At 52.7% G+C, this 229,776-nt stretch overlaps 2 protein-coding genes across 11 annotated transcripts; one reads left to right on the forward strand and one right to left on the reverse strand.

Annotated features, from left to right (window-relative positions):
• The first annotated feature begins 62,870 nt into the window (after positions 1-62,870).
• On the forward strand, positions 62,871-151,609 carry SEMA6C (semaphorin 6C). Of its 2 annotated transcripts, XM_038382722.2 has the most exons (20): positions 62,871-63,009; positions 91,636-91,716; positions 117,884-118,085; positions 118,564-118,678; positions 119,976-120,033; positions 120,475-120,531; positions 121,397-121,498; positions 122,229-122,319; positions 123,727-123,849; positions 124,417-124,505; positions 125,658-125,875; positions 126,620-126,751; positions 127,256-127,411; positions 128,437-128,610; positions 129,081-129,218; positions 132,802-132,879; positions 136,006-136,061; positions 137,013-137,063; positions 139,737-139,886; positions 149,360-151,609. In XM_038382722.2, exons 3-20 carry the CDS (start codon positions 117,968-117,970, stop codon positions 150,571-150,573), a joined length of 3,120 nt encoding a protein of 1,039 aa, XP_038238650.1. In that variant the 5' UTR covers positions 62,871-63,009; positions 91,636-91,716; positions 117,884-117,967; the 3' UTR covers positions 150,574-151,609. The 2 variants fall into 2 exon arrangements, with proteins under 2 accessions (XP_038238650.1, XP_043357977.1); XM_043502042.1 differs by lacking the exons at positions 62,871-63,009; positions 139,737-139,886.
• A 40,711-nt stretch (positions 151,610-192,320) lies between these two features.
• GABPB2 (GA binding protein transcription factor subunit beta 2) lies at positions 192,321-223,700 on the reverse strand. Of its 9 annotated transcripts, none has more exons than XM_043501815.1 (10): positions 223,542-223,700; positions 220,669-220,808; positions 219,278-219,445; positions 213,957-214,151; positions 213,146-213,296; positions 209,619-209,732; positions 207,932-208,117; positions 206,289-206,431; positions 195,461-195,585; positions 192,321-192,575 (listed from the first exon to the last, which is right to left on the reverse strand). In XM_043501815.1, the coding sequence occupies exons 2-10, from the start codon at positions 220,774-220,776 to the stop codon at positions 192,491-192,493; spliced, it is 1,275 nt and encodes a 424-aa protein (XP_043357750.1). In that variant the 5' UTR covers positions 220,777-220,808; positions 223,542-223,700; the 3' UTR covers positions 192,321-192,490. The 9 variants fall into 9 exon arrangements, with proteins under 9 accessions (XP_043357750.1, XP_043357752.1, XP_043357751.1 ...); XM_043501817.1 differs by lacking the exon at positions 192,321-192,575 and adding an exon at positions 192,979-193,119; XM_043501816.1 differs by lacking the exon at positions 192,321-192,575 and adding an exon at positions 193,624-194,358.
• Between the last annotated feature and the right edge of the window lie 6,076 nt (positions 223,701-229,776).

The following is a 229,776-nucleotide window of genomic DNA, read 5'->3' on the forward strand; positions in this document are numbered from 1 at the left end:
CCAGGGGTTATTAACTGGGGAGGAGGGGGGTGAAACGCTGGAGCAAACCATGGTGAGCCCAGAGTCTTGGGTTCTCTTCATAGCTCTATGGGGGGAAATGGCATCCAGTGGGTAGAACAGGAGGGGAGACAGAGTCACGATTCCCGGGTTCTATTCCCAAGTCTGGGAGGGGAGTGGGGTCTAGTGGGTCATAGCTGGGCAGAGGGGTGATCTGGGAGTCAGGACTCCTGGCTGCATTTCCTTACTTGGCGTGGACGTGTGGCCTGCTGGGAGGGGGGTCTCTGGGGTCCTCTTCTTCCTGCTTTTCACTTTAGCCTGTCTGTGCCTCGGTTTCCCCAGCTCCACAATGATGATGAGACACCTGCCTGAGATTTAACTCCTGCAAAGCAGTTCAGTTGTTGTGACTCCCAGGGACAGGGGTGTGTGTGTGTGTCCTGGACCAGGCTGGGCATGTGTGTCTAGGGCCAGAGTCTGTGTTTCTCCCAGAGCCAGGTTGTGTGTGTGTATACAGGTATTGTGTGTGTCCATCCATGTCCCCAGGGCCAGGCCAGGCTGTGTGTGTGTGTGTGTGTCTGTGTGTATACTCATGGTGATGGTGAGGTGCGTCTACAATCTACCTCCAGCTGCAGGAGGCAGGATGGAGCCCAGATGCGGCGCTGGTTCATTTTGAGTCACTGTCTTCAGTCAGGTTTCAGAGTAGCAGCTGTGTTAGTCTGTATTCGCAAAAAGAAAAGGAGGACTTGTGGCACCTTAGAGCCCAACAAATGTATTTGAGCATAAGCTTTCGTGAGCTACAGCTCACTTCAGTAGCTCATGAAAGCTTATGCTCAAATACATTTGTTAGTCTCTAAGGTGCCACAAGTACTTCTTTTCTTTTTGCGTCTTCAGTCAGAAACTTTGGGGCCATTTCTCTTTCAGCCCATCCTGAAGGAGCTGCCTTATGTGTCACCAGTGCAGCAATGCCTGTCTGAGTTTGCAGCGAGCCTGAGCCCATCGCTGTGAGTGGGGGGAGCTGACCTGAGTTAACCAACACTGTGACACCTGCCTGAGTCTGCAGAGAGCCTGAGCCCATCGCTGTGAGTGTGGGGAGCTGCCCTGAATGTAACTGACACACAGATACCTGCCTGAGTCTGCAGAGAGCCTCTTGGGGGATTGGCATGGCCAGTCCCTTGGCAGAGGGATTCCCCTGCCCACTTGGTTTGCCTGACACATGATCGCCTGTGTCTCTCCTCCTACCCCCGTTCAGGATTTAAGGCCATGTCAGCTTTCTGTAATCACCAGAGGAGCCCTGCAGGGTTGGTGTGAAATTAACAAAAGGAAGAGAGGAGGGGAGGAAAAAAACCCTTCCTTGAACCAGATGGTTCCCAACCAAAATAGCCCAGCAATTAAAGCTTTAAATACCCTGGAACAACAAATTAAGGTGCTCAGAATAAACATGTATTTTCTGTGTGTCGAGTCTGACAAACAGCAGGCGAGGGGCCGAGGGCGCACCGTCTCCCTTCACCTTCCAGGCCTGATTCCCAGCTCAGGGCTGGCAGGAGGGGCTGCAATGGGAACAGGGGACAGAGAGATGGGGTGCCAGCCCTGGGAGGGGAGAGGGGTCTAGTCCTTGGAGGAAGGGACTGGTAGACAGGACTCTTGGGTTCTCAACTGCAGAAGGAGAGTGGGGTTGGGTGGTTAGACTGCTGAGTGGAGGATGGGATCGAGAGTCAGTTCACAGAGTCCAAGCTAAGACAGGACCATTGTGATCATCTAGACTGATCTCCTAGATTGCACAGACCAGAGACCTGCCCTGAAATAATTCCTAGAGCGGAGCTATTAGAAAAACATCCTGTCTTGAGCTAAACGTTGTCAGTGATGGAGAATTCACCACAACCCTTTTTAAGTTGTTCCAAGGGTTGATTGCTAAAATTTACACCTTATTTCCAGTCTGAATCGATGCAGCTTCAACTTCCAGCCATTGGATCCTGTTTGACTTTTGTCTGCTAGATTCACAAGCCCATTATCAAATATTTGTTCCCTGTGTAGGTACTTTTAGATTTTGTTCAGCTAATTAGATTGAGCTCCTTGAGTCTCTCACTATATAAATCTAATTCTTTAATCATTCTTGTGGCTCTTCTCTGACCTGTCTCCAACTTATCAACATTCTTGCTGAAATGGACACACCAGATCTGCACACAGGATTCCAGCAATGGTCACACCAGTGCCAAATACAGAGGTCAAATCAGTGATGATTTTATATTTTCTTCCGGGTCATTAATAAAAATGTTAAATAATAGAGAGCCAAGAACCGACCACTGAGGAATGCCACTTGAAAGACACTCGCTTGATGTTTATAATGAAATTTTGTGACTTATCAGTTAGCCAGCTTTAAATCTATTTAACCTGTGTCATGTTAATTTTACAGTTTTCCATTTTTTTAATGAAAATGTCCTGAGGTACTGAAATTAAGTGCATTACAGAAATCCAAGTGTATTATATCAATACTATTTCCTTTATCAACCAAACTTGTAATCTCATCTAAAAAGATATCAAATTAGTTTGACAGGATCTATTTTCCATAAACTTATGTTGATTGGCATTAATTATATTACCCTTCTTTAATTATTTATTAATCAAGTCGCATATCAGTGACTCCATTATCTTGCCTGGGTTCAACATCAGACTGACAGGTCTATAATTATCTGGGTCATCCTGTTTACCCTTGCTAAATACTGGCACAATAGTTTTCTTCCAGTCTTCTGGAACTTTTCCAGTGTTCCAAGGCTTATGGAAAATAAAAATGTATGGCCCAGTGAGCTCATCAGCCAGCTCTTTTAAAACTCTTGGAGGCAAGTTATCCAGACCTGCTGATTTAAAAATGTCTAACTTTAGAAGCTGCTGTTTATCCTCCTGAAATAGAAGTGGAATGGACAGAGTATCATACGAAATAACTGCATAATCTGCTTTTCTCCCAAATATAGAATGGTAATATTTATTGAACACTTCTGCCTTTTCTTGTTATTATGGATAATTCAACCATTTCTATCTGATAACTAACCACTACATTGCAAGAATTATTTTTGTTCTTCATACACTTAAATAACTCCTTCTTCTGTTCCTGAACTCTGCTTGCCTTTGATTTCTCCCTGCATCCCTTTGCTTCCCTTCTCAGTTTTCTACAATTCCCAGTTTCCGGTTTATATTCTGATCAATTTCCCCTTTCTGCCATTTGTTGTATATATATTTTTATTCTGAGAATGGAGTGGAATCTAATGGTGAGAATAAGGGACGGGGAATCAGAACTCCTGGGTTCTATTTCCAGCTGCAGAAATATGATGAGATCTAGTGGTTAGAGTGCTGGTGTGTGTGTGTGTGTGTGTAGAAATAGGAGTCAGGACTCCTGGGTTCTATTCTGAGCTGCAGAAAGAGAGTGGGGTAATGGTTAGAGTATAAGGGAATGGGAGTCAGGATTTTGGATTCTACTCCCAGCTCTGGGAGGGAAGTGGGCTCTAGTGGTTAGAGTGAAGGAGTGGTATTTAGGACTCATGGCTTTTATTCTTGGCCGTGGAACAAGAAAGTAGGGTCTTGTAGTTAGAGCACAGGGTCAGGGGCAGTCTGGGAGCCAGGATTCCTGTCACCTGTGTGACCTTTGCTGTGCCTCAGTTCCCCTTCAGTATGAGGGGATAATGCTACGCCTGCCTCACAGCGGGTTGGGAGGAACTAATTGGACCCTGTTTGCCGAGCTCCATAGAGATGCCAAGCACAACGGAGTGGGCTCTGTCTGAGCCCATCAGCTCAAAGAGGGCTCCCTTGGGAGTGCCTCTGCTCCAGCCTCTTCCTTCCTCGCCAGCCAGCGCCATGTGACCCATGCATTATTCATCCCTGTGGCTGCTCTCCCCGGCCCCAGGGGCAGGCTAAGTGTGTTACTCTGATTGCTAGTCATCTCCTGCCCTCGTGATGGATGAGTTCATATTCCGGCAATTACCTTGGCGGTGGCTGGCTGGGTCTCCTCGCTGCCTTGGCCCCAGCCCCGCATCACATCCATTTCCCCTGGTACCCCTCCAGTCCAGAGTGGCTGAGACGTGATACCTGGGCACAGGGAAGGGGTGCCCAGCCCTGGCCACCCAGGTAAGCTTCTCACTCCTCTGGTGCCCTCTGTAAAGTTAGTGCTGAGCAGGTGGTCCTTAGGAGGCACTCTCCCCTCCAAACTGGTGCTAGCCCAGCCTTCAGGTGTGGACCATAGGGGGGGCTGTGCTGCTGGAATTTCTACCGCGGACACCCTGCCCGCCTTGGATCATTACGGACCCCTGTGCACTGCCCATGTGAGTCAGGGTGCTTAACCCCCGTGTTCCAGCCAACTTCCAACCTGGGAGGATCACATTCGGTCTCCACAGGCCATTTCCCTTGCAGACTATATCTTTCACAGTCCAGCTGCTCTGGTCTACCCCAGAGCTGGCTGCATTTCAGTGCTGGGAGAGGAATTTCTGCACAGGGTTGGGTGTAGTTTTTAAATGACACTGGGTTCCACCCCAGAACTGGCTGCATTTTAGTGCTGGGAGAGCAATTCCTGTGCATCATTGTGCGTGGCTGTTAAATGGATGAGGCTACATCTGGAAATGCACAGGGGAGGAGAATGATAGAATCATAGAGTATCAGGGTTGGAAGGGACCTCAGGAGGTCAACTAATCCAACCCCGTGCTCAAAGCAGGACCAATTCCCAGTTTTTGCCCCAGATCCCTAAATGGCCCCCTCAAGGATTGAACTCACAACCCTGGGTTTAGCAAGCCAATAGAAAGATAATTTGCTGGGTCTAGAATGCACCTGAAAAAACACATCCTAGATTTAGGCTCCAGAAATAGAGGGGTTCTAGGTTTAGGTGCTAGAAGCGTTTGGATTCTGTAATCAATGGGAGGGTCAAGGTTCGGTTCTAGCTCTGGCATGTATCTAGCTTTGAGTTGTAGAACCACAGGGAAGTTTTGTTGGGGTTCTAGAACCAGTTGGGCAAATGAAGTGTATGTTCTAGAGCTGCTGGGTTGTTTGCAGCGCAGGCCTAGAGCCATCAGAGGAGCCCTGTCTATGTTCTAGAACCATTGGCCTGCTTTCAGACTAGACCAATTGTGTGATTAGTGTTCTAGATCAAATGGAATGTCTGGCTCCGGGTTCTAGATTGAAGGTCTAGATCAGTGGTTCTCAACCTATTTACCATTGTGGGCCACATCCAATACCTCCTGTACGGCCCTGAGGCTGTCACATGGGCCGCAGCTCTGTGCTGATTAGGCCGCAGGTTGGGAACCACTGGTCTAGAGCCATCCGGCTCTGGAAGCCACCAAGCTGTGGGCTGCTGCACACGTCTCTCTTGTTCTCCTGGAAGCTGGGTGAGGATCCTTTCCTGTCGGGAATCCCTGAAATCCACGGCCTGTGGATGCGGCAGGGGGACCAAGATGCACTGGTGGCCGCGCTGGCATGGTGATGAATGGCTCCTTGTGTCTGGGGGAGGTAGCGGGAGCCCCAGGGCATGTGGCCTCACATGATCTGTGTCTGGGGGGGGGCAGTGTCTAGGCTACTGCGACCTTTCAATGGGCTCTTTATCTGAGGCAGGGGATCGGAACTGCCTGGGGAGGGGCTGATTTCACAGCAGACCCATTAACTCTTGGAGACCAGCTCTGGGATTTTCCAGACACAGACAGCGCCCCCCCAGCACAAACACACCCGTCTCCCGGGTCTCCAAGCCACACTCCTCCCCATCCCACACCCCAGCCCCAGGGACTGCAGCATGCTGTCACATGGCCCTTTTCAGGGCAAATGGGCGTGGCAGGGAGGTGGCACCTTGTAGCTGGCACTCTCTTCCCAGCACCCCAAAACCCAATGGAAACAGCCAAACTCTGCCCTGTTTGGACCTGCCCTGGCCCAAGTCTCTGGTTTGTGACATGACCCTGGGGCTGGATCCTACGGGCTGACCTGATCCCTGGGGTATCGCACAGGGAGGTTGTGGGGGGAAGATAATGCTTTGGGGAGGCCTAAGAAGGGGTGAATCTAACAGGACGCGAGGGGAGAGTGGGATCCTCTGTGGAAGCCCGACCTGCTCAGCCTGCAGCCCTTTGCACCATCACAGTGGGTCCTGGGGCAGAGCCAGCCCCAGCCTGCCCCCCCTTCTCCCCACCCTCCACCTGCTAGCCCACCATGGGGAACGAATTTAACCCTCGATGTCTCAGTGGCCTCGCTCTTCAATGGGGGATGGCTCCGGGCAGCCCAGGGGGAACTGGCGAGGGGGGACAGGGGAAGGGAGCTGCAAGGAAAGTGGCCACAGCCATCACAGCCATAGAGAAACCGAGGCCGGATCCGGCCCCCATGGGCTGGGTGGATCCCTGGGAACCGCTCAGTCTGTCTGGGACAGCAGCGCCCCCCCCCAGGACCCAGCAGCACCTGCCCTCTGCAGTAGCTCTGGCTCTGTGGGTGCTCATGGGGCTCCCCGACCCTCTTCCCCTCCTGGCTAGCGCCTATCTGTTTTCTTTCCTGCTTTCTCTGTGTTATTGGTGTCCCTCCAGGCCGCCCCTGGGCACGGGATCTTTCAGGGGAAAAAGGCGTCAGTGGTTATTTACAGCTCTCCACGCCATCCAGCTGCGGTCCGGGTAATTAACAATGACCGTTAATTACAGATGCGATTAAATGGAGGCCAGGTGGTTATGCCAGGGCCAGGAGAGGCATGTGTCTGTCTGTCTACCTGCTCTCTTTGCTCTGTGCCACCAGCTCAGCCCCCACCCTGTCTGTGTCCTGCTTCCTTGGCTCTGTGCCCCCAGCCCAACCCTTGCCCGTGTCACTCTGCCACCTTGACCCACAGTTCCCAGGATGCCCTGGTGCCCGGCCTGGTGCCACAGGGTTTCCACTGGCAGCCATTGCCTTCAGGGCCAATTTATGGCTCCATTTTCTATTATGACCCCTGCTTCACAGCCATTGGGAGACGGTGCTGGCTGATGGTGGGGGGCAGGATAGACTCCCCTGGGGCAGGGGCGAAAACACCATTGCTGGTGAGACAGGAGCTGGGACAGAGGGATTGTGGATAGGACGGGGGGAGGAGTCAGTCCATGCTGTCGATGCCCACTGCTTTGACTCCACAGGTCCCCCCTTAGCCATAGAAATGTCTACGCTCATGCTCCCAGTGAGATCCTGTGGCAATGAGTTCCACAGGCTAACTGTGCAAGGCAACCCCCAAATTGACGACTCCCCCTTTCACATAAGGAAAACAGGGGTGGGGACTAAATAGGTCACAGGACCCCCCACCCCCCCCATTGATCATGCTGCACAGCTGGACAGATGCATTGTGGCCTATCTAGCACCAGAGGTTGGTCACTGTTGGGCTAGAGGTTCTCTTCCTGGCTCTGTTGCTGTATGAGGGTAGGTGAGTCCTTGCCCAGCTCTGTGCCTCAGTTTCCCCACTTGTAGATGGGGCTAAAGTAATGGCATCAGGAGAGATCCCCAGACAGCATCATGGGGAGCACTGCTGAGAAGCTCGGTTATCTCCCATACCCATGTTGGCAAATGCTGCCCATGGAGGAGCACCCACTGCTTGCCCTGGCCGCTAGTATCGGATCTGGCATTCCCTGTCTTTTTGGGCAGGACTATTTCCTGTGTGCCCACCCCCAGGTGGAAGGACACCCTGCCTCAGCGTTGCGCTTTGACTCTCGGAATAGTCACAGCTCTCTGGATGGAAGGAAACCCAAGATTTCTCTCCTGGGGGAGCGACACAGAGCAGGGCGGCCCCTGAGGCTGATTAACTGGAGCTGTGAACGCATTGGAGAGGAGGCTTTTAATATCCGGGGAGCGCCAGCCAGAGTCGGGAGGAGCGGGACCCACCTGTGCCTAGAGAAACACCTCGGGGTCTAGGAGGGCTGAATAGGGTTAGGGAGAGTGGGGCAGGCATATCCACCTGGAGGGTGGGAAGGATGTGGGCGGTTTGCCTAGTAGTCAGATCAAGGGAATGGGCGCCAGGATGCCTGGGTTCTTTTCCTGGCTCTGGAAGAGGATCGAGTCAGTTCTGGTTAGATTGATTAGCTAGTAATTGGAGTGGGAGAGTAGGAGTCAGGACTCCTGGGTTCTCTTCCCAGCTCTGGGAGAGAATTGGGGTCTAGGGGGTAGCTGGGGGCACTATAAGCCAGGACTCCTGGGTTCTCTTCCCAGCTCTGGCCCTGCCTCTGTTTCTCCCATAGTCAGAAGGCAGAGACCACCAGCTGCCCAGGGCCTCTGTTAATATTTGTCAGGTGCTGCTGATCCTTAGCTAAAGGTGTGGGGGGATGGGCCTGTGCAGCAGCCTCCCACCCGCGCCGTGAATTGGCTGGACGCTCTGGTGGTTGGCGAGTGGGGGCCGAGCTTTGGCACCCTTCCCAGTGGCGCTTTGCCAGGGCCCACGTCTGGCAACTCTAATGCCACTGTCTGAGGTTTTGAGCTAATTGCCATCAAATGCGAGCAGCCTTTGCTAGCACTTGGGGTTGAGGGATGGGTTTGGGAGCTAGGACTCCTGGGTTCTATCGTCAGCTGTTAAAGTGGAGCAGGGGTGGGGCTAGAAACCAGGACTCCTTGGTTCCATGCCTGACTCTGCCAGACTTCCTTCAATTTCTTTCTCTGTGCCTCGGTTTCCTCATCTGCAAAGGGGGCTACTCCCCCCCTCCCCTTACAGGGCGGGGGGTCACATTGGTAAAAGGCTCTGTGCTTCGGCCTGGAGGGAGCTCCAGAATTCCCCGGTACAGTCACCCCAGATGTTCTGGCAATGGATGCAGCAGAAATTATCTGCACATTTTGGCCACGACGGGTTTTGTGTTGTCCTCACATCCCCCAGCAATGTGTCGTGTTGGTTACATGGTGCAGACACACTCGGCTCGTGTGTGTCCCGGGGAGTGGGTACCAGGCAGACATGTGGTTCAGGGAATTACATGCACATCCTCAGCAGCAGTTGGCTAATCCCCGCTTCGTTAAACCAAACGGCACGGTCGGTCTCTCCCCACCTCTGGGACGCTTATGCCTGAGAAGTTCTGCCTCTCCAAGGGCCAGATTTGGACCCATTGACCGAAGTATCCGAGCACCTCACCGCCTCTAGTGCATTTAGCCTCACGGCGAGGTCGGGCCATGCCACTGGACCACGTCCTCCAAGGTATTTAGGCATGGGGAACTGAGGCAAAGGGGGTGTCTCCGAAGCAGACTGAGGCCAGGCTCAGGTTTGAGTCCCGCTTCTGTCAGTCACAAGATGACTGTGTCAGAGCAGGGCCTTGACCTCAGGGCAGCACCCTACCCCCTCCTCTCTGGTGCTTTATTCTTATGGGGCAGCCAAACCTCGGGCAGAGGGGCTGGCATCCCACAAACAGGGCTTAAAAGGTGCCTAGGCCCTTGGTACTGTGGGGAAACCACAGCCCCAGGCTCTTCTTGGAACTCGAGATAACTATTTGCCAATTAACAGCTTTGTAAATACTAAATCCAGGCATCCCCACACACAGGTTTGCTTCAGGCAAGGAACCAATGATGGAGTTTTACCCTTAGCTTACACGTCCAAGCCACGTGCTAGCTATTCATCTTCTGGCCGATTTGAGGCTGGGTCTCCTGGTTACTAGTGCAAGTGAGTGTGTGTGCACATGCATGCCCGTGTTTGCGTGTGCACGTAGGGAGCAATCGTGCCTGGGCCGGATGGGGTGGAACGTACGAGAATTGCAGCCAGGCCGGGCACTTTCCTCTCTCTCCTCGCCGCGTCCCCGTCTCGAGATCTCCAGGCTGAAGGTGACCGACGGCCCTGCCGGCAGCCCGGTTTGTTTCCTCGCTGCCGTCCCCCACTCGACGGAGATGCTGATTGTGGGAGAGCTGGGTTTGGGTTCGTGCACAGGGCTGAATAAGAACAGAGGGAGGTTTGCTGCTGCATCTCTAGCACCTCCTGCCGTGGGGTTACGTCCCTCAGCCAGCCAGGTCCAGGTGAGCGCAAGCTCCTGGCTGGTGATTAGTGCTGGGGTCAATGATGGAGCTGAACTGGGAGCCCCTGGTCCAAATGGGCTGACGTGGCTTGGTGAGAGGCTGCCGTGAGCATCATGTGTCCTCCCAGCTGTTTGCACCCACCTGACCTTTTCTCCAGCCCTCGCCATGGCGGCCTGGGGCTGGTGGTCTCTCGCTTGACCTCGCTGTCCCTGGCCTGTAGGACAGAGTGGGGCCATACTGCTGCAGAGAGGTGGGCGGCTAGACAGCCCTGAGCCAGCTGGTAGCCTCTCTCCATGCCCCCATGGGCTCTGCCCCCTGCTCCACAGGACTGGCTAAATCCTGGGGCTGGCTTTGAATTTTTGAATTGCCCACTTCTAGGGCACTATACTGATGGCTGTGCTACCGCCGCCATCACCTCAGTCATGCACCGCGCCAGCGTTAATGTCGTTCTCCTGGCAACCCCCCTGTCACGGAGTCCCCGGGCGATGCTCTGGAACTGCTCCCCAGGAAGCCAGGCAGGACTCTCGGGAAGTCTCCTTTCTGGGAGCAGACTGTCTGCAGGACACACGGCTCACCAGCTTCCACCTTCCTGGGTCTGACCTCGGAGCATTCAGCATCCTCTGCCCCTCCATGCACTTCCCACAGCGAGTCCGCCCAGGCGGGGTCCTGGGGAAGCCAGAGGGTCCTGCACCCCAACTCAGCACTCAGACGTGACTCTCAGCCAACCAGTAAAACAGAAGGTTTATTAGATGACAGGAACATGTTCGAACACAGAGCTTGTAGGTGCAGAGAACAGGACCCCTCAGCTGGGTCCATTTTGGGAGGCAGTGAGCCAGACAACCCCGTCTGCACTTCACTTCATGTCCCCAGCCCACCCCCAACTGACTCTCTCCAGCCCCCTCCTCCTCCGGGCTTTGTCCCTTTCCCCGGCCAGGAGGGCACCTGATTCCTTTGTTCTCCAACCCTTCAGCTCTCACCTTGCAGGGGGAAGGGCCAGGCCATCAATTGCCAGGAAACAGGGTGTTGGCCATTCTCTGTGTCCAGACCCCTGCACACACCTGCCCTCTAGGGCTCTGCAATGATCATACACCCTTATCCTGCCACCTAGAGACTTAAGAACTGCTTAGGGGAAACTGAGGCACCCCCACACTATTCAGAGGAAATATTAAGAACAGTCCCGCTTCGTCACACCTCCAGACAGCTGGGCAGTGTTGTTCCCCACCCCACCCCGCCCACGCACATACCCCATATACACGGGCAACTGAGGCCCAAGGAGAGCAGATCCGCACAGGCATTTATGCCTCTAACATCTATTGAAATCAGATCCCTTGTGTGGATCTGGGCTTAAGTGACTAGCTCAGGGTCACACAGGAAGTCAGTAGCAGAGCAGAGGGAATTGCCCCCGTGGCTCTGGAGTCCCATGTTGTGTTGACCCTGACCCCAATATCCCGGGGCTGTCCTGCAAACAGTGCCCTCTTTCGCCCGTTGGGTGGGGTGAGGGGGCAGTAGTCCTGGGATTCAGCTCATATCCCTATTTGGGCCACCACATCTTCCTGCCTCCCTCAGAGTCCCCCAGTGCTGTCCACAGCTGTTTGGAGCATCATGCTCCACCCCAAAGCTAGCTGCACCCCAGTGCAGTGCTAGGAGGGTCTGTGCTGTAGGGAACAGGGCGGGAGGCTTTGCCTGGGTGGGGGAGTGGGTAAGCAGTTCCTTGCCTAAGGGATGGAAGCCACTGGAGGAGATGCAGGTTTCTCAGGGCAGCTGGGAGCATGGGGGCGGGTTTCTTTGCTGTTTCTCTTCCCTGGCACCATGACCTTGAACACCGCCCAGACATGGCGCAGACAGACCTGATCTCTCTCTTGCGCACCTCTGCCATGCAATCTCTGAGCCACGTCTCCCTCCATCCGACGGCTGGGGAGCAACATGAAAGGCTGCAATTATCTCTCCCTGCCAGGACTCCGGCACTCCCGCCGGGACTCGGGGTGTCTCTCCGCAAGGAGCTGAGCGTTGATACCGGGGCCGCTCGTCACATTCACCTTGCTCAGGGATGGATGCATGCGGCGTCCCTGGGACAGCACTGGTCCTTGGCGCGGGGCTTTGCAGAGCGCTCTCCTCCCTCCATCGCGGGGCCCCTTCCTGGCCAAACTGCGGCACCAAGGACAGACAACGGGACCCCACCATGGAGACTCCGGGAAGGACCCCTTGGAAGTCAAGGCCCACAAGGACGCAAGAGCTCCCGTGATCTCAAAGCACATGGGTGTCATTAGCCCCATGTCACACACAGTGGGGATGCCGCCCCAGCAGGGCTGGGAACAGGACCTGGGTCTCCTGGGTCCCAGTCCTGTGCTCTGTCCACTAGGCCGCCCTGCCTCCACCTGTGGTTGAGTTAAAACTCCAGCAACCTTGGCTTCGCTAGGGCTACTACTGTAATATCCCTACTTATCCCTCCCCACAAAAAGGCTGCTCCCCTCATCATGACTCCATCATGCGAAGTAGTGGCTGCCCTGTGCCTACTGCCAGCCATCCCTGGCACAATCTCCCCCAACACGCCCACCCTAATCTGGCCTCCCTCCCCGCTTAGTGCCCAGTTTGTCTGCTAAGCAGCCCCCCGACCCTCCCCACCACGGGCACCTAACTGAGGAGAGCTACAAGGGCCTGGTGCGATAGGAACAGGCTCATCCATCCCCGTGAGCGCCGGGGCCATGCCAGAAATTTATGTGCCATTAGCACGTGTGTGGGTGAGAGCCACTAAGCAAAAAACCCACGGCCGGTGATGGGAGCCCAGCGATAGCGGTGACAGGGTGCTGTAGGGCAGGGACGGTCTCCCCACTAATGGCCCTCCCTCCCGGTACCCCTTTAACCGACTGGTGCAGGGACGGGAGACCTCAGTGGAGCAGCTTGGGGCTGTAGTAAGGGGGGATGAGTCACCAGGGAGTCCTGTACCGAGCTGGTTCCCCACCACTGGGAGTGTGTAACCTGGTGGATGATGACCCATTCAGCTGCGTCCTTTGTGCCTCCCTGAACACTTCAATTTACCCCCCCCCCCCACACACACACACCTTCTTCCATCTGCGTTCGGGATTCCCCTTCACTTCCTGCCTTGAACTGTTGTGTCGCATGGCTGTTCAAACAGCTGGTGTGTCCCACCCCAGCGCTGTCTGCTTTTCAGCACTGGATGAAGCATCTCTCCCCCCACCCCTACAAAATACCAAGTGCATCCCTGACACTAAAAAAACCCAGCCCTTCCCCAGGTTTTCTAAGCCGCAGTCGCTGTCACCCCAGCAGCCCCTGTAACGTGGAGAGCTGGATCCAGAGCGTATCGGGGGCTGGTTGGGTGAAGCAGCAAACAGCCGGGGCCGGGGTATGTATTCATCCACCCAATTAGACAGCTTCAGGAGAAAGAGGGGGGCGGAGGTGGGTCCCCCCAGCTCTCCAGGTGTAAGACAAAGCATCTTCGTCTGAGTCCTACCACCCCCTGGGACTGGGATCCGTCCCCCAGGCCCCCTGATACCAGCCCCCTCCCGGGGACAGCAAAGCAGGGCCCCTTGCGGGGAAGCACCTCTCAGTCACCAGCAGGCAGGGGAGGTGCGGTTTCGTAGCAGGCCGGCCGGCCCGGAGCAGTCAGGAGCCCGGTGCCCTAGGGCAGAGTCTTCCTGGCCTTGGGCTGGGGGGAGATGGGCTGGAGGGCTGCTCCCCCCATCTCCTCCCAGGGATGCACGGGGAGTGGGGAAGATTGGGAACAAAAATCCAGGGGCTGAGTTCTTGGTTCCTGACCTGTGCTGGAAGCTGCTTCTGGGTGGAGCCCCATTCCTGGACACCCTGTCCTCGCCTCGCCAGCCCTGTCCCCGGGGAAAGGCGCTAACGGGCACCCCGGCAGCGGCTGCACTAGCCGGCAATGAAGGGACCTGGGGCTGCACAGCCTTCGTGGATCCCAGGGTGGGGGAGCTAAGGCACCACATGTTGCACCCAGCTCCGGGGCGGCTCTTGAGCAGCGTCGGCCCCCAGCAAGGGGAGTCCTCAGTCCTACCCCCAGCTCCGTCACCAACCTGCAGCAAGTCACGCCCCCGCTCAGTGCCTCGGTTTCCTCTCCCACCCTGTGCTGGTGAGCTGGCAGGCAGGGGCTGTCTCTCACCCTGCTGGCGCAGTGCCCGGCATGGCTAGGCCTGCAGGCGCTACCCTCACAGTGGGAAAGGCAGAGGTTAATCCCCTGGGCTGGGATTTGGCTCGGATCGCAGGGTTCACAGCCTGGCAGCTGGGCAGCGTGCCAGGGAGCTCAGTTTTATGGCAGTGCTGGGCTCTGAACTGGTACATAAGAACATAAGAATGGCCCTACTGGGTCAGACCAAAGGTCCATCTACCCCAGTACCCTGTCTTCCGACAGTGTCCAATGGCAGGTGCCCCAGAGGGCATGAACAGAACAGGGAATCATCAAATGATCCATCCTCTGTTGCCCATTCCCAGCTCCTAGCAAACAGAGGCTAGGGACACCATCCCTGCCCATCCTGGCTAATAGCCATTGATGGACCTATCCTCCATGAACTTATCTAGTTCTTTTTTGAACCCTATTATAGTCTTGGCCTTCAGAACATCCTCTGGCAAGGAGTTCCACAGGTTGACTATGCATTGTGTGAAGAAATACTTCCTTTTCTTTGTTTTAAACCTGCTGCCAGATAATTTCATTGGGTGACCCCTAGTTCTTGTGTTATGGGAAGGAGTAAATAACACATCCTTATTTACTTTCTCCAAACCAGTCATGATTTTATAGACCTCTGTCATATCCCCCCTGAGCCGTCTCTTTTCCAAGCTGAAAAGTCCCAGTCTTATTCATCTCTCCTCATACGGCGGCCGTTCCAGACCCCTCATCATTTTGGTTGCCCTTTTCTGAACCTTTCCAATTCCAATGTACCTTTTTTGAGATGGGGGGACCGCATCTGCACGCAGTATTCCAGATGTGGGTGTACCGCGGATTTAGAGAGACAAGATGATATTTTCTGGTATCTAGCTGAAAGGGAAGAACCCCCTCCCTGAACCCCTAGCCCCTGGGGCAGTACCTCACCACGCTGCTTCCCTGGCTTTATTAACCCCCCTGTGCCCTGCGGGCAAATGCCACCTGGCCCAGTCACCCCGCCCCTCATTGGGCCCTTCAGCCCCCTACTGGCACATCTCCCACCCCCTAGTAGCTACAGCCCAGAACAGCGGGTGTGACTGATACCCCCGGGCCATTGTAGCTGTGGGACACCCCCCCCCCGGCCAGGTGGGGCACTCTGTGGAGGTTTGGGGGGGGCTCATTAGCTGACATGGGTCTCTATAAACACCCCCCCTTCCCATGCCCAGCTCCCCCCCACACTTCCTCTGGGTGTGAAAGCTCAGCCCTGCCCTGGGAAATTGCTTCCCCCGTCAAGCAGGAAATCAGTTTGTTCATTGCACTGGATAATGCAGCATGGAGACGGGGCGGGGCGGGGGGGGCACCATGCAGGTCCCTTTGGGTGGCCCCGGCCTTTGCTTTAACCCCATGCGCGCCAGGCCTGCCCCTTTGCCGGGCACCCCAGCGCATCGGGGCAGGCAGCCCCACTGGATGGGGGCGGCTTTCAGGTCCTCTCCCCTCTTCCAAACCCCCATTAATGCTGTTGCATATTCAGTTAGCACATTAGCGGGATTACCTCCATGTCTGAAGCAAGGGCCTTGGGGACCAGGAGCTGAGGGCCGTTCTGGGCACTAAACCGGGGGTCCCAGAGATCCTGGGGGCTATGGGGGGCTCAGCCAGGGAGAGAAGTGGGGGCTTAGAGCCGGAGCAGCAGGAGGGTGATTTAGGGCTGCGGGGGCCATGCCCGTCCCCATCTCCCCAGCCAGCACTGATTTCCCTGCCCTGTTTCAGTGGGAGACTCCACAGACCCATGGCCCTGAGCCTGCGCCCTTCAATGTCACTGATCACCAGCGAGGGCATGGTCCCGATCCTGAGTGCCCCCGGGTGCCCAGGGATGGGTGAGCATCTTTCACCGCAGGACCCAGAAGTGTGGCAGGGTGAGGGGCTGCGGGAGGGAGCTGAAGCAGGGCAGGAAATCGGACCCTCTCCTTGCTGGCAGTGATGCAGCCCCCAGCCCATCACTGTGCCAGCAGGCTCCCCGCCAGGCATCGGGCTTGGCACAGAGATGAAGGGTCTGGAGTGGGAAGAAAGGAGAGATAAGTGCCCATGGGGGGAGGGGGAGAGATCACGTGAGCCAGCGTCTGTCTGGCAGTCGGGGGGGGGCGTGAGATGAAGGAAGGGGGGATGGGGGGCCCATTTGCTCTACGCCACCCCAGAAAGCAGGGACGTATGGGGACGTGTCCATGCGGCAGTCCTGGGAAGCTGAGCTTGTGGGGAGGAGAGGTCACAAGTGCAAGGAGTTTCTGGGGGTCTCAGCCTAGCCATGCCCCACTGAATGGGCCATGGGGCCTGAGACCCCCGATTCCCCCTCGGCAGGGGGTGGGGCGTCCCTGCAAGGCAGGCCAGGGACAAGGCCCTTGCGGGAGGCTTGCGGCTACACAGCTGATCTGCAGATAAGCCCAGCACCCCATCCCCTAGCACCAGTGACCCAGTTTCTGCCCCACCTCCTGCCATGGTTGTGGGAAGGGTCCTAGCTGGGACAGTCATGCAGGAATCCGGCTGGGGCGGGGGGAGGAATCCAGCCGATCCCACCCCAGAAAGAATCCCAGCCCCCGTGGGGAAGAATGGTGCTCTGTGATCACCAGCCCACGCTGGGGCACTGGGCTCCTGTCAGCAGAAAAAGAGCCATGGGGGTCCTGCCCCCTGGTGCTGGCCTGGCCCTGAGCAACATGGGACCCCAGCCCCCCACTCGCTGGCCCCTGCAGCTCCATCCCAGAAAAATCTGGACCCTGGGGAGCGAGATCCCTCATGGTGATGGAGGAAGGAGGGGCAGGTTTGCTAGCACCCAGGCAAGCCTTGGGAGCCCAGCTCAGGGAAGGGGGATGCCTCCCCCCACCACGTTCCAGGGTCTGGCTTGTGCCAAAGGTCCCCCTTTGTAGGCAGAGGCCAAACCCTGGCTCCGGAGCAAGGTGGGGGGCAGTCAGCAGCTATTGTGGGGCAGGTGCCTGTGCCCTAGGAACTAGGATGAGACGCCCCCAAACTCAGACCCCACAGGGGCCTCCAGGCAGAGGGGGTTAGAGTGGAACCAGCCCCACTGGGCTGGAGGGATCTGAACCCTGGAGGCTCGGCTCCCAGCCTCAGCTGGCTTTGACTGTCCACCTCACCCTGGAGCTGGGGGGGGGTGTCGTCTGCTTCCCTCCCAGGGCCGGTGCCAGATCATTCACCCGACCAGGCCTAGGGGGCCTTGCCAGACACCGCAGAAGCCTACGGTACCCAGCAGAGAACGGCAAGTTTGTAACACCAATGACTGAGCTCCCAGGAGTCGCAGTTGCTTTGCCAGCAACAGAATCACGGGTCTGCTGGTGCCAAAATGCCCCGCGGGAGCGACCAGCCGTGCCCGCTGGCTGATTGTTCTGTCCCGGTGTGCGTCCACAGAGCCTGCAAAGAGCCGGAGGGAGGCTCGGGGGAGACTGGGAGTCAGGACTCCTGGGTTCTACCCAGCGCTGGGAGGGGAGTAGTATCTAGTGGTTAGAGCAGAGGACTGGGCACCAGGATGCCTGGGCTCTCTTCCCAGCGTGAAACCCTGCAAACAGCAATGACGGCTTCGCCCACTGCTCCAGGCCTGGCCCCCCCCTCGCCTGCTCCCCCAGCCGCATTCCTGCCTGCGTGTGCGTGGCCCCGGCTAGCCGCATGCCTGCCCTTCATTCCACAGTGCCCCCGCTGCATTCCCGCTGGCGGGGTCAGCCCTCACTTGCACCCAGCCCGTTGGCTCCGGTGCTGAGTCCTAGTGAGCCTGGATCCCCCCTCCTGCCATCGAACTACCTGCCCTGCCCGGCCCGGGCTCTGGTAACGGTCCAGACGCTGCAGCGAACCAATGGTATCCCTCTGCCTTCCACCACTGTGCCAGCCTCAGCCAACTCCCCCACGGACCCCCAGCAAATGATCCCATGACCCCACCCCCAGTTCTGTCGCTGCCCCTCAATCCTGACCCGCAGCCCCCTGCTAGCACAGCCCTGCCCCCTCCCAGTTCTACCGCTGCCCCACAATCCCGACCCACAGCCCCCTGCTATCACAGCCCTACCCCCTCCCAGTTCTGTCGCTGCCCCACAATCCCGACCCGCAGCCCCCTGCTAGCACAGCCCTGCCCCCCCCGCCAGTGCCCCTCAATCCTGACCCACAGCACGCTGCTATTCTGACTCCGGGCTCCCCCCGCATCTCCACCCCATCTCTGCTATTGCCCCTGAATCCCAACCCACAGCCCAGCCTGTAAAGGATTTAGGGCTCTCTTGCTGCGGGGTGCCGTGGGATTCTGGGCTAGCTGGAGGGGTACTACCAGAATGGGGGGGATCCTGGCTTAAGGACTAGAGTGAGGCCCCCCAAGTCCCATGGAGTCAGTGGGGTGCCAGGGCCCAGCTAGCTTTGCACCCATGTGATGGGTCCATGGGGACAGGCCCCGGCATTCAGCCCTGGTGGTACCAGCTCAGGGCTCCCCAGTTCAGCCTCACGGCGAGGGCAGCTAATGGGGAGCCCGTAACCCGTTTGGGCTGAGTCAGGCAGGGAAGCCGAGCACCCACCCTCTGCGGGGCAGGGGGCATTAGCTCTCCCCACACTCCCCTCCCCTGCACCTCCTAGGCTCCAGGACCCCCTCAGGCCTGGCAAGGACGGGTGGTTTTGGGGAGGTGGGTGCCCTGTTGCTCCTGGGGGCAGCCTGGCCAGGAGCCCCAGTGGTATGGGGCGGTGACCTGCTGCCTATCACAGGGGGATCCCTGGCCCTCGGAAGGATCCCAGTAGAAGGTGCCGCAAAGAGGGAGGTTCTTGTGCTGTCAGGGGGCAGGGAAGGCTGGTGCTGGGGCAGCGAGAGGGGTGGGCAGCTCAGCCTAGGTAGGGGTTGGGGGAAAATGCCTTTGCCCCTGTTGGTTGGGGGTGGGAGGGGCTGCTGGGTGCATCAAGGGATCAATGGGGCAGCATCGAGCTGATTTTAAAAAGGGGATCCCTGCTTCCGCGGGGGGGGTGACATTCCCCTGCCCCCCAACAATGATCCTGGGGGGGGTGTCAGCCCAAGAGCTCCCAGGGGTGGCGGGCATGTAGCACTTTCATTAATTGCACCCAGCTGGGTTCCCAGGCCCTGCCGTGTGAATCTGTGTGGGGGGGTACCCCCCCCCAGTGCTGCCTGTGCCAAGAAGCCGTTAATCTCTGGGAGCTGAGGCCTCATCTGTCTTTGCAGCTCAGTGGCTGGTTTTAATTAAAGGGGCTTTAATCTGCATGGCCTTGGGGGAAGGGGAGAGCAGGGCCTGCCAGGGAGACAGTGACAGTGGTGGGAAGGATGGGAATCCTGGGAGCTCTGCCCTCACTGATCCCTAAGACACCCCCCCACCCCATGAGATTCCCAGGGCACTTTAACCAGGGGTCGGATGATAATCCAGACAATGGCTGAGTTTGCTGCTGATCTGTGAGAGCCGGGCTTCCAGGAGTCTCTGCCAAGCCCAACTAGCTGGGGCCGGCCTCCTGGACCTCTGACTGCTAGGTACTCCCCTCCTAGAGCTGGGATAGAACCCAGGAGTTCTGACTCCCTGCACCCCTTGCTCTTACTACTAGGCCCCGCCGCCATCCCAGAGCTGGGGATAAAACCCAGGAGGCCTGGCTCCCAGGGCTTTGCTTTCCTCCCCTTCCCAGAGGGGGGAACAGAACCCCCCTTGACCCAAATGGATTTTGAATGCCCGAAATTTGAACAAAATCTTGGAAAATGTCCTGTTTAAACCTGAGCAGCTAACTTGGAGGAGGGGCCAAAATAGGTGGCAGGAGCCTTGCACCACTGGAGTCAACCTAGCCCCACCCTGACTCCCTGCACCCCTTGCTCTAATCACGAGGCCCCCCTGCCCTCCCAGAGCCATGTGATGATCCCCCTCAAAATCATGAGACCGTCTGAAAAATCATGAGATTAAAAAAAAATTAAAAATCAGTGCTGGATTCTGTTTCGCCAGTGCCTGGTCTCTGAGACTTTTGGGGTCAGGTTTTCCACCATCACATGGGCTAGAAAACTCCCCCTTTATATTTTATTGGAAGCCAAGCATCTCCTGAATTCCCATGACTCTGGGAGCTGGGGCTTTACAGAAAAGCAGGAGTCTTGTCAACATTATCTCTGGTACTTTTCTGGTGCCCGTTACTGCATAGCTGAGCACCTCCCAGTCCTTAATGTATTCATCCTCACAGCCAGCCCCGGGCACCAGGGCAGCTGCTTTTCTGGAGCTTACTGGCTAGAGCACTGACCTGGGACGCTGGAGATCTCTTCCCAGCTCTGCCACTCTGGTGGGTGACCTTTGGCAAATCATTTCCCCTCGCTGTGCCTCAGTTTCCCCACCTGTAAAATGGGACTAACAATACTGGCCTCCTCTGTAAAGTGCCTGTACCCGTCTCTGGTCTTCTCCTTGGCCTGTCAGTACCTTGTGGCAGGGACTGTCTGTTCTGTGTCTGTGCAGTACATAACCCAATGGGGTCCTGGTCCATGAATGGAGTATCTAGGCACTACTGTAATACACCTAATAAAGACCATTCAGCGCCTGGCACAAGGGGGTCTTACTCCATGATTAGGAGCTGTTCCGATACAGATAATAACAAATAATACCCATAATCTGGAGAAAAAGTGGTCAGGATCATTATTTTGCAGACGAGGAACTGGGCGTGTCAGCATTTCAGAGCTAACCCGAGCACTGCCCCTAACCGGAGTCCCGCCCAACCCCCCCAACACTCCACCCCACTTCTCTGGTGCACGCCAGGGCTCTGACATCGGCTACCCTATCGGGGGTCTAAGAGGCCACAGCTTGAGTTATCCAAACCCATCAACCACTAATGCACCCGCTCTATGCTGCTAACCCCCTGCCAGCCCCCGGCAGCTGGAGTGTTTTCGGGTGGCTGCTCTCACTCAAGCTTGGCTACCTTGAACACAGAGAACTCAGCGGGACCCCTTAAGGCTAGGGCTACACTCAAAATGTTTGCTGCTGTAATACTGTCACTGGGGCGGGTAGTGAGAGGATTAATTTATCCCATTTTTATGCCGGCAAAGGCCATGGCCTAGACACACCAGCAAAAAGTCCTTTTTGCCAGGATAGCATCTTTGGTCCTGGGAGCTGGTCTAAGCCCAGCTGCCTAAAGCACCTTATCGCAGGCGGGGTTGGGTGGTCTGGACTAGTGGTCAGAGTTGAGCAGCAGGTTCCCCCCCTACTTTGCACAGACACGTCCTGGAATGGTTTTAACCAGGGCACATAGGTGCCAGCTCTGTGAGCGTTCTAGGGCTGGAGCACCCACGGGAAAAAAATAGTGGATGCTCAGCACCCACCGGCCACCCGCCAATCAGCTGTTGGGTGGTGGGTGGGAGGCGCTTGGGGGAAGGGACGGCGTGGGGGCAGGAAAAGGTGAAGCGAAGGCGGGGCTGTCACGGGTTCCCTACCCACTCTGAACTCTAGGGTACAGATGTGGGGACCCGCATGAAAGACCCCCCTACGCTTATTTTTACCAGCTTAGATTAAAAACTTCCCCAAGGCACAAATCCGTCCTTGTCCTTGGATGGGTACTGCTGCCACCACCCAGTGAGTTAGACAAAGATTTAGGAAAAGGACCACATGGAGTTCCTGTTTCCTTAAAATATCCCCCCAAGCCCTTCACCCCCTTTTTCTGGAGAGGCTTGAGAATAATTTGCCAACCAGATAGGTAAACAAGGTGAGCACAAACCAGACCCGTGGGTTTTTAGGACCCTAAAAACCAATCAGGTTCTTAACAACAGAATTTTATTATAAAAACAAAATAAAAGAAGCACCTCTGTAAAATCAGGATGGAAGGTAATTTTACAGGGTAATAAGATTTAAAACACAGAGGATTCCCCTCTAGGCAAAACTTTAAAGTTACAAAAAACAGGAATAAACCTTCCTCTTAGCACAGGGAAAATTCACAAGCTAAAACAAAAGATACTCTAACGCATTTCCTTGCTATTACTTACTATGTCTGTAAATTTAGATGTATCATTCAGTAGGAACTAGATTACTTGCTTGGTCTCTCTCTTTGTCTCCCGAGAGAAAACACACACAAAAGCCAAAGCAAAACCCTTCCCCCCACAGATCTGAAAGTATCTTCTCCCCTTATTGATCTTTTTGGTCAGGTGCCAACCAGGTTAGCTGAGCTTCTTATCCCTTTACAGGTAAAGGAGGGATTTTATGCTCCCCTTTCTGTATGTTTATGACACGCCCTCCAAATCACAGACAGCACTGGACAGCCTGCACCTCGCTGGCTGTGATTTCTTCCTGGAGCTCTAGGAGAAAACAGAATTAAGAAGACACATGCACCTCTAGATATACGACTGATTATATAAAAACTCACAATATATTTCACATGTCAAGGACAATTTTAACCAGTTGATTCTGGGAAACTTTCATGGGAGAGTGCATCAGCCACTTTGTTAGAAGCTCCTGAAATGTGTTGTATTTTAAAATCAAAATTTTGGAGAGCGAAACTCCACCGAAGAAGTTATTTATTGTCCTTGACGGCATGAAGCCACTTCAACGCAGCACGGTCGGTTTGCAGGTGGAAACGCCGTCCCCAAATGTATGGGCGTAGCTTTTTCAGAGCGTAGACAATGGTGTAACATTCCTTTTCGCTGATTGACCAGTGGCTTTCCCTCGCAGACAGTTGGTATTTCCAACAACGTACTGGGTAAAGCTCTTGAGCTTAGCCCACGATCATCCTAGTGGCCATGACTAGTGGGGTGACAGGGGCGCTCTCAGGGGAAGGGGCAGAGCGTTAGCGGAAAGAGGCGGGGCCTTGAGTGGGGGCGGGGCCTTGAGTGGGGGCAGGGCCTCAGGGCGGAGCTACCGCCCGGAAAAATGGAAGTCAGCACCTATGCTAGGGTGCCTGGATCAATCGGGGCCCCAAGGGACGCTATCAGTCCCGCCCTCCCAGCTGGTACCTCCCGCAGTACAGGGTCTATGCAGCAGTGCCTGGAGCTTGGTGCTGGGCAGCCTTGACCGTCTCGGTCCCTGCAGGAGCTTGTGCCGCTCTAAGCTGCGTTCCCCAGAGAGGGTCCTAGCAGTGTCGATAAGGCCTCTGTTCTCCAAGGTGCTGAAGTGTTTGACTAACTCACCTTGACACCTATGGGAGTTAGGCACCTCTGTGCCTTTGAGAATCTGGGTCTAACCGAACAGGCTAAGGTCCCTCAGCGAGCGTGTGGCTGTGCGGGGATTTGAACCCGGGTCTCCCACCCTGACCACTGCACCTGCCTGCCTGAAGGCTGCTTCTCTTATTCCATCAGCAAACAGGCACCAGCCTGTCCCTGGCTGGCAGACAAGCCAAGGACTGACTGGGCCACAGAGTCTGAAGTGCCAGCCAAGAGAGGATCCTGCTGGCTCTGGGGACAGGCTCCGCTCTCCAGCCCCTTCCACCAGCCCCGAGGCTGGCTCAGAGCAGCGGGAGCGGGGGCTTTGGGGCCATGGAGAAGATTTCAGAGACAAACGAAGTGTCTCAGAAAAGCCAGGTGCTGTAATCTCCCCATCTTAAGGCCCTGAGACGTGCTGAAGTCGCATGGATCTCAGGGCTCTGCAGGATTCCCACGCAGACGTGGCTGGGAAAATCACCCAAATCCCCAACCCGTCGCTGGGGACTGGCCTCAGTGAGACCGGCTGGCCAAGCGGGGAGGGTGCCTCAACGGGAGGGGGCTCTGCCACTTGTGCCATGTCCCAGGTTACGCTGGACCTGGAGGCGAATGATCAGATATGAAGGGAAAGACCTGTTAGCAGCAGCTGTCATGGATTCGTCTGGGTGTGATGCTGAGGAACACGGGGTAGACGGAGGGAAGGCAGTGGTTACAGTGCTGGGGTCAATTCCCTGCTCTGCCCCAGACTGCCTCTATGAGCTGCGGCAGGTCACAGTCCCTGCCTGTGCCTCAGTTTCCCCATCTGTAAAATGGGGATGATGACACTGCCTTCCTAGGGAACGTGCTTGGAGGGCTCGGGATGACAGATCAAGGGATTATTGTCACGCGAGGGGGACTCCCAAGTGACGCAGCTGGGCAAACAAAGGCCCCGTCACCGGGACCAGGCTTTTACCCCCATCCGACCTCTGGGTGCCGTGCACAGAGCCTTGATGCACTCGGCTGTGGGGTGGCCATTGCTGTGGCCAAGGGATGGAAAGGGGCTCGGACCTCTGCCCTCTTCCCCTTCGTGTTGCTACAGGAGAAGCCCGGATCTTTCCCCACACACTCTGCTTCCCTCCAGCCAATGCCCCCCCTTGGGGTACATTGGGGGTAGGTCCGCCACAGTCTGGTGGGCCAGGCTGGGGTAAGCTGGGGGACAGGCCCTGTGTCTTGGGGAGCAGCCAGCCTCTCTGCAGCTGGCTGCAGAGATGGGGAGCCCCAGGCGCAGCGGAAACAACGGGAGGCTGAAGGGGAGCAAAGAGACGGCGGAGGGGAAGTGACGCTTTGTGACACCCTGGAGCAGCCCGGCTCCGAGAGGACGGACGGGCGGGTGGCAATTGCAACAGGCACAGATCTGGGCTCTGATCCTGGCTCTGCCACAGACTTCTTGGGGGAGTCTCTTAATCTGTGCCTCAGTTTTCCCAGGTGTAAAATGGGGCTAGTGAGCCTCTCGCTGCCCGGTTGGACTGTGAGCTCTCTGGGGCAGGGATTGTCTGGGCAGCGCCAGGGGTGTCACGGGCGGGAAGTTTCCACACAAGAGCTATTTCCCTGCCCAGCGTGAATTGGGGGACGGAGGAGGGGGGTGTCTGGCAGGCGTCAGAGATGCTCTCATGGCATTGCGTGACATGGTGCTGACAGGCGCCCCCTGGTGGCTGGGGCTTGTCTGTGCTGCCCCTGCTCTCTCAGGGTTTGCAACAGGGGTTAGCAGGTGTGAACACAAAAGGAACAGCCAGGAGCTTCTGGGTTTGCTTCCCAGCTCTGCTGCTCCCTTATTGGGTAGCCACCGGCCCTGTCCGTGCCTCAGTTTCCCCATCTGTAAAAGGAGGGGCAAGGGATAAATATAGTGCTTCCAAAGGGAAAGCGTGAGGGGTATGCTCCAGATCATTACTGAATGGGGGGGCAGTACTGGTGGGACTGCAGGCTAGTGGTGGTGGGGTGACCCTATTTGGGGTCTCTGGAAGCCTACCCCTCTAGAACCCCCAGCCCCGGGCATGGCTCTGTGTGGGGGAGACTGGAGTGATATAGCCCCCCCAGGCTGAGCTGCTCATTCGGTTCCTTTGTTTCTCCATCGCAAAACAAGAGCCACCTCCCCTCGGTGCCGCTTGCTTCCATCTCGGAAACCCGCTTCCTGCAGCCGTGGCTGGCTCGGCAGGGGATGGGGGCAGGAACCGAAATAAGTAACGCCGGCCCAGCCACCTGCAGGCAGAAACCCATGGGATTCACCCAGATTTAACCGGGAGGTAGGACTCATGCATTCTGATTCTGGCGACAGGCAGACAGTGTGGTCAGGCAGTGGTTACAGCAGTGGGGTGGGAGGGAGTCAGGATGCCTGGGTTCTATTTCTGGTTGCAGGCAGTGTGGTCTAGTGGTTAGAGCAGCAGGGGCCAGGAAGGAGTCAGGATGCCTGGGTTCTATTTCTGGCTATAGGGAGGCAGTGTGGTCTAGTGGTTAGAGCAGTGGGGGGCAGGTGGGAGTCAGGATGCCTGGGTTCTATTTCTGGCTATAGGGAGGCAGTGTGGTCTAGTGGTTAGAGCAGTGGGGGCAGGTGGGAGTCAGGATGCCTGAGTTCCATTCTGGCTGTGGAAGGGGAGCGTTGTCTAGCGGTTAGATGGGGAGATGGATGGTCTGACAGCTGGCGTACCTGGGCTCTCTCCTGACCTCTGGGAAGAGAGTGTGTCCTAATAGTCAGAGGTAGGTCCTGGAAACCAGGACTCCGGGGTTCTATTACCAACAGTGGCTTGGATCCTAGTGGTTAGAGCCAGGGAGGACACCTGAGTGTTGTGCCGGTTCTGCCAATCACATGCTGGGCGGCCGCAGACTGGCCACCCATTGGCTAACAAGGCCGAGATGACGGGCACCATCGGCACGTGGGTGATCATTACGAATCAGAAAGCTCTGCCAGTAATATGATGGCAACAGGTGGAAAAATCCCTCCCCACATATCTGCCGCCTAGCTCCTTGTGGGGGGCACAATGCCTCTGGTAGGTGCCTAGCCCCATGGCGGGGCCTGACGAGCCCTGGCTGGGGCAGCAGCTGTCACACAAAGAATCCCTTGCTGATTAATTCAATCCCAAAAGCCCAGATCCCAGCAGTACAACCAGCCCTTGCCTTTATACCGGGCCAGATCAGACCCCTGGCCTATCTCCCCACCCTGTCCTTCGCAGGGACCCACAGGCTGTGGCATGGATCCATCTCGAGGCCTGCACAGGGAGAGGCAGCCAAGCGCCATCTGTGTTTTGGCTACCAAGCCCTTTTGGCTTCAGCTCCTGTTGAAATCTTGTCAGCGACTCAGCACTCCGCCCCCAGCCGGGCCCGGGGGAGGCAGTTCTCCGAGACGTGGTGGCTGCATCCCGAAATGACAGCTCCTCCGGTCACGTCGGACCGAGTAAAGGGACGCAGGAATCGGCAGAGCTCAGCAGACCCCAGGCCCATTTCGCCCAGGCTCTGACAACATCAGATGCTTCAGAGGAAGGTGTCAGAGCCCCACAGTCCTATCTCCCCCCATCACATCCTGACCCCCATAATCAGAGACCGGCTTAACCTCGGAAACAGGAAATTCTCCTCACCGATGGTCTTTTAGTCGGCATTATCCAGGCTAACCTCAGCTCGTCTTGTCAGCCACATAAACATCCAACCCCACTCTGAATCATGCTGACTTTGTGGCCTCAGCGCCCATCTGTGGTGGTGAGTTCCGCTGGCTAATCCTCCGGGTGTGAAAAAGGCTCCTCTCTGACCGGCTCAGCAGGGCACCTTTCATCCACCACCCCCTTGTCCTGTTGTGAGACAAAGACAGAAGCCCTTGTTCTCCCTTTGGCATTAATGAATTATGATCATCATTATTGATCTGTGTGGCGATAGCATATAGCCGCCCCAGTCACAGACCAGGATCCCATTGTGCTAGGCGTTGACAAGACCCAGAACAAAGAGACAGCCCCTGCTTTAAAGAGACATGGCCAGGTTGACAAAGTATTTAGGCACCTAAAGCCGCAGAGAGCCATGTAGGCCCAGATCCTCAAAGGCTTTATGCCAATGGGAGTTAGGTGCCTAAATACCTTTATCAGCCTGGTCCTTACATGCTTTTTGGGCGCGAATGATGGGTCAGGAAAAGGTCAGCTCGAATGCACGGGGGGGAAGAAGTTTGGGGTGGGCAGGTGCGTTGCGCTCAGGGCTGTGGGTTGCCTGCCAGTGTGTCTGAGTCGCACGCATGGCCCTGAATTCATTAGCATCCCTAACGCCCAGGGAGATGGATGCCTTCACGAAGCCGAGCAGAGGCGAGGAATCAATGCAGTGGAAGCAACAGACGTATGGAAGAATGATTCCTTGCTGCTGCTCCGGCAGGTTGGGTGGGAGGAGATGGGCTCTGTGCCGCAAGGGCTCCGTGAGGATGAAAGGCGCTAAAAACCAATCTAATTAATAATAAAAACGAATGATTCCAACGTTCAAATCAGGGGAGAGCTGAGGTCAGACTGGGATGAGACAATGCTTAAATGAAGCAGCTGTAGGGCAGAAGACAAACAGGCTAGGAGATCTAGTGGTTAGAGCAGTGGGGACTGGGAAGCAGGACTCCTGCGTTCTGTTGCTGGCGTTCAGAGGGGAGTGGGGTCTAGTGGTTAGAGCGGAGGGGACGGGTCGGGTTAGAGCAGGGGGGCTGCAAATCAGGATTTCTGGGTTCTATTCCTTAACTTGGCACATAGCCTGACTTTGGGCAAGTCAATGGGAACCTCTTTAACCCAGCCTCTAAAGTGGGTTTAATGACACCTCGCTCCCAGGAACACTCTGATCTTTAAGTGATTGTGGAGTGCTTTGAAATCCTCTGATAAAAAGCACTGCCTGAGAGCAAACTTTTATTAGTACCCCTTACAAATATCCTATTTGGAACATTCATTTTCATAAGTTTTTTTTTTTCCAGGAGGCTTGTGGAACATCATCGGATAAAGTTTCAGTGCTTTTAAGTACAACAGAGATGAAAAATTCCACAAATGTATGTTTTGCAAACAATTTTCTTAGTCAAATTAAACCATAGCACTGAGCAGCTTGCAATAACAATTCAATTACACTTGAATATTTGTTAGTACAGGAGAGAGAGACAAAAAGAGAGAGGTGCCATTTCTGCTCCTTTTATTCTTGTTCCGAGAAGTCAGTAAAAGGTTTCCGGGACTTTTAAAACAATTTCATAGGGGTGGGTCTTAGTCTTTCTTCTCATGAATTCTCCAGTGCAAAGAGCAACACTTAGGCTATAAAAATCAAAAGCACCAGTGCAAAATGGGAAATACCTGGCTAGGCTGTGGGACGGCTCAAAAGGATCTGGGGGTAGTGGTGGATCACAAATTGAATGTGAGCCAATGATATAATGCAGTCAGGGGCATGCGCAAGGGGGGGCAAGCAGGGGCATGGACCACCCAATAATCATCAGGGGCACAGGAAGACCGAGCTCCTGCAGAAGCTGGGGCCGGGTGGAGGGAGAAAGGAAGACTGAGGGGGGACCTGAGAACAGTCTTCAGAGATGTTAAGGGCTGTTTTTAAAGATCAGTTGTTCTCCAGGTCCATTGAAGGTAGGACAAGAAGTAACGGGCTTCATCTGCAGCAAGGACTAGGAGCCCAGCTCTGGCGCTAGGTCCTGTACAAACCCAGAGCGAAGGGATGGTTCCTGCTCCAGCCAGCTTCCAATCTCAGCATAAAACAGGAGCCAAGAGGTGGCAACAGACAGGGAGTTTATACGGTGGGGTTAAAGGGAGAGCCATGTGCTGAGCCAGCTGGAGGGTACAATGCAGAAAGCACCCTGACTCCCTGTTGGGGCACAGCGTGTGCTCCCGTCCCCTGGGAGGTGTAGGGCCAGGCAGGATACAGGGAGGGGTGGGGGTGAATAGTCCTGGTTCTTGTTCTGCAAAGCCAATGTCCCAAAGTGCTCCTGGCCCCCAGCTTGGCGAGAATTGGGGTTGGAGAAGGACCCAAGGGGTGTGTGATCTGTGAGTGCCACCCTTGTGGCCCCACTTGCCCCCCACCAGTTTGGGGTCCCCCCTCCCCACACGGCTGGGTGCATTAGAAGAACCCAAGCACTGCAGACATGGAGGGGAGGGGGAAGTGGTATGTTATACACAGTGACGCCCGCCCCCTGATCTAGGGACTCTGGGAGATTCTAGCCTGGGCTTCTCCAGCCCCTTCCATCCCAATGGATTAACCCCGCCCCCTGCCCTGGAGCTACGTTGGTACCATTAGCCCCACTCTTCAGATGAGGAAACTGAGGCACGGGGCGGCAGTGCAGCAAGTCAGTGGCAGAGCTGGGAATGGAATCCAGGAATCCTGTTTCCCAAACCCCACCCCCGCTGTAACCACTAGACCCCATGCCCCTCACAGCATTGGAAATAGAACCCAGAAGTCCTGGATCCCAACCCCACCACTCGAACCACTAGACCCCCTTCCCCTCCCTTCCCCTCCCCTCCCCTCCCAGAGCTGGGAATAGAACCTAGGAGTCCTGGGCCCAGTCCGGCCAGCCTGTGGGTCTGGCTAATGGAGCGCATGTCTGAGCTTCGGGGAGCTTATGACAGGGAGATTGAAGGGATTTGGGGGTTTAAAGGCTTACGGAGCAGAGAGGCGAGCGGCCCCAGCAGATTGATGCAAGCCGCCCATATGGTCCCTCGTTAGCGCTGCCAGCCAAGCCAGCTGGAGGGGAGGGAGCAGGGCCTGCACTCCAACCACTGCGGGGGCCAGGAGGAGGCAGATGATGCTGGGGAATCCTGCCCCCCACCCAGTGCTCCCTAGTGCCCTCCCCTTGCAGATCGGACCCCAGGCTGGGGCTCAGCGAGCGCGTTAGGATCAGCAGCTCCCAAGCTGAAAGGGAGAGTGTGTCTGTGTGCGTGGAGGGGGGATTCCCTGTATTATCTCAGCCCCCCACCCTGTCTGTGTTGCATGGGGTCTGATCTGGAAGGGCAGGGAGCCACGTGAATGCAGCAAGGGAAGGGGCCACTAACCTGCCCTCCTCCTCTGCTCAAGCCTTTCTTCAAATTATCAGAGGGCTCTGGACATCCGCCCCTACCCCCTGCAGCCACTGAGCAAGGGGGAGGCAGGTCCCCAGGAAAGGGGCAGTGGGTTCCCCTGGGGAGAAGATAGGGGAGCAGCGGGTTCCCCTGAGGAGGCGGCGGGGGGGGCAGGATGTTCCCCTGGGGATACGACAGCACCTTGTGCTGGTTTGGCCATTTCTTCCCTATAGATAGAACTTAAGCCCCAGTAAAGAGATGATCCCACTTAGCTGGGACACAGGCTGCTGCGCGGAAACATGCTGCCCCCCCACCCTCGACAGGCCCTAGCGCTCGCATGCCAGCTCACCAGGGCCCCCGCCCCGTGTGCACACACGCACACAGACACACACACACACACAGAGCAATATGCAGGCTTTTGCGTGCACCCCCATCAATGCCCCAGCAACACACAGGGAGGCACGCACAGAACCCGCCCCCACAAACACCAACAGCAGCGGGTCACCTCCCCCCACCCCTGATGCAGACCTGCAGGAGGCATCTCAATCCACAGACATACGCTGCCCTCCAGTGCAGCCGGCCCTAGGCTGGTAACATACAGACACCCCATTACACAATGCCCCCTGTGCAGAGGCACTTGCTCCAACTCCAGGGCTGGGATAGCAGGGGCTGTGGGTCGGGATTGAGGGGCACTGGCAGAGCTGGGCGAGGGGGAGCCCAGGGCTGGGATAGCAGGGGGCTGCAGGTCAGGATTGAGGGGCACCGCCAGAGCTGTAATGGGCATTGGGGTCCCAGCACTGGAAGGATACAATATAAGGGCACTTCAAGGCAGGACTCCGGTGCGTTGGCAGAGTGGCGGGGTGCGGACGGCCAGCTGGCCGGGGGCACTATGGGCCAGCCTGTCCGCTTGCTTGGAGCATAGTGGCCTGGGGCAGAGCCGCTCCATGGCTCCCAGATGGAGCCTCCCGGAAGCCCCACTGGTGGGGGGGGCACTACAGAGGGAAATCCAGGAACCCTGGGCCACCTGAGGCTTAGCACAGACCCTTTTATACAGGGAGGGGAGGAGGGCGGAGCCAAGGGGCCTGGTTCCACCCAGAACACAGAGCCCCGCCTCCTTTCCGCATAAAAGGCCGTATCCAGGACGAGGCGCTGGGCTTTGGGTGTAGGGTCGGGCAGCTGGTGAAGCAGCTCCCAGGGCTGGATGGTGCAAAGAAGGGGATCGCTGCGGGAGGGGGACCCTGATCCCCCCGGGCCATCTGCTGATATCAGTGAAGGGGTGCCGAGTATGGATGGATCTTAACTGATCCTGGTCCCTCCTGAGGCAGCTGCCCTGGGGTACCCTCCCCCCAAGGTGGTGTGTCTCCCATCCCCCCTTTGCCAAGGCTCTGCCCATCCATCTCCCCACCCCCCCATCCATGCCTGCAGGTGACTGTCAGCTGCCTTCTCATGATGCATATTTAATGCATCATGATTTTTTCCCCACCTCCCTTTCTAAGGGGCCACTGTGCAGCCTGTTTTCTCTCTGGTTACTGTAAGTGTCTCGGCAGCGTAATATTAATAGATGAGCGTAATATAACCGAGCCATACATAGCACTGCAGCTGTTTTTGCCGGAGCGCTAATTGCCTCTGCATTTAATTGTTTTCGCGTGATGGATGGGGATAACGATACCGGGAGCAGGAGGGCCTGGTGTGGTTTTGTTCTTGGCGGCGCTGGCAAAAAGGAAACCATGTTTCCAGGCTGAAGTTGGCGGTTTCCTGCCCCTTTCCCCCAGCAGATCCCGCTTGGTCGGGATGCTGGGGGCTGGGAATTGGAGCCAGAGCCCGGCTTGGAGCCAACACTGGCTGGCACCAGCCGGGGCGCGTGTTTGCTGGCCCTGGCGTGAGCTGAGTTTGGAGGGGCTCTGCCCGGTGTCCACATTGCAAAAGCCACCATGGCAATTGGCCTTGTCAGTGCCTCAAGCAGGGACCCAAGGGCCGAGCGAGGCCCTAGAGGCTGAGTCCCTTGTGTTGGCATGGAGGCCAGGTGTGGGTGAGCAAGTGTGTGTGAGTAGGGTGGTGCATGTGTGTATGTGCAGAGGGTGCTATGTGGGTGTGGGGGGGACACGTATTCATGTGTGCATGGGTGTGCCTGTGTGTAAGTACATGGGGTGATACATGTGTGCATGGGTGCAGGTACATGTGGCGACATGTGTTGAAGTGCATCAGTGTGGTGCATGGGCGAGTGTGCGTGTGTGTTCATGGGGATGTGTGCATGTGGGGACGTGTGTGCATGTGTTTAAGGGCATGGGGGTGCAGGATTGAAGGGGTGGCACAGGAACCAAACAGCCATGTCCCAGCATAGCTGGCGGCTCTGGCCAGGCACCCTCACCCGCAGTGGCTAGAAGGAATTAAGGGTCGGGGTGCAATGAAGCCACCCTGCCTTTCCCATATTGCTGAATGGGTGGGAGCTTCCCAGCTACACCTCGGCTCAGTGGCAGGGGGAGATCAGGGGTCACCGTACAGAAAAGGGCCCCGAGCCAGTGAGATGCCGTGGATGGAGCTGGAAATGGTGATAATACAGCTCCTCCGCCTTCCACCGCCTGCAACGCTGCCCCCTGCTGGGAGCAGAGCTGCTCCAGCATGTCTCATAAGCCCTATACTGCTAATGGAAACAGAGCAACTCCCCCCGCCAACTGAAATGGCTAAGACCCCAGAGCCCTGCCCCGAAGCTGTCCAGTATTCCAGGTGGCAAAGTAGAGTCCACTTAGTTGGGAGATTAATACATCTGGTCTTTCCTTTGCTCCCGCGGAGAGTTTAAACAATCTAATTAGGTTCCTGGAAACAAGATTAGCTGGGGCTGGTAATTCAATTCCACCCCCAAGCCCATTCCGCCTTAATCTCATTGCCATCCCCTCTGCTCCAGCGCTGACAGTGCCAGCTGCCAGGTTTCCTTTGTGTCCTGCCAGCCCGGCTCCCAGAGCTGCACTGTGTGTGTGTATTCTAGGCACCGCTCCTGCAAGGCCTCTAGTTAAGATTGCCTGACATGACCCATTATAAGGTCTTGGTTGAAGTTGCTTATAACTTTGCTAAATGACAACTGTCTGGCTGAGGTTTCCCATGCCAGGCGTCCGCTGCAGGGTAAATTTTTGGGGAATGTTTCAGCTAAAATGGTTCAGCTGTTTCCCTGAATGACACTAGCAAAAAGAATACATTGTTTTGGCCCATCTTACATGTTTCATTGAGAAGCTTCAGTCCCCTGCCCACCTGCGCTTTGCAGGGGGTCACCCTGGGGCCCGGGATGTGCCTTTTGCTCTCTCTATGAAAATGTACACCAAGGAAATCTCAGTTTGCACACGCTCAGTGCAGACGCAGGAAGAGTTTGGGAGCAAAATCCATCCTAGTCTCCATCCATGTGCCCTCCCCACAGAGTTATGGACAACCTTAATTCTGCCGTTTCCGAACATTTGGGGGCTTGACTTTGCCATGGCAACGCTCTGCGCACGTAGCTTTTGTGTGCAAGGTGCACGTGTGGGCAGATGTTTTATTTACATATATATTTGTCCCCTTTAAAATAGTTCCCCATCTAGGTCAATTACAGTGTCACTGCAGAGACAGCGGAATTATCGCATCGTCGGAGGAAGCTCGTAAATCACTCGGGGCCAGGCTGTTTATGATCCATGTATCTTCCCAAGATGCTAATGAACTCCCGCAATGCACCCTCCGTCTCCACGGCTCCCCTCTGCTAAATCCTCCACGGTGGCTGCTAGGCGGAGCTCGGGGACTAGCAGACAGAGACATGGCCCTTGGCTACCCAGCCTCAGGAGTGGAGGAGAGGACGGCAGGTCAGTCAGGCTCTGACCAAGGGGCAAAGCAGCTCTCTGCGCCCCTCTGGAGACATGGGCCAAATTTCAGATTCACTTGCTGGGGATGCCAAGGGCCTGATCTGCCTCTCCCTGTAACCCCCCCCGGCGCCAATGGAATTATTCCAGATTTACACCGGGCTCAGGAGAGAACCAGCCCCAAAGATTCCAGCCCCCCAAGAAAGCTGTGTCCTGACTGTTTACTGACCAGCCCAGGGTCTATCCCCATAGCAGAGGAAGGCCCAGAGCCACAGAGTTTGACCCCTGTATTGGGAGTATCCAGCTATGATGGGGTTTGGAGCGTTACAGGGCTAGGAGAGGTTCTCCGGACCCAGAATTCAGAAGCATTTGGGCCGCTGGCTCTGGTCCAGCTCTAAGGGACAATAGACTCATCAGTGCTTTTTGCTTTCATGCTTTGTTCTCAGAGCACCTTATGAAGGAGAGTGAGTACTCTTATCCCATTAGCTTAGAGGGGGAAACTGAGGCACAGGGAGACGGGAAGAACCTGCCCAAGGTCACAGTTTGAGTCAGTGGCAGAGTCAGGAAGGGAACCCAGGAGTCCTGACTGCCAGCTCCTATTGCTCTAGCCCACCAAGGCTTGTTCCTTTGGCCTTTGCCGGGAGGCTGCCCTTGTTCCAAAAGGCACTGGAAAAAATGGAAAGATCCACCGCACCACCGTTTGTCCGGAGGGGGCCCCAGAGCTGGCGCAGGGTGGACGGGAACTGCAGCTCCGAGAGGAGAGCAGCCTTGGCCTCAGTGCTGAGGGGGTTGGCTGGCCTCGGCTGCGGCTTTTGATGAAATTTGCCCCCCCGGGTCTCAGCGAGACTGGCTGAGCCGGCCCTGCTTCCGGGAACGCAGTCTTTGCCCCCCTTTTGTGGAGAATGTGCCGCAGCTCCAGGGGTCCCGCGGTGGAGCGTTGCCCTGGCAGACAGCGGCTTCGGCATGTCTCCGGGGGAAGTAGTGGGAAGGAGAATTCCAGGGACAAGAGGTGACAGGGGCAGAGAGATGACTTGGGATGGGAGAGGCCAGCACAAGGCACCTCCTCCATGAGCCTCCTGTCCTGTACCAGCCCGATTCAAAGCCCCTGCAGAGAGTGCCCAGCCCCGGCCCCACTCTGCGGGGACAGCCCGCTCCTGACGAGCCTTTCGCAACCAGATCCACTCGCCCCGCGTATTTTCTCATCCTGCGTTGGCATTGGGGAACACATGAGCCAGCGGGAGGCAAGATCAGAGAGAAGCTGAATTTGAGGGCCCCGTTATTAGGGGCATGATGGTAGCACCCAGAGGCCCCATTGCTGCCCAGACTCAGAGAGCTCCCTCTCCCCGGAGAGCTCCCAGTCTAAACAGGATCCTTACCCCGCGTCTACAGATGGGGGAAACTGAGGCCCAGAGAGATGACGCAGCGCGGTCGAGGTCACCCTCAGGCTCAGTAGCAAGAGTTGGGACTTCAACCTAGATCTCCCACGCCCCCATCCTTACCCCGCTCCCTGGGCTGCCATCGCTTTAGGTGAATGAGGACACAGCCCCTCTCCAATATTCACACCCGCCCAGCCCACTGTGGCCTGATCCCCTCCTTGCACTCGATTGCTGCCCTGCTCGTTGTTTAACCGTTTGCTCTCCCATCCCCCCAAGGGGAGAAAATCTGAATGGCCGCAGAGCTAGATGAGCTCTGCCAAGGCCGTCCTCCCTAGCCCATCCAGCTGGTTCGGCAGGCCCCCGGGGGAACCCCAAGCAGGAGTAGCCAGCCCTGGCACCTGGGACCTCTTCATCGCTATGACCCCCAACCTGCAAACTGTGCTGCCTGGCTTGCTTTATTCGTCGTCCCCGCCCCCCTCAGCCCCCGCCGCCAACCCGCCCGCTCAGACACGATGCCCACGAAACAATCATTGTCGGGGGATTTTTCATCGGGGGGTGGCGGCTCGTCAGCGCGGAACAGGGTCTTGACAGGCGGACAAATGGAGGCAATTGAGGAGCCTGCTGCGTAGGGCTGTGCAAGGCGGCTGCTGATCTGATTGTTTGCTGAGTGATTGCTCGCTGGGCCTTGGGCTCCAGATCCATTTAAAGGGATACGGGCCATCTCGGGAGGTGTGATCCCTCCCCGGCCAGCTCTCTCAGCCCTCCCCTCCCCAGTCTACTGCAAGGGCTCTGGGCCCACATCCGGAGTCAGAGAGATTTTGGCATCTCACTCCAGGTTGAAATCTGTTCTCCTGGGATGTGGGCGATCTGGGACTCCCTATGGGCCAGATTTCAATATCTATGGGAGTTAGGCACTGAAATACCTTTGAGGGCCTGAGGCAGGGTCCATGTTGTCCTTACTCTGGCCTCCATCATTGTAATTCCAGAGCACCTCCTAGTCTTTAAAGTAATTATCCTCACAGTGCCACTGTGAGGTCAGGCAGGCCATTATCCCAGTAGCACAGCTAGGGAAACTGAGATAAGGAGCAATGATGGGCAAGACTGTTATAGGTATTTAGCACCCAGCTCCTGTTGATGTCAAAAATCTGTCTCTAGGTGACTCGCTCAGCGTCACACAGGAAATTGAACACATCTAATGCCTAGGGCCAGACAAAATTCACGGCCATGAAAAATGCATCACGGACCGTGAGCTCTGGTCTCCTCCCCATGATATCTGGTCTTTGGTGGGCTTTTACCCTCTACTATACAGATTTCACCGGGGAGACCAGTGTTTCTCAAATTGCAGGTCCTGATCCAAAAGGGGGTTGCAGAAGCTCACAAGGTTATTTCAGGGGGGTCGTGGTATTGTGGCCCTTACTTCTGCGCTGCCTTCCGAGCTGGGTGGCCGGAGAGCGGCAGATGCTAACACAGGGCCCAGCTCCGCAGGCAGTAGTGCAGAAGTAAGGGTAGCCGTACCACAACCCCCCTACAAGAACCTTGGGACCCCCTCAATTCCTTTTTGGGTCAGGACCCCTACAATTACAATGCTGTGAAATTTCAGATTTAAATAGCTGAAATCATGAAATTCATGATTTTAAAAATCCTATGACCATGAAATTGATGAAAATGGACCCTGAATTTGGTAGGGCCCTACTAATGCCCTAGACACTGGCCAGCAGCCTTCTACCCCCTACTTCGCATGGCAGATTCCCTCTCACAACTCTCTGGGCTTCCCTCTCTGGTCTATTTAAAGGGACACAGTCGGGTTTTTTACTCCCCCTCTCCCCCCCTTGCCTCGTGCAACTGCAGGCCAGAGCTATCATTAAGGCCCGACTGTGTTGGTAAATAGTGCCCCGCCTGATGTCTGGCAGGTGTCATTTCAATCCAACAAGGAGGATGGAGGGGGCTTTCCCAATTCCCCACCCCGCCAGCTCCCATTTCTACCCGTGCCAAGCAAGAACTAACACACGACCGGAGCAAGTTGCACCCGCGTTTGCAGGGTGCCAAACCGCTGCACGCCAGAGAAGCAGACTCTGGAGCTCCTGGGAGGGCATGCCTGCCAGCCTGCACAATGCTGGCATTGCGGCCTAGTGGACAGAACACTAAATAGGCACTTAAGAGACCTGCTTTCTATTCCTGGCTCTGCAGCTGGCTGACCTGGGGCTTCCCTTTCTGGGCCTCAGTTTCTCCATCTGTGAATGCCTTTGTAACAAGCGTGGCAATTTACCACTGAAAAGCCCTCGCTAAGAGCAAGGCCCTGCTATTAATACCTTGCTGAAAAGCCCCTCCATGCTGCAGGAGAGGTGAAATATGTAGAATTACCGGGTTGTACCAGCCAAGGACAGTATTTTGTAGATTTGCTGGAGTGTTGTTAATTTCAAAAGGCTAAATGCCCATTAATCTGCAATATTGGACTTATTTTCACATCTCCACTGGCCCGGAGCTTCATCGACAAAAATTAAAGGGAATATATTTCGTTTGGAACCCCCTGTCGCTGCTTCCATTTCCTCCTGCAAGTACCTTCGTCGGGGACAATTAATTCTTATGGGAAGGGGGCCAACATTTAATTATCTACATCAAAGAGATACCCTTGTAAACAAACAGCGCTGTTACTTACTAGCCAGCTGGGCTCATTTGCCTTCAGCTGGGATCAGAATATTTTCACGTTTGCCATGAAATGTCTGAGTCAAAAAATGATGGGGGAGGGAGGGGGGGAAATCTGCCCATCAGCGTCTTCAGAAGTTAATATCCTGCCGGGCTTTAAAGGAGCCGTGGATTGGTTGCATCAAATGCTGTAGCGTCTAAGGCTGATTTTGCACCATTTTGTGTGTCCCTTTGTGACAAAGTGGGAGATTTTCTTGTTTTTTCCTTGGTTTTTTCAATGGTTTGCATGCAGAGGGGTGGGATGCAGTTTCCCTGGGTGTAACTGGTTTAAGGAGAAAGAAAAGGAGGACTTGTGGCACCTTAGAGACTAACAAATTTATTAGAGCATAAGCTTTCGTGAGCTACAGCTCACTTCATGACATGAAAATTTTTTTTTCCACCAAATGCATCCGATGAAGTGAGCTGTAGCTCACGAAAGCTGATGCTCTAATAAATTTGTTAGTCTCTAAGGTGCCACAAGTCCTCCTTTTCTTTTTGCGAATACAGACTAACACGGCTGCTACTCTGAAACCTGGTTTAAGGAGGTGATGAGAGAGGGAGTTTGTTGTCACAGAGAACCGGTGAGGGAACTTGGGACCCCAGCCAGTGACCCCAGCGACTGGCGACCTGGTGACCCGGAGGCCCAGCTCAGGAGTCACAGCCGGTTCTGGCCAGTGGGAGGACAATGGGCTGTAGAGATAGGACCCCGTGACCTGACCGGTGACCTGACCAGCCGGTTCCAGCCAGAGGGGGCCAGAGGAGAGGAGAGGAGGCCCCAGCGACCCTGTTTACCTGGAGAGAAGACAATGGACAGAGGTGGGGCTTGGGGCCGGTGAGATCAGATGCCCAGCTGGGAAGCAGGGGGGCTCTGGGCTGGGGAGAGAGGGAGCAGACTGAAGCCACCTGGATTCAGGGGAGACCTGGATGTGCTGTGCTGAGGGAGGCCAGGCCTGAGGGCCCTCAGGGTTTGCCATGCTGTGTTCAGATGATCAATAAACCCTCTTGTGTTACGCTGGCTGAGTGTCACTCCGGTCTAGAGAACAGGGGTTGCATTATTCCCTTTGGGAGTGGAGGCCCTGGGGATCCAGAGCAAGTGGATTCCCTGAGGGGGCCCACGGCGAGAAACAGGTGTGCTAAGAGTCAGAGAGGTGTGGCTCCGGGAGGCGGAGGGGCTTAATCCCCAAGAGAGAGTGGACCACCGAGAAGGGCTGTCTCACTGAAGGGAGTTCCCCCCACAGACCGCATGGGGCCAAGAGTGGGCACGACATGTGAGTCCATGACACCCCCTTTGTGTGGCTTAAGCTTCACTGGAAGGTGCCTGTTTAACAAGCCCTGGGGTTGGTGTGGAAGTAGTGGACTGAGATCCAGGACTCCTGGGTTTCCAGATTCAGCTCCGTGTGGGATCATGGACTGGGATCCAGGACTCCTGGGTTACTACCCTCAGCTCCAGATGGAGCATGGATGGGGAGCCAGGACTCCTGGGTTCTGAGTATGAACTCTATGTGGGAGTGTGGACTGGGAGCCAGGACCCCTGGGTCCCTAGTCTCAGGTCTGGGTGGAGAACAGACTGGAGCTAGGACTTCTGGGTTCCCAGTCCCAACTCTGCGTGGGCTAGTGGTTAGAGCAGGGAACTACTTGTAAGTTCTATACTCAGCTCTGCCACCGTTTCACTATATGGCCTTGAGCAAGTAACGTCCCCATTTTGTGCCTCAGTTTCCCCCTTTGAAATAATGGGATGATAAATTCCTCCCTCCAAGAGCTGTGAGATCTCAGGATGAAGGAAGCTTGACAGGGGCAGCTTGTGACTTAAGACTTCCCAGAGGGAAGGTCCTGGACTCCAGGCTGTAGGCGCTCTCCCCAGAGGATCGCACCCTCAGCCAGCCAGGCAGCTCCGAGCTCCCTGAGCTGAAGGGGAATCTCCATGAGCAGTAGAATCATAGAATCATAGAATATCAGGGTTGGAAGGGACCTCAGGAGGTCATCTAGTCCAACCCCCTGCTCAAAGCAGGACCAATCCCCAACTAAATCATCCCAGACAGGGCTTTGTCAAGCCTTAAAACCTTAAAAACTTCTAAGGAAGGAGATTCCACCACCTCCCTAGGTAACGCATTCCAGTGCTTCACCACCCTCGTACTGTAAAAGTTTTTCCTAATATCCAACCTAAACCTCCCTCACTGCAACTTGAGACCTTTACTCCTCGTTCTGTCATCTGCCACTGCTGAGAACAGTCTAGATCCATCCTCTTTGGAACACCCTTTCAGGTAGTTGAAAGCCGCTATCAAATCCCCCCTCATTCTTCTCTTCCGCAGACTAAACAATCCCGGTTCCCTTAGCCTCTCCTCATAAGTCATGTGTTCCAGTCTCCTAATCCTTTTTGTTGCCCTCCCCTGGATGCTTTCCAATTTTTTCACATCCTTCTTGTAGTGTGGGCCCAAAACTGGACACAGTACTCCAGATGAGGCCTCACCAATGCCCAATAGAAGGGAGCAATCACATTCCTCGATCTGCTGTCAATGCTCCTACTTATACAGCCCAAAATGCCATTGGCCTTCTTGGCAACAACGGCACACTGTTGACTCATATTCTGTAGCCCCTAGGCCCTTTTCTGCAGACCTGCTGCCTAGCCATTTGGTCCCTTGTCTGTAGCAGTGCCTGGGATTCTTCCTTCCTAAGTGCAGGACTCTGCACTTGTCCTTGTTGAACCTCATCAGATTTCTTTTCGCCCAATCCTCTAATTTGTCTAGGTCCTTCTGTATCCCATCCCTACCCTTCAGCATATCTACCTCTCCACGCCATCCTCCAGATTGTTAATGAAGATATTGAACAAAACTGGCCCCAGGACCGACCCTTGGGGCACTCCACTTGATACCGGCTGCCAACTAGACATGGAGCCATTGATCACTACCTGTTGAGCCCGACAATCTAGCCAGCTTTCTATCTACCTTATAGTCCATTCATGCAGCCCATGCTTCTTTAACTTGCTGGCAAGAATACTGTGGGAGACGGTATCAAAAGGTTTGCTAAAGTCAAGGATCAATATGTCCACTGCTTTTCCCTCATCCACAGAGCCAGTTATCTCGTCATAGAAGGCAATTAGATTAGTCAGGCATAACTTGCCCTTTGTGAATCCATGCTGACTGTTCCTGATCACTTTCCTCTCCTCTAAGTGCTTCCGAATTGATTCCTTGAGGACCTGCTTCATGATTTTTCCAGGGACTGAGGTGAGGCTGACTGGCTTGTAGTTCCCAGGATCTTCCTCCTTCCCTTTTTTAAAGATGGGCACTACATTAGCCTTTTTCCAATCGTCCGGGACCTCTCCCAATCACCATGAGTTTTCAAAGATAATGGCCAATGTCTCTGCAATCGCATCCGCCAACTCCTTTAGCACTCTCGGATGCAGTGCATCTGGCCCCATGGATTTGTGCTCGTCCAGTTTTCTAAATAGTCCCAAACCAATTATTTTTCCACAGAGGGCTGGTCACCTCCTCCCCATGCTGTGTTGCCCAGTATTGAGGTCTATGACAGTATTGGGGGTCTATGACACTCAGAGGAGAAATTATGGTTCCCTCCAGCAGAGGGCAGTGGCGACGCACGTGCCCCAGCCAGGAGTAAGCGCTGGCTTCTGTTCAGAGCCCTGCAGCTGCTGGCACACGTCTGTGGCTCACTCTGCCCAGCTCACCTGTGCTCCCTCCTCTGGGACGCGCCTGCCTCCAGCAAAGTATATTGGGACGTGAAAGGCGTGTTGCTGGAGCAGCGGCCCACAGATCTCTGCAGTGTAGGATGTTGAACACTCATCCCCTATTCATGCTTCCGTCGGGTGTGCCCAGCCCAGATCCAGCAGTCACCGAGAAGGCTGGGTTCGTCCCGTGGTGAGCTGCTCATTCTGCATGTCTGGATTGCTGCTGGCTCAGCAGTGGAGAACGACGAAGCCCCAACCACAGGCCAGTGGATTCCCATAACAAGCCAGTGCCCCTGTGTATCCTCCATGCCTGTGGGGGCCCAGCCGGAATCCTCTCTGACGCTATCGGGGCAAAGTGCTCCAGCACATCTGGGGAGCAGCTGATTTCCTCCCCCTCAAGTTTCATGTTCGATCTTGATTCAGGCAGGCTGGAAAAACCCACAGCGCCAGAGTCTGCCACCAAAGCTCATCTGACATCGCTAGCCTGAAGCTGAACTGGTTTACAGCAGCCAAGGAGACTCTGGCCCCGCCTCGCGTCCCTCCACCCTTTGTGTTGTTATTATTTACTTCCAGTAGCATATAGCCAAGATCAGGGCCCCATTTTACTGGGTGCAGGAGAGACCCCGACCAAGATCAGGGCCCCATTGTGCCAGGCACTGCACAGACCCCGACTGAAAACAGGGCCCATTGTGCCAGGTACTGCACATGCCCCAACCGAGCGCTGGGCCCTGTTGTGCCAGGCGTTGCAGACATAGGGGGAGAGACTGTCCCTGCCTCCAAAAGCTCACAGTCCAAACAGACAAGGCAAGGAAAGGAAGATTATCCCCATGTTGCAGGTGGGGAAACTGAGGCACAGAAAAACACTGTGACTTACCCGAGGTCATCCAGGAGTCTGTGGCAAAGCCAGGAATGGCACCCAGAACTCCTGAGTCCAATGCCTTAATGACAAGGTCTTCCTGGAGAAATGGCCAACCTTGTGACGAAACTGCATCCAAAAAAAAAAGACGCTAGAAGAAGGTTATTTAGATGGCGAAGCCCTTGAGAGGTAGGAAAAGTCAGCGTTAGGTTTGTCTGGGCACCGCTTTGGCCCCCTTGCGCGGCCATCCTGAGCTTCAAACGAGGCACGGGCCTGGTGCAAAAAACCCAGCACAGATGCTGCCGTGAAATACTGCCCAATAATGCACATGCACCAGAGGTGCTTCAGCAATCGTAAATCTGGCATCCCCTGGCTTTCGAGTACTTGGCTTTGCCACATAAATAACGGACCTTCTCTGGACAGGCTTTTTTATTCAGGGAAAAAACAAAAGTTCCCGTGTGCAAGGGCGAGCGCCCCTCCCCGCACGCCCTGTGTCAGCGAGAGAAGAGTTTCTCAGCCTTTCCGATGCCAGGGACTGGTATACTGGCGCTGCCTTCCGAACCTGCGTCAGGGAGATCTCAGGGACTGGGGCCAGGCCACGAGAAACACTGATCCGGAGGGTTTGAACCCTGAGCTTTCACCATAGGCTGCTACCACCTGAGCCCCAGGACGTCTGGCAGCTAGCAGCAGGAGAAAGCTATTATCCCCGGTGGGGCCAGATGCCAGAGCTGTCTCTCCCCGCACCCGCCCTCCTACAGCTTTTCCTATCTGTTCTCAGTGCAGTGGCTGCTGCTGCTTTGGTGTCGACACCAACCCGGCCTTAGAACGGGTCATTATTTTGCCAGGCTGCCAACAGGTCCCCTGAGGGAGGCAAGCACGGAAGGGCACCGGTGATTTCTGACCCTTTATATCTCAGCAAAAGCTGAGAAGGAAATAGCATGGGACAAAGAAAAGGCACTTCCTTAGCCCCAGGGTGTTCCCAAAGCCAGCCCTCAAAGGAATGATGGAGGTTCCCGAAAGCTTTTGTAATGGGACAAGTTAGACAACCTAAATACAGGAGTATTTACCTAAATACCTGCTCTCCTCTAATAATCAGCTCTGATGCCCCCTGCCAGGCTTCCCCGCTCCCCCAAGCTTTTAACGCTTAACATAACCTGAACCAACCAAACATGGACATTGCATCATTTCACTGGAATTTTACACCTATGAGGAGAGACCGCACCCGAGTCAGGCAATCAGCACCTGTCTCTCCTGTCCGGTCTGGCCTAGCTGTAAACTCCTCAGGGCAGGGAGCTGTTTCCTGCCCTCAGCACCTCTAGGATCAGCACAATGGAGCACTCAGAAAACGCTAATGACTAATTAGAGACTGGGAGGCAGGGGAGCATGGTGGGGGGAAGGATAGCTCAGTGGTTTGAGCATTGGCCTGCTAAATCCAGGGTTGTGAGTTCAATCCTTGAGGGGGCCATTTAGGGATCTGGGGCAAAAATTGGGGATTGGTCCTGCTTTGAGCAGGGGGTTAGACTAGATGACCTCCTGAGGTCCCTTCCAACCCTGATATTCTATGATTCTATGACAAGAGCCAAAGCTTCTGGAAGTCCTGACCCTCCCTGTGTCCACTGGCTGAGATTAGAAATACTCCCACCAAGGCAGCTCTGTTCTCCACTGCCCTGGATTTTGGGCCTGATTCGCCCTCCACCTACCCCGTGTACAGCCAATTGCCCCCATGCAAAGTGGGTGTGAAACGCTACCCGCACCACTGTGCAAAGCGTGGGATGGCAGCAAATCAGCTTTTCCTCCCTGACTGGGAGCCCCCCCTCCCCGACCAGCTCTTGCCAGGGAAAAGCCCGAGGATCTTTCAAACCCACGAGGACTTGGGTATGTCCCACCAGCTCCCCGTGACTCCGGAGTGTCTCTGCAAGGAGTCTGCCAAGTTCCCGAGACCCGTCCATCACCAGCGAGGTTCTAATGCCTTTTGATGGGCAGCCTGCTGCATGCGGGTGGTCGATGGATGGGCTTTGGCAGCAGGGATGAGGGCGGCTTGCAGACATGTCCAGAAACGCACGTTTCCCTTCAGCTCCAGATTAGACGTGAGAGGCCTGGAAAGCCATCAGTCCCTGCTAGTCATATTCTCCCGTCAGCCGTCTGCGCTGCAGCAATACATCCTCCCCAGGCCACTTCAGTCGCTGCCCCATCGTGAGCCCTGGCAGATGGAGCCGCTTGGCTGGGCAGATGCGCGGGAGCAAATCGCTCCTTGGCTAACCTGCGTTGTTTCCGTTGATGTCAACGGAGCTAGGCCAGGCAACGCCAGCCCAGGAGCTGGGCCCTGTAGGAGGCAATCGGGCAGCTGGGGTGAGGCCAGGGATTATTCTTTGCAGGGCAAATCTTCAGCTGGTGCAAAGCAGCAGGTGCTAGCAGTGGCCAGTGCAGTCTAGTGTGTGTTAGCGCCACCCCCCCGGAGGCCCGATCCACAGGTGCTATGATTCTGTCACAGCTACCTGCTGGGGTGGTTGGTCCTGGTGAAGCCCACATGAGCCGGGGTCTTTGCTTGTTACGCAGGGCACCTGGAGATGTTAATATCGTCCTTGTTAGTGTCACTGCTGGTCCCATTTTAACGCCTGGTTGTTTGTTCCCCTGCCCCTTGCGCAATTAGTTACTCCAGTGCAAGGTGGGAGCACAAGCCTTCCTGTTCTGTTTCCCTCACGCTGGGAGCCAGCCCCCTGAGGGCTTTTGCTCCCCCTCCACACACAAATCACTGGGACTCTGGACTGAGAAAGGGACCCGGGATCCGGGAGTAGAACCCAGGTGTCCCAACTCCTAGTCCCCACCTGCAACAATAAGACCGAGTGCCTCTGACCAGTAATAACGACGCTCAGCACTTATGGTGTTTTACGCGTTCAAAGCGCTGCACAAACATAAACTAATTAATGCTCCCAACCCCTGTGGGAAGGAGGTGAGAGCATCTTTTCATCTTCAAAGCACTTTACCGCCTTCAGCTAATCCTCGCACACTCCGGGGAAGTCGACAAGTGCTGTAAGTGTCATTGCTGTCATTAGCTTTCTTTTGCAGATGGGGGAGGAAACTGAGGCACGGAGTAGTGACTGGCCCAAGATCACCCAGCCCATTGAGCGCAGAGCTAGGAATGGGACCCTGGAATGCTGGCTGCTACTGTCCAATACGGGATGCCGCTCTTTATAAGTGCGTCGGTGTTAAATAGCCAGCATTTGTCTGCTGGTTACCGAAAGGGGCAGGGAATTTAACAGCAGCCCACTGGGGAAATGGGACGGTTGAATGGGCAGCTCTTCCCTGGTTAACGCTGAGCAGGCTGAGGCTGTCAGGCAGCATTCACTAGTGGTTAAATCAATGGGCTTGGAGACAGGACTCCTGGGTTCTTCTGCCAGCAGCTGATCTTAAACAAGCCCCTTTCCCCTCTCTGTGCCTCAGTTTCCCCCAATGCTGACGTGCCTGCCTTGCAAGGGGGTCTTCACAGTTTATGGGCCATGGACTGCAAAGTGCAGTGGGGTCCGACAGTCAAAGCTGTTTTAGAAATGCAAAGAGCTACAGGGGCCAAATGATCTTTTTCCTTCCCATCTTACTGAGTTAAATGCCAGACCTTGCTGGTGCTGCTTTACAACAGGGAAGAAGAGCCCTGTGAATGCCCCCATCCATCACACATGGCAGCCACTAAGCCAGCCAGCAGCCTGGGGCTTGAGCCAGAAACAGAGCCAAACGCTCAGGGCTTGAGCTAAGGTGCCAGCTGCTCTCAACCCACCACCAGCGACAGGGGAATCCGGCAGCAGGGACCACGTAACACGTATCTCAGAACGACCAGTGGGTTGCACGCACTGCGTGATCAGCTTCTGCTCTCTGGTGTAAATCCAAAGTAATCTGGAGTGACTCCACTGACTCCCCATTTACAAAGGTGTAACTGAGGTCACGCTGGCCCTTGTGTATTAGTGAGAGCATAGACTTTCAGTCCCAGTGGTGGAAAACACAGTAACCTCATTGAGGTCACAGCGGCCCCCTCCAGATTCACACCAGTGTAATCCCCTCTGATGAGTGTGGGCAAGCCCCCTTGAGTGCGGTGACACCAGCTGGGTGAACCGACATGACTGACTCAACTCCCTGCCACTCACAGGCCCCAGCATTACGAAAAAAACTCCGGCTCCAGAATCCCAAGGGGACAGGAAACCAGAACAAAGGGGCAGGAAGTGGGTTTAATTAAAAAAAAAAACAAAGCAGCCCTCCACAATCCAGCTTCGGTGTGCTCAGCCTGCAGTCTGGGCATGTGGCTCCCAGGAATGGCCCTGGTCCGCCTTTGGAAGGGTTTAGTATTATGTATATTATAGTAGCATCTCGAGGCCCCACTCAAGAGCCAGGGCTGCAGAGCACGGCAGGGACACATCCGTGTGTTCCAGGCTAGGATTTAAAGGTTAACTAACAGGGTTTAAAAGTCAAGTGTAGACGCATTGACGCTGGATTTAATGCGTGCTAGGCAGCCTTTCCCAGTGGCTGGAGTACTGCAGTGGGAGTCTGGGGCCATGGGTTCTATTCCTGGCTCTGCCACCTGGCCTGCTGGGTGACCTGGAGCAAGTCTCTTTCTGTGCCTCAGTTTCCCCGTCTGTCAACTGGTGATAATGGCACTGACTGCCTCTGTAAAGTGCTTTGAGATCTGCTGATGAAAGAGCTGGGATTATTAAAATGGTAGAGCTAAAGTCATGGGGAGAGCCTAGCTTAGCCTATGTTTTGGGCCCTACCAAGTTCACGGTACATTTTGATCAATTTCACAGCCAGAGGGTTTTAAAATTGGTCAATTTCATGGTTTCCGATGTTTACATCTGAAATTTCATGGTGTTGTAACCATGGGGCTCCCGACCGAAAAGGGAATCGTTTGTGTGTGTGTGGGGGGGGTCACAAAGCTGATGTAGGGTGGTTGCGGGATTGCCACCCTCACTTCTGGAGTCCGAAGACAGCGCATCCAAAGAGCTTCCTGCAGCTGGGGAGGTACCTGGAGGTGGGTCTGATCTCCCCCCAAAGTTGGCTACGCAGAGGAAGAGGAAATCCAGTCCCTCTCCAGCCCAGCGGACTAGCAGCTGGGGCCTGGTGAATGGTAGAGGCTCCTGGCGGGGGTGCCCCCAGCTCTGCCCCTCCCCCCACCTCTCCGATAGCTAGATTTCACAGGGGAAAGTCTGATTTCATGGTCTGTGACATGTTTTTCCTGACCGTGAATGTAGTAGGGCCCTACCTATATTACAAGCAATGTGGCTTGGCTCCACTGGACGGTTAAAACACATTGGTAACAGCCCTTTAATCCTTGTCTAGACAAAGCCCTGGTGACAGACAGCCTTTGGGCCCACAGAGTTTGCAATACAAGCAAGAAGAACTATCAACTGCCTTTTACAGATGGGAAACTAAGGCACAGAGCGGGTAAATGATGTGCCCCATGTCACACAGAGCATTTGTGGCAGAGCCACAGTTTGAACTCATGTCTCGCAAATGCCAGCCCTGTGCTTTAACCACAAGACCAGACTACCCTGCTAGCAGAATGCCACCCGCGTGGATCCCAAGGACACTGGTGTCCGCACCGATTGAGCTGATCCAGAGCAGGGGGAAAGCCAATTCACTCCATCAGCTCCAAGCCCGTGCAGCCACTGAACGGAGGCTGCTCCCAAATGCCACAGAGACCCCTCTGCGCTTGCTGCTTTGGATGTAAATGAGCTCATTGCGTTCATTCCCCTGCTCCATAAGCAGATGTGTGGTGTCCAGATCAATTAGCTCCTCTGACAGTCCCAATCAGCTGGGCCCCGCAGTGTCAGCCAAGGGACCCAGCTGGAGGCCACTCGTGCGCCAATCCAGCCACAAACCACCGAGCGGGGGGATGAGGCGGGCGAGGAGCGTGGCCACACTAACAAAAGGCTGATTAGCGATCAAGAGCCTGTACAAACCCTCCTTCGTTAGGCTAGCCGCACGCAGAGAGCTTCAAAGACCGATGCCCCCAAATCGGGGGCTGTTCATTTCATTTCCTCGCCCCCTCCCCCACATTCCATGCGGTTCTCCCAGATCAGTTCTAGGCAGGGGATACGGAGCAGCTCCCCAGCCAGTGCCAATGGGCCTGGCACCCTTGAGGTCAAAGGACCCGATCCCCAGCTGGTGTGAATTGGTACCGCTCTATCAGAGTCAACGGGCCAGATCCCCAGCTGGAGTGAATGGGCACCGCTCTAGCAGAGTCAATGGGCTAGATTGCTGCGTGTGACACTGAAGTCAAAAGGCTCTAGCCCTCCCTACGTTGCAGGGTGGGGACAGAAACATCTCAGGTGCTTCAAGTCTGCAAGGAACTCTCCGCCCAAACCAAAAATCTGTCGGTGCTTTAAGAAAAGCAGTTATATAATCTGCTTAAAGGAATTGAATTTGTATTCCCGGCGTGGCCAAGATCCATACTGGACAGACAAGGGAAGACAGATAGATACAGAACCAGAGTGAGATAATGGTGGAGGGATGAGAGAGATCAGCCTTTGGTGGGGGAGTCAAATAATGACTAGATAGAGAGATAATGGACAGAGCGATAATGGGGGGGGGGCGCTGGCTAGGTGGAGAGGTAGCGAATGAATGGAGAGGTAATAACGTGGAGCTAGCAGATGGATGTGTGCTGGGTATTGATCTGACAGTTTAATTCATTTGAGGTCACCGCGATGGAAGGTCACGGTGGAGCCTGAGTGTGGGAGAGCAGCCGCGTTTTCCCAACAGATCAGGGCTCCTCTCTGAGTCCGGGTCGGAGATAATTGGGTTCAAACCTTCCCCGGGGGCGGGAGACGGGGGGGGTCAAATGTACATGACGCCCATCTGTGGCAGCCACTCGAGCTGAGCCAGGATTGCTGGAGCACACCGAGGCTCTCCCCCACAGGCCTGTACGCAGCCTCTGTGTGGGAGAGGAAGGAGGGGACAGTGGTTAAGGCACTGGGCTGGGACCCATGAGACCGGTGCTCAATTCTCAGCCCCATGAGTGAGTCACTCCATCTCCCTGGACTGTGTAAAATGGGGTGCATGGTCTAGTCCCTCTGTGAACTGCTGCCCCTCGCTCTGTGGGTGTGGGGCAGCTGGCACGATGGGGCTAGCCCCCTGCCATGGGCTGCTGTAACACACAGAATAATGACACCCCTGCTCCTGGGCTGGAAGGGGATGATGTAGAACGTCTCACTTCGCCTGGGTCAGGGGAACCCCCCACCTGCCCAGTGTCTCTGTTAATGGAATCCAGGGGGTTATATCATGTCCCATGGCAGGGGCTCTGAGTGCGTGGCGTGTGGGGAGCCCCATCTGTAGCAGATTACACAGCAGACCTCAAAGAGCTCAACGAGAGAGACCACGGGGAGTGCTGAGCTCCCATCCTAGCTTTTGTAGAGCAAGGAGCTGGCAGCCAGGACTCCTGGGTCTATTCTCAGCTGTGGCGTTAGAGGTTAGAGCAAGGGTTCTGGCAGCCAGGACTCTGGGGCTCTATCCCCAGCTCAGGAGAGGAATGGCATCTCGTGAGTAAAGCGGAGTTGCAGGTGGCCTGGGAGTCAGGACTCCTGGGTTCTATTCTCAGCTGTGGAAGTGGAGTGGGGTCTACTGGTCAGAGCAGACGGAGCTGGGACTCAGGAGACCTGGTTTCGATTCCTTGCTCTGCCTGTGATCAACCATCTGACCTTGGGCAAGTCTCTGCCCCCTCTGAGCCGCAGTTTCCCTCCCCGGTCCAATGAGCATAGTGCCACTTGGTGTCTCCGGGGAGCGGTGAGGCTTGGCAAGTTCGGAGCAGTCTGGCGCAGAGGGAAAGCTCTCTGCCAGTACGCAGCATCATGGGCAAGAAAGCAACGGAGTCCTGGGAACAGCCCCAGGGTGCCCGTGCTGCTCCAAGAGAAATGTGAGGGCAGCTGCCCTGGACCCTTTCCTGTCCTGCCGCACAGCCCAGCTCGCTCCATCGGCCTTAGTTCTAGAGATGAGGGGATTTTCCTGCTGGATGGAGATGAACATTTCCACTGCCGTGTTTATTAACGATTCCAAGCTGCCGGCGCCTCACCCCCACCCCCCCGCGCACCGACGCAGGTAAGTGCCAGCTGCCTGGCACGCCAGCTCCCTCCTCGCCGCTTTTAAATACCAGCTGCAAAGCCTTTTGCCGCGGCTGCCGGGTTCTCCCAGCCAGGCCGCTCGCCACTGATGTCCAGCCCGAGCTGTAAATCAAGTTTGAAGGGAAACGTGCCTCTCCTTGGAATCGCCTGGCGTAAAGCTCAGGCTGCCACCACAGCCGGCCATGGCACGGGGAAGGGTGCAACGCCAAAGCCCGGAGTCTGCCTGTGAGAGGCCAAGATGCCGCTAATGGCAAGTGCAGGTCACCGAATTGGCGGCAGCCCGGGAGAGCAGTGGCAGCGTAGCAAGGCACGGTTGCTGTTAGCCGATTCCCCTCTCTGCACAGGTGTAGCCACACGGACGGCTGCAATCCAGGGCAAACCCTCCGCTCAGGCAAGGCCTGAAAGCAACTCTTTGGGTAGCCCCTGTGCAATGAGTTTGTGGGTTCTCGGCACAGATCCTAGCCAGTTGGCATCCAAGTCACAGATGCCATTGGTGCGGCCACCTCCCCTTATCGGCAGCGGGGAGAGCTGTTGCCCCTTTGATCCCAGCAGTTTGCCAATATCTGGAGTCTGGCCAGGCTGTTTCCAGTAGGAGGAGAATTGGAGGCTGTGAGCAGAGATAGTCTTTGGTGCAATCTGTATTATTTACAGAGGGTGGGCACAGAATCCTGTCCCCCTGAACGCAGGAGAAACGAACAACAGCAGGGAGTCTCCTTGTTCTGAAGTCCCCACATCTGCTCCTCTAGCAGCTCTGTGCCCAAGAAACCCAGCCTGTCTGCTTGCTCTCAAGGTCACACAACTGCTTCCCCTGGTTTATAGCAACCAACACACACAGGCTGTGTCCCACCTCCTCACCCCCGGCCTCTGGACCCAGAGAAACCCTTCAGCCCACACAGCTCAGCTCTGACCTACCATGTCCCTTGGGGGCTGCCTCCATTGTGTGGAGCTCTTGCTGCTACCCACCATTGGCAACCTAGCCAAACATGAGCCTGGCTCCCTGGGCTTTATCTACTTTCTCACAGCGAAGTGTGTGGACGGAGACACACTACAACAGGGAAGAAGTCTGTACCGAGGCACCGGGCTGAGCCAGCAACGTGTGGTCTGAGGACACACAGGAAAGAACCTGAGGGCTTTGTGTGTGAAGGGCGGGGTGGGCTTAAATCCATCTCAGTGCCCACATCAGACCTCCAGTGTAGACGTACCCAAAGGGGCTTAGTTGTTCCTTCCTTTGAGACTGAAAGAGAATCTGGGATTGCCTCTGGATCAGAGAGTCCCCTAGTGGGGCAGCCCTCAGCCAGGCACCTAAACCCCATTGAAATGCATTTAGGTACCTAATTCTGCTGGGCTGCTTTAAAAATTCCAACCTAAAGCTAGAGTTTAACAAGGCTATAAACCCTCAAGCTTCAGGGCAGGACCCCACCTCTGACTGCCGGGGCCAGGAGGTGACGTTCCCTGGGGGCAAGTGCAACCATTGCTGCAGGGATGCTTATATGTCCCTTTGCAGCAGCTGTTGTCAGCCACTGTGGGAGATGGGTTCGCGAGCTAAACCGGCCCATGGGTCTCATCTGGTGTGTTAGGTTGGGGGAGACGGAGCTAGATGGACCCATTGGTTTGATTCTGGCTATTCCTGTGACTTTGAGATGGAGCTGCTGAGATTTCTTCCCATCAGAAAAGCTTTTTCAAGCAAGGCAAAGCTACTTTTCAAAGGGGACAAACATATTCTGGGGGAAGGTTCCGTTTTTCATGAAAATGAAATGTTTCCATTTGATTTGAATCACAATGGGAAATTTTCAGGGATTTGTTCGTTTGGGTTTTTTGGGGGGGATTCTATCCCATTTCTTCCTTTCCCTCCCCTTTTTTCCAGTGTGGGGGGGGGAGAAGGAGAGAGAGGGATGGGTGGGCACCCCCCATGCCCCTCTTACTCCCCCTGCCCCCAAAAGAAGAAATTATTTGATTTTGATTTGACAAAAAATTAAAAATTCCCAGGGAAAGATTTTTAAAAAATGATTTTTCCCCATCTTTTTTGAAATTTTTCCCCAGAAAATATCTTCCAGCCAACCCTTTGGTAAGCACATCTGACCTCCAGTGTAGACGCACCCAAATGGGCTTAGTTATTCCTTCCTTTGAGCCTGAAAGAGAGTCTGGGATTGCCAGATTCACGAATCAGGATCCCCAAATTATGAGATTGGCTCAAAAATCTTGAGATTCTTTATGTATATATATATATATATATATATATATATATATATATGTATATATAAACTCTGGAGAGACAATATAGGTGAGATACTATCTTTTATTGGACCAACCTCACCTACCTTGTCGCTCTCTCATATCCTGGGACCAATACGGCTACAGCAACACTGCACACATATAAATATTGGGTTATTTTTTATTTGCCTTCTCGTTTCTGCGCCTTTTGGTCACACCCAAGGCATGTTTTCAAGATCTTCTCTGCCACCACAAGAGCTGGAGACTCGGATTTTTAAAAAACAATTTTAGCGTCTCACCCCATGCCTCAGTTTCCCCATCTGATGCGTGGAGCCAGTGATACCAACTTCCTTTATAAAGCACTTTGTGCTCGACTGGTGAAATGCACTAGGTAAAAACTAGGGATTATCATTAGACTGGCCCTGGTCACCATAGTAAAGCTGCAAAGCTGGGGTTCCCACCTGCCTCTGGGTTCTGGGGGCTTCAGAAACACACTGCAGATCACGAGACTTGGCAGTGCTGAGCCAGGCTGCTGGGGGCAAAGAGCTGGCCATGGAGTTCCCTGGCAGCAGCAACGTTCAAGTGTCTCTATTGTTCTCAAGGCCTCGGAGCCGCCAGCGGAATTGAAGGGAAGTGGCTAATATCAAGAGCCCTTAATACACACACGTTGCTTGATCCTGCAGTGTCACCCCCTCCCTTGCAGTTAAGCAACCATGTCTGCCATGGGTTGGGAGAGCTGGGAGTTTTTTCTGGGGCAGGGATGTCTTGAGCAAGCCCAGGTTGGGAATGACACATCCACCCTCCGACTCACCCCTGCCCGCCCTCCACCTAACCCTGCTTGCTCAATTTGTTGACACAGAAATGTGTAATAATTACAAGGGCCCAGGGGCTGGGAGGGCGGAAGAACAGCAATCTGCTAGCCGCAGCCTGGCAGAACGGGGTGGGATGGCTCAGAATCCCTAGGAAATGAGGCCGGCTTGCTCACTCGGGCTGCTGGCTAAGCCGGCTTGCTGTTCTGTTTGGTGCAGGTTTTTATACCATGGTATCTGAGCATTAAGCCCCAACACTGCACCTCCATCATGCGTCGCTTGTTGTCTCATTCTCTGCTGCAGAAGGGGTGAGCAGCTGGGGGTTGACAAATACTCCTCACATTGTAAACGCTGCACTGTCTCGTTGGCCCGCATTTATACAGGGTCCATGAACAATGGTCCATGACTGAAGCTCCTAGGCACTACCGTAATATACCTAATAAATAATGTACAGTGCCTGACACAGTGGGGGCCAGGTGTGCAGCCGGAGCACCCAGATGCTACCGTAATACACCTACTAACTAATATACAGCACCTGGCACAATGGGCTCTGGTCCATGACTGAAGGTCTGAGGCACTGCCGTAATACACCTACTAACTAATGTACAGCACCTGGCACAATGGAGTCCAGCTCTGTGACTGTGGCTTCTAGGTGCCACCACAGTACAAATAATAATCAAAAGCAGACTGGCTCATTTCACAGGTCTGGCTAGTCCGCCAGCCACGCCCCATGGAGATGCTCCTGATTTTTCCCAGGGTGACAGAGGAATCAGGTCCGGTCTGGAGACAACTCTTCATCCAGGATGGAAGCCCCAGCGCCCTATGCAGCAGACAGGGCTAGGCCCTCTGTACGTGGGGGGTTTTTAAACTAATTTATTTGTGGGGAAAAAGTGTCCACCGATGGGGCCTGTGATTGGTCACCTGAGTCATGTGGTTTTGTTTCTGCTCCCTCATTGGGTGACTGAGGATGTTTTTTTAATTAAGACTTCCTAGCTCGGTTCTTATATGCCCCCCCATCACCGTTGTATCTGGGCGGCCCCTCCCACACGGGGATGAAAGCATGCGCTGGGCAAACTATCCTCTCAGTGCTCCCTGGGAGGGTCATTTTACATCCCTTTTACAGTGGGGGAAACTGAGGCACAGACCTGTCGCCTTGCCACAGCCCTGAGCTTTGCACAGCTGTTTACACCCATGGAATGTGTTGCCCTTCTGATTGGCAGCAATTCACCCCTGCTGTGCAATAGGGAACCGAAGCAAGATGCAAGCAACAGGGAACCAGGCCCGAGATTCAGTAAATGGAGCCCAGAGATGTGAGCATTAGATTTCCAAAGGATCTCAGGGCCAGACCTTCAAGACTTAACAGACCCTAGTGGAGCCAGATTTTCCATAGTGCCCAGCAGCTACCATAGGCACAGCTGTGATGTGAAGAACCCAACCCCAGACATCCTGCTTCCTCTGAACAACGGGTCATTTACAGCGATGCCTATGTAATTGGATGTTTTGCTAAAAGGTCTGCTCCAGGAACTACTTGGGGGCAGTTCTTTGTTATCCAGGAGGACAGACGAGTTAATCTGTGGAACTTCTTGCCAGGGGATGTTTTGAAAGCTGAAACTATATCACGGTTCAAGAAAGAACAAGATAAATTCATAGGGGATAGGTTAGTCAGGATGGGCAGGGATGGAGTCCCTAGCTTCTGTTTGCCAGAAGCTGAGAATGGATCGCTTGGTTATTACCTGTTCATTCCCTCTGGGGCACCTGGCATTGGCCACTGTCGGGAGATAGGATACTGGGTTAGATGGACTTTGGTCTGTCCCAGTATGGCCATTCTTATGTTCTTATGATCACAGCAGTCCCTTCTGGCATTCAAATCTATGACCCTATGAATACAGCAGCTGAGCTCTGCAGAAAGTCTGGCCCTAAATAACTTGCCCAGTGTCAGGCTGGGAATCTGTAGCTTTGTTGTCTCCTTCTGCTCCCTTGTCTATCTGTTTGCAGTGTTGCTGTAGCCAGGTTGGTCCCAGGGTCTGAGAGAGACAAGGTTGGGTAGGTGACAGCTTTTATTGGACCAACTTCTGTTGGTGAGAGAGAAAAGCTTTCAGGCCCTACAGACTCTTCTTCAGGGTTGGGAGAGGTACTCGGCGCGTCGGAGCTAAGTACAAGGTGGAACAGAGTGTTAAGCGTAAGCAGTTAACACATGTTGCAAGAGACCCATTAAGGGGCCGTGTGCAATTGACATCTCTGCCATTGTAGGCCAAAGGAGGGTCATAGATTCATAGATATCAAGGTCAGAAGGGACCATCATGATCATCTAGTCTGACCTCCTGCACAATGCAGGCCACAGAATCTCACCCACCCACTCCTGCAATAAACCTCTCACCTATGTCTGAGCTATTGAAGTCCTCAAATCTTGGTTTGGGTCAGTGGGTTACAGATTGTTGGACTGAGACATGACTCTGCCCAGGCCAGAATTTTTAGTGGCCAGCACCGTTGGGAGTTTAAGCTCCGAGACTTGCCTGGTGTCTCTTGGCCTTTGGAAGCTCTTTGAGGCAGGGGCTGTGTTTGGTCTGTGCTAGCACAGTGCCCAGCCCATTGGGGGCCCAGGACCGAGCTGTAGCAGGAACTGGACCCAGCTGTTCTGAGTCACCGTTCAGCATCAAGACCCTCCCTCCTTTCCCCAGCAGGCCCATACAACTCCTCTACGGGGGCACAGGGCCAAGGAAAACCAAGGCCGAAGGGCAGGGGGAGCTGCCCAGTGGGGAGATCTCAGCATTGCCAGCCGAGGGGCGGCTGTGGCAGCCTGCCTTCATTCCAGATGTCATCCCACATTGCAGTGGAGGGAGGTACCAGTTGTTCAAAGAGACCTTCCCGAGCTCTTATTCCTATGTTGACCCCAAGATCAGAGGTGGGACCTTGTCTTCCCAGAGCTCCCCATCCACATGTCCTCAAGGGGGCTGGAGAATTTTTTTGCAGGGGGTGGGAGGAGGGGAGAAGATCAAGGAAATCAACATCCACGGAGTAGTCCCCAAAGCCCGGTTCGGCGCCCAGCCCCCATCCCATCCCGCTTTGAGCTCATTAGTTCCGGCTGGCGCTTCCATTAGCGCTGATGGTAATTAGCGTGCCAGGGAAATCATGTGTGGCAGGCGCTGGATCCCACCGGGACCCCCACATCCTAATCAACACAAAGTTTTTTCTGAGTCAATAAATAAATAAGGCAGGCGGATTATGATGCAGGCAGGCCTGGGGGGTGGGGTGGGGTCTGAGCTGCTGGAGAGGGGGGGCATGGTGGGGAGTTGGGGGGTCTGAGTGGCTGGGGGGTGATGGTGGGGAGTTTGGAGGTCTGAGCAGCTGGGGGTCATGATGGGGAGTTGGGGGGTCTGAGTGGCTGGGGGTGATGGTGGGGAATTGGGGGGATCTGAGTGGCTGGGGGGTCATGATAGGGAGTTGGGAGGTCTGAGCGGCTGGAAGAGGAGCATGATAGGGAGTTGGGGTTGGGGTCTGAGCAGCTGGGGGGAGGGGTGTCAGGCCTATCCAGTCCCTTTGCCCTGTTATGTGAGCTCTTGACCCTCTCCCACCAGCCCCCCAGGCAGGGCAGGGTCACATACCTCCTTCACCCAGCATGTTTCAGATCCCAGAGGGGGTTGCTCAGTCCTGGGCTGTGGGATTCCTCCCCTTGCCCCAGGCAGGACGTGGGGCCCCAGGGGGGGGTCAGAAAGAGATGGATCCCTTCTGCCAGCTGCAATCCAGGTGAGCTGCCCTCAGAGATGGGGTCTTCAGCGATCATGGGGGCTTCCCACACCCCAACTCCAGTGATCTTCCCCATCTCTGCGGGCCTGGAATGTGGCTGGCTGGGATTCATCGCTTTCTGATGGGCCCATCATCATAGTGTCTGGTCATCACATGAGCATGGGCCTGGCACTCCCACATGGCAGGGATTGAGAAGCTACTAGCTGGGAAAGATTCACCAGAAAGACCTTGGGGGTGGAATCTAGTGGTTAGAGTAGAGGGGCTGGGAGTCAGGATTCCTGGGTTCAATCCCAAGATCTGGTAGGGAGTGGGGTGTAGTGACTGGGGGGTGGAGCGGTGGAGTCAGGACTCCTCTTGGGTTCTATCCTCAGCTATGCAAGTGGAGTGTGATTAAGCTGTTATAGGAGGGGAGAGAGAGCCAGGACTCCTGGCTCTGGGTAGGCAGTGCAGTCTAGTAATTAGAGAGGGTGGTGGGATTGGGAGCCAGGACTCCTGGGTTCTATCTGCAGCTCTGGGCAGGCAGCATGGTCTAGCTGTCAGAGCAAGGAGCAAGAAGCCCAGACGCTTGGGTTCTATGGCCACGTCCGGCTGGCCCTGACTCACTGGGCAAACCTCCCCCTTTCTCCATGCTTCGGCTCCCCTTTGGTAAAAGGAGGAGACCAACACTGACCTCCTGGGGCTGGCAGAGCGCCCCCGATCGGCATGTGTAAGCCCGCAGGCTGAGCGTTATGTTACCCGGTCTAGTGCCACCAGCCGCTGCAGCTACTTCTGATCTCACCCCCGCCAGCAGGGAGCGCCCCTGGGTAGGGGAGGGAGAAGACAGGGGGTGTCTCAGATCCTGGAGCAGAGGCAACAGGGGTTGAGGGAAGGGGGTGAGAGAGTCACCACCTCTGCAGCAGCCCTGTTCTCGAATCACCGCTTTGCCGAGCTAACGAGCAAACGCTAATTGCTGGAATTAGAGGAGCCCTTTGCCTGGGAGGTTGCAGGGAACAGCAGCTTCATTTAGGAGGCCTTTCCGTCTTTCAACAGATGAGCCTGGGGTGCTTATTTGCATCTCACTACCCAGAATGCCATGCTCTTCCTGCAGGCTCCTCCTGGTGCAGGGCTGCTCTAGAGAAGGGTGGCCTTGTGATGGGAACCGAGTTATTGAGCAACCAGCTACAGCTTCTTTCAGTCAGGGATCTCAAAGCACAGTGAGCATTGATTTACAGTGCCTGGTTGTGTGTTTGGTGTCTTACTGAGGCCACTTAATGGGTGGAGAAACTGAGGCACAGGAGGAGCGTGTTTTGCCCAAGGTGCCACTGTAAATTAGAGACCAGGGTGGGGATGGAACCCAGGAGTCCTGATTCCCAATCCCAGTGGCTCTAACTCTGTCTCTCCCCCCAGAGCTGGAGGATACAATCCAGGCATCCTGACTGCAGTCTACCCATTCCTATGTCCAAAGCAGCCTCTAATTGCTAGGGCCTCCATTTTGGGGCACCCAACTGGGGACCCCCAAGGGCTTGCAGCACTCAATGGGATGCTTGAGGCCAGATTCTCACAGGCATTCAGCGTCGGATGTGCCTCTGTTAGGAGCCCTGGGCCCGAGTCCCTGCAGCTCCCACTGACTTTGCTTGGAAGTGGGGTAACCCAGCATCCCCGCTCCCTGACACCGGCCGCTCGTGCCAGCGAGGCCTGGTTAGTATTTCAATCAATAAAACTTGGTTTATTTCTTCCAAACCAAAATTGTTGGGTGTAAATCATCAGGCTGCGGCTACAGATTAGTAGGTGGGCTTCCCAAGGCTTAGCTCCCAGCTTGGTGTCCTTTCTCTGTTCTCCTGGACAGAAAGACACAAATAATTATGATGTGGGGGGCACAGAATCCCTGGCACCAGGGTAGGGGGAAGAGAATGGGAGATGCTGGTATGGGGGGGGTACAGAGAACCTGCTGTAGAGGGTGGCACACACAGGAGATGGAGAGAGGCAGCGGACCCCCTGTGAATGCAGGGAGCTCAGCCAACAGATGCTGTAAAGCATGTAAACCCCCAGTGATATTAATTATCACCTCTCAATCCGCAGATCTCACAGCGCTTTACAAAGCAGGGTGGTTTTCAGCCATTGTATAGATGGGGAAACTGAGGCACAGAGCAGGGAAGCGACTTGCCCAAGGCCACCCAGTGGCAGACCCGAGACTAGCACCCAGGTCTCCTGATTCCCAGTCCAGTGCACTATCCACTAACCGCCCTAATTTGAGTGTAAATCATTAGGGGCCTGATTCAAAGCCCACCACAGTCAATGGGAAAGACTGGCCTGGACTTCAGTAGGGTTTGGATCAGACCCTAGAGCTAGAAAGCAAAACAGACTGGAAACAGAAAGGGAAAAGAGAACGGGTGCCGGCTGAGGGGAGTGCAAAAAGTGAACCCACAAGGAACCCATGGGAAGGAAATCGGCCAGTTCAGAGTCTGTCTGAACAACCCCAGGGTGATCGATTATGTGGGATAGACTATTTTTATCTTGGCACTTTTCTCCCTCTTACATTATTAGTGTTCTTAGGTCTGTTACAGTAGGACCACACTGTGTCGGGTGCTGCACAGACACAGAACAACCAAGATCAGGGCCCATTGTGTCGGGTGCTGCACAGACACAGAATAGCCGAGATCAGGGCCCATTTTGTCGGATGCTGCACAGACACAGAATAGCTAAGATCAGGGCCCCACCATGTCAGGTGCTGCATGGACACAGAACAACCAAGATCAGGGCCCATTGCGTCGGGTGCTGCACAGACACAGAATAGCCGAGATCAGGGCCCCATCATGCCAGGTGCTGCACAGGTTCAGATCTATCTATCCTTGCAGATGAATTCGCACACAGGGCAGCAGCAGGCCTTTAAAGTCGCAGTGACAACCACACAATCCTAAAAAATGGCTGATCTTTTTTAAACTTTCTTCTCATTTCAAAACCCCAGCATCTTAGGCTGCTGTGGTGCTAATTACACTGGCACTTTCTACCCAGGCAAACGGAGCAATAAAAAACCCAACTATAAACACACACACACACAATCCAAATGTATTCATCATCTTCGTGCTTTCTGATTTTAAGAGAGATCAGGAAAACGGTGGCATGGTTTAAGATCTTCTGAATGAAAATAGTTTCTTCCTAGATTTATTTATTGGCAGGGGCATGCACAGGAATTTAAATTTGATTGCTTTTAGAGGGGTATGTTCTGTGTCCTGCCGCAGCCCCAGGGGCTGGAGGAGCTCGCTCTCGCCACCATGGCCCCAGGGCTGGAGGAGTTCCGGGCCCCCGCTGATTCTTGGCCCCTGCTTGGCTCCCCTCTTTGTGCAGGCCCCTGTTTATTGGGAGCAGGAGCTTCACGTATTTTTATTTATTCAATTCCTCCTCCCGCCCGCCCCTGTTACTGATGCTACACTTAAAAAAAAAAAAAAAAAGGATAGAGAGAGAGAGAAATAATTGGCTAATTAGCACCCAAATGCTTCTTGGAGTGACAGATGTTTTACTTAGCACAAGATTTGTTGTGTGTTTATTCCTCGCACTCTCCAGTGCACCGTTTGTGGCCTCCCGTTGTGTGGCACTAAACCGGGACTCCTCTGTGCACCAGGAAGAGCTGTGCTAGAAGAACACATTCTAGCCATGCGTTTCCTTGCTACCTGGTCAGGTGTCTCTCTGCAGAAGAGCTTGGGCAGTGCCAACATCTTGCCAAGCCAGCCCAGGCCAGCTTTGCAGTCTTGTCCTTTTAAAGCAGTGTGAGGAAGGGGGCGGGAGCTGGGTTTTCACACACTCTCTGCCGCTTGCCCATTTCTCCTTGGAGATAATGCGTCTTCCCACAAGTTGCTTTCTGGTTGGCACAGCCTCGAATCTAACTTGGGATAGAAAGTGTGGGTGTGGGTGTTTGCACACGCATCAGGGAGAGAGAGAGATGTGTGTCTTCACTACAATCATGTTTACACTAGGAAGAAGGTGTGGTTTTAACGTGTTAGCTGGTGTGTATTAACTAACACATGTTAGCAAACATGAATTAACTAATGTGGCAGCTGATCTGTGTTCATTAGCTTGTGTTAGCTGGCATGTATTATCTAACATACATTACCTGGCATGTATTCACTAACATATTAGCTGGCATATATTAACATTATCTGACATGAATTAACTATGTATTAACTAGCACATTACCTGACATGCATTAACTAACATGTTAACTGGCGTGTATTAATTAACACATTAGCTGACATATATTAACATGGGATCTGACATGCATGAACTAACGTGTTAGCTGGAATGTATTAACTAACACGTTAGCTGGCATGTATTAATTAACACACGTTAGCTGGGATGTATTAGCTAACTCATGTTAGCTGGCATGTATTTACTAACATGTATTAGCTGGTATGTATTAACTCACATGTTAGCTGACATATATTAGCCAATACATGTTACAATCCTAACCCCACTGAAGTCAATGGCAAACCTCACCTGTACTCATTGGAGCCAGGATTTTAGCCCTAGTGCCGAGAAGACATGCTGTAGCTTTAACAAGTTAGCTGGTCATGCTACACCGTAGGCTCCCTCTAGGGCTGGCTCCAAGTGGCTTAAGACATGTTAAAATACACACTGCCCTGTCTACACTCGGGTTTTAACATGGGTCCAAACACCCCGTTTCCTAGTGAAGACAAGGCTCTGGGATAAAAGCTTTACAAAACCTGTATCAATAGCCTAGTGTACCCGGGGAGAGTTCATTTCACACCTTTGTGCACTGGCATTGACCCCAACGCAGCTGGGCCATCGCTGAGCGGCTCCAGGAGTCCCAGCCGCTCTCCGGGGGCTCAGCACCATTCGGGAACAACCCGCCACCGAAGAGTTGGCAGGAACGGGGCAATCTCGCCCGCAAAACCGACGGAAAGGGGGTTTCGCTTCCCTCAGGCCCTCGGCCTGGATGGGCAGCTCGACGGCTCGTCGGAGGGGAAACGTCCCCCTTTCTCTCGCACTGGGGACAAGAGGAAATTCCGCAACGGCGGAATATTGCCGGGGAGCGGAAACGTGGCGCTTCTGCCCGTTTTCCCTGGGCGAGGGAGAACTTTTCACAGGGCGGCACTGAAGGCCAACACCTCCGGGCCCCCTTTCCATCCCCCCCCGGCCCCTCTTTCCTCTCCTCCCTCCTTCTCCTCCGGTCTTTTCCTCCCCCTCCTCTGATCCCTTCTCCTCCCTTTCCTCCCCCCTCCCTCGGGGCCATGGGCACCACCCTGGGGACGGGCCTACAGCTCCCCCTGGCTTCCCCCTTCCCTCTCCCCGCCGGCTGCCGGGGAGCGGCGCGGGCTGCGGGCGGCTGCCAGGGCCGGGAGCAGGGGGGAGGACTCTGGGCTGGGCCGGGGGAGGGGAGCGGCAGGGGCTGCGCGGAGATTGGCGCCGGCTGCCGGGGGAGGGCCGGCTGGGCGTTGAGCGGCGAGCCCGTGGCAGGCAGGGCTTTGTTATCCCCCGCCTCGGCCGTCGGGGCGCAGGGCCGGATTATAACTCGGCTGCGGGGCGCCAGCTCCCCGCACGCCAGGGGATCGGGCCCCGGACGGGGCTGCAGGGACCGGAGGTAAGACCGGCGGGGGGAGGCTGCTTCCCTGCCAGGATCGGGGGCTGGGGTCGTGCAAAGAGCCAGCCCCCGCTGCTTGTGCCCGGGGCTGAGCGGAGCCTGCCCTGCCCGGGGCGGGGGGTTGTCCGGAGTTAGCGATTTGACTTGCTCCGTGGCGTGAAACTTCTCCCACAGGCGTGGGGTGGGGGGTGGGGGGCGATCGGAGCCGGGGGGGTTCAGCCTGGATGTGTGTTTGTGTGTCTCTGTTCTGCAAATGGGGGGAGGAGGCAACCCACCTGGGCGGGGAGGTGCGCGCATTGACACGGCAAACGGAAGCCCCTGTTTGTGTTGGGGGTGAGGGGCAGCAATGGCGGGGGGGGGGGCGAGGACACTGGCGGGGGGAATTATTGCATGGGGGAAGGGGGGCTGCTTGGCAAGCGACTTGCGACTCGCATCCTGTGTCCAAGAAGTCTTGTTTGGAAACCAGTGGGTTGCAGCCAAGGCTCACACAGCTGGGAGGCTGTCTCTGAGCCGAGCTTTTGGGGGGAGATTGGGGGGGGGACATTGAGGGGCTGCTGCTGACCTGGAAATCTGCCCCCTGCTGGAGGTGTCGAGCTGGCTTCTCACCTGCTCCTAGAGCGGGGGGCGGGGTGCCGGAGCGCTGGCTGGGGCAGCAGGGTGCACCCCTCTTTCCCCCCAGGATGCTTAGGCGACTCCGGGCGTGCGGGTCCGTGATCCCGGGGGTCCCACGGGAGTTGGCGAGCCCACCGGCCGGGCAAAGGGGACACGGCACTTTGCATCACCAAGGGCTAACGCCAGCGCTAGAGGGGATGTTGTAGGAGGCGGTGCGTTTATAGAGGACCGTCTTCCCCCCCCCCCGCAAAAAAAACAAGCTGTCAGGGGTACCCCGCTTCGCCCAGGGCTGTCCCCCCAAATCCCTTCCCCGACACAAATGCAGACAACCCTCGTGAATTGTGGTGACGGCACGTTTCCCCGCCACCATCACCAGGAGCGGTGGCGAGCAGCGTGTGCAGAAGTCCGGCTCGCAGGCAGGGAAGCTGGCTGGAAAGTTTGCAGTTTATTCATTATTTTTATTCCCCGGGTGTTGCCGTTCAGCACTGTAGCGTGGGGGCGAAAAGAGCCTCTGGGGCCGGCACCTCTGCACCGATATGGGGCGGAGGGGTGAGGGGAATTCAATCCCCTTCCTGTTTTGCAAGCGCAAGTTTATTTTAATCCGTTGCCCTGGCTCGGACCCCTGCCCGTTTGGGCAGCTAGCGAGGCTTGGCATGCTCTGCGAGCCAGGCTGCTGCAGTGGACAGAGCCATCTGGGTGTCCCCGTCCCCCCCCCCCAAACCGGGGATCTGGCACCCCGGGGATTGCGGGGTGGCTGCTCCTGGAATGGGCGGCGGGCTCAGTGAAATCCATTCGGGGTCTGATGGCTGCTCTGGAAACCTTGGAGGGCGAAATGCTGCGGGGGGGGGGGGGGGGGCTGACATTCCTTTAGTGCCCTGTTCTCATTGGTCTCAATCGGGGAGGGGAATGGGGGGGCAGATGGTATTTTGGGGGATCCTGAAATCAAAGGTGGAACTGACTCTTTCCCTCCCCCTAAATTCCAGGATTATGGATTTGCTCCCAGATTGCAACCCTATGGCACAATAAAACTCCTCTCTCGACAGGCTCAGATTTAATTTCAGATCCTCTGAATGGTGTGTGTGGAAATCCGCCCTGGAAAAACAAAAACAGTCTCTTCTGGTTTTTTAACCCTTTCTGACCGTTCCTTCTCCTCCCGCCAGCTGCCACGCTAGTGCTGGCAGCCGGGCGACGTGGAGGACGACACCTGGGACATTGCCGGTGATGCCTAGGAAGGAGGCAACTCTTTCCACGAAGGGCCCTGCCTGGTGTGTCAGAGGCGAGGGCTGGAATAGATCCTCGCTCGTTTCCTTAATCACTTGGCGTCGGCAGGCTGCAGTGTCGGATTCGGAAGCAGTTCTCCGCGGATAATGCCATGCCTGGCACACCGAGGGGGGCGGCACTGGCACAATGGAGCGAGATTCCTTAGGACTGCGTTTGTACAGCGCCGTGCGCATCCAGCCTCAGTTACTCCTATTTAAGAGGAACGGGCTCTAACCAAGAAGGAAAGCGAAAGCTCCCATCATGGGGCTGCTTCCGATGGGGCGGTCAAACTGAATCAGGCTCCTTGAGCTACTGAGCCCCCTGGGTGTGACACACCCTCTTTTCCAGTCCCTCATGCTACGCCCCAGGTTTGGCCCCTGTGAGGTGTAAATAAAAGCATTGTGTAGGTTTCATTGTGATGCACGAGGCTATAAGTGCTGTTATTTGCTATCTGGATTATGGTAGCGTGTGAGAGCCTGCAGACGTGGACCAGGACTCTGCTGTGCCAGGCGCTGTACATTTTTATTGCTATTAGGTGGATTATGGTATAATTTAGGAGCCCCAGATAGGGACCAGATCCCCATTGTCCCAGAGACATTTGCTCGGCAATTGGAAAGGTGTGAAAAAAGTTCATGCATTCCAAGTTTCATGGTTTTTAGAGCCACCAATTAGCAGCTCCTCAAGAATTTCAGTCTTCCAATCAGGGAGGAGCTGCGACACCATGTGATTCAGAGGTGCCCAGCTGCACACCTCAAATGGCAGAAGGGAACCATCTGAAAGCAAGGCTGGCGGCCAAAACCAATTTGTCCAAAGTGATTTGCTGACGAAGAGCAACCCGGGACAGGTCGCGAGCCCAGAGAGGGCAGAAATTCATGGCTAGAGCCCTGCGGGGGTGGGCATTCCCTTTCACGAAGGCGTGAGATGCTGAAAGGGGTTTTTTGTTCCAAATCTTCTGATGGAATATAGTGGGTAAGATGCTAATCTGGGACTCAGGATGCCTGGGTTCTAAGCCTGGCTTTACCACTAGCCTGCTGGATGATTTTAGATCAGTTGTGTCCCATGTCTGTGCCTCAGTTTCTCCTCCTCCTCTTTGTCTCTTCAGACTGTGAACTCTTTGGGGGCAGGGACTGTCTCTGCCCCTATGTCTGTGCAGCACCTGACACAATGGGGCCCTACTTTCAGTTTGGGCATCTAAGCACTGCTCTCTTGCATGTAATAGCCCATATTATTCCTAATGGAAAGTTAGAGTGACTCTGAGGCGTTTTTCACCATGTCATAGGAAGCGGCTTATGCTGTGACTGCGAATCATGGATCCCAAATCCGATTAGCCTGTGGAGGTATGAAATATATTGTAACAGACACCAGAGAGGAGCATTATGTCTTATGAACTGGTGGAGAGACTGCCCTCTCCTGGGTAGAATGGGAATGCCTCGACTGCATGTCATAGGCCCTGTACTGCTCATTGTAGAGCTGCAATGGAGCATCAGTGGGAGCTTAGCTTGAGTGTCAGGACCCTCTAGATCTTGATCTGTTGGGAGCCCGAGGAACAACTAAGGGGGTGAGGGGTGGGGAGGGGGAAGTTGCTCCCTTCTGTGGCAAAGCTCTGAGGCTGCAGTAACTTTGTGGAGTTACCGCTGGTGGTGGGGCATAAGGGGCTGGGAAATCATGGCACCCCGGACGTGTGTGTGTATATGTGTGTTATCCCTCCCCATCCAGGTGGGCAAGAGTGGGGCGGAGATCTGCTTCCTATGCCCCACAGATTCCACCCCCTACCCTGCCCCTTGCTCGGACGCAGATGGATCCCAGCACAGACCTGCTGTGGGGCTGCGGATCCCTGGCCAGGGTGACAACTAGTTCCTGCTGTAGCGTAGGCACCACACTGCCCCCCTCCCCTCTGTTGCTGAAGGTCTGGGAGGTGCAGCGTGTGCTGGTGCAGCGTTGGAAGGATGAGGGCTGGCTGAGTCCTAGGGGTGCAGCCCCGGATTCCGGCTCTTTCATTGTGGCTCTCTGCAGGGATCTCTCTCTCATCCTGGAAATTCAGGAAGCAGAGCCACTCCTGCCCCTCCCCCAACCCCCCTTTAATTATTATTAACAATAAAAGATGGGAAGAGGCTCTGGAGGAGCAAGTGAGGGGCTGAGGGTGCCCTTCCAGCCCCGATCGGAGCCAGCCAGTGTATGGGGGGGGCAGGGGATTCTCCCCGCTCCGGCCCCCTAAGATCATAGCTCCTGGGCTATTGAGGCCAGGGGTGGGGAGCCGGAAATATCCCCTCCATGCCCTCTGAGCCCATCAGGGATTATGACTGGATGTGGGGATTGGCTGAGAGACCCCCTGAGACTCACTCTGTCTTGCCAGCTCCGTCTTCCTGCCGGGGCTGTTCAATCTCTTGATTGGCAATTAGAGCTGTGGAAATCAGCTGTTGTCAGACTAGAACAAGCTGGTTTAACAGCCCTGCCCCCGCCCACCCCATCTCTGAAGTTGGGGTGAGTGCCAGTTTGGCAGCCCTGGAGACTCCCACTCCACCAATCAGGGACAGCCCAGGAAGCATCTCTCTCCCACTCTCTTTGCCCTGCCCTGAAGGGACCCACTCTCTAGAGGGGAGTCAGGCTTGTGATCGTGACCCATTCTGCCCTGGGCCTTTCACCAAGGAGACCAGTGAATGCCAAGCAGGGTGGCGCCAGTTGCCATCTGCCTGGCCACGCGGCTCACTGGGCCCGGGACTGACACCCAGCAAACTCGGTTCACGCAGAGGGGTGCAGAACAGTGCCCTCTCTTGGAGGCTGAGGGACGCTGTATCTCCCGCGCTCAATCCAGCCAGTTCTCCCTGGCCCCTGGGGCAGAATCTCTCTGCTGCATTTGGGGCCTGCACCCTGGCAGGATGGGGTGACACAGTCATGTGTGGATGGACATGCCTGGCAACGATTGATTTCCCCAGTGCTCTGGTCCCGTGGTTGCCTCTTCGCCAGGATCAGAAACAGCAGCACGGGCACTGGGGCCAGTTCCTTAGCCTGCGTCCCAGAGCCCTTTGTATAGCAGAACGCTCCCTGGCTTAGTGTATAGGAGCCTTTGACATAAGCTCTGAGCCCTTCCTGCTCCAGGAAAGGGAATTCAGTTCTCCTGTGCGAATCCCCCGCCTCCACCCCTTTGTGGTTTCCATTAGAGACAGCGTTTTTCTTCACTTCCTGTCCCAAATGGGCAGGCGAGGAACCATTGGGACAGATCTGGGGGAGGAAAGGGGGATGTGATGCAGTGCAGCAACTGGGTTCTGTTCCTGGTCTTGACCAGCCTAGTGACCTCGCGGAAATCATTTCCCTTCTCCATGCCTCAGTTTCCCCACCTGTGAAAGGAACATAATGATTCTTACCCGCCCATGTAAAGCATTTAGAGATGGATGGAAGGATGAAAAATGCCCCCGTGAGAGCTGTTAGCACTGTGGGTGTTTTAAGGGTTAAGCAGTGGCGGTGCTCCACCCCAGAAGTGGCTGCACATCAGTGAGAGAGGAACTGACTCCCGTGTCTGTACTGTGAGCAGTTTTATGAAACACTGCCCATTGTATAGGTGGGGCCGTATGCTGCCCTGTCATTGTAGGGCCCCCGTGAGGCTGGGGCTGCGTGTGCTGGTTTGTTTTTGTAGGGTGTGCTTGTTTTTGGGTGCGCCACTAGGGGCCTTTCCCTGGGGACAGGCTATCCCATGGCTGCAGGGTTTCTTGCAGCTGATGCAGCTGATTCTGATCCATCTGGCCCAGTATATCCACTGACCAGAATCAGCTGCATCAAAGCAAGAAACCCTGCAGCTGATTCTGGTCACTGGCTATACTGGGCTATACTAAATGTGATCCCACCTGGTAATTCTCTGTGTATGCTGGTTTGTAATGATAGGGTTGCTCCTGGGCCATCAGGCCATGTATGCTGGTTTGTTATTGTAGGGTCTCTTATGAGTGCCGATTATCAGCATGCTAACAAAACAGCGAGGTGTGCTGGGATGCCACAAACCCAGGTCCTCACTGTCCTGCGGAGGAGGTAGGGGTGTCTGTCTCTCCCCGCCCCAAGATAACTGCAGCTCCTAGCCCAAGGAGACACAGGAGAGATCGACCTACTGTCCTCCCACATTCACCAGGAGACAGAGCTTTGGTCAATAACCGGGCCTGGCCTTTCCTCCCCCAGGGTGTCCATTGTGAGGTCAAATCCCATGCCGCGCTTGGAGCTCAAGGATGGAAAGAGCCGAGCAGAGATTTCCATTCACAAGAGACGCTCTCACTTGTTCCTCTGGAAAAGTATGGGTTAGTTCCTCCTCCTGGGGCCCTGGCACAAGATCTATCATCTATTTTTATTTCTAATATATATATATATACATACATATATATAATCTATTTCCTTCAGCTGTTAATTATAGCCGGCGTGCCTCAGGCTGGAAACAGAGCACCCTGAAATGATTCCTCCTCTCTGCCTTTTGTTTACATGCTGGTTTGTTATTGTAGGGTCGCATGTAACTGCTGGGTCTCATGCTTGAGAATTTTAGCATGGAGTGGTGCTTGTAACGCTGGGGCTCTCTGTGTTGGTTTGTTTCTGTGGAGTCACCTGTGTCTGCTTTGCTGTACACACCAGTTTTATAACTATTATTATTATTATTATTTATTAGATGTATTATGGTAGCATCTAGGAGCCCCAGTCAGGGACCAGGACCCTATTGTGCTAGGCGCTGTACATTTGTATTGAAATTAGGTGTATTATGGTCCCAGTCTGGGACCAGGACCACTGGACACTCTCCTTTTTATTGCTGTTAGACGTATTATGATAATGTCTAAGAGCTCCTGTCCTGGACCAGTATCCCAGTGTGCTAGGCGCTGTACATTATTTATTAGGAGTATTACAGTAGCTCATAGGAGCTCCAGTCCTGGACCAGAACCTTGTGGCGCTAGGTGCTGTACACACACAGAACAAAGAGATGGTCCTTGCTCCAAAGAGCCTCCAGTTGAGATCAGCACTGAATGGCTGGAGCTCTCTATAACAGTTGTTGGGTGACTCCGAGGCGCTGGGCTGCGCCTCCTTCTTTATTGTTGCAGGGTCTCTCTAGCGCTCTGCAGCACCCGCTGGCTTTATTATTGTAGGGCATCTTGCAAATGCTGGCTGGGGCGCTGGTTTGTTAGTGCAGGGTGGCTGGGGAATGCTGGCCTGCATGCACTGTATTGCTGCGCCTTGTCGTGCAGCCTGTTGTTTGTTATTGTAGGGTCTTCGGTGCGCTTGGGGCAAATCCTGTCACTGGGAGGTTTGCCTGAAGAACGCTGTTGGCGTTTGGCTTTGTTTTAGCATCTCCAGCCCTGTGATGAGTGCTGGGGCAGCTGCTCTTTGCCACTACGTCCCTGAGCTGTGGGGCAGAGAAACGCAGGGCTCCTATGAATGCAGGGGGAAATGGAGCAACATTTGGGCTGTGTGGCTCTGGTGCCTCGCACCATGTGCAGTCACTGGCTCTTCCGCAACATTACTGCCAAGCACTGCGCATGCCGCTTTGATACGGTAGGGTACTTGTGTGGGCCTGGGGCTGTGGTGCCAGTTTGTTATTGTAGGGTCTCTCATGGGCTGTGGGGCTATGATGCTGGTTTGTTATTGTAGGGTTGCTCGTAAGCTCTGGGGCTATGATGCCAGTTTGTTATTGTGCTTTGTCGTGGTAGGGTCGCTACCCACCGCACACTCGCTTTGCAGCAGTGTCAGGGGCTGCACGTCGTGCAGGGGGCACCGTGACCCAACCCCACTGAGCTATTGCCCTGCTGCACTCAGGCACCACCTGCAGGCTGGGATGTTATGATCAGCACAATCCTGGCTTGCAAAAAATAAAGGAGCAGAATTATCTTGGCATGTTTAAGCTTTTAAATGAACAAAAGTTGCCTCTGATGAGCCCCTACCCTGCTCTCTGTTGCTTGCCAAGTTGTTGCTTTGCTCCGTTTCTGGTATTTACAAGCCTTTAAAAACAACCCCAAATTAAAATAAGTGAATTGATTATTTCCCCCAGCCCTGATTACCGGCTGCAGCGGCTGGAATCTCTCCTACTAATGCTGCCGCTTCGGCTTTAACAAACAGCGTATAAATAAAGATCTCTAGTCCGGCTCTGTGGGTTACAATTATGCTCCCCCTTCCAGCCTTATCAGGGTGACCTTTCAGGGAGATGGCAGAGTGCTAGATGCAATACAAATGTGTTCTCGGGCAGCAGCCTCTGCAGACGGGTAGGGGGCAACTTCACCCCATTGATTTCCCCCTCCCCCCTGCCCCCTGGGGTTTGCACTGGGAGTGAATACAAATATTTCGCATTGTAATGGGGCCAGTTAATCTTAGTGCACGGTTATAGGGTAGGAATGGAACAGAGGAGCGGCCAGGGTGGTGGGGGGAAGGGGCAGTGCGTGTGCAGAGGCAGGGATCTAGGGGAGCGGCCCAGGACCCCCCTGCAACCCCCCACCGGCAGCAAAAGACAGGAGTGACTTGAGGGGCGGGGCCTGCTCCCCTGCCACACCCTGCAGCCCCATGCACTCTGCTCCCCCACAGCCAGAGGGGCAGTGCAGGGGGAAGCCCTGGCACTGCCCGCTGGCAGGCTGCACTCCCTGCTCTGGGGTTGGCGTGGAGATGAATGGGGACACTTGGCTTTCCAGGATCCAGCCCCAAGCTGCGGGAAATGTAAATAAGCAAATGTGCATCTAAATATTTGTCCTTGGTGAGAAGCTTGGATGTGATGTGGGGGCCAGGATTCATAGTGGGTGGGGACTGAGAACCCATTCCCTGCCCCATGGCAGGGTTGCTTTGCTATTTGACAGGAAACACCCCTGCTTTACCCTTTCCCCACCCAGATCTTCTCCTGAGATCAGTGGGAGATGGGCCATCAGGACTCCTTTTGTTGCCAGCTCCGGGAGGGGAGTGGGGTCTAAGAGTTAGAGCTGGTGTGGAGTGGATCAAGACTCCTGGACTCTGTTCCTATGTATGGAAAGGGTTGTGGTCCAGTGGCGAGAGAAGGGGACCATAACAAATGGGCAAGTGTGTGACCCTATAATAACAAACTGGCATGCACACACTCTCAAATAACAAAGATTTGCTGCATTTAAAATAACAACCTGGCATCGGATTCGCTTCTGTAACCAGCTTGCATGGGCATAACCCTCCAAATAGCAGACTGGCACGTACGTAGCCCTAGCATCACAACTGGTGTGTGTGTGACCCTACAATAACAAACCTCTCTGTGCACAATGGGGAACGTGTGTGACCCTATAATAACAACCTGTTGTGTGCACAGTCCTCCAAAACAGGTGTGTATGTGTGCAACCCTCCAATAACAAACCGCTGTGTGTGCACAACCTACCATAACAATGGCAGACATGCATGACCCTACAATAACAAATTACTGTGTGCACAATCCTACAATAACAGCTGGATGAGTGTGCAACCCTACAATAACAAACTGCTGTATGTATACAACTGTACCATAAAAAGGGGTGTGTGTGCTTGTGTGTGATTGTACAGTAACAAATCACTGTGCACAACCCTACCATAACAGCTGGGTATGTGTGCACCCCTCCAATAACAAACTGCAGTGTATCCACACAACCCTACCACAACAATGGGGTACATGTGCAAGCCTACCATAACAAGCCAGTGTGTGTGACGGAAATAACAGCTTTCAGTTCCCAGCTTCCCCATGCAAAGCTGGGGATGGGGGCGGGGAATGAATGATTGTAACACTCCAGATCACGCTAGGGACGGGATGTTTGTGTTAAGAGTCATGGGAAGAGCTGGGCCGACTGCAGGCGAAGGGGGAAATCTTTCCCAATCTCACGCTTTCCCAGCCCCTGCCGCGTCCCCTCCCGCCCTGGGAAATGGCCAGCAGAACTTGCGGCCGGGGGGTGGCTTTCGCTGGTGGGAACTGAGCCATTGTGGGAGCGTCTGTGCTGCGTCCGCAATCCAGTGTGGCGAGAGGGCGCTTGGCTTCAGAAACCAGGGCCCGAGGGATCAATGCTGCTTCACACCAGCCAGGGATCCGGCCCCTTTGCAGGCCTGCATCTCGCGGAATCGTTTTTGCCCGTGCAAAATGCTGCCCAAGTAGAAGAGACGTGGATCACACACACTGGGAGGTGGGGAGAGGTGAGGGGTGGGGATCGTCCTTGAGGTGCAAGGGGCACCGGCAGAGATCAGGCCCTGAAGCTCCAGGGGGATTGGACACTGGGGTAATCAGATCCTGGGGCACGCTGCAGGATCAGGCCCTTGATGTTGAAACATTCCCGATTAGTATTAAGCCCTTAAAGATAAAGGCGCAATAAAACCCCACATGGCAGTCAGGTTGAAGGCGCAATAATACCCCACACGGCAGTCAGGTTGGAGCCTCTCGGTGGGTTACAGAAGATGTATTTAGTGGAGGAGGCCGGGCGACACTTTGAATGAGAAAACCAATCGTTGTTCCAAAGAAGAATGAGGAGGTCAGCAAAAAGGCCAGGCAGTTACCGCTTCCACAATACTGCCACTGTATTTGCATCCCACTCACACTAACAATTATTCTCACACCCACTGAGGAGATAGTGTGTCGGTGGGTGCTCGGGCCGCTGACAACAGAGTGAAGGACACCTGGTAACCCCCTTGGCGTGTTAATTGGAGCGCGCCTCTATTTTAACAAAACTACTCCTGTGATAAGCCATCATCCCACTAATGAACATCAAACTTCCCCACACCCTAGTCCCCTTTCCGCCACCTCCTGATTGGGGCTTTACAGGACACGTCATTTGAAATAGCATCTGCACCAGTTGTGGGCAGCTTTGTTGTAGCCGTGCAGGGCCCAGGATATCAGAGAGACACGATGGGGGAAGGCATATATGTTATTGGACCAGCTTCTGTTGGTGAGAGAGATGAGCTCTCCAGTTTCCCCAGAGCTCTTCTTCAGGGCTGGGAAACTTGCTGAGGGTCACAGCTAAATACAAAGTGGGGCAGATTGTGTTTCAAGGGGCCATTCGAGGTAAAGTGGCCCCTTAACGCCCCTGCAGTCCTAGGGGGGGAGGCAAGCAGCTGGGTGGGGTTGTTAGTGGGTCACAGACCCTCCCTAAAAGTGTGTGAGGGGGGCACTGATGCCCAAACTGTGGCCCCATTCCATGGTGCGATCTGGTGCAGGGTCTTTGTTTGGTGAAGGTGGTTTTGCGTGTGTTAAGGTGTGTATCTCAGACTTTCTCCTTGGAGCATATTCTCTGGTACCTGAGGGCCTGGCTGTAGGTAACAGATTTCTTGGTGTGTTTGGGGTGGTTCCTGGATCTATGAAGGTAGGTGTGGCTCACGATGGTGTGGTGTGAAGGGGCGGGGCTGACGGGGTGGAGGCGGAGCAGGGGCAAGGCCTTGGGGGAAGAGGCGGGGCAGGGGCGGGGTCTCGGGGGCCCAGTTACCAGCCATTAGAAAGGTGGTCAACCTATCCATTACTGAAGCTGATTGTCATGTCCAGGAACGTGGATGCTGGTGTGGGAGTGTTCCTGAGAGAGTTTAATGGACGGGTGGGGGTTGTTGAAGTTGTGGGACGTATCATGGAAAATATCCTCCATGTGTCTCAGGTGTATCATTGGTTTCATGGTACATTTGTCCAGAAATATGTGTTCACTACTTACGCTAAACCATCTGTTCCGCCTTATATTTCGCTGGGACTCTCTGAGTACGTTTCCAGCCCTGGAGAAGAGCCTGCGTAGCTTGAAAGCTTGTCTCTCTCACCAACAGAAATTGGTCCAATAAAAGATATTCCCTCCCCCAGCTCGTCCATCTGCACCGGTCTCCTTCCCATACTATCACTATAGATAGCGGTTTAATAAAACATTCGCAGTTCTTAAAAACACTCGTTAAAAGCCCTGCAGAGACCAGTTATAACCAAAACAGAGCCACAGCTTACCCTCGGGTCTTGTCCTTGTCTCCAGCTCATTTTTAACTTTCTCACTCTACCGACCTCAATTTCCCACACTGCTCGAGTTCGGCTAATTTCTACTTAACCTAGGCTACACCTGAGGCACCTGGGGAGTTTGGGTACCTGCTGCGGGTTCCGGAGGAGTTGGGGTGATCGAACCCAAGGGCACTAATTTGGATTGCAGTTGCCAGGTGTTTTCTTACAGCCAGACACTCCGGTTGTTGTCCCCGGTTCAGCCCCGGTCAGGGCTGCGGTGGTTCACTGTGGGCCCTGTCTCTGTGGCTTTGGCTACACTGCAATGAAAAGCCCACGGCAGCAGGTCTCCAAGCCTGGGTCAATTGACTCAGCTCGTGGGGCTAACGGTAGCAGAGGAGACGTCTGAGCCTAGGTTCCGAGACCCCGCAAAGTGGGAGGGTCTCATAACCCTGAGACGGGTACCGTGGGTCTGTTATTGCAGTGTAGACGTATCCAGTGTGACCAGACCCCTGTTGCCAGGGCTGGCCCTGCTGTGAAAGCCACGCAGTTGGCGTTGGTGGCCCTTTGAGCTGCGTGTGGGGACAGAGTGAGTGGGCCAGGCTGATGACAGGCACAGTGGAGTCGTGCCAGTGTGGCCTTGAGCACTGCATCCCGTCATGCGGGTATCAGCTGGGCTTTGCTTATCTGGCACCTTGCAAGCCAGGGGCACCAAAACAGCCACGGCGGGCAGGGTTGGCTGCTTTTACAGAGGGGACAGGACTTGTTCCCGGTCACACAGGAAATCATAGAGCGAGAACCCAGGAGTCCTGAGGGACAGGCTCATCTACTTTAACCACTAGACCCCACTCTCCTCCCGGAGCTGGGAATAGAACCCAGGAGGCTTGACTCCCCAGTCTCCCTTGCTCTAACCACTAGACCCCACCTTTCTACCAGAACTGGGGATAGAACCCAGGAGTCCTGACTCCCAGCCCCCCTTGCTCTAACTACTAGACCCCACTCCTTTCCCAGAGCTGGGGGTAGAATCCAGAAGTCTGCAACACTACAGAGGACAAGGGGTGGTGAGAGGGCAATTGTAACAAACCTGGAACTTGCTTTTGCCGAGGGCTGGGGCAGAGGGACGGGTGGATCGAGGAGCTGGATGGGGGTGGGGGGAAAGCCCCCCCCATCCTGCATGGAGGAGACTCAGCCATGTGGGCGAGGTTTGATCAGAGCACCCACCCTTCCCTAACCCTGCAGCCCTGAGGCTCCAGCCTCCCTGCTGAGCCTGGCTTGTCCCCAGAGATGATGGCTCTGCTGCTCTGCTCTGCCGGTGTTTCATGCCTGCCTTGCAGTGGGGTGAGTGCCCGGGGGTGGGGGGTGTGAGGGAATCAGGCTCCGTCTGTGGCTGATGGGGGATAGCAGGGAGGGGTGTCTCAGCCATGGTGGGGATGGTTCCCAGACACGCTCCTCTGCTCCGAGGCCCTGGGCCTGCACGGTCACTGCCGCTTGCTGCTTTGGGCTAGTGCCCAGACAAAGGGCTTGTGGACAGATCTGGGGCCCGTTCCGGCTTCTGCTGCTGACTTTAATTGTGACCTTGGAGGAATCGCTCAATCTCTCCAGGCCCCACCTGTGGGACAAGGGCACTTCCTGTGTCTGTAGAGACCGGGAGCTCTTCAGGGCGGTGACTGGCTCTCACTCTCTCCGGGCAGCGACCTGCACGACAGGACCCGGCTCTCAGTTACTCTGTGTCTGGGCAGCACCCGGCACAATGGGGCCCTGATCTCGGTTACTGTGTGTCCGTGCAGCGCCTGGCATGGTGGGGCCCTGATCTCGGTTACTCTGTGTCTGGGCAGCGCCCCCCACGATGGGGCCCTGATCTCGGTTACTGTGTGTCCGTGCAGCGCCCCCCACGGTGGGGCCCTGATCTCGGTTACTCTGTGTCTGGGCAGCACCTGGCATGACAGAGCCCCGATCTCGGTTACTGTGTGTCCGTGCAGCGCCTGGCATGACGGCCCGTGATCTCGGCTAGAGCCTCTAATACTGATAATAATTCTAACGGTTGTTGCACCCCATTTCTAGCTGGGAGAGATGGGGAGTGCTGTGGGGGGGATTCAGAGCGATTGATTTGTGTCCCCTCCTTTGTAGGCACTCGGCCGACGGCCTGGAGAGACCAGTGCTTTGGCACCGGGAGCAGCCTGGCCCGAGCCCATTGTTTATGGCCATGGTGTCCTTAGGTTTGGCTCTGTCTCCTGCCAGCGATTACCTCATGCTAACTGCTCACTTTAATTAGAGTAGGGGGGCAGCTGCCAGGAACCCCCCGTGCCTTCAATCCAGCGACTGTGTGAACAGAAGAGCTGCCTGAAATCGCCTCCCCTCCACGCCAGCCTCCCTGGGGGCTGGGCAGGGGCAGTGGAGTGTGGGGAGAGGCATTTGCCCTTGTAACAAACCACGGGATCCAAGCAGGTAGCAGCAGCCAGCTTACAAGAGTTGCAGAGCCCCAGGCTGGAGCTGTGGGGGAGTCAGGGGTCTGCTATTCGCTCCCGGGCAGGCAGGCAGGCTGTCCCCCGCCCCGTCCACCCCTCTGCTTCTCTCCCTGGGGTGAAGGCTTCTGATGCAATGGGTTGGAGCTCAGAGCCACAGCACTGCTCGAATCAGGATGTCTCGCTGTGTTATTTGCTTCCTGCAATTGTCACAGACACTCTCAGGTCCCTCCCTTCCATCTAATGAGGCTGAGAAGGGGAGACGATGGTACCTGACATCCGCTGGGATGATTTAGAGCCAGGCCTGGCAGAGCAATCAGATGCTGCCATGCTGCAGCCCGGAGCAGAGGCCTGAGCTGACTCCCTCATGCTGCACCGATGCCCTCCCATCCCCCAGAAACTGGGCTGAAATCCCACAAACTCATCCCACTTGCTGGGCATGACAGGGTTCCAGGTGCGAAGGGCTAATTTGCTAGCCTGATCCAGCCTTTGTCTTCCTGGGTGCCCTAAAAGGTTGTGCAGCGTTGCGGGGTGGTTGCTAAACCACTGATGCGCTCCACCCCAGAGATGGCTGCATTTCAGTCCCAGGCAAGCAATCCCTCTGCACGCTTAGCAGGTCGCTCTTAATGTGCTGCTGTGCCCCACCCCAGCAATTGCAACTTTTCAGCGCTGGATGAGCAATCCCATTGCAGCATTGCTGTTAACCAGCTGCTGTGCAGCACCCCAGAGGGGGCTGCACTTCTGTGGCAGGGGAGGTGATCCTCATAAGTTAGCATTCTGGGCTCCATCAGTATATAATCTGCTCACCATCTGGCCACTAGAATTGCCTTCTTGGATACTGTGTCAATCTATCTAGAGCCTAGGCATCACCGCTGCTGCCTGGTGGCTGGAATCAGAACTGCTCAACTGTGTGTCATAAGCCCTGGACTGCTCAGCCTGTGGGGGATTCTCTTCTAGCTCAGGTGACAGGAGGAGCTGAAATCTAACCCCATGGGCTGGATACTGTTGAAGCCCTGGGTTTGTTCCAGCAGCTGCCCCCCCGCCCCATCTGTTCTGCTGCAGCCTTCCCTTGCTCCACCTGCCGTGGCTTAATGCCCTTGGGGAAGACTTTCAAAGGGGGAGAAGATCCCCCCGTTAAACCAGATTGTGCTGGAATAAAGCGCCTATTGCTCCAAGAGCACTTCCCGACTGGTTCTTAGGCTAGGTCTGGAGGCTCAGGCACAGAGATGGCTGCACGGCTGCGCGTGGGGGGTGATTACGGCTGGCGTAGCCACCCCACTAACTAGGGCCATGAAAGAGTGACTCTGTATGAGAGTACCAGGCCAGGTACCCTGCCTCCTCCTCCCGGCCCATTTCACACAAGCCTGCTCCCGCTCCCAGTGAGGTCAGTAGCCAAACCGCCCCAGGCAGCTGTCTGTGTCCATCCATAGAGTGTGCGAGCACCTCACTGCATGTCCTGGCTCACAGCCTCCCCCCTCCACTCTGGTTCTAATCACCACCCCACTCTCCTCCCACGGATAGAACCCAGGAGTCCTGACTCCCAGCCATGCCCTGCCCTGCTCTAACCACTGCACCCCACTCCCTTCCCAGCACTGAGAAATAGAACCCAGGAGTCCTGACTCCCAGCCAACCCCCCGGCTCTAACCACTGCACCCCACTCCTTTCCCAGCACTGAGAAATAGAACCCAGGAGTCCTGACTCCCAGCCACGCCCCCCTGGCTCTAACCAGTGCACCCCACTCCCTTCCCAGCACTGGGCAATAGAACCCAGGAGTCCTGACTCCCAGCTCTCTGCCCTAGCCACTAGACCTTGCTCGTTGCCAGAGCTGGGAAACAGAATCCCGCAGCCCCAACTCCCAGCCCTGAACCCTGCCCACTGCTCCGGCCTGCCTTCCCCCAGCTGAGCCTGCTCCGATTTCCCCTTCCCCGGGGGACTGCATTAGGAACATCCTAGCAGCTACCCCAGCTCACCTTTCTAACAAACGGAGGGAGCAGGGGAGCCGTCCCTGGGATGAGGCCGGCCCCCGCAGCTCAGTTCATTTGAGAGCTGGGGCCGTTCAGTGGGGTTTGATTTCCCTCCCGGGATGGAGCGCGCAGGGCTGGGTTTCCGGGCGGCTGGCTGCGCTGGTGGGGGGCAGGGGGTGGCTGGCGCTGCAGCGGAACAGCCACATTTAATAATTAAGATGTTTGATGAAATCTATCGCCTGCAAAACGCAATCGACATAGGCAGCAGAATGCAAACAGCCCCGCGCGCTTCCCCAGGGGGGCGCTGGGCACCGCTCCCGTTAACCCTTTCCAGGGAAGTTGTAGAGGGCCCTCCTGGCACGGATCCACAGGGCTGGCCTATGCTCTGGCCTGTACCCAGGCCCTTGCAAGTGATCCCTTTCGTAGGCTGGGACCCCAGGACCCTCAGTTCCACAGGGGCAGGCCAGGGGCTTGCAAGATGCTGAGACTGGCCCATTGGGCACCAGTGATCTGGGTCTCTCTCCAGGGCCTCCCTGCAGTGAATCCAGCCCAGCGAGACTCCTGCGGGGCGCAGTGCTCTCAGTGGGTACCTGCAGCCACCGCGGGCAGCTTTCTTCCAGGATGGTTTATTAGTCGCCTGGCTACAGAATCTGAAAGTCCTTAGGCCAGCAACCAGAGACAAAGGTGAAGCCATGGGCCATGCTGGCTAAGCCAATGCGATCAGCCTGCCACGCTGTCGCACGGACTCCATTGAACTTCATCACCTCGGCTCAGCTTCCCCGGGGAAAATCGCCTTCCTCTGGGCTGCAGTTTGCTTGTGGGCAAGTTCTGGATATTGACCCTTTTCGGATTCTCTGTTGGCCCCTTTGGTCTGCCCCGGACAGAGGGGCTATTCCGCCCATCCCCCATCTCCAGCTCTGCTGCAAGAGTACTGTTAATCCCTTTGCGCCTGCTGAGTAGCAATGCAAAATGGGGGGGAAACTGAGGCGCGCAGGGGCTTCAGAGCAATATTATGGAAAATTTCCATTTTGCCCTGATAATCCATGAGACACGCATGTGTCTGCGGGGCCAAATTGGCAAGGCTCCCCCTAAATTAGCACTGTGGCGTAGACCAGGCCTTTGGCATCATCCCCAGCTGGTGATAATATTAGGTGTATTACGGTAGTGCTGAGATGACCCAGCTGAGATTGGGGCCCCATTATGCAGGGCGCTGCATGGACACAGAGTGGGACATGGTCCCTGACCCCAAGGGTTTAGGCCTAGATGCCTATGGGAGTCAGGTACCTGAATACCTTTGAGGATCTGGGCCTCACAGGCTAAATAGACAAGGAGTGGGCAGGGAAACTGAGGCATGGAGCAAGAAAGGGCTTACGCAAGGTCAGTAGGAATAGAGCCCAGGTATGCTGTCTCCCAAGCCACTAGGTAATGCTGCCTCCTTGGCCTGCAAAGGTTTTATTTCCCTGGGTCGAAAGCCTGTGGTAGTTAGCAGTGGGGAATCCCCCTTGCCATCTGGCCCATGGAGAAGCAGCCACATCCCAGGTGCTAGCAGAATTGCAGGCGACGGGGTTAAATTGCCGAAGTCAGAGTGACTCAGAGCCCCAATCAAATCAAATTACCACCCAGCAGCCCATTAATCTCCCTCACCCGCGGTTCATCTGCATTGGCTGCCGTGCCCAGAGGCAACAAATTAGACACTATTTATCAGTAAGCGGGCGAACGGATTAATCAGTATGGCATTTACGGCCCCGCTGGCTGCAGGAGGAAGAACCTAAACGGTAACGAAATTGTTCCAAGTTCCCTTCAGCAGCGCGGCGGTGACCCGTTTGGGTTCAGCCGGTGGCAGCTCTCCCATGGAATGGGCGCTCAGTGGCTGGGTGGTGCCAATGGAGTCTGGCACCAGGATCTGCAGGAAGGGGGGCATTGGAGGAGGTGGTTGTTCTAACACCCCAATGTGGCACTTGGGGGCGCTGCTGCTGGTGGCTGAGCCCTGAATAGCAGTGCTGGATGAGTAACCAGCTAAGGCACTGGGCATAGGGCACCTGGGTTCTAGGCCTGGCTCTGGCAGATCTTCTGCCTCAGTTTCTCCTCCCATCCTTAGTCCGTCTCGTCTGTCTAGATTGTTAGCTCTGAAGGGCAGGGGGTTCTCTCACTGTGTGTCTGGGCAGTGCCCGGTGCAACGAGGTCCTGATCTCAGGACCATAAGACCAAGGACTGAAGAGTCCATGAGGACAGCCCTCCTCTGCTGGCAGCCATGTGGGTAATTCTAGCTAACTAGCTTCCCCTTAGGGTGTTATCCTGCTGCCCACCTCTGAGGTGTCTGGGCACCTTCAACATAAAATCAGGAGCAACAGCAAAGCCCCTAATGGACTTGATGGAGTCTCTGGTTCTTCTCCCTTTCTGGGGCCAGAACTCTGCTTAGGGTAGGGTTTGTGGGGGGGTGGGAAGGGATTGGTAGGGTTGGGAGTAAAAGGAGCGTTTGTCCTGTGGCAGAAAGTTTCCCTGGCAGAGGAAGGTGGTGCGACACCTCCTAAAGATAGTCAGACTCTGGATCCGCCTGGTCTCCTCAGGGAGTTCAGTCTAGATCTGGGGGAACTGTGTCCCCAGCTCTCCCGCGCCCCGGCCTGCCTTGTCCCAGAGCCGCTCAGCTGTCGCGGGTGTGTGTCGATGGATATTCACTCCCTGAAATTGCTGAGCCGTTTGTTGCTGCGAGAATTAGGAGCAGGGCCTCAAACGGGCGGGGGATGCTGAGTGGGGCTGGTGCAGGGACTGGCGCATGGGCTACGCACGGTGGCCTGAGCCATGCAGGTGGTGGGCAGCCGTGTGCCGTACCAGGCTGTCCATTGTCTCCACTGTTGTGGAGTTAGGGGGACGCAGCCTGGAGGTGACAGAGGCCCAGGGCACCAGGGCCGGGAGGAAGGGTGAGCTGGAGACCAAAGGAATAGCTGCAGGATGGGGGCAGGTTACCCAGGGTTTTTAGAACCCACAGCAGGGTAACTTCACTGTTTCACTCAGGCAGAGTCAGGAAATCAATCAGTGGGAACACAGCAATTCCATCTGATAAAAGATTAATGCGAGTAACTGTGCGCTATCTAAAATGCAGTTTATGAGATTTAAGCACACACAGGCAGAAGCAACAGGTTTAGAACACTCCAGATATTTACCTTAATTCTGGAACAATATTGGGTAATTAACAGCGGGTTCGCAGTGGCCAGTTGCTCACCCACTGGGGAAAAACCGGTGTTATGAAAAACATTTCTCAAAATGACTTCAGAGAACGGCTTTGAAGTCCACTATATTAGCTAGCTTTTATAAAAGACACAGGTTACAATCACCCCTAGAAAATTATTACATTTTAAAATTTGTAATAAATGTTTAATATTGAAGGCACCCAGACATAAGGATTTTTATTTATTTAATTTATTTTTACTTTTATTTGTTCACTTGTTTTCCCCCTTTTTCCATTCTAATTAGCAGAAACTGCCAGCTCGTTTTGACCTTGCCTCTAAAAGCCTGCTTTCCAATTAACTCTCTACTATGTGGTGTTTTATTTGATTAATTTGTGATGGCGGAATGCACATAATATGGTTGCAATTAGCTTGATTACAATCTGAGGTACACACACCCCTTAATCCGGGGTAACAGGGAGCACCCGCTGTTAGGATCCAGACTGATCTTGCCCTGGAAAACGTCAGAGAACTTCAATCTTCAGCCCCTCCCCTTCCCCAAAAACGGTGTTAAATTCACCCCCAAATATGAGAATGATTGGGTGGGCAGGGGGAGTGTTAGTCCTGATTCCAAATCCCCTGCTCTAATCATTATACCCCACTTCCTTCCCAGAGCTGGGAAATAGAACCCAGGAGTCCTGACTCCCAGCCCCCTGGCTCTAACCACCAGACCCCACTCCCCTCCTTAAGCTAGATATGAAATCCAGGTGTCCTGACTGCTAGCCCTGTGCTGTGCCCACTGACCCATCCTGTCTCCCGCAGCTCTGCCCTCTTTGATTGCCCTCTCCCCTGCTAAACTCCCAGGCTTCAGCCAGAATTTTCACAAGAGCATTGCACATTGGATACACGTTGCTCTCCATACGTGGTCGTGCACACACACACACACACATGCATGCACAAATGCATATGCGCACATCCATACATGCATGTGAATGCACACGCACGTTTCTGCATGCCCCTTCTGAAGATCTGGCTCCTGTTGGGGGCTCAGCGCACTTGGCCCCCAGACCCCGAGCCCTCATGGGAGTCAGGACCATTTCTGTCTCCCGCTAGTTACAGCCCAGAGGAGGTTGGAAAGCTCGGGTTCGCCTGTGGCTTCTGCTCTTTGTCTGCACGTCACTGTGCTGGGGCGGGCAAAGAGCCAGCGTGGTCAGCTCTGCTTTTGGCTGGAGCCAGCCTGGGGCCACCCAGAGCTGGTCACTGCCCCTTGGGAGTGGGGGTGGAGGGGAGGGGGAATGCTTGAATTCCTCAAAAAGGAGAGGGAAAACAGCTGGTCAGTTTCAAAAGGAGCTCAGGAAGGATCAGGGCTCCAGCCAGTTAGGCCCGGGGTGGGGACTGCCCCAGGGACACCTCCCTGCAAACCCCCACAGTGGGGTGCATCCTCCAGCCTGGGAAACCCCCGCTGTCATTGCACAGCTCAGCCCCACGGAGCATGGCCCAGATCCCCAGCAGGTGTAAATGGGCATCACTTCGTTGGAGTCAATGGGCCAGATCCCCCACGGTGTAAATGCGTGTCACTCCATTGGAGTCAATGGGGTCAGATCCCCCACAGTATAAATCAGTGAAGTCAATGGAGCTATGCTAGCTTGTGTCAGCTAACGATCTGGCTCTGTGCCATGCCCATTAAATCAAACCTGCATGTGCTTAAAGCACCGGGGTGTATCTCTGAGCTCAGGGCCCAGTGCCCCGGCGGGTCCCATCTCAGTTGGGACTTCTAGGCATTAGTGGAATACAAATAACGAATGCAGGGAGCCCGATGAACCGTGGCCCGGCCGCTTGGCAGTTGCCTACACCAGTGCAAAGTGGAGGGTGAGGTTGGGAGCGGGGACTCTCTTTGCCCTGATGCAAACGACTGGCTGACCACAGGGCAACAGAGCATTGGACCCGCTGAGCCTAGTTCAGGGGACAGGATTCGGGGTGGGAGGGCAGCTGCATGAGCATGCAGGTATCCATGCACGTCATAGCTTGTGCATAGAGATCGGTGCTCTGTAAGTGTGTGTGTGCATGTGTGTGCGAGAATGTGTGTGTGAGGGTGTGCACCACGGTAATCAGTGCAGCTCAGCACCTCTGGACTGGCTTTGACAAGTGTCGTGCCGGTGAGGTCTGGGCCACGGTGCAGGCTGCAGTCCAGTGTCGTTCCCGTGCCCGAGGCGAGCCATAACTTACCCCATTGTTTACTCTCCCCACACCAACAGTAGTTAGCTGTGATACATTGTGGGCTCTTTAATAATTAAGAAGAAAGTTGGCAGCCCTTAAAATGGCCCGCCGCCTGCGCTGGGATTCACACTGGGGCTGTTACTTCGCCCTCTTAGAAGGCGTGACTTCATTCTCTTCAGTGATGGCTTCCAAGTGCCACCTGCCACCCACGCCATCATGTGCACACAGACACAAACATAGAGACCTGAGGGCACGAACAAATGTGCACACACACACACACACACATATATATATATATATATATATATATATATATATATATATATATATATATATACATGCATATGTGCCTGCATCCACATGTACATACCTGCACACATGTGCAGGCATCCATATATACGCTTGTGCACATACATGCACCCGAGCACACACATGTGCATGCACACCGATGTACATGCACAGCCATACGTGTGCACATGCATACACATGTGCAAACACACCTGCACACACAAATGTGGACACATATATGTACATGTGCATACATCCACATGCACACTCATGCACATACATGCACACTTGCAAGCATCCACATGCAGACTCATGCACACACATGCAAGCATCTGCATGTACACTCTTGTACACGCACACATGTGCAGGCATCCATATGCACACTCATGCAGACACATGCACCTGAGCACACACATGTGCATGCACACCAATGTGCATGCACAGAGCCATACATGTGCACATGCATGCACATGTGCAAACACACATGCACACACAAACAAGCACACATATGTGCGTGCACACACAAGCCCTCCTCTCCTGTGGAGCAACCCCTCCGTCTTCCACCACATTGTGCAAAGCCGAGCTGGCTTCCTCCTCCGTAGCGGTGGCCTTGCCAGCCTTGAGCTGTGTGAAACCTGCGTCGATGTCAGCCATTCACAGCTGCTACAGGCAGCTGCAGTTTGGTGCAGAATGGGCATTGACCATGGCAGTCTGGCATTTTGTCAGGGGCAGGTGCCACAATGGAAATGGGGCTGCCAGCCAGACAGTTCTGCCCTTGTTAACCCTTTGAGGCCGGCGGTCATTGGGTAGCATGGACTAGTGATTAAAGCATTGGGCTGAGAGTCAGGACTCCTGGGGTCAATTCCCTGCCACATGTCCTGAAGCAAATTACTTTGCCCCACCATATCTCAGTTTCCCCAAGATTGCACATACCGGATACACTCCCCTCCCCCATCCCACTCACACCACTCCCTGCCCTGACCCTTGGCATTAATAGTGATTTATTGTCTTGAATTTAATTATTTACGTTTCAAATAATAAAGGCGCCTTTAGGAGTCCTGATCTCATTAATGGTCCAGTCGATACAATTGCATGGATGCTTAACGCCCGGCCTCCTCCAGGTTGCTCCGGGCACTAGGCACGCTGACCGCTCAGTTGGGATGAGGGCGGGCAGGGGTCTGAGCTGGGGGGCACTCACCAATAGGAGAAGACAGGAGTGGGTCTGACCTGGGGGGGGGGGGCACGCACCCAGGGACGGCACGGCATAGCAGCTCCGAAGTTCTCCTTTAACTAAAATCTGTGATGTGCCCGGAACTTATTGCCTTCGAACCCAGGAGTCCTGACTCTTCTGGCTGCAAGACCATGCTCCTTTGAGGAACCCAGGAGTCCTGACTCTCCAGCTCCTCCCTGCTATAACCACTAGAGCCCGGTCCCGTCCCAGAGCTGGGATCACAGCCCAGGACTTCAGGCTCCCACCCCGCACCCTGCCCCTCCATTCCTAGAGCTGGGAAGAGAACCCAGGTGTCCTGGCTCAGCAATGCTCAAAGGCAGGAGCATGTCCTACTGAACCCCCCTCCCCCACACAGCTCCACACCCCCTGCTGGGGCACTGCACTAGCTCAGAGAAGAGCGCCCCCTGCTGGGGCAGCAGCTGCGCTATTCCCCACCTGTCCCCAGTACCACACAAGGGCATTGGCTCAGCACTGCCCCCTGTTGGGTCTCCCCCGCCAGGCTGCACTTGTATCGACGCCCCCCACTCAGCACTGGGAAACACCAGGCTCCAAAGAGTTAACGGGGCCAGGTCTCCTCTCAGCAGCAGCCTGTTGGCTTTGGCTAGGGAGCCAGACCAGGACAGGGGCTGCTGTGGTTTCCTCTTGTCACACCACAGGAATCAAGCACTGGGTATTTGACAAGAATCAGGACTCCTGGTTCCCAGCCCCTCCACTGAGACCAGTGGACCCCACTCCCCTCCCAGAGCTCGGAACAGAACCCAGGAGTCCTGGCTCCCAGGCCCCACTTTAACCACTAGACCCCACTCCCCTCCCAGAGCTTCATTCCCAGCATTGGGCTGGATGTCAGGACTCCTGGGTTCTATTTCTGGCTCTGCTCTGCCCTGTTGTGTGACTGTGGTCACTGTGGGAGGCAGGATAAAGGGATGGATGGACCCTGGTCTGATCCAGTCTGGAAGTTCCTGTATTTCCTTCCATTAAAACACATAGAGAGTGAGCCCGTAAGAACACCCCACTCATTGCACTGATGGCTGCTGGCTCAGTTGTCAATGAGAACAAGTAGCCTGGTATAATGGGGGGGGCCCTGCTCTCAGTTGTGCCAGGCACTGAACACACCCCACAGGCTCTCAGACGGGGTTTGTGGAGCGCCCAGCACAACGGGGCCCTGCTCTGGGCCGGGGTCTGTGCAGTGCCCGGCACAACAGGGCCCTGCTCTGGCCCGGGGTCTGTTCAGCGCCCGGCACAACGGGGCCCTGCTCTTGCCCGGGGTCTGTGCAGCGCCCAGCACAGCGGGGGCCCTGATCTTGGCAGCATGACCATAATACAAATATCAACAGCCAGTGCCCTGGATCTCACTGCAGCGGCTGCTCCGCAGGCTGGATGGAGATCGGCCCCACGCTCCCTGGCCTTGGGCTGGCCAGCACCCAGGGACTTCCAAGGGGCTGGTTTTGGCGTTCGCACATGGTGTCACGCTCCATACAGCAAACTCTATAGGGGGCAATTACCTTCTGCAGAGAACCGTCCGGGAGATCAGCCAAGGGAGCTGGGAAGAACATGAAGGGGGAGGCAGCTTAGCTGGGTCGCTGAGCCCTGGACATCCTTCACTCCCCCAGGCAGCTTAAACTCTTGATGCCCCTGTGCAGAACGTAGATCATGAGTGAGGTACCAGTTTCTCCAGCCGGGGCATGTTTCCTGGAAAGCCCCTGTGTGATTCTGCCCGGTGGTTCCAAGCTAAAGCCCGTACAGGCCACTAGCTCAGGTTCTCTCCGTTTCCCCACCGTGCTCTGCACCTCTGGAGTCCCCCGTCCCCCTCGCCACGTTTCACTGCAGTACCGTCCCATTGCACTGTCTGACTGTTGTTTGGGATGCTGTGGTAGCACCAGCTGAGATCAGGGCCCCGTTGTGCAGGGGGCTGCACAGATGCAGGGTGAGAGACAGTCCTGGCTCCAGAGAGCTCACAGCATGTGCAGAATAGACAAAGGGTGGGGGGCAGGTCTCCAAGCTCTTAGTGGCAGGGATTCTCCCTTAGTTCAGATCAGCTCAGTGTCCAGCGTAACGGGGTCCTGCTCTCAGTCGGTGTTTGTGCAGCACCCGGCACAACGGGGCCCTGCTCTCGGTCCGTGTCTGTGCAGTGCCCGGCACAACGGGGGCCTGCTCTCGACCAGGGTCTGTGCAGCTCCGGGCACAAAGGGGCCCTGCTCTCGACCAGGGTCTGTGCATCGCCTGACACAACAGAGCCCTGCTCTCAGCTGGGGTCTATCCAGCACCCCACACAATGGGGCCCTGCTCTCAGTTGGTGTCTGTGCAGCGCCTGGCACAACAGGGCCCTGCTCTCAGCTGGGGTCTATCCAGTGCCCCGCACAACGGGGCCCTGCTCTCAGTCAGTGTCTGTGCAGCACCTGGCACAACAGGGCCCTGGATCCTCTTGCAGCGGCCGCTTCCCCAGGAGCTGGCAGGGCCCAGCGCGGGCAGCGGGCAATCTGCCCCCAATTCCCTGCTCTGCACAGAGACTGGCTCCCTCCTCAGGATTTCCCACACATGTTAGCAATCAAGGCCGATCAGACCTTTCTGAGGGAGCTGGAGTGGAAAGCGCAACAATTACACTCCTATTATACCCCCCCTCTTGCTCTTTCTCTTAGGGGACCCCCCCCATGCATTTCATTTCCTCTCCACTGAGCCCAATTAAAACGCCACGTTTCCGTCACGGATCTGATCTGCTTTCGTTTCCCTCCGACACGGCCCAGTGAGCCTGGCAATCTTGGGTTTGCAGTGGGCAGGGAGGGGGGGTGAGAATATCCCTGGTCCCTGGGGGCAGGCGCGGCCATGCGGCCGGTCTGAGATGTCAGAGCGACGGAGAGAGGGAAATTGACTGGGAAAGAGGCTGTGGTCGCAAAGCTTCAATTGTACCTCATCTGTGTCTGGAGAACTTCACTAGTCCCACAGGGAGCAGCTGAGCGCCTCGTGAGTCCCTGCCCAGCCCCATGCCCTCCGGGCACTGCCCAAGAGCCAGCCCTTTGGTACAGGCTGGGAGCAATGGGATCTGGCAGGGCTGGGATAGCATGGGGGGCGGGGGGTTGTGGGTTGGGACAGAAGGGCACTGACAGTTTGATCGGGGCCCCGAGACTGGAACTGCGGCATGTGCCCCAGGGTAAGAGCAAAGCGTGGCAGCAGGGCTGCCCAGGGGAAGCTTGCATTGCCCCTGCCTGGGGCTGCCTGCGGGCACATGGGCCACATGCCCACAGCTGCTGAGCCAGCATGCTCCCTGACCTGCTTGGAAGCTGTTCCTAACCTCCCCAAAGCGGGCGTAATCCAGATCCAGCTCTTGGCGTTTAACCAGGAAGCCTTGGCGCATCTGCCTCTGGGCGCCGCAGCCAGCGGGAAGACTTCGTGGAGTTTCTCTGTGCCGTGCAAATGAAGCGTGGCCGCTCCTGTGACACCCGGGCAGCCTTCAATCAGGGAAACAAAAGGCCTCTCTGACTCTGCACTGAATCTCCCCATTCATCCCGAAATCGCCTCTTGCATGGGACACTGTCCCATGCGGGTCGGCTGATCCCCAGCTCAGATAATGCCCCTCCTTAGGGGCCGCATGGCCAGGGGCTCAGAATCACCCTGCAGCTCAAGGCCTCTCTGAAGCCGGCCTGGTAACATCCTGTGGCCTCTGTCTGAGCAGCCAGGTAGGGAGAGAGCAGCTGGGGCAGGCGTGGGTGGATCAGGTTTTGGGTCACACGCTTGCCCGCCTAGAAGGCTGGAGTAGCACGATGCGGCCCATGGGGAGCCCCGGATCGAATCTCGGTCGGGGAAGCAGCTCGTGGCTCCGCATCCGACTCGTGGCGCTGGTCGTTGGAGCTCCTGTTCAGGGGGCGGTGGGCGCGGGCGGGAGGCAGCTGAGAATTCAGTGGCACCCGGAGGCAGGCAGGGTCGCTGTGTGTGCCTGTCCCCGTCCACCCTGCCTGCCTGTTTGTCCCTCCGTCCGCCCCTCCGCTGTTCTTTCCCCAGGCAGAGCAATTTGGGGAAGCCCCCTTTCCCGGCTAGGATGCTGGCTCTGCCACTTGGGCCTGACTGCGATGACCAAGCGGCTTGTGTTGCTGGGCTGGCATCGCTGCCTCCCCCGTCCTGCTGGCCCTGGCACCTTGGGGGTTTGGTTACGCAGTCAGGGCTGGACACCCTCTTCTGCTCCCCGAGCCGGTTTCCAGCCCCCTCTCACCCGTTCTTCTCAACCCCGTAACCCTTTCACTGCCGGTCTCCTCTGCACCCTCCCCACCCAGACCTGCCATTAGCCCTCCATCCATTCGGGGCAGGCGGGGGCGTGATGGGGCAATCTGCGCTCCCCCAGCTCCTTGTTAGCACCCGCAGCACCACCTGGGGAAGCCCCGCTGGCTGTCGCCACCTGCTGGAGGGAGAGCATGTGGGTGGGTCTGATGGGGGGGATATTTATAACCTTGCTCAGCGGCACATCTGCAGCCGGATTGCAGGGCTCGCAGCACAAGAGCCTGGTTCCTGCCCCCCAACCCCCCGCCGAGGCCGGCTATCTGGAGACCCCCTGCCCCGCCGTGCCCTGCCCGCCATAGGGATCTATGTCCATTGATGCAGGGCTCTCTAACAGGGCTATTTCTGTCACGCCGCTGAGTTTGCTTCCTTTGGAGTCACCGTCCGGCTATAAATAACTCTCCCCCTGCTCCTCCCTCGGGAGCGTCTGGTGGGAGCTCCATCCCGGGGCCATTTCCCCACTGGGACTAGGGGCACATGCTGGGAGGGGGGGTATGTGCCGAGGGACAGTGCTGAGAGTGCCTGGCTCAGAGGTACCAGCCGGCACGAGGTGAAAGGGTGGCAGATGAGGGTGGGTGTGCCCAGCCTGTGGGGCAGGGAGTGGGCGGCTCCCAGGGGTACCTGTGAATTATGTGAACCTGAGCACAGCCCCTGTGCGTGTCCCTGGCCGCACCCAATCCTGTGCTGTGACCCATCAGCCCATGCTCAGTTCCCAGGTTTAGCTCTGGGGGTTCGGGGGAGCTGGGAGTTCCCCTGTGGATCAGGCTGTCCCCTGACGGCAGACGCGGGGGTGGCTAACCTCTACTTTGCTTCCTCTGTCTGTGTATATGGGGGTTGCTCTTGCGTGTGCATGTACACATGCGTGTGCATGCCTGGGGCACGTATGTCAACCACAAGCTCCCAGCCTCGCCCTCTCTGATCAATGGCACCTGATCCAGGGGGACCCGTGCCCAGTGGGCAACTCGCCCAGTGCCAAAGCAGAGTTGCACTGCCCTGTGATGCCCAGGTGCTGTCAGGCAGACACTGTCCCCCCTCACTCAGCCTAGCCAGGCCTGTCACTCTCTTGCTAGAATTCTTCAGTTCGTTAGTGATTAATTACCTTGGGAACCAATGGGCTACTTGGGCCATGGAGCAGACGGCAGGGCTGGGGCACTGTGCCCCTGTCAGTGCCATAATCCTGGTTCAGTGCCCTCCCCATGCAGCTGACTGAACACAGGTCCTCGATACCCCCTCTGTGCTGCCTGGCTGACCTTGTGTCTCACCTCCCTCCCCTTTGAATTGTGTCTCCCTCCAGCCTTGCCGGACCCCCCAGAGTCGCCCAAGTGCCTGGCCAGCCCGGCCGTGCACAGCTGCCCCACGGACCCTGGAAGCTGAGGTAAGGCCACAGCCGGCAGTAGGGTGTTGGGGGGGGGCGGCATTCTCTCCTGTGCTCTGCAATGCTTCCTCCTGACCAACAGGGGGTCTCTTCCCCCCACAATATTCAGGCTGCAAAGGGGCGGAGGCTGGCGCTCTCTGTGGTGTCCCAGGAGTGCTCTAGGCATATATATAGGTCAATAGTTAGGAGATAAGGTGCCAGCTGCAGGCACCTGTTGAGTATGGAGCCCAGCTCCTTGCAGGATCTGTGCACCTTGGAGGATTGTGTGTTTGGTGCCAATGGCTTCCTCTGGCAGCTCTCCTCAGGGGCGGGGCGGGGGTATTTCCATTGCAGTTTGATGTCCCGCCTGGCATGGGGTCTCGGACCCAGCGAGCCAGGATCTTGGGATGATGCAGAGCATAGCACAGGAATGGGGCAGGGTTGGTGGTTCAAGGCCGAAGCAGAGGGGATGTGGCAGTTCCGAGTTATTCACGGGGTGCAGAGCTGTGATCTTGGGTTCCCAGTTCAGATTGTCCCACAGTCTTGGAGTTTGGGCGCGGGAGGCTTGGATGCAGGGCTTCTGGGGCAGCTGGGGAGTTTGGTTTTGCCCCCTATGGCCTCTGGCCAACTCAGTGCTTCTGGCTATCTCAGCCCCGATCTCTCCCACCAATCGCCTGGGCCAAGCCCTTCCTTATCCCATCATGGTGACGTGGTGGGAGACCTCTCCCCGGCCTGGGTAACATGGCCTGTCACTTGCACGCAACCTTGCCTTGGCCAGGGATGGGGTAAAACTGGGGCCTCGGTTAGGCCCAGGGAAGAGCTGGAGTCCAGAAGCCGCTGTTCCCTGCTTTCTGAGGAAGGAGTGATTGGCTGGATACTGGGGCTTTCGCCCTGTGTTGTCTGCCCTGCCCTGAGTCAGCCATGGGGTAGCACTGCACTGGCATGGAGTAATAACTCACAGGCAGAGTAAGGTAGCTCCCATGGACTTGAAGGCTGGAGACACCCAGCCCTCCCCTGCCCTGCGCCCTTCTACAGCAGCCAGCCAGGAAAGTCACCCTTCCCCATGCAGCCTTCGCGCAGCATCCCGTGAGAACGGCTCTGGGAGCTGGAAATAGCATGGCACCTTCCCCCTGCTCCTAACTGTCCTGAACAAACCAGCCGGCTGATCCGTGTGGTCCAACAGACCCTCTGGGTGGTGCTGTCGATCCACAGGGCGCTGGCTGCTGACAATAAGCTAGGGGGAGAGGTAGATATGCTGTAGGGTAGGGATAGGGTCTAGAGTGACCTAGACAAATTGGAGGATTGGGCCAAAAGAAATCTGATGAGGTTCAACAAAGACAAGTGCAGAGTCCTGCACTTAGGACAGAAGAATCCCAGGCACTGCTATAGGCTGGGGACGGACTGGCTAAGCGGCAGTTCTGCAGAAAAGGACCTAGGGGTTACAGTGGCCGAGAAGCTGGATAAGAGTCAGCAGTGTTCCCTTGTTGCTAAGAAAGCTAACGGCATATTGGGCTGCATTAGTAGGAGCATTGCCAGCAGATCGAGAGAAGTGATTATTCCCCTCTATTCGGTACTGGTGAGGCCACATCTGGAGTACTGCGCCCAGATTTGGGCCCCCCACTACAGAAAGGTTGTGGACAAATTGGAGAGAGTCCAGCGGAGGGCAACGAAAATGAATAGGGGGCTGGGGCACATGCCTTACGAGGAGAGGCTGAGGGAACGGGGATTGTTTAGTCTGCAGAAGAGAAGAATGAGGGGGGATTTGAGATCAGCCTTCAACTACCTGAAGGGGGGTTCCAAAGAGGATGGAACTCAGCTGTTCTCAGTGGTAGCAGATGACAGAACGAGGAGTAATGGTCTGAAGTTGCAGTGGGGGAGGTTTAGGTTGGATATTAGGAAACACTGTTTCACTAGGAGGGTGGTGAAGCACTGGAATGGGTTACCTAGGGAGGTGGTGGAATCTCCATCCTTAGAGGTTTTTAAGGTCAGGCTTGACAAAGCTCTGGCTGGGATGATTTAGTTGGGGATTGGTCCTGCTTTGAGCAAGGGGTTGGACTAGATGACCTCCTGAGGTCTCTTCCTCTTCTAATATTCTATGATTCTGTGATTCTATGACTGGCAAACACCGCACTGCACTGAAGGTCTGAGATCTAAAAGCACTTTACAAAGTTACCGTCGTTCCCATTTTACAGATGGGTAAACTGAGGCACAGAGACGCTCAGGCCACTAATTTCAAACGTGGCCACTGCTTTGGGTACTGGATGTGAGGCAGCCAGGGTCTGGTATGAACAGAGTTCACCTGCCACTCCGATTCGGGCACCTAAAGAAGGGCCGGATAGTCAATGGTTCCGAACACCCCACAGATCCCTGGTGTGCTGGAATACTCAGACCCCACATCTGCAGCCCAGTGGGCAATACTGCCCCTAAAACCTCTTAACACAGGCAACCAGGATTAGAGGCCACTTTGGAAAATGTTGGCCTCATTGACTTGTTGATGGCCAAGCTATAAATGAGTATGAGCAGTGGGATCCGAACTGGAGTTAGTCTAGAAAATTTTTATGAAAATTTTTTTGCTGAAAAATGCCAGTTTGTCAGAACTGAAATTGTTTGTGGGGAGAGGGTCAGATGTGGGCAAATTTCCCAGCTTGAAATTTTTTTTGAAAAAAAAAATTAATAAAATAAAATAAAATTAAATTAAATTAAAATAAAGGCTAGAAACTGTGGAAATGGGACATTCTGATATGTTCCAAAGGAAGAGTTTCATATTTTGTTTTGTTGTTTGAAACACCTTTTTGTTGCCAAGTGTACCGTAATGTAGGCTTTTAAAAAAACGGTTCCACGGAAGGGAAACGTCAAATACGAAAGAAAACGGTTCAGAATGATGAAAACAAAAGGTTTCGATTGCCCCAGACTGAAAAGTAATTGGTTCATGGCACTTTTGAGATTTCAGAGTAGCAGCCGTGTTAGTCTGTGTGTGTGGTAACACCCATTGTTTCATGTTCTCTATGTATATAAAGCTCCCCACTGTATTTTCCACTGAATGCGTCCGATTAAGTGATCTGTAGCTCATGAAAGCTTATGCTCAAATAAATGTCAGGTTTCAGAGTAGTAGCTGTGTTAGTCTGTATTCGCAAAAAGAAAAGGAGTACTTGTGGCACCTTAGAGACTAACAAATTTATTTGAGCATAAGCTTTCGTGAGCTACAGCTCACTTCATCAGCTCACGAAAGCTTATGCTCAAATAAATTTGTTAGTCTCTAAAGTGCCACAAGTACTCCTTATCTTTTGAGATTGGGATTTTTCATCTTAATTTGGGATGGAAAAAAAATTCAAAATCATGCAAGTTCTTGTGGGATGGGAAAACAGATCCCCCCACCCAGCTCAGCAGGGTCTTTTTCAGTCTGACACGGGATCCTTTCTGGGGGAGACTGAAACCAACAACCTTCCACCCAGCCTTTTACCCACTGATCTGTTCCAGCACATCTGGCAGCTTTTCCAGGGGAGCATCCCTCCGCTACTCCCCTGTCTGCTGTGGCCTTGGAAGCAGCGGGATGGCAGCCTGTCTATCGCTGTACTTATGGCGCCAAGGCCGGTGTGTGGGGGCAGGGACTCCGCAGCCGGAACGCAGCATCGCCAGTAGACAAAGCACAGAGATGCCCTTAGGAAACGGGCATCAGCTTTTTAAACAAGTCAGATTGGTTGTTTCCACCCGCCCCTTTCCCTAAAAGAAATGAAAGTGATAAACTGCCCCCACACACACACACTCGTCCCTGGCTCCGTCGATGGCAACGGGTTTTGGGCTCATAACCATAACCCGTTCCAGTTTCCAGAATAAAAGTTGCAGGAACAGAAATGGGGCCCCTTGTGCTCAGTGCAGACTGGCCCAGGGTGGTGCCCAGCATGGACTGGTCCAGATCTGGCCCAGGGGAAGGAATGCCCAGTGTGGACGGAGGGTGCTGAGTCTGGACTGGCCCTAGGCATGCGGGTGTATGCCAGGCGTGTAGTGACTGGTCCCAGGTGCTGTTGGCACCAGCTTGCTATGGGGGTGCAGTGATTCACACTAGCAGAGTGAGAGGTGTCTAGCACACCGCTGGGCCAGGGGTGCACGCTCCTGTCTGTGTTAATATTGGCACTGTGATGTAACAACGAGGTCCTGACCTCTGGGATCTCTTAGGATCTCACTATCCCGTGGTGTCCCAGCTCAACTCCGCCTGCAGGCTTTCGAAACGCCCCTCCACTTCCCAGGAGCTGCGGCTGGAGACAGGGGCCCAGATCCTCTGCTGATGCAAACCAGCTCATTTAAACCCCTTTGCACCTGCTGTGGATCTGGGTCCAGGGTCACTTTTGTCACCTCCTGTCCTCATGGCAGCGAAAGGGGGACACGTCCCCACCGCGCTTCTGGCAGCAGTGCCCAGGGCTTTGATGCTTGCCAAAGATGTGGCGTGTGTGTCGATCAAAAGCAATTACAGCCCTGCCCAGACTGAAACTAACGAGTCCCTCCTGACTCCCCTTCCCGGTCCCCCCGTTCGGTGCCCCCCCGCAGCCAGCTCCTTCCTGCTCACAAATGGATCCGAAAGCAGAGTCACTTCTCCCCCTGCATAAATTACTCCCAGGCGGTTTCTGTCAGGTTCATATTCTTATTCGTAAAGGCGACGGGGACTGAATTATTTATATTTTAATTTCCAATGCAGCCAGCCGAGGGCCCGGGGGAAGGATGGAGGGGTGCACAGGGTGGACGAGTCTGGAGAGCAGGCCAGGATCTCACCTGCTCAGCAGTGTGTACCATAGCCCCTGCACTGCCAGCAGCTGGCAGGGATTCTCCTTTAGCAGTGGGGAGGGGCTATGGTTTGGGAGACAAGGAGGGGCAAGGGGCAGGCTAAGCAGGGGGAATGGGGAAGCTGAAATCACATAGTGGGGGCTGCCACGCCTGGTCAGCTCATCGCTCCATCGCACCTCGGTGTCCTCCCTGTCTCCCTCCAGTGGCTGGTTCATGTGTAGCAGTTTGGCAGAGGGTTCTTTAGCCCCACAGCCAGAGGGTCTGAGCTCCAGAGGCTGTGGGTTCAATCCCAGGCAACGAAGCAGGCGAGGGGAAGCAGCCAAGTCAGGCCATGGGGAAGCTGTAGGTTGCAGGGGCTCTCGGGGCTCCTGAGGGGGCACAGTGCACCAGGCTGGCTGGGCTCTCCTAAAAGCTGCAACTGGATCCAGCTGTTCCCCCCTCCCCGCCCCTGAACCCAGGGCCCTGTTGCACTGGGCACTGCACAGCTACTGAGTGAAAGACAGTCCCTCCCCTGAAGAGCTCACAGGCTGAACAGACCAGACAGACAGTGGCTGGGAAGGGAAACTGAGGCACAGCACAGCAGAGTGACTTGCCCACAGTCACTGATTCAGGGGAAATCCCCTTCTGACACTGTTCAGTTGGTGGTAGGCTCAGGCCCTAAAGCTGAAGGGTCCCTAGTCCTTTATAAACCCCTTCTTCTCTCTAATGCAACAGTGGCTGGTCCCATTAGCTGTGGACCCTGTTCAGCCCTTGGCCTCAAGGACATCATGTGGCGGGGAGTTCCACAAGTTACTCATTAGAAAACATTTTCTTTCCTCATGCTGAGCATTAGTTGCCTTTTAACTTCATTTGTCCCTCCCCCTACTGCGAAGGGAAAGGATGAATCCAGCCCCAGTGCAGGGGGAGGGGGCAGTTTTAAGCCAAGCCGCTCCCTACGATCTCAGTGATATATTAATGCTTGGGGGAGGATGCATTTGACTCATAGGGTGCAGGGCTGAGTGTGAGCTGGGGGGGGCGGAGGTCAGGACTCCTGGGTTCCATTCCCACCTCATGTGAAATAGGGGTTGGAAGCAGAAGTAAAGCTGAAAGAAGGAGTCTCTATTGTGTTGTACGGACCTGGTTATTAGATGCCAAGACCCAGCTCTTCCTTCGACCCAGCGTCGCTGGCCTGGAGGAAGCGGAAGAGCCAGCTGGAGCGTGGGCTAAAATTAGCCACCACTCCGAGACAGCAGAATATAATGTGGGACTGATGAGATGTCATACATTAAATTTACATTTTGAATGGCCCAGGGTAAGAATTATATTGGCATGTGAGGGCCTGGGTTTTAATTGGCGTAATATTTCATTTAATTACATTGTCTATTTCAGACACCCGGCATCTTCAATAGTAATAACGTTTCTCAATAGAGCGCCATTAAATCTGTGCCATTAACTCAGCATTAGCTCCTTTAACTGCTTGGTGCCTGCTTGGTGAGTGGGGCGTATTGGTCAGGGCATTGCAGCTGCCTGCAGTGGGTGGGAGCTAGACCCCACTTTCTGTGACCTAGTGGATGGAGCACTGGACTGGGAGCCAGGATGGCTGGGTTTGATTCATTGCTCTGCTACTGGCCTGCTGGGTGAATGTGGGCAAGTCACGTCATTTCTCTGTGTCTCGGTTTCCCCTCCTGCCTTTTGTCTGTCTGGTGTGTTGCGACGGAGCCCTGGGGGTGTCTCTCACTAGGTGCATGTGCAGCGCCTGACGCAACAGGGCCCTAATTTGGGCTGGTGCTGCTGTGATATGAATAATAAAGGAAAGGGACATTGGAATGGGTAGAACTTGGAGCAGAGAAAGAGCTCAGAGGGAATGTGGTTTAGTGGTTAGATCAGGCAATGAGCTAGGACTCCTGGATTCTGTCCCCAGCTTTGGGAGGCAAGTGTGGGCTAGTGCTTAGATCTGGGAGCTAGGACTCCTGGGTTCTATTTGCAGCTCGGTCACTGACTTGCTGTGTGATCCTTAAGCCAAGTCTCTGCCCTCTTGTGACTCAGTTTCCCCCTCTGTGATACAGGGTTATTTATACCTGACTCCATATTGGATTTAGACCTGACCCCTGGGTGTGTTTTAAGCATCTTGAGGTCCTGGGAGGGGCTGCTGAGAGCTTCATGGTGACTGAAGGATAGAATTAGGGGTCAAAAGCCCCAACCCCCAGCTAGAGCTGAAGGAGAATCCCCGTTAGCAGTGACGGGAATCTGACACACAGGCGAGCAGTTCTGTTTCCATCCAGCAGAGGGAGCTGGTGTGCCCATTGCATCTCCTCCACCTGTCTCTGGCCCTGGGGTCCGAGCAGATTTTGTTCCCTAGCGCCGCAGCCCAGAGTGTAGCTGAGACCAGCGGCCCTGGTTCTCCTGGCCCCTGGCGGGGGGCTGCAGCGTGGGTGTGTGGGGAGGTGGAACTCTCACTGCCTTTGCCAGCAGGAACGTGCTTAATGGCCAGTGTTGTTTGTGAGAGGGACTTTGGGGACAACAGCCTCGCAGACATGACGGGCACCGACCCCTCGCTCCCTGCGCTTGTCTCCAGCCTGCAACACTGAGCTGCCGAGCGTCAGAGCCTTGATCTGTAAACAGGAACATTTAAAAGCTTTATTTCTTCTTTTCCCACAGCGTTAAAATGAGATGGGAATAGAACCCAGGAGTCCTGGCTCCCAGCCTGTCCCCATTGCAGCCACTAGACGCCCCCCTGCAGAACTGGGGCTAGAACCCAGGAGCCCTGACTCCCAGCCCCACCCAGCAGTCTCCCCCCTCCCAGCCAGGGTAGCGGCTGCCGAGAAGCAGGTCTGCATTCTTGCCCCTTTTCATGCCCTAGTGACGGGTGCCCATCAAATGCCCCTCCTCCACGCCCGTCCCGTCACGCTGAGCCCCACCTGCACCAAGGCCGTGGCATCCCCTACTCTCCCGGCACCTGGCACCGGCCCAAGGCTGCTTGGCGCATCCCCGTGGGCTGCCGGCAGCATTAGGCAGCCCCGCCTTGCCCCTCTCCCCTGGCGCTGTGCCCCGCCCGGCTGGGTCGGCGTGAGGCCATGACACTGAACGGCGGCTCGTTTCTGGAAAAGCCCTGGGCACCGGGAAGTCGAGCGGCCTCTGGAGGGCTTGGCTGGGTCCCAGCTGCTGCGCAATAGCTAGGAAGGAGGTGGCGGGCGACGGGCTGGAGAGCTGGGAATGGGAGGGATCTGTGGGGCAGCCTGATGGGGGGAGAATGGCATCCTGATGCAGCTCCAGGTTGGCACAGAGACCCAGACCGGGTTCCCTAGTGCTCACCCCACTGGGCTGAGACACCAGGGCTGGCAGCTGGGATCTGTCCCGTTGGGCATGGAAAACCTCCCACCGTGGGGGAGCCCTCTCCCTCCTTGGCCCAAAGGCAGAGTTCCCAGCCCCACCCCGTGCCCAGCCCGGAGTGCCCCAGGGGCTGTGCTAGCCACAGGCAAGCTAGGCAGCTGTCCGGGGCTGCAGATTTCTGGGCCGTTGCCTAGGGTGGCAGATTTAGCCCGGCCACCCAGCCATCCTGAGCGGCACGGTGACCTCGTGTGCCAGGTCACCAGGTCACTGGCTCAGAGCTGAAAGGGTGGCATGCTGCAGCCTTGCCTTGAGCAACCTCTCTGCAGGCTGAGCACATGCACCCCCTGTGCCCACCTTGGCATCAGTCTGCCTGGCCCGGTGGGTGCATGATGCTCATCGCGATGCCCAGCGGCACACAGCAGGGGCGGGTGCCCACTGGGCCTGAGGATTCTCTTCCATCACCCGGAGAGAGCCTGGGGGTGGGGGGAATCGCAGCCCCGGGGACACAGCCCCATAGAGGGAATGGGGGAGGGGCTTGCAGGATGCTCAGAAATGGGGCTCCCAAGCCAACCCCTTGGCCGAGACCAGCCTGCACCCACTGGCCTGCTGGGGGGAAGTGGGAGCCGGTCCCACCTTAACCCCATGCCGGGGAGGGCAGCTTGTGTCTTCCTCCCCTGGGGGGGATAGCAATGACGGAAGAATAAACCACAGCACAGCCGGGTGGTGGGGGAGTTGCCTAGTCCCTTTGCCCAGGGCTCCCCCCCGCTCCCCAGTCCTGGCAGGGCAGTTTGAGAGGCTCCTTGGCCACATCTGGGAGCAGCCAATGGAGCCACAGGCTGCTGTGGTCTGCAAAACACAGGGTGATACGTGCCTCCCCAGCCCCAGCCGCAGCCTCTTGGGCCAGGGGGCTGTGTCCCGGCTTGTTCGTTTTGTCACTGAGGAGATGCTAAGGGCTGTGGAAACCAGGGATCAGTGGGGCAGGGTTAGAGCCAGGGGGAGCTGCTGTGCTTGCCAGCTCCAGCCCGGACACAGGGGTCCCTGCTGGTTGACCCATTGATGGGTCGCCCCTCTATTGTGACCCTCAGGCAGGATTTAAACCCAGGTCTGTGGAGAGGAACGACCATTGCTTTAGCTCAAGCTACAGCTAAACCCCTGCTCTCCCCCACCTCTACCCTATAGGTTGACCCACAGCCTCTACGCTAAGCCAGAGGTGGGATCTCCCCAGATCTGGCATCTCCATAACCCGGCCCGAGCAGCCCGACTTCAAACCCTCTCAGCTCACTCTCAGCTGACCCCTGGATGCTTTTCAGTCATTTCCCCTCCCAGAGGCCTTGCTGGCCTAATGCAGTGATGTCTTGAAAGGCCAGCCCGTAGACAAGGCAATGTGGCCTACCAGGCAGGGTGCTAGGCAGGACACCTGGGTTCTTTTCCCACCTCTGCCACTGACCAGCTCTGATCTTGAGCAAAGCACTTTCCCTCTTGGTGCCTCCATTTCCCTTCCCGCCCTGAGGAGCCTGCACTCTGTCTCTCACTATATGCTTGTCCAGCGCCTGGCGCCCTGGGGCCTGGATCGTCACAGATTCCAAGGCCCGAGGGGACCATTGTGATCATTTACTCGGACGTCTTGGATAGCTCGGGCCAGAAAGCTACCCCAAAGGAATTCCTAGAGCAGAGCTGTTAGAGAAACAGCCAGTCTTGGTCAGTGACGGCGAATCCACCATCTGTTCTGATGGTTAATAACCCACCTGTTAAAAACATGCAGTCTGAATGTGTCTAGCTTCAGCTGCCAGCCATTGGATCGTGTTCGACCTTTCTCGGCTAGACTGAAGAGCCCATTATTAAATATTTGTTCCCCATTTAGGTACTTATACACTGTGATCAAGTCATCCCTTAGCATTCTCTTTGTTAAGTTAAATAGAATCACCTCCTCCTGGAGTCTGTCGCTGTAAGGCAGGTTTTCTAACCTTTTAATCATCCTTGGGGGTCTTCTCTGACCCCTCTGCAATTTATCAACATCCTTGAACTGTGGGCACCAGAACTGGATGCAAGATCCCAACAGCGGCCTCACCAGTGCCAGATACGGAGGTAAAATAACCTCTCCGCTCCTACTCCTGATTCCCGTTTATACATCCCAGGATTTTAGCCCATTTGGCCACAGCATCGCACTGGGAGCTCACATTCAGCAGGACCCCCCTTCCCTCCCAATCTTGTTCAGAGTCCCTGCTTCCTAGGACAGAATCCCCGTCCTGTAAGTATGGTTTGCGTTCCTTGTTCCTAGATGTATGCATGTGCCCTCAGTTTAGCCAGTGATCCAGATCACTCTGTATCAGTGACCCGTCCTCTTCATTATTCACCACTTCCCCAATTTTTGCATCATCTACAAGCTTTATCAGTGATGATTTTATGTTTTCTTCATTCATAAAAATGTTAAATAGGGTGGGGCCAAGAACTGATCCCTGTGGGACCCCACTAGAAACACACCCCCTCAATGTTTTGAATTACATCTGGAGATCTATCAGTTAGCCAGCTTTTAATCCATTTCATTTGTGCCATGTTAATTTTATATCTTTCCACTTTTTTAATCAAAATGCCGTGCAGTACCAAGTCAAACACTGTACAGAAGTTTGTCTGTTACATCAACACTATTACTTTTATCAATCAATCTTGTAATCGCATCAAAAAAAGATCAAGTTAGACAAGATTTATTTTCCATAAGCCCATGTTGATTGGCATTAATTATATTACCCTCCTTTAATTCTTTATTAATCGAGTGTCATGTCAGCCACTGCATTATCTTGCAGGGGGCAGTGTCAGACCGACAGGCCTATAATTACCCGGTCATTCCATTTATCCTTTTTAAATATTGGCACATCAGCAGCTTTCTTCTAGTCTTCTGGAAATTCCCCAGTATTCCAAGATGTATTGAAAAGCAATATTAATGGTCCAGCGAGCTCCTCAGCCAGATCTGTTAAAACTCTTGGATACAAGTTATCCAGACCTGCCGATTTAAAAATGTCTAACTTTAGTAGCTGCTGTTTATCCTCCAGAGATACTAGTGGAAATAAGAGTCTTATCTTCTGTTTTTCTCCTAAATACAGAATAGAAAAATTAATTGAACACTTCTGCTTTTTCTGGATTGTTCTTGATAATTCTACCATTTCCATCTACTGATGGACCAGTATCATTGTTAAGATTCTTTTTTTCCCTAATATACTCTAAAAAACTCGTTATGGTCCTTAACTCTGCTGGACATAGCAGTCTCCTTGTGTCCTTTGCTTCCCTTATCAATTTGCTACAGTTCCTAGCTTCTGATTGTCACGGAGTCTCCGGGTGATGCTCTGGAACTGCTCCCTACAAAGCCAGGCAGGACTCTGGTGAAGTCTCCTTTCTGTGAGCAGACTGTTTTCAGGACACACAGCTCACACAACTTTCACCTTCCTGGGTCTGACCTTGGAGCCTTCAGTATCTTTTGCCCCTCTGTGCACTTCCCACAGCGAGTCCGCCAAGACAGGGTCCTGGGGAAGCCAGAGGGTCCTGCCCCCCAACCCTGCAGTCAGACGTGACTCTCAGCCAGCCAGTAAAACAGAGGTTTATTAGACAACAGGATCACGGTCTAAACCAGAGCTTGTAGGTGCAGAGAACAGGACCCCTCAGCTGGGTCCATTTTGGGGGGCAATGAGTCAGACAACCATGTCTGCACTTCACTCCATGTCCCCAGCCAGCCCCCAACTTCCTCACTCTCCAGCCCCTCCTCCTCTGGGCTTTGTCCCTTTCCCGGGCCAGGTGGTCACCTGATTCCTTTGTTCTCCAACCCTTCAGCTCTCACCTTGCAGGGGGAAGGGCCAGGCCATCAGTTGCCAGGAAACAGGGTGTCGGCCATTCTCTGTGTCCAGACCCCTGCACACACCTGCCCTCTAGGGCTCTGCAATGATCATACACCCTTATCTCACCACCCACATACTTAAGAACTGCATAGGGGAAACTGAGGCACCCCCACAATATTCAGAGGAAACATTAAGAACAGTCCCACTTCGTCACACTGATTTAATTTTGTTACTAACAACTTCCCCTCTTTTCCATTTTATATATATTATTTTTTTATTTTTATAGCTGTCTTCACTTCCCCTCTAAACCAGACTATTGGCTTTTTTTTAACTAATACAGCCTTCTTCCTTGATTGTGAAATTGTGTTTTCTTGGGCATCCACTAAAGCGTTCTTAAACAATTCCCAAAGATTGTTCACATTTTTCTGATTAAATTATTCCTCCCAGCTAATCTGGCTCATAATTGTTTTCAACTTTGTGAAACTGGCCCTTGTAAAGCACCAAGTATATCTATTGCTGGTCTGGACTTTATTCTGTGTGTACATTATAAATGTGATCAAGTCTTGATCACTTATACCTCAGTTACCATTAATTGTTAGGTCTGTGATCTGTTCCTCTTTATCTGTCAAGACAAGGTCTAATATAGAATTCCCCTGTGTTGGCTGCAACGTGTTTTGAGTTAGGAAATTGCAATCTATAATATTTAGAAATTCCAAGGATGTTTCACAGCTGACAGCATGAGACCTCCGGTTTGTGTCACTCAAACTGAAATCTCCCATGATCAGGCAGTTCTTGTTTTTGGTTTTTTGTTACACATTTTAGACAGGTGTGTAAGGAGTTGGTTGCCCTGCTGCCTAGTGTGATCAGGGGGCTTTCAGGTGCACTGTAAACCAAAGTAGGAAAGGGGTAGCCGTGTTGGCAGGACACTTAACTGGGACCTAGGAGACCCGCTTCTATTCCCACCTCCAAATATATATATATATATGTATATATATATATATATATATATATATATATATATTTAAATTATGGTGTACCTCAGTTTCCCCACCAGTTAAATGGAGAGAAAGAGGACCTTAGCAGATAAATCCCAGAACTCTCCACTTGTTTATTGCCGTAGCGGTGGGGATCAGCACCCCACCCAGACATGCAGCCCACTTCTCTACCTGTGGCACATTAATTTCTCTACAAGTTCCCAGCCCAGGTGACGCATCCGCAGTTAGAGATGATATTTAAATTGCAGCAAAGCACCAATTTGAGGCTGACACAAATTACCACTGAACGGGCCTGCGGGAGCGGTTGTTACTGGCTGGGTCCTCTTTGACGCAGAGCTTAATTGTCTGCCATTAAATTTGCATTAAACCACAAAATGTTGCTGAATGAGAGATGAGGGTATGCGCGGGGGGGGGGGCAATTCTCTGGCCTCTTTGCCCCACCCTGGCAGCATAAAAGGACCTTGGAGTGGGTGGAAACAGCCTCTCTGTGCACCAGCCCTGCTGCTAGCCCCTGCTCCCAGCCCCGCCAGCATTGGAAGTGTGGTCAGAGCACACTGCGCTCTGGCTGTTCTCTGTCCCCGAAGGGATCATGGAAGTACACAGTAAGTTAGAGCCACCTCGGGACTGCTCTAACTTATATCCTGGCTGGGCTGCCTGGATACAGGTGTTCAAAGGGGGCTCAGAGCAGCTTCCCATCCCCATGTCCGTCCCTGTCCCACATGCAGGAATGGGACACCCCCTCCGAGAGTCAGGCCTGGAAACTGCAGTCCAGGCTCCCATCTCCCCTCTCGGGGATGATAAGGGAGCCATGGGGATGAAGTGAGCTGTAGCTCACGAAAGTTTATGCTCAAATAAATTTGTTAGTCTCTAAGGTGCCACAAGTCCTCCTTTTCTTTTTTATGGGGATTTGAGCACTGGAGAGGAGATGAATCTTCCCTCTGCAGGGCTATGACCTTTGTCCCCATCATGTTCCCATGCTGTTGGATGGGAGAAGCTGCCTTGGGAGACCGGGGCAGCTTGAAGGTGGGAACAGGTCCCGGGGCTATCTTTGTTACTGTGCAAGCACTGTGCATGGTTGTTACCCTGTGGTCACAGACACCAGGGACCAGACCCACAGGTGGGGTAGCTGCCCGTTAGCCTTGTGCCTGCTAAGCATCATTCTGCAGCTGCCCCTCCTGGGGGCTGAGCTGTTGCAATGTGAGGAAAGGACCCTAGAGAGGGTGTTTGTGTCTCAACAGCCTTTGTTCGGTGGGAGAGGCGGGACTGAGAGAGGGAAGCAACTCACCTAGGGCCACACTGGCAGAGTGAGGAAATAGGACCCAGGAGTCCTGGCCCCCCACCCCCGCCGCCTGGCTCTAACCATTAGACTCCATTACCCTCCCAGAGCTGGGACTAGAACTCAGGAATCCGGGCTCCCCCAAGCTCCTTCCTCTAACCATTAGACCCCATTCCCCTCCCAGAGCTGGGAACAGAACCGGGCCCTGCTCTAATCATTAGTCCCCAGTCCCCTGCCAGAGCCTGAGAATAGACCCCAGTCCCTATCCCATAACCTCTAGCGGCCCAAAGCCTGCTCTCCATGCTCACAGAATGAGTTCCAGGAGTGCTGGGCCATGCCAGCGAGGGGCTGGGGGAAGCCGGGGGGCGAGGGGAAGAGGCTGAGCCCAGCTTTTCAGCAGCAGTGTAATTAACCGCGCTAATGACGCGTGTGGCAGCGACAGCAGCGCTGGGATCTTTCTTTAAAAATAATAGAGCGGAAAAAGAACTGATGGATTCAGAGAGAGGGAGAGGTGGGGGGGAAGGGTGAGACCGGCTGTTGCGGGGTGGGCCCGGACTCCTGGGTTCTCTCCGCAGCTCTGACACAGTCACTGGCCTAGGGATCCCAGCCACCGGTTGCTGGAAAGCAGCTACGTCCAGGCCACGGCAACAAGCAATAACTGGAGCTGGACTGAGGCCAGAGCTACTGACTCCTCAGCACCTGGAGGATTTCGATCCGTGGCCTCCTGTTTGGGTCTCAACGGGGCAGAGCAGCCAAGCCAGCCGCACGTTGGCACCCCCAACCCAACCTGTCTGCGCACCCTCCCTCCCTCCAGCTCTGATGCCTTCCCTGCCCCCTTGCCAGTTGCCTGGAGCCCCTCGCAGGACCACCTGGAAGGCAAGACAGTATCACAGGATGGCACCCGGCAAGCTGGCAGCTGTAGAGAGCTCAGGTTGGTGGGGGGGAGCAGGACCCACTCTGGGGGTGGGAGGAGGCACAGCCTCAGAGGCCTCATGCCAGCACCTGCACCCTCAGCTGATGGCAATGGAGCTTTGCCAGCTTACGCCAATGGGGGCTACAGCCCTGGCGGCGCCATCGGGCATGGGGAAACCTGTCCCAACGGGTCCTCTTTATAAAGGGTTCATAAATGGTGTCCTCAGAAAGTTTAATTGATCCCTATAGAGCCGAGTGACCAATTGCTATAGGTCGTGTCTAGCCATCTACAACCCCGTGGTGCCTATAACACGCCTGTGACACACCCCGGCACGCCTGCGACATGCACACACAGCCTCCAGCCCTCCCTCATTCCCTGTTTAACCAGAGGCCTGAATTCCAAGGCCAGAAGGGACCGTTGGCATCATCTCATCTGACCGCCAGCGTAACACAGGGCTTGGTCTGCCCTGAATTAATGTGGCCAAGCTCAGGTGGGCCCAATCCAACCCTCCCGCTGTGGAAAGGCTGGCCCGCCGGCGCCCACAGGGGGCAGGGAAGAGCTCAGACCTCAAGTGTGTGGTGGGATTATTGCACCCCTGTGGCTCTTCCCATGCACTGCCATGGTGCAAAGGCTGCGTAACCCCTGGGGTGTGTGTGTTGCAGCTTCCCCCCTTTGTGCCTGGTCTGGCACAGCTGTGTCTCTTCTCGCCTCACCTCGGGAGCCTTCGCTCAAGCGTAGCAGCTCGTGCGTTTTGCTTCAGTGGTCTCTGGTTCAAATCCCCAGCACGTTGGCTGAGAGGGTAAATATCTCTATTGCCGCAGGGGTGGCGGATTGTGCGGGGAGACGTTGCATAATGCGTCGGGGCTGTGCAAATATCCCTGATAAGGGAGACAAGCATTATTGTCATTGCTGTATGGCGGGCTGCCCTTGGAATTCACTCCCCAGGAAGGGTTGCTCCAGGCCTGTCTCTCTAACCTGGCCCTGGTGGTTTGCTGTTTTCCTGCTCGGGCTGGGTGATCTGTGCTGGGAGATGGGGTGATGCTCATCTGGCTGGGCTGGGGTATATTGCGATATAGGCCCAGCTGGTGAAAAGACCCGATCGTATGACGAGAATGGGTGCTAAACTACTGCCCGGTGGTGTGATTTGGTCAGGCAGATCTTAGGAACCGTATGTGGGTCCTTTGAATGCCCTGGCTCTGCCCCAGTGAGTTGCCCTGTGATGCAGGGAGAGGAGCTCACATGCCATGGCCCATTCCATCCTTGGCCTCTCTGCGGTGCCTGACCACCAGGGGGCATAGTCAGAGCTGGGTTGTCACCCACTGGTGCTGTGGGGGCCGAGCCCTTCTGAAAAATCAGGGCCTTGTTATTGGTACTGCAATAGCATATTTGGGGGGTTGGGGGGCACATTGTGCCCGGCGCTGTACAAACACACAGACTGCCCTAGCGCCAAAGAGCTTGCAGTCAAAATAGACACAGCCCAGGAGAGGAAACTGAGGCACCGAGCGGGGGAGTGAGTGGCCCAAGATTGCAGGGCTGTGTCTGGAACTCACAGCTCCCACAGCCTAACCTAGTGCCCCACCCACCAATACACACAGCCACCCTGATTCCTCTGCCAAGGGTGGGCCTCCATGGAAGAGGATGACTGTGCCCCATCTAATCATTTCCATGGAAGGCAATGACCCTCCCAAAGATAAAGTTTGCCTGCTACTCGGTTATTATGAATATCTATTAGATGTATTACGATAGTACTAAGAAGCCCTGGTCATGGATCAGACCCAATGGTGCTAGGCGCGGTACATTACCTATTAGGTATATTACAGCAGCACCTAGGGGCCCAGTCATGGACCAGACCCCATGGTGCTATTAGGTGTATTATGGTAGCACCTAAGCACCCCAGTCACGGCCCAGACCCATGGTGCCAAGTGCTGTACGTTATCTATTAGGTGTATTACGGCAGTGCCTAGAAGCCCCAGTCATGGCCCAGACCCCATGGCGCTAGGCGCTGTACAGACCCAGAACAAACAGACGGTCCCTGCCCCAAAGAGCTCACAGTCTAAGACAAGAGACAGCAGATGCAGACAGACAGAGGAGCCCAAGGATCCAGTGGGCAATCTCCAGCCCTAGCCTTGGAGGTGAAAGGCCCCGTGAGCTGTCCCCATGCGCCGGAGCCACCCTGTCTCCCTCCACCGCTGTCTGGCAGCCCTCCCATTTATCACTGCGCCAGGCTCATTCCTTGCCTATCTATAGTGCCACCCAGGCAGGTGTCTTTCTCCCAGACAGATGGCGTGACGGCGCTGCCGTTTTGACAGTTTCTCAGCCTATCGGGGGGTCGTCCTTCGCATTTGTGCTTTTCCCCGCCCTTCCCTTCCCTTTGGCTGGGCTTTAAAATTGTGACACGTTTTTATGGCCCAACGGGGGGAAAAAACCCAACACCTCCTCCGCCCTGCAGAGCTAGACTGAGATCGGTCCGTGCTCCTCCCCGGGTACCATGCGGGGAGCCAAAGCAGAGAGGCCTTTGCTTAGAAGAGAAAAACTGTCTCCAGTTCTGACTCGTGGGGGCAGGTTACCCTACCTTCTGGAGGGCTTTCTGTAGGATCTAGTGGGTTTGAGTAGGCCTGACCAGCAGGACTTCTGGGTTCTAATCCTAGATCTGGAAAGGTGCGTGGCCTAGTAGGTAGAGCAGGAGGGACCATGAGTCAGGACTGCTAGTCTCTTCACATCTGTGAGAGGGGAGCGGAATCTAGTGGTCAGAGTAGGGTATACTGGGAGCCAGGACGCCTGGGTTCTATTCCCAGCCATAGGAGGCAGTGTGATCTAGTAGTTAGCACAGGGGATGGTGACTCAAGACACCCAACTCTGCTGATTCCTTGCTGCATGTGTCTGGGTAAGTCGCTTCCCATCTCTCAGCCTCATTTTTCTCCATCTGTCAAGTGTGACAAATGATCCTTGCCCACCTTTGCAATCCCCCGGTGTGTATCGCTCTGCAGCCCATGGTCTGGGCCAGCCGCAGCCGGGAGAGCTGAGTGCTGGCTACTCTCTGCCCTGGGATAAAAAGAAACCTTCTCTCCATGTGACTCACTGTCTATTTTTAAATGGTGTTGAAAACATAAAAGGGCCCCTTCCCCATCAGTCTAATTATAAATCGGCTGGAACGTCAAGTTTATCAAATCCGCCCCGGCCTCCCTTTCACCTCCTGGGCCGCGCCGACAAAGGAGAGCTCTGAGTGCGCCCCGCTGGGATTCTGGGAATGGTGCCGGTCGAGTCACGGAGTTTGTGGAAGAAATTAATTTTCAGTCTCTATTAAAAATGCGGCTTTGCGGTCTGTTTCCCCCCTGCGAAATTCCCGGCTTTTCATATATTGTGCTGGCTTCATGGCACCTGGTTTGGAGCCTCCCATCAGTATCGGCTCCTCATCGTAATGGGATCCAGGGAAGGGCTCTGGCCAGCTCTGCAGAAGCAGATCTCACTGCCCATCGTGCTAGCCCAATATTGTCTCCTGGTTTCCTTGTGCTCCCCCGGCTGTCTCCACCTGCTGTCTCTTGTCTTATCCTAAGGCTATGGCGACACTGCAATCGTGGGGTCTGATTGCATCATATGTAGACGTACCCCAGCTAGATTTCCTGGGGCTTGCTCAGGTGCTAGAGCAGAGAAGCCCTGGCAGCAGCTGCGCAAGTCCCCCCACCGACTGGGTAATTGCTTGGGCAGCTAGCCCACGCTGAAATCCATCCTGCCACAGCTTTGCTAGAGTAAAGCTAGCTTGGGGATGTCCACACAAGCTGCAGTTACCCCCGAGGCATCCCAGACCTCAGCTCCTGTTTGTAAAATGAGGATAAGGTTCCTGCCTTTCCCGTCCCTTGTTGTGTTTGGGCTGGGACCCCTCTGGAGCAGGGATGCTCCCTGCTCTGTCTTTGCAACGCCTGGCACATTGGGGCTTGGATCTCAGCTACGGCCATGCTTCTCTTAAAAGAAATCAGACCGGATCCACGGAGAGCTCTGTGCATTCTGACACCCTTTAACAGCTCCCTCTTTTCCACAGATCTCAAAGCACTTTACAAAAGAGATCAGTACGATTATCCCCATTTCACAGATGGGGAAACTGAGGCACTGGGTGCCCAAGGTCACCCCGCAGGCTAGTGGCAGAGGTGGGTCTAGAACTCAGGTCTCCTGAGTCCCAGGGTAGCGATCCACCCACTAGGCATCACTGCTCAAGGTTAACAGTAAAGCCGTCCTAACTGTACCAAAGCTTCTGCAGGATGGTAACCTAGGCGCTCGGCTGTCTCCAGGCAGTGACGTACGGCTAAGCTGGCAAGCCATGTCAATGGAGTGATTTGACTCTCCCCTCATTCAGTGCTGTCTGGAGGTTCATAACTAGCGTTCTCTGGTGTCCTGGCTGCTGACAGGCAGTGAGCTTGGCGGAGCGGGGAGGGGTGCGAATTCTCATCTGAGTCACTCACGAGTGAAACATATGATCAACCCCGGCGCAGTGTGTATTTTCATTGTAACTCAATCACCAGGAACAAGCGCTGGGAGACAAGAAAAGCAAAATGCAGTGAGCCTCCCTCAGGACCCTGCTGAGACTTCCTGGAAAATGCCAATAAACGGCCCATTCCCAGCCGGGCCTGAGGTTTGCTGCATCCATCTCCCCCTATTACCAGGGAGCAGTTTAGATGCAAACAGAGAAACCATGCAGCTCAATGGCTTCCCCAGCTCCTGCTGCTAATTCTTGGCTCTGAGATCGCAGCTGCTCCATTTCATGGGCTGCAGGGCAATTAACAGGGTTCGGGAGAAATTGCAGCTGGTGGTTTAAGGGTGACTTAAATCAGGATTTCCTGGTTTTTACAATGGCTTAGTTACCTTATGGTAGCAACATTGTGCCGGGCACTTGACAGATGTGGAGCAAGAGACAATCCCTGCCCCAAGGCCTTCCCGAGCTAAATAGACAGATGCAGGGGAGGGGAAACTGAGGCGCGGAGAGAGGAAGCGTTCTCCAGCCCAAAGTTATCCAGCAGGTGACTGAGCTGGGATAAGAACCCAGGTCCCCTGCATCCACTGGGAGCCTGGGGCCTCTTGTTGGCTGTGGGGGGTGATAAGTGTGGTTGAGCAACCGGACCTGGGCGTGAATGGAGTTTTTTGATGTGGCCTGGGTGTTCCCCTGTTGGCAAAGGGCTCCTGGCTGCACTTTATGCTCCTGTGCATCAGTTCAGCTTTCTTCATGATCACGAATCCAAGCCAACTGACCGTACCTCCCTCCGCTCCAGAGTCCAGGTCCCCCCGCCCCACTTTGGGGGACCATGCATCGGCTCCATTGAGTAAACGGCAAGGAGTAGTGGGGCATGGCTGAGAATGACGCCCGACATTGGAGGGCGTCTTCAGGGGGCCAGGTTCTTCCCGCACCAGCCCCTCCCGGCTACTGCCCAAAAAAGCGACCTGCAGAGCCGCCTGGCAGCCTGTCTTTGTTCTAACCCGGTGCCTCATCACAATCAAATTACAGCTCCCAGCTAATCAGTCCCAACTTCCAATTAGCAGGTGATTGGGATGGCACAGCTCGTCATAATTAGCAGTGCAGCAGGGAGCTCGGGCTGATGGGAGGGGATGGGGTGCTGGGACTAGCAAACCTGCTGGTGAGCTCAAATCATTCCCCTCTTCCCAGCCCCTGCTCTCCCTCCACGCACACCCCACCCCAGCTCCCCATCTGAGCAAGAATTAGGTTGCTGTGAAGACACAGGGACCAGATCCTGATGCCTGTAGGTTCTCCAGGAAAACCCATCCTGGTAGAGAAGCATGTAGGATAATAGGTGGATGGAGAGAGGTGCACGTATGGCACTGGATGGATGCATGGATGGATGGATGGATGGATGGAGAAGCAGGTATCCTGAGAGGTAGCTTAGATGAGTGCATATGGAAATGGAGGGAGGGGTACGTCTCATGATGAACGGTACATGTGACACTGGACGGACAGTGATGAAGGGAATGGAGCAGTATGTACAGAACAGAATGGATGGAGGGAAGAAGGGCATGTGTGTGTGGCACAAGACTGAAGGGAGAAAGGGAAAGCTGTGAGTCACAATGGATGTATATATATAGGGAATTATGGCATTGGACAGATGGATGGAAGAATGAATGGAGGGGTGTGTAGGTGATGGAAGGGATGGTTGGATCTATGGCGGGTTGTGTAGATGATGGAGGGGATGGATGGATACATGGATGGGCGCGTAGATGATGGATGGATGGATACATGGCAGGAGCGTGTAGGTGATGGGAATGACAGCTGTCGTCTGCACTCCCACAGATATTGCCTGCATCCAGGAGGTGAAGAGCAACAGGAGGTTGGGGGGCTGACCCTAGACCAAACCCCGGGCACCCAGGTGTGGTGGGTGCTGTGCTGCTCAGCTGCTAGTGGGCTCTGTGTGGGGGCAGATTCACAGGGCAGGGGCAGTCTGGGGCCCGTGCCCAGGGGCACTCTGGGATTCACAGCAAAAGGGAGGCCAGGGTTGCAGCCCAGGTTCTCTTCTCCAGGATCCAGGCGGGTGAGTGGCTCCAGCCCTTCCCACTCAGCAGGTGCTGCTGTTGGACTGCAGAGCCCACAGCCCGGGTGGCCCATCAGCATGGCCAGCACCGCGCCAGGACTGATCAGCCAGGGCCTGGCATCTAGACTGCAGGCGCCATCCCAGCCTGGCCGCGCCAGGAGCCAGAGCTGGAGCTCGCACATGGCTACGGGGCTGTGTCCTTGAAATGGTGTTCCATTTGTTCCTCGCCCCCTCCCAACTAGACACCCCCCCATGCATTGCCCCCGCAGCTGCACATACACACACCATGCATTGCCCCTGCCTGACTACACACACACACACACACATGCATCACCCCGTCCCAGGTAATCCCCTCCATGCATTGTCCCTGCCCAGCTACACACACACACCCCACGCCATGCATCCTGCTGCCTGGATACACACACACTCACACATGCTCCTATTCCTACGTTCACTGACACACACCCACACACACTCTTGTTCTTGCACACACTCTCATCCCAGTTATTTCCATACTCACACCCCTCCTGGCTGAGCTCTCCTCCCTCAGCTCCACTCCTTCTTTCTTTCCCTCTCCTTCCCTGGTCCGCTCTGTCTCTCCCCCCCTTTCCTCCTCTCTCTCTACCTCCACTCAGCCTCCCTCCATCTCTCTGTCCTTAGTGCCTAATTTCCTCCTCTTTTCTCTCCTTCCTTCCTTCCTTCCCCAGTGCTGTCCCCGCTCCCGCGTGGCTAACCCCTGCTGCACCGAGCCAGGATCCCAGCCCCACTGCCCCCCCAGGTGACACTCCCTATAACTCCGGCATAATCACGGCTAATCACGGCTCACCACTCCGGCATGACCGTGCCAGGTTATTTATAAAGCCTGGCACTTGGCTCCTGGCTGGAAAACCGCCCTGGAACGGGTCCCCTCCAGCTCACCCCACAAGCCTCGCTGTAACTGTTGTTTTCTGCCATTGTGTTGGGCATTCATTGGGCTTTGTCAGCGATTTCCCCCTCCCAGGGCAGGTCTCCGACTCTTCCCATGGCCCAAAGGGAAAAGGGCGCAGCGCCGAGATAGCAGGTGGTGTGGAGCAGTGGTTAGGGCAGGTGACTGGCAGTCAGGACTCCTGGGTTCCTATGGCCAGCTCTAGGAAGGGAGTGGTTTCTCATGGTTTGAGCAGGGAGAGGGGACTGGGTGTCAGGACTCCTGGGTTCTATTTTCGGTGCTGGGAAGGAGCTAGAGTTGGGTCTAGTGGGGGTGGGGGAGCTGGAAACACTCGTCCGGAAAATAATTTGTTTTCATGTTTTTCCTTTTAAAACAAGTCTGTCAGTCCATCCATCTGGGGCTCTGCTCCAAACTGCTGCTGAGCTGGGCTTTGCAATAGCACCCCCATGCCCCCCCCCAGTTGGCTAGTCTCTACCCCCCCTTGCCTGTGGTCTGGGAAGCCCTCCGGGGGCATCCTGCCTGCGTGAGAACTGCCACCTCCCTCCCGGAGGATGGGGAATTATCTCGGGTTCACCGCGGTGACTTTCCGGGGACGCTGAGCTCCATCCTGGAATAACTGGAGAGATTTCCCTGAGGCTCCCGCAGGAGCCAACCCACGTCAGCCCCCGTCAGCGCCGCGCTGAGCTGACACCAACACCTGCCTCTGCTCCGGGGCATTGGCTGCCCGTGGCACCCAGGGGGGGCCCAGTGGGCAGGGCCTGCTAATTAGCAGCCCAGAGGATGGCTCTCCTGGGGTGTGTAGCTGGAGAGAGTCCCCACCACACCTCTCACACACACCCCTTGTACACACACCCCTTTTACACCCTCATGCTCCTCACACACACAGTCCTTGTACACCCCCCCCCACAGGTCATACACCCCCCTTATACACTCCCACGCCCCCTCTCACACACAGCCCTTATACACCTTCACATTCCCTCACACACAGCCCTTGTACACCCCCACACCCCGCACACACACGCAGTCTTTGTACACCCTTCCACAGAGCCTATATACCCCCTTCATACACCCCCACACCCCCTCTCGCACACAGCCCTTATACACCTTCACATCCATTCTCACACACAGTCCATGTATACCCTGACACCCCTCACACACCCCCTTGTACACACACCCCTTTTACACCCCACACCCTGCACAAACACACACACACAGCCCATACACCCCTCTTATACACTCCCACACCTCCTCAAACACACACACCTTATACACCCTCCCATCCCCTCTCCCACACAGTCCTTGTACAACCCCACACCCCTCACACACGCCGCCCATCTACACCCCCTCACACACACTGCCCTTATACACCCTCATAGACACCCACACCTCCCCCACACACAGGCCATACATCCCCTCACACACACAGTCTGAACACATATCCCTTATACCCCTCCACCCCCACACACATAGCCCATACACCTCCCCTTGACATCCCCTCATACACAGCCCTTTACACTCCCACACCCCCTCACACACACACCCTGTACAACTCCCTTTACACACCCCCACACTCCCTCACACACACACACACTGTTATACACCCCTCACTCACAGCCTGTACACACACACTTATACATAGACTCACACACCCCTTTCATACCTGCCCACAGGTCTACACACACAATCTTTACACACATATAAACCCTTACACACATATAAAATAGATACACACACGCACGCACTTTATATACCTCACACACACAGTTATACACAGACCCCCTTACGCATCTCCCACACCTGTTCACGTATAGGCATGCACACACACTGGTATACACAACCATTACACACACACACACAAGGGTCTACATAGCACACACCCCTTACACATGCACTCACACACACAGGTATACACTCACACACACATGTGCCTTCCACACGGCCCAGTATCAGTGGGGCTGGAACAGCTTTTACAGTGGGGCTGCTGTATCTGGGTTGTTATTACTACTTCATGCGGCAGCACCTTGATGTAGTTCTAGCATTTGTCCTGCAAGGGGTTAGCCATGATCCAAATGAAAGGGGATTGGGGAAGAGGTGTGGGTCACCTGGCATAGGGGGAAGGGAGAGGATGGGGTTACTTCCCTCCCTCCCCCCCCCCGCGCTCTCCCCCCTCTGATCTCTCCCTTCCTCCCCTCACAACCCAGATCTTAGGCTGCAGCTCCCACTGTAACTCGACCACCTGCTCCAGCTGCTGGTCCCTAATGCTTGCCAGCCCCATGTGCGAGCTGGGCCGGGTCGGGGTCTGGTACCCGCTTTATAACCTGGCCTGGAGAGAGCTCCAGCCCGCAGGACAAAGTGAGGGTTTGGGGGGAGTGTTCATGCCCCTGCCTGTCCCCGCTGGGGCTGACCCCATGCTCCCAGAGCACCCGCCTTGACCGGGTATTCTGGGTGCACCCTGGGCAGGGCTTTCTGTGCTCCTGCCTGGAACAGGCCTGAGTTTTCAGCAGTCCTCAGCATCCCCAAATCCCAGATGGCTGCTTGTAGGGCCCCTTGGCATTGGGCGTGATGTCTAGTGGTTAGAGCGTGGGGTGTGGGTGGGCTGGGAAAGCCAGAGCAAAATGAAGAGGCCTTAAAGCAGGGGTAAATTAAGCTGATGCTCCCTTTATGGACCCTTTATGCTGCCAGAGGGGCATGAAGGAGACTTAATGTAAATAAGAATCAAGCTACAAGGTCTGGGAGTCAGGACTCCTGGGTTCTCTCTCCAGCTCTGGGAGGGGAGTGTAATCCAATAGTTAGAGCAAGGATGTAGGAGTCAGGGCTTCTGGGCTCTAGAGAAGGGGAGTGTGATCTAGTGGTTATGGGTTCTTTCCCAAGATTTCCAGCTGACTGGCTGTATGACCTGGGGCAGTCACACACCCGCCTCCCACCTGCCTCAGTTTCCCCATATGTATAACAAGGAGGTGATGCCTTCGCAGGGATGCTGTGGGCTTTAGTGAGTCAATGCTGGCGAATCGCCTGTGTCTTCCTCTCCCTCCAATTGACCTTTTGGCTCTGCTGTTACCAATAGACCCTTACATGAATTTTTTGTTGTTTGGGGGGGGCGGAGGTTGTGGGTGCGGATTGACCATCTTGCTCCCATTTGGCCTTACGGCTTTTCTGGAGCCTGCCCAGCCTGGCTCACGGCACCCGTGTGCTTCCCATTCCCTCCCCACTGTGCCTGGTTGGCCCGACCCAGTGCCAGCAGTCCTGCACCCCAAGCATAGGGAACGGATGGTCCTCTCTGTCTGCACAGCACCCTCCTTTTCGAGCCCTCTCTCTGGAGGGATTAACCCCGTCGTTCCTGTGCCATGCCCCACTAGGCATCAACCTGCAGCAACCTGAGGGGGGGCGCTAGCTTAAGTTGAGGGGGTGTCTGGAAGGCAGGGCTGGAGCGCATCAGCAGGGAGGCAGAGCGTGTGGGAAGCTCACCCGGCACAGCCCCTTTGCCCACCGCGCCCTGGCTCTGGGGTGGAGCGAGGGCTTGTGAGGCACGGGGGGCGCCTCCGTGTTCTGGAGATGAAGAGGAGGAGCTGAACGGTGCCAGCACCGTGGGCTCCGAGGTGGATGTGACAGTGACAGCCATGCCCCCCCGCCCCCGTCTCCGCAGGGCCTGCCGATGGGCGAGCGAGCGATGGTCCAGTCCTAAGGCCCAGCCGGTTCTGCTCTGCTCTCGGCTGGGAAGGCCACGAGGATGCCCCCCTCCTGCCCTGCTGCGGCCGCTCTGCTCCTTCTGCTGGGCCGATGCCTGCTGCCGTCCGCGCTCTCCTTCCCCAAGGACCTCGCTCCCCTCAGCACCGTGGGCCTGCCGAGTAAGCCAGCCCGGTCGCTCCCGCCACGCTGCCCCCCGGAGCAGGGAACCCCCGGCTGTCGAGCCACAGGCCTGAGCTGAGACCTGCCACGCTCGGGTCGCCCGAGTCAGCTGCCTGCTGGACAGGACAGTGGGTGAGCCACGTAGTGGCCACAGCCGCTAGACCACATGGCCTGTGGCTGGGACCCCCCCCCCGCACCAGCGGGAGAGCAAATGGCGTGTTCCCCGCCTGGGCTGGGGTGTCCAGCTGGGGGTGTCTCCCCAAGTCTGGAATGAACCCCTGGGAACGGAACAGGGTCTATCAGTGGGGGGATGAGGTATGAAGGGCACTATGGGGTTCCCCTCAGCCGCTGTCCCCACTCCAGTTACCCTCCCCCTGCCAGTGATGGGATGTCACTAGTGGCCATCGTGCTGGGGCGGGGATCCTGTGCCGGGGGAGGTGGAAGTGTATAATGGCCGCCCTTGCTCTCTGCCGCCAGCGACATCCCCCTACCCCTGCTTCCGAGGCCTCGCCGGCGACAATGACACGGCCCAGCTCGGCCTGGACTTCCAGAGGATGCTGCGGCTCAACCAGACGTTCCTCATTGCCGCACGGTGAGTGAGAGAGAGAGAGAAAGAGAGAGAGCCCCCATGGGGCATCGCGCCGGCACACCTCACGTGCAACGTGGGGCCCCTGCACTCCTCGCCCAGCCGCCGGTTTACACAGGCCCCTCGCCCAGCCATGTGTGCACACCCCTCGATCAGCCGTGTGCATGCCCCTCGATCAGCTGTGTGCACAGGCCCCTCGCCCAGCCATGTGTGCACACCCCTCGATCAGCCGTGTGCACGCCCCTCGATCAGCTGTGTTCACAGGCCCCTCGCCCAGCCATGTGCACGCCCCTCGATCAGTTCTGTATACACACCCCTCAATCAGCCATGTGTGCATGCCCCTTGATCAGTTTTGTGTACATGCCCCTCGATCAGCCGTGTGCACAGGCCCCTCGCCCAGTCATGTGTGTACGCCCCTCCATCAGCCATGTGCATGCCCCTCAATCAGTTCTATGTACACACCCCTTGCCCAGCCGTGTGTGCACGCCTCTCGCCCAGCCGTGTGTGCATGCCCCTCGCCCAGCCCTGTGTGCATGCCCCTCGATCAGCTGTGTGCACATGCCCCTTGATCAGCCATGTGTGCATGTCCCTCAATCAGCTGTGTGTACATGCCCCTACCCAGTCATGTGTACGTACACCCCTCTCCTAGCTGTACCCACACCCCAGCCCAGCTACATGTGTGCACACCCCAGCCTACACCCTCACAACTACAGCACAAACCTCCCCTGGCCCTCGCAGAACCACAGTGTGAGCACAGCCCTCCCACACACCCACAGCCACGATACACACCTCACGTGCCCCTTGCACAACCGCATGTGCACACCCTGCCCCACACCCCAAAGCCACAGAACATACCTCTCATGCCTCTCACACAACCACATTTGAAGTGAGCTGTAGCTCACGAAAGCTTATGCTCAAATAAATTTGTTAGTCTCTAAAGTGCCACAAGTCCTCCTTTTCTTTTTACAACCACAGTTGTGCACGCGCCCCTCGCCCAGCCACAGTGCGTGCATCCCCTCCTACACGCCCCCCCAGCACAGTACACACCTCACCCAGCCCTCGCACAACTGCAGGGTGTCCATGGCCTCACATACCCCCCAGCCACAGCGCACTCCTCTCCCATCCCATGCAGGGTCCCAGCACACAGCTTGCACTCCCCTCACACAACCAGAGCCCTCTCACACACCTTGCACAGGACACCGATGCACAGACACCATCACAACCCCCCTCTGCCCCCAGCCGTGGTCCTTTTGCCTCCTCACATGTTCGGGAGATGGTCACGTTCCCTGCTCTCTCTCCATAGGGACCACGTTTATGCCTTTGACCTCAGCCAGGCCCCAGAGGAGTTCTATCCCGAGAGGGTAAGGAGGAAGGGGAGTCGCGGCTGTGGTACGGGGGTGGGTGGCAGGGACTGTTTGGCAATCTTCCCTCATGTCAGAATGGGGTGTAGTGGTTAGAGCAGGGGGCTGGGAGCCAGGACTCCTGGGTTCTGTTGTCAGCTCTGCAAAGAGAGTGTTCTTCTGCGGTGAGAGCAGGGGGGCTGGGAGCCAGGACTCCTGGGTTCTATTTCACCTCTGGGTCGAGGGGTTAGAAGAGTGGCCTGGGCATTCTTGGCCCACCCTGCTCAGAGTTAAAAGCTGCTGGCCAAAGCTGTCCACAGGGCAGCCTGTGACCTCAGCTGCCGTCCTGCCCTGCCCTGCCCTTCCTTAGCTAGAGGCCTGCGTGGTCCCATGCTTCCCCCCCCCCAGGACACCTTTGTGCCCCTCCTAACCCCCTTCCTTTGCCCCACACCCCTTCTCTAGCATCTCACCTGGAAGACCCAGGACATGAAGAACTGTGCCATGCGTGGGAAGCTGCGGGTAAGAAATGTGGCTCCACCTCCAGATGTTCCCGTACAGATGTTCCCTCGTAGGCCTCCCAGGGAGAGGGGGGAGCTGGAGTCTGAAAATGCCCCTGTGCAAGTTCTGGAGTCTCTCTCTCGCCCATAAGAACGGCCCTACTGGGTAAGACCAAAGGTCCATCTAGCCCAGTATCCCGTCTTCCGGCAGTGGCCAATGCCAGATGCCCCAGAGGGAACGAACAGAACGGGTGATCATCAAGTGATCCATCCCCTGTCGCTCATTCCCCATGGGTGTCTGAGCTCCTATAGCGGGGGCAGCTCTGGGCGCCTGGGAGATTCATCCCCCCTTCCTGGGAGATGCGCTCTAAGGGCCCAGTCCAAAGCCCATGACATCTACAGCTTCAGTGGGGTTTGGCTCGGGGCCCCACCCCCCAGCATTGTGCCATGCCCCGTATGCCCGTCAGAGGTTGCCCTCCACCCCAGGGGTGGCTGCATTCCAGTGGTGCTCTAGGCACAAGCATCCAAAATGTTTTGAGATCCTCCAGGCTGGAAGGGGCTAGGGAAATGTGACATCTCCTTGTTCCCGTCTCTTTTCCTTCTCACTCATCACTTAACCCAGGTTCCGGTGCCGGGAGATCTACACGCCCGCTCCACCCCAGGTGACTCACTCCCCATCCCCAGCAGAGCCAGCTGACCACTCCGCCTGCTTTTCCCCTCCATGCCACCTGATCACACTTCCCCTATTCCAGGAAGCCCACAGCCACCCCACAGACCCCTCCTTCCCAGTGCTAGGCAAACCCATGCCTCCCCCTCCCCCGATGCCAGGTGACCCCCACTCCTTCCCCAATCCCCTTTAATTTGGATCATGGCTACCTCCCCCGCAGGACGAATGCTATAACTACATCAAGGTGCTGGTGCCCAAGAATGATCAGACCCTCTTCGCCTGCGGGACAAATTCCTTCAATCCCATGTGCCGGACCTACAAGGTGAGGGCCCCAGCCACCCGTCCCCCGCACTGGTCTGTCTGCAGCATCACAGAGCCCCACGGGGACCAAGCTGAGCTCATGCAGGGGCTGAGGTAGTGGGGCTTGGGGGTGGATGGACACTGGTTGCTGGCTGGATCCCTTTCTCACTTTGCGCCCTGCACATGCTCAGGGCTGTTCCTGGTGGCCCACATGGCTGGGCAAATCTTGTTAGGCTCCAATGAACTTCCAACGACCATGCTGCAGGGGCTGGCCCAGCTCAGCAGGCTCTTAGGTTCCAATCCAGGCTCAGGGCTCAAAGGCTGGGCCGGCAGGCGGCTGCTGGGTGACCCCCAGGTGAAATGAGTTTGCTAGGGCTCAGCCCAGGTGTCCAGGACTCAGAAACCAACCCCTTGGGGGCAGCCTCAGCAGAGAGGCCAAAGAGTGAGTGGGTTCCACAGACTGGAGTCTCCCCCAGGTCAGGTATGAGCGCGCCTTGTCCGATTCTCCCAGGGTCAGGGTGGGGCAATGCCTGCTGGGAGCGGGAGGCCCCATGGGCCGCGTCTCCCTATCAAAGGTGATGGGTGGCCATCAGCTACGTGGGCAGCACTCAGGCCACCCAGGGCCTGTGAGGGGCAGGCCAGCCCAGCCCTCCCTTGGCGAGGCCCCATGCATCGCTGTGGCGTGCTCTCCGGTAGGGCCCTGGGGTGGTATTGGCATGGCTCATGAGTTCACCTTGGCCCTTGGTTCCCAGATCAGCAGCCTGGAGCAGGAAGGGGAGGAGCTGAACGGCCAGGCCCGCTGCCCCTTCGATGCCAAGCAGACCAACGTTGCCCTCTTTGCAGGTACGCTGCCACGGCCTCGGTGGGTGGTGGGACACAGGCTGAGTGGTGCAGCCAGCCTCCGGGTGCTGTGCCGGGATGGGGGGGTGACAATCAGGGTCCAGACACCCCATGGGGAGAACAGGGGGTCTGATCCCCACTGAATACACAATTGCACAGGCAGAGGGGTTGCCCTGTACGGAGGAAAATTGCTTCTCCCTTTGTTTGGTCACAGACTTTAAAGCGTAATGTCAGTGAGCAGCGTAGTCCTGTAACGTGCACCCTCAGCTGACTCAATTGCTTATTCTCTGGGGTTTGGACCCCTGTTCTCCCCCGGGGTGTCCGGACCTGGGGGTAGTTCTGGGGCTGCAGGGGGGGTCACGCACAGTTCTGACCCACACAGGGGTTTGCATTCTGACACCCTGACGTTGGGGGGTGTGGGGTCTGTCTATCTATCCCCATACACCCCTCGATCTATCTATCCCCACACGTCCCCTCTATCTATCTGTCCTCATACATCCCCTCTATCTATCTATCCCCATACACCCCTCTATCTATCTATCTATCTATCTATCTATCTATCTATCCCCATACATCCCCTATATCTATCTATCCCCATACACCCCTCGATCTATCTATCCCCACACGTCCCCTCTATCTATCTATCCTCATACATCCCCTCGATCTATCTATCCCCATACATCCCCTCTACCTATCTATCCTCATACATCCCCTCAATCTATCTATCCCCATACACCCCTCTATCTATCTATCTATCTGTCTGTCTATCTATCTATCCCCATACATCCCCTCTATCTATCTATCTATCTATCTATCTATCTATCTATCTATCTAACTTTCAGAGTAGCAGCCGTGTTAGTCTGTATTCGCAAAAAGAAAAGGAGTACTTGTGGCACCTTAGAGACTAACAAATTTATTAGAGCATAAGCTTTCGTGAGCTACAGCTCACTTCATCGGATGCCCGATGAAGGCATCCGATGAAGTGAGCTGTAGCTCACGAAAGCTTATGCTCTAATAAATTTGTTAGTCTCTAAGGTGCCACAAGTACTCCTTTTCTTTTTATCTATCTATCTATCTATCTATCTATCTATCTATCTATCTATCCTCATACATCCCCCCACTGCCCCTTCGATGCCAAGCAGACCAACGTTGCCCTCTTTGCAGGTACGCTGCCACGGCATCTATCTATCTATCTATCTATCTATCTACCTATCTATCTATCCCCATACACCCCCTCTATCTATCTATCCCCACACACCCCCTCTATCTATCTATCTATCCCCATACACCCCATCTATCTATCTATCCATCCCCATACACTCACTCTATTTATTTATCTCTGTATCTAATCTTCCCTTTACTCTCCCTCCCTCCCTCTCACTCTCTCTCGTTCTTCCTTCCCTCTCCCAGATGGGAACCTGTACTCAGCCACCGTGGCAGACTTCCAGGCCAGTGACGCGGTGATTTACCGCAGCCTGGGCGAGAGGAGCCCCGTGCTCCGCACTGTCAAGTACGACTCCAAGTGGCTGCGAGGTGAGGGGGCCGGGCCAGAAGCCGCGGGGAAGCCCTGGATGGGGGCGGGGGAACAGCAGGAATACATCGTATTCGGGAGCCTTGCCCCCAGGCCAGGATTTGCTTGGAGGTGTCCCAGGGAAGCAAATGACTCATATCAAGGGAACTAGCAGGAACCTTAGCTCTAGCAGGGAGCATAGATAAGTGGTTAGCGCAGGGGGCTGGCCGCCAGGACTCCTGGGTTCTGTTCCCAGCTCTGGGAGGGGATTGGGGTCTAGTGGTTAGAAGAGCGGGCAGGCAGTCAGGACTGCTGGGTTCTCTCCCCAGTTCTGGGAGGGGAGTGGGGGTCTAGTGGTTAGAGCAGGTGAGACTGGACTTCTGGATTCTATCCCTGGCTCTGCTACTACCTCCGGCAAGCCCCTTCCCCACCTTTTGCCTCAGTTTCCCCCGTGTGTAGTGGGGATAACATTGACCCAGCCCTTGGCGGGGAGTGCTCTGAGGCTTCCTGAATTAATAGCTGCAAAGTGCTTTGAGCTCCTTCTGTGGCTCCTCCCGACTTCGCCCCCCTGTCTCTGCCCCTCCCCCCAGAGCCCCACTTCCTCCACGCCCTGGAGTATGGGAACTACATCTACTTCTTCTTCCGGGAGATCTCCATGGAATACACCACACTGGGCAGGGTGAGTGCTGAGCGGGGGCCGAGGGGACTCAGCGTGGCCAGGCCCCAAGGGATGGGATACAACCATGGTGGGTAGGGATTGGCATGCTGATGGTCGGGGGCACCGTGCCCTTTGGGGCTGCCTCCTGGTGGCACCCACAGCCCAGTATGGCCATACCCTGGTCCCTGGACGTGGTAGCGCCCTGATGGCCAAAGGGGCCCATACCTAGCACCTCCCAGCCTCGGCTTTGCAATGGGATCAAAGGTAGCTGGGCATCTAAATCCCATAGACAGAAAAGATGAGGGGATCCCTGAACCCTTTAAGCCACTTTCTAAATCCCTGCCCTGTTGCTCTCCATGGGGGGATGAGCAGGATTCCCCATTGCTCTCGATGGGGGATGGGAGGGATTTTTTATTGCTCTTGATGGGGGGGATGGGAGGGATTCCCTGTTGCTCTCAATGAAGGGTTGGGAGGGATTCCCCATTGCTCTCCATGGGGGATGGGAGGGATTTTTTATTGCTCTTGATGGGGGGATGGGAGGGATTCCCAGTTGCTCTCCATGGGGGGATGGGAGGGATTCCCCATTGCTCTCGATGGGGGTAGGAGGGATTTTTTATTGCTCTTGATGGGGGGATGGGAGGGATTCCCAGTTGCTCTCCATGGGGGGATGGGAGGGATTCCCCATTGCTCTCGATGGGGGATAGGAGGGATTTTTTATTGCTCTTGATGGGGGGATGGGAGGGATTCCCCGTTGCTCTCAGTGGGGGATAGGAGGGATTTTTTATTGCTCTTGATGGGGAGATGGGAGGGATTCCCCATTGCTCTCCATGGGGAGATGGGAGGGATTCCCCATTGCTCTCCAGGGGGCGCATTCTCAGTGGGAGCTGCTGGGTACTGAACAGCTTTGAACAGTCCACCCCCTTAGGCTTGGAGCCCACTGTGTGCCCATCACTGTGGCCTCTGGCCAGGCCCTGCTTCAGTTGAGCCCCACAGCAGGAAGAGAACACTCCCCCACCCCCCTTAATCTGAGGCAGCGTAAACACTCAGCCCAAAGGCGAAGCCTGGCCCCGGCTGGGCCTGCCGCAGGGCACCTCAGCCTGGCTGGAGCTGGGTGTCAGCGCTCCCGGCAAGGCCAGCCGGCTCCTCCCCGTAACCAGTGCCCTGCCCCAGCAGGTGATCTTCTCGCGGGTGGGCCGGGTGTGTAAGAACGACATGGGGGGTTCGCCCCGCGTGTTGGAGAAGTACTGGACCTCCTTCCTCAAGGCCCGGCTCAATTGCTCCGTGCCCGGAGACGCCTTTTTCTACTTTGACGTGCTGCAGGCTGTCACCGACGTCTTCCAGGTCAATGGGCGCCCCGCCGTCTTCGGGGTGTTCACCACCCAGTCCAACAGGTACCGCAGCCCCCCTCCAGCCCTGCCAGCTTACTCGGTGGAGCGGGACCTCCTGGGCCCTCCTGCTAACGGCCCAGCAGCACCCAGGGTGCCAGGCCCTGGAGCATGGCGCTGGGATGCCATATTCCTGCAAGGCATCGTGTGCCTTCAGGGGCCTTCTGGGGGCGCTGGGGCTGGGGCTGGGGCTGGGGCTGGGGGGGAGGAGTCTGAAGGTGTTGACAGGAGAGGATGAGTTGGGATCTACTCCCCAGCCTGGGAAGGAGGGAGCTGGCTCTGCTGCTGGCTTCCCATGTGACCATGGATAAGTCATGTGATTGCACCGTGCCTCAGTTTCCCCTTCAGTACAATGAGGATAAGGAAACGTCTCTGCCTCCCTGGGGGGTGGGAGGATCAATCCATTCCTGCCAGTGGCGGGTTCCGATGTGGAGCAGAGGAGCCTGCTAGAAAAGGCTGAAAAGGGCAGGTGCAGATCTGTGGGAGGGGGCCCGGATGTATAAATCCCCCTGCTGTGCCTCCCCCATCGCCCTGTCACTTCCTGCCTGCAAAGCCCATTGGGATTCTTTATAAATGACCCTGTGATAACAAGTGGTGTGCGTAGCCCAGAGACCCTACAATAACAAACCAGTGTGCACAGCCGAGAGACCCTACAATAACAATCCGAGCTGGGCCCAGCAGCTGCTGAGTGGAGGTTGGAGCCACCAGCAGCCCCACTCATGCCTCCCCTCATCTCTACCACCCCCACAGCATCACCGGCTCGGCCGTCTGTGCCTTCTATCTGGACGACATTGAGCGAGCGTTCACCGGGAAGTTCAAGGAGCAGAAGAACGCGGATTCCTCCTGGACCGCAGTGCCAGAGGAGAAGGTGCCTAAACCCAGGTAAAAAGCCCCCTCGAAACGGAGCAGGACGTGTGTGGGCTGTTACTGGGCACAGCCCCTGGCCTGGCCTTCGAGGCAATGGGCCAGAAGCCAGGATTTCTGGGTTCTATTTCCAGCACTGGGACTAGGGGCTAGAACAATGGCCTGGACATCAGAGCAGAGGGTTGGGAACCAGGACTCCTGGGTTCTTCTCCCAGCTCTTGGAGGGGAATATGGTCTAGTGGTTGGAGCATGGGCGGGAGCCTCTTCGGAGGGGAAGGGCGGGAAATGGGATCTAGGGGGTTCTACCCTGGCATCTTAATTATGTAGAGATGGACACATGGTTTGGTTAACACAACATTGGCTCCCTTGGGAGGCTCCCCAGTCCAACCCTGTGGATGGGACTGGGAGCTGGGCGTGTGGAGCAGCTGCAGGATGGGGGGGCACTGCTCCCAACCCGCAGCCAGCTGAGGTGCCACCCCTGGGCCGCCCATGCCTACATCTGGATTCTCTTTGTCCCTACAGGCCAGGCAGCTGCGCCAGCATTGGCCAAGCGGCCGGCTACAGAACCTCCAACGAGTTCCCTGATGAGACGCTGGCCTTCATCAAGTCCTACCCGCTGCTGGACGAGGCCGTGCCCTCCGCCAAGGGAAGGCCCTGGTTCACCAAGACCACTAGCAGGTACCACGTGGGCGCTGGGGCTGGAGGGGCAGCTGAGGAAGGGCCAGTGCTTCCTGGGCAGCCAGTAGGTGGGGGACCATCAAGCCCAGCCAGGTCCCACCTAACCCATTGCCCAGGGCTGGGTTCTCCTGTACCGGATTCACTCCCATCTATCCCATCAAGATCGTCCTCTGCCCTCCAAGGCATTGTCTCATCCTATGGTGAAAGGACCCCAGGGAGGGGGCTCCCAGCCCTTCCTCTGGGAGCTGATGGTGTCCAGACGTTTTCCCTGCTAAATTGTCCTCTGGCTCCATTTCAGCTAGGGTGACCAGACAGCAAATGTGAAAAACCAGGATGGGGGTGAGGGGTAATAGGAGCCTAGATAAGAAAAAGACTCCAAAATTGGGACTGTCCCCATAAAATTGGGACATCTGGTCACCCTAGTTTGAGCCCATCCGCCCCAGTCCCTGCTGGCTCACCCTGAACAGCCCCGTGCAGCCTGATCCTCCTGCCCACAAGGAGTCAGAGAAGGGGAAGTGCACCAGGCTCTGCGTGGGATTGAGGGGCAGCCATAGTGGCAGAGGCAATCGACTCCGGTCTCTTGCGGCTGGGATCCTTTGGGGCCAGTAAACTATTACCAGCAAATGGTCTTTGGCCAGTGATCCGTGAGAATAAACCAATAGGGCCCTGGCAACAGACCGGCCTCTGCACGTGTACTGATGTGTGCAGATGTGTACGTGTTTGCACTGGTGTGTTCACATGTGTGCACAATGGTGTGTGTGCGCCCCGCCCAGATACGGTTCTGTGCGTGCCCATCGTGCACGTGCATTTGCAGGTGTGATCACTTGTGCACAGGTATGTGCGTGTGTCTGTATGTTTCTCCCCTGTGCAATAGTGCTTGTGCAGGGACGTGCATTTAAGTGCACACACGTGGGCATGTGGGTGCACGTGCGTGTTCATGCGTCTGAGTGTCCAATGGCTTTCAAGTCCCCTGGGCTGCCGCACCAGGCTCGTGCCCTGACCTGGCTCCCTGCCACCCACCACAGGTACAAGCTGACCCAGCTGGCAGTCGACACAGCCGCTGGCCCTCACAGGAACTACACGGTGCTGTTCCTCGGCTCGGAGGATGGGAAGGTGCTGAAGGTTCTTACTGGGACTAAGGAGAACTCCAGCGTGGAGACCCTGCTCTTGGAGGAGATCAGCGTCTACAGCCCGGCCCAGTGAGTGCAGCCCTGCGGGAGGGGCGCCTGGAACGAGAGCTGGAGACCAAGCAGAGCACTCGCTAGAGAGAGTGGGACCTACTGGTTAGAGCAGGACTCCTGGGTTCTAGCCTCAGTTTTGGGGACGCAGGGTCTAGTGGATTAGAGCAGGACTCCTGGGTTCTAGCCTCAGTTTTGGAGACACGGGGTCTAGTGGTTAGAGCGAGGGGGAGGGGGATCTCGGCTTCAGGGTTCTGTTCCTGGATGTGGCTGAGTGATTAGCAAAGGGACCTGGGAGTCTGGATTCCTGCGTTCTAGTCCCCTGTGCCACTGACCAGCTGTTTATCCTGGGAGTCTTGCCATGCCTCAGTTTCCCCACCTGTCAAACAGGGAGAGCAATTCTGCTGCACCTGTGCTCTCGTGGAAGGAGGAGCTTGGGGCGTGGGGGCGCAGGCTCGGTTTTGACTCTGGCTCTCTGTGCTTGGCCCCAGGTGCAACGTGAAGAGGGAGGACAGGCGGATTGTGGGCCTGGAGCTGGACACGGCCCACCAGGCCCTGTACGTGGCCTTCTCCAGCTGCGTGCTGCGTGTGCCGCTCAGCCGCTGTGACGCCTATGGGAGCTGCCGGAAGTGAGTGGGGGATGGGCCATGGGTTGGGTCCCAGCATCCCGCAGTGCTGCTGCCCCATGGCATGGAGGGACCCTTCCCAGCAGAGTCCCGAAGGTCCAGCAGGGCCCGGGGCTCCATTCACACAGTGCGCTTGCTGTGGGGGTGAGAGGGAAGGGAACTGTGTGTGTGCTAGGTGGGAGTGTGTGTGTGTGTGTGTGTGTGTGCGCAGGGTGTACAGCATGTGTATGTGTTTCAGGAAAGTGTGTATCTGAGTGTCAAGGAAGTGTGCACATGTGTGGGAGGGGTGTTGGGGGAAGTCTGTGTGTGTGTGTGTGCAGGGCATGGCGGGTGTACAGCATGTGTATGTGTGTTGGGGGAAGTATGTGTCTGTGTGTGTGAAGGGCATGGGGGTTGTACAGCATGTGTAGGTGTGTCAAAGGGAAGTGTGTGTGTAGGGTGTGTGTGTTGGGGAAGTGTGTGTGTGTGTGTGTCGAGGGCAGAGGGTGTACAGCATGTGTATGTGTGTCGAGGGGGAGTGTATGTGTTTGTGAGTAGGGTGTGTGTGTTAAGGAAGTGTGTGTGGGGGGGGGGTCGGGGGGTGTACAGCATGTGTATGTGTGTCATGGGGAAGTGTGTGTGTGTGTTAAGGAAGTGTGTGTGTGTGTGTAGGGTGTGGGGGTGTACAGCATGTGTGTGTGTGTTGAGGGGGAGCGTGTGTGTGTGTGTGAGTAGGGTGTGTTTGGACCATAAGCAGCCATTGGCTCTCCCAGTGCCCCTGCCTGGCCCATGTCCCAGCCCCGACAGGTGTGAATGTCCGACCCAAGCCAGTTCCAAGAAACCCAGAGCCCCTGCAATCTCTCTCTGACCTTTCCATGTCCTTTATCTGGCAATTAAAACCACCTATAAAAAGCCCCCAGCAAAGCCCTGAGCAACCCCCCCTCCGAGTCATCAGGAGCAGGGATAACAGCACACGGAGCAGAACTGGGCTGGCATTAAAAGCATGGGGGCCTGTCTAGTGGTTGTGGAGGAGGAAGGGAGCCAGGACTCCTGGGTTCTATTCCCAGCTCTGGGAGGAGACTGGGGTCTAGTGGTTGGAGTGGAGGAGGGGGAAGGGAGCCAGGACTCCTGGGTTATATTCCCAGCTCTGCCAGTGATTTGTGTGATCTCGAACAGGTCACTTCTGCTCTCTGAGCCCCATTTTCTACATGGCTGAAACTGGCCCTCTGGGGGGCTGCCCGGGGGCGGGGGGTGATGAATTTGTGTCTCTGCAGCACGTGTTACCAGCTGCGTCATCTCTGCACGGGCTAGTCGTTGCTGCTTGGCGCTCTAATCCTTAGCGCTTCCGAACTGCCTAATCCCTGCAGCTCCCAGTACCGTTCGCCTCATTGCACAGAGAGGGGTCGGGCAGACGGCAGGGCCGGGAGCAGAACCCAGGAGTTCCCTGCTGCCTCGCATTCGTAGTTCCCCTGCCCGGTGCAGCCTGCCCGCCCCAGCAGCACCCCTCATCCTCTGGGTGGGAGGAGCTAAAGGAGCACACTGGACATCCTGGCCCTGCTCTCATGCCCGCGTGTCCCGGGATCAATTCATCAGTGACATGGGCATCGAGCCAAGGTCTGATCTGACACTGAGGGACGGCCCCCCACTGACTTCACTGGCCTTGGATTGGGCTGTAAGTGAAGGCAGAATCAGGCCCCAGAACGCACCAGTGATCCATGTTGTTTGATTTCCTGACAATGTCCCATGCCAGTTGTTTTGGAGGCAGATAAACCACCCCACACCCCATATGAGCATTAACTACCCCTGGGGCCAGGAGTGGGGGATTACTTCCTGGCCCTCAGAGGATGATCTGATGCTAGCTAGCCCTGTCATAGACTCATAGAATATCAGGGTTGGAAGGGACCTCAGGAGGTCATCTAGTCCAACCCCCTGCTCAGGGCAGGACCAATCCCCATTTTTTGCCCCAGATCCCTAAATGGCCCCCTCAAGTATTGAACTCTCAACCCTGGGTTGAGTAGGCCAATGCTCAAACCACTGAGCTATCCCTTGCCCCTGTCCAGGCTGCTACCATTCATATTACTTAAGCAGATGGCTGAAGAGATCTGGGAGCCGTTAGTGACTATCTTTGAGAACTCATGGAGGACGGGAGAGATCCCAGAGGACTGGAAAAAGGCGAACATAGTAGCTAGCTGTGAAAAGGGGACTAAAGACAACCTGGGGATTACAGACCAGTCAGCTTAACTGTGGGGTACCTGGAGAGATAATGGAGCAAATAATTAAACAATCAAGTTGCAAACACCTAGAAGAAAATAAGATGAAAAGTAACAATCAACATGGATTTGTCAAGACAGACCATGTCAAACCAACCTAATATCCTTCACTGACAGGTAACAAGCCTTGTGGATGGGGGGAAGCGGTAGATGCGCTGTAGCTCGACCTCAGTCAGGCTTTTTATACTGTCTCACGAGACCGTCTCGTAAATGAACTAGAGAAATATAGCTTAGTGATGACTCTACTATAAGATGGGTGCACAACTGGCTGGAAAAGTGTACTCTGAAAGGAGTTATCAATGGGTTGCAGTCAAGCTGGAAGGACGTGTTGAGTGGGGTCCTGCCGGGATCTCTCCTTGGTCTGGTTCTAGTCAATATCCTCATAATTGATGTGGATAACGGCATAGAGAGTACACTTATGAAGTCTGTGGACATGCCAAGCTGGGAGAGGTTGCAAGCGCTTTCGGGGACAGGATTAGAAATTCAAAATGATCTTGACAAACTGGAGAAATGGTTTGAGTTAAATAGGATGAAATTCAATAAGAACAAATGCAAAGTATTCCACTTAGGAAGGAACAATCAGTTGCACACATACAAAATGGGAAATGACTGCCTAGGAAGGAGTACTGCGGAAAAGGATCTGGGGGTTATAATGGATCACAAACTAAATATGAGTCAACAGTGTAATATGTGGCAAAAAAAGCGAACATCATTCTGGGCTGGATTAGCAGGAGTGTTGTAAGCAAGACGGGAGAAGTACTTCTTCCGCTCTACTTGGCGCTGATAAGGTCTCACCTGGAGTATTGTGTCCAGTCGTGGGCGCCACGCTTCGGGAAAGATGTGGACAAATTGGAGGAAGTCCAGAGGAGAGCGACAAAAACGATTAAAGGTCTAGAAAGCTTGACCTGTGAGGAAAGATTTTAAAAATTGGGTTTGTTTAGTCTGGAGAAGAGAAGACCGAGTGTGGAACATGAGAACAGACTTCAAGTCGGTAACAGGTTATGATAAAGAGGAGGATGATAAATTATTCTCCTTAACCCCTGAGGATAGGACAAGAAGTAATGGGCTTAAATTGCAGCAAGGAAGATTTAGGTCAGACATTAGAAAAAACTTCCTAACCGTAAGGCTAGTTAAGCACTCAAATTACCTAAGGAGGTTTGGGAATCTCATTGTTGGAGGTTTTTAAGAGCAGGTTGAACAAACACCAGTCAGGGATGGTCTAGATAATATTTAGTCCTGCCTCGGTGCAGGGGATTGGATCAGGTGGCCTATCGAGGTTCTGTCCAGCCCTGCATTTCTGTGATTCTGTGTCTGATCTGCTTCCCAATCCATCACAGGAGCTGCTTGGCCTCCCGCGATCCATACTGTGTCTGGCTCCGGCCAGGAGCGTGTGTGGCTGTTGGACAAGAAATCAGGTGAGCGGCTCTGGTTAGAGATTGGGAGGGGTGGGGGATTTCCCAGGGGTCTGCAGTCCCCGGTCAGTGTCTGCGCACAACACAAGGGACAGCTGTTGAAGCAAACCAGATGCGGATTTCAAATGTGCCCTGACACAACTCAGCTGGGGGATGGAAGAATTTACCGTATGTCCCTGACTAGCTGCCCTGCCTCGGCCGACTCCACCAATCCCTGAGCCTGTTACACATTGCCCACCCGGCGTGCGCTCATGTGCACCAGTCAAATCAGGACAGTGGCCTTTCACCCCCACTTCAGGGCAGCAGAGAGTCCGGCTCAGATTCTCCTGTCCTCTCCCCACCCCTCTGCACCGGTCTCCTTCACACCGTGTCGCTCCTCTGCATCTCTGGTGGGCGGGGTCGGCCTCTCTGTCACTGCCAACTCTCGGGCTCAGTTCGAGTCGCTCTTGCCCTGGCTCCTATCCTGGAAACCCCCACGGAGCTCGGCAATACGGAAAACTCTCCCCAAGCTGAGTCCCGAGGGTGCCATGAGGAAAGCCCCTTCCCAGCAGCGGGGGTGTAACACACACACGCACACAGCTGTGGCGAGTGTGATCCAGTTGTCACAGCTGGTGCACACCTGTTCCCTGATTGCACAGTCATTTTCCCCAGCGCACAGTGGGTGTGACAGGCTGCCGGTGCCATCTGATAGCACCCTGCTCTCTGTACCCGCCTGTGTTATCCATGCCTGGCTATGGAGAGTCAGGCCCGAGGCCCCCTCTTTCCCCTGCCCATGTGCTGGCAAAGATGGTTAGCAGAGCTCCCCTTCCCCAGCCCCACCCTCCCTGGAATGCCCAGCAGCTAGGTCCCCTTGGGAAGTGTAATGCACACGGTGCTGGGCACCACCCGATGCCAAAGCTGCCTCGCTCCACCGCTCTGGGGGTGGGGGGGAGTCGTGTTCTGTAGCCTGGGGGAAGAGCCAGATTCTGCTCCGGGTCAAAAAATTCAGCTTTGACCCAGGCAAAGCAGGGACTCCCCCATCCCCAGCCATTGGCCTCACGTCCTTGGACATTTCAACTCCTCTCTTTTGAAAAAACGGTCGGAGAGGCTTGGCTTCCATCCCAGGCAGGATAATACATTTCTGAGCCTCGAAAGGGGATTGTCTGGTCAGCTCTGGAAAGGGTCCGAATGGTTTGGTAGTGGGGGAAAGACAAAAATCGAGGCTGCTGGTTTGTCAGTGCCTGGGATCATGCGGGTGTTAGATGGTTTACGGTGAAACACTTCAGTGTCGACATGGGGGGGGGCTCCAATCCCTGTCGTTAATCTACCTCCCCGAGTGGCAGTAGCTACGTTGAAGGGAGCATTCTTCCATGGGTCTAGCAATGTCTGCACCGCTTCTGTCACACCCCTGAGTGGTCCCATAGCTGGGTCAACCTAGTGTAGACCAGGCTTCCGAGACTGCTCCTGCTCCCTCCTGCTCTCTTCTCTTCTCTGAGAGCACTATGTCACGAGCGCAACCAGAATTTTGCTAAGGACAGGGCCCAGATTACCTGCCCAGCTGCCCTATCTTTGAGTGTGGCTGTGACTCTGTGTGCCAGGTAGCGATGCCATGCTTTTAGATCGGGTCCATCTAGCCTTCGGTCGTCTGGTCCGGGGCCACTTGGATCCCACCCCTCATTGTTCCCCTATCTTACTTACACTCCCTCCCTCTTGGAGAGGGGTCAGAGAAGAGCCACAAGAATTATTAGGTTGAGGATTGGAAAACCTTATAGTGAGAGCCTCAAGGAGCTCAATCTGTTTAGCTTAACAAAGAGCATGTTGAGGGGTGACTTGTTCCCAATCTAGTGGTACCTAGAGGGGAACAGAAATTTGATAATAGAGGGCTCTTCCATCCAACACAATCCAACGGCTGGGAGTTCAAGCTAGACACATGTGGACTGGGATTTTTAACCGCGAGGGTTATTAACCATTGGCCCAGCTAATGATCCGGCAGCGTGGGGAACTCTCCTTCGCTGGACATTTTCAGATCAAGACCGGCTGCTTTTCTAAAAGACCTGCTCACATTCAACTCAGACCAGGAATTTATTCAGGGAAGTCCAATGGCTGGCGGTCAGCCAGGAGGTCAAACTAGATGATGTGGGTGGGGCCTTCAGAGCTGAACATCTCTCCGTGTGGGTCACCCCCCATCTCACCTGTTCTGTAAGCCCCACAGCCTTCCCCTAAAGAGATAGGTCTGTGCAAGTGCCCCCATCTCACAGATGGGGAAACTGAGGCATGGAGAGCCTGGAATGAATGGAGAGAATCAAATGCAGGAGTCTTGATTCCAAGTTCCCCTTTTCTCTAGTGACTTGGCACCACTCCCCTCCCCAAACCAGGAGCAGAACCCAGGTGTCCTGACGCCAAGTCCCCCCCTGCTCTAACCAGTAAACCACCTCCCCGAGTGGCAGTAGCTACGTTGAAGGGAGCATTCTTCCATGAGCACTTCCGCAGAGGCACTGTCTATTCCATACAGGGTGTTTTATGGGGTCCTCATGACCCCACTAGCCCATCGCAGCCACAGGCTGGATGTTGTTTGCGAAGTAGAAGCCTTAATGCCGGGGGGGGGAGAGTGTGGACCTGAGAGCAGCCCAGCTCTGCCATGCGGTGACCCTGCATCCAGAAGGGTTGGGGGCGGGGGTGATAGTGTGAATGAGAGCAGTGGGGAGGGGGGTCCTTTTATTGAGCCTTATTTGCCTCTGAGCCCAGGTTGTAGGGGGTAGGATAGAAGAGGCCTCTCCTAATCGCCTCTCACCTGAATTCCAGATCTCCTGGGTTCTTCACTCTAGCTCCTTCCTGGTGGCCTTCCCTGCTTCCCATCCCTGCCCCCTCCTACCTTTGGCACGAGACTAAGACCCTAAACATCCATGCGGTCAATTGCATCCGACATCAACCCAACTAACCAGCCAAGGGGTTGACATTACAACAAAGCCATTACAACAAAGCCCTGCACGTCAGGCTCCTCCAAGCAGAGAGATGGCTGGGGCTTGAGGGGGGGCTGCTTCGGAGGAGGCTCCCTTGCCTCTAGCTTTATCTCTGTATGTTTTTTTGGAGCCCCGATTAACGCGCGGAGGGTTTAATCCTTCACCGCCCTCTCCCTTGGTTTCCTTCCAGGGCTGGATTCGAACAAGATGTTGAGAACGCGGCCAAGCAGCAGGGGAGCTGTCAAGGTAGGTGAGGCCAGGGCCACCTCCCCCCCGCAGTGGCAGCTGCAGGGGCAGGAAGCGCTGGGGGTCTCCGTGGAGGAGAGACGGGATGAGTCAGCATCCCGGGCTGCCCATAAAACAGCCCTGGCCAAGCAGAACAAAAGCGGCCGTGTGCCCCCAGAGGCCCAGCTCTGGCAGCCTGGCGGCGGGTGAAGAGCTGTGGCATGAGAGCTTGAACTTCATCTGAGGAAAGAGGAGGAGGGGGAGGCAGCAGCCATCGTGGTTTCTTCATCACTGAGCCTCTTTAAATTGCAAAAAGGACAAATTCCCATCCGGTTTGCAGCCCCCTGTGATATCGCAGGTGTGGGGCCGGCAGGGGGCTGGGTTCTGCCTGTTGTGGAGAGATGCAAAATTTGGACCTGGATTCTAGGGGGGGAAATCCTCGTGTTTCCATCCTGGGGCACTGGAGGGATCCAGGAGGCAGGGAAGGGGGTATGGGGCCTTTCGCTGCTAGGAGGCTAGCACCCAGCTGGGCCCTGGCCGGGGCACTGGCTGGCTCAGGGGAGCTAGGAATGGGCTATGGGGACTTGCCTTTCTAGGCCTGTCACCTCCCAGGCTCTGGTTCTGACCGGGTGGCTGTTCTAGCTGTTCTTGCTAAAAACCCCATGAAGTCTGTGGCAACTGAACCCACAAGAGCCCCAGTTTGCAAACCAAGCTCCAGGTCTCCCTGGCTGGGAATGCTGGGACCCGTGGGGATCCCCCAGATCCTTAGCGGTGTCGCTCCAGTGGATGCTGCTCAGACGCAGGGAGTGGGTGGACCAGGTGCTGGATTAATCCCTGAACCCGCCTCCCCTGCCCTGTAGTTTCCCACCCTGACATTCCCCCCAGTTCTGCTGCAGTCTCCCCATTCCTGCCCCCTCTCCCTGCTTTGTTCATTGTTGATATCTAGCTACCGCTCTCTTCTCCTTTCTGCAGACGCTGTGACCTCCATGGGGAATCACAACAGTGCCAGTGACTCATCATATGGTCAGTGACCCCCCTCTTCCCCCTCTCACTTTCACCCTCCCTTCAACCCTGCTGCCCCCCCAATCCCTCACCCCCAACCCTCTGTGACATCTCCCAAAGCTCTGGGAAGGGACAGGCCCTACATGGTTTACTACTCATCGCGGTTCTGCTCTCACCCCACACCCCGGGGCCGGGGAGAGTTTGAGGGTGGGTTACAACACAGAGGGCTTATCCCAGTTCCACTGAGACCCCAACCTCGGAACATCCCATGAGCACGCCATGCTGGGACACAGTATTGAGACATCCTTTGAGGACAGGACAGTGGGACAGCCCATGCAGATGCCATGTTGGGATGCCATATTGGGCTGCCCCATAAGGACTCTATATTGGGATGTCACATTGGGGCATCTCATGCGGATAACCCTTGGCAACGCCGTGTTGGGGAACCTCAGGGGGTTACCATGTTGGGACGTTACATTGAGACACCTCATGGGGATGCCATGTTAGGACGTTACATTGAGACACCTCATGGGGGAGGCCATGTTGGGACACCTCATGGGGAGGCCATGTTGGGACGTTACATTGAGACAGCTCATGGGGAGGCCATGTTGGGACACCTCGTGGGGAGGCAATGTTGGGACGTTACGTTGAGACACCTCATGGGGAGGCCATGTTGGGATACCATGTTGCGATACCACTTGGTGACGCCATGTTGGGAATCCCCTGACCTCCCAGAGTATTAGCATTGTGCCACTGGCCAGGACCCCCTGTCTGCAGTACCACCATTGCTTCCTGTTGGATAAGGGTAACACCCTCCACGAATCCCTCTCAACATCCTATAGGGGCAGTGACAAGCTCCCTCAGGGCCAGGCCCGGTGTCTCCTGCTCTGGGAGTCCGGGCCTGCTGAAGCCTGGTGTCCAAAGCTGGCTCCCACCAGGCCCGACCACGTCCAGACAAAGAGCTCCCCAGCCAGTGAGGCTTGGCAAGTGGGCAGTTGGGGTGCCGGGGAGCCACTGCCCTGAGCGGAGCTCATGGGCAGAGGCCAGAGGGTGCCCTCCATGGGTGCCGGGGGTTGCATCACTAGTCTGTCACCATCCACACCGACATTAACCGCGTCCCCTAACCACCATCGCTAACCCCATCACCTCTCATCACCCCACCCGCCATCTCTGCTCGTCATCACTCAGAACGTCCCACATCCCCCTCCGCTGTGGCAGGGACGGAGCCGCTGATCCCTAGGGCTCCGGCGAGAGGTTGGGAACCCAACGGCTCACGTCGGGACTCGCCACGACAGCCCTCACCCCTAAGGTCGTGCTGTGAATCCAGCGGGCCAGATCCTGGTTCTGTGGGCAGCAGCAGAATTCCTCGCACACCCCAGGCAGCCAGGACCCGACCTGTTCTCCCCCCGGGCCAGGTCTGGAGGAGAAAGCAGGGGCGGACAGCTGCATGCATAGTCACTGTTTGAAAGCAGCCAGGAAGGGGCACAAATAGGAGCTGGGTTAGATTGCAGCAGGCGATGCCCCCTGGCATGGGGTGGGGGCTGAATCTGTCCTTTGGAGCGTTACAAAGAGCCATGGCAGGGGGCAGAGCGCGGGGCTGGTGTCTCTCTTTCTCATCTTCTCACTTCTCCGGACTGGGGCTGAGGACACAGGGCCAGCCATGCGGCACCGCAGCAAGTGAGGTGCTGGGCCCAGGCTCTGAGTGTGGTGCTCACGCCGGGTGCTGTGTACACGGAGCTGGGCACAGCCTGGGCAGGTGCCATGCAAGCTCCTCCTGGGCAGTGCTGGGCTTTCCCCCACCCCATCCACAGCTCTGCCGGTGCCCTTCAATCCCGACCCACAGCCCCCTGCTATCCCAGCCCTGGGCTCCTCACCCACAGCTCTGCCAGTGCCCCTCAATCCTGACCCGCAGCCCCCTGCTATCCCAGCCCTGGGCTCCCCACCCACAGCTCTGCCAGCGCCCCTCAATCCCGACCCATAGCCCCCTGCTATCCCAGCCCTGGGCTCCCCACCCACAGCTCTGCCGGTGTCCCTCAATCCCGACCCATAGCCCCCTGCTATCCCTGCCCTGGGCTCCCCCCACAGCTCTGCCGATGCCCCTCAATCCCAATCCGCAGCCCCCTCCTATCCCAGCCCTGGGCTCTCCCCACTGCCCTGCCAGTGCCCATCAATCCTGACCCACAGCCCCCTACTATACCAGCCCTGGGCTCTCCTGGGGCTGTATCACAGGCAGGGCTTCTGCACCTAGGCCCACCTGCGGTGATCAATGAGGCCAGGACTGAATGGAGCCCAGCGAGTGAGCTCCTCCTTCCTGCTCCCTCAAGGGGGGTCTCTCCAGGGCAGGGCCCGGGCAGGGGGGCAGGGCGTGGGGGAAGCTCTCCCTGCATATGCTTTGTGCAGAGCCGGCGTTGGTCTGTAGGGCTCCTGATGCAGCCACCAGTGGGATGGATCTGGGAGGGGGTATTTTACCATCCAGCAGGGGTGCTGGCCTACCTGCTTTGCCGTGGGCCTCTGGCCCCTTGTGCTGGCGCTGGGAGTCACTGGTGATAATGCAGTAGGTGGTGGGGGGTGATCCAGCCCTCCAGCAGGTTGGAGCGGGACTCCCTACCCAGATCCCGCAGGGGTGCGGGCTCAAGCTGCCGTCACCAGCCTGCTGTGTCCGCCTGACGTTTTTCTTTGTCGCCGGCAACGCAGGGCAAGTCCGACCCGCTGGCTCCACCGCCAGTGCTGTGGCCTTCCCGGCGCCCACGGGCCGTACCCAGGTGGGCACGGCCCGAGACGCCCACCCCGCCCCTGGCGCCGGCGACCCGCGCTCCACCTTACGCGTGGCTGTAAACACTCAGGGTAAGAGGGGATGTGGAGCTGCATGACGGGCTGTCACCGGCACCATTAACTCAAGCCCCGGCTGCGGTTCCCCAGAGCGAGGATTAACCCACGGGAGCATGGCACCTGTTTGCAAGCGGAGAATAACCAGCTCTCTCCCTTTCAGTGGTGTTCGGTGGGGGGGGGGGCAGCTTCCCTGCGGCGCATAACCCGTGATGTGCAAGGAGAGGGGCAGGATCGGGAGGCGAGGGGGTGTGTGCATATGAGAGTGGTGTGGGGCCAGACTCAGGGCCCGTCTAGCCCAGTGTCCCATCACTGGATGCTGCAGGAGGGGCGGTGAATGCCACCGCAGGCGGGGGTGCTGCTGGACCGGGACGGGGATTAGGTGACGCAGCAGGGTTTTCATCAGAAACTGAAACTTTTTGCAAGTTTGCGTGGGATGTTCTTTGGGCCAGGCTGGGATTTCACTAGCTGGGGGGAGAGAAATACAGAGAGAGAGAGAGAGAGAGGCCAATAGCCCGGTGCCCACTGCGGTCACTTGGCACACGGAGATCTACGGTCAAGTCCCGGCTCTGAACCTAGGTCTCCCGCATCCCAGCCCCGATCACTGGGCTGCTGGCTGTTCTGGGGAGGAGCGGGTGCCACTCTCACTGGCTGGGTTTTTGTGAAGAATGGCAAAAGGGTGCGGGGTTTGCCCCAGGCCATGCAGGGGTCATTCTGAAATCCTGAAAATTGTCAAGGGTCAGGAGAGAGAGTTCCCACCGGGCTGTAGTGCTCTGTGTGTGACAAAGAGAGAGAGCTGTGTGCACAGGGTGCTGTGGGGGGCATGTGCACAGGATGCTGTGGGGGGGCGTGTGCACAGGGTGCTGGGGGGGACGTGTGCACAGGGTGCTGTGGGGGGCATGCGCACAGGGTGCTGGGGGGGCGTGCGCACAGGATGCTGTGGGGGGCGTGCGCACAGGGTGCTGGGGGGGCGTGCGCACAGGATGCTGTGGGGGGTGTGCACACAGGGTGCTGGGGGGGCGTGCGCACAGGATGCTGTGGGGGCGTGCGCACAGGGTGCTGGGGGGGCGTGTGCACAGGATGCTGTGGGGAGCGTGCGCACAGGGTGCTGGGGAGGGCGTGCGCACAGGGTGCTGGGAGGGGCGTGCGCACAGGGTGCAGGGGGTGTGTGTGCACAGGGTGCTGTGGGGGGCATGCGCACAGGGTGCTGGGGGGGCGTGTGCACAGGATGCTGTGGGGGGCGTGCGCACAGGGTGCTGGGGGGGCGTGTGCATAGGGTACTGTGTGTGTGTGAGGTGTGTTTACAGGGTGCTGTGTGTGTGTCGGTGGGAGCTGTGCACATGTGTTGTGAGAGGTGTGTACGTGTGTGTGTCACGGAGCAGCTCATCCTTAGCTCGTCTCCCCTCGATCCCCCAGGCCACACGCAACAGAGCCAGTGTCATGATGGGGAAACAGGCGCAAAGAGGGGCCGGGACTTGCCCAGGGTCCCAGAGGGAATCAATAACAGAGCCAGTCTCACACCCTGTCCCCAGCACAAGTCAGGACTTCTGGATGCTGTTCCAGGTGCTGGGTGGGAGGTGGTTAGAACAGGAGACTGCCCGGTGTCCATGCTGCAGTCGATGGGACCTTTGGCCCCACTACCCCAGTGTCCTGCCCTCTGCCATCAGAGCAACCGCTTGGCACTTGCTGCTGCTCTCTTAGTGCCAACAGGGAAGGAGCCATTAGGATTCGGGTCCTGGGGCTGGGAGTTGTGCTGTACAGACAGATCTGCAGCTGGTAAAGACTGGGGTAACTCCTCTGAAGTCCAGTCCCTCACCCCCTCTAGGCATGGGGCTGCACCTCCCCCCACCAGAGCCTGGGAGAGAACCCCGGAGTCCTGACACCCACTCTAACCACTAACCCAATGCAGGGACCCAGAGCAGAACCCGGGCGTCCTGACCCGAAGACGGGGGAGCTCTGATGCCTTCCCCCACCTGAGGCTGGGAGGGGGTACGACGGGCTCCAGGGCTCTCAGTCCATCCCTCCTGCCTCATGCAGAACTCGCCTGCCGAAGACAAGAAAATGAGTCCAACCCTTTGGAGAGGGGAGGCACAGATGCCCTTTGCCTGGGAGACAGCTGAAGGGCCAGAGCCGAAATGGCTTTTAAAATCCAAGCCGACTGGGGCATTAGGACTAATGTCTGTTTAAAAAAACCAGCCAGACACACGCCAAGCTATGAAAACAAAGCCAAGCAGCGAGAGACGTTGCTGCTCCTGGCAGGAGGGAAGGCAAGAAAATAGCCGTCAAATTGCAGCCAGCACTCGGAAGAGGGCTCTGGAGTGAGCGGAAATGGGTCACAAAAAGCAGCCAGATTATCTTCTCCTCCCCCCCGCTGCAGATGAAAGGCTTGTCTGGCTGTATCCAGTCAGTACTGGCACCAGGATGGGCAGGGGGAAGGACCACGGATTGCTGGCAGCTCCAAGCCCTGGACAGCAGCAGCAGCTGGGTACCCCAGCAGGGTACTGGAGGATCAGAGGGGATGATTTCAGGGGACCTTCCCCCACCCCCCCCAGAAAAAACGGCTCATCACACACGCCCCTTATATATACTGCCTGGAAAATCAGTGGCGGGGTTGTGGTCTAATGGTTAGATCACGGGACTGGGATGCAGGACTCCTGCGTTCAAATGGCTCTGGGAGGGGAGTGTTCACTTGTGGTTAGAGCCGATAAATGGCAGTCACGAGTCATGGTGTCTGTTCACAGGGAGGCAGTGGTCTCTAGTGGTTAGAGCAGAAGGGCCTGGGAGTTGGGACTCCTTGGTTCTAGTCTTGGTTCTGGGAGAGGAGTGTGGTCTAGTGGTTAGAGCCGGGGACGGGGAGCCAGGACACCTGGATTCTCTTTCTGACTGCTGCGAAGGGCTTGTCTGTATGGGAAAGTTATACCAACATGAGATAAGATGGGAATTTAAACCACTAGAGAGATACCAGGATACCCTCCCTGAGAAACCTGTATTTCTTTTCGGCTTGGCATATATCACTTTGGACAGGGATTATGCTAAACTGAAAAAAAAGCCCCTCGTACTGGGATAAAACGTCCCCTCATCAGTTATATATAGCTAGCATGGTTTGAATTCACACCTGGTCTACACATAAAATGCAGGTCGACATAGCTGCATCGCTCAGGGGTGTGAAAAATTCGCAGTCCTCCGCTCCGAGGCTGTGCCAGCCTAAACGCCGGCCTAGACGCGGCTAGGTCGGTGGACGGATGCATCAGTCAGCTAGCTACCGCCGTTCAGGGAAGTAGTGTTCCTACAGCAATGGGGAAACCCCGTCTGCCACTGTAGGAAGCATCCCCACTATGGTGCTACACCGGCATCACTGGGCCATGCTTGCATCCATCGTATGGACGAGTCCTGACAGTGGGATAATGTTCCTATGTGAACAAGCCCTGACTCAGTGTGTGGCCTGGTCTCTGCCTCCCTGTGCAACTTCGCTTCCCCGGCCATCAAGTATGGGAAATGGGATACATCCGTCCCTGGTGTAGGCCAGGGACCGAGCAGAGATCTGACTGTGACCCTGGATGCCTCTCCCTCGCAGGGCGCCCGTGAGGCTGAATTCATGTGAGCAGGGGCTGGCAGGGCCAGAGCAGCAGGGTGAGCAGTTCTGCATGGGCACGGCATCTGACCCCTGCTAAGTCAGTGGGGCGGGAGCCCTGAGGGGGGTGTCCCAGTGTATTGTCACTGATGTGACCTTCTAACCAGGAGTCAGTCGAGGACAGCTGTTGTCACTGCTCCCAGAGCCAGGCGAAGAGAGCGGCTCCTGGTGAGCCTTCCCCAGCGCGGGGCCTGTCCCCAACTCAAGGGCCTTCTGCAGCAAAAGGAGGAGGGTGTTTGGTGCCATTCTAGGGAGACTGAGCAGAGCCCAGGGTTGTTAATAACCGAAATCTCTCAAAGCCTCCGAGAGTGACTTTACTGCTACAGTTTTCCTTACTTCAGCCCCCTCTGACATGCAGCCACCTCTGGGGTGGAACACAGCAGCTGTTCATAAAGGACCAGTCACTCACCACTAACATGCAGCCACCTCTGGGGGGAATGCAGCAGCTGTTTAACAGACCAGGCTGGGACACAGAAGAGAACGTGCAGAGGTAGGGTAGACAGTAATTATGCAGATTAGCGTTCAGGCTGGAGAGGGGGGTTAACCTCCTGACACTAGCTGAAAGTGCCTCAGGATCGTCACCAGCCACAAAGGGTTATGCCTCCCCTGAAATACTGCAGCCCCCTGGTCACTGGGGTCAGCGCCCCTCTTGTATCCACCAGGCTCTTTGCCGAGGGTAGGGAGGGAGGTCTCCCCTCCAAGCTCCAACCTCCCCAGCCCTGTGGAGCCGGGACCCCAGTGCAAGGCAGCTCAGTGCCAGCCCCTGCCTTCCAGGTGAGCCAGCCACTTTCCATCAGCAGCACTTCCTCTACCTTGCTTCCATTGCCCAGGGTTACTCATTGCTCTGCCTTGAGCTGTAATGGACGAGGGAATGAGATGGGAGCCGAGCTCCCCCGTCACCCTTCTGCTAAACCTGGGTGCCCCAGAGCTCTTCGCCTGCCCCATGGAGTTTATCGGGAGGGGTGTCAAGGAAGGGTGAGCTTAGACATGAGCCTGATGCCCAGACTGTAACGTCCAGTCTGAGATGCCAGTTCCACCGGCTCTTCATGTTTCCCTGCCCAGCCATGCAGCCCCAGTGGCTTCCCCGGTTAGCCATGCTGGGACAGGCTCCGCAGCGCAGATGGGCGGCACCAGCCCCTCTGCGTGCGAGCAAAGGGGCCTGCCCTGGGAAATAAATCAGAGCTGGAAATGGCAGGTCCCAGGGCAGACCGGGGTGCCCCATACCGCAGCCTCGGATAGCCAAGTGTGCCTAAGGCAACCACAGTATTCCCCCCCCTCCACATCCCTATACCTCTCCCTGAAGTGGGACATGTCATTAGGGTCAGATTCTCAGCTGGTGTGAATGAGCGTTGCTCCATCGGAGTCAGTGGGCCAGATCCTCAGCTTCTGTAGCACGGTTGGCTCCGATGGAGCGATGCTCATTTACAGCAGCTGAGGAACTGGTCCCTTGTGGCACGGGGAGACGAGCTCGGCCCCATACAGCTCGTCACTGGCAGGCTGGGGAAGACGCTTGCCACACTCATAAAAAAGCATCTTTCGCTTGTAAATTGTGCTTTCCCCACTGCAGGGCTGAAGTTCTGAACAGCCAAAGGAGGGGGTTCAGACCCCCGGGAATTTGAAAGCACAGATTCCCTTGAACTTTGGCTGAATAACAGATTGGTTCTGCACAGACACGGATTTCCTGTGTCATTAGTCAAGCTCCCATTTTTAACAAAATCAAGAGGGTCCCTGTGTCCAGCAGTCCTGCCCCTTGCACCCCACGACAAAATGCAGCAGATTAAAGGGATACGCTGTCTTCTCTTTAAAGGCCTTGTGTGGCCTGGCATTTGTAAAGCGGGCAGCACGTGGGCGGGAGGGAGGGAGGGCAGTGGAAGGGGGCTATCATAAGCTCGGAGCTGCAGCTGTGGTAAGAGCACTTAGCATGTGCCCCACAGGGACCCAGCTCAATTAACAACTGTGCCCGTTGTGTCTCCCCCTTTGAGCACAGAGCGAACAATAAAATACAATCACCTAAAATGAAAGGCATTGGAGCTGCAGGGCTCCTAGGTACCAGTGGGTTAAAAGTCTGTGGAGAAGGGGCTGTGGGATGGATTGTGGACCAGTTCCAGCCTGTGATGTGGCGCTTTGGTGTTTTCCCAGCCAGGGAGCAAATTCTTGCTCGATGGAGCTAAAAAAAAAAAAAGAAGAAGAAGAAAGGAAAAGAAACCCAGATCTCTTCCAGCCTTCTCCCCTTCCCCCCTTCAGGGATTTTTAAGATTATACAGCCTCAGCCCAGTGGAAAGGCTGATTTCAGCAGGGGCTGGGTTGGGGGTGTTAACTCCCAGAAGCTCGGGTCCAAAGGAGCTGTTTTGATGGCTTTGCTCTGGGGAGATGTTTGCCTTTGGAAGATGCTGGCCGGACGCAGTTCCAGTCCTCCTTCCCTCTCGGCTGCTTGAATAAAAGAACTACAGATGTCCAACTCTCCCAGCCCAAGTAGAAAGAAATGGCCCGTTTCCATGGATACTTTATTACCCCCTTTTTTTAATGGAAAAATCATTTTTTCCCTTGACTCACAGGGTTTTGTACCTGGTCACAATAATCAGCCCCCTCCTGTCTCTTTCATTTCTCACGCCATGTGTGAAAAATTCAAGGCATGAATGGGAAGATGGTGCCTTTTTTCCTGACCCCTGTGGTAACATAAAATGCCAGTAGTCTGGCCGAGCTGTGGGAGACCATGCACAACCACATGACTTAGCGTCGCGATTCCCCCACAGTTCATTTGAACCCTGCCGGAGCTTGGGAGGAGGAGTCAGGACACCTGGGTTCTATTCCAGGCTTCGAGGAGTAGGGGTCTGGGAGTCGGGACCCTGGAGTTCTGTTCATGGCACTGACAGGAAGTGTTTTCCTAGTTATAAGAGCAAGGGAATAAAAGCCAGGACTCCTGGGTTCCTTCCTGGCTTTGGGAAGGCATGGGGCCTCAGGGTTAGTGTGGGGATCTGGAATCCAGGACTCCTGGGTTCCACTGGTGGCTCTGGAGGGTCTGGTCTATGTGGTCTGGCAATTAGAGCCAGGGAGGGAAAGAGGATATTTTTAGGAGACAGAAACATGGATCATGGCTATTTGTTCTCTTGGTCGACTGACCAGCTGTTGGGTGAGTGTGAGTACTGGGGGTAGGGCCCCCCGATCCTGTGGTCATGCGCCAGTCCCTCCACACGGGCAACATCCCCCAAGACAGTCGTTGTTGCTGCATGGAACGCGTTACTTGCCGCTGTCACCCGCACACGCTTTCCTGCCGGCTGACCAGCTCCTCCTGCAGCTCCAGTTCCCCAGTGGCACAAATGCTTCTCGTTTAATTTACTAACGGCACGGAGTGTGATTAGTCCCTCAGGGCTGGGGAAGGCTGGGCAGGGCGCGTGTGTCTGGGCAGCATGCTGGCCGGGCCGTCGGCCTGGCCTGCACAGAGCCCTTGGTGTCTTGCACTGTTTCAGGACAGACCTGTGCTCATCACGTGCTCTTTGGGATAACTGCAAAACAGCACAGCCCTGCCGCTGACCCCCATGGCCCCAGCTGGGTCCCCGGGCTCTATTCCCCTATTGCCTTCCCATGGGAATCTCCAGAGTGGCTCAGGATGGGGCTCTGTCTAGCTGCAATCTCCTCTTGCCCAGTGGCTGGTACCAGCTGCATCAGAAGAAGCTGCCAGGATCCTGCAGCGATGGGAGAACCTGCCCCAGGGAATGCTCCCTCCTGACCCCACGAGTGGTGGCTGGATTATGCTCTCCAGCTTGAGGGTTTCTCCTGCCTCTGAGTCCTGAACCCTCCCTTCCCTACACCCATCTTCCCAGCAGGATCCACTTGAGTCTCTCCACAAGCTGCAGGGATGGGACGGGCCCCGTGGCTGCTCCACCAGTCAAATCCCGCAGGTCCCTCCCTGCTGCCCCACTCGCCTTCTCCCTTTGCTACCCGGCACCCCCAGAAAGAGCTAAACCAGCAAAGACCCACAGGAGCCACACAGCCAGCCTGCGGCTCAGGGCAATTTATACAAAGCGGCCCAACCCAAAGGCTTTGGAAGCCAGTAGACAAATTATGGACAAACTATCCCCATACCCCCCTCTCTCTATCTATCTATCTATCTAACTACCCTATACACCCCCTCTAGCTAATCTCTTTTCTCTTATCTCCATGTCTTTCTTGGGGCCCAATGGTGACCCCCTCCTCAGTCCCCCTTGTTGGCCTGATAGCCAGCGGGAGCAGGGAGGGGGAGAGTCCTTTCCCTCTCTCTCCGTATCCATGTTTCCTGCTCTCACTTTTCTCTAGTTTTCCATTCCTCTGTCTGGTCTTTGTCTCTCTCTCTCTCTCTTTCTCTGCTGCCAGCTTTCACAATTAGCCATCCAGCAGCCTGATTGCTTTCCCTGCCACTCTGTGCTTTAGGCCACTCATTGCTCTCCACAGCCGCCTGCCTTCTGGCTGCCCTGGGCTCGGCTGCTCCATTCCCTGTTTGGAGCACACAGCTTTGAAATTAATCAGCTCCCTCCATACGGTGCCATTAGAATAATGCCTCAGCGGCTTGCAAAGGGGAGGAAAAGAATAAAGGAGCAGAAACAGCTGCAGTGGCCCAGCTAACGGGATGATTGAATTTCAAGGGATTTTCCCACAGGAAGCTGACACGTTGCCGTCCCTAACTGGAGCAACTGGGTAAACTGGTGAGGATCCATCACTTCAGCCTCCACCAGAACCCACTCGGGTTCTTCAGGCCTCCCCCGGCTGCTGTTTTTCATCTTCTCTCGGCAGTATTTCTTCCCTCACCAGAGGCAGGGACTGTCCAACATCCCCCATGTTCCCCCAAGATTTCCATCCATATTGTTTGTGAGCCCAAAGTTCAAAGCAACAACATCCAAGATGAAAAGGAGGACTTGTGGCACCTTAGAGACTAACAAATTTATTTGAGCATAAGCTTTCGTGAGCTACAGCTCACTTCATCGGATGCACCGATGTATACCGGAAGCTGTAGCTCACAAAAGCTTATGCTCAAATAAATTTGTTAGTCTCTAAGGTGCCACAAGTCCTCCTTTTCTTTTTGCGAATACAGACTAACACGGCTGCTACTCTGAAACATCCAAGATGTGGAGTAACATCCAAAACTTGAGTCGGTGCAAGGTTTTGGCGAAGCCAGGGGGAACTGCGTGACATTATCTGGCCTGTGGCCATACGGAAGGCCCAGCTGCATGATTGAATGGTCCCTTCTGCTCCTAACACCTCTGACTCTATGACCTTCAGATGCTCATCTGAACCCACAGCCTGAATCCCCTCTTCATTATATCACTGTGACTCTATTGACTTTAAAGAAGTTGCTCCTTCAGGTGGCCTTCTTGGCGTGCCCCTCACTAGAAATAAGAACCCCCTCCCTCTCCCACCCCGGGCACCCTTGAAGTTTCGCACTAGCTCAGCTTTTCATGCGGGACAGCAGCCACTGGGCCAGATTTCACCCCTGGGCAAAATCAAAGGAGTTAGTTCAGGCATGAATCTTCCATCTTGCACCTTCATTGACTCCATGTTGGCCATCCGATTCTGTTCCCCATCCCATGTCATTGCCCCTTTCTGCAGTCCCAGAGATTATTCAGCAGGAGCACAAATTTGGCGATTTCCTTGGTTTGTCCCTATTTCATTCTGAGCAGAAAACAAAAGAGGAAAGGAGCCGTGAGCTAAAGTCTCCATCCTCTCCGAAATGGGCCCCGATCTGGAAAGGGTATTTTACTCAGCTCCAGCCCACAAAAAGGACATTCCCACCCCAGCCAGTTCTTCTGAGACTCTTGAGGATGTTGATGGATTGATGTATTAACCTCCCATTGAACTCTCTCTTTGTGTTCATGTGTTGTGTTTCTAGGCGTGCGGCAGGACTCCGAAGACAAAGACAGCTCCAAGAGCGTCCATTTCACCTTCCTCATTGGCTGCGTCTTTGTGGCATTCGTCCTCGGGGCCTTCTTTTCTGGCCTGTTTGTCTCCTGCTACTGCAGCCACGTATTCCAGAAGAGCAAGCACGTCAGCAAGGACCCCGAGAACACAATCCAGCGCCCCCTGTCCCTGCGGAGCTTGGCTAAGATGAACGGGCTGCTGGACAACCCGTCCAAGGATGGGCTGACAGAAGCCTCCTCTCCGAAACTGTACACCACGCTGCTGCCCAGTGAGAAGGAGCCGCACAACGGGACAGGAAAGGCCGGCATGAAGGAGCACCCGGAGCTGTCTGGTTTGCCCACACCCGAGTCCACCCCGGAGCTGCCCATGAAGGCCATCAGGAACCAATGGGAGAAGAACCAAAACTGCAACAACGCCAAGGAGTCGCAGGGCAAGGGCCACCAGTTCCCCGGCCCCGTCTCCGGTGCCCAGGTCTTCCAGTTCCCCGGCGCCATGGTACTGCCTAGCAACCTCCAGGGCTACGACCCATCACTGGCCGGCTACCCAGAGGAAAAGAAGATCCCCAACGCAGAGCGGGTGCTGGTGCGCCACTCCCAGTGCTACCTGCCCAAAGGGGTGGAGGTGACGACGTTGGAGGAGCTGCTGAAACACCTCCATGAGGCGAGCGGCTCCCCGAAGAAGCTGCTGAGCCATCAGCCGGCCGTCAGCCCCCACGTGGCCATGTCCTTCGCCAACAGGGTGCAGCCCAAGATCCCGGACACCGAGAGCGCCCCCTATTACAGCTCCTCCACCCTCCCCAGGGACAGCTTGCCCCGGAGGCTGGACGTCCCGCCCGACGTCACGCCACAGTCCTGCCTGGAGAAGCAGCCGCTGCCCAGGTACCCAGCGCAGAGGCACTCGCTGTGCTCGACGCAGAAGCTGATGAACCTAGCGGTGGGTGGGGGGCTGATCTCCCGGCAGCACAGCCTGAGCCAGGCAGCCCGGCAGCACCCGCCCCCTGCGCTCCTGACCCGCATGCACTCCACGGGCACCCAGGTGCCCCTCGAAGGGCCCGGCGTCTTCCAGAGCTCACTGCCCAGGCCCGGTGGCATCAAGAGATCGGCCTCCATGAAGCCCGACGTGCCCCCCAAGCTGCTCTTCATGCCCTCATCTCCCATCAAGCCGGCCGCCCAGTTCAACTACTGACTCAGCCAGCATGAGCCAGGGGGCACTGCTTGCCGGCTCCCCCTGAGCCCCCGTCCACTCCGGGTTGGGGGACAGGAGAACAATCAGCAGTGGCCGGGCAAATGGCCTCCCCCTGCCCCCTGGATTTGTAGTTTTGCCTCTAAAAGAGCATTTTTTTTAACATGCATTCAGCACAGATCCCCTCGTAACGCCCGAGCAAAGGGGCTTCAAGACCATGGGGCAGGCAGAGAACATGTCCCCCAGGCCCCCTGCCATCACATCCACCCCCCATGAAAAGCTGCCAGGGAGTGACACTGTCAACCAGCTGCCTTCTTTCCCGCTCAGCCTGTTACAATTTGCGGGGAGGCAGGGCCAGTGGCGCCCCGAGAGACACAAGCGCCTCCTTGCCATCGCCTGCGGCTTGTCAGCGCCCGAGGGAACGGAAACCAGGCCAGCCCGCCACGCCCCAGCTGCCTTTTGCTTCTAAACAACTCCAATAACCAGCTGGGGTGGGACGAAGGGGGATCGCGCCTCAGTTTCCGCCTCCCCCCAGCTCCATTAAGCCCCCGGTAACCTGCCGCTCACTGGTTTTATTTATTAGACGAAACTAATTTAAACACCCAGGCCCTGTTGTAGCATCGGTCCGTGCTGGAGCCAGAGGTTTGACACCCGGCGGCGTTAATGTCGCAGCGAGGCTGACTGCGTCCCATCACTGCGGCCAGGCAGATTTCAGAGCCCTCAGCCCGTCGTGGTGCAAAAATCAATTTTGGGGGGAAGCTCAGAGAGCTCCCAACCCGGACAGCGACTTGACAGGGTTGCAGGGGGCTGGGAAGCCTCAGACAGATGGCCCTACGAGCCTTGTGGAATATATATATAAATACTGTACATAGCTATAAATATATATATCTATCTTTCAAGGTAACTTCACATAAGAGAAGTCAAATTTATCCTACCGTGTAGGAGAGCGAACTGTGCACAAGCTAATGGTGCTGCAGCCATGTACATGCGGTGTCAGGACAGACACAGCCTGCGCTGATGCCTGAATTATATCATCTTGTCATGCCCCAAGTCTTGGGTGTTTTTCTGGGTGTGGGTGGACAGGGTCAGTTACCCCCCAGTTCGCTGTGTACCAGAGCGTTCAAAACAAAAAACAAAAAAAAAAGGAGTTGGTACCGCCAGAGAGCGCCAGGGTTCAGGCTGGCGTCTGATCCTCTGGATAAGTGCAGGGGGGATGTGTGGTGGGGATTCTCAACGGGGGTCCAGGTCTGATCCATCTCACTCTCCCCTCCCCCCACTGGGGTCTGGGTCTGATCCATCTCACTCCCTCCCCCCCACTGGGGTATGAGTCTGATCCATCTCACTCTCCCCCACTGGAGTACAGGTCTGATCCATCTCACTCCCCCCATGGGGGTCCGAGTCTGATCCATCTCACTCCCCCACACTGGGGTCCGGGTCTGATCCATCTCACTCTCCCCACAGGGGTCCGGATCTGATCCATCTCACTCCCCCACACTAGGGTATGGGTCTGATCCATCTCACCCCCCCACACACTGGGGTCCAGGTCTGATCCATCTCACTCCCCCTACGGGTGTCCGGGTCTGATCCATCTCACTCCCCCCCCCACTGGGGTACGGGTCTGATCCATCTCACTCCCCCCCCACTGGGGTACGGGTCTGATCCATCTCACTCCCCCCATGGGGGTCTGGGTCTGATCCATCTCACTCCCCCACAATGGGGTCCGGGTCAGATCCATCTCACTCCCCCACTGGGGTCCAGGTCTGATCCATCTCACTTCCCACACAAGGGTTGGGGTATGATCCATCTCACTCCGCCCACTGGGGTATGGGTCTGATCCATCTCATTTCCCCCACTGGGATACGGGTCTGATCCATCTCACTCCCTGCTTCCCCCTACTGGGGTACAGGTCTGATCCATCTTACACACACTCACACACACACACACACCCACACCCTGGGATATGGCCTGATCTATCTGACCCCCCGCTGCATAGGGGTGCGGCTCTGGTCCAAAGCCCAGGTCAATGAGAGGCTTCCCATCGCCTCCAGCCTGCTTTGGATCCAGCCCCAAAAGCTAGAATTTCAGATGTGTCAGCACCCAGCCACCCGCACTGAGAACAGACGCCCGCTCCCCCACTGAGAACAATGGAGTATATCACACACACACACTACTATTGAGAACAATGGCTTATTCTTTGCCCCCCCGCGTCCCCCTGTAGAGAACAATGGCTAGGCTAACTCGGCATAGAAAACAATGGCGAATCCTCCCGAGAACAATGGGAGCGGAGCACTCTTGGAAATCTGGCCCTACACAAGGTACTGGGCTGGCAAGAACCAGGCCATGGGAGCACTCGGCTTGTCCCAGCTTCATTCATGGGTAGGAACTGAAACCTGAACCGTGGGTGCGCTCCAATTTTGGCTGAACGCAGTTGGGAGCAGGGTTAATTTATACCGAAATGAACCCCCCTTCTTCCCAGAATCAGAGTGAAACCAGTTTGACCGGCCCAGTACAGGCTCCTGGTGTTTAGCCAGCTCTTCAGGCCCAGAGGAGTGCCACTGAATTCGAGAGTGTTAGCCGGTGTGAAAGAGTCTTTGCCCAGTGGAGTCACGGCAGATTCACACTCAGCTCAGAAGCCAGCCAGTGCTTTTAAAGCAGAGCGTGTGGGGGCAGAGGGGGAACCTTGCCGGTGAGTGACTCCCAGGGGGCCGTGCTGGGATCCTCAGCAGAGCTGGATGTGAAGCAAAGGCCACGTCTTCTGGACAGGGCACCCGATGCCAACCCAGTTCACTGCTGGAGTAAAGAGAACTGAATCTGCAGGAGATCTAAAGGGTCTGTCCCGGTTAAGGGAATGTGGGGCGGTCCCGTCTACACCATGACTAAGTCAGGGGAACCAGGTACAAAGGCAGACAGGAGATCATCTGGTCCCTCTACCTGGGCTAAATTCTTAGCCTGCCTGCGTTAGGGGACCCGGTAAGACCCAGTCTCACTACAGTTTTGTGCCACATAACTCATTGCAGGGTGATGCGCCATTGGTTTTTAATGGCCAGGTGCCTGCAAAGAATGGGGCAGGGATTGCCAAGGGGTATGTTGAAGGGGAAAGCCCCCGTTTCCCGGGAAGGCTGCTGCTTATATTCCCGTGGCATTCCTTCCCAGCATGCACTGCTGTTGAGTCTACAACGCCCGCCAGTCCTCCTGGACTACAAGTCCCAGGATGCTTTGCCAGGCCCCCGTACCGGCTCACCCGTCAGGGCTAGTCTCTACGGTTGGTCAGCTGATCAGTACAGGGCCCATCGACCTCACCTGCAGGGCATGCAGTGGTGGCCAGGCGAGAATGAAATTACACGCGCCCCTGCCTTGGCCTCTGGTGGGGCCGGGCCGCCACGCTAGAGGGCCGATTGGCCTGCTCCGGTGGGGCAGTTCAGCAGCTCTGAGTGCGTGTGTCGTGCCCCGTGTCGAGGTGCGATCCAGCCCAGCACGAGGGTGTGTGCAACCCTCGGTGCCTTAGACGCTCTGCTGCCGTGACTCACAGCCCGGAGTCCAGCCGCCAGTGCCCCTGTGCAGCCCTGGTTCAGCCCTCTGACCAGCCTGCCTGCAACACGACAGCCCCACCCTGGTTTCCACCAGCCTGGGTTACGAATGCACCGTGACCCAAGGGCTGCCAGGCGTCCAGTTTCCGACCGCAACGCCCGGTCAAAAAGGGACCCTGGCGGCTCTGGTCGGCACCGACAACTGGGCTGTTAAAAGTCTGGTCGGCGGCGCAGCGGGGGCCCGGGGCTAAGGCAGGCTCCCTACCTGCCCTGGCTCCGTGCAGCTCCCGGAAGTGGCCGCCAGGTCCCACAGGGAGGCTCCATGCACTACCACGGCCCCAATTGCTGGCTCCGCAGCTCCCATTGGCTGGGAACTGTGACCAATGGGAGCTGCGGGGGCGGTGCCTGTAGGTGCGAGGGCAGCGAGTGGAGCCTCCCTGGCTGCCCCTGCACCTAGGAGCCGTAGGGACCTAGCAGCCACTTTCTGGGAGCCACAGTAAGCACCGCCAGGACCCCACAGCTCCTCCCAAACCCTGCCCCAGTCTGGAGTCCTCTCCCGCACCCAAACTTCCTCCTGGAGCCGCACCCTGTACCCTCTGCCCCGGCCCTGAGCCCCTCCTGCAGCCCAAGCCCCTCATCCCTGGCCTCACCCCAGAGCCCGCACCCCCAGTCAGAGCCCTCACCCCCTCAGTACCCCAATTCCCTACCCCAGCCCAGTGAAAGTGAGTGAGGGTGGGGGAGAGTGAGCGACGGAGGGAGTGGGGATGGAGCGAGTGGGGGCAGGGCCTCTCAGAAGAGGCTGGGCCTTGGGGAAGGAGTGGGGCAGGGATGTTTGGTTTTGTGCAATTAGAAAGTTGGCAACCCTAGGTGACCCCAAAACACCGCTCCCCCATCCTGCATTACCCCCTGCCCCACTGTCTGCCCCGAAGCGCCCAGCCCTCTCCTGGAGCACGCTGAGCATTAAGGTCCTTGTGCCTCCTTTATAAAGATAAAAGCGCAGCTTATTCCTGGCCCTGGAAGTAACGAGCCCGTCAATGCAAACACAGCACTGGCAGGGGTCGGATTAAATTTACAACACATTGATTGACAAAAGCTGAAGGCTTGAAGTGAGCCCAAGTACAAGGGATAAAGATAAAACAGTGGTAAGCAAATAAAAGTGACTCCATGGCTACGTCATAAGCTCCAGCCTTGGGTCAAGGCTGATTTCCAGCCTATCCTTTTCTTCCCAGCCATGGCCGACCTCTCTGTCAGGCCCATGCTCAGAAGTGGAAGGGGCTGGTTTCCCTTGTCTTCCTAGGTGAACCATCTTTGCCTAAGCAGGTTTCTCACCTCTAGTCAGTGCCCAGGGACTTCAACCCCTCTTTGCTTGAAGGATCCATCTGTCTGGGCTTGCAAGAGCTCTGGCCCCTTGCGTCTGTCCAGATGCCCGGATGGCTTCGTATATCATCCTAAACTCACTCTTTTGTCCCCAGACCCTCTGCTGTTTTCCCCTGCCTGGGGACTTCCCACCTCCTGCCGATTCGTATATAATTGGGGTTTGCATTGGGGTTGGCCTCACTTTTGTTAATTTCATTGGAGACAGGTAGCAGCTGCCTTCCCTCCTGTCTGGGAGAAATCCTTTGGGTCCAGACCTTACAGTGTAACACCAGTGAGGAGCCATAATTCCTCCCCTAGTGTTAACACAGACATGTTACAATATTCATCACCATTAGCGCTAATAGGAGAGCTGACTAGCTACTGCAATCAGTTCATTGACCTGCGTGTCATTTGCAATTCTGCCTCCCTGTCTTTATCACCCAGTTAACCACTGCCATGCGTTCGCAGATGAAGTCCCTTCTCTCCTCCCTGGGCAGGGAAGATTTCATGCTGTCCACCCCCGCTGGTGGTGGGTGCATCGTTACCTCTTCCCCTCGTTAGTTTGATGGCTTTGTTTATCTTTTATACCAGTGCCCCATCGTTGTGTCAGCCTGAGCACCAGGCTGCTCAGTCAAGCAAATCCACAGTCCTTTGTCGAGGACAAACCTGTTCTTTGCCTTGACCAGGGCTCGGCCGTCTGGTTTTAAACACGTTCCAATGACATCACAGGGAGAGAATTTTATGTAACGCGGTCACAGAGATTTTACAATGACAGCATTGACCGGTGTGTTAGCGGTTTTCACGATAGCTCACAAGGCAGATTTTGTACAAATAGCCTTGCAGTAGCATGTACAGGGCCGTCCTTAGGATTTCTGGGGCCCTACGCAGCATCATTAAACTGGTGACCCTATGTCAGCGCAACTGGTACATTCGGCTCTGTGAATACTGGTGCCCCTATACTGGTGCCCCTACGCCGGCGCATTCGGCTCTGTGAATACGGCCCCTGCCTTCTGCCTAGTAAGGAGACTGCAGCGTGCCCTGGATGTGCGGGAGCTGACCCACTCTTAGCTGCTGTCCTGGTCATAGGTGCGGACTCCGTGGGTGGGTGCTCCAGGGCCGGAGCACCCACAGGGAAAATTTAGTGGGTGCAGAGCACCCACCGGCACCAAGCTCCCGCCCGTCTGCCCCCTTCCCCCCCATGCCGCTCATGCATCGGTGGCCCCACACTTACCAACTCCTCCCCCTCCCTCCCAGCACTTCTGGGGCGCAGCAAACAGCTGATTCGCGGCGTTCGAGCTCCGGGAGGGAGGGGAGGAGCGGGTTTGGGGTGCACTCGGGGGAGGAGGCAGGGAAGAGGTGGGGTGGGAGCTTGGGGGGAGGAGTGAAGTGGGGGCAGGGCCTGGAACAGAGCGGGGGTGGGGGTCAAGCTCTCCCCAGCAAGATGAGAAGTCAGAACTATGGTCTCCGTGGTGCCCCAAATTTTCGGTTGCCCTATGCAGCCACGTATACTGAGTATGCCTAAGGATGGCCCTGAGCGCATAGGGTGTGAAGACAGGTGCCTAGGGTAATACCCCATCGTCCCCCCCATTCTAATCAGCTTCTGTCCGAGTCATACACACACACACTCAAGCAATGTATTTGGGGTACAGGCACCTCCAGATCTGCCAACCCGGCTAGTAGGGAGTGGGCTGCATGCAACCATAGGCACTCTGTGCCTTAGTTTCCCACTCTGAAGAGTGGGGACCGTGGTAGCTCAAGCCCCACGGAGCAGAGCTCTGCGAGTGCTGCTCAGTGTGACCCCAGCCTGCCTTAGCGATGGGTTTTGCCCAGGATGGGGGGAAGGAAAGGAGCGGTGATCACACCTTCCCAGCCCAAGGTCTGGCTGGGATCCTTTTGTCACCCTGTTTTCTGAAACTCCTTTCCCCAGCGGTGGGTTCTGGGTGATTTGCCGGTCCCATTATGAGCTCCTGTAGGGCACTTAGCCCAAGGAGGCTGGCACTCCGGAGATCTTACCTGAAATATCTTCCAAGAGCAGAGACTTTTTTAAAAATAAGCATGTGTGAGCGAGACACGACATATCTAATTGGCTGGCCTTGGCTCGACGAGTTAGCCGAAAACTACTGAGCACGAGTGGAAGCGATTTGTCCAGGCAGCGAATTAGATACTGCAGTGGCAGCCAGCCGGACGTACTGAGCCTCATTTGCCCCAGCGATTTAATGTTCCAGCAGTTCTGGGGCAAATGTTCTGGGGATGATTTCCATAGGGAAGGCCCAACTGAGGCAGCACATACACACACCCACACATCATGGGGAATCCCCGCTGCGTGCCCCTCTGTAGCCATGCCCACGGGCTATGGCCCCACCGGTCCAGGGGGGCGGCAGTACAGCAGCAGGTTTCAGAGATAACAAACGGGGTGGTTCACACCTCTTGGAGCTGAGGAGCTGTCGCAGGGTCTCTCTGTGCCCCAGGGCAGCCCCCTTCCAGGGCCTGATCCTGTGATGGCCGCAGTCAACTGCTGAAGCCAACAGCAGCTGTGCACCGGGGAGGACACAGGAGCAGGGCCCCTCCGGCTTTCTGGTCTGGCCAGCATTATCCTGGGAGATCCCTTCTGCAGCCAGCGCTGCCAGGCCTGGTACAGCCTCCTCCAAGGTACAGCCTCCTCACCCCTGCTCTGCTGTGGAGCCGGCAGCTAATCCCAGCCCCGTGCTGTGGAGCAAGAAAACCATTCCAGCTCCTCGCAGTCTTAAATGTATTCAGCCTCCCAGCCCCCAGCCCCACCCCTGAGGTAGGACTATTGTCCCCAGGGGACAGGTGGACACTAAGGCACAGAGAGGCTAAGGCTACGTCCGCACTGGGCACTCGTCTCACTCAGGTCTGAGCCCTGGCCCCGCTGCTCAGTCTGACCGTTGTCAGGACGCATCCAGGTCCCAGGATCCTGCTGGCAGCAGGTCAGAGCCCCAGGCCTGCTGTGACTCAGGTCTGAGCCCTGTCATTTCGCAGTGCGGATGCAGCCCAGAGGCAGAAGGGCTGCGTAGTGCAGTGTGGATGCGTTAGCTCAGGCTGGGAGACCTGGGTGCAGCAATAGGCTCCTAGCGCACAGCCGGGGTCTGACAGACCCGGAGCCATAGTGAAGTGCAGACAGACCCGGAGCTGAACAGCAAATTGCACCTGGGTCCCCCTGGGCTCGTGCCCCGCTCGTGGGCCATCCTGCCGCTCCATGTGGCACAGTCCATGCCCACTGGCGGGAATCGATGGCAAACGAACCATCAGCTGAGCGATGATGGCGCGGAGGGCAGCTGGCCCTGCTGCAGGGTGACCTTGCTGGAGGCAGAGCAGCAGGGCAGGGGGTGCATGCTGCTTTGGGAAGGGAAGGAGCCGCCCGCCCTGCTCTGACAGTCGCAGGAGGGCTGGTGGGGGAAGGCAGACCCATTCCTGAACCCGGGTGTGTGTGAACATAATGCAGTCAGACCACACCCCATCGCCCCCCCCCCCAGACCCCAGGCCATGCAGCAGCTGCCTGCAGCCCTCCCTCACCCAGAGTCTGGGACGTCAGCTCAGGGAACATTGCCCCAGGTCAGCAAACAGGCAATGCGGTATAATGGATAGTGCCCTGGCCTGGCACTAAGGTGTCTATTCCTAGCCCTGCTGGTGAGCTTGGGCAAGTCTCTGTGCCTCAGTTTCCCTTCCCACCCTTGTCTACTTAGACTGTGAGCTCATCAGGGCAGTGACTGTCTCTCATGCTGCGGCTGTGCAATGTGTCCCTGATCTCAGCTGGGACCACTAGATGCTATGTTAATATGAACATAAATATCAGACATGTGGCTAAGCACTTGGGCTTCCCAAGCCACCACCCGAAAGGCAGCTAGCTCTACTTACGGGAAGCACATAAATAACCTGCGGAACCCACTGTTACATGATAAACAAAGAACTGAGCAAGATTTAAAAAGAAAGGAGTGAGAGGCATGTCCAAAGAAACAGCGGTGACGCTGTCTCAGCTGAGACACATAGTCATGAGCTAGGGAATTTGCAGCTGCCCTGAACAGGCTGTGTCTATTATACAAACTACAGACACAAAGTGGCTTCTGTGCTGCTCAAGTTCCAACACTGTCTCCTTTGTTTACCAGGGCTCACACCCTCTACAGCAAACAGAGTCCTCTAGTGGCTGAATAATGCATTACTTGCAAACCTCTCGGCATCCATCCTCAAGCTTCAGGGCATAAACTGATCCCCCGCAGGAGGTCAGGAAGAAATGTTCCTAACCTGTTTTCTTCTCCCTGCTGGGTGTGGAGCTCAGCTGATCAGTCCAGTCTGCTCTGGAAAATAGTTTCATGGATTTTAAGGCCAGGAATCTGACTCCCTGCATAATACAGGCCACCCATACAAAGCTGGGAGTGGGAAGTCTCCGTGTTTTTGGAAAGGGGAAACTGAGGCACAGCATGGGTAAATGATTCACCTGACAAGTCAGAGCCAGGAATAGAACCCAGGGGTCCTGCTTCCAGTCTCCTGCTCTGATCTGCAGGCCCCCACCCCTCCCATGGCCTCAGACAGGTGGGCATAACAGTAGGAGTGCCTGACCCAGTGCCAATAGAACTGCACATCCCCACATAGTCAAAGGTGAGAGGTGACTCATCTTCCTCAATACAAAATTACACACACAATCCACACACCCCGACACATAGTCACAACTGATATACAATCACAGACACACACACACACAATCCACAAACCCCGACACACAATCACAACTGATACACAATCACGCCCCTACCCGCCACAATCACACACCTCCCAACACATCATCATTTTCACCCACAGTTACGCCCCCAAAACACATATTCAGACACATAATCGCATTCCAGTCCCATGTCCCCATAGTCACACCTCCCAACACAAAGGTGTACACCTTGCCCACAAAAGCAGCCTCTCCGTGCAAAGACCCACAGAGAACTGGGGGAAACAACTGATCATGCAGGTGGAACCGACTAGACAAATGCACAAGGGTCCCACGTTGCAAGGAGTGAAACACTTTTCTCTGCTGATCATCCAGGCTTTTTCCTGCGTGCCTCACATTTTGAGGGAGCACCCAGAGCCCCTCACTGACATCACCCCCTCGTGCTGCCCCAAAGAATCGACAGCCCGGAAACAGAGCTCAGAGAAGGGACTTGCCCAAGTCATGCAGCAGGCCCCTGGCTCAGCTGGGTAGGATCCAGGTGTCCCAGCTGCTACACTATCGTGTACTGCACAACGCCACACCCAGGTCTCTGTTGCATCCCCATTGGTTCCAGCAGCCCAGCGTGGCCCATGGGATCAAGCTTTGCAAAGGGCTCAGCCCATGTGAGCTCAGGGGACAGACTTGTCCCCACACACACACACTTCTCAGGGTGAGCTGCTGGGGGCTGAGCTAGCACGCTGGAAATCTTCCCCCTCGGTTCTAAACGCAGGCTGTGTCCCCTGTAACTCAGGGCAGGATACAGCTCAGGCAGCACCCAGGCTGGGGAGCAGAGGGTGAAACACGGCTGCAGGTGGTTGTATTTTCCTTCCCAGCCCCCCATTCAGCTCCCTGCCTCCCCCTGCTCCAATCTGCTTTGGGTTGTTTTCCCAGCAGCTCCGCTAACAAGTGCTATTTATAAAGTCCCCCCCTTCCCCCCATGCCCGAACGCTCTTAGATTTTAAATGGCTTAGTTTAAAATAATAAGAGGAATGTATATACACAGCAGTGCGACTCGCTGGCTAGTGGCCAGGTGACGACTATCGAAAGCAGGTGTCCCTCGCTGGACGGATCGCAGCCAAATAAGGCCAGGAACTGAGCGAGCCTCGCCAATTTCCCATCTCCTTTCCTGTGGCCAGGGCCAGAGTGGAGGGCTAGATCCTCAGCTGGTGGAAATCAATGCAGCCCCGTGGAGGAGCCCCGCTGATTTAAACCAGCTGAGATCTGGCCCAGAACCTCTTGCATGTGCTTGCACTGGTTGTTCTTTAGCTGTCCAGGCTAATGGGGCATGTCTGCCCTTCGAGGGCAAAACAGACAGCTACACTGCACAGGGTGGGTTGTTATTGTAGGGTTGCGCCTCAGCATGGGACTGAGCCTGTCTGTTTTTGTAGGCTCATCCATCAGTGCAAGGGCTGTGCACGCTGGCTTGTTATCGTCAGACTACTCGCGAGTGCTGAGGCCACGAACGCCGGTTTGTTTTCATAGGGTTGTGAGCAGCGATGGGGCTGGTTTGTTACTGTAGGGTCAGTCGGCGCAGGGGCCGTGCATGCTGGTTTGTTATTGTAGGGTCATCCGTGTTGCAGGGGCTCGTTATGGGAGGAGGCGCTCTAGGGCTAGCAGGGGTATTTTTGCTGCTCCCTCGCTGGAGTTCTGTTTCAAAGGAGAGCGGTGGCTCGCCATGCGTCACCTTCGCCTCTTACAGCGTGGCTGATTAATATTCTGCGGCGGGAGGCCCAGCTGTCACAGCTGAGGACTGCAAGTGGAACGAGTGGGCTCCAGAGGATTGGCCTGGGAGCATCCTAGTTCATAAATAATCTGGGACTCACTGCTCCTTCTTAAATATTTGAAGCAGAGTTTTTCCAAAGGCAGTTTAAGTGCTCCTTGCATAATTCTGTATTTAATGACACTTCTGATAAACGAAACGGATTCAAATCCTGGTGTGGGATTCAGAGGGACTGGCAAAGAAACAGCCTCAAACCAAGAAACCACCCCATCAGCATAGCTAGGCCTAGGTAAACACAGATTTGTTATTGTAGGGTCTCCTGCTCAGTCTGGCTTTATTGTAGGGTAAAAATTGTCCCAATGTGCCCAAGCCTCATTTTCAAAAATAACTAAGGCCAAGATACTTAAAGGTGTGTAGGTTCCCTATTCCCACTGATTTCGCTGGGTGTTAAGCTCCTAAATACACAGGGGTTAGACACCTAAATACCTTGGAGGAACTTGGCCTTAGTACGTTTGAAAGTGGGACTTAGGCACTTTGGAAAATGTGACCCAGTCTAGTGATTAGGCCACTGGACATGACACCTGGGTGCTGAGCCACATTTTCCCACTGGAAATGATCTGCCCCACGCAAATGTCCATTTTCATTCAAATTTTCAATTTGCCGATAAGGGCAAATTCAACTGAACAGCATTGTGTTGAATCCACATTGCCAACCCCGGCACGGTTTCGTCCGGCGTTCAAATGGCATTTCATTTGGCTCTTTGGCCGTTTCAAACCATTGGTTTAACCATTTCACTTGGGGGAGTTTTAGATTTTTTTCATCCACCTTTTCCAGTGGAAGAGGAGGGAGGTTAGAGTCGGGACAGGAAACAATTTTTTACACTTTTTTTGAACTGAAAAAAGCGTGAAGAAGAAGATTCCAAGGCCGTAAGGGACCACTGGGCTCATCTCTTCTGACCTCCTACGTAACCCCGGCCAGAGACCTGCCCCCAAATAATTCTAGAGTGTAAAACAGCCAATGGGAGCTACTTTCTCTCCTTTTCATAACTTCTCCCAACCATTCTCCAGTGGCAATAATAGACAAGGGCGTATAAACCCCAAAGCCCCAAACCACAATGGAAGTGGACGTTTTTGATTTCCCCAAATAAAACATTTTAAAGCCGAAACAAAACCAAAAATTTGTCCCTTCCTAGCGGACTGCCATTGTGACATGTTCCTTTTCCCGATGTCCCACGATAAACTGGGGTTTTCCAGTGGGAAAATCTTGCTGGGGGATTTTTTCCAGTGTCCCAGCTGGCTCTAACACTGGCCTGCGGGGTGACCATGGGCACTTACCCGCTTTATGCCTCAGTTTCCCCTGCCACCTTTTATTTACACTGTGAGGCCCAGATCTTCAAAAGTATTCTGGTGCCTAACTCCCATGCACCCTTGAGGCTCTGGGCCTAAGCACTTTGTCTCTCACTCTGTGTCATAGAATCATAGGTTAGGGTTGGAAGGGACCTCAGGAGGTCATCTAGTCCAACCCACTGCTTGAAGCAGGACTAATCCCCAATTTTTGCCCCAGATCCCTAAATGGCCCCCTCAAGGATTGAACTCACAACCCTGGGTTTAGCAGGCCAATGCTCACACCACTGAGCTGTCTGGGCAGAGCCCCGCACGGTGGAAGTCTGAGCTCAGTTGGCGTTACCAGAATACACCTAATTGTTCTCTCCGGAGGGCTGGTGACACACATTTCCTTTGTATTTTTAAGAATGGACAGCAGTGAAATACTTGTCTGGAGAAACCACAAGTGTTTCCTAGGGCCTGGGGATCCCAGGGAATGAGGTGTGGAGCTTTCTGCCACTGGTTTTCCAATCCGAGTCTCTGCTGCAGGGCCCAATTTCCCTGCACCCTGCCCCTTGTGCACTCCAGATCCCAGTGGGTGGGAAAGGCCACCCGAGCCAGTGGCTGGCTGCCTATGCTGCACTGCGCAGGGCAGGGGAGAACCAGGCCCTTCACGAGCCTGCTGCTGACATGAGTTTGCAGGGTCTCAGCCTAGTTCCTCGTGCACACAGGCCAATGGCACACAGCCGTCACTCCAGCTGGCTCCCTCATGGACAGCCCCAGCAGAGAGGCCAAGGATCCAATGGGACGCAAAGGCTGGCTGCCCTCAGGCCTCGCTAAGGGGGTCCAGCAGGGCAGAGCATGGGGCAGACACTTCCTGGGGCTAAGCAGACGCATCCAGCCGGCAGAGCCCTCGCTGGAGATGCAGCTGCAGGGAAGAACGACCCGGCCAAATTTACTCCCTGGCCTGGATGGGGTGTCATTGAGTCCCCATTGTGCAACCTCCCCTCCCCAACATCCTGTGACACTCCTTGCCCCGCCACCACCTGCCTGCAGGAAGCTCTGCTGTGAATGCAGCTATTGCGGCCCATTCATCGCCCAGCCGGGGAAGGAACTGCTCCAAACAATGCATCTACATGGGGAACAATGCCTGGGCCCCGGGCACTGGGCAGCCACGCTAAGAGCCATTGTCAGAGCTGATCTGGGAGAAACGGGGGAGGGGAGGACCCCAGTACAGCCCTGCTGGGCTCCCCATGAGCCTGTGCCCAGCTACACACGTCTGCAGCTCTCCTGGGCCCCATGCACTGAATGGCACCTGAGGGCTCACTCAGCCGTGGGGTGGGGTGGGGACCAGCCTGTTGTTGTGTGTGTGTGTGTGTGTGTGGGTGGGTTTGTCTGTGTGTCGCTATGGGTGTCTGTTGCGTGGGCATTGGGAACAGAGGTGTTTGTGTGTGCGGAGCTGGGTGTTTTGTGGCTCAGAAAGGAAGGGGGTGTGGATGTGGAAGTGTTGGTGGGGGGAAGGGTGTGAGTGTGTGTGGAGCCGGGATGGACAGGTGCGTGGCATTGGGTGTGGATCTACGGGGAGCGCTATCGGGCCTGGTGCACCAGGACTTTGCACTTCTGGGGCAGAACCTGACAACTGTTCAATAGCTGCCCCAGCAATATCAGGGAGTGGCAAATACTGTGCCCAGGGATGGGGCTGTCATGCAGAGGAATAGGGTAGTATCCCTTTAAATAGCCTGTGAGCCTTCTAGCCGCACTCACTGTGTTCTGTGTTTTAGAAGCTGCCAAATAGCAGCCAGAGCAGCGGTGTGACTAGGCGTGGCACATTCGAATGTAGGTAGGGTGACAAGATGTCCCAATTTTATTGGGACAGTCCTGATATTTGGAGCTTTTTTCTTCTATAAACGCCTATTATCCCCCATCCCCTGTGCCGATTTTTCACACTTGCTATCTGGTCACCCTAGCTGTAGGCAGCATAATCCTCCTTGTCCCTACCCCTTACCTGGTGCTGTGCCACCACAGAGTTCAAAGCACTTGGCCACGGAGCTGGGGATCGTCATACAAATGGGCAAACTGAGGTACAGAGCGGAGCCGTGACCTGCCCAAGGTCACCCTGTGACGCACTTGATATGATTTTATAAAAGTATGCTGATGAGTGAATATAATGTAACTAAAATATGCTTCATGCAAAAGGTCTCTTGTAAGGTATCATTACAATGCTTATAATCCACTGATTGTGGCCATCCTATTTGTATAAATGTATCACCTGGACCAGTCCACACAAGAGATCCACTTCCTGGACACTACGGTGCTAATAAGCGATGGTCACATAAACACCACCCTATATCGGAAACCTACTGACCACTATTCCTACCTACATGCCTCTAGCTTTCATCCAGATCATACCACTCGATCCATTGTCTACAGCCAAGCTCTACGATATAACCGCATTTGCTCCAACCCCTCAGACAGAGACAAACACCTACAAGATCTCTATCATGCATTCCTACAACTACAATACCCACCTGCTGAAGTGAAGAAACAGATTGACAGAGCCAGAGGAGTACCCAGAAGTTACCTACTACAGGTCAGGCCCAACAAAGAAAATAACAGAACCCCACTAGCCATCACCTTCAGCCCCCAACTAAAACCTCTCCAACGTATCATCAAGGATCTACAACCTATCCTGAAGGACGACCCATCACTCTCACAGATCTTGGGAGACAGGCCAGTCCTTGCTTACAGACAGCCCCCCAATCTGAAGCAAATACTCACCAGCAACCACAGACCACACAACAGAACCACTAACCCAGGAACCTATCCTTGCAACAAAGCCCGTTGCCAACTCTGTCCACATATCTATTCAGGGGATACCATCATAGGGCCTAATCACATCAGCCACACTATCAGAGGCTTGTTCACCTGCGCATCTACCAATGTGATATATGCCATCATGTGCCAGCAATGCCCCTCTGCCATGTACATTGGCCAAACTGGACAGTCTCTACGTAAAAGAATGAATGGACACAAATCAGATGTCAAGAATTATAACATTCAAAAACCAGTTGGAGAACACTTCAATCTCTTTGGTCACTCGATTACAGACCTAAGAGTGGCTATCCTTCAACAAAAAAGCTTCAAAAACAGACTCCAATGAGAGACTGCTGAATTGGAATTAATTTGCAAACTGGATACAATTAACTTAGGCTTGAATAGAGACTGGGAATGGATGAGTCATTACACAAAGTAAAACTATTTCCCCATGACAGGTTTCAGAGTAGCAGCCGTGTTAGTCTGTATTCGCAAAAAGAAAAGGAGTACTTGTGGCACCTTAGAGACTAACAAATTTATTAGAGCATAAGCTTTCGTGAGCTACAGCTCACTGCATCCGACGAAGTGAGCTGTAGCTCACGAAAGTTTATGCTCTAATAAATTTGTTAGTCTCTAAGGTGCCACAAGTACTCCTTTTCTTATTTCCCCATGGTATTTCTCCCCCCCACCCCACCCCCCACTGTTCCTCTGATATTCTTGTTAACTGCTGGAATTAGCCGACCTTGCTTGTCACCATGAAAGGTTTTCCTCCTTTCCCCCCCCCCTGCTGCTGGTGATGGCTTATTTTAAGTGATCACTCTCCTTACAGTGTGTATGATAAACCCATTGTTTCATGTTCTCTGTGTGTGTATATAAATCTCTCCTCTGTTTTTTCCACCAAATGCATCCGATGAAGTGAGCTGTAGCTCACAAAAGTTTATGCTCTAATAAATTTGTTAGTCGCTAAGGTGCCACAAGTACTCCTTTTCTTTTTGCGAATACAGACTAACACGGCTGCTACTCTGAAACCTGTATCACTCTTGTATCTGAAACTACAAATATGAAATATAATTCTGAGGGCCTATTGTAGTTATGCAAAGGGTGGGCCGCTAATGGTTGCTTGGAATCTTGGTGGCTCCCATCAGCCAGGACAATTGACTGTGGATGGCTCCGTTTGCAGGCAGGCCTTCCTGTGAGTCAGCTGGGAGGACTGAAGGCTTGGGGTCTCACAGGACATGTGATCATGTCACCTGAACTGGAATCCATCTTTAACCTAGTGCTTTTCCGCTGAGAAGGAGGGGTGGGAACCCAGAGGGACAAAGGATTCCCACCGTATGCAAAAGATATATAAGTGGGTGGAACAGAACAAGGGGGGTAGCCATCATGAGAAATCCCCTAGCTACCACCTGAGCTGGAACAAGGGCTGTACCAGGGGAAAGGATTGTGCGCAGTCTAGAAAGGTGTCCAGTCTGTGAAAGATTTCAGAGTAGCAGCCGTGTTAGTCTGTATTTGCAAAAAGAAAAGGAGGACTTGTGGCACCTTAGAGACTAACAAATTTATTTGAGCATAAGCTTTCGTGAGCTACAGCTCACTTCATTGGATGCAGTCTGTGAAAGAAACTTATTGAAACATCTCTAAGGGTGAGATTTTATCTGTATTCAGTTTTATTACTGTATTAGGTTTTATTTTATTTTGTTTGGTAATTTACTTTGTTCTGTCCGTTACTACTTGGAACCACTTAAATCCTACTTTCTGTATTTAATAAAATCACTTTTTACTTATTAATTAATCCAGAATATGTATTAATACTTGAGGGGGGGCAAACAGCTGTGCATATCTATCAGTGTTATAGAGGGCGAACAATTTATGAGTTTACCCTGTACAAGCTTTATACAGGGTAAAACAGATTTATTTAGGGTTTGGACTCCATTGGGAGTGGGGCATCTGAGTGTTAAAGACAGGCATACTTCTGTAAGCTGCTTTCAGTTAAGCCCACAACTGTTAGGGGACGTGGTTCAGACCTGGGTCTGGGTTTGCAGCAGGCTAGCGGGTCTGGCTCAAAACAGACAGGGAGCTGAAGTCCTAAGCTGACAGGGCAGGAAAGCAGGAGCAGAAGTAGTCTTGGCACATCAGGTGGCAGCTCTCAGGGGGTTTCTCTGATCCAACCTGTCACACACTCAACAGGCCAGAGCCAGGAATTAGAGCCCAGCCCCCCACAGGTCTTAGGGCCCTATTGCCTAGACCAGGGGTCGGCAACCTTTCAGAAGTGGTGTGCCGAGTCTTCATTTATTCATTCTAATTTAAGGTTTCGTGTGCCAGTAATTCATTTCAATGTTTTTAGAAGGTCTCTTTCTATAAGTCTATAATATATAACTAAGCTATTGTGGTATGCAAAGTAAATAAGGTTTTTAAAATGTTTAAGAAGCTTCATTTAAAATTAAATTAAAAGGCAGATCTTATCAGTTTAGTGTGATCCGTGCCCTTGATTTTCCTTGCTGAGTTTTCCAATGTCTGGCATGTATTTGGATACTTTAAGCTGCACACAGGCTTCTGAGTGATCAGTTGTTAACCGGCTCTGAGAGGGACAGAGGACAGATTCAATGTGTTAAAATACCTGTTCACACAGGTATGTGGATCCAAATGCTGAAAGCATTGCAAACACAATTTTCTCCAAACAGTTAAATTTCACTGGCAGGGATGTCCAGCGGGTCAGAATAGAGACCCCAGGATCTCTCTCGGTAGCTTCAAGTGCACTCCACAGATCTCCAAACTTTGATGCCCACATTTCTGAGCTTTTTAACTGAGTGAGCTGCATTTCAAAATCTTCAACACCCATCCACTGAAATACAGACAAATGCAAGTCGCTTTCGTTGAACTTTTCAGGTTTAATTAGAAAAGAAAGCATTGGGCCAAACCGCTGGCAATCTTGAAAGCTGTCAGAAGATTCTGATTCCAGTTCTTGAATGTACATTTCAATCTCAACGTCAAACGCAGTGCGCTGTTCCATGTGGTGTGATAGATAAATCAGATAAATAGATAAATCAGGACTTAAAAATATCCCAGTACAGTGGCGCTGCAACAATTTTTAAGTTGGGAGTGCTGAGCTGCTCCCCCTCCTGTCCCTGTCTGCACCCCTCACTGTCCCAGGCTGGGCCAGTGGGCCACAGCTGGGGGTGGCAGCAGAGCCCCCCAGACCAGTGGCCAGGACCTGGGCAATGTGAGTGCCACTGAAAATCAGCTAGCGTGCCGCCTTTTGGCACACGTGCCATAGGTTGCCTACCCCTGGGTTAGACCACACCAATTAACTATGTCTTGTCTGGCGCCTTCCTATCATAAAGATGATGTAGGGAACTAACGCCACAGTGTGTATGGGGGGGTGGGGGCTAGCCCGGGTTTCAGCCTGGCCTGGGTTCTGGGAACTTTTATTTGTCCCACTCCTAGAACAAATCCCCCTTGTATGTTGTAAATGATTTTGGGTCAAACCTTTGTGTCTCGCTAGCACACCCTGGTGGTGAATCCTGTGTATTACATGCTCCAATTGGCTCCACATCAGCCCTTAGCCGCATCACACGATGGCTCGCGTCCTGGCCGACGTGGCTTCCCCGGCGGCCTCGTGCCAGGCTGGGCTGGGAGACAGGCCGCTGGAGGCTGACTCGCCTGACCTGGCAGCCGGAGCTTAGCTCGGGCAGCCAGTGCTTCTCCGTCACCCCGCGCCCTGCACAACCCCCAAACGAAGACTGGGCCAGAGGCAGAAGTCTGCTCCCTGGATCCGCTGCTCCCTGCGGGGAGATCCAGCCATCCCTTCCGTGCCACATGCGCGAGACCCCGGTGTGTGTCGTGGGCAGAGCCTGGGGCACAATGGCAGATCCATACCTGTACACAAATGCACGCACCCACATGCATAAATATACATCTGCCCCCCCCCACACAAAACCCTTCGTGTCGCACACGTGTGCCTCACACGTCCCGGGGCACAGCTAGGCCGCTGTTCTGGGTTGAGCAGGAGCAGCACCAGGTACTGGGGCTAAATCGGAGTCAGCCGGGAGCTTCTGAATGGGAGCCAGCCAGGGCCATTGGAAGTAGTTTTGCCATAAAAGGAGCAACGTCCTTGTTCCAACAGCCTCCCCTAGTGGCTAAAGCTGGTTTAGGCCATGCTCGCCCGTCTAATTCAGTGGATTCATTGCACCGTAACACCGATGGATGTATTTTTTCTGCGTGTGGAATATCCCTGGGGAGGATGGAGCAGTTTGCTCTGCTCTGCAGTCACCACCCGCTGGTTTAATTATTGATCTATCGATCGTGCACCATGTTACTCTCTCTGCACTGACTGGGAATGTTTCTCTGCCCGTGTTTCCTGTCTACTTTCTGTGTCGCCTCAACCGTTCCACCGCCAGCTGGGGCAGGTGGCTCGATTCTGGGAAGGAGGGCAGAGCTGGTGGCCTGTTGCTTGGGGAAATACTGGGAGACGGAGGCACGTGTATATATGTGTGTGTGTGTGTGTGTGCGTGTGTGTGTGTGTGCACGCATGCATTTGTGTGTGTGCATTTATATTTGTGTGTGTGTGCATGCATTTCTGTGTGTGAATAGTACGTGTGTGTGTGTGCGTGCATGCATTTGTGTGTGAGCATGAACATCTGTGCTTGTGCATTGTGTGTGCATGCATTTCTGTGTGTGACACATTTATGTGTGCATGTGTGTGTGTGTGTGTGCGCATGCATTTGAGCATGTGTCCATTTCTCTGTGTGTGCACATACATTTCTGTGAGTGTGTGCACATTTGTGTTTCCCTGTGCGTGTGCATTTATGTCTGTGTGTGTGTGTGCACATAAATCTGGTAACAATTACTGCAAGCTCTCCGGTGCTGTGACTGTGTCTGTTCTCTGTCTGTACAGTGCCTAGCACAATGGGGTGCTGCTCCTTGACTGTGCTACGGTAATACACAATTGATACTAACAACGGGATGTGTTATGGTAGCGCCTGGTCCTGGGTGCTACCTTAATACACTTCATGAGGAAGCATTAAGGTGGCGCCAACTCTGCTAGAGGATCTGAGCATGCGGGGAGGAGAGCCCGGATCGAAATAGGACGTTGTAGACCCTGTCACAGAAGTACCAGACATGTCCATCCCCTTGCGGTGGCGCGTGGGAATATCCCAGGGACTCCCTGTGGGCTCAGGACTGGCCTCTCATCTGTTCCTTGATGATCTAGGTCAGAGGGGGAGCAGCAAAGTGGCAAATCATGCAGATTCTGCCAAATAATTCGGCTTCCTCCTGGCTAGAGGCATTTCAGAGGGACCTGACCAAGCCAGGCAGCACAATGGCAAACAAAACAGTGCTTCGGCCCGTGATAGAGGTCAGAAGGAACCACCATGTGCCATGCTGGGTTCTCAATGCGCTGTGGATGTCGGAGGAGTGGGTGCTACTACAGGCAGTCCAGTTTACAGGCAGTGTAAACCTCTGCCCCGTCCCATCCAACCAAACAAACCAAGCCTTAGGCTGTCGAAGGATTGAAATACGAACCATCGTCTAATCCCGTTATGGAAACCAGCAGATCGCTGTGACCTGCAGTGTTGCGTTGGGTTCTGTGAGCCCCGTGTCAATTATAATTGATTAATTATTGTCTTAGAGAAACCAGAACTAGGGGTTCAGACAGGAGTGATGGAAACAATCAGTCAACATGCTTTAGCCCAAAGGGCAGCAGACTAGGAGCCAGGACACCTGGATTCTAATCCTGGCTCTGCTACTGAGTGAGTCACTACCCCGCTCTGTGCCTCAGTTTCCCCTTGTGCCCTTTGTCTCTTTATGCTGTGAGCCCTTTAGGGCAGGCATGATCAGTTAGGGTGGAATGTGCATATGTATGTACAGCACCTAGCACATTGGGGGCCTCTGGAGGCTGTTGGGGTCTGATTAACACTAACCTGTTCCCTGGTAGTTCCCTTGGTCCTTCCCTCGTAGTTCTGTGTGGGCTCTCCATGGCCCTGGCGGACTCTGGTGGGTTCTCCGCTCCCGTGACATGGATGGAACCTTCAAACCCAGCCTACGACCCGCAACATTCACCCTTTACAGCTATAGGGAGAATTTGATGGGCCAACAGACCCCCCTCGTGGCCAGACAAACTCAGCACATGCTCATCAGCCCTTGGACTCGCTGTTGTCTGTTAGTTCTAGCCAGGTAGCCCCCATAGCCCCGAAGCCAATTCAAGACCCCATTGTGCTGTGAAGACACAGAGTGAGAGATGGACCCTGCCCTGACAAGCTCCCAGGCTCAACGGACAAAGGGTGTGAGGAGAAACAGGTTTGTCACCGGCAGAGCCAGGAATAGACTTCCAGCCTGTGGACTCTCTGTGGCCCATGCTGCCTATTCCTGTAGGTCCCACTTAACCGGTAGCCCCAGCCAGGATGTATTGGGATGCTCCACCCAATTTATATCCTAAGGCTCTGGCCAGTCCAGTCTGGCCATTCTCGAATGACGGGGCTTCCAGGGCTTATAAACGCTAGTCTTCTAGCTCAAGCAGTAGAGCTTCATTTACTCAGCTCTGAAGACCCTGAGTTTGAATACATTGGCACGAGTTGTTGTTTTGCTAGTTTTTACCATCCGTATTTGGGTAGCACCTTCCCCAGTCATGGCCCAAGACCCCAGTGTGCCAGGCGCTGTAGGAACACAGCACCAAAAGACACTGCCTGCCCCAAACAGCTCAATGCCTGGTCTCTGTGGCTGTTCAGAAACCATTTTTGCAGCCCCAGCCCTAGTGCATTTCCCTCCATGCCCCGATCTCTCTAACCTTCATTTGTTTCACTTAGCGCAGACCAGCCATCATAGCCAGCCTGCACGTTTTTTTTCAAATACCCCAAAGCTGGTCATTTTGTTGTTTAAAAGGGAAGAATTATTTGAATCTCTTCCCACCTCCCACCCCGCTCACCCAGGGGCAAATCAATGTTCTCTTCCGCTCCTAGGCGCACATATTGTGATAGATGCAGCATTCACAGTAATTGGGATAAATGGCAGATGCAAAACCCTATTAGGAAGCTGAAATCTGTACTGGGCTGGGCACCACGAGCTACTAAATTCTAAACGAGTGCAGCGCTCAGGGCTCTGCTCCACACTGGAAGCAAGGAAGAGATGGGATGAATGCCTGCGCTCTTGAGGGTAGCTTGTCTCCAAAGGATCCCAAAGCCCTTAGGATGGGATTGCCAAAAGGGCCTAAATTCCATTGCCCCTTGGAAAATCCAGCCTTGCTGAGCTGACAGGCTAACTACAGGGCTGTTGCGCCGTATCTGCTGCAATGAGGCAGCCTCTGTGGTGGGATGTGGCCGGAGTTTCACAGTGCAGAGTGACCCTTTGGGACAGGAAGTGAAAAGGAGCTGACTGGTGTGGGGGGTGCTGGGGGATGGAACAGATGAGCGGGGCTGGAATTTGGGTGGGATGCTGTGATGAACCCTGAGTGCTGTGGAAAATCCTCCTGGTCTTTAATGCTGATTAGTCCCAGCTGCATGCTAATTGCTTCCCAGGAAGATGGGTGACCAGGCCCTTGACCTGAAGAGCTCACAATATAAACACACTTCAATAGATCAATATTGTCACAATTCAGGGCAACTGCCCCTGTGTTCCCCTTCTAGAGTCCAACACGGACAGCCACCAGGCAGCTTCGAACTCCCCTGGCTGGCACCTGTCCTAGCAGAGACCCACATCTCTTTCCCTCCTGACCGGGCTTTCCAGCTCCCTGATGATACTGTGGATTCACCAGCCAAATCCGACTATCTCAGCAAACCTGCTTTGCGTATCTGCTCAGAGACAGTGACAGGGTAATTGCTGCAGCTAGCAGGTGAAACCCAGCCTTTCCTGTACAAGCCCAGGTATTCGTAGGGTAGAAGCACTACAGAGAAAACAATACAACCAATAAAAGAACTTACACTTAGAGCGTGATCATGGGAGACTTTAACTTCACTGATATAGACTGGAGGTAGTAATAATAATAGGGCTCAGATTTTCCTAGATGCGATAGCTGATGGATTCCTTCATCAAGTAGATGCTGAACCGACTAGAGGGGATGCCATTTTAGATTTGGTTTTGGTGAGTGGTGAGGATCTCATAGCAGAAATGGTTGTAGGGGATAATCTTGGTTCAAGTGATCATGAACTAATTCAGTTCAAACTGAACCGAAGGATTAACAAAAATTAATTTGCAATTAGGGTTTTTTATTTTAAAAGGGCTGACTTTCAAAAATTAAGGAAATTAGTTTGGGAAGTGGATTGGACTGAAGAACTTATGGATCTAAAGGTAGAGGACGCCTGGGATTACTTTAAATCAAAGCTGCAGAAGCTATCGGAAGCCTGCATCCCAAGAAAGGGGAAAAAATTCATAGGCAGGAGTTGTAGACCAAGCTGGATGAGCAATCTCAGAGAGGTGATTAAGAAAAAGCAGAAAGCATACAGGGAGTGGAAGATGGGAGGGATCAGCAAGGAAAGCTACCTTATTGAGGTCAGAACATGTAGGGATAAAGTGAGACAGGCTAAAAATCAAGTAGAGTTGGACCTTGCAAAGGGAATTAAAACCAATAGTAAAAGGTTCTAGAGCCATATAAATAAGAAAAAAACTAAGCAAGAAGAAGTGGGGCCGCTAAACACTGAGGATGGAGTGGAGGTTAAGGATAATCTAGGCATGGCCCAATATCTAAACAAGTACTTTGCCTCAGTCTTTAATAAGGCTAAAGAGGATCTTAGGGATAATGGTAGCATGATAAATGGGAATGAGGATATGGAGGTAGATATTACCATATCTAAGGTAGAACTGAAACTCAAACAGCTTAATGGGACTAAATTGGGGGGCCCAGATAATCTTCATCCAAGAATATTAAAGGAATTCGCATCTGAAATTGCAAGCCCATTAGCAAGAATTTTTAATGAATCTGTAAACTCAGGGGTTGTACCGTATGATTGGAGAATTGCTAGGATACACAATGGGGTGCTAGGATGTATTGGGATGCTTCACCCAACTTATATCCTAGGGCAAAATTTTTACCTTTTGTAAAACCAAGTTGTATTTTATCCCATTTACCATTGACTTCAATGTCCTTAACTATTTTCTCCTTCAAAATTTTTTCCAGGACCTTGCATACTACAGATGTCAAACTAACAGGCCTGTAGTTACCTGGATCACTTTTTTTCCCTTTCTTAAAAATAGGAACTATATTAGCAGTGGATCTAATTTACCTAGATTTCTGTAAGGCATTTGATACCGTGCCACATGGGGAATTATTAATTAAATTGGAAAAGATGGGGATCAATATGAACATTGAAAGGTGGATAAGGAATTGGTTAAAGGGGAGACTACAACGGGTCCTACTGAAATGCGAATTGTCAGGCTGGAGGGAGGTTACTAGTGGAGTTCCTCAGGGATTAGTTCTGGGACCAATCTTATTTAATCTTTTTATTACTGACCTTGGCACAAAAAGTGGGAGTGTGCTAATAAAGTTTGCAGATGATACAAAGCTGGGAGGTATTGCCAATTCAGAGAAGGATCGGGATATCATACAGGAAGATCTGGATGACTTGTAAACTGGAGTAATAGTAATAGGATGAAATTTAATAGTGAGATGTGTAAGGTTATGCATTTAGGGATTAATAACAAGAATTTTAGTTATAAGCTGGGGACGCATCAATTAGAGGTAACGGAGGAGGAGAAGGACCTTGGAGTATTGGTTGATCATAGGATGACTATGAGCGGCCAATGTGATATGGCTGTGAAAAAAGCTAATGCTTTTTTGGGATGCATCAAGAGAGGTATTTCCAGTAGGGATAAGGAGGTTTTAGTACCATTATACAAGGCACTGGTGAGACCTCACCTAGAATACTGTGTGCAGTTCTGGTCTCCCATGTTTAAAAAGGATGAATTCAAACTGGAGCAGGTACAGAGAAGGGCTACTAGGATGATCCGAGGAATGGAAAACTTATCTTATGAAAGGAGACTCAGGAGCTTGGCTTGTTTAGCCTAACTAAAAGAAGGCTGAGGGGAGACATGATTGCTCTCTATAAATATATCAGAGGGATAAATACCGGAGAGGGAGAGGAATTATTTAAGCTCAGTACCAATGTGGACACAAGAACAAATGGGTATAAACTGGCCACCAGGAAGTTTAGACTTGAAATTAGACGACGATTTCTAACCATCAGAGGAGTGAAGTTTTGGAATAGCCTTCCAAGGGAAGCAGTGGGGGCAAAAGATCTATCTGGCTTTAAGATTAAACTTGATAAGTTTATGGAGGAGATGGTATGATGGGATAATGTGATTTTGGTAATTAATTGATCTTTAAATATTCAGGGTAAATAGGCCTAATCCCCTGAGATGGGATATTAGATGGGTGGGATCTGAGTTACTATAGAAAATTCTTTCCTGGGTATCTGGCTGGTGAATCTTGCCCATATGCTCAGGGTTTAGCTGATCATAGAATATCAGGGTTGGAAGGGACCCCAGAAGGTTATCTAGTCCAACCCCCTGCTCAAAGCAGGACCAAGTCCCAGTTAAATCATCCCAGCTAGGGCTTTGTCAAGCCTGACCTTAAAAACCTCTAAGGAAGGAGATTCTACCACCTCCCTAGGTAACGCATTCCAGTGTTTCACCACCCTCTTAGTGAAAAAGTTTTTCCTAATATCCAATCTAAACCTCCCCCATTGCAACTTGAACTTGAATGATCACCATATTTGGGGTCAGGAAGGAATTTTCCTCCAGGGCAGATTGGAGAGGCCCTGGAGGTTTTTCGCCTTCCTCCGTAGCATGGGGCACGGGTCACTTGAGGGAGGATTCTCTGCTCCTTGAAGTCTTTAAAGCACGATTTGAGGACTTCAATAGCTCAGACATAGGTGAGGTTTTTCGTAAGAGTGGGTGGGTGAGATTCTGTGGCCTGCGCTGTGCAGGAGGTCGGACTAGATGATCAGAATGGTCCCTTCTGACCTTAGTATCTATGAATCTATAATCAGCTCACCAGAGATCCCCACAAGTGTCTCCCACCAGGGCTTGCCAGGCGAGGCCTCCATAAGGCATCTCTGGTGTGGTCACAGGTTCATCCCAGCCTCAGCTGCTGAACTAGCACCTAGTTTTATAGGCCAACTCATTCCAGCCCGTCTCTAAGGATTGGGGCCCTCTGTGGGCCAGAGTACCTGTCCGTTCGCTGCTTTTATTCACTCTTGGGGCTGATCAATAGCGTTAACCCCATCTGGCCTAGTGGTTAGGGCAGCGTGCTAGGATGGTAAAGACCTGGCTTCAGTTCCCACTTCTCTGAGCTGCTGGTGAACTTGGGTAAGTCACTCTCCCCGCTCTGTGCCTCGGTTTCTCCATCCTTTAGCAAGAACTTTGAGATCTAGGAATGAAAAGTCTCCTGGTGCAAACCTGGTGCACTTACAGATGAGATCACATTGCTTCAGGCATGCAAGGTAAGGAAATCAGGAACACCCAGGGTACAACAAACACAGCTGGGATTTAAACAGCCATCACCAGCACAGTGAATGAGCTGAGAAATGGGCGCAGAAAGGGGAAACATTTGAAATCAATAATCATCAGAAAAAAGTCCATCTCCCCCCACAAGAAAAAGAGAGGAGTGGGGCTCCCAAAGGAGGGGGGAGAGGGATTGGCAGCTGGGGGTGGTGACGGGGTTCAGAAGCCAAGTGGGACAGCTATGCTCCCAAGGGATGGGGAAGGGTGATCAGCAGCCAGGAGCTAATTAATTATACTCCCCCTCCCCCCATCCTTGCTCAGCTCCAATTTTTATTCCCATGATGCACTGGGGATTTGGTGCGGCCCAGGTGACTAACAGCTCTGGGGTTTGTGCCCAGATGCCAGGGTGATGGGCGGGGACGTGTCACTAGAAAGGGCTGGGTAGATTCGAATCTCGAGGCTCTGTTTCCCACTCTTGCTCGCACTGGGGCCAATCGTGAGCCAACACAGGGACGCGGGGTGAGCGGGAGGAGAACCACCAGGCACTGCCCCCCACTCCCACCCCTACCCCATGCAGGCTGCTGTTGCTGGGACACCCCCCGCCCAGCTCATGCTCCCGACTGCTGGTAGGTTCCCCGCCAGGCTCAGCGGCAAGGAGCTGGTCCTCGTTCAGTTTCATTCTGATTAAATATGCTCGGAGGGGAGAATGAACCAGAACCATTCAGATCCCACTGCCCACCCCCCAAAGTTTATTTGCTGTGACGAACTCCAGAGCCGCTGGTGGGAGTGCAGGTCCCTGGCTCCAGGACTGGTCTCTTCTGGCATGGAGCCACTTCAGGCGATGTCAGGCTAAACTCCCGTGTCTGGCGTCACTGTCTCTGGATTCCCCCCTCGCTGGGCTACAGTGCAATCTGTGATTTTACATGGGCCGTGAACTGGGTGGGTGGAGAGTCACCGGTGCCCCCAGCCCTGCTCCCTTGAGAGAGAAGGGACCAGGCTGGCTGCAATGAGCACAAAGGGGGCTTCTTTAGTGAAGAGGCTGCTGGATACAGACAGGCCCCGTGGTTCCCTCTGGCTCTTGCAGGCTCCCTCCAATCCAGGGCTGGCTCCTGAGCTCTTGGAATGGATGATGGCTGCACTACGGTCACCTGCTGCTTTCCCCAGCGTGGTCGGCCTGGTCCCAGAATCCTGCGGCTCTCAAGGGGGTACGAGGGCTCAGACGCACCCCACCCCCCCTCCACAGCGCTTGGCTGCAAAGCCCTGTTAAACCAGCCCCCACTGCAGGGAGCTCCCCAAGTGGCCCGGAGGTGATGGCATGGCCCTCAGCCCATGGGCCGAGGCCTTCCAGCTTTGCAGGTGAGCTTCTGGGCTTTTGCAGATGAGCATCCCAGCAGCTGGCACGTATGTGTCCCTGCGGGAGGGCTAAGAATCGGGCCCTTGTGCGCGATCAGGAGTTCCTAGGGGAAGAGGCTGCATCTCCCTTTCTCTAGGCACCTAGAGCCTCCCCCGTCTACACTCCTGCAAGAAACCCTTTCCCCTGGGCACAAGGGGTTTGATCCACCCCCCGCCCCCAGGGCCATGGTGTTGTGGCTCGCTCCAGGAGCGGGTGCCCACATGGCTGAATGTCGTGCTTGGGGATGGCATGGGAAGGAAGGCAATAAAGGCTGGGGAATTCCTGAAGAGTTGCTCAGCACTGCTGGTTAGCAGCACCACACGCTGCAGTGTTATCAAAGCCCCATGAGGCCTGGCTAGGCCACCTGCATCTCCAAAGCCTCCAGCATGGTGTGGGAGGGACCGTGGAATTGCCAGCTGGTGTCATGTAGTGGACAGTGCACTGGACTGGACCTCAAAAGGGTGCTAGTTCCACCCTGCTGGGTGACCGTGGGCAAGTCACGTCCCGTGCCTCAGTTTCCCCTCCCACTTTTTACCTGCCTCGTCTGTTTAAACCGTCTCTGTAGGGAATTCAGTGGGAGACTGGATCAGCGTCGACTGCCCGTGTGTGCTGGTAACACAAGCGCTGGCACCGGGTGTATATGAGAGGTAGACGCACAGTGAGTGAATCTGGGTGGCGGTGCCAGAGGCCGGAGGTCTGGGTGGGAGTGTGTGAGAAGGGGTCTGTGTTTGTGTTGCGGGGCTTAGGACTGGGCATGTTTGTGTCGACCTGTGTGTGTCTCTGGTAGGTGCGTTTGTGTTGGCCAGCATGTAGCACGTGAGCTTAGGGGGGATGGGGTGTCTGGTGTATGTGTTTGTGTGCAGATGTCTGGCTTGTGTAGGTGTGAGAGGCGAGGTCAGTGGTTGTGTGGGTCTGTATATGTGTTCTTTGTGTGTATGTGCGGCGGGTGCACGTGAGGGGCATGGGGCTGTGTGGCAGTCATGCATACGTGCTTTGTGGGGGTGGGAGGGTAGGTCTGTCTGTGTACGTATTGTGATCGGTGCATGGTGAGGGGTCTGTGTGTGTAAAGTGGGGTGGGGGGGTTCAGTGTGTGTGTGTGAGAGAGAGAGTGAGAGAGAGAGGTGGTGTGGGGGGGTTGTCAGTGTATGTGTGAGGTGAAGGGTCTGTGCGGGGGGATGGTCAGTGTGTATGTGTGGTTTGTTGGTGTGTGTGAGGCATGGGGGTCTGAGCATATGTGGGATGTCAGTGTGTGTGTGAGGTGAGGGGGCCTGTGGGGGGAGAAGTTGCTCAGTGTGTGTGTGAGGTGGGGGGCTCCATGTGTGTGGGGATTGATCAGTGTGTGTGGTGGGGGGGGGGGGGTGTGAGAAGGTGGGGGGGTTCTGTGGGGTGGTTGCTGAGGGTGTGAGGTGGGGGGGTCTGTGGGTGAGTCGGTCAGTGTGTGTGTGAGGTGGGGGGTCTGTATGTGACGGGGGTGTCAGCATGTGTGGGGGGATTGGTCAGTGTGTGTGAGGTGAAGGAAGATTGTGGGGGGGCAGTGGGGTCCATGCTGACCCGTCAGTGGGTGAGGGGGTTGTGGTTCTGTGTTTGTTGTGCAAATACCCCGCCCCTGATGTTCTCCCCTGTGCCCGCAGGCCCACTCCCACAATCCCCTCTCCGTGCATTCCCAGCCCAGACAATGCTGCGGGGGGCTCCGTGCCACCCTACACGGCAGCTGGCAGAGCCGGGGATGCCAAGGGCCCCGCACAGAGCTATGGCGTTCCTGCTGGAGCCCCCTGCATGTTCAGCCGCTTGGCACCCACCCGCCCGGGGGTTGGCAGGTCTGGGCATTGCCAGGGGCAGCACTGGCCACTGGGCACAGAGCGTGGGCAGGGACGCTGGCTCGGGCATCACTGGATTAGTAGCAAATGTGTTACCTCGGGTGTCGCTATAGATACTGGTTGCCATGGGCAACCGCTTCAAAGCATCCCAGGCATCGCTGTGCACGTGAGATCGAAGGCGATCAAGCTGCTGTCTCTGAGAAATGGGCAGAGGGGCATGGCTGGGAGATCAAGGGGGCGCGGGGTCCAACGTCGGCCAAGCGTAGGGTTAAACTTTGGGGACCTTCTCTGGCCTGTGTTATCCAGGAGATCAGATTGGATGATCACAGCAGTTCCTTCTGGCCTTGGAGTCCGTGAACCTATGAACCGAACCCATCCCGCGCTGAGCAGCCAGCGGCGTCTCCGTACAGCACCCTGCAGCTTGGGCACCAACAAGTCGGAGAGGGAACTGCCTGGCAGGCCATCCCCGCTGCTCAGCATCCCCGTGGGCCTTGCTGCCAATGCAGAGCCCCTGGCCGGGGTGGCAAGGGACTGCGCCACACATGGAGTTCTGCGCACCGGCGGTACGTACCAGCAGTGCCCGCGACTGGTTCTTCCTGGTTCTTCCTGGGGTGTGTGGCTCTCTCCTGCGCCCCGGCCCCACTCGGTTCTTGTGCAGGGGGGCGGGATGGAGAGGGGCAGGATGCTTGATCTCGGAGATGCTCATGTTCCGGAGTGGGACACAGTCATCGATCCTCCCAACTTCCAGGCGGTGCGCGCTGGGCCGGACCCACCCTCCAAACCCCTCCTGCAGCTGAACCCCCTGCCCTGAGCTCCCTGCTGCATCCCACATCCCTTCTGCACCCCAACCCCCTGCCCTGAGCCCCCTGCCGCACTCCACACCCCTCCTGCACCCCAACCCCCTGCCCTGAGCCCCCTGACACACCCTGCACCCCTCCTGCACCCCCTGGCGGCAGGGAGGGTGTGAGGTTGGGGTGGGGATTTCAGGGAAGGGGTGGGAAGACGCAGAGCAGGGGCGGGGCCTCATGGAAGGGGTGGAGTGGGGGCAGGGCCGGGCCAGCGGGGGTGGGGGTCAGCGTTGCGGCCCTCGGGCCAATATACCAGTCCTCATGTGGCCCTTGTTTTCATTTGAGTTTGAGACCCCTGGTATATACTGTATATAGAGAGAGGCTATTTGTCCATACATTGTATTAATGGGGAGAAGTATGTGTTTGTGTAGGCTATGTGTGTGTCTATATCCAGTACTGATGGGGAGAGGGGGTTGTGTGTGTGTGTGTGTGTGTGTGTGTGTGTGTACAGGCATGAACAAATTGTTGGGGTAGGACGGGCCATGCTCTGTGTGTGTGTGTATACACGCATGTGTGCAGTGCGGGGGTGCACAAGTCTGCAGGAGCAGGCCAGGCTGTGTGTGTGTGTGGTGTCTATATCTTGAACTGATGGGGGGAGGCAGGGAGGCCTGGGTCCCTAGCACAGATGAATGCAGAGCCCCTCCTTAGCTTTCCCACACACCTCACGGCACCTTGTCACACACTGAGCCCTCATCTATCAGCTCGCTCCAGCTTACATGCTGGCCTCCCTGCCGGACCCGCAAGGGATTTACTGTACTTGCTGTTTTGCTGCCCTTGCCTCCCTGCCCTCCTGGTAAGGTCCTTCCACTCCAGCTGTCTCTGTGCGGCACAGGGTCCGGCTGGGTCTTGCATGGTTTCTCACTAGCCAATGGGCTTAGGGGGGCAGATTCTGCTCCGTTTCCCTCAGCATAAACGCACAAGGACCCCAAAGGTGTCACTGGTACTGCCCCAGATTTGCCCCAGCAAACAGAGAGCAGTCTGGCCTTGAATGGGGGTGGATATTGCCAGCCCTTTTGGAGTGAGGGGGTTGATCATTTGCAGGAATTGGGTGCAGGTTGGAGTCTGGATGCAGAATCCCAACTGGGCAAGTCAGCAGCATTGCTGTCTAGGAGTTTGAGGTACCTGTAGATTGCCCTGGTCCTCATTTAAATGGAGGGGGTGCAGCGGGAGAGAGTGAGATCGGGGGGCCCTGGGGATTGCTGTGGGAGGCACTGGCTTGGCTAACACATATATATGTACACACAGCTGGAGACTGGTTTGGCCCCTATTCAGGTTTTCCCAGGATCATCCCATTCGTGAGCTAACTGAAATCTGCCGGGTGCTCGGTGCACACAGCCCAGCTGGCCAGGGTCATCCTGGCTGTCCCATGCTTTTTGTACTTCCGAGGTGGCAGCCTGGCACACGCAGACACCCACAGAGATGCAGACACGCGCACAGAGGCAGAGACACACGCAGAACACACATACCCACGCAGATGAAGGCATGGACAGAGGGAGACACGCGCAGTGTGCACACAAACACGCTCGGCTGACTCCCCCCAGTGACACCTGCTCCCCCGCTCCCTGAGGGTGTCTGCCCTGTTAATGACACCACACTGCAGCAGCCTTGCGGTGGGCTGGTACCAAGGGATTGCCCTGTATAAGGCTGGTGCTTAGAATAAGGGCTGGTCCTCCTGCCCCTGGGTGCAGGATTTAACCCCATGTAGGATGGATGCAGGGTCCCGGAGGAGGTTGGCCCATGATGAAATGAGTGAAAACGCAGCCCCAGCCCTTTGTGGGGAGAGACACACATTCAAATGTACTTTCAAAGTTGGGGGAGGGGTTATGGGGTGTGAATGGGGGGAATCTCTGCTCCTCAGTCTGGGCTTGCAATGCCCCCTGCTAGCCTAGTCCTGCCCACTCTGCCCCACAGCTCAGCCAGTCACTCTGAGTTCCCAACCTGATGCCCTTTCCCTGATGCCTGCTATCCTAGCCTTGGGCACCTCCCACAGCTCTCCTGATGACCCTCAATCCTGACCCACAGCCCCTTGCTATGCCAGCCCTGGCCTCCCCTCACAGCTCTGCTGGTGACCCTCAATCCCAACCCGCAGCCCCCTGTTATCCCAGTCCTGCCCCCACTGCTCCGCTGGTGCCCCTCAATCCCGACCTGCAGCCCCCTGCTACCCCAGCCCTGGGCTTCCCCCACAGCTCTGCCAATTCCCTTCAATCCCAACCCACAGCCCCCTGCTATCCCAGCCCTGGGCTCCCCTCACAGCTCTGCTGGTGCCCCTCAATCCCGACCTGCAGCCCCCTGCTATCCCAGCCCTGTGTGGCTGCCCAAGTTCTGCCAATGCCTCTCAGTCTCAAGGCTCAGCCTTCTCTAGTCCTGGACTACCACCCCTACATACCCTCCAGCACTACCAATGCATCTCGAGTGTGACCTGCTGCAACCCATGTTCACTCAGTCCTGACACCCCCACCTGCCCTTCACACCTAAGCCATATTCACACGTGATCTTCTAGAGCAGAAAGCCCAGCATATTAGCCCACTGTGCACTACCAAGCCCCTTCCCGTGGCCACACTTCCCCATCCCCCACTGCCTGCTTTTGTTAGACAATGCCACAGGGTCCCTTGTGCCTCTCTCCCGCAAACTCAAGCCCAGAGCAGGAACCAGATTTTCTATTTTGTAGGAAATTCTGTAATTTTGAAAAAACATTCTGCTCCCAAATGGAACGAAACCAAAAACATTTCAAAAATTCCAGGGGGACAAAATTCCAACATGCTTTTATTTTAGGTTGTTTGGAATGTTTCGTTCCAATAAGACAGAAAGGTTTTGTTCTGCTTTTGACCCTTTAAAATGTGTTTTCAATGATTTATTATATAGAAAACAATGAATTTCATTGTGAAAAGTCATTTCAAACTGAAAAATCAAAATGTCCCCATCCACACAAGTCAAAACAGGGTGTTGCAATGTTAGCAAACACTTCTTTTCTCTTTCCCTGCAAAAAAGCTAAATGTAATCAAAATCTACACGTTCTTGGAAAGGTTTTGATTTCAAGGGAAAAGGCATTTTTTGGTCTTAAAACAAGTTTGGACAAAACATTTTTCACCAGTTCTACTTTCAAGCACTGCTTTTTAAATCCATGGTTCGCCCATATCTTGAATATGGCCTGCAGATGTAGTCACCCCACCTCAAAAAAAGATCTGTTGGAGTTGGAAAAGGTTCAGAAAAGGGCAACCAAAATGATGAGGGGTCTGGAATGGCTTCCACATGAGGAGAGGTGAATAAGACTGGGACTTTTCAGCTTAGAAAAGAGACAACTAAGAAGGGATATGATACAGGTCTATAAAATCATGACTGGGGTGGAGAAAGTGAATAGGGTAGTGTTATTTACTCCTTCTCATAACACAAGAACCAGGGTTCACCCTATGAAATTAAGAGGCAGCAGGTTTAAAAGAAATGTAAGGAAATACTTCTTCACACCCTGCACAGCCACAACCTGGGGAATTTGTTGCCAGGGGCTGGTGTGAAGGTCAGAAGTATAACTGGGCTCTAGAAAGAATTAGGTAAGTTCATGGAGAAGAGATCAATTAATGGCTACTAGCCAAGATGGTCAGGGATGCAACCCTATGCTCTGGGTGTCCCTAAAACTCTGAGTGCCAGAAGTTAGGACTGGACCTCAGGGGATGGTTCACTCGATAATCACCCTGTTCTGTTCATTCGTCCTGAAGCCCCTGGCACCAAGCACTGTCAAGAGACAGGAGACTGGGCTAGATGGACCATTGGCTGACCCAGTATGGCCGTTCTTATGTTACAATGATAGAGCAAAGGCAGAGGCAGTGAGACTTACGGTACATCAACACAGCAGCTGGGTAGACATATGTGCACCAGCTCTGGTTGAGCTAGCATGCTGAAAACAGCCATGTAGGCCCAGGTGGTGCAAACAGCGCGGCGGCTGTCAGTCTGAGTATATACCTAATGTCTCGGATAGGATCGTACTCAGGGCGACTAGCTCCTCCCACGGCTTGCACCACTGCAGCTGCCCTATTTTTAACACAATCAGAGCTAGCGCAGGTATGTCTCTTCCAGCTGGAAATGATACTTCCAGAGCGACAGGCCCATAGGCTGCGGGGAGATATCGCTGCCACTGGGCTGACTTAGGAGCCAAAGGCTAAAAAGAGTTGGCTCAGCCGTACTTAGACCTGGTGGAGATCTAGGCATGCCCAGCAAGGAGGAGTTTGACTGCTAAGCAATGATGAGGGGGGGTAACATGTATTTGAAGGCGCTGAACCCTAAGATAGACCAAGATCAATGGGGTGAAATTAGCAAAAGGAAAAGGTGATTATCAAATGTTATGGCCACTTCTAAGGTGCTCATTACATCACACCCGAACACTGAAAATCAGGCCAGACTCCCTGACAGGAACAGGTATTAAGATGCAATATTATAGCAACTAGAGGCCCCCCAGCGGGATCAGAGGCCCATTGGGGTGGGTGCTGCAGAGACATAGAGTAAGAGACAGTCTCTGCCCCAAAGAGCTTACAGCCCGAATAGACAAGGGATGGGAGGGGAAACTGAGGCACAGAGAGATGACCAGAGCCAGGTGACCTGAGTCATGGGCCAGCGTTCCACTCACTAAAGCACACTTCCTAGGTAAGCAGCAAGCACCCCATCACTAGAGATGGTTACACTGCATGGAAACCATCCTGCACTGGCCAGCTGGGAACAGGAGAGGCTCTGGCCTGGCAGAGACCTCTCCTCTGACACAGTAACGTTTTGCTCATCTCTAATCCCTTCCAGTGAGCGGAGCTCGCAGCAGCTAGCAGCTGGGCTGTGAAGAGAATCTTGATGGAGAGGCAGCATGGCCTAGTGGGGAGGGCACTAGTCTGGGACTCAAGAGATTCAGGCTCTAGTTGTGACTCTGCCACTGGGCTGCTGCATGACCTTGTCCAAGACACTTTGCCATCTCTCCCTTATTTGTTCATTTAGCACTCCTAGGACCCCCAGTCTTGGATCAAGACCCCACTGGAGCGAGGCGTTGAATAAACACCCACTGAAACTTACACTGCAAACTCTTTGGGGCTCTCTCATTTTCTGCACGTGACACTGGGGCTTCTCAATAATGTTTTGGAACCATGCTTCTGGGCTAGCACCCTACACTCCTTCCCATGCAGAGACAGGCCTTGGAGATTACAGAAGTACTTTAGATCCAAGCCCCCTCAACTCCCACTTTTCCCTAAGGCTCTTTAGGAGAGTTAGCAACTGTAGGGAAAATTACCAATCAAATCTTTAAGAACCCTGCTTTCAGGGTGATGGGACTAGCTGCTCTGGAATCTGCACAGTTCTGTGCAGGCATTCGTGACTCATTAATCTCTGGCTGAGGATGGATTGACTCACTGGCTGGCGTTTGTTGACTGTACACAAAATCATTTGTGCGGGTTGTAATTAAGGGCCTGAGCCTGCAGTCTTTCCTCAGGCATCTTGCAGTCTGCAGGATTTGAGCCAATATTTGGTACCATCAGTGGACTTCTAGCAAGGATCAGACCCTTGTAAAGCCCCCACGACTCTTTGGGAGGGGCCCAACCAGTGCATTGTTACACTGAAGGCAGTTGTTTGCGGTGTTCTGGGCTACACAGATGTTGTCATTTCTTTATTAGGGGTATGACAGTAGCAACTGGAGACCCCAATCAAGAAACAGGGCCCCCTTGCACTAGCTCTGTAACATAACAAAAGGAAAATCTCTGTCCCAAACAGCTTCCAATCAGAGCTAGACAAATGCCTGAATTTTTGGCAGTTTTGAAAAGTTGGCGGGACATTTCATTTCGGATCAGACTGAAAATGGAAATGTTTTGAAATTTTTGGCAAATCATAAAGTTAAAACACACACACATACACCCACCCTTATTTTGGGTCAAACACAATGTTTAATTTGACCCAAAACAAATTGCTCCACTTCCAGTTTCAAACACTTTTATGTTCTTAATTTAAAATAAAATTAAAAGAAATTGACAAATAGAAAGGTGTTTTGAACCAAAAAAATTGAAACATTTTGCAGGGGGAGGGATGCAACTTTGTTTTGTTTTTAATGAACAATTTGATTGAAGCTCCATGAACTCACGAAACAATTTGATGTCACCAAACCTGCATCTTTTGCTGAAAAAGTTATAGTTGAAAGATGTTTTTCCTGCTCTACATACCATCAACGCTGGGCCAAATCCAACCTCCCCAAGGCAGGGGAGTAACGATTAAACCCAGAGGCACGTCGGTCAGTAGTCAGCACAGCCAGGGCTATGGATAGGTACTGACTCTAGCCTTCTCTAACCAAGAGAGTCAGAGATGGAACAGGTTTCAGAGTAGCAGCCATGTTTGTCCGTATCCACAAAAAGAAAAGGAGGACTTGTGGCACCTTAGAGACGAACAAATTTATTTGAGCAAAAGCTTTTGTGAGCTACAGCTCACTTCACTGGGTGCATTCAGTGGAAAATACAATGGGGAGATTTATATACATAGAGAACATGAAACAATGGGTGTTACCACACACACTGTAATGAGAGTGATCATTTCAGGTGAGCTATTACCAGCGGGGGGGGGGGGGGGGGGGGACCTTTTGTAGTGATAATCAAGGTGGGCCATTTCCAGAAGTTGTCAAGAACGTCTGAGGAACAGTGGGGAGCTGGAGGTGGGGAATAAACATGGGGAAATAGTTTTACTTTGTGTAATGACTCATCCATTCCCAGTCTCTATTCAAGCCTAAGTTAATTGTATCCAGTTTGCAAATTAATTCCAATTCAGCAGTCTCTCGTTGGAGTCTGTTTTTGAAGCTTTTTTGTTGAAGGATAGCCACTCTTAGGTCTGTAATCGAGTGACCAAAGAGATTGAAGTGTTCTCCAACTGGTTTTTGAATGTTATAATTCTTGACATCTGATTTGTGTCCATTTATTCTTTTACGTAGAGACTGTCCAGTTTGACCAATGTACATGGCAGAGGGGCATTGCTGGCACATGATGGCATATATCACATTGGTAGATGTGTAGGTGAATGAGCCTCTGATAGTGTGGCTGATGTGATTAGGCACTATGTTAGTGTCCCCTGAATAGATATGTGGACACAGTTGGCAACAGGCTTTGTTGCAAGGAGAGGTTCCTGGGTTAGTGGTTCTGTTGTGTGGTGTGTGGTTGCTGGTGAGTATTTGCTTCAGGTTGGGGGGCTGTCTGTAAGCAAGGACTGGCCTGTCTCCCAAGATCTGTGAGAGTGATGGGTCGTCCGTCAGGATAGGTTGTAGATCCTTGATGATGCGTTGGAGAAGTTTCAGTTGGGGGCTGAAGGTGATGGCTAGTGGCGTTCTGTTATTTTCTTTGTTGGGCCTGTCCTGTAGTAGGTGACTTCTGGGTACTCTTCTGGCTCTGTCAATCTGTTTCTTCACTTCAGCAGGTGGGTATTGTAGTTGTAAGAATGCTTGATAGAGATCTTGTAGGTGTTTGTGTCTGTCTGAGGGGTTGGAGCAAATGCGGTTGTATCGTAGAGCTTGGCTGTAGATAATGGATCGGGTGGTGTGATCTGGGTGAAAGCTGGAGGCATGTAGGCAGGAATAGCGGTCAGTAGGTTTCCGGTATAGGGTGGTGTTTATGTGACCATCGCTTATTAGCACCGTAGTGTCCAGGAAGTGGATCTCTTGTGTGGACTGGTCCAGGCTGAGGTTGATGGTGGGATGGAAATTGTTGAAATCACGGTGGAATTCCTCAAGGGCTTCTTTTCCATGGGTCCAGATGATGAAGATGTCATCAATATAGCACAAGTAGAGTAGGGGCATTAGGGGATGAGAGCTGAGGAAGCGTTGTTCTAAGTCAGCCATAAAAATGTTGGCATACTGTGGGGCCATGCGGGTACCCATAGCAGTGCCACTGATTTGAAGGTATACATTGTCCCCAAATGTGAAATAGTTATGGGTGAGGACAAAGTCACAAAGTTCAGCCACTAGGTTTGCTCTGACATTATTGGGAGAGCATATGACAGCCTGGCCTTCCAGGTCCTGGCAGATACTTGCTTCTGCTATCCTGTAACCAGCCTGCTGGGGAGGCACGGAAAAGTGGGGTAGGGACTTTGGCCCTAGGGCGCATATAATGTCAGAGCCAGGGGTGGAACCCCAGTGTCCTGACTCCTAACCCTTAGAATCCCCTCCCCTCCCTGAGCTGCGGGGAGCACCCAGGAGCCCTGCCTCCCAAGCCCCCCCCCCCCGACTAACCACTAGCTCTGAGAGGATGTCTAGTGGTTAAAGCAGCAGGGGAGGGAGTCAGGATCTTATTCCTATCTCTGGGACTGGCGTGGAAACAGAACCCAGGAACCCTGACTGCCAACGCCTCTTCCACTCCACACACCAGTAGTCACCGGTCCCCTCCACCTAACCCCCCAATAACTGGCTTCTCTCCTACTTTACTGGAGCTTCTTACACTCAGAACACTTGACAGACTCCCCTGGCAGGCGGGATGGAGCACAGACCCAATGACATTTCCCCATGGATCCCTGCTGGGGTTAGGCGAGATTGGGTCTAAACACACCCCGAACAACCTTTCCCCAACCCTTCTATGCCCAAACCAAGCCCACGGCCCAGGCTGTCGGCGTGGAAAGACGAGCTGATGCTAAAGGCTGAGATAAACAGCAGAGCACAGGCAAGGGCCCTGCATTAAATGGCTTGTCTCCCCCGTCCGCCTCCCCACAGCGCTTTACACCCAACAAAATAGCACCGAAGAACGATAGAGCCCCATTGCCTGCTCGGTCATGGAGCTTTGGGATCTCGTTTTACTTACTAATTTTCAGTCCCCTTTAGAGATCGGTTACTCGGAAGTGTCCGCGGACCTTACATTTCCATGCAGCCCGTGTCTCCAGTGGGGTGTATGGGAGGGTGTCTGTGATATGTAGCTATAGGCTATTGTCAAAGGAAGCTGAGGGAGACAGGTGCCTCAAACCCCCTGAATTGCCCTTCGAGTTGAGTTCCTAACTACCTTAGCTCTTTTACTCTCAATCACAGAGGGGTGTGCTAGGGTATCACGTGTGTGTGACAGCTACGCAGAGAGCGTGTCTGGGTGTGCTAGCGTATCGCGTGCGTGCGATAGTTGCGCACAGAGCACGTCTGGGTGTGGGAGACAGGCATTGTTCTATATCAGGGGATAATGGCTTATGCCCAGAAGATACCAGGTTTTTTTTTGTTTTTTTTTTTTTTTTTTTATAGTTTAAGGCCATGTACCGAAGTAAAATCACCTCCCCACTGTATTTGCCACTGCATGCATCTGATGAAGTGGGCTGTAGCCCACGAAAGCTTATGCCCAAATAAATTTGTTAGTCTCTAAGGTGCCACTAGGACTCCTCATTCTTTTTCCCTACCTCTGCTCATTCCTCCCATTTATATATCCAAGGATCGCATCAGCCTTTTACCCCAGCATGACACTGAGAGTACGTGGCCAGTGCTTGTCCACTGTGCTCCCTAGATCCTATTCTCAGTCTCTGCTTTACAGCAGACTACCCTCCCCCTGTAGGCATGGCTAGCCTTCCTTGATCCTCAGTGGATACCTTTGCATGTGGCTGTATTAAAACAGTTTGGTGGAAAGAACCCAGCTTACCAAACGATCCAGATCGCACCATGTGACTGCTCTGGACTCACTAGTATCCACCGCTCCATCAATCTTTGTGTCATGTGCAAATTTTACCAGCAGTGATTTTATGTTTACTTCCAGATCATTGACGAATAGCCTAGTGCAGATTCCTGCTGAACCCCCTCCAGGCGATGAAGATTGGCCATTGACAACTACTTGGAGATCTGTCAGTTACCCAGTTCTTAATCCATTAAACTTTTGCCTGATTTAGATTACATGGGGCTCTTTTCATAATAAGAATGTGGTGCTGTACTAAGCCAAACACCTTACAAAAGTCTGTCTATTACATCTACGCAGTTAGCTGTAGCAGCCAAACCCGTATGCTCCTCAAAAGATGAAATCAGGTTTGTTTGGCATGACCTATTCTCCATAAAACCATGCTGAAGAGTATTAATTGTACTGCTATCCACTAACAGAGGATCAGTTGAATCCTGTATGAACTTTTCCATTATTTTGCCCAGGACTGAAGCGAAGCTAACCAACTGGCCTACCCGGCTCATTCCAAGTAGCACTCTCCCAGTCTTCTGGAATTTCCCCGCTGTTTCAAAATTAACAGTAGCGGGCCAAAGAACTCCTCTGAGACCTTAGTGTCTCCTGTTGCCACAAAGGAGGTTGCATGGCCTAGTGGACAGAACAAGGAATCAGGAGACCTGGTTTCTATTCCCAGCTCTGTCGGGAGGGTGGGGGGGAGGAATCTTGGGCAAGCCTCTTTCCCTGTGCCGTGCCCCAGTTTCCCCATCTGCAAAATAGGGCTAATGATACTGGCCCTCCAAGCAAAACATTTTGCTGCTGAAAGGTGCCAGATAAGAGCTGGGGATTATAATTGAGGGAGTACGAAGGCAACTCTAAATTACCCAGCGGCAGTGGCCATGATAAGCTGTTACCCCCAGTGGGGTGGAAGAAGCCAGGAAACCCCACTGTTGCCCCATTTCCTCCCTCAAGCTGCACCTCTTCCCCAGCTGCTGGGCTTGGAGGTAGCAGAAGGGCCATGATGGCTCCCTACACTGCAGCGATCCTTAGAGCTGGGTACAGGGCCACTCCCCACCTATACAGGGCAGAGGAAAAGGTGGGAGCCCCATTGCCAGGGATGCTTGAAACCAGGCTGAGCAAAGCCCTGGGGGACTAAATTGCCTAGACTGAGGATGGGGCTGCTTAGTGCCCTGGGGATCTATCAGTGAGAAGGTTCTTTCTGATTGCAGGCCCAGTAAGTAGCCAGTGACGACCCCCCGGGCCCGTCGCTCCTCACCATGGCAGAGGACGTCCTCAGCACCACCCTATCCGTGCTGGGAGCTGCCCTGCCCATTCCGACCCCGTCCCTGACCTTAGAGCAGAAAGCAGCCTTTATCTTTGTCTTCTTTCTCTTCATCTTCCTGGGTCTTTTGATTGTCCGCTGCTTCCGGATCCTGCTGGACCCGTACCGGAGCATGTCCTCCTCCACTTGGATGGACTACATGGAGAAAGACACTTCCAATTACCGCCTCCCCTGAGCATGGGCCTGGGGCTGCAGGGGGTTCTTTTAACAAGCGGAGAGGATGGATTCCCATGACCCAGGAGGCCCAGCCTGCATAACTTGCCAGGAAAGTGAGAGCACTTTCAAGGCAACAAGCTACCTGCACATAGGAACACTGGTGGCAGTTGCCCTGAGGTCAAAGCAAGCCTTTAAGCACGTGCCACTGGCTGGAAGGATGTGACCGCAGGCCCTGACCATCAGCCCTCTGACTGCTCATGCAACACCCCAGTCAAGTCCCACTAGGGAAAAAAGGAAGCTTTGTCCTTCCGTCAGGACAACAGATGGTGCCTGAACTCTAGCCCCCATCTGGGTTACACAGGGCATGATGTTCTCCTTGGCTTCTCCTTCCCATTGCCAGCTGTGATGGCACTCGTTCTCGTAGCTCTGAGGTGGACTGATGGATGCAGTATGTACACCTGTAGAGTCTCGCTGGCCCACACAAGGTTAGGGAGGGACCTGAGAATGGCCAACACTCCTGCATCTAGAAGGGGAGAAAATCTGGATGTGGGAGTTGGCCAGTTAGCAAGAAGTCACAGTCATCCCACAAGAACGTGAGGAGTCAGCGGTGGTGTTGAACCTAATCCAATTAAGGAACGTTCTATTCTACAACCTCTGTCTTTGTGCAAGAATCACAAGGATGGGGACAATGAAATGGGATAAGAATCAACAAGTCAAACCAGACAGCGGTTTCCAGATTTGATTACCCAGATACCTACTGAGGTCATCAAGCTCTAGAGATCTAGGGACTTACATCTCCTCACAAGTCTCTGAGCAACTCTGATAATAGCTCCCTTCACTAATGAGCAACACTTGTCTTCACATTGTAACTTGACAATTAATTCCCAGGTGGTCCACAAAGTACTATCAAAAGCAACAACTTCTGTTCTGTCCACAGGTTGGATGTATGCTGCACAGATAGGAGTAGCCGTGGATTGGTTTTCCGCCCCAGCCCTGTGTTACTCTGTGTTACTTTTGCTCTTCCAACTATTCACAGCGAAATGTCGGGGCAAAATTTTTTTTTATGTTTATTGAGTACAGTTACAAATGACATGGCTGTTCTTTGTTTTGATGGTTTAATTTCTTTTTTTTTTTTTAAACCTGAAACCAAAAGTCAAATCTAGATGCTTAAAACCCCTCTGAAAGGAGTGGTTTATCAATAAAGTCCTGGTTGTTCTAAAGCTGCCTCAAGTTCTTGGTTTCTAAACAACACATTTCAGCTCCCTTCCGCCGAGGCTCTCCAAAGGGCTTTACCACAGTGATGTGTTATTTCACAGATGGGGAAGCAGAGAGACAGATTGAAAATGTTGTGCCCAAGTTCATGCAATGAGAGAGCACGCTGGTCTTTGAACCTAGATTTCCTACTTCCCAATTCTGGGTTTACACATTATATACCATAGAGGGTAAAAGAAGGAGAGATGGTTTTCATAACTTTTGCCCCCAGTTGTACTGGAGCACTATGTGGATATCAGCTAACATCCATGTGAGAGTAAAGGGGTCCAACTGCAGGGCTGGGGTCTTCTGCTGACTAGCTGAATCATTGGTTGGTAGCAATACATTCTTGCTTGCATTGCATTTCCAGAAACCACTCAGCTCTGAGGAGCAGTATCTGAATATTTGTGTGTGATTTCTTCCCCTTGAGTCAATCATTTTCTCCAACTGCTTTTTAGCACATTGGTGGGCAACATTTGCAAACCTTTTACAGTGTGAATCTCAGTAGGCCCTAGAAAACAAACATCTCTTTAGCTACAGAAAATAGCCCAGTCCAAGCTGGATTTCTTTGTGGTGCTAAACGCTCATGATTGTTGAGGTTTTTCTTAAAGGCCCAGTTTCTGGAGTCAGGTGAGGGGATGTGGGAATCTCAGCTTTAGATTTTTTACATATATATTTTAAAAGGGAAGTTTCTAGCTCTCCTTATTCAAGAGAAATGCTAAAAAATATGAGCCCCTAACTACTCAAAAACCACAAGGCAAATAAAAAGCCCCCACCCTGTGTATTTTAAAATCTCATTATTTTAAAGCCAGACAGATGATTTGGGAGGGCCTGACTCCGGTTCTTGAAAGCTTGGGTTGGAAATGCTGCTGCACCGTTTAGATACAAACCCATGCCTTAGAGGCAAAAGGTTCCCCTCAAATTACCAGTCGCCTGAGCTAGCCAAGATCATCCTTCTTGGAAGAGCACAGTCGACTGCATAAATGCTGGCACCATTTGTCTCTGTCTAGTGGAACCTGGTCTTCTTTTGAACAGTGGATAATTGTTTCTCTTCTGCCCCCCGGAACAAAGGGTGGTTGCAGCAGAGCATGATTCATAGATGTTTAGTCCATGATTGGGGCTTGTAAGGGGTGAGGGATTTGGGGCAGTGCGGACACCCCACAAGAATTCTGGGGCAAATAGGCACAGGAGCACTACTTACCCCTCCTTTCCAAGGTACATGCCAAGAAGCATATGAGTGGATCTGGTTGAAGTAGCACTCCCTGCCCCTTAAACTCAACTGCCAGTGCACCGTTGGGGTGGTCTTGGGTGGATGGGCGGGCAAGTGGACTTCTTAACCCTTTCCCCTCCTGCAGCTGCACTGACTCCAATGGTGAGGTGGGAAATGACTTACATTTTCAGTTCTGCTACCCACCCCGCTGCTTCCACTGCAAGAGAGCAGCCCTGAGGTTCTAGCTGATCTGCCCCTTAACCTTGGTTCCCCTCCACTGCTGGATCCTACAGCCTGGTCTCCTGGATTCTGACTGAATGGATGTTTGGACTGCAGAGAAAAGACTAGTTAAGACCAAAATATTAGGAACCATTTCACACGCATTTGGGGTAGGATCTCTTACCATTTGGGACTTCTGGGGTGAGGTTCAATCCCAAGGTAAAGAGTCATGCAGGCTGTGGCAGCACCACACTGGGACAAAGGCAGGTGCTTTACAGTAGTGCTTCTTCTCTTGGGTTTCTCTATCACCTATTGACAAAAGGTATGAAACAATGGTGAGGCGCTGACCTACCTATCCTCCCTTTCCAACATGAATCAGCTGGGCAGGAGAGGTGTACAGACATACTGTAGCAGGAAGCCAAAAGCCTTTTTGCTTGACGCTGCCTAGACTGGAGGCCAATCCTGGCTATTTTAGTGTTCTGAGCGAGCACTGGTTTCCTTGAAATCTAACCTCTTAACGGTTTGTATTGATGGAGGGACAGGAAATGCCTAGATCAGCCACCCTGCGCTTTTCATCTTCTGGCAGCAAGCTGCTACTCTTCAGTGGTTTCTCAGGAAAAATAATTATTTTCAGTTGAACGTCTAAGCTATTATAAATCAATGTGGCAGCAGAAGTGAAATGGGTCATAACTACCCACAAAATGTGGGTTGTTAGTCAATACTTCACTGCAAAAGAGGCAAAACACCTGGAATTTTAAAGATTATTCCTTGTTCTCTCATTGAGCAGACAGCCTCTCTGAAACCAGACAAATCCAATACTAGGGAGGGCATTCTAACTACAGGTGGCTCCCCAGGGTTTAATCTCTTCTGAGCAAAACAAATCATTTCCATCAGATCAAAACCATCATTTAAAACATCAGGGGCAGGATTTATTTTCTGCAACCTGGATCCATTTGTTAGGAATCAACAGACATTTAGAAGTGTATGAAAAATGAGATGCACAGAAATCTATTTCTTAACAAACCACACTAGCTGTCACATAGTCTTTCCGTGAAGTCTTTCCTTGCAAGGAGGTTGTGCAGCTGCTGCAGTTATCAGTTACAGAAACGCCAAAGGCTCAAGCTTGCTCTATTGCTACACAGGTGTAAATCTGGAGTAACTCCTCTAAAGTCAGTGGCTTGACACCTATGTAACAGAACAGAATGCAGCCCTCAGTCTAGTACTGAAGTCAAATCACCCATAATCATGCAGAAATCCACATGTAATAAACATGTTAATATACTTTGATTTGCAGCCTAAAAGTGCTACAGAAACTGTCTCGAGAGACTCCCTCTCTCCACATGGTACACTGCCACAGTTCAGCTCTGCAGAGATTCTTGGTATAAACGAGAGGGCGTTCTCTGTGAAGCAGCCTTGATTTTGTAATTCATTCCCCACTCCTGCTTTGGTCCCCCAGAGCCCAGATTTGTTGACCTGCTGCAAAAGCCGCATTTCCCCGTTCTTTGTCAAGACTGTAGAGGAGAGCGTGGGCTAAGGATTTTAAACATTTGAAGAAATAAATACATTAGATTATTAAGCCTCATGGTACAGCTGTGAGAGATACCAGTTCTATACAAAGATAAAAACCTCATCAAAACTTACTGCGCAAATCCATGGGGGAGAATGGAATAGGGATCAAAACTTGACTCCTACTCTAAAAGGACTGTAACAGCCTGAGTATTTTGTGGTAGGGTAGATGAAATAAATCTCTTCTCCCAGCACTGAGTGGAATGTGAAAATACAACCCTTTTGTGCATCAGATAGGGGCACTAGTTCTGACCCCTCTGACTACTGGGGAGGTAATCTGGTAGCATGGCTGTATGTTTTAATACTGCAGAGATTTTTGATCACTTTGTTCCTCTTCGACAGTCCAAGAGGAATGTGGAGATCTGGAATTGCTTTACTCATTACTAAAATACAGCCACCTCTGGGGTGGAACAGAAAAGTGTTTAACATCTCACAGCAACACTAAACAGTTTGCTACTGAAAGTTGAGAAATACACTCATAGGGGAAAAAAGTCCTATGGGATTTTTAATCACAGTACCAAAACGCTGAATAAAGTCTCAAATGCAGATACAAATGTTACAGTAACCCATACTGAATGTAAGACAAAGGCAAGCATATACATGACTGGCATTTTATTAGGAAACATAGTACAAAAATGTGTGTATATATATATATATATATATATATATATATATACACACACACACACACATACACGTTTAAATTTAACATTTGAAAACATTCTAAATATAAAAAGAATACTTAAGCTTTCTAAAGGCATCCTGTACATAAAGCTATTAAGAATTTTACAATTCTGGGCACTTAAATGCTTAATCACAGTGCTAATTGGATTTGTAATGGAGTTTTTGCAATGAAGTGGCAAATAGCATTCTGCCATACTGATAATAAATATACACACAACCTCTAGGATGTTAGAAATTCTGATCTGATACGAGTAAGGTTGCAGAATCTGAGCACTTCTCTCTAGAGAGCTGCAAGCCTCAAGATAAGCCAGGGAACACTCGTCAGGCCGTGCAGGTGGCAGAGTAAAGGAATACTCCAAGAGATCTTTGTTAAGTGACTGAGGGTACGTCTACACTGCAATAAAAACCCCACAGCATCAAGTCTCAGAGCCCAGGTCAACTGACTCAGGCTCACAGGATTTGCTGCAAGGCTAAAAATTGCAGCACAGATGTTCGGGTTCAGGCTGGAGCTATGCCACATACTCAGCAATTTTTAGCCCTGCAGCCTGAGCCCAAGAGAGTTGATCTGGGCCAGCCACAGCCATGCAGGGGGTCTTTTATTGCAGAGCAGACATAACCTAAGGCCTTGTCTACATGGGGAAGCTTCCCAGCATAGCTGCAGTGGAATAACTGGTCTGGTATAACTCCCTGTGAGGACACTATTCTACAATAAAAATGTGTCCACACAGGGAAGTTATACCAGAACGGCTTTAGTTATTCCCCTATGGAAATTTCCCATCTGAGTACATAAGAGCTTTTTGGGTGGGCATTTATTGTTTAAAATCTAAAGGAATCTAAGAGTTTGGATAAAGTTTACACAACCTGCTTAATGTTCTTTTCCTCTCCCTTGGAGAAGTTTTGCCAAGTTTAAGTCACTGTTTAGAATAACGGAACCACTGATGTAGAAATAGACATGGGGCACACAATTCAACTTCTATCCCAATTACAACCAGATCATGTTCACCTCATATGAGGAACGTTAAATGGATGTAAATTAAACTAGATTGCAGATGAAAACCTAATCCTTACTGTCAAGACTCAGGCAAATCTCATGGATTTCAAAGAGTTTTACCTGAGCAAGGATTGTGTGTACAGACTCATTGAATTGCTAAATGTTTTGTTTCCATTCTGGGATTCTTTTCCTTTAGGGTAACGTTTAGTCACCTAAAAATATAATATAAAAAAGGAGAAACCAATTAAGTTAAAAATAGCACTTTTGAATCATGTTCATTTGAAATCAGTCAAATTTCTCCTGTCTCTCCCACTCAGAAATGCAAATCCAAAAATAAGACAGAACCAGTAAATTGGTCTCTTGAGTTGGAAATTCAGGCAGGTTGTGTGGGAGGATTATGTTCCTTTTTTAATTAAGTGCTATGTACAGACAGCTCCCTTTCTGCACACAAGCTAAGATGAAGGGCTTATTTTAGGCTTTTAAACTTTTTGTAATCCTTTATCGCTCGATTAAAAATCTATGAGGTTTGGAGGAGATGAGCTAATGCAGGCCTTGATCCTGTAAACATCCAGGCATAATTGCCGTGGACTATTCACCTGCATAACATTACTCATATGCACAAGGGCTGGCAGGATCTGGGCTTAAGACAAATCTCTACATTTTTTCCCTGTCCCTTATTTAAGAACCACCCATAAAATATCTATGTAGCTTCACCTAGGCTTGTGTTAACCAGAATATAGCACTGTCTCTCTGTTCAAAAGCCAGCGTTCATCATATAACTGCCATGGATAAGGGCATACAAAAGTTGGAAATTGTGTTTTTGAATGCTGGGCATCTATCATGTGCTGCAACCTTAATTCAGACATGGTGTGTGAAAACTTCTAAAATATAAACATAAAATAGTGAATTTTTTACACCATACAACATTAAAAGAATACTGTGCTTTTTTCTTTAAAAAAAATTGACTCATTTTTAAATCCCAGCCCCCTCAAACAGTATATTCAGAATTTTTTTTTTAAAATAACGAAAGAGCGAGAGTGTGTGCGTGTGTGAGAGAGAGAGGCGGCATTCTGTTTCCCAGTAGAAGGGTCTTTTAAGCAAAATTGAAACACAGGGGAAACAGTTAAAATGACTATACACAAAGTGCTGTCAAATGCAGACTTTTTTTTTCCAGCTTTTCAGTTATTGTAATCTTAGGTCTTACAAGTAATTACAGTAGGCACAATTTTCAGGCAAATGTAATTTTAAACTTGACAGTGTCCCTTTAAATCTGTAAACATTTTGTTGAATCAAATTCTCTCTGGATTACCCTTGTGATGCAATTTCACAGTGTACAATAAAGAATTTCAGCTCAGACAACTAACATGTACAGAAAACAAACCAAAGGAAATTAATGTATTTTCCAATTCAGAGGAAACACTGGTTCTGTTTTATAGTATTGAAGTATATAGTGACAATGTAAAATAATTAGGAGTCCTGTTTCTTTAAACTTTCATTAATTTAAAAAATCCATTATTAAAGCCTTCCTCAAAACATCTTTTGGAAAAGATATAAAGTCTTTTATAAATAGTTACACTGCTTATAAATAAATGCACTTTGATACATAAAACCAGTAAGTCCCATGGTAGTTTTTACAATACGAAGAAAGTAGTTTCATAAGTCTTTCCTAACGCAGTTAGTGAAAACAACCACTAAAATACTGTTAAAACTTAGCCAACTGTTTTAAACAAGAAACACCACACCACATACACAATTTCTGCTTGGACTGGACTGCCAGGGCATATCTTTAAATTGCACAATATTTCAGAGAAAAAAACCCAGAAAATGTTTCTGAAATTTATGGACTGTAAAGTTTTAATTGCACTACAATAAGTGACGAAAACACAGCCAAATTCATCTTGGTAACTCCATTGATTTTAGGGGGCTTATAGCAGGGGTGACTCTGGGCCATTATGATAAAAGAAAGATGAATATTGGACACACTTTCTACTTTGGGTATATGCACAAATGGTGCAACCACCCTTCTTATAGGTTATGGCCTTAGAATGGATATATAAAATGTGAGTCAAGATGGCATTGAACTCAGTGTGCTGTGTTACAATATTGACACTGCTGCTATAATGTCTTTCTGCAGGATGGCAGATTACACTCTTACCTGTACGTTCTGCAAATAGCAAGTGTCCATAAGACTATAGGTTATTAAACACTTTCCAACAAACTGTCATAACTTTGGCTCACATTCCCCCCCTTCCCCCTCTCGATCTTATAAACCAGTTTCTTTCCTATCCCCAATCAAGCTGGGAGAGGACAGACAGCATGTTTTGCTGAATCTTGCTTTTCGATTTTTAATTGTTACATCCACCACATCTCCAAGGAGACACTTCAGAATTTGGTGAAATGCAACTTTCCAAAAAGGACCTCGTTTCATTTAAATTCTTTATAATGGCTATTTTAACTGGGTTTATATCGCTGACCAGCCTTTGCTTGGCTTGTCCTTTCTTAGATCACTAGTTACGGTAGGTATTGCATTCTGTGAGTTGTACAGCATCTATTGCAACACGTCCTCAAACCCAGTTGAGGAATCTGGGCACTACCAAGCTTCATAGAATGATATTTTAGCCATGATTGGCTTTATCAAAGAAATTTGGCTCTTTTTGTTTCTCATTCTGAAGTTGTTGTCCAAAGCCGTATGCTTGATTCTAAAAGTCTGGGCCTCTTCACTGTTACCTTCTATCCACAAGACCTAAATAGAGGACAAATTTAAATAGAAGAGTTTGACACTCCTATCTTCTACCAACAAAGAATCAAAGTCCCTCTCATGGCTTCCACTGAAACTGCACAGAAGCAAAGATTTGATCAGAGTGACTATGTAAGATCCCTTAGTTACTGATTTAGTTACTCCAGCAACCAACAATCACTTTGGGGGAAGATGGGGAGCTCGACAAAATAAACTATTCCTAAAAAGTCCATCCAGACAAGGAGAAAAACTCCCAACAGTGAAATCAACAAGGAAATTATTCCAAAGCCTAACTGGCAGATACCCCAGTTTTGTGCCATTTAACATGAGACTGAGCAAAACCTCAGAAAATATAAAGAAAAGGAGTACTTGTGGCACCTTAGAGATTAGAGACTAACAAATTTGAGCATAAGCTTTCGTGAGCTACAGCTCACGAAAGCTTATGCTCAAATAAATTTGCTAGTCTCTAAGGTGCCACAAGTACTCCTTTTCTTTTTGCGAATACAGACTAACATGGCTGCTATTCTGAAACCTGTCAGAAAATATAGTAGCTCTGTATTGAAAGGGATATGGACTCGTAACCAAACAGGGTTGGAAGAGACCTAGCTTCTATAATTCTTTCTTTCAAATGAAAACTAAACAATGCTCATCTCCTAATCAGGAAACATCTCTGTTCAGAAGTAGTCATTTTTCTAATAAGACTACCAAATTAAAACTATTTGATTTATATTAGTCCATCATTACCATGGATAGTTCTTCTTCCTTCATTTCTAAAGGCACAGTGTACTATCTGCACTATCTAAAAGAAGCTTTGCACTGTAAGCGTATGTACAGAATAAATACAACTTACACATATACTCTGCAGTGTGGATGTATACACCAAATTCTGCTCTATTTCAACCATTCAATCCAAGAGGAGACAATGAGGATGCATGGGTGTAATGGTAGAATTTGGTACAATATATATAGATGGAGAAGTTTTAAGCCAAAATGAATGGTCAAAAATAATTTATGTGAAAGATTGAAGCACCTCACATTTCTCGAGTGAGCAGAGGCAATTCATTTTGAACAGGAAATGGATCAAATGTTTGGATGCAACTGCTTTAGAATAGATCATTATAGGATTCAAGCTGCTAAGACAGGCTGAAGTTACACATTTTTTTAAATGTATGCCAATCTCATGCTCATTAATGCGAGAGACTAACAGTACTACACAGAGCAAAACCTGATTCAAATAGGCCTCCACAGCTCCTCCCAAGACATGACCTGCAATGTCACTGTGATCAAGTTGAAACCATTCTTGAGCAATCACTATCCTATGAACTTGAGCTATGCGTTTCTGATGTGAACCAATCTCCCCTACACAGAGGCCAATTCATTTTCACTTATGACCATGCCCAGGATTACAGTTCAGTACTCCAGAAGTTAATATCTTTGTAGACTAAAAAAAGTCTGCACCATTCATCTCAAATATCCTAACATGGGCATGTCTGCTACAAATAAAATGTAATGAAAGAGGTATCTGTATCAACACAAAACCACATTATCTGGACACATACTGCTGGAAATAAGGGAAAAAACAATACAAGACAGACCTTTGCAACCATGAAATTGAACTACCACCATGAATACGGCCAATCCTTACAAACAGCAGAACTTAAGCAGGAGAGACTGCATTATGCAAACTGAAGCCATGAATTTAACGATACTTGCCTTGAAAAGGGAAGACAGATTTTTCAAAACTTGTCAAGAAAGCAGTATCAGTTTCTGTGGCATGTCAGTTTTTCAAGATAGAAGTGATTTAATACTTTCTAAACTCTGCAGCAAACTGGTCAGACTACATTCTTGTGAAGTTTTTCCTCAATTTAAATTGCTTTACTCATGATCATTTATTAAGACTACCATACCATAAACAATAGTTCCCACAGTTAATCATAGCACTTCCAATAATTTTGCTTCAGTCCTGTACCAGAAAAGACAGACAGTTCTGCATTTGATACACGTCTCTCACTTTAAAATACAATCTCCAAGCCTGCAACTGGCAACACAGAGGTAACTTCTTTACTCTATGGGTCTGCAAGCAAACAGTAAAAAAAAAAAAAAAAAACAAAAAAACAAAAAACAAACATTTAATAGTAAGATCAGTCACTTGTTTAAAAAAAAAACCCAAAACCAAACATTTTAGTATATTTAAAATGGACAATTTTGATTAGTAAAGATGTGAGATGCCTACCCACTTCCAAACAGAAACATATCAACCTCCCAGACTGTCTTAGAACACAATTTCAGAGACATTTTATTTTGCGTATATAAACAGAGTTGGTGCCATTGCATAGCACAAAAATGCTAAAAAGAAAACCTGACCAAGTTTCATAAAACTGAAGGGTCTAATTTTTACCTGGTAGCGCTTTAGGTAGTCAAGGGTTTAGATGTAGATAGCTCTTTCAAAGACAGACCAAGAAAAGGCAGTTTTAATATTCCCTGATATGTCAAATTACTTAAATGCTAAAGAGCTCATGCAAACTTAGCCTGTGCTTTGTTCTTGTAGGAGTACTGTATTTTGGATTCATTTTTGAAACAAATGTTATCATCTACAGAGACCAATCCATTTTCCACCTTCTCTCAAAGGGCTTTGGAAGATGTTGTCAATAGTGTTTTCATTTCAGCAACGACGTTTGCTTTCCAATAAAAGCCAGCTTTTTAATGAAAAGTTTATACCCCCAAACAGACTGTTTTTGTGAGACTCCAAATTGTGGTTTCCAATCGGATAACAACTACACACAAGGGTGCAAATATGTCATTGCATAACATTTGTTTTCAGTGCAGTAAATTCAGGGCAGCTGAGTGCTATTACCAGCTACTTTGGCAATGAGGTACTTCTCTTCTCCCCCACCCCCACCCCTCCCACATTATAGACTTATGTCACAAAATAGGCTTGTTGGTCACTTGCTGGCTAAATTTATTAGGGTACTTTTAAAAATACCTCTCTCTCTCAACATCAAACTATAAAAGCACCTTTGGCTTTGTGTTCAAAGCAAATTAATGTTATGAGCTGCAGGAGAGATTTTATCCCTCTGAATGGGACCACACAAGCAGCTGAGTTCTTCAATATTCCAGTTGCATGGAGGGCTTTCAATAGACCCCTTAGCTCACAATGTTGCTTGTCAACAGCATCTCCTTTAAAATAATGTTTTTTCCTTTTAAAACGGAGTTGGTAACCCACAGGTTATGCCGTTACAGTTTCCACAGCAATGTCAGTAGGCTGCTCCGTTTCCACCACAGTGGCTGCAGACCCTTCCATTTCCTCCGATGATACCACAACTGCATCCACCTCAGCAACCTCTTCAACCACTGTAAGCTCAGCACCATTGGGCTGCTGTCTTGCCATGGCTTCAAGCTTTAGCCGATATTGCTCTGCTTCTTGTTCTTTCTTCATTAGCTGGCTTCGATATTCTTGCGCCTTTCGGTTTGCCTCTTGCAACTGCTGCTGTAACGCTTCCCTTTCGTTATTGTCCTACAAAACAAGACAGCCTCTGACTAGTGCCCAAATGAGTCAGCAGCTTGAGTCTGTATCTGGGATGCAAGCACTAATACACAATACTAGATACAGGTAAGAAAGGACAGACCAAGTGCATAGAGAGATAATGGATGTCTCAGAGCATAGGGATACAAAGCCTTTTGTCTCTACTCATTGATACAACCCAGCCCTGCATCCGATGCATCCGATGAAGTGAGCTGTAGCTCACGAAAGCTTATGCTCTAATAAATTTGTTAGTCTCTAAGGTGCCACCGGTACTCCTTTTCTTTTTGCGAATACAGACTAACACGGCTGCTACTCTGAAACCCAGCCCTGTTTGAGATTTATCACCTAAGGGCTGATTACTGGCCTATGTTAAGTGAAATCAAGTTGCACAGGGTATATGTTAAGGCACAATCTGTGTGCTGGTCTTTTCAGCAAGGTAGGATAGGAACAGTTCTCTAGTATAAGTGACCCCGTAAGAATGGATTAGTGGGGTTTCCATATTTCGTTATAATCAAGATGCAAAAGCAACAGTGTTGGCAACTGGGAAGAGGGATAGAGAAATAGACTAAACAAAAAAAGAACCTACAACACCTAGTGGCCCCCAAAACCAAAAGTTAAGTTCTGCCAGCAAAAGTACATATCCTTCCAAATGGAGGGTGCTGGATAAGTTATCTGACTTTCTTTAAAACTGCAACTGGAATGTGAAGAGAGATCAGTCTCACATTGGGTCTTATCACTGCAGTTTTAGAGGGAGTTTGAAATAATACAGCAGAGTACAATGCTTCAACTCAATAGCCTGGGCTCAAAAACTAACTGACAAGATTACACAAAGAGCGACTTGGAAGAGAATCTTCCTTCCACCACCAGTGACTCAATTGCTAACACTACTTGCCCCGTGGCTTCACGGGCAGAGCACTTCACTGCCATGCAGGAGACTTGGGTTCTTATTTCCTGCTCTGCCACTGGGTGACAGTATACAAGTCACTTCCCCCTCTGTTCCTCAGTTTCCCTCCCCTTAAATGGGGACAATGATACTTACCTTCTCTGTAAAGCATCTGATAGCTACTAATGAACAGCACTACATAAGGGTTAGGCAGTATTAATGTATTGCATATTAATAACTGATCATACAGATTGAGCAGAAAGAATGGGAATCATCATAGTGAGAGTTTTCAGAAATGGCAAAGGCATGATCATTGACTAAATTTAAAATCAACTTGGGCCACATCATTTATATTTCAGAGTAGCAGCCATGTTAGTCTGTATTCGCAAAAAGAAAAGGAGTACTTGTGGCACCTCAGAGACTAACAAATCCGATGAAGTGAGCTGTAGCTCACGAAAGCTTATGCTCAAATAAATTTGTTAGTCTCTAAGGTGCCACAAGTACTCCTTATCATTTATATTGAGTGTTATTTTGTAACTATACTTGAAACTCCACATACTCAGTTCAGTGGAGACTGATACTTTAGACTGCACCCACTTTCTATGAAAGTTTAAACAGGAACTTTTACCTGGTTTTCCTCCAAATCATTTACATTTGGGTCAACTTTTTGCTTCTTCACTGGTGGATGTTCTTCCTCTTCTACATCATCATCTTCTTCTTCTTCTTCAATAACAGTCTCTTCTGCAACCTGACCAGCAGGTACAGTTAGAACTACAAGTCAAGGAATATTAAATGCAGGAAATGAATATACAATGGATTATAGATGCTTTTGTACATAAATCCAGAGACAGACTACTTTGAAATTAATGTAGGAGAGAGGTGCTGCTCCACATAGAAGTGGTGGGAAACAATCAGCAATTCCTAATTCCTAAGATTCTCCCAGCTAGTTCCAGAGCCCATTCACCACCTTTCTTCTTGCTGTAGGAAATAGGATGTCTTAATGCAAGATCTGAACAAGGAAACATAACCCATGACTTGATCAGAAGCTCTACGTCCACCAGCAGAGGATTTACAAAGCTTGTTACTTCTACATTTCAACTAAGTGGAAAATGACAAATGGAGCACTCTGGAAAAAATGTGTGTCCAATTCTAAGAGGTGCTGAGGGCATTCTCAAAGCACTCTGCATCTTGCAGGATCATTTCTTATATGTTCCATTTATTAAAAGGTGGTGAATGGGCTCTGAAACTAGCTGGGAGAATCTTAAATCAGCAAAGGTGAATGTTTTTGTTAAAAACACTCCCTATTTTAGGGAATACTATAGTTCTTTCATCATCTTGTTCTTGTCAATAGTATAGCAATTGAATTAAGAGGGTACATAAAACTTGTAAATATTCCAGATATGAACTACTGTGTTTTTTCAAAACAGTTCTAATCAGGAACATTGACAGACAAGCTACAGATCAATAATTATGTGTAGACATTTGGAAAATAATTCTGAATAAATTTGAGAAAATTGCTTTCCATTCATGGACATTTTGTAAACAGAGGTGAAATGAAAATAAGTAAGTAATTCATTATGACTGGTCTGCCCATCTCTAAACTACCTATAATTTTACATAGGTGTGTTGGTTTGTGAAACTGACAGATTAGGATGGTCTAAGGCAATACAATTAGAGTAATGGGATGAAAAGGTATACTTAACCTGACAATCAAGAAAAATGTCTTAAAACCAAGTTCTACTTAGACTCTGGAATAATCACCCAATGGATCTTGGTAGAAGCACAACTGGTTGTGTTATTTAAATCCAGATTGGACAGGACACATACAATCATGTAGTAGGAAACAATTCTAGCCTAGCTGGTGGAAATGCACCAGATAACCTAACAGAATTTATTTATGGTAAATATTTATTATACATGTTTCACTCATTTAATTCAACTATTAATATTAGTATAAAAACGTAGCACTGTGCTCATCTGTGTTAAAGTAGAATGATTATGTAACTAGCCTCAGTCATAAACCTTAATTTTCCTCTCCATTCTTTTAGAGAGATCACTTGGAAGGTACGAATTGTAGCAGCACACTATGAGCAAGCTGAACTATGTAATGGCCTCATCATTTTTCCTTCTCCTTCCCCCACCATGCCTAGTTTCCTGAGATTCACAGACCTAAGTCTAGGTCTATACATCTACCATAGCTATTTTTTCCCCCCCTAACATCAGGAAAGTCTAAAACTGGCTTACAGTTTTCTAAACTCAGCAATCTCTTACCTTGCTGTCCATCTTGCATGGTCACTAAAAACGGCTGGCTGATACCACTAGTAGGAATGGCTGTTTGGAGACTGCCCAGTGGAACGCCATCTGTTACTATCGTAATGACTCGTTGGCCTCCACTACCAACCACCTGCTGTATTGCAGAATCTACAGAATTTGCTTCCACTATTTCCTCTGTGTTAGCTGGAGAAAGCAGAGCAAAACTCTCAAGTTAGCTTTTTCTTTTTAAAAAAAATAAGCGTAGAATAAATGAGTCAATGTTTACTGCACAAAAACCCCAAACACTGAAGCATCTGGTATGGAGTAATCAGCAAATGTTAAAAATCTAAAGTGGACAAAATAAAATACCAATACAACCCCAGCAACTTTTCAATGGTAAAAATAATTCTCTTCAGATACCTAGATGAATTTAAAGCACCAGCATTCACAAATACAAATACAACTAATACAGTAAAAAGTACTCAGTCTCTGAAAAAGAAAAAAAAAGGTTCAAATGTTAAAGATTATTACACAAGGTTTGTTGTTTTTTTTTTTAAAAAGATGGCCAACTTGATAATTCTAAAGTCAACTGGTGGTTTTCACACTCTGCACACTGTAAATAAATCAAACCAGTGGTTCTCAACCCACGACCCAATCAGCACACAGCTGTGGCACATGACATCCTCGGGGCCATGTACGTACTATATATATTGTGTGGATAAAGCCCACATAACAGAGAGCTGCATATGTGGCCCATAATGGTAAATAGGCTGAGAATGACTGCCATTAAGCATCACAAAATTTTTTTTTAGAATAAAGTACTGTAGAACCCCATTTTACAAACTAATTGGGGACTAAGGAGTTCATAAAGTCATAAAGTTCAATTTTATGAACATCTCAAAATTACAGCAGGCACAGTGCATAAATTGCAATTTGGTGCTGTGAATTATTTTCTTCTTGTCCTTCAAAACCACTGCAAAGCAATTTCCAATACACTGATAGCATCGGAACAAAGGGGTGACAACTCGCTCGACATCACTTTTATCATTATTATTATTTCCCACCCCCCCACACTGTCAGGAAAAATGGGTCATGTAAATGGTTGTTCGTGATGTTCATAAAATTGAGGTTCTATGGTATGCATAAAAAGAACCCAAATGTTACCAAGGCCTCAAGAAATCCTAACACTTGTTTAAAAAAACAAAAACAAAAAAACCGAGGCTTTGTAAAATCAGGGGGAACACACAAAATATCGATGTGGCGATAAAATCATTCCAAAATACCTATTTTGTAAAACTGGAGTTTGAAAAAATATCACTGTCCATATTTGTGTAGTAAGGAGCATCTGACAGAGTTGTGTTCTATTCTATTTGTATAACACTTAGTTGGACAGAACAATTCTAACAGGATCCAGGTCAAAACAGGATAGAGTAAAAGAACGGTTAGTAAAAACAACTTTGGTGTTTCATTCAAAGGAGCAACTATAGTCTGTAGAAATATCTATGAGCTATGATAACAGATAAATCTATTAGCCTTGCAACTACTGCCAAATATTATATCACTTTGCAACTCTTGAGTTATGCTGAATTAATTCAAATCCTTTTTACAAGCTATACTTAAGTAACCCAATTTCTTTATTATTTCTTGCAAATGATGCCCTAGGGATTAAATGTATTGATGTCAACACCAGATTCATTCCACCTACTTGTAGATCTGTTTGAATTGGAAAGGGGAGCAGATGCTTCAGCGAGGGCTGCAAGCGTGGCAAGCACAGAGGTTGTTGAGTTTGAAAACTGCACTGTAGAGACACGGGAATCACCTGTTTTGAGGAAATGAAGGCCAGTGAAGGAGATCTGCAGTCGCAGTATTCTGCTATAATATTAAACTTCACTAGAAACTGTACAAGCAAAAAAAAAATGCTGCCAAAAACCTACTGCTCTACTGGGGCTGTTTTTCCAGCCTACAATTCATAACTAGCATACATAACTTCAAGATCTGAAACACTCCCACATACTTTTCTTAGAACATGGTTGAAATAAGTACCTTATATTTAATATTCATTTCATTGGATTTAAAAATAAATGTATTTGAAACAATGCAAAGGAATTAAATTGAGTAAATAGATGCAAGCTAACGTCACTTATTCCAGCATTGTCACAAAGATCACCTACAAGTGGCCAGATGGTAATCCACTGGGCTATCAAAATCCAGATTTTGGCACCACACTTAGCTTTCATTTTGAATAGAAGTGAACAATGTTTTCAAAAGCCACACATGATCAAAATACAAGGCCTCACCAGCACAGAATAGACGCACTCTGACTGAACACAGGCTGAACACATTAGCATTATGCAAAAGCAGTTGCTATTCATTTAATTATATTTATCTGACTTTGCAGTCTCACATTAATTTCAATTACAGAATTGCAAATGCCAAACTTTTTTTTAAAAAAAAAACCTGTTGACATAAGCTAATTATACAACCTAAATTCTTTTACTGAGAGTTTTTGCCAATCTGTAAAGTATTGACTCCATTCAGTATTGCTTTTTAGAAAACACATTTTGTTTGTTACAAATCAAGTTTTTTCTTGAAAGCTAAATCAGTCGATTATAACCACTTCACAATTTCAACATATGGTTTGAAAACCAGCTTCAAAAAATAAGCCAGTCAGTTGAAACGCAACAAAGGAACTGGTGTAAAGACTATCAGAGTCGGCATATCAAGTTCTTGGACTGCAGATTCGGCTTTGTGCAAGGAATAAAAATCATCCCAATTCCAGTGCGAGAAGCTACTTCCCTCAACTGAGCACAGTAACCCATTATACTTGGATACAGTACTGACTGAACAGAAGAAAGAAATCTAAGTGGGACCAAAATTAGTATATTCAATATGCTATTTTCAGAAAGTTGTAACTGTTATTTATGAACAAAATTTTTCATGCAAGTAAAACAAATTTGTCCTCATTAAGGAATCACATCAGCCACACTATCAGAGGCTTGTTCACCTGCGCATCTACCAATGTGATATATGCCATCATGTGCCAGCAATGCCCCTCTGCCATGTACATTGGCCAAACTGGACAGTCTCTACGTAAAAGAATGAATGGACACAAATCAGACGTCAAGAATTATAACATTCAAAAACCAGTTGGAGAACACTTCAATCTCTCTGGTCACTCGATTACAGACCTAAGAGTGACTATCCTTCAACAAAAAAGCTTCAAAAACAGACTCCAACGAGAGACTGCTGAATTGGAATTAATTTGCAAACTGGATACAATTAACTTAGACTTGAATAGAGACTGGGAATGGATGAGTCATTACACAAAGTAAAACTATTTCCCCATGGTATTTCTCCCCCCCACCCCACCCCCCACTGTTCCTCTGATATTCTTGTTAACTGCTGAATTAGCCTACCTTGCTTGTCACCATGAAAGGTTTTCCTCCTTCCCCCCTGCTGGTGATGGCTTATCTTAAGTGATCACTCTCCTTACAGTGTGTATGATAAACCCATTGTTTCATGTTCTCTGTGTGTGTATATAAATCTCTCCTCTGTTTTTTCCACCAAATGCATCCGATGAAGTGAGCTGTAGCTCATGAAAGCTTATGCTCTAATAAATTTGTTAGTCTCTAAGGTGCCACAAGTATTCCTTTTCTTTTTTCATTAAGGAATCTGTAGTTTTAAATAAACTTTTTAGTCACCTATGAGCAAGAAGCGGTACAAAAAGTATCTTAACTGGTGAAAAAAGTTAAACTATTACTTGCTGTGATTGAAGTACAGTCTCTAGTGCCCTCTGTGGGCAAATAAGGGAAAAAAGTTAATGACATGGGACCAACAAAACCTTATCCCCACAACAGACCAGGAGTTATTATTGACAGGAGTAAAGTTTTAGAGTGTGGCACCCAAAAAAACCAAAATGGGGGAAAAAAAAGATACATTGGCCTTTTCATATTTTTAACATTAACTGAGTACATATATTGCAGGAATGTCCTTGTTTTAGGGAAAGGTGTGACATTATCCATGTGAAGCACTGTTAATCCTCAGGTTGTTGGGTTTTTTGGGGGGAGGGAAGAAGATGAGGAGGGGAGTGTTAATTATGGGATTTGTCAATTTATTAAAGGAGTAAACCACATGGAAAGTTTCTACTCAAAGTAAGTTCAGAGTCTCACTGAAGTCAATGGGTCACACACAGGATTAGGGTGCCACTTGTACCGATCCAATTGCAGCACTGGGCCCTTTGAACTGAAAACAGGAAACATCCACATTTGTAATATTGCTCCAAACAACTCTGGCAAACACTCATGCATGTGAACAGTCCCATTAGCTTCAAAAGTTACTCACATGCAGAAGTGTTTGCAGGGTCAGGCCCTCAACTTGCTTCATAAACCTTGTATTTAGAAGCCTCCTTAAGACTGAAAAGAAACAGTAGTTTGGATTTCCCAAATATAACAAAAAACAACAGGTTATAAAGTCTCACGTAAGGAAAAGAATTTATATTTGGCCTTAAATGAATTTTTCAGACAAATTTACGGAAATAACTAGCTTCCTCATTTTTGTATATTATCTCTAACCTATTGGCTAGGAAAAAATAAGTTGAGTAATCTGTATACCCAAGATACAGTCTCTGCAATGATTTTTCATTTGTTTCCTTATTTGACAGTCAAATACACAAGATGACTCACTCTGCTCTTCCAGTTAATAATAAAACAGAGTATTGAATGAATCCTTGACAAATTTAGGGATTAGGTACCAAATAGTGAATATCTTACCTAATCAAATTTTACTAGTGAACTGGCATTCGCCACTGTCAGAAGACAGGATACATACTAGGCTAGATGGACCTTTGGTCTGACCCAGTATGGACTGTTCTTATGTTAACTCTCAGTGCATTGTAGTTTGAGTCCTTAACATTTTCCAAGTTATGAAGGTTCTATTTTATTGCTTATAATACACACTGAGCCAGATCCTCAACTGGTGAAAATAGCAAAGCTCTCTGCTGACTCAATGAAACAAGCTTTTTATGCCAGCTGAAGTTCTAGCCCATTATCTTTTACAGGTAAAGTGTATATATTGGTGCATTCCAATATGTTTTAAAGATCTTTCTCTACTAACTTGGAACAACTGCCTTCTACAATTCAGAAGACTGAACTGAGAGACGCAGCTTTCTAAAAACCTTTACACAAGAAATATTTTGGAGAAACATTTTTCGCCTACATGTTCACAGAATCTTACCTGAGGTTGTTTTGGTGTTTGCTGAAGAAACAAAACTAGCAAGATTGAGAACGTCCCCTGATGCAAGGATAAATGGTGAGGCAACAGTCACTGTATTTGTGACAGGATTTGATCTCTCTGGATTCATGTTCACCTGATTCTGCATTGCCTCCTTAAGAAGAAAATGCAATTAGGCTCACATTTATATCTCATCTCCAATAAGAGAAATAATACTTGGCACCCATACAGCATTTTTGGGGCCTGATTCTCTGCTGTTCTGCACCTTGTGTAGTCAAATAATTGTATTTGCTTTGCACTGGTGCAAAAGTAGGTATAAAATACTACCAGAAATGGCAGTGTTTTATACTAGTGTAAATCAATACACAAGTTGCAGGGCAACAGAGAACCAAGTCCACTATCTAAATAGCCTTTTCCAAACATGAACTAATCAACCTTGTAATAAAATTAAAATAATCTGCTTCTTCCATTCCCATTTCCCAGAGGCATGTTTCCACAAACATTTCAACAACAACAAAGCCAATTCCATGAGTTCAGAAGCAGAGTTTCTGAAGAACTGTGTGCATGCAAAGAAAAAACTAATGCAGCTCAGAAATTTGGGACATTATTCTCCAAATCTACTATCTCAGTGATGAAGAAACTAATATCAATTGACATTTCAATATTTTATACAAGTTACCACAATTCTGATTCAGGCATGCAAAATAAAAAGTTTCTGTAGGAAATGTTCATTCTCATCATACTGGCAAACACTGTAGGCAGATAACATACTTCCCCTGTAATTATCAGCAAACATTTTTCTTCCTTAACCCACCTGCAGCATTACCAGAGTCTCTGCATTGTTCTTGTCCAGGGCTATATCAAAGGCTGATTTATCAAATTTGCTGAAAGCGTGAACATCAGCTCCATACTTTATAAGCAACTCTACAACATCGCGATGGTTGTGCTCTGTTGCCCAGTGCAAGGCAGTCATCTTTAACATGTCCTTGGCATTTACATCAGCACCATTCTGAGAGAAATAAAAGAATTGCTTTCATCTACTGTATTTTTTTCAGTGCATGGCCTCTCCCTGATTCAAGAGAAAGGCTAAACAAAGGGTAGGATACACAAAGGTACTTCAGCACTTAAATCCCAGACTTAGGCAGCTAAGTCCCAGTTTTGGTTCCACTGGAATCCACAAAAATCCTGCTAAACCCTACAGGTGCCTAAACTCACTCAGTGCCTCCTTTTGTCAGAGTAAGAGTTCCCTGGGCACCTACAGTTCCTGCCTCTGGGTATGTGCACAGCCCTCTGAGCAGCTGGATGCCTACCTCCCACCAAAGCCCCAGCATGAACATGGTTCGAACAAGGGGGAAGACAGACATTCAGCTGCCTAAGACACATGCAGGGCTTGATCCAGCAGGCATGCTCAGAAGTACTTGAGGCACAACTCCAAGTGACAGGTTCCCATTCATAGACAGATGCCTCCCTGCAGCCCAAAGTCAGGCACCTAACTCTGATAGAAGAGCAGAGCATAGCACCCCCCCCTCATTAGCGTCTCCCATTGGTACCTTAGGGTGGAGCTGCCTACCATGCTGGCTTTTGTGGATTGCATTCTAACACATCTATCTCCCCTCATTCATTGTATGGAATATAGACGCCTAGCCCAGCTTTGTGGATCACAGTGTTGTTCCTGTAAGTGCCACCATCATGCTCAGCATTGCAATGTCTAAGTCCCTTCATGGATCCTACCCAATGTGCTGTCAAATATGTGCATACACGTGTGCACATACCACTTAAGAATTTAGAGATTTGCTTTGGTACTAATCTCTTACAATTATACTCATCCTAGGTATTATTTTTTACAACAGGTAAAACAATTCAGACAATAGGATTCTTTAAGTAAACAGTGTTGCTTTAACGTCATCCTGAGCTATGTGCTTCCTGTTCTCCTGCACAGGCATCACACTGTTTTAAATCAGCATTTCTCAAAGTGGGGGTCCCGACCCAAGAGGGGGTTGCAAGGCTATTGTCAGAGGTTCATGGTATTGCCACCCTTCCTTCTGTGCTGCTGCCTTCAGAGCTGGGCAGCTGGAGAGCTGGCTGCTGGCTGGCTGCCCAGCTTTGAAAGCAGCGCCATCAGTAGCACCACAGAAGGAAGGGTGGCATGATATGGGGCTGTGGGTGTTGTCACAGCATGAAATAGTTCCAAAGAGGGGCAGGGCGTCAACAAAAGAAGTCTGCAAACCCCTGTTTTAAATCTCCTATATTTATCACTAAGGGCTAGTCTACACAGGGATGGGATGGTATTCCAAGAAGAAGGATTGCTAGGCAGAGATTGGCTCCACCTAACAAAGAGGGAAGAGCATCTTCGCAAACAGGCTGGCTAACCTAGTGAGGAGGGCTTTTAACGAGGTTCACCTGGGCAAGGAGACCAAAGCCCTGAGGTAAGTGGGGAAGTGGGATACCAGGAGGAAGCATGAGCAGGATAGCGCAAGAGGGGAGGACTCCTGCCTCATACTGAGAAATCAGGATGATCAGCAAGTTATCTTAAGTGCCTATACACAAATGCAAGAAGCCTGGGGAACAAGCAGGGAGAACTGGAAGTCCTGGCACAGTCAAGGAATTATGATGCGATTGGAATAACAGAGACTTGGTGGGATAACTCACATGACTGGAGTACTGTCATGGATGGATATAAACTGTTCAGGAAGGACAGGCAAGACAGAAAAGGTGGGGGAGTTGCATTGTATGTAAGAGAGCAGTATGACTGCTCAGAGCTCTGGTGTGAAACTGCAGAAAAACCCAAGAGTCTCTGGATTAAGTTTAGAAGTGTGAGCAACAAGGGTGATGTCATGGTGGGAATCTGCTATAGACCACCAGACCAGGGGGATGAGGTGGAGGAGGCTTTCTTCAGGCAACTAACAGAATTTACTAAATCACAGGCCCTGGTTCTCATGGGGGACTTCAATCACCCTTATATCTGCTGGGAGAGCAACACAGCAGTGCACAGACAATCCAGGAAGTTTTTGGAAAGCGTAGGGGACAATTTCCTGGTGCAAGTGCTGGAGGAACCAACTAGGGGTAGAGCTCTTCTTGACCTGCTGCTCACAAACAGGGAAGAATTAGTAGGGGAAGCAAAAATGGATGGGAACCTGGGAGGCAGTGACCACGAGATGGTCAAGTTCAGGATCCTCACACAAGGAAGAAAGGAGAGCAGACTTTGACTCCCTCAGGGAACTGATGGACAGGATCCCCTGGGAGAATAACATGAGTGGGAAAGGAGTCCAGGAGAGCTGGCTGTATTTTAAAGAATCCTTATGGAGGGCACAGGAATAAACCATCCCGCTGTGTAAAAAGAATAGTAAATATGGCAGGCGATCAGCTTGGCTTAACAGTGAAATCCTTGCTGATCTTAAATACAAAAGAGAGGCTTACAAGAAGCGGAAGATTGGACAACTGACAAGGGAGGAGTATAAAAATATTGCTCAGGCATGCAGGAGTGAAATCAGGAAGGCCAAATCACACTTGGAGTTGCAGCTGGAAAGGGATGTTAAGAGTAACAAGAAGGGTTTCTACAGGTATGTTAACAACAAGAAGGTGGTCAGGGAAAGTGTGGGCCCCTTACTGAATGGGAGAGGCAACCTAGTGACAGAGGATGTGGAAAAAGCTAACGTACTCATTGCTTTTTTTGCCTCTGTCTTCATGAACAAGGTCAGCTCCCAGACTACTGCACTGGGCAGCACAGCATGGGGAGGAGGTGACCAGCCCTCTGGGGAGAAAGAAGTGGTTCGGGACTATTTAGGTTTCAGAGTAGCAGCCATGTTAGTCTGTATTCGCAAAAAGAAAAGGAGTACTGGTGGCACCTTAGAGACTAACAAATTTATTAGAGCATAAGCTTTCGTGAGCTACAGCTCACTTCATCGGATGCATTTGGTGGACTATTTAGAAAAGCTGAACGAGCACAAGTCCATGGGGCCGGATGCACTGCATCTGAGGGTGCTAAAGGAGTTGGTGGATGTGATTGCAGAGCCATTGGCTATTACTTTGAAAACTCATGGTGGTCAGGTAAGGTCCCGGATGACTGGAAAAAGTCTAATGTAGTGCCCATCTTTAAAAAAGGGAAAGAGGAGGATCTAGGGAACTACAAGCCAGACAGCCTCACCTCAGTCCCTGGAAAAATCATGGAGCAGGTCCTCAAGGAATCAATTTTGAAGCACTTTGAGGAGAGGAAAGTGATCAGGAACAGTCAGCATGGATTCACCAAGGGCAAGTTATGCCTGACTAACCTAATTGCCTTCTTTGATGAGATAACTGGCTCTGTGGATGAGGGGAAAGCAGTGGATGTGTTATTCCTTGATTTTAACAAAGCTTTTGATATGGTCTCCCACAGTATTCTTGCCAGCAAGTTAAAGAATGGGCTGGATGAATGGACTATAAGGTGGATAGAAAGCTGGCTAGATCGTCGGGCTCAATGGATAGTGATCAATGGCTCCATGTCTAGTTGGCAAGTGGTATCAAGTGGAGTGCCCCAAGGGTCAGTCCTGGGGCCGGTTTTGTTCAATATCTTCATTAATGATCTGGAGGATGGTGTGGATTGCACCATCCTCAAGTTTGCAGATGACACTAAACTGGGAGGAAAGGTAGGTACACTGGAGGGTAGGGATAGGATACAGAAGGATCTAGACAAATTAGAGGATTGGGCCAAAAGAAATCTGAGGAGGTTCAACAAGGACAAGTGCAGAGTCCTGCACTTAGGAAGGAAGAATCCCATGCACCGCTACAGACAAGGGACCAAATGGCTAGGCAGCAGTTCTGCAGAAAAGGACCTAGGGGTTACAGTGGACGAGAAGTTGGATATGAGTCAACAGTGTGCCCTCGTTGCCAAGAAGGCTAATGGCATTTTGGGCTGTATAAGTAGGAGCATTGCCAATAGATTGAGGGACGTGATCATTCCCTTCTATTCGGCATTGGTGAGGCCTCATCTGGAATACTGTGTCCAGTTTTGGGCCCCACGCTACAAGAAGGATGTGAAAAAATTCGAAAACGTCCAGTGGAGGGCAACAAAAATGATTAGGGGGCTGGAGCACATGACTTATGAGGAGAGGCTGAGGGAACTGAGGGGGGGAGGGATTACTCAGTGGTTTGAGCATTGGCTTGCTAAACCCAGGGTTGTGAGTTCAACCCTTGAGAGGGCCATTTGGGATCTGGGGCAAAAATTGGGGATTGGTCCTGCTTTGAGCAGGGGGTTGGACTAAATGACCTCCTGAGGACTCTTCCAACCCTGATATTCTATGATTCTATGAACTGGGATCATTTAATCTGCAAAAGAGAAGAGTGAGGGGGGATTTGATAGCTGCTTTCAACTACCTGAAAGGGGGTTCCAAAGAGGATGGATCTAGACTGTTCTCAGTGATACCAGATGATAGAACAAGGAGTAATGGTCTCAAGTCGCAATGCGGGAGGTTTAGGTTGGATATTAGGAAAAAACTTTTTTTTAACTAGGACTGTGGTGAAGCGCTGGAATGGGTTACCTAGGGAGGTGGTGGAATCTCCTTCCTTAGAGGTTTTTACGGTCAGGCTTGACAAAGCCCTGGTTGGGATGATTTAGTTGGGGATTGGTCCTGCTTTGAGCAGGGAGTTGGACTAGATGACCTCCTGAGGTCCCTTCCAATCCTGACAGTCTATGATTCTATGATACACTGGCAACGCTAAAGCTCTGCTGCGGCCGCGCTTTAACGTGCCTTGTGTGGCTGCAGCGCAGAGCTGGGAAAGAGCCACCTCAATGAATGGCGCGGCTCCTACCACTGGAGCACTGTTTACACTATGGCTTTACAGCACTGCCATTTGTCGCGCTCAGGGTGGGAGTTTTTTCACACCCCTGAGCGAGAAAGTTGCAGCGCTGTTAACTGCTAGTGTAGATAAGTCCTAAATTAAGCAGTGATTTCATTGAACAATTCTGAGGTTTCCTTCGAAAAGTTTTTTAAATGATACTTAAGAGGGGGAAGAAGTTTTGTATTTCATCCTACCAATAAAAATATTTAATTGGCATTAATCTACCAATAACTTCTTCACATAGAGAGAAATGCCTCATAAGGGACAGGACATTACAATGTAATTTATATTCTGCAGACTGATGTACAACATCTCACTTACCCTAATCAGCAGTTCTACAATATGTGTATGTCCATCAGCTGCAGCCATATGCAATGGTGTCCTGTCCACTTTGGTTCGAGCATCTCTGCTAACACCTGCTCGAAGCAGCACTTCCGCTGTCGAATAATGGCCATACTGGGCCGCAAGGTGAAGAGGTGATGTCCCGAGCTGTATATTAAAAAAATGTTTTAAAAAAAGTTCTGTTCAACGTAGGTGTGGAAGCACATATTTATCTCCATTAATGCATTCAACAATTTTAAAGAACTACAATTACACTCCCACCACATCCCCCACAGTAGGGAAGGTACAAACCCCCAAGTGCACAGGGGCAAGGGGAAAAACCAAGAGCGACCTGACCAGAGAGCTGAATGTCAGGAAGTGGTAGAGGGCTGAGTGTAATGGATAGATCACAATGGGGCCTTGAGAGCAACTGCTGGCAGAGGGAACCCAATGCAGAGGGATAACCGTGGTGTGCTCTGCCAGAAGGGGGCAAACCAATCAGCAACTGACCCTGCAACAAGCACAAATTATATAAATGAATGGTTGGGATTATAGTCTGTGTGTAGAAAGCAAACAAAATTAGACTGTGACCACTTGCTCTGAGGCAAATGTTATGTTAACAAATAAACTGATCACTGAACTATAGTTCTGTCAAATGAGATCAGATATACAATTACTTTAAATGGAACATTTAAAACATATACACAAAAATTAAAAAAGGCGTTAGTTGCCAATCAATACAGGTGTCTTAGTGCTCTAATTCCCTCTTCGAAGCTTTAAATTCAGTATTTAAATGTACTTAGCAAGTTAATATAGTTTGAAAAACATTGACACTTAAGGATCACTTTAAAGAAGACTTAAAAGGAGTGAACAAACACCTGCACACACAAGAACAGGTAAAATATTGCTCAACGTTCTGTAACAGCAGCACCCAAACTGGCTACACTGGCAACGTACCAGGAGCATGAATGCCATGCGTTGGCCCCATCCGTAACTATTTAGACCCATACTTAGCTTTACTACTCAGGACTAGTCCCATTTACTCCAATGGGGCTACTCCATGATAGTAAAGTTCTTGCAGGAGGCCTCCTGTGAATAACAGGGATCAGCCAACGTTGACCAGCTTTCAGGATCAGGGCCTAAATCTGCATAAACACTTCAAAAGTGTATGACTAGGAATGCTTGTTGCTTGCATTTCCCAGCAATGAAACGTCACAGTTAATCAGTCTGGTCGTCATCACACAGTTACAGAGAGAGGGTGCCCAGGAGCTTAATTAGGACTCTAAGATTATCACCTACCCCCCTCAGGCTGCCCTCAAAGGATCTGTTCTATATTTTAGTTGGAGTAAATACCTTTATGGAAAAAGTAGCCTTTTCTATTAAAAACATACCCAGTCAGTGGTGAAAGGGGCACCATTTGCCATTAATGTTCTAACTTCATCATCTTGCCCTTTGCGAGCTGCTTCTAGCAACCTCTTTCCGAGGTCCACTAACGACATCTTTATACATGGGAACAAATATTTTCAGAAAGCTGCATTTCAAAACAGGAAAAAAAAAAACACTTTAAATGTGCAATGTGACTAAAATATCATCAGCTAGACTAGGACATAGATGCACACTGGAAATCAATCTATGCCAGATATGGCCAATAAATTACTTGATGAGTTAAGTGTTTATGAAACTATACATATTTTTAATGTTCAATACTTGCAACATGATAGGAATGCAAAATGCAACCCTGATCCTGCAACTGCATCAGCGGATACAGACCAATGGTTCACATGTATCCGTTTACTTCAGAGGCTCAATATGGACCTGAGTTGAAGTCTACCATAGCAACAGCAACACTTAGTATATACAGTATTTTACAAAGATTAATTACTTCATCTTCACAAACACCCCACCCCACGAGCTAAGGGGCTGGTATCATTGTCCTCATTTTACAGCTGGCAGTCACTGAAAAATAAAGTGACTTGTCCACGTTCATAAAGTTAGTCCATTTTAGAGCTGGAAATAGGAACTCCTGGGTTTTAGTCCTGTGCTAAGTCTACTAAGCAACGCTGCCTCTGTTTTTCAACCTATACTTTAAAGGTATAATAAATATGGTAATCAGGGGGATCTGAAGTTCTTGTCTGACACAGATACAGTGGCATTTCACTCCTATGAAGAACTGACCTGAAGCCTAAGTATTAATTTAGGTGTGAGACTCTTCAAATGGCTACAAGTGAATGTCTCTGCATACCAGTACTGAACTGCATAGTTCATCAGTGAATCCATCAGGTCTTTAACTGAGATAAAAGCTTTATGAAAAAAGTTATACCACTTTATTGAACAATTCAACAGAAGTGTCCAAATATACCATAAATAACCCCAAATAAGTAAAAGTCAGTAAAATAATCTTTTAAAAAACTTAATGCTCCTCAAGTAACATAACCAATATAGAATTTCCCCATGTAAAAAATGTCCCATTTTACAAGACAGTATTTTAAACCTAAATGACAATTATTATATGCAAAATATTAAACATAAAAGGCAGGAGTGTGACAATTTTTAGCTCTGTCATAAAGACCTGATGTTCAGGGAAACAAACTTGAAAGAAGAAAAAAAATCCCTGCTCTATTTCTAGTTGTTCATACAGCTTGCATGACATCTTAAAAGGGCCACTTTAAATAAGCTCTGCACCATGCTAAAGCATTCTGTATTCGTTGCTGAACCTTTCAGGTACGACCCCATACCCACAAACGCTCGCATACGTTTAACTTTGGCCCAATCCTACAATGAGTACAGGCACCCACGTGCGGAGCTCGCTACAGGATCAGGGCCTTTCTGTACATAAGCATTGACTCTGAGGAGATTATGCACGCGTGTAAACACAGGCAAGTGTTAGCAGGATCAGCATGGCCTTAGCTTTACTTACCTTGATTCTTGGTAGGACAGCCTTTATTTCTAAAAAAGAAAAGTAGTACTTGTGGCAACTTAGAGACTAACAAATTTATTTGTTAGTCTCTAAGGTGCCACAAGTACTACTTTTCTTTTTGCAAATAGAGACTAACACGGCTGCTACTCTGAAACCTTTATTTCTAAGGTTTCAGAGTAGCAGCCGTGTTAGTCTGTATTCACAAAAAGAAAAGGAGGACTTGTGGCACCTTAGAGACTAACAAATTTATTTGAGCATAAGCTTTTGTCTCTAAGGTGCCACAAGTCCTCCTTTTCTTTTTGCGACTACAGCTCACGAAAGCTTATGCTCAAATAAATGTGAGTCTCTAAGGTGCCGCAAGTCCTCCTTTTCTTTTTGCGACTACAGCTCACGAAAGCTTATGCTCAAATAAATGTGAGTCTCTAAGGTGCCGCAAGTCCTCCTTTTCTTTTTGCGACTACAGCTCACGAAAGCTTATGCTCAAATAAATGTGAGTCTCTAAGGTGCCGCAAGTCCTCCTTTTCTTTTTGCGACTACAGCTCACGAAAGCTTATGCTCAAATAAATGTGAGTCTCTAAGGTGCCGCAAGTCCTCCTTTTCTTTATTTCTAAAGCTCCTTTAACAGTCTTCTAAGCCCCAATCCCGCAAACACTTTTACACTTAACTTGAACAGCTCGGTTGAGTTCAATGTACACAAAACGTTAGTCGTGGGTGTAAGTATTTGCAGGGCTGGGGCTTAACGCTGGGGGTTTGGAGTTATTTTAAAACCTCCAAAAGCCCGCAGGGTCTCTCATCGCACTTTAACCTAACTCTGGAGTCACAACAGAAATCATCCATCAGGAGCCCGCCATCCCATTCGAGGTCTCTGGGGGATCTGAGGCCTGAAACGTCCCTCCTCTCCAGCAGCAACAGGTGTCTTGAGAAGAGCTTCAGCCAAAAAAGGCTTTTTCCACCTTCCTTGTGGGGACACGAGGCGACTCCATCCCCGCTGATTCGTTGCCATTGATCCTGGGTCCACGAGGAGCTGCCCCCACCTCCACGGCGCTGCAACTTCCCTGCCAGCCCCCCAACCCCACAGAAGTGGGGACCCCCCCCCCACGGGGATTCCCCCCTTCTCATCCCACAGCGAGGAGCTCCCCAGCGGCGGCTCCCCCCCCCTTAGCCCCAACCTCGGGGGGAAAGGGGGGGGGAAGCAAAGACCTCAACCCCCAGCCTCCCCTCCAGGCAGGGTACCCCCGCTTCTCCCACACCGACCCCCCCCCAGGGGCCTCCTCCCCCAAAGTGACCCCCCCCGTAAAGTGAGCCCACTCCTCCCCCACGGAGGGGACCCCCCCTGCACACACTCACCCTTGGGAGGCGGAGGCGGCCCCCGGCGGCGCCAGCGTGGGCGTCCCGGGCGGGGGGGGGGGGCCAGGGTCGCTGGGGTTAGCTGCTTTTAACCGCCCCCCCTCTGCTTGGGAGGGAGGGAGACAAAATGGCGGACGCGGAAGTGGAAGGACCCCCCCCGCGTCCCGCGGCGGAGGGATACACGGAGTGGGGGAAGAGGCCGGTCAAAGCCTGGAGACGCTCTCGTCACACGGGGCCGGGGGGGGGCACAAACCGTTATAGGGGGACGGGGCCGTAACAACGGGGGGGAAATCAGCCTCTCGATTCACGGCTGTATCCCTCCGCCACGGGCCCCCTGCTCCCGGGCCCTTAAATTAGCCCCCCCCCCCTCCTCCTCCTCCTCCTCCTCCTCACGGGTCCGCCCCGCGCGGCGGCAATTGCAGCGCGGGGTAACTCGAGCGATCATGATCGATTCACTGGCTTGGGGAGGGGGCAACCCCACCCCCCGCCCGCCGGGATTATTTTTTTTTTTTCCGGCGGAGGGATTTGACGGAGTTAAGAGCAGGCGGAGGCGTGAGCGGCCGGGCGCCTTCGCTGTAGTCCCGGCCGGGCGCCCGGTGGACGCTTTAGGCGCCAAGGATGAAAGTGAGGCGGCTGGTGCGCGTGGGCCGACGGGTTTCGGGCGCCCCCCCCCATATGTCCCCACCTCGCCCCCCTTGCACACCCCCAGAGTTGCCCTCAGCCTAGTCCCCCACGTACCTTACCAGCTGCCCTCAGTTCTGAGGTGCCTACACCTGGAGGGGGGTCCCTTACAAGTGCTCCCCGTTTTGGGGGGGGACCCCCACACCAGGGGTGCCCCCCATCTTAGTGCCCACCCTATAGAAGCCACAAGCTCAGAAACAACCTGACCTGGTTCAGCCCTTCCTCATCCCAGGGTGAGCAGGTGGCTTGTAAAAGGGGGTGAGGGGCGTGCATACCGTTGCCCCCCACAATAATCGGGGCCGCCGCTCCCCAAATGAATTTGACTCCCAACCCCCTGGAAAAAAAAACAACCCAACGGTGAACAATCATACGTAGAGGCACACAGAAAAATCCTTCAGCCTGAAACCAGAAAAGACCAAAATGATTCTTCTTGTTGCTCTTACTCATCTATTTTAGTGGTGCCGAGAGACTCCAATTAAAGATCAGGAACCCACTGTGCTACGTGCAGACAGATACCGAAGAAGACAGTTCCCGGCCCAGGGAAACAGGTTCTTGGAGGACAGCAATGATTACACCTGCTCAGGGGACCAGCTGGAGGAACTATGGTATGGGCCCTGAAGTGATGTGGGGCTATGAGAGATCTCATGTACTAGGCTTGGAGCCAGGGCACTTTGCATGGGTTGGAGCGAAAAACAGAGCCCATCCTAAGGCAAGTGTAAGAAAACTGAAAGGTCTCGTCTTCAGTAGGGAAAATAGTGTTTACTCAATTTAGCGAACTCGAGGCGAAGTCCTAGTGAAGCCAAAGCACAGAGTAAAAATCGTAAATAAATCAAATTGTACCATAGATTCTCTCTGGATAGAAATTTGATGCTTGAATAATAAGAGTATAGCAGTAGGAATATTCCACTGATGACCTGACTAGGATGGTGATGGTGATTGTGAAATGCTTTAGGAGATTAGAGAGGCTATAGAACTAACTCAGTAATAATGGGGGATTTCACAACTATGTCCATATTGGAGGGGATGCAGAGATGAATGCAGAGATAAATGACTGCTTCTTGGAGCAGCTATTTCTGGAACCCACAAGGGAAGAGGCAATTCTTGTTTTAGTCTTAAATGGAGCGTAGGATCTGGTCCAAAAGGTGAGTATCGCTGAACCACTTGGTAACAGTGATCATAATATAATTACATTTAATATTCTTATGGGGCGAAAAACACCAAAGAAGCCCACCACAGTAGCATTTAACTTCAGAAAGGGGAACACCACAAAAATGAGGAAGATAGTTAAATGAAAATTAAAAGGTACGGCCCCAAAAGTGAAATGCCTGCACACTGCATGGAAACGTTTTAGAAACACCATAATAGAGTTTCAAATTAAATGTATACCCAAAATAAAAAAAAAATGCAGAATAAAGTAAAAATAGGCAGTTTGAAGCAAAAAAAAATCCTTTAAAAATTGGAAGTTAAATCCTACTGAGGAAAATAGAAAGGAGCTTAAACTTTGGCAAATCAAGTGCAAAAGTGCGGGCCAAAAAAAGAATTTAAAGAGCAACTAGCCAAAGACTCAAAAACTAACAGCAAAAAAACTTTTAAGTATCTCAGAAGCAGGAAGTCCTCCAAACAAACAGTAGGGCTCCTGGATGATCCAAGTGCTAAAGGAGCACTCAAGGAAGATAAGGCCATTGTAGAGAAGCTAAATTAATTCTTTGCATTGGTCTTCACTGCAGAGGATGTGAGGAAGATTCCCACACCCGAGCCATTCTTTTTTAGATGATAAATCTGAGGAACTGTCCCAAATTGAGGTGTCAGTAGAGGTGGTTTTTGGAACAAATTAATAAACAGTGAGGAGTTACCAGGACCAGATGGTATTCACCCAAGAGTTTGGAAGGAACTCAAATACGAAATTGCAGAACTACTAACTGTGGTATGTACCTATCGTTTAAATCAGCTTCTGTACCAGATAGCTGGAGGACAGCTAATGTGACACCAATTTTTAAAAAAGGCTCCAGAGGCAATCCTGGCAATTACAGGCTGGTAAACCTAACTTCAGTGCCAGGAAAATTGGTAGAAACTATAGTAAAGAATAGAATTATCAGACACATAGATGAACACGATTTGTTAGGGAAGAGTCAGGATGACTTTTTAAAATAAAAATTATGCCTCACCAATCTATGAGAATTCTTTGAGGGGGGTCAACAAACGTGATCAAAGGTGATACAGTGGATATAGTGTACTTGGACTTTCAGAAAGCCTTTGACAAGGTCCTACACGAAAGGCTCTTAAGCAAAGTAAGCAGTCATGAGATAAGAGGGAAGGTCCTCTCATGGATCAGTAACTGGTTAAAAGATAGGAAATAAAGGGTAGGAATAAATGGTCAGTTTACATAGTGAAGAGAGGTAAATAGCAGGTCACCCAGGGATCTGTACTGGGACCAGCTTAATATATTCATAAATGAGCTAGAAAAAGAGTCAAAATAGTTAAGTCCAAAGCTGACTACAAAGAGTTACAAAGGGAAAAACTGTGCGACTGGGCAAGAAAATAGCAGATGAAATTCCATATTGATAAATGCAAAGTAATGCACATTGGAAAACGTAATCCCAACTATGCATACAAAACGATGTGGTCTAAACTGTTACCACTCAAGAAAGAGATCTTGGAGTCATTGTGGATAGCTTTTTGAAAACATCTGCTCAATGTGAAGTGGCAGGCAGAAATCCCAACAGAATGTTGGGAACCATTAGGGAAGGGATAGATAATAAGACAGAAAATATCAATGCCACTTTATAAATCCATGGTACACCCATATCTTGAATATTACATGGAGTTCTGGTCATCCCATCTCAAGAAAGATATTTTAAAATTGGAAAAGGTATAGAGAAGTGCAACAAAAATCATTAAGAGTATGGAACAGCTTCTGCACGAGTAGAGATTAAAAAGACTTGGACTTTTCAGCTTGGAAAAGAGATCAGTGAAGAGGGATGTGGTAGAGATCTATAAAATTGTGAATGATGTGGAGAAAGTGAATAAAGAAGTTTTATTTACTCCTTCACATAACACAAAAACCGAGGTTTGCTCAATGAAATTAATAGGCAGTGGGTTTAAAAGAAACATAAGGAAGTACTTCACACAACACACAGTCAACCTGTGCAACTTCTTGCCAGGGAATGTTGTGAAGGCCAAAAGTATAACTGCGTTCAAAAAAGAACTAGATAACTTCATGGAGCATAGGTCCATCAATGGCTATTAGCCAAGATGAACAGGGATGCAACTCCATGTTCTGGGAGTCCATAGCCACTGATTGCCAGAAGCTGGGAGTGGATGACAGGATGGATCACTCAACGATTGCCTGTTCTGTTCATTCCCTCTGAAGCATCTGGCACTGGCCACTGTTGGAAGAGAGGTTACTGAGCTAGATGGACTAGTGGTCTGACCCAGTATGGATGTTCTTAATTTCCCATGAGTTAGCAGGTCAAGGTAAATATTAGGCTCCCCCCATAGCTTTAACCCAAACGGCTTACCTGTCCAAAAATCATAAGACAATTCAACAAGTTAATGATTAATATTTGGAGGATTTTCTTGCCATGCTGTATTAGGAGGAGAACATCACCAGACAGACATTTAAATTGTTTTATTTAACTAAAACAACGACGTTAAGTGTTCTGGATTTTTTTTCTTCAACAGCAAACATATAATATTTTAACAAAACAAGCATATGTCCCTTGCTTCTCACATTTATCTTCAGAATTTTTCTCCTTGTCCAGATCTATTCCACCCCCAACAATCTTCTATTTATTGAACTTTTTGAAACTTTGCACTTTTAGAGAGAAATTAGGGATTGACTCTGTGTACACAAATTTGCAGAGGGACAATAGAGTTGAGATTTGTTATTTCTTACCTCTATATATTATTTATTTATTTAAAAACACTTTTGCTGTTAAGCATGTTACCGCTGGAGACACAAATCCATAGTTTGAGAACTGCAAAACTAAGCATCTCTGATGGTATCTTCTAGACTGAGCACTGAGTCCCATTGGGTAGATAGAAAGATTAACCTAAATAATCTGTACAGAAGCCTGTGGAACCCCATAAGATTGGGTCCCTAATCCATGAACTATTGGAACTCATTTACAAAACTTTTCTTAAACATACATGAATATATTGTCTCATACTATAGAATTAGAATTTATAATCTCTGTTCCATGATGAGCTATAATGTTTGAGCTATAATGTATCTTAATTAAAATTGTTTAGATAAAATGTTTTTTGAGGAAAAAACCTATCAAAAAATCCAATTTAAATAAAAAAACATGATTGATTTTTTCCACCCTGGTTTCATTGCCGGTGAGGAAGATAAGTCCCCAGGCACCATGTAGCTGGAGTTGGTTATCTTTTTTCTGTGCTCGGCACAGGAGACTGCTTCAAGGCTGGGGCATAGCCCAGACCCTGTGAATCTGAGACAACCCCCAACCTCTCCTGCACTCCCAAGGTCACTTCCTCTTCTCACAACCCCTGCTCCCACAGGATGACCCTGGAGCACAGCTGAGCTTTCAGCAGCTTTGCACAAACCTGGTTTCTGGATTCTCTCCCTTCAAGGCAGAAAACTAAAGGCCTCAGGGGCTGGCAAATGACAATCCCCAGATGTTCTGTTTGAATAGAGCCCGAAAGCTCCTTCGGGGGGAAGCCCTGGCTGTGAAACTGGTCTAATGCCTTTACCACTGACCTCCTCTCCTTTATAAATACTCCAGGCAAGAGACTAGCTGATCCAGAATTCTTTCCATTCAGCCTTGCCTCCCAGCCTGGAGCCCCAGTGCTTTCAGCCAAACCCCTGGCTGTTGCAGGCTCCTGAGGTGCAGCAGATCCCATCCCCATGTAAATAGATCTGTCCTGGTTTACAACGCCCAGTGTGCGCGCTTGGGGTCTGCCCATCAATCTTTGGCCCTGTGCCTGACCGGAGGCAGATGGACAATCTGGAGCTTATTCAGGGGGAGCAATGGGAAGGGTCAGTGGGCTGGAGGGAGGAAAGATTAAAAGAGCTAAATTTGGAGGGAATGCTCACGTGACAACTGAGACAGGGATGCTGTGGGAGCCTGCGAAGATCTGACAGGCCCTGAGCGCCATGGAGAGAAAGGCATTATTAGCATGACCAACTGAGAGTCCCTGGAACAATGGGAAGGTGTCAAGGAAGGGCATGTCCAGGCTGAGTCTCAGGGGAGCCGGCCTGGTGGGTAGATGTAACATCTGGGGAAAACATATCCCAAGGGGCGGTGTCAGAGCCCCATCCTAAAGGACTTTATTGCCACATGGAGACCTGCTGCAGGGAGTAGCAGGCAGGAAGGGGTGGGGAGATCAGGCATGTAACCTGTGTCCTGCTGCAGGGGAGAAGAGAGAATCATAGTAATGTTGGGCTAGAAGGAACCTAGTCTAGCTGCCCATGCGAGGCAGGACCATGTAAACCTAAATCAGCCCTGCCAGGGGGTTGTCCAACCTGTTCTTAAAAACCTCCAATGGTGGGGATTCCACAGCCTCCCTTGGAAGGCTCTTCCAGAGCTTAACT

This window comes from Dermochelys coriacea, chromosome 24 (genome assembly GCF_009764565.3).
Source record: "Dermochelys coriacea isolate rDerCor1 chromosome 24, rDerCor1.pri.v4, whole genome shotgun sequence".
NCBI classification, from domain to species: domain Eukaryota; kingdom Metazoa; phylum Chordata; order Testudines; family Dermochelyidae; genus Dermochelys; species Dermochelys coriacea.

What these genes read in the sequence shown, in the direction of transcription:
- SEMA6C (XM_038382722.2), top strand. Translation starts at nt 117,968, where the DNA reads ATGCCCCCCTCCTGCCCTGCTGCGGCCGCTCTGCTCCTTCTGCTGGGC. An exon ending in CAGCACCGTGGGCCTGCCGA is followed by an intron (nt 118,086 to 118,563) that starts GTAAGCCAGCCC and finishes CTCTGCCGCCAG; the next exon opens with CGACATCCCCCTACCCCTGC. An exon ending in CGTGGCTGTAAACACTCAGG is followed by an intron (nt 139,887 to 149,359) that starts GTAAGAGGGGAT and finishes TTGTGTTTCTAG; the next exon opens with GCGTGCGGCAGGACTCCGAA.
- GABPB2 (XM_038382686.2), bottom strand. Translation starts at nt 220,776, where the DNA reads ATGTCGTTAGTGGACCTCGGAAAGAGGTTGCTAGAAGCAGCTCGCAAA. An exon ending in AGACTCTGGTAATGCTGCAG is followed by an intron (nt 213,297 to 213,956) that starts GTGGGTTAAGGA and finishes TTTCTTCTTAAG; the next exon opens with GAGGCAATGCAGAATCAGGT. An exon ending in ATGATTTGGAGGAAAACCAG is followed by an intron (nt 204,769 to 206,288) that starts GTAAAAGTTCCT and finishes CTTGTTTTGTAG; the next exon opens with GACAATAACGAAAGGGAAGC.